The following is a 288,358-nucleotide window of genomic DNA, read 5'->3' on the forward strand; positions in this document are numbered from 1 at the left end:
GGGGGAGATTGTGACAGAAGTTTGGAGACACATGGTGTATTGGTGTTCTCCCTCTGCGGACTCCCGCAGATAGACTCCCTTGTCTTTGACCGACTGAGGCAAGCAAGCTGCCACTGTATCGCCACCCCTGATACTTACATGCTAATTAACAATGCAGCCGCAGAGGCATTCTTCTAATCAGCTGTTTGATCGGCCTCTAACAAAATAGAGCCACAACTGAAACTTCCACGCCCTGCTAATTATCAAAACAATAACACTAAGATGGCAGCTAACAATAAACATGGAACGAAGAAACTAATAGATTTTACAAAACAATGTAAAAAACTACAATCTATAGTGGCAAAGCTCATTCAGTGAATAGGAAGCTGAGTAAGATTTTTTGGAATGACCAGATTTTATTTATTATATCCTTTGAGACACTTACCTATCCTGCGGTTCAGTGAACACCTGTCCAAAGACCATGATCTGCATCTTCTTGTTTTCCCCGTCTTCTCATTCCTTATCCACAGGAATGGATGGTGTCACATTACTGAATGTCATATACTGTACTTTCATGTATAAGTATTTTCAAATGTACAAATATTTACACAGCATTAAGGTCTTTAGAGTGTTTAACATAGTGACATATGCATCTGTCCTTAATGTGAATAACCAATTTGTAGCCTGTATTCAAGAACTTAGCGCCCGCCTATAACATTGTGGCCACAAGAAAATAACTATCCTACTGTTTCCATCTATCCAGTTTATGGTTCTTTTCAGGAACATAAGTAAATAAGTTGTCTTGGTTCAGTGCCAGTAATTCATCTGGATTTTGAAGGTCTACATTCTTCACAGTTCTTCCATTGTGCAACACTCTCTTGTCTTAGGGGGGAAAAAAAAAGTTTCACAAGGCCTAAATGAGCCGGCACCATTCATTTCTGAACCCAGTGTAACTGCCGTTTCCAGTCACAGCCAACTACTGTTCAGTTGAATGCAAAAAGGAAACAATGATAATAGTAAAAAAAATTAGGCACGCCTTTGGCATTAACTGCCCCCTGTTGAGATGCAGAAATGACAGTTCTCAAAATGATGTTAATTCCCATAAAGGCCACTCCTACAGGCCCATGATGAATGAGGAAGGCAAGAGGATTTGTTATGCAATATATATATTCAATGAGAACTATGTGGTAAGATGGAGAGCCTCTCTATCCACTTACCAATATTGCACTGTTGAACTGATCAACAGCATATCTTTTGGTTGCCAATGAGCCACAGAATAATACGATGGACAAACGTATCTTGTGATTATTTTTTAATAAAAGATATGAGCTTTAAAGTCAGAGGAAGAATCGACAGTGTTCTCTTTTGAAGATGTCATCACCATATCGAGACTTTTGTGGTTCCTCTATAGTTTCACTTTTCTGTTCTCATTCTCTTAATTACAATGAGATTGCTGAATATTAGAGTTCTGCAACTGGATTGAAACACAAAGCAGTTCCTCTAAGTGGAAAAAAACAATCATTGACATGCATTGCTATGCACCACCTATAAGAGCTTATCAGAGAATGTCAGAATGTGCACCTAATTAACCAGGTGCAGAATGGAGGAAAAACATGTTAAAAGTAAAGACCAGCCACACACTTTTGTGGCTTCAAATGTTAAGATTCTTCAGTGATTTGATATCCATTGTTTCTCTGATAGTTGCTGCTGAAACATTGGACTTGGAGTAATTTAAATACTATAGGCTATAATCTAGAACTTGACTGTGCAAGTCCCATTGCAAAAGCTTATCATTACACTGACATAAACTGAAAAACCCAAAATATCGAAACTGCTGAATTATTTTTGGGTTATCCAGGCTCAGCAGCTCGACATCACTCCACAGCTTTGCGTCATGAGCAGAAGGGTATCTTCAGGCAAGCGCGGCATACCCCTGATACCAGAAATGTAATGGGGCCAGCGGTGTGTAAACACAGGGAGATGGATTTGCTGAGACTTAAATCAAAGCCAGGAGTGAAATAATGACAAATGTTCTCATTCAAAGGTGATAAGAAACACAGCGTTTAAGAAGGTTAAGGAATTCATATTTGGAATGTCATGTAAAGTGCACACTACACACTATCCTACCAGAATTCATAGTGTGATTATAGGAAAATGCGTGGAACTGTGATTTAAAGAGAATAACATTGGGACACTGCAGTGGCCAGCACAAAGCCCTCACTTCAACCTGAAAGAAACTGTGATGAATTGGAACACAGAATTAGGGCAATGCCACTAGAAGTCATTTTTGAAGAAAAGAGGAGCATTTACCCAGTACCTTTCATTGGAAGGAATGTGAAACCATGGCGAATTTCTAATTCGGCACCGATTACAATCAGATGATGCCTTTATTTGTGAAAGCTCTACTCCAATTGCCTCCTATCACTCACTTCATCTGCATCCTTTTACAGCCAAGCCCCTGACAGGGAAATTGTCAAGAATGGGCTCTCTTTCAGGTACAAACGTTTGCTCTTTGGAGATTTCAACCAATAATGCTGACATATCCGGTTACATCATGAAGTCCCTGCCCTAGCTCACAGGCAAAGAGATCCTTTTGTAATAGTAGCTGTAGGTAGAAGCTAGAGTTCTGAAAAACGTGCAAAAGGAATCATGTAAGGCCAAGGTCTTTGTACTCAATGTTGGAGTTACTGGAACTTCAGATGTGTCAATATTTGGCCATCAAGTTTAGTACCATAAAGCAGAAATTGAATTGGGTCTGATGTGACCTATGTGTACTTGTCTTAAGCACCTCAGCTCTCTTGTAATTGTTTCTTAAAAAAAAACTTTACATTTTTAATGACAGTTAAATATAAATGTTGATTAAAAACCTACCAGCTAGTGTCACGTTTTAATCCCCGTGTTTATTTTTTTCTTTCCTGTGTGTAATTGAAATGAACACCGAAACAGCGTGTGTTCACCAAACAAACAAAACACACAAAACATTTGTTATTCTGCTTATACTGAACACAGTTAATTCCCATTTGCTCCCATTACCTCTTCACTCTGTGGTGGTGGAAAAACCACTCTGCTACCGGGTAAAACCACTGCAGTGCATACCCAGAGCGCGTGATTTCGCGTCCAGCTCCGTCGGGATTCCTTGTGTAGCCGTGCATGGGTTCCCGCTGTTGGGACTTTCCGTGGGTCCCCCTCTTGCTCCTGCACCTGCAGGTTGCGGACCCGTGGGACAATGGAGCGCGTGAGTCATACACCCGTGAATGCGTCTCCCTCTTATGTCCAAGATGGTGCGCCAATTAACTGCGCAAAGTGCCCATACATAACTTGTAAAATCATAATGTTTTACACTACCTTCAACAAATGGCTTTTAATCGTACTACAAACGTTCAGGCTAAGTCCAATTTGATTTAATACGTAGAAATATTTCCGGTTTCAGCCGTACGCTCCTTGGGAAAAAAAAAAGAAAAATCAAAGTGCTAAGTGCTTAAAACTATCACACACAAGTTAAGATTGTAATGATCGCCCCCGCGGCTGCGCATATATTCAGATACACCCACTTACTGACTGCTCCTGAGACCTCTGCGATAGCAATACACAATGCCTGAAGAGCTGTGCGTAGTTGACTTCACGAACCAGTTGCATGGTTAATCGTTGAGACGAGAGGAGAAACTATTTTTTCAGAGTTAAAAGTAACACGTTCTTTTCTCATATACCGATTTATATTTCGTTTTCAGGTAAGGGCCAGAATCTGATGGAGACATTTGTCTGCTAGGATTTACCTAGCACGATGCGCTCGACAAAATCAAACGATTTCACTGGATACCGATAACGACTACTTTTGAGAGGTATCAAACCAAGGTAACGTGTTTTTTAATAGGATTATAAAAAAGTTATAGGATTCCTTTCTTTAGTTCATGCTGCTAATCAGAACTACATGTGACGTCAAAATGCGTCTCACAGTCGGATTTACACAGAGCTATTAGCAGTTTAGTTACGCTAATCTTAGTTTGCAAATGAAGAAAATTACAGTTGTGTTGTTTTTTAAGTAGCTATGTTACACTTGTCTGTATGTATAACGTGTTTTTATTCGAACAGTTTGTGGGTGAATGTAGTTGCCGATTATATATTGTCCATTTCATATGAGCCAAAACGTGCGGGAGTTCAGTTCTGTAGTTCAGTAATTAGTATTACTGCCAGCAATGCATTCAGTCTTATTACGAAATTATTAATTCCCAGTTGTCCACGATCTATAGAATTGAAAAATATGGATGTAGTTAATAACCTTAACTGCTATACTGTCGATGAATACACCAGACATCGTATGTCTGAGCTGGGGTAGGCTATGTATTAAAGCATGATAGTAGAGTAGCCTACTTCCAAATTTGTCCCCATCATTGTTTCCCATTATTTATGAGTGGTCCTATTACGAAGTGTTTTTCCCGTGTATTTTGTATTTTAAAACTGAATCGTATGCACGAATCGAATCGATAAAGAATTTACCGACAAACGTTTCCAAAGAAAATTATCACCAATTGCCGATTTATTTAATTTCATTATTTTCAATATTTGGAAGAAGATTTTTTTCCCCCCAAAATTACGATATTGAGCGATGTCCATTTCGTACAACCTGTGGACACATTTCATGAAATCTTGTCTTAAAACCAATGATTCGTTTTGGTATCAACTCATATTGGTTTTTAATTAACCTGTACATTTTGTGAATGTATGAGTGACTGTTCATTGTTTAACAATTCTGCCCTGGTGTGTCTTTACCAATCCAAAAATGAACTTAAACTTCGGGTAGGTTCTGTAGCATAGTTTCTTGCTGTTCTACAAAGTTGATCTTGTTTATCCCTTCATCTACAGATGGCCTCGTTCCTCCAACAATTACGACTTCTGCTGTGGAAAAATGGCCTAAGTGTTATTAGGCAGCCCGTAAGTAATAATTTCCCTCTCTTCTAATATAGGTGGAAGTAACGATTTGAATACCTCTCTAAGCCAGGTATTTCCCATAGATATAAAGATGTTTCACTAAGGCTTACTAAAGGAATATAAAGGAACGTAATTATTAATTACTTTCAATCATTATTTTTTTATTGTCGAAGTATAGCAGTTGCACTGTAGCAGTATTTCTGTAAAAAGGTAAGTACAGGTGACTTTACTAATGAGCTCTTCTTGGAATGAATGATATTTTCTTTATTTTCACATATGAATAATTAAAATCATGAAGGCATCATAACAGTATAGCATCTCAAAATATAAATTTAGGACGTCTATGTCGGTTGTCATCGTTCTTAGTCATCATTCACTTAAAATTCCTTGACCTGCAACATAACAGCTAATACATGCTAATTCAGTAAATCAGTCTGCTAATATGATCAAGAGCACACATTAAATTGGAAAAGATGCTGTGGTAATAACCTTACTTTCCAAGAAACATGTTTCTTCCACAAAAAAAAAAAGGATTCATACCAGACAACTCAGTACATGTTGGTGCTCCTCAGGACTAGCATCATTAACGACTGATATAAACATGGTAAGTAACATCTTTTCATTGGTTGGGAATCAAATCCTGCTGCTGTCACTCTCATTCCCAGGCCTGGTCTGTGGCTCTCATCGTCTGGCCCCTAGTGATCTTCATCATCCTCGCCATCACTCGCTCTCAGTTCCCTCCAGTACCTAAAGACACATGTGAGTACAGGGGGTTGTGACCTTCCACTCCTCCACTGCAGTTCTGTGGTAAGGGGAATGGGGATCTCCCAGGATGCTTCAGTGCAACTCTGTAAGAGCAAAAGTGAAGAGGGTACCATAGGGACCATATTCAGAGGAACTGGTGAATAATGAATAAGGGAAGAACTACAAAACAACACCAGACATGCTGACATAGTGCCAGTAAGTTCAGTGAGTCCTTTGTGTCTTGTGTTCTTTGTTGAATTCACTGGTCTATCTTAATGAGCCTTGGCACCCTGTGACTGCTGTTCACTACTTTGATACAATAGGAACACAGATTATCTGACACAAAACCCCATGGTAAGGCATAGTAGCATGCCTCTCCATGGTCTGTATCTTGAATTGAGAGAAGCTCAGTTGTTTAACTCTGCTTAAATACTGCCCCCTCACATGTTGCTTAAGAGATGGCTTGCTTTCCACCCTTTTTCTCGGCAAAGCTCAGAGTCATTATAAACAAACAATAGGGTCATATGGTCACAGGTAGGGTGGAACCACACCTTAATCCTAGTTGCCAAGGGAAATCCCACTGGGCCGAGCTTCCCAGGTTATTGCTGTTCAAAATGCTCCTGTTCACCAAAACTCAGGCACTTTACAGAAGGGCTAAAGGAGCTTGAACAGTGTACGTAGAAAACAGATTTGCACTGAAGGATGTTGTAATCTGTATGATGGAGTGGCAGTTTGGTGCAGAGCTGTAGAGATTTCTGGTGATGTGAAGAGCTGTTGGTTCTATGTTTTAGATCTGCACTCTTCAGTCTTAGATAAGCAATACATCTGTGTGGAGTTTATATCGTACCTCGGCACTTAGAAACATGTACGCAAACATGTACAGTCACATCCTCCAACAGCAGGAGGTGTCTTCCCAAGATGATGTGTCTCCCTAGCATACAGTCCGTCTCTTCCCCCTCCCTCACGATTCCCCTGTGGGGCCAGACAGATGGGTGAATTGAAAAACATTGCTTTTGAGCAGAGCTGCCTTTATGTAAGACAAGAAGAGGGATGGATTAATGAACAGTAAAAGAGCCCATAATCCCAGTGAAACCACATCATTGTCAGGAAGTGCTTCACCCGTGAACCAACGCTATCCCCAAAGACCCTCCAACATGTGTTTTATTGCATGAAATGCCAATATCTTATCGTCAATTCACTAATGTTACCATGATCGTCTTAAAAGTCACTGTGCAGATTCTATTATTATTATTATTATTATTATTATTGTGAACACCGGGATGAGGTGTGTTATTTTGTCTACCTCCTGTATATACATACTGTACAATGGTACAATGTCAAAATATATTTATTATTCAACTTTCATATATTAGATTTTGTTATTGTATCATAGAACGCATTTTGCAAGGTATGTAATTTGACAGTATTAAAGGTATCATACCTGTCAGGCAGGGTAATATCAATGGGATGTTCCTATTTCCAGCAGTTGACCTTCCTGAAACCCCTGTTTACCACTGTGTATGCCACTGGTATACTTGTTTGGCTGGTCACAATTTTTCACAGTCAGGCCATGCCTGATGTTATTGGTTAAACCACATACTTTTAAAAAGCTTAAGATGCAATTGACTGCTGTGAAGATTACAGTAACGGGGCTTCCTGATTGTGTTAAGAGATTACATTTAACTTTGAACCCAAATATGCCTGAAAGAAAGTTACACTGATTGAGCAGTGATTTTAAGTAAGATGATATTAACTGGGTTCATCTATATATATTGTACATTTTGATGTATATCCAAAGTGCATGTCATATTACGATACATAATAAGATATATGGCCTTTTGTACAGGTAGGACTGATTAATGTGCCATTTTTGAATTTGCAGAGATGTGCTTTTGCTAGTAATATGGATTGGAATGGAGGTGTCCTCAGTCAATATTGTTACTTTTAACATTTTGTATGCCCGTGTTTTCCACAGAAATATCTATGAAACTCCCCCTGTAATGGAATATTGCACTGAAGGAACTCCTCTTCTTAGATGTCTGTTTCTTGCCAATGAGTGACCTGTGGCTATTCAGCCCAGAATGTTGTACACAGTAATGTTTATCAGAGAGGAATGTAATTTTTTGTCTTACAGTAACCTCTGTTTCATATGTAAGTGTTTTGAAATTACATTTCCGGTCTGACTTGCCTGATAACATTTCAGTACACAGTTGCAAAATTTATGTACACTAATTCATAATGAGCTCATTTATAACTTGCAAAGTTATAATCAATGCATCGGAAAAAAAAGTATTGGGCAATTATTGCACAGGCGGGGCATGCTTTCCACATGATTCATAAGGCCAACAGTTTTCTTGCAGTGATGCAATGGTATTAACATGTGATTGGATGAAATTAATGAAAGTGGATGACATTTTTTCTGTCTTTGCTCATCACTTTTCAGTATTTTTAATGTAATGAACAGTGCCCATTATATATACCAAGGCATGTGACAAACATTTTACAAGTAAATATTGATCTAGTGCAAAAATAGTGTTATTCTATGAAAACACTATCATTAGTTAACCTTACAATTATCATTTAACATGTATTCCTCTTGTAGCATACATTTCGAGTTTTACAGAAAAACTCTGAAAATGAATTTGAGTAGTTGGATACATAACACATGTACTAATTTAATAGACATAAAGCCTACCTTGAACTAGAGGTGCGCTTACTTGATATACGTTTGTACGTAAGCTGTATAAGCTAAATACATGGATTTTTTATTTTATTCAGTGAGCTGAACCAGGGAGCAGCAAAGGTGATAGATTGAAATTTCTTGATCTGCAACATAAGTAGAATTTCCTTTTCAGACACCAGTCACCTTCAGAAGCATGTTAGGGAGAGAACAAATAAATACAGGCATGAGATGCATGCTCTCACTCCCACAGAGAGGAATCTCAGTGGACTGGTTTTACCACATACCGCCATGCTGTCAATTACAAAAATAATCTTTGTGAAAATTCATCTTTGTTGTTGTGCCTCTGAACACATGACATGTTGAGGGATAAAAGAGAATGTTTTGAGGGAAAATATTCACATAGCAAAAGCTTCTAGCAAAATGCTAACATAATTACCACCAATTTGCTGACATTGCTTTGAGTGATACTTATGGCTGATGCTAGCATTTTGCTTCCACCAGCTCTTGTGCAGTTTTCTGGCATTTGTCTTAGTAGCAAAGGTGGGAGTAAACTCACCTCACCGCAGCAAATTCACAAATATTCTTCAAAATGGAAGTTTGGATTTCATTTCTGTCTGTCATGGTTTTGGATTACAGATGAGCAGCACAAGTACAAAACACTGGAACATGTTGAAGACCTTTAAAAATTATTTTGCATACATTAAAGCCATGAAAGTTACAACTTCTGTATCAACACTAATTTGATTTCATGTGTGTACATTCTGATAGCACAAGTCCTCATAAACACGCTTTAAACAATAGCTTTTACAGATAGCATTTACCTACTAGGACTGCTAGGTTAAGTGAACTCCTCATAGGCACAGAAACCATTCAAACAGTGCAGGAACACTAATACTTAAGACACCATTGTAGACTCCAAACTGGAATATAATTTTTTTGCGTAGTTGATCAGTATCACATTTCTTGTATTGTATTGTAGGTTAACTCTTTACACTGTTGTTCATGGATCTCTGTGATTGTATGTTTGTACACATGTTGCTAGGTCACTGCTGGTGCAAGTTCCAGTAGAAGACAGTCATGAATGAGTGAATGAGTATTTGCAGCCAATAACAAGGTTTGCTGGGTGTTTGCCTAGGTCAGGTAATGCTGCCCTGTGTTGGAATTGCATCAGTGAAAAGGATTTTCTTAACTGAGTCATCATTGACCCTATGCTTGAGCTTGTACTAGGACTCATCTCAGTATCCATATAAACAAAGTTCTCACGGACTCTGAATCATGCACGTTAGTCAGGGTTATTAACAGAGTATTATTTAGTTCACTCACGTTTAGGAATGGTTTTAGCGTTTGAGGAACTATTACTTTTATGACAATAATATGTATGTGTTTTCATTTTCAGCGAGAGCTTTTTGTATATGGAGTACATTGCTCCTTGAAATGAAAAGAAAAAAATAGTACAACATTTCATTTATTCAAAGGTAAACTTAAGATGAAGGCAAATCAGCCCTGCAGTCATGCAGTCTAGAAGACAGACTTTGCTGTGTAACCTGTATGTCCTCTGCTGCTAATATATGTTGTCACTATGCTGCTGCAATCCCTTTCTGTGTTACTAATACATGTCATTGCTTTTTTCTAATATGTGCTGTGCCATGTTTAACACTGTCTATAATGCTGTTACATGTGATGCTGTGATTTTTGTTGCTTTTGCATTTTATGATGCTGCTGTTGCTTTTGGTGATGTAGTCTTTTTGAATTTTTTAACTGCTGTACTTTTGTCTGTTGCGTGCTGCTGTGTGCTTGTTTTCCACCTGCCCAGGACTTACAGATGAAAATGAGCATTTTAGCGAAGTCTGGCACTCTTACATAGAGCCATCTGCAGAAGTGTTGATTAGTGTGCAGTGTCCTTGTCAAATAAATGTAATGATGAAACAAAATAAAAGTGTTCATGCATCAGCCCTCTCTTTCCCTCTCTATCCAGGCTATGTGGCCCCTCGGAACCTGCCGAGTGCTGGGTTCTTCCCTTTCTTGCAGACCCTCATGTGTAACACAGACAGCACCTGCTCCAACCGGTCCCATCTTGTGAAGTCTCGTTCCGGTGGCTCCTTGCGCATGGCCTGGACCTCTGAGGACACTCACAGGTACCCATTGCATGCCCCTCCAAGTTCTGGTTCACCTGACTCTCCCAGTGCTTTTTTAAACTCCTTAGCGGCCATTTCTTAAAATCTACCATTTAAGTACCATCTTTTATGAGCCACTCATGCCATACAGGCTTAGCATATGCTAAGTGATTATCAAGTGATGGTATACTCTGTTGATGAGATTCATTGTTTCCCTTTCACGGAGAACATCTACCTTTTTAAAGTTTGCCAGGTTCACCATGTGAAATGTGTGTTGAGGGCCTTTTACACTACCCTTTTAAACAACTGTTTTCACCATCTGAAAGGCTAGACAGCTAAAAATGAAGTTTAAACAAAACTAGCCAGGCTTTGTGCTTTGACTGCCTGTTTCTTTGTAAGTCCACAAGTGTTTTCTTTCAAATGACGTCAGAAGCATACATAAAAACGGAACACCTTTGAAGAGGGCTATTCATGGGAAAGCCAAACCAGCTTATATTTAACAGGGTGTTCATATGTCCATTCACATGGAAGGGTCTGACTCGCAGTAAGGCTGGCTTATGCCATTTGCTATGGTCTGGTTCCACAATGTGGTTTGGAATTCTCAGTAATGTATGTGAGTGTGGTGTCATAAAACGAATCACATGAATTCTTGATCAGGACTGAGATCTTGTTTAGCAATGTTTCAAATGATGTAGCCAACCAGCTCTCATTACAGTGTGACATCTTTCATCAGCTTTAGTTGTACATTCAGTCATCTTGGTTTATTGAATTGTTTGGCAATTAGTTTAGAAGCACAGATACATCCCACATTAAAACAGTGTTTGATGAAAGAGAAACATTTTGTACATTGTTTACTTTCTTCACTAAGATAGTGACAATATGATCGACTAAAGGGCTTAATTTTTGGAAAGCATTGAGACAAAATGGTAAAGTCACAATTCCTTCTTCAGAGCATATTTTACATGTACTCAACATTATGGATCAGCCACTTTAGTTAGTCATGGACACTTTCAGTTATTTTAACTGTCCCATTCAATTACATTTGAAGACCTGACATTGGTCTGGTTTAACGTGATCCTTGACAGTCAGTTCATCTCAGTGTTCATTGGAGGTGATGTATGCTTGCAAAAAATTCCATCTACCTCAGATTGACATAGTTTCCATAACTGGAGCGCTGCTGGTTGCTCCTTTGCACTATAGTTACCTCTTTGTTTGTCATATGTGGAAAGAATCTGATCAGCCACCTACACACACACACACACACACACACACACACACACACAGACACATACACGTGCACGGGTGTGTGTATAGGGATGGATAGCTCGTTACATAAAACATTTCCTTTGACTACCTTTCCTCATACCTGATTGGAGGCAGTCTTTTTGAATTTTCTAAATGACTGAGGATTACATGGTGGATTTCAGCAATCACACTCAGTATTCACACGGTAAACCAGCGAAACCAGTTCTGTGTCCTAATTGGTTAAATGTACAGAGAAAGAACCAAATCGCTCAACATTTTATTTCTTCCTTTCAATACCACTAAAATCAGTGGCTTGGTAATACTTTGTCGTATCTTCTTAGTCTGACCTGATTTCAATTTGGCTACCATGTTTTTTTTTCCATATGAGTATCCTTTCTGGGCTTACCACCATGACACCAGCATTCTGCCTCATTGTCCCCGTGTCACTGTTGAATTTGTCTCACAGACAAGCCCAACTAGCTGGACTGCCGAGACTAGTTGGGCTTATTGTTCTACCATTTAAAAAAAAATGTGTGGAATCCTTTTGTTTTATATAGTTTCTTTTTCTCTTTTTGTGTTGTGAATCATCATCTTTAACTATGATTGACTTATCTCTCACCAAAAATCTCATTGACGTACTGTAGCAGAACTGAGACCACAGGCAAAAGAATGGTGGATGTTGCACAGTTAAAGGGAAAATGATTCATGGTCTATGAATGTTTCATAAATTCAGCACAGTTAGTTACTGTTACATGTTGAATTTAGGCATTCATCCAAAGTGATGGTCAGATACTTTTCATTTTTTCAGACAAAATTAAATAATAAGAAATCAGCCATTTATAGGTAATTCATCTTCAAATTAGCACACTTATCTCTCTTGCAGTGTAATTAATAAGGATCTCAGGACAATTAGCAGCAATGTATGTAATCCATGTAAAAACACAGGAACTTCACTGCAGTTCTATGATGTTTCTTCCATAAGTATGTTGGACAAATAATGCATATCACCCTTTAACAAGTCAGTTTTTCAAATCTCCATAGTTTTAAAATTCATACAGTGTAGCTGTATACTGTAAACTATATAGGGCACTCAGTGTGTGACAGATATGAAAATGTATATATAAATGACTTTGGTGTATAGTCAGCAGGTCAAACATACATGTCTGTCTGAGGATCACAATGCAATATGTGTTCAGCTATGCAATATGCATTCAGCCCCGTGCACCAATGCAACTTTCTCTTTTCTTCCTAATGTTAATTCAGCCAGTTCAGTTTGATCCTCAGTAATCAGTTCTGCCCCCGGCTGCCTTGTGCTACATTATATTACATTACGTTCGTTTAACAGATGCTCTTATCCAGAGTGAATTCCAGCACAAAAAAAAAAAACATAAGTGTATCCATTCAAGTTGAATGAGCAATAGTGTCAGACCAATGATTCTGATATGGACGTGCAATGCTAGTGCAGATTTCAGATTATCATAAAAGGGTCTTTGCAGGGGAAAGGATTTTTTTAGTAGCTCTGCCAACCTGAGCATCTTTCCTGTCTCTCACCCTGTGTGTCCCAGGCTGTCCTCACTGCCGTTCGGCCCGGGCACCATGGCTGCTGTCCAGAACAGGGGTTTGGTCCAAGCCTCCCTGATGGCAGACACTGCTGACCAGCCACAGTTAATGGACATCTGGGACAGAATGCTGAGTACGTTCCTTTCTCTGACACTGATAGGAAAAAAAAACACTAATCGTTTATCGATTTACTAACAATTAAGTCGAACACAATGTCAGAATATTCAAATGAGCAGTTTACAACTGTAGATGAACACGCTTTTAAAATGTGACCTGTTTGGTTTTAAGACTCCAGTCATCAAGGTATGCCCAACAAGACTACCATCATTGACACCTTGAACTCTACCCTGCTGCAAGACCAGGTGAGTCTTCATGTAGCAGAGAACAAGTACATGTCTCTTTAAACAATAGCTGCTCTGTTCTATGAAGATTGTGGGCTTCTGTTGTGTAACGTTTGTTTAAACAGTGATCATTCGGCTTCTTTTGAAATGAAGGTAGAATTCTTTGTTCTCACTTTTGTTGACCCTGCCTGTCATAACCCAGGATGCACTTGGTTTTTCCTTTGTTCCACATTTACTCAAGTAAAGCCCCTTTCATGCAGAGTTATGCTGTTTATGTCTTATGGTTCTCTGCAAAGTGGACTTTACTATAGAAGAGTTTAAATGAATATAGCCCTTGAAATTAATGTTGATGGTTCTCCAATATTCTACATAGTATTCCTATCCATGTCATAGGCCCTTGCCTAATGTCTGCTGTAATATTGACTTATTTTGGTGTGTCTATTATTGCATGTTGGGTTGCTTGTGTTTTTGTGAGAGGGGAGAGAGAATATTACTTCTGCAGAATAAACACAGAATAATGAGCAGGATGTTCCACAAATGAGGGGACAAATATCTCACACTGTAGAACATCCAGTAGCCTGTAACTTGAGAAATATTTCTCAGTGTTTTTTTTTCCACAATAAAAATTCTTGATATAGCTGTGACTTTGTAGTTTATAACTGGAGAATGATGTATTAGGGAGAGATGTCATTCTCCGCAACTGAGACATGTGTATATTTGTGAAACTTTACATGGTGTTTAGTTCATTTTGGGGTACTTTCTGAAACTGCTGAAAGTGTTTTCCTGCTGTGTTACTATACTTGTTATTATACTCTAAAATGAAAAATGCACATTTCTCCCATCTCAAGCATACATAAAGAACACACTGCTTATACCCACAGGAGGTGCTGAATGCCATAATGGAGTCTGTGAACCTGCTGAAAAGGTCCCTGTGTAACGTCTCCCTGTCCATCCTGAAAATCTCGGGCCACTCCTCCATAGACCCATTTACCTACGGCCTAGTCTCCTTTTGCAAGACGAATGACACACTCCTGGAGGTCTTTCTGCTCACCCTCAACCAGGTGGGGCTGCACTCCCAGATGTAATCACTGTTTTTGATCCTCCCGTGCTTCCTGTCATGCCCACAGTCGCCAGCATGCCCTTACTTCCTGACACGTCCACAGTTTCTGATGGGCCCACACTTCCAGACACGCCCACAACTGCCAACACGTTTGTGAGATGACCATTCTTCCTGACATGCCCACTCAAGGCAGTAGCTGCCTCTAAGTTATGATGTAGGACCAGAATCCCCATCACAGTTTTATCCATTATAAGCTAACAGCAAAGCGGGCCCACACTTGCGGGCAGCCTCTACCTGGAGCAACACATCTGTGTCCAAGAACATCCCAGCTTGATGGTGTACCTGTTCCCTGACACGCTAACAGTTAAAGCATCCATCTTCCAAACATCCTCTGCTATGTTGTAATGTGGTACTTGTCAATTTAAGGACTATAATCAGTCTTTAAATCTGGTCGGCTTTAAGAAATGCATATGGCTTCCAGTGGTGAGGCTGTGTATTTCATTGAGCTTCACCAATATTTGGAAGGTTTGAACTGGCATATTTGTAGTACAGTTCCCTGTAAAGTGGAAGTGAATGAAAGCATGAATGCCATTATTTTACATTACAGTACATTTTTAGCATTTAGCAGACGTTCTTATCCAGAGCGACTTACATTGATTACAGTTTATTACAATGTTATCCATTTATACAGCTGGATATTTACTGAGGCGATTGTGGGTTAATTACCCTTAGCAAGGTCACAGCAGCAGTGCCCCAGTGGGGAATCGAACCGGCAACCTTCCAGTTAAGGATCATGCTCCTTAACCAATATGCTACATGCCGCTCTGATGCCAAAGCATGAATGTGCTGCTGGTCTCCAGGTGATGACGGAGGTGCTGCTGAACAACCCCGTGGCGTTGCTGGAGAGCCTGGGGGAGGCGGTGGTGGTGTTCGATCGTCTCCAGCTGCAGACCCCGCTCTGGGAGACAATGCTGGCACTTCCTCGCCTCTTCCTACCCACCAGCTTGGAGGAGAAGCTAAGTGACGGATATGTCCTGCTGTACAATATCAAGAGGTGAGAGAGAAAGAGTGTGTGTGTGTGTGTGTGTGTGTGTGTGTGTGTGTGTGTGTGTGTGTGTGTGTGTATGCGCACATGCATGTGTGCATGAATGTGCTTTTGCTTCCCTGTGTGATTGTGTAAGGATGATTTTTAGAGAATATATATGGTCATGTGTAAGTGTGTGTAATGTGTGAGGGGGGGGGGATTTTTCTCTCCTCTTTTACTCTCAAGGCGTGTGAGTGGGTAATGGAAAAGTTTGGAGGCATTAACAAAAGGTGTGATAGCAGTGAAACCTCCCCTGTGTACATGTCACACTGCAAATGAATGTGCTTGCTAAACTGGTTTATTTATGATGTAAAAGGTCATGTTTCTTTTGTTATCATTTCTGTGTAGGAGGCTGGTGTGTGTGTGTGTATCTGTATGTGTATGTGAGAGGGATAGAAGAAAACATGCATGTCCAGTGTCAAATAAACCCATATCAGAGTGTATATGTCTTTCAGACACATAAATGTGTACACATGAATGAGTGTGTATCTATGAATGTAATCTCATCCTCTTCATTATCTGTTACTTTCTGCGAATTTGACCTAAAATTCATTGTCTTCTATGCACACTGTGGGTGTGATACTGTAGAGGTATTTGTTTGTCTCCGCCCTGGATTCTAGGACTCTGAATGCCATCCAGAGCAGTTTCCCCGAAGTCAACATTTCTGTCTCCACGGTGAACCCTGCTTTGGACGACGCCATTGGCTTACTGCAATACATCAACAACTGGCCAGGCAAAGGTGCACCCTCATCACCTCTCTTGTCTTTCATGTATTTGTTAGTTCCTGCCATCCCTTGTAGCTTAATTTACCATCCAGTGTAATTTTACAACATATTGTCATTCTACAACATCGTGTCAGCAGTTCATTTGTTCTTGCCTTCACTGGAATGTTTTGTTGCTTTGAGATAGCATCGGGCTCATTGTCAGCTATGCCACTGTAACACTGGATACTTACCTAGTGCCACTCCCAACCCAGGACACCTGACAGCATCCTGCAGCACGGTACTATGTTCTCACAGCAATGCTGTGAGATGTTGTGACAATGTTACAGAAACATTGAGAGACCACTTAGCATTGCCTGGGATTGGCTTGTCAGTCAGCCTCTTTTCTGCATTGTCACAGTAACAGGGAACAACAGGCTCACTGTCCCTGCTTAGGAGGGAAGAGCAGCACTCCCAGAATGCTCTGCAGCACTAGCGGTTACCTGTCTTAATGTGCCGAAACAGAATGTGGTGAAAGAATTTGGATTAGACTGACTGAGAAGTGGCACGCCAGCTAGGAATCTTTAATAACACATTTGGAATGCACACAGTATGCGCATGTGTGCTGTGCTGTGTTACTACGACAACAAGCTCTGGGGGAATGGTACTTATCTGGTCTGTGCCGGTGCGTTTTGGTTTCCTCGAGTTGAGATGAGAGCAGTGCAAACAGAAGTGTGATGTAAAATGTTGTCGTCATTGGTAAAGGAAAGATCTGCATAGGTTTCAAAGGAGACAAAGACATGTCAAAGACAACATTAACCAAGTAACTGGCAATAGGCATATTGAGAAAAAGTTGAAACTTCAATCTTTACATTACATACATTATTGGCACATAGGAGATGCTCTTATCCAGAGCAACTTTCATAGGGCACAGTTTTTCACATTTCCCATTTATATAGCTGGATAATTACAAAGGTAATTGTGGGTTAACTACTTTGCCCAGGGGTACAACAGCAGTGCCCCAGCGTGGGAATCGAACCAGAAACCTTACGGTTACAAAGCCTGCATGTTACACCGCCGCCCCATCTTCGTGCCAGCTTTCTCAGCTCTGTCTCTTGGTTTTGGCAGCGGTAGAGAGAGGCAGAGAGGGAATGTCAGGCGTAGGTGGAGGAGGAAGAGTGTACATAAATGTTGTAAGGTGTGGAATAGGGTGGAACAATAGAAAGGGATTGAGAGAGATGGAGAAATGGAGATGGGGTGGGGATTGCGTAAGAGCAATGCTCTGAAGTCAGATCGCTCCCACCTCCAGCTCCATCATCTCTGACCCACGGTTGTAATCTGAAATCTGGTTCTGCTATGTGACCTTGTGCAGGCGTCTACATTCCGCTGAGCAGTGTCATCACGGTCCCCCCCAATGCCTCTTTGTCCGTTGCTGAGACCGCATTGATCCAGCAGGTGAAGGTCTCATTGGACAAGGTGGGTCCCTCCTCCCGGTGCCACACGGTGCTTTTCAGAATATCATTTCACTCACAGCTTGAAATTAACAGGATTTCAATGAGCAGACATGATTCATGCTGTGTAATGTTTAATTTAATGGTGCATTAATAAGAATAAAGGGCACAAAGTGCTGATTGTATGAAAATATAAAAATCATCCAAGCCTATCATTTATATCTGGTTTTACAAGAGCCATTAACTTCTTGACTGGTACAAAAGTTAAAAAAAAAACCACTTTTTCTGGCGTTCATTTGTTCAATTTTTGGCTTCAATTTCTAAAGCATATTTGCCAAATACAAACAAGTATGTATACAGAAAACATCCCTAAATGCCAGTTAAACATTACAAAGTGCAAAAGAGAAGAACATAATAGATATTGAAAATTTGGTATTGATGGCACGTTTTTCAAAAGGAAGTACTTCATAATGCTTGTTTCTTTGCTTGTATACACTCTATCCCTTGTTTGTCAGATGTCACTACGGCGGGTAGTTTGTCCCATGATTTCTGTGTCACTGTGCTCTTGCATGGCCTCTCTCCAGTTAAGGCGGTTGTCTTAATGTGACCACATCTCCTCCAGGCTGCAGGTCTGATGGACTATGCCTCTTTCTATGCCCTCGTGTGCGCAAGCCCCAGCCAGCCTTCCCTGACACAGATCTGCACAGGAGGGAGACTGCCCGTGCTGTTTGGATTGATCAGTCAGGATAAAGTGACCCAACAGGTACTGATCACATAACAGTGGCTGGGAGCGGCACTTAAGGACAGACCGACAGCCAGTGGGCCAAGACAGGGCTATTCAAAACAAATGAAACTTACAAAAAAAAAGCAAATATGAGGAGGAAGCCAGGCTGAAACAAGACTGGAATAAGTCCCTTCTATTCCTCTTTCGCTGTGCTGTTCCTTAGTCTGCCTTTGTCAAATGCAAATTCAAATGAGCTCTATTGGCATGACATCATTTGTTGTCAAAGGAGATAAATCATGAAACAACACAATGAAAGGTGGAAAAACTGAGTGATAACGATTACTAACAATATTGTGTATCATAAAATGTAGATTATAATTATTATAATTTTGATGCCAGTGGCAGCAATCACAACAGCACAAACTAATTTGTTTTATTTATTTTATTTTGAGAACTTTTTTCTTTTTGAAAATTTACAATAGAGATGCACAGAGGTGTAATCTGTGTGTAGTCTCCTTTTCTCTGTATCAGTTTCCCTCTGTCTCCTTAACCCTGTCCCTCCGTCTCTTCATCTTTTGTCTTTGTGTCTCTCTGACTGCCTTGCTGTCTCACTTTCTGGTCTGTTACCATAGAGACAGTAGAGAAGTAACAATGGGGAGGTACACCTGCGGCTAGGGAGAAGGTGTTTTGGGCACCAGGTGTGCTTACCTATGTGTCTGACCGTTACTGTGGAGACACTCAAAAGAGCTCAAGCTCCACTATAATTTTTGGTTGTTGTTTTCAGTGTCAACTGTGACAGAAACCTGGGACCAGTTACCAATCAAACTTTGAGCACCTCATCTGTATTTTTTACTTTGAATGTTAAAGTTGAATACACACCCAAATCAGTGAGGCTAAGGTCAACAAAAGACTTTAAAATGAGAAGTAACATTTTCTTAATCTCCAGTATTTTTAGATTGTTGTTGGTGTCAGTAAGCGTGAGACTTTCCTTAGTGTTTTAAACTATATTGTATTAGCAGTCATTGACTTTGAGCCAATTTTCCACTGGAGATGAATGAAGTATCTAAAGTCTTTCAGATGGCTGGCTAAGTACACACAGCTAAAACTGGCATCAGAAAAAGTAGAGAGCGGAGCAGTTATGAATCGCAGAAACCCAGCAGGAAGACTTTGTTCTCACAATGTTGCTCTGATTTTATTACAAAAGCTCTCCCTCTGTGTGAGTCTGACCTTCTTGCGATCACCTCTGCCCGTTAAGGTGCTCCAGGCCTGGGCTCGGGACGTGGCCCCCTCCGACACGGCCGTCCTCTCCCAGCTGTTGAACAGCCTGCTGGGTGCCTCCAGCCCAGGGAACCAGGGCTTCTCCACCATGCCTCAGCCCAACAGCAGCGCCCAGCCACTCAGCCCAGAGGAACAGCTGTACGCTCCCACCAGATTTACTGTCTCCTGTCGTTCTGTTATTAGGGCCACATTATGCAGTACCAGTCAAAAAATTTGGACTTAGGATAACAAGAAATGTGCATTCAAAGATATTTTGATCTAAAGACTAATGCTTAAATGCTTCAAATTTGTCTTTCAGACAAAAATGTGTAGTGAGGTTGATTTCTATGTATGCATTTCTTTCAAAAAATGACTTTAAAAAAATTCTTTTAGCTACTTTGAAGAACCTAAAATTGTTGTTTAGCACATTTTTGGTCACTGCATAATTCCATTTGTGTTATTTCATAATTTTGATGTCTTTACTACTATTCTAAAATGTGGAAAACAGTAAAAATAGTGAAAAACCCTTCTGTGAGTAGAAGTGTCTAAACTTTTGACTGGTACTGTACATGTGGCTTGAAAGATGTTTCCACTCCATCAGTGTCACCACCACTACATACAAAGAAATATTAAGTGGTTATAGTTATGTTAAAGTTCATGTTCCTCTGCAAAATTCTGATTTCACATGTTCAATATTACTATCTATAGGCGGTTCAGTGTCTGTATGGGGTATTGCAGTGTATTTTGCTTGTTGTGGAGGAAGCATTTAACATGTAGAGCCCCAACAACAGCATTGCAATAAATTGGTCAGTGTGCGTTGAAGTGCAGAAAATCACACAATGTGGCTCTGTTGTGTTAAAGTTACAGTAGGGCTGATGTAGTTAAACCTCTGGATTTAACCCACCACACCTCATATACTCACAACAGCGTCTGTTCTCAAGTATTATCAAGTATTATTTGTTTCACACACACAGCTTTTAAAGTAAGAGTCATGTATCACTGTGGGCTGGTCTGCAGCCAATTAGGGCAGTCTTTCAGTTCCAACACTGTAGGCGGTGGTGTATGTTCTCAATGATGGGGTGTGAAAGGCTGGTTTTGCTCTTAACAGGAGGAGGAGAGTGAGTGTACATATTACATAACATTACATTATTGTCAATTGTGAGGCACTCTTATCCGGAGAGACTTACAATTTTATCCATTTGTACAGCTGGATATTTACTGAGGCAAGTCTAGGTTAAGTACCTTGTCCTTGTGTAAAACGGCAGTGCCCCAGCAGGGAATTGAACCAGCAACCTTCCAGTTACAAGTCCTGTTCTTATAAAGCAATGTTACGTTAGCTAGTAAGTACACCTGTGGTAGTCTGCTGTTTTATCCCTGCATGGCGGACTGCTGTGTTATCTGTTACCCCTCCCACTGATCATATGATCATCCCCACATGTGGGTTGAGGACTGAAGGCATCTGGCTATCACTTTAGATCTTGTTTTGTCTCTTGCTTGATCACCCATCCCTGCCTGCATTACAATAAAAAATGAAATTGTATTCTGATAGCACTGGATGGGAGAGGGGTTTCTAGAGCAAGTGATATCTGTGCTCTCTTTGGCTGTATGCTCTGACAGTAATGGTGTGGTCCTTCTATCTTCAGGTTCCTGGATGTAGGGTCGGTAGCCCTGGATCTGATGAAGGGGCTGCCTGGCTGGAGCTACATCCAGACCTTCCTCATGGGAGCCCATGCCTCCATGGATCTGACCACAGAGATGCTCAACTTCCAGCAGGGTGTGTATGAGTGGGTCATGGGTTTTCACAGGCCACTGGTGTGGTATGTTAGGGCTTACGGTGCTTTCTTTCTCCAGTCACGTCAGCTGAAATATAACCACTGAAAAAGAAATGGAGACAAATCTCAGTTTGGCACTTCTCTGACTGTGTCCCCCTGTCCTCATTTCTTACCTGCAGAGCAAATGTCGAACGTGCTGGCGGACGCCTCTTACATCCAGCAGACCTTTCAGTCCCTGCTGCAGGACCAGGCAGCAGCCGACGCCTGGGCTGAGAGAGTCATGGCCTCTGCTGTGGAGACCACTGTGAAGGTGGGAGGTTTCGCTACTGCATAATCCCAGCCTAATGCATCGCGCCTCTGTGCTTCCTACACATACCGATGAAGAAAGTCCATCCAAACGCATATGTGGGGATAAAATTTAGGAACGGATATTGGCTTATTTTGGATATAGTGTTATCTGTTTTATGTTACATTAGTCTCGGGAATCTTACAACATTTCTGTAACATTGTGGCAGTTGCTGTAATGTTACAGAGGTGTTGTAATAACATTACTGTGGCTGTGGCTGTGAGGAAAGTTGAAAGACACACAGCTGTGTGACTAAGGACTGAATGTGGGGAAACTTAATGTTAAACAGTTTTTTGCAGCAGTGTGACATCATTGTGAGTGTATTTAGCATTGAATGAAATGTTCATGTTAATTTGAACATAGATAACAATTCACTTGAATGACAGCAGTACATTTTAACTGCGTGCCTTATGAGGTACCAGAATACATTTAGCATAGAGAGAGAGACTTTTAAGAAAGAGAGACTTCACTTCCACTTCGCACACTTGTTCAAACCAATGATTCTCATCTTTGTCCAACATGTTCCTACAGGTACTGCTGTCCCCAGGTCCTGTGAACTGTAGTGACCTTGCCGCCCCTTGGCTCTGGCTCTCCAACCTGAGCTCCATACCTCCACACCTGCAGGAGCTAATTTTCTGCCCAGGCAATGACTCCTCTACAGTGAACATGCTCCTCACCTATCTTGAGCCTCTGGTCCAGAAGGTTAGTGTGACATTGTATATGGGTGACTCAGGATCACCTGCCTCTGTTACTTTCCTAACCAGAATCATTGGGTGGAAGAAGCTGAAGCTGACCCCGGATCAGTATCAATGTCTTGGTACATGACTCTCATCTGATAAAGAGCCAGCATGTCAGCATGGCCTGTATGTTTGGAGTAAACAGTACAGTTTCTTGGCATTGGCTTGCCACAGAACCAAATCACTTCACAGTGATTTTATAGAGACAGGGGTGTTTTTCAGTTCTCTGAATTCTGTAACAGGGTGAAATTGAATATAAATCAATAGTCAGATCAAACAGAAATATATAAAGCAATCAATTATCTGAATAATCTGTCAGTAGCTAACGTAGCTAACAACCCTTCTCTTAATTTTATCTATTGTTGTTTTATTTAGGTTACAAAGCTTGTGCACATATCCCCTGATTTTTTAACCATCTGGATAGATTTATTCCTTTTTTGCCCGCAACCAATGCATGTTGGTCATGTAAACATGATATAACCCACACGGAAGTTCCCGAGTTTAGATCATGAAAATTTTCCACTATCCTTAACTTCATAACCTTTGTTGCACTTTGCTTTTAAACCTTGTTCAATTTACCGTTACAGAATGATTTACCTGTTTACCTAAGTGTCCTTGTTTTTGTTGTCTTTCATATGTGAAGTCATTTAAAATACCTTTGCATTCAGTTGCAGTGCAGCTTGACCAGTGCGGTTTTCCTCAAATGAGTGCTGGAGTGTTCTGGAGTATTTGTGGTAGCTCTAGCATTATTAATTATGACATAATCTCTTGGTTTTTCAGTGGGATATAAAACTCAAGGTGTTTTTCAGCCATACCCTTATTGTCACAGGTTAACGTGCTCATGGCAGCGATCCAGGGCCAGGACACGTTCAGCGTCACCCTCCCCACGCTTCTCTCGGACTGGAACACGCTGACACAAACCTATGCGAGCTTCAGTCAGTTCCTGGGAGGATTCTTCAACACACTGGGCCAGAGCTACTGGGCAGCCTGGTTTCCCCACCCTGACAACATCACTGTGGACTGGGCTGGAATCCTTGCAAGCCGGTCAGTGTGGCCAGGGACACCAATTGGGACTCAGTGTTTTGCTTCTCATATACATCATTTGGGCCTGCATTGGTTTTGGCCATTACAAGCAAACATGATATCTCTGCGTTACTAGCATTGGTACCAAATTTCAATTTCAGTTTTCAGTTTTCTATACCAAATTTAATTTTTTTTCATGCCTTGAATTTTTTTCATGATTTCTACAACAGAAAAGTCCTCAAAGGTAAAGGCTTTTAAGGCACAGGTTTCTGTAGTTAGTGAGACTGCAGAATTACAGTTACCCTGTGGATAATTTCATGGTGAATATGATTTTGTTTTTTCAATTAGTACATTATATAAATCAAAAATACTCCACCGTATCCTGAAAGTAATCAGATACTTTATTGAGCTAAAGTAACATACAGGAATATGTAAATGTCTTAAAACAGGAGATCCTTCATTGAGTCTTATGTGTGAAATGCTGTTTCCTGCCCCTCTATCTGTCATCAGAGGTCTTGACATTTTTGGGACAGCAGGGTCAGAACTGCAGAAGAGTCCCTTGTGGCCTGGCATGGAGCCATACTTCCATATTGCCTACTGGATCATGACTTACCAACCCAATGTCACTATGCCACCAAACTGTGAGTCACGCACTCATACCCCCCCCCCCCCCCCCCCCCCCCCACCCCAACACACACACACACACACACACACACACACACACACACACACAGACAAACACACACACACGCAAACATACACACACACACGTGATCATACTGACACATGTTGACACATGCACGCATATGTGCAAATGTGCATACATACTTGCTCAGGGTCTCATGCAGACCTAATTAATCGAGAATCACCTGTAACAAAAACTAGCACAAATGCTCACAGAACCAGGATTTGCTGTCATCAGCCTTGAACTTAGTTTTGACGGCACCATATGGACTTGAGGAAATGTCATATGCCTGTTGATTAGGAGCATTGTTCACAACTTCTGAAAGTTAGTCCTGTGTGCACTCCCTGGCCTTCCTTGATGGGCTGTGTGCTGTGGCTCTGTGTTTGTGTAGGCACTGTAAATGTGGTCACCATGGTCCCCCACTGCCTTACTGATTTCACCTGGGAGAAATTCGTTGCACAGACTTCATCTCTGATTGCGGAGTTCTCCACCAACCCAGGAGCACTAGTGAGGTGAATTGTATAATGAAGAACTTGAAATATTTTTTTAAGGATGCGTATGGACATGAGCACTTAATTATTATTACTATTTACAGTCGATAGTCATTGCTACTGCTACAGATTTTGTTCTGCATGAACCATCAGAAATATCAGTAGAAACTCAAATTTCATGTCAGTGTCAATGTAGTAAGTGGTGCAGAAGTAGCAGTCAGAATTCCACAATCATATTCATATATTATAAAATCACCTGTACTTGTGCTATACTAGAATATTAAATATTTTAAAAGTTGTAATTGGAATAATCTGTGTTACTATATATGTAACGCTGTTATTTTCTTTTGCTGTGCTCAGGTGTGTTCAGGGCTCCGCAGCTTTTCTGCAGGCTGTCTACGGAGACTATGCTGTAGGCACAGTGGTGCAGTTAATCACCTCCCCGGAGTTGCTGCCTGGAGACGGATCCATCCAGAGCCTTCTTGGGAGTCTCATCCATCTCCTCGACCAGGATATTCAGCTCCTCTCCAACATCTTGTCCCTGGAGCAGTTTAACAGCCAGCTCTCTCTGTCTGTCCTTGAGGATGTGCTGGGAGTCCTGGGCCTGAGGCCCCTAACGGCCATCTGGGCAGAGGGCCCCGTCAATGCCTCCGCTGTGATTGGTGCCATACTTCAAGCAGCTCAGAACAATCAGTACCTTTTGTCTGGCATTGGCTTGCCACAGAACCAAACAGATCTGTCTGTGGTGGAACTGGAGGCGCTGATCTTCCAATGGCTGTCCATGGAGGGCCATCTGTCCCTCCCACTGTCCCTCAGTATGGGCGATGCCTTGCTCACTTATTCTGCCTCCCTGAGTGCTGCTGATCTTGCCTACCTGCAGCAGGTGCTTGACCCACTGGCTAATCAGAGTGCTAATGATGTGGCTGAGCTGATACTGCAGGCTATGAAGGTGCTGAAGCAGGTGTTGGAGACGCCAGGTGACCCCTCAGTGGTGATCCTGGGCTACCTGCGTCAACTGCAGGACTTCCTGTCTTCTGCTCTACAGCTGAGCAGCCACATCCAGGTAATTGGGCCCAACGGTACACTGACCCCACTGCAGATGTCCAATCTTCGCCCAGTTGCCTTAGAGACCCTCCAGCTCCTCCAGGGACTCATTCAAACAAATGACCTTTCAGTCCTTGATGCCGTCTTAAAGCATCTGGGTGGCCTTCTGCCCCAAGAGCTGCTCCCCCGCTATGAGGAGCTGATCAACCACACTCACGTGCTGATCGGGCATCTGTCTGCCTGTGCAGCATCCGGTCTTGACTGCACAGCTGCAGTTTCTCAGACCTTTCGGATCCTGGCCCAGTCTGCAGAAGTGCTACAACAGGCCACCAGCGGAGTCTTCACCATTGAACTGATCCCAGTAAATACCTCTAACCTCTCAGGCCAAGGAGACCTTCCCCTCTCTGTGACAGTGGACCTGCTGTCTCTGCTGCTGCCTTGGGCGAATGCGTCCAGCACATCCACCTCACCAGAATCCACTCAGAAGATCATTGCCCAGACCCTTCACTTCCTCCAGCAGGTCTCCTCCACACCCAACATCAGCCTAAACTCTCTACAGCATGCACTCCAGACCTCCAACCTCACTCTGGGGGAGCTGGACATGATCGCCGGGCTGGCAGGATCCACTAACATGACAGCATTACTGGCAAACCTCATTGGCATAGTAGACGTCCAGCAATGCTTTGAACCCCGCCCCCAAAATGTATCATTGCAAGGAGGATTCTCAAATTCAGCTGAGGCTAACTGTGCCCTGGAGCTCATAATGAGGACAACGGGATTCCTACAAGGCTTGCCTTTGCCCCAGGACACCCAGAATACATACACGGCCCTGAATTACTTAATTCGATTCTGGGCCGACGAGTTCATTGGGAAAGGGGACCTGGGAACCCTGTTGTCCTCTCTTGGAGAAGGTCAAGTTAACAGCTCTGTGAACGCACTGATGGCCATGCTGGAAAATATCAGTGAGAACCTGGAAGACCTCCTTCCGGATTCGTGGCAGCAGATCAGCAATGAAATCCAAGTGCTAGAAGGCCTACTCCACCTTGTCAGTGCAGTGTACCCGTTTGACACCATCAACTCCACCCTTATGAATCAGCAGGAGTACTCACAGAGAGTTGTCATAGAGATTGCAGAGTGGTACCTGGAGAAGCTGGAGAACGTAACCCGCAGTAGCAACTTCTCCAGTCTCCTCTACCCCATATTCAGGATCACTGAGATGCAGCTGGCATACGCTCTGGCACAAGCTCAGTACACCGAGTTTGTGACTGAGCTGACTGAAGACTTGATCAAGTCTGTTCACATCCCCCTGAATGGGACAGACCTGAGCAAAATCGGTCACTATGTCGTTGCTGTTCTTCAGGGTAACCTACAGCTGGTAAAGAAAAATATTGAGCTTCAGAGGGACTTTTATGTGGCTTTAGGTCAACAGGCCCCAGACTTTAGCTTCCTGGAAGAGATAGAGACCCAGATAATGAAGTACTTCAACCTTACTCGGGATTGGTTGAATGATGCCCGCCTGACTTCCACCATAGCGAAAATCCTCCAGTGGGATGCAGCCTCTCTAAACCTCACCACTCCGATAACAGACATCAGCCAGCTGCTAGACACCTTAGCACCTGTCCTTGCGGAGGACCAGCAAGCCTACCTCATTCTTGTGAACAACGTCTCTCAGGCGCTGAACAACGCTCTTCTAGCGGCTAGCCAAGAGGGCGGAGTCCAGAGTGCCAACTTCACGGAAGCAATTCTGGAGGCAGCGAGGGTGATCCTGCAGAACCTCAGCACTGAGACAGGGCCTCTGCCAGCCTCTGTCATCCAGGATGCCCTGGGGGTCCTCCAGGGATCCTTGCAGCTTATCGTCCATCCTGAGATGAGCTATGCAGAAGCCCGCCAGCTCACTTTGAACATCCTCAGGCAGGGTGAGGCCCTTATCCAGGCTCTTTTCCCCAGGGAGGCTACCCCTGTTCTCTTGCAGATGACCCGTGCTGTCACTGTGTACCTGGAGACCATCTCTCAACCTGGGGGTCAGGATAAGTGGAACGAGATGTAAGTGCATTATCTGATGGCATCAGTAATGTATGACTAAAAGCTTGGAAGCTTGAGCCATGGCCCTATAACTATGGATGAGTGCTGGTGTCACCTTACTTTGGCTACAATTATTTGAAGGGCATTAGAGAAAATGAAAGGCAGCTAAACAGGTTTTGGATTTCAGGCTATGACTTCTTATTTCTGTGAAATGCAGATATAAACCACACCCATATCTACTTATTCTCATTAGATGTTCTGTGATTTGCTTATATGTCTTCTGTGAGTACCTTGTGCTCCACATCTGCATATTCAGTGTATTCATGACATGTTTTAACTATTGCGTTTGCTTTGTATTTCCTCATTAAGACAATTTCTGCCGAATGCATTAGGAATCCGAATGTCAGATTATGAGAAAGTTGAAAAAAATCAGATTGATGAAACAAAATTGTTATAAATTTTGTTGAGTAAGTATGCTGTTTCTTCCTTGTATGAATTGCCTGTGATGTTATTGATTTGTTTGTTTCAGCATCATAAATGAGCTGCAGCTTTTCCTGCCTCCCAACACAAGTGCAGAATCCTATCTTTCCCTGATAATGGGCGTCACAGAACTCTTCCTGGGTCCCAGTCAAGGCAAGTCAGCCACTCCATGTAGTCATGATAATAATGAAAAATAAAATAAATATTGCTCAGTAATTTTACTTCCCAGTCTTCTTTTTCAGTCTTCATTCTTGTGAATCACAGACAACTTTGCATTGCAGTAATTAAGCAAGGTGTATCAAATTCTCTTTGCCTGGTTTGCATTTATATAGATTATTTATGATTATATATTTTTTAAATATTTGTATATTTTTTTCCAAGAATTAAAAGGTATTTTTAGAGACCACAGTAACAAATGGAACATGTCTTTGTTTTGAACAGAAGGAAACCTTTCCTTATGGGAAAGCTTGTTGAATGGTGATGTCAGAGACCTTGCTGAAGCCACTGACAAGGTAAGCAGGACAAATGATACTGAAGAGCACAGGGATGCTCTGATTCTCCTAACGTACTGCATATTTAAAAAAAATGCATTTTCAGGCCTCAATGCACAAATCCAGTTATGAAAAATATCAATAGATATCTCATTGAACTAAATGAAATAAAATTATCTCAGATAATCTGTTTTTCATCAAGACTTTTAGTCCTGGTTTTGATCATGATAATCCTGAGTAGCTGGTCCATGCAGTAAACAAAGTGATTGTGTTGTGTGTTTGACATTTGGGTAGGCACGTGACCTGCTATCAGATTTTATTCGACACGTGTATCATACCTCTGTTACAGGTGCTTTTTTTAGACTTTCACATTGTAATTCTTTGTACATTAAAATGCAGATGAAGTCAGGTGGGTAGCTAAACTTCACAGAAGTCACTGTAGGATGTTTTTGTAATGGGGAGCAAATCATTTTGTATACTGTAGCAATCATGCAGTGATTTCATATTTTAGTTTATAGAACTGAGAGACAATGTCAGAGTGCATGAAATCCATTCTTTGTGAATTGATTTTCATTTTTCAAGGAACACACAAGTCATAGCTACCTGTCATGTCCGTCATCTTATCTTTTCTGGTTTAAAAGAGTTACAATCGACTCGTAACGCAATCCTACCCAAAATGTATATAATCCAATATGTTTATTACAAGCTATAACTATAGCTTTTTAAATGTAGGACGACTTTAATGGTTCCATGTCTATAACTGAAAGAGCATCCTGAGTCTCGTCTCTCACTGAGCTTGTCGTACTCTCTTTCACATGTTGTTGCTACAGCTCCGGGACATCCTGGACTCTCTGTCACACCTCCTCCCTGGGGGACAGGAAGTGAGTCTGGCCCTGCAGTCCACGCAGGCCCTGAGTGACGCCGTCCCCGTCCTGCTGCAGGTCGTCAGTGCACAGGCTGATGAGCACACCTGGGACAGGTGAGGTCAGGGGTCGGCTGCATAGGGAAGAATGGGGTCCAGGAAAAAATTGTAAGGGAAATGGTATCAAAGGAATAGTATCAAAAAGACTGTTTGAGTTGGGTTGGGCCTATTGTGTGAGTCTATTTTAGATATCTTTTGTGGAGTTTGTGTGCGGCATAGCAGAGTGAATGTTAGGAGCACATGTATAGTATGGGAACTGCTTTGAACTTACTTCATGTATATCCTATATCATGTGTCTGGCAGGGCAGAGAGGATGTTCGGATCTCTGCTGCTGGCCATCAATGGCACCCCTTTCTGGGATGCCATACCCGTCGTCCTACCTGTCATGAGAGCCTGGGTTCGCAACTTCAGGGCCAGTGCAGGTTAGTTCCACAGCTCACACTCAGCCACCTCACACAGATGCTTTAATGTATCAGATTCAGTGCAACCTCCATGGGGCATCCGTCCTCAGCCGGCCTGCTGTGGAATCACTTGCAGGTGCTTTTAAGAAACTGAAAGCTTCAGTGCTGCTCCTTTTTTCACAGAACTCCTCCACAGTCTTCAGAAGCCAATAGCCAACTTAATGTCAGATATAGCGCTTGCGATGAACTCCAGCGATGTGGACCTGAATGATGTCTTTGAGTCAATACCTGAAGTCATCGAGGACACTGTGGCAGTCATCCAGCAGGTAAAACTACCATTCCGATCTGCATCAAAGACATTGTAGTTATGTTTCAAGAAAGCCAGGACACTCAGTGCTGTCACCAACTATGCCAAATGTCATGTTCTCAAAATAACACTCTCAAAGTAGTTGATACTAAACAATAAACAATGCTAAATCACACTGCTTAATTTCTTTTTCACATGAATACATTTTCATATCTAAAGAACTGACACATTCTCCATTTTGTTCAGAAGCCAGACGGTAAATTCACCATTTGAAGGAAAAGGTTTATAATCCCAGGTTCCCCATGCCTTAAAACCCATTGTAATCCTCGGTAGCTTTAGAAAGGTCCTTCAAACCAGGGTAGATCAGCTGCCTCCTGGATGCGGGGAAATAGTTTCAAATGAATAGGTATGTAACCATTGGGGTATGGTCGTTCACACTGCATTACATGGGTCTTGCCTGAGGTCAGCAGCTGACAGACATGAATGACAGAAATGTAGAGCTTAGTTTTCCCAGGTGCACAGTGTCGCAACAGCCTTGTGGGTACAGTGCTGCTGTGTAACAGGAACCCTGTAATTCACCTACACTTTCACTTTGTATTTTGAACTGTGCTCTGCTCTATATCTACTGTCAAAGTTATGAGAATGAATAATAATAATAATAATAATAATAATAATAATAATAATGAGAGGCCATTAGAATTATTGAATCAAACCTCACGAACATCATCTGAGTCTGTATACAGATGTAAACATGAAATGTTGGACTGCAGTGGTTCTCATATGAATATATACATATGTAAAATTTAAGAGTTACATACAGTGGTAGAGGAGAATATATTTCATGATGTACGCTACAGCAGTGGAGAGTGCTAAGGAACAGACGGGAGTGGCAGTGATCTCACCATTAATTGATAGTTATCTTGAATCTGTTATTGATTGTTTAGCATGATTAACTAACATGCCAGATTAAATTAGGATCCCGCTAGAAGCTTATTCGTTTTTATTTAACAGCATAAAATGTGGATGATCTGCCTTTTCTGCACTGTGTATTAAGTCGTTACGGTTACAGTGAAGAAGAATAACAGGTTTTACATCACAAACCTCTTTCCATTCTCTTTATTATGATTAAAATGAGTTAGTATGAACTACATAAAAATAAGGTTAGTGCACCAAGCATGACAAGATTTAGCAGAGAGAAGTCTGCTGATGACTGATGATCCTCACCAATGCTGGCCTTCCAGAAAAACCAGTTTTGGACCATTATTCGGCGGCTGCCACTGCTGTGGGCTATTGTATGTCGTGGATGTGTTGTTTGGTGTGTTCCCTGCTGATAGTGCTACAGAAAAGAAATTCTATATCCCTGACTGGGTGTGATGAGAATGTGTGTCTGTCTGTTTTTGCTTTAAGGATACCTGTGTGACATTTTTTGTTCTCTTTTGCAGACAACAGTAAAAAAGGCATGAGGGTCATTGTTCTAGGTCCCCAATGACCAGATCAACCTTATTAATGTCTTTGCCTTTTTTTTTTGCTTTTTTTGATCCTTTGCCCAGGATCAACTGGGTTGAGCTCAACACAGTATGATACTATTAACTGTTGGCCTACTGTTTCTTTTGCTCAGGCTCAGGAGACTGGTAAGGCCTTAGAGTGCAAGGACGTGGTGGAAGCCTTGGAAGACCTTTCAGAGACAGTCAGCGTCAGTGAGGACAGCCTGGTCATGTGGTGTAACATCAGCCTGCTCCCGGCCATAGATGAATACATGTCTGCCGCTGGTGTGCTTGCAAATCTCAGCACAGTTGTGAGTGCCCCTCCTGATATAGTAGTGATTCCTTGAATTAAACTATTAATTTTTCCCTGTTTTTGCAGGGTTATATTTATTCATTTATTTGCTTTGTGTGACCTCAGATTTTAAGCAATGGTTCTGCAAACAAGACTAACCATTTTAAAAAATGAAAAATTATGTTAAAATGATGATGTATTTATGTGTGTTTACCACTAGATGGCAGTCTGTATCAATGGTAGGCTCAGATCAGCAGACAGTTTTAATATCAGCTCTGTTTGTTTTTGTAACTCTCTGTAGTTGAATAATACATTTTCTCTCTCACCCTCTCTGTGTGTTTTGTGCAGGGGGTCGGAATGGAAATGAATCCTGACATCATTACGGCGGCGACGATTGTGACGGAACTGCGGGACTTGTACTCCGCCATTCTGAACCTAACCCACAACTTCGAGGGACTCGTCATCGAGCTTGTCAACCATATATCAAAACTCCCCAACCTCCCACAACAAGGCCAGAACAGCACAGATGAACTGATGAACCAAATTCTTGGGCAACAGATGTACCAGAGGTAACTGGAGGAAATTGTTGCCAAAGTGTTGTGGGAATGTTACTCTTGTTTGGTGGTGGAGAGGGCAGTTTCTGTTTTTGTATTACATTACATTATTGTCATTTAACAGACATTCTTATACAGAGCGACTTACATACATATTGTCCATTTATACAGCTGGATATTTACTGAGTTAAGTACCTTGTCCAAGGTACAGTAGCAGTGCCCCAGTGGGAAATCATACCTGTAACCCTTCTCTTACGAGCCCTGCTCCTTACCACTGTGCTACACTGTTGTCCTTAATATAATGCTATAGTATGATCTTACCATATTAGCGAGCTCCAAGGCAAACATTATTCTGACCACCTTTTCCCTTCCAAGATGGTTTATACAGATTATAGAACATGAACAAAATCATAAGACACTTATGATTAAGAATATATGGCTCTGGAGTGTAGTATGACTCAGTATTGCAAAGCGCTCAACAAGATAACCAATATTATGCATAATCCACCCTCGGTTATCAATTGTGATTTACTTGAGGAATGTACTGATTTAATTCCATTAACAAATGTGAGGGGGGGTAATTACGTTTTCATTAACATTGATTGATTCAGTTTCATTCTTGACATAAGAGTTCAGTGTAGATAAACCGTTACTGTTAGTCTGTTATCTATTTCTCTTATTTTTTAAATTGAATATCCTTAATGCTCTGGGTTTAATATTGAGTTGAGTTAGGGTAGGGGATTAAGTATGATTGCAGGGCAGCTAGAAATGTATTGAATGGAAGTAGATCACTGACTACAGCTGAATCATTTCTTATTATGGAGCTGTAATGTTAATTTTATGTGTGTTACTGCAATAACAGAATCAATCAGGATACTGCAACCGTGGAAACATTAAGATAATGTCCTGTTGATAAAATCACTGCTGTATGTTTTATATATTTAAATCTAATTTTCTTTTATGTTACCTCCTACAGAATTGTTTTGCTCTTATAGATGGATTTCAGGGACCTTGACTAGTACTGGTGATGGGCTCCTTTGTGAACATGTGAACCTGGTCTTCTGACACCCTTATAACTTGTAATAATTGGACTAAAAGTGCTAAAGAGTTGACTGGCCCATGTCTTTTCCCTTCTTCTCAGCATTTTGGAAGTCCCCGCTTCGATCAAGCCCTTGTTGGAGCAGGTCACTGCTGCAGCCCCCTGGATGCAGCCATACGTTGATGCGGTAGAGATGATAGTTAACTACACACTCTGGAACTCTTTCGGTCCTGGGAATGCCTCAGTTACTCCACAGCTTCTTGGAGAGGCCTTGCAGGTCTTCCTGACTGGATTAAACTGGAATGACGGCTCCATCCAACACATCTTGAACGGAGACCTTTTCTCAAGCACTGACGGGCGCTTCATCGACAAAGTACTGAAGGATACAATTAGAGAGATGATTCGGCTGAGAGTGTTAGGAGACTGGCCAATGGCATATGGCATTATGGAGCAGCTGTTAGGTGTGGATGCCACCGGGGTGCTGCTAGAGCAAGCCTTTGAGCTGAATGCGTGGTGGGGCTCCACTGAATCCTCTGGAATGAACTTTTTGTCAGAGGCTATGGTGAGACTCTACGGCATGGTAAGGGCCATCTTGTCCTCCGTGACGGAGCTGAACTTCCCCTTGCCCTCTTACTCGAACATCTTCGTCGACCTTGCTGGGAACGTGCTCAACATGCTGAGGCAGATCGCCCGTACCAGTGACCTCTTTGCCCCCATCGACGCCTACCTCGCTCAGCTGCAGGAGCAGGTTGCTGGAGGGATGACCCTGAACGACCCCCTGCCTCAGACCCACGCCTCCAACAGGGTCAGACGTGCTGCAGAGAGGGAGCCTATTGATGACTTCTTGGACCTCTTCGAGATAGACTATCAGACTCTGCTAAAGGCCCTCTCTGCTCCGCCCACCACCGCTGAGATCTTGGAGACCGTCCATGTCTTTTTCGCCAACCCAGACCTCTCCGTTGTCCTGAAGGGCTTATCCAGAGAGATGATGGGGGGCTCCAATCAGGATGAGACTATAGACACTGCCCTCCGTGTTCTCTCCTACATCACAGCTTCTGGACAGTGGGAGAAGTATGCTGAGGTGTTTACACAGATCGCCCAGGAAGGCTGGAGTTTGAGTGACCTCAGCAAGATGGAGAAGCTTGTGGAGAGTATGGGAACGCTGGTCGACGTGGCCGTGGTGCTGTCCCGGCAACCCTCCCTTGACGTTGCCCGCAAGCTGGAGCACGTGGTGGAGCAGCTCAGCCCCGTGGTGTCCAATATCATTCAAGGCCAGCAGGGGAACAATGATACAGCCATCCAGTTCCTCATGGCTTTCACCAGCATCCTGCAGGAGAACGTGGAAGCCGCTAAAGACGTTAGCACGCTAGTCTCCACCATTGTCCAGGATCTTGTCACCTCTATATCTAGGCCAGAGTCTCAAAACAGCATAGACCCTTACATCATGGCGTTGGATCAGACTGTGGCTGCCTTCGCTACCTTCCTGCCCTCGATGGATGTGATGTACTTAAACTCCTCGGCCCAGCTGATGAAGGGCTTCATGATGCTTGTGTACTACCCCAGGAACACGGAGAAGTTGCTGCTGTCCACCAGCATGATCTCTGCATCACTAAATCACCTCCTGACTGCTGCTGGGGAGACCAGCCTTCCATCTGGGCAGTCAATCCAGGAAGTCTCCCACTCCATTGTTCTCAACAGTGTACTTGCCACTCAAGCCCTGTGGAACCTTTCCACCTCCAACCAAAGCTTCGGAAGCATGCAGGAACGACAGCAGGCAGTGACACAGGTGCTCCAGCACCTGGTCTCCATGCTTCCAGAGGAGCAGAGGAAGTATGTCCTGCCTCTACAGCCTGTGCTCCTGTCCACACTCTCTGGGGTGTCCAGCACTGCTGAAATCCCCCGTGTGTTCTTCAACGTCTCCAAACAGGTCACCATCTCTCTGTTGACAATGCTCAATGTCACTGAGTCCACACTGTCCCCAGGCAACTACTCTACTGGTGGCCTCGTCCAGATCCTTTTCAGTGTCTCAGACCTGGTCTCCAGCAGCCTGTGGGCAAGCTTAGCCATGGACCCATCCTCGATCAGTCTGCCCCATGTGTTCCAGCCTCTGCGCCAGGCAGTCCTGCTCCTGACTCCTGTGTTGCCGTTGGAAGGCAGGCATTACCTTAATGCCTCTCTCAGAGTCCTGGAGACCATGGTCGTTGTCCTCAACTACACTGCTGCCGGTGGAGATGCAATGGCTATTGCCTCCGCAGTTGGTGCCTCTGTCCAGTCTGTGCTGGTTATTGTACCATACCCAGGTTTCCAAGCCAGTGGTAACATCGTCAGTGACCTTGAGCAAACCTTCCAGGACGTTCTTTTAATCCTCTCTTCTGACAGTGGACCCTTGGACCAGACAACCAGCATTGCCCAGCTTCTCCTACATAACTTCCACAGTCTGCTAGTTCTGGCTAACAACAGCACGGAGGTCCAGGTGGCCCAAATGGTTCTGGGAGCTGCCCAGGCAAACATCGGTCACTTGCTGACTATGAACGCTACAAACTGGGTGAAAAAGTGAGTTGATTTTAGATTCTTACTTTTGATTTATAATCAACAGTGTTTTGATTACTTCTTCAGACTTTGCAGGTTTGTTTTGTGTTATGGTGAATGGAATTATTGTATGCACTTGTAGGACTCATTCTTAATTCTCTTAGTAACAGTAACTGCTTTGTCTCCAGCATCTTATTTTTAGGAGGAATCAGCATATTGTTGTTAAAGGAAAAAAGGAATAGCACAGGAGTGTGTTTGGTGAACTTATTATTGAATTGTTTTCAGGCTCCCATTCGTGCTGTCTGATATTGGAGACCGAATTCCAGATGGACTTCCCTATGCTACCTTAATAAAGAATCTTACCAGGAGCCTGGCCAGCGAATCTCAAGGTACATCTGTCTACGTGTCTCCCCTTTCATCACCCATTCAATTCACCACTCGCTCTTTCTGTTTAATGAAGTGTCCGCTGCGAGCTCCGGCCCTTGATGATTGCTTCACTTATGTAATTGCTTAGGACTTCATCCTTTCTCTTTACATCAGATTGGTTTTACATTTCACTCTGCTTCAGGACATTCTGCATGCAATTTGGCAGCCGGCTACGTTTTACCCTTAAACAAAGGGACTCAATTTTAATTGGTTGTATCCGAGTATAATTTTAATTTGTCTGGCATGTCAGTGAGTACATTGCGGCACCCGGAAGACTCAAGTTTTTAACAGAATATCGGTTTTCATGCCTCACCTAATACTGATGGATCTCAAACAATGGATTTATTTTTCTTCCAGGGTAAATTTCCGCATTATTCAAATTGAAACCGTACACGCGAGGCTTAATGGCAGCTTTGCGAAATCTCCTGAGGAGCCAGAAGGCATGTAGCCAGTCTCCAAGAGAAAGCATTCAGTGCCTCATTAAATGTCATTACCAGTGAAATTCACTCACTTCTCCTTCGCTCCTCCTCTTGTCCCTAGCCCCCTCGCTTCTCTTAGTTACCGAAATTTAATATATTACCTGCGCTGATTTGATAATGGCTGTGATTAAGCTCCAGCCCTTTATTGTTTCCCTTGTGTATGTTTACTGATAAATCCCATCCCTTCCTGTCCTAACAGGTCTTAATTGACTTTATTATGTCCATTAAGTATTGTTTGAAGCAGGCTCTTTGCACCGCACCCTTCGTTTGTAAAAGGTGAAATAACACTGTCCTTTTGTGTAGTGTCTTACATGCAAACTTGACCCTTTGTCATATTGAAGCTGCTTATTGAATTCTAATAAATACCTAGCTGACTCACTCTCACTTTGGTGCTGTACATAATGCTGCAATCATCTTGTGCTTTTAAATCCCCGGTCAGAGCTTTTTACCACCTGCGATGTTGTACGTTAAAGGAGATATCAGATTACAGTACATCCCACTGTAGGTAGTGGTGAGCTTTATTAACTTGTCAGTGTAGTTGATGGGTTTTGTTTAGTGTGCCACTTGCTGCCAGCTCCTCGGTTAACTGAGAGGGTGAGGGAAGTGAGGTAGTCGACCGTGTCCACTCTTGTTTTGCCTCATTGGAGACTGATCACTGACCTCTCCTGTGTCCCTCCTCTTTGCCCTGCTTTCCTGTACAGAGGACCTTAATATCCTGCTTCAGACTGGACAGACTGTCTCTGAGATCCTTGCATCTGACTGGATGTCCAGAAACATCTCTCTCCCCCTTGACCGCCTGCTGACCCAGGTAAAAAAAACAAAAAAAACAAAGATAAATTCATTCAGTTGAAATCACAGTGGGAGCTCAGAAGGAAATAAGAAAGATACATATTAACAGTAGTATGCAACCTTTCTAATACATAGTGCTCCCCTTAGTCGAAATGAGTTATGTGTTAATACCCCTCCCCAAATACTGAAAACATATGAACACGGGTAGCAAGACAGGTCACTTTGACATACTTCAACTGACGCATACACAGCTGCTTTCAACAAGAATGCTAATGCCTACAGGGATCTATTTTAGCATCCATCAGCTCACATTTGTCTTAAAACCAACTCAAAAACTGAACTATATACCCCTTCCTTTTAGCAGACCATGTGTGAAATTGTGACGTGCTGTTTGGGTCACTTTAATGCAATGACCCATTGATCATTGCAGGTGTGTACACTGGAGGGGATGAGTTCGGTCCAGCTGCTGTCCCAGGCCCTGTCCATCCCCCCTGGGCTGCTGTGTGAAATGGGCGTCCCCACCGTTCAGGCCGTCCACATGCTGACGGCCAGCCTTCTGGAGGATGGCAACGCCGGCCTCAAAACCCTCTCAGACATGCTGTTCGAGACCTTCGTCGGAGACCCCACCACGTACCACATCAATGCCAACTGGTACAGAGCACTGGCTCTCGCTGGCCGGAGTTTAACCTTGCTCGTTCCACGTCTTCCTGGCTTCCTGCAGGGTGGTGTTGTTCTCGCAATATTTGGACGCACTGTGTTGGTTGTGTCTCTGTATCTCAGTGTCCGCATTATCCTTTGTGTGTGCACTGATTTAAATGATGTTTTACAGTGCCTGTATGTCCTGTGTGTATCTCTTTACTGTCTGTCTCATAATGGAACTGTGTGCCCCTCCTGCACCTGTACAGCCCACCTGTATCTGTATATCTCCACTGCGTCAGAGCGCCCTACCTTCTTGCCTGTTTACACTGACACTGTTTATGTGATTTATTGTCTCTGTGTATACCTTTATGTCTCCCCCCCCCCGTGCCAGCGGACACCAGTATTTATATACGTATGTACGTTGTTCACCGTTGTAGTGTTTGTGTACCCTCAATCTGTTTTGCTGTGTTTCAGGACATCTGCCCTCTCAGAAAGCCTGGGCTTCAATGTGAGCAGTCTTATGTCTCTTAACATCAGCGTCAGCCCTCTAGGTACAGTGCCTTCCCTAATTACTAATGCACTCATTACTCAATGCTCGCATGCATTGTGGAGTCAAAATTACTTAAATGCTGCAGTTCATTTGTCTTTTGTTTCAGTACAAATATTCCATGGTTGAATCATGTCCCATGCCACGGTTTTCTTTTTTTTTTTTTGCGATGCCCTCCCAGGTGATGTCAAAGTGTCTGATCTTCTGAAGAACAGGACGGCTTTTACAATGGATGTCCTGCATCTGACCAGCATCCCTCCAGATGTCCTCAATTTCCTGATGGATATAGTACTGCCCGACAACAACCTCCAGGTACCTTTCACCCACATATTTTATCGCAGAAACCTGCAGGTGCTGCTCTGATCCCAAAAGAAGGTGGTTAAAAGGAATCCTTTACAAATTTTACAGCAGGAATGATGAAGATACTTAATGATTGTATCGTAAAATGGCCTTATGCTGTATAAAACTAGCCTGTCCAAGTAAGGTGGTTTGATTAGGGATTCCATGATGTGGTACATAGTTTGAAATTACATGTCATCTGGTAATTTGATGCGTGTACAGTTGTTCATTTACGTTACATTATTGTCATTTAGCAGACACCCTTATCCAGAGAAACTTACATAGTTATCCATTTATACGGTTGGATAGTTACTGATCCAATTGAGGTTGAAGTACCTTGCCCAAGGGTACAACAGCAGTGTCCCAGCAGGGAATTGAACCAGTGACCTTTCAGTTACAAGCCCTGCTGCTTTCTACTGTGATACACTGCTGCCACATTGTATGTGTATCATTTTTGAATTACATAAATTATCGTAAATGATAAATACATTCCATAAATCCATTTATCCATCCACTCTGAGTCCATCTTGTATTGAGCCCTTCCTATGTGGAGTGTCCGGGATTGGCTTTTGAAAGGTCTCTCTGTGGAAGCTGGACGGATGCATTTTGAGTTTGTCCGCTGGGTTGACTGTTTGACCGAGCGGCCCGCGGGTACAGTGTAACACTCTGACCCCACTTTGACTCCCCCCTTCCAGCTGCTGGCCTGGCTGGCCAACATGCGGCACTGCAGCGACCCGTCCATCCTGGCGCTGAACGGGACGGAGGCACTGATCTTCAAGGTCTTCTGCTCACTCCCTCCGCAAGAGTGGTACAACTTCCTGGTGCTGGTCGCTCGCTACGTCAACATGGAGAACGTCATTTACAGGGTGAGTTTGCCCTTCTGTGTTCTCCAAGGCAACAGACAAGGCAATGCCCTCACAGCCATCATTATTTAGTGGGGAAATATGAATGAAAGCTACTTTCTTAAGTAGCAGAAACGCTACTTAAGAATAAATGCCGATTTTGGAATGAGGTACTGAGAAGCAATTATGCTATTGTGGGGGATGAATCATAGGAAAATAATAATCTGTTTTGTTGGCACTATAGTGTGATGCCACTATTATAGTACTAGACAGACTATTCTGTGCAGTGCAAATTTGGTTGTATCATCAAGACACGAGTGCTCATATTCATTGGTAAGGATATTTTAGAACAGTCTTACTAACACAGACTCTCTCTAAAAGCAGGGGGGGGGGGGGTAGAGATTGAGGCAGAGGTAAATGGTATTAAGAATATACATAAATGGAGAAATCAATTAATGAATCAATTTTTATGTGTTTAAGCACTTTTTTGTCTAAGCCCCAGGTGCACAGGGACATTGTGAGCGTAACAGTGTAGTAAGAGTCCAGGATAAATACTCATATTGCTTGGGGGCGGTGGGGGGGGGTTCAGGAGTACCTGTTGCAACAAGCCTCCATCAGCCCTCTGTGGATATGACAGTGTATGAAAATAAGGACTTAACCCAGGGTCTCTTTTGCTTCACAATGCTAACCCTGTCTTGCTCCCTCTCCGATCCCGCCCACCAGCTGATACTGTCCAATGACATGCAAAGCCTGGTCGGCGTCATGCTGCAGATGCTCAAATTCCTCATGGACATGATGGGAAAGCTCCTGCCCTCCATCAGCCGGCTGCAGGGGTACCTGGTGTCGATCCAGGATCTCAACCTCGTGGCTAACCCAGAGTTCCGCAGCGTGAGTGTGCCTGCTCATCATCTGTCACACCTCCTGACATTTTAAACCTGCGCTAAATACAAAACACAGATGCTGTAAGATGTTTTCCTGCCATAAGTGATAAGTGTCATAAGTGCAAAGTTCTGTAGCATTAACACACACGCATGCGTGCATGCATGCACGTGTGCGCACACACACACACACACACACACACACATATCTGGCGACATCCAGCTTTGAGAACCCTGATCTGCCCTATGCTAGATATACTTCTTACCTATGTGTATTGTACATGTCTGTGCACCAGTGTGTGACGGGAGAAGGGAGATATAAACAAATGAACAAAAATCAAACAAAACTGCTCTGTGGTAGTCGGCCCACTGTCCCCAGGTAGTATGACAGGTTCAAGGGACTTACCGCCCTTTTCAGGTATCGAGGCAACACCTCAGTTGCTGGCAACCTACTCCGGGCTACTGGTTCCAGCCGCTCAGGCAGACACAAGCATCCTCAAGGTTTTGTTCAACTTCCCAAAAAAGAAATTCCACATAAACAACAATGGAATATAAATATGCCACTGTACATGGTTTGTTGAAAATAGAGGGCAAAACAAAACACAGATGGAGCCTTCCACAACAAGCCGGCTATGGTCCACAAATAGTGGCTTCAACATGTGCAGCCAGCATACAGGAACCACTATCGCCCCACATTCCCCAGTGAGGTCCCACCCTTTTAACCTGTGCTACAGGGCAGTGAGACTGCCCCCTCTAGGTGGTATACAGCCAGTGCACAAAGAACAGAAACCAAAAGGCTGTGTGGTACAGGTGGGTGAAGCAGGTTGCAACACTACATGTATTCGATATATTTATGCGTGTGTGTGGGTGTGTGTACACAATGGACATGCTATAATCTTAGTTCTTGGAAAACAGGAGCCTCAAATACAAAAGAAAATGTAGTTGGACTATAGCCCAACACAGCCCTCTCTTCTCATAAATGACTGCAGCTTTCATGAAGCCCTCTTACTTCTCATGAAACCGTCCTGTTGCTCAGTGCTGTCTGTGTATCACTCTTTGATGTGGTCCAGTAACATGACCCTCTCTCTGCCCCCCCCCCCCCCCCCAACCCCAGCTGGTGCATGGCCAGCGCTCCACCATCTCCAGCAGGGCCACTTTCACCACCATCTCGCGGGCCATGTGCACCAATGGCATGCTCTCCCTGTTTGGCATCTCCAAGCTGCCCAGCTTCGCCGACTCGGACCCCTCCACCCAGGGGGACCCCAAGATCGAGGAGCTCATCGAGAAGTTCAAGATCCCCCGCGATGCCAGTAGGAAAATAAATAGAGCTGCCTTTTTTTAATGCCACACTGCACTCTTTGGAATTAGTAACTAGTCGTAACTGAAAGTGTTTTGTGCATAATATAAAGATAAATGTAGAAGTGTTTCTTCACTTTGTTTTTGAAATGGCCTTTCCTTAATCAGGATTAATACATTGGGACAAGACCTACAACAATGCAGTTGAGCAACTAATTAATCTACAGTTCAGTATACTGAAGAAATACATTTAATTTTATCTTTTTGTTAGCACTACCACACTCCCAGAAACAATGCAAAAATGTCTTAAAGCAACTCTGCTTCCAGATCAGCATTCAGCTACTTAGCTCATCAAATCTAGTCTACAGATAGCTGACTTGGAACAAAGATAGCAAAAATATCAACATGCGTGCCCCAAGTACTACTGTACCAAATTTGAACATAAAACCAAACCAAAATAGGTTGATGGGCAATGATAGGTGGTGAAACGATAAGGATGATAGTAGGTTGATGATAAAATGATGATGAAAGTGAATTTGTCCTCCTTCGCTAGCCCCCTTCTGCATGAACTTCTACCTGGACATGGTGAACACCACAGGGGGTGCCGTTGCCTGGGCCTTCCTCAAGCCAATGCTGTTGGGTCGGGTGCTCTACACCCCAGACACACCCTTGACCAGGGAAATCATCCAGAAGGTAAGTGCACCACACCCTTGTGGCCATCACAGCCACGTACACGCTCGCACAAACGCAGATGCAGACGCAGACGGAGAGGCAGAGGCAGAGGCAGATGCAAGCGCATTTGCACATGCATAAAAGTCTGCACAGGCCTGAAACTGAAATTGAGCCTGACACGACACACACGCTTAATTGGGGGCGGAATAAAATTAAATAAAATCAAAATGATGTTCAGCAGCTTACATGTATCGAAAACCTTCCCTTTTGGGAAAGTAGAGTGTGCTCAATGAAAAAGCTCAAGAAAAAATATTTAACATTCAGCAACATAACACATGACCACAATACATCCATCCTTGTTGAGAAAACAGTGCACCACAATGGGGATAAAGTCTGTAAAACTAAACAAATTGAAATTGGAAAATTCGGCTCCAGTTCAACAAAGCAAACAGTCTTTTTCAGGAAAACTGAGGGCATTTAGGAGAAAATTGGGGGGGGGGGGGGGTATAAATATACAATGTTGAAACATGGCAGCCATATTGTTCATTGGGGCAATCAAAAAAATTGAGTGAAGATGCCTGCATATACACACATATACACAACTGCACAAAGACCCGCACACACACACACACACACACACACACAGTGCTCCATCTTTACAGCTCACTCCATGTTCCCCATGTTACTTCATATTACCCCTCTGAAACGTAGACACTGGTATGGAAACGGTTGTACTAACAAGTTTTTTTTACATTGCCTCCAAGTCCAACGCCACGCTGCAGCAGTTTGCAGACCTGAGGCTGTACGCTCAGGATTGGCTCAAGTCGTCTTCCTACGTGGTGGAGTCAGCAAATCTGCTGCAGAAAACCCTCCCCATCCTCAAGGTAGGGGAAAGCTCTTTGCACCTGTCGGCCACGGCCATTCACTCGAAATCATCTCTGCGGGACTGAGGTTTTTTCAAGCTTCTGTCTGCAGAGTCAGGCAGACTACTGCGACTGGGAATAAGAGCCCTGGACCTCAAAAACCTTCTGTAAGTCGATTCCTGTAATACTCAGTATCTCTGCTTCTCCTTTCCAGAATTCCCTCAGCAATGCCTTTGTGCAAAACTTCATCCAGTTGCAGACGGACATTGATGTCACCCAGATGCAGCAGACCCTCAACAACTTTTGTGAGTTATATTTCCATCTCCTGTTGTACTGTACCTACCTTCTTTGTCAGTTTTTAAATGGGAGAGACTAAGCAGGCATCTGAGAGGACGTCACATGAGCTGGCAGCCCAGCCAATCAATTAAATTTTAAATAGATTTAAAGATAGCCACAGCCAGCTGGCAGCGAAGAAGAAAAAGTATACCTGTAATTTTATTGAAGTAGAGGATGATATCATCTAACCTTGAATCCACAAGTTAAATCAGTAAAAGTCTACTGATGAAAAGGTGAATGTGCACACATAATTCATATAGTTAAATATGCCTGTGGGAAAACAGAAGCAGCAACCCCCCCCCCCCCCCCCCCCGAAAATGAACCTTTTGGTTCCAAACCCAAGTCCTTAGCCACTACCCCGCACTTTCAGCCACCTGACACTGATCCTCCCACTGTAATGTGCTCATTTGCATGTCCCTCTGCAGCAAACATGACTACCCTGCTTGAGAAGAACAAGAACATCATCCAGCAGATAACCACCCTCTCCACGCTGATGATGAACCTCTCGTCCTGCGTCAACTTCAACCGCTTCCAGGGCCTGAACTCCACCGAGGAGCTCAACACCCTGGGCGAGGATCTCAGCCGCACCCGTGATCTCTACGCCAGTAAGTGCCCCCCTCCCCTCCCCCGTAAATCATGCTTCAGACACTCGTTAATATTTTCATGCATATCATGCATTTCATTTTAGAGCATCTGTTTTCATTTTCAAACATCTGTGTGTGCAGCAGCTCTTCAGGTCCACGCCAGGGTCTTCCAAGTTTTAGAGATGAGCTGGGTGGAGATCACATTACAGGATCATTGACACAGTTAACAACAGTGTAATTACTGGGCTGTCAGTGAAGACTTTTCTGTATTGACAATAACTGTCATCTATCTCTTGTTTTCAGAGATCTTTCTTTAAACAGAAAGAGTTTCCTGCTATGTTGACTGACAGATTGCTCATATGTGTGCAAGTTCATATCTTGCATCCATCATCTGATACAATGATAAATATTGCATTTAGGGCTAGGTCTCAAGGAGAGTATTGGTTGGATGCTCTGCGCATTGCTCGATGGTGGTTGCTTTGTACATCCAACCTGGTAATTTTTCTGTGTTCAGAAAGGAGAAACTAAATTTTAGCAAGTAACTACAGATAAGTACAGAAGGAATCACTGTAGGTGCCAGTGATTCTAGATTATCTCCATAGTGCCACTCATTCTTACACATGCAATCCCCTTCTCAGGTATCATCTTCAACCTGCCCAAGAGCAACCCCACAAGCCCCTCTCGGCGGAGACGGGACGCCTCTGGCTCACCTCTCCCGCCGAAGGTGGAATACACCATTCGGATGCACATCGAGAACGTCATGCGGACGGACCGCGCCCGAAACCCCTTCTGGGTGAAGAGCGCCTACATCTCGCCCCTCAAGACCCAGCGCTACAACCGGGGCTTCATCTACCTGCAGGAGAGCATCGAGCGCGCCATCATCGAGACGCAAATCGGCCGTAAAGTGGAGGAGCCAGCAGTCCAGCTGCAGGCGTTCCCTTACCCCTGCTACCTCCACGATGAGTATGTGTCCTTCCCTAAACCAGTTATCTACCTCCACGATGAGTATGTGTCTTTCCCTAAACCAGTTATCTACCTCCACGATGAGTATGTGTCTTTCCCTAAACCAGTTATCTACCTCCACGATGAGTATGTGTCTTTCCCTAAACCAGTTATCTACCTCCACGATGAGTATGTGTCTTTCCCTAAACCAGTTATCTACCTCCACGATGAGTATGCGTCCTTCCCTAAACCAGTTATCTACCTCCACGATGAGTATGTGTCTTTCCCTAAACCAGTTATCTACCTCCACGATGAGTATGTGTCTTTCCCTAAACCAGTTATCTACCTCCACGATGAGTATGCGTCCTTCCCTAAACCAGTTATCTACCTCCATGATGAGTATGTGTCCTTCCCTAAACCAGTTTGCTAGCTCTATGATGAGTGTGTGTCCCTCTCTGAACCAATCAGCTACCTCTCTGATGAGTGTGTGTCCTTCTCTGAACCAATCACCTACATGTCTGAGTGTGTTTCTTCACTAAACCAATGAGCTACCTCTCTGATGAGTATGTGTCCTTCTCTAAATCAGTCATCTCCTTCCATAATGGGAATGTGTCCTACAAAGCAGTCAGCTATGTCCACAATGAGAAAACTGCTCTATGTACAATATAGTACATATATATATGTGTGTGTCTGTGTATGTATAAGTGTGTGTAATCTATCTACACAATATGTAACATAGTATAATTTTAACTTGACAGTGAATTGGTAGGCTAAATGAATGAACAGCTCACACAATTCACATTTCACATTTCCTGGATTTTCATACAGCTATAATTCAGGTAAAGAGTGCTCTTCAAGTGTACCACAACCGTGTTCCATTTGTGACTGGAACCTACGTCCATTCTAATTACAGAGTTCAGTGGCTCCACTCTACAAATTCCAAATTGCCGATATTATTGAACTTTAACATGTTTTGCTCAGATATTTCTCAGTGTTTGCGGCTGCATCATGCAGTTGCATGTAATTAATCTATGCCACAAATAACAGGGTGTCTCAGTGGATAGTGTTGATATAGATGTGTCAGGACAGGACAGCGTAACACTGTTTTCCTCAACCCGTCAGTGATAGATGGGTATGTGTCTTCTTTGCATTGATTTAGAGAAGAAGATGTTTCACAGGGAATATTCACAGCAAAATATTAGCATTGTAATAATGTAGATAACGCTCCAGCCCAGGAATTCAAATGCATACATTCAGTATCTGATTTTACAAAACAATTATAGATTGGAAAAACAGAAAAATGAATTTTTATGAATACCTGGTCTTATTTCAGTAAATACAAGCATCGTGTTTTGATGCTGATAGCCGTTAAAATTGAACATTGACTGTGACCAATGCTATGTTCCGCTCTGCCCTGCAGGTACCTCAACAGCATCTCCTTTGCCTTCCCATTGGTCCTCATGATTGCCTGGGTCCTGTTCATCGCCAACTTTGTCAAAAAACTGGTTCACGAGAGGGAGCTTCGTCTGCATGAGGTTTGAGCCACCAAATGCCCAGTTTAACCTGCATGTACCTACAGCACATTATGTTATTGTCATTTAGCAGTTCTTATACAGAGTGACTAAGAAAGAGTGTGGAGCACAATAACCTGCTTAACATACACTAGGATTAGAGAGTAATTCACATTAACTATATATATCTTTGTTTGGATACGTAAGCTCTTATTTGTTGACTGAACGGCAAAAAGTCACTCCCAAAATGTGCATTTTGCAGGGAATTTCAGTAAAAAAAAAGAGATTGATTTCTGTGTGTGCAAGGCAAAGTGCTTTTAACCGTGTTCTCTTTACCTTACGTATGTTTTTGAATGAGCACATTCATTGAAGGTGCTGTAGGCCATTCTGACCGTCGTAGACAGATTCACTGTAATAACACCCCCAGGCTTGTGTTGACCCTCCGCCTCCTTGCCATTTTAATTATCACAGTACATGAAGATGATGGGAGTCAATCCCATCAGCCACTTCTTCGCCTGGTTCATAGAGAGCGCGGCCTTCCTGGTCGTCACCATCATCATCCTCACCATCATCCTGAAGGGCGGCCGCATACTGCCCAACAGCAACGGCTTCCTGCTCTTCCTCTACCTCTGTGACTACGGCCTCTCCATCCTGGGCATCAGCTTCCTGGTCAGCTCCTTCTTCGACAAGACCAACATCGCTGGGCTGAGCGGCAGCCTCATCTACGTCATCTGCTTCTTCCCCTTCATTGTGGTCGTGTCCCTAGAGTCCTCTCTCTCCTTCTCTGCTAAGAGCGCACTGGTGAGACTCTCAGACACACACGGATAGGTCGATAGATAGATAGGCCGATAGATAGATAGATAGATAGATAGATAGATAGATAGATAGGCCGATAGATAGATAGATAGATAGATTTACATCATTTACATTTTGTTGCTTAGCAGATGCTCTTACCCATTTACACTTATTCATTTGGCAGACGTTTTTATCTAAAGTGAGGTACAATACAACATAAGCGAAAAACCATAAAGAGTCAACAATATTAGAAGTACTGCATGACAGTTCCAAAGGTTGGCCAGGCAAAGTACAAACTAGCAGATACAAACTATCCAGAGTGGCATACAAGATAAGTACATTTAACAGTGCATATACAGATAGATAGATGTAATAGATAGATAGATAGTCTTAATATAGTTTTGATTTCGTGTTGTAAGCTATAGGGTATTTTATTGTATGACTTGATCTCTCTCCTTGTGTCACAGAGTCTCTTCGCTCCCACCTGCTTCAGCTACGCCAGCCAGTACATCTCTCGCTATGAGAGTCAGGGTCAAGGTAGGTCACTCGTTCTCCTCAGTGGTGCTTCAACGTGTGATTCCAGAGTAACCTGATGAAGCATGAAGCCTGTTCTCCCCCTTATCCTGGAATTTTTCAGGGATCCAGTGGAGCAACTCCTACATCTCACCCCTGTCGGGTGACACTGCCTCCTTTGGCTGGCTGTGCTGGCTGCTCCTCATTGACTCTGCTCTGTACTTCATCATTGGCGCGTACATCCGCATGGTTTTCCCAGGTACACCAAAAAGTCACCTAACACAGAGAAACAGACACTCACAGACACACACACACACACACACACACACACACATACATAGAGACTGACAGGCTCCTCATCCAAGTGCAGAGATAATCAGACCTGGGGGGCAGTTGTTTTAATTATTTATAGACAACATGGATTCAAACCTTGACAGATATTACAGGCCACACCTGGAAATGACAGTTGTTACTTTATGAGGCTGTGTAGCCTTTAGGCTGTTTATTTCAGCTTTAATTAAATTTGTAGACTGCGTGTTACTCCTGTCTCCATTAGGCTAATGCTTTAATGTGCTATGGACATAATTGGAAATCAACAGCAGAAGCTGTCAATGTCTTACTTCTCACTTGGGTGGCGCGCCCTCACGGTGACATCTGTGCTCTTTCCCTGCCAGGGAACTATGGCATCGCAGCACCTTGGTACTTCCCAGTGATGCCCTCCTTCTGGGCGGACCTCTTTGGGTGCTGCAAGAAGGGGCCAGAGAAGAAGAGGCGGGGCTTGTTTTTCACCAACATCATGCAGAAAAATCAGGCCGTCTTCCCTAAAGACAAAGATCAGGGTACAACAAACGCTGCCACTGAAGTGCAGTTAATGCGACAAAATTTGTGTTTTTTTCTTGCAGCTGAAAGTGTACAGGTAACACGGCAGTAATAATAAGGCTGTAATGTTAAATAAGTCTCTCTGACACTCTCTCCCTCTCTTTTGCTCTCAGCTCACTGTGGCTTCCCGTCCCAGATAGAGGATGAGTTCTCTGGCCTGCCAGTCGGGGTCGCCCTCCACGGCCTGACAAAAACGTATGGGAGTCGCCATGCCATCCAGAACCTCAACGTCAGCTTCTACGAAGGCCATGTCACTGCACTGCTGGGTCACAATGGCGCTGGGAAGACCACCACCATGTGAGGGCGCTGTTCTGTCCATTTTCTTGCAGTGCAACTCATGCCATTGGAAAATAAAATATTAAAGGCATTTTCCAGAGCATAGCATGAAAGAAGTTATTATAGAGCAAATTAGGTAAGGTTAGCATTCAAATTATATCAGTAAAACTTATGGACAGACTTATGTGAAATAGTTTTAGATGGCCCTGTCTTTGTCACAAAGTCTGTGCTGGTGAGTGACATAGTGGTGTTTGTAACTGATGTACCAGTACCTGTGAAAAACATCCTGATGTTTGCAATCGATGCACAGGATGTCTGATACAGTAATGTCTCCATGTGTGCAGGTCCCTCCTGACTGGTCTCTTTGGCCCCACCTCTGGCTCCATCGAGGTCTATGGGAAGGACATGCAGTCTTACATTGACGATATTCGCAAGGAGCTGGGTGTGTGCATGCAGTACGATGTCCACTTTGACCACCTGACCACCAAGGAGCACCTGTTGCTGTATGGGCAGATCAAGGCCCCCCACTGGACACGCAGGGAACTGCATGAACAAGTGCGCAAGTGAGTACGCATACTGCAATGCTATCCTGCCTCCAGATGACAGTCTCACAAAGAAATTGACACACTCAAGCAATAAAGTAACCTTTAATGAGTTAATTGTGAATGTTTTTGATATTCGCCAAGAGAAGATGATATGTTGATCTGTTGGTGTGTTCAGGCATGTTTAACACTTAAATGTTATGAATGATGCACATGCATTTTGATTATTAAGCTGTCATCATCAGGAAATAAAATGATTTGTATATGTTATCAGTTCAGTTCAGAATACTTTATCACATTGGTTATCAAAAAAGGACAATTCATGTATCATATTTTCAAAAAAGGCGAAAATTAAAATGATACATTTATCAGTGTAGTATTTAAGTCTTGACAACTTGACTGCCAAGATTAAGCTCAGTTTTTCTTGGTAACTTTCTCCACAGCTAGCATGTAGTATCACAATGTGACAGGAAGATTATGTGGTAGCTGCTCCTTTGTATGCTGATGCAGTTCTATTTTTTCCCAGAATCCTACAGGAGACTGGGATGTACGCCCATCGGCACAAGCGGGTAGGCACTCTGTCGGGCGGCATGAAGAGGAAGCTCTCCATCTCCATCGCCTTCATCGGGGGGTCCCGTGTGGTGGTGCTGGATGAGCCCACGACAGGGGTGGACCCCTGCTCCCGACGTAGCATCTGGGACATCGTCATCCAGCACAAGAAAGGTGATGTTCTGGGACAAATCCTGGGACAGGGTCCCAAACGCACTTCCTGGAGGTGCTGTGTTTAGGCTGTTGTTTCTTCCAAACAGCCTGCTTGGATTAATTGGTCTTTTTATTTAATTAACCATGTACATTCACTACTCCTGTGCAATTCCCCAAATACACTACATTAAAATACATCTTTGTTTCCGAGCACAAGTACAAGTTTTATTTGCAATGCACAATTTGTAGAACATATACATTATATGGCCAACCAATTCTGTCATTAAACGATGAGGTGGGATATCAGCATGCAGTTGACTTTTGGATGTGAGTTTGTCATTTTGCAAATTCTGCTCATTTTATGCAGAACGGATGGACATCCGGGAAAAGAGCAACTGAATTACTGAATTTCTGTCATGTTTGAAACCTTAGTGAGTCAGAGGGTTTCTCTTATCGCCCGCATAACAATTCATTCCAAATTTAATAAGCTTTAAATTGATTTCCGTAAGGTGCATGAAATATCAATGTAGTAGAAAAGAGAGAGAAAAAAAGGAAACAGCGGGTTTAGTAATAAGTGATTGGTATCAGCGTACATTCACAGATACGTTTTTCTGATCTTTAATTATTTTCACTTCGGCCCTTATGAGAGCCACTGCAGTGGAATTGAATTAAAAGACAGGATCTGGGTGTCAGTATCTCACGATGCCTGTATTCGCAGACCGCACCATCATCCTGTCCACCCACCACCTTGACGAGGCGGAGGTTCTCAGCGACCGCATCGCCTTCCTGGAGAGGGGTGGGCTCAAATGCTGTGGCTCACCCTTCTACCTCAAAGACAAGCTGGCCCAGGGCTATAACCTCACCCTCACGAAGAAGGTAGGCCAGCTTCACCTCCCAGAGTCTCACTATGTCACATGTGTGTCTTTTGTTGTGCATTTGAAGTATGCAATCTGGACATGAAGTGCTAAGACAACAATGCATACTTTTAGAACTTGCTGGCAAAGCCTTAACACCTTACTAGATTCATCACTATTTTCTCTTTTTTCATCCTCTGTCATCTTTTTGTTCTTGTGCTTTCACCCTTATCGCTAACTCCTCCTTACTTTTTTTTTTCTCTGATCAGGTTCAGACTCCAGATTCACAGGAGAGGTTTGACAGTGAGGAGGTGAAGGCCTTCATTCAGTCCCACCTCCCAGAGGCACGTCTGAAGGAAGGGGAGGTGGGCGATATGGTCTACACCCTGCCCCCCTTCAACTCCCACAATGCAACTGCCTACCGCTCCCTGCTCACCGGCTTGGACCAGAACCTGGATGCCCTACAACTTGGCTGCTACGGGATATCTGACACCACACTGGAGGAAGTAAGGGGCACACACAAACAGAAACGCAAACACACACACACGCACGCACGCACGCACACACACACACACACACACACTCTCTCTCTCTCTCTCTCTCTCTCTATCTCTCTCTCTCTCTCTCACACACACAAACTCAAACGTACGTGCAAACTCACATGCACACTCACACACAGACACACTCACACACACTCACACACTCTCTCTCTCTATCTCACAGACACACACGCAAACACAAACACAAGCGCACGCAAACTCACGTGCATACACACAGACACACACACACACACACACACACACACACCAATGCACACACACCCTCCTAACCTCTGTGATAGCTGTTATGAGCATGGCCTCTGGTTTTTCCAGGTCTTCCTCCAGCTGACCAAAGATGAGAGCCAGTCTGAGGATGTGAGGTCCTGGCCCACTGGGGACTCAGTGGTTGACCTGACTGCCTCCAGAGAAAGCCTGCCTGAGGAATCCACAGGAAGCACTTTCGGTGACCGAGACAGTGAGCATCACCCCCTTCCCATTACATTAAATTACATTCATTTAGCAGACCAGAGCAACTTCCAGCACAAGAGAACAGAAGTGTATCTATTTAGGTTGAATGAGCAACAGTGTCAGACCAGGCTAACAGCACTCCCAGACCAGTGAGTGTGAGCATAGCACTATTCAAACTCTACCACAAATTAACTTGTGCAACCTGACTAGACACCCTAGAAACTAAGGGAAGCCAAGTACACACACTACCGTACATCACAGTCACTAGATGAAAGAATCCAAAACACAGATCATAGAATTCCCAACTGCGCTGACCAGCTGTAGCGTGGATAATGTTTATGTGCTGAGTTAAAAGGATTTTATTCCAAAATGTTGATACATCATGAGTGTAACAGGCTGTAGATGCAGATGAATTGCTGTAGGATGCCACTTGGGCATTGTACGAAAGAGAGCTAAGGCTTGTGTGTACTGTGTAATTGGAGAGTATATGGTGAGTACAAGCTACGATCACAGGCAGTCAGAGCAGACCCTACGTGAACTTGCAACGTGGAGGAAGTGATAAGCCACAAACACAAACAGTCAGAGATGGAATTTAAGTACATGTTGCATTGGAAGAATATCAGACAAAACAAGACATTGCAACACTCAACAATTTATACGACACAGCCATAAAATCAGTAGCCTTGGATCGAAGGCTTCCTAAACCACAGCAAACATACAAAGGTGGCTTTGGGAAGGGGCTGTTGATGAGAAATAAACTGCATTTGTTAAAGAAAAGACAACAGAAACATGGGAATAAAGGGAAACAAAGCATGAATGCAGGCATTGAGCAGGTTGCTTATCAGGAGCTGTACATCTTGGGTGACGGTAGTTTGGCACGGCAACACTGGAATGTGTTTTGATGTTATGGAACACATGCAAACACAAATATATCTGTTTGAAGCTGAGGCAAATAGCTCATGTGACAATAGGTAGGCATGACTGTAATGTCTTTGTCGCCATAAGGCACTTGCGTAGTCAGCAAGTGCCCTCATTTGGCATAGCATTAACGTGTTTTCACAGTAAAATGGTGTTAGATATGACATGCTCCCCATTAAGAAGTCCTGCATACATGTAAAGTATATCAACATGTATAATATACTATGGTATATAATACACTCTGTCCAGCATCTGCAGAAAAAAACATGGAAGAGGCAATATATGATACTCCGAACTAAATATTCTAAGTATTACATTTTTAAATAAACTACAAATATAAGCCATACATTTTGCATTTTTCATTTTAACATATCAGCATTTTGTAAGGACCAGATGATTCATAATGTGCGCCTCACACTTAGTGTTTTATCACACAGCATCGATCAGCGCAGAATGCGGTTAGCAGACAATGCTAATGCTAATTTTGCCGTCCTCCTCTCTCTCCCATCTTCCAGTTCTGACAGGCTCTGCCTCTGTGCGCGGGCTAGCTCTGATTGGCCAGCAGATAGGGGCCCTGCTGATGAAGCGGGTGCACCACTCTCGGCGAGACTGGAAGGGCCTGCTCTCCCAGGTCCTGCTGCCCGTGCTGTTTGTCATCGCCGCCATGGGCCTGGGCTCCATTAAGACCGACCTGCAGTACTTCCCTAAAATGGAGCTGTCCCCGGCTCTCTACCACACCAGCCAGCAGTACTCCTTCTTCAGGTCAGCCACTGTAGATGTGTGTTCATACCCTGCAGTGCACTGTGGGTATTGGAGGTCCTCCAGCATACCCTAGAGCTGGAGCTTTTTCTATGGTGCAGGTGTTTTTTGACTTTGGCTTCATTCATCAATACAGAAAACCCGGTAACAGAAATGTCACATAGGACAGACTGAGTTGCTATGGAGGCTTGCCAAAGAGCAGTTAATTTCATTATTTTACAAGATTGTTTTGTACATGGTAATTTTGGTTCTGAAAATGAGCGTGGGGCAGGAGAATGAAAAATCCTCATTTTCATTTGATTTTACCTGTACGCATCCAAATTACTTCATTATATTTTTCAAAGTCTTTGGAAAGCCAAATTTTTTACTATAATAAAATCAATCATAATCTGTTGCTCATTTTCTTGTGCCCACATTCTATTGAGATTCACACTACATGCTGGTGTCATGTAGTTATGACAATGAGCCTCATGTTGTGTACTGTAGATATTCATGTTGCAGCTGGTGTGTAAGTAAGTGTTCCCTTGCCAACAGCAATCAGAATGCCAACTCCAGTCAGCTGGTGGACACCATGCTGTCCTTCCCCGGAATAGACAACTCGTGCATGGATGGTGGTGGCAACCCGTGAGTATGGTCCTACCCCTAGCTGCAGGCACCGCTGAGACAGTGGCTGTGTCTTTTGCAGCTGTAATGAGTTCTGTGTCTCTGGGGGCTTTTAGCTGCACTGAAACCCATCGCTGACAGGTCTGCTCTCCCCATTCATCACACTACTGCCTAATTCCCCACCAATAAACATCCACACAGCAGGGCCATTCTGTCTGCACTCACCTGAACATGTTTAATTGCTTTTGCTCGGTGCCTGGATCTGAAGCCTGTTTCTGTTCCACTGTGCACTCTGTCTTTTTCTTTTGCCTTCTCTCTCTCTCTCTCTCTCTCTCTCTCCCTCTGCCTCTTTCCTCTCTTTCCTGTCTCTCTGTCTGTGTATCTCATTCTCAGCCCCCCTCGATTTCTCTCCCTTTATCTCCCTACTTGTCTTTCTGTCTCTCTCTCCCTTCTCCCTCCCTCTCCATCTCTCCGTGCCTCTCTATTTCTCTTTTTTTCCACCCCAGTCTCCTCTGAGCTTTGCAATGATGAATACATTATGCATTGAGGGAGTTGCCAGTACTGCTGCAGTGTTCTTGGATGAGTCATTTGTTTTATAAATGAGTTTCATTTCATAAACACTTCCCATTTATTGAATCGATTTCACCGTATAGGTTCTAATACCAGTTCCTGCGCAAAAATGTCAGGCAGAGCCTAGTCACACAGTGCCATGTTTTTGCACCACCCAGTGGACATTGACAGGATGGCATCAGATGTCACTGTGCCATCTGAATGCAGATGCTCATTCATGTGCCAGCATCTCAGTGTGTCCATGTTCCCTCAGGGTGTGTCTGAGAAACGGAAAGACTGACCCTGCGGCTTGGACATCAAGTGGAAACAGTTCAGCTCCCCTGATACCATGCAAATGCAGCAAGACAGAGCAGGTGAGCGGGGGATTGTGTGAAGACCCAGATATATGTGGATGTGCAGCTGTATCTGCAGGGTTTAATGTCGGTTGCTGTTGGCGTGAAGTCCAGCAGTATTTTAAGATCTCTTTAAAAAGCCGGCAGTTTTCTGGACGGGGTAATTGAGCTAGTTTAATGGTGGCAGTAAGTAGTTAAATCAGGCCTTTTAAATGCTTGGCTGGACTGTAAACCTGTTGGACTGCAGCCCTGAGTGAAATGGGTTTTAAATGTTGATCTTGATCATGATGAACAGAGCAGAGGCATCTCATTCATAACTGCTGTCTCATTAACAAACAATGTGATCTCTACCTCTAACTGGTTTTGATGCGGACCACTTTCAAATCAAATGTTGCTGGAGATGTTTGGGGGGTTTTGAATTGATATGATATGGAAATAACAAACACAGCAACACAATTTTGATTACTCCATATATAAAGCTGAATGATTTTTCCCCCTAATTTTGATTCAGGGATGCTGGGAAAAAACAAACAAAGCAAAAACAATTGTGTGAATATGGGAGTGTTGTGAGTTTAGATAATGGGCACTAATATGTCTTATGTGTAAATAATAAGGGGTTGTTCATTAAATCTGTCTCATTCATGCAAATATACAACACTCTTTCTGTGTCTTCACAGGTCTGTACCCATTATAACTATGAGCCCCCCCACAAGAAAATCCCATCCTCACAGATTGTGTACAACCTGACAAGCCTCAATATCGAGGACTACCTGCTGGTCACTGCTGACGACTACATCCGCGACAGGTGAGAACAACCTCACCTCAAAAATTTGAAACATAGAATATCCACTGTTTCTGGCTTCAGATGTCCTTTCTTTTCTCGTTTCAAAGAGGATATACTGGTATGACTGAGTACAATTTCAATAAAGTCACATTGTGTCTGTTGGGTTATACTCGGATCATGTTGAATACATCAGGGTTGTTTAGTTTGATCATTGTGGTATCTATCACATTGATACCATTGAAAGAAAGGAAGCCTCCTGCTTATCATTTAAAAATGTTTCAGATACGGGGGCTTTGCTTTTGGAAAGCCCCTTCCCACTGACCTTAAGATGGACCTATTGGATGTGCCCCAAAACAGAACCCTCACCAAGGTAACCATGTCAATCAGACTTAAATATATACTGTACATGCTCTGGAAGATACTCCAAGTGGTGCAACATTATTTTATTGATTTTAACCTAATACTCCTGACATTGCTAGGCTTAAAGGTTGTTTGCCATAGTTTGTTTTAAAGAGAGCCAGTACTGGATATGAAAAATGTGTGTTTGTGTGTGTGTGTATGTATATGTGTATATGTTTTTGTGTGGGCTTATGTGTGTACTCTTTCAGGTCTGGTATAACCCAGAGGGACACCACACAATGCCAGCTTACCTGAACACTCTCAGTAACCTCATCCTAAGATCCAGCCTACCCCCTGAGAAGGACCCCCGGCAATACGGTGAGCCAGTCTCCTGCCCCCTGCTGGCCGTCATGAGCCATTGTCTGTATGCCCTCTTTAAGAGCATTGACTGTATTTTACACAATCAAGCCTCCTTATCAGGGTTTTGAGCACCATGCTCTTTCAGACCTGATCTAACTGGACTTCTATACTACTGATCAGACCAATAAAACCAATTTGAAACCAAATTTAAAATAACATCATGAATGTATTTGTCATTGTAATACCATTTGAATTGTAACTTGCAACCTCTTGCCTTCCTGATCTACTTGAAATTTACTTTGGGCATGTGATCTGTGGTGTTCTGTGTAAAGGTCACTGTAAAAGGCACAGTTTAACCGATGGAGTCCAGCGCCCCTCACATTGGCCACTTTTCTCCGTGCCATTTCTCAGTGCCTGCAGAGCATGGCCATCTACACAGACACAGGAATAGCGCCCTAAGCACTCTCTCTCTCCTCATCGATATTGTGTGACGCCTAGAGTAGTATTTCCCCTGGGATTTCAACAGCGCGCACTACCATTAATGCAAAACAGGACTTTTAAGAGCCAGTCCCGGGGACTGAAATTGCATCGCGCCCCAGTCTTATCTTGACACCGTTGGGGTCAGCGGCAGCAGTGGGCTGTCTGCTATCCAGCGAGATTAATACAATCCAAGAGTCAATAAGGAAACGGGGAAAATGCAATTATGCAGAGGTAGCCTGTGAACTAGGTCAAGTCAAAGAGGAAAAGAAATCTGGGGAATTACATTATATAGTTCCTGAGGGATTTGTCCAATACATATGGCTGATTGAAACTGAGCGAAAATATTTGGAACAGTAAGATACAAATATAAAATACAAGGTAGATGTTCTTTTAATAAGTGAAAATACATTTTTAACGTATTACACATATCAGTTGCTGTCACACTGATTTATACACATATTGTATGTGTATGTGCGTGTGTGTAAAACTATTGTTTCATATTTCATGTTTTTCTAATATATATAGTCTAAATTAAATATGAAAACGTCAGGAGATGTGAAATTGTTGAGATATATATATACAAAACTCACATTATACATAATTTAAATTTTATAATTTAATATATTTTAACATACAATATATTATATCCTTTGGAAATGTGCAAAATCTCTTTGGTTTTGGTTTGGGAATTTTGAAGTGCACATGTCATGTCTCTTCATCGGAAGGGATGTGAGAGGTGACATTATTGTCGCATAAACATTCATTATGATTTTCTGTTTATGCCCTTCAGGGATCTCCGTGTCCAGCCATCCTTACCCTGGGCAGGTGCAAGATGAAGATGCCATGTAAGGGCTATAATCTCAGTTCTGCTTTGCAGTGCCTTCGTGGTTATACTGCTTATCGCTATTTACTGCTATAGCAGATGTCTGTTTCCAGAGGGAAGAAATGGATAATTACTTTCAGTTTACATTTGTACAGATGGGCTTTTACTGGGGTAAATAAGATGGGGAGCCTTTCCCAAGAGTACAACAGCAACGAACCACGTGGGTTTTGAACCTAAGATGCTAAAATCCATAAAATCCAAAAAGCTCACTTCTGCTCCCCAGAAGCAGATAAAATCACTGTGCTGCAATCTCTACCTAAGCAATTAAATAGCCATAAAGGCATGCAGATTAATTACAAGTGAAAGTAAAACCAGGTTGGTTGAGTGTGCATAGCACAAGCAAAGGTTCCATAACATGAATCACACTGCAGTTGACTTGCCACATACTGTCATTAGCTGTTATGAATGGCTTTGACAAGTGCTGTGGCATGACATTGTTATGTAGGCTTCATTGTGGACAGCCAGTAGAGTGTTCCCTCTTGCGTGGGAAGAGGTTTGAAGAATTATGCGCCTGCCATTCAAGGGGTAAAATCATCTGATCCAGACACAGACGACTGCCTTATTTAATCATATTTTATTTTCTAAATGCATCTTCTGGAGCTGGCTGTATTGATTAGCATCCCGATATTATGTGTGTTTACTCTCAAGGTGACGTAGAGGTTAATTGATTCGAAACCCATTTTCCATTTCCTGTTTTTTAAAATGCCCTGGGTAACCGGGAGCCAGCATATTAAAAGCTCGGTAATATTCGCCGCTCCATCCCTCACCACTCTGTTACGGCTGGCTCTTGGCCCGCTCGTGTCGGCCGTGCCATTTATCACAGTGACGAGAGGAGGCCGCCCACAGCGCCCCTGCATTACCCCACTGTAATGCGCGTTTGAAAGGCCCACTTGGTCATCAGCATTCTGTCAAGTTTTGAGAAGGATTTGAGAGGGACTACATTAATCTGGCATCCCACACGCGAGGCCTAGAGGGCCGCAGCGCTCCGAGGGTCTCCAGATTGAATCCCATCACCACGGGAAGGCAGAGCAGAGCCTCCCAAGCCATCCCCATATCCAGGTCTCGGTTTAGCCCCTTGCTTCAACGCTTAATGCTCTTGCAACATCCCTGTAACTTTAGTGTTTTCAAAGTTTCTACAAGGTCACATCTACGTTGAGACAAAATTATGTGTAAAATGGGATTGCCTGCCCGTAGGCCCCCCATCCCTCTCTGCTTTTCTTCTTCCCCTCCCCTTTTCCTCTCTTCTCCCCTCTCTTCTGTCGGGTCTGCATCCTGGTTTCTCATCTTTTGCCCAAAAGAGGCGCAGTGAGTATGACTCACCCGAAAGATGGATGTTGTATGAAGTCAGGGAGGAAGCGCGAGTGTTGAAAGCAGTAACGAGATCAAAGGTGTTGGCCCAGCATGTGCCGTTGAATGTGGGCAGAGCAAATGTAGAGCCAGATTACTCTGTTACTTTCTACCTCACAAGAAAGGGAAATATTTCACCATAGCATTGCCCAGGTAGCAGCAGCCTGATGTGTTTTTATTTTTTCCAGAAAAGGAATGGTTGACTTGCTGTTGGTAAATTGTAAATTGTATTTAAATTGTATTTTGAAATGTTCACAGTACTTTGCACTCCGCTTATATCTAGAAATGCTCTTTATTATTCCTCGGTAATGGAATCTTACATGAAATCATTATTGAATGTACTACTGCTGTGGTACCACTTAAGTTACAGTTGGACAGTACCTAGGATTGCAGAGGGGAATTGATGGACCTGTGTTTTGTAAGGCCTTATTTCATTTGAGTGTCCTGTTTAATCTATGATTTAGTTGTCAGTGAAAATGCATTTAACTGCTTCATGTAAGCTGAGGGCAAAGCTACTGTAGTGCAAAGTGCTGGCTATTGGAAATGTGTGAGATTCTGGGTCCTGTCTATGTCCCACCTGCATTGACCTTAATTCCCTCACTCCCCTTAACAGGATTCTGAGTCTGGTCCACATCCTGGTGGCCCTGTGTGTCCTGACGGGCTACTCCATCATGACAGCCAGCTTCGTCATCTATGAAGTCCAGGAGCACCATAGCGGCTCCAAGAGGCTGCAGCACATTTCTGGCATTGGTGAACCCTTCTACTGGGCAATCAACTTCTTCTACGACATGGTAAAGATTCACTGCACTTGCTTTTCAGTTTCCTGTATGACATGGTAGACACTTGTTAGACTTCCTTGACAGGTTCCTTTACAGCACTGTAAACTCTCGCTACACTTTTCAGTGATGACATGGTAAATACTTGCTTCACTACCTCTTGAGATTTTCTCTATAAAAATGGTACATACTGACTAAAATTCCTGTGTAACATGCTATGCCATGTGTACTTCTTTCTTAAGTTCTTGTATCATATGGAATTGTTTTGTTATGGAATATCATGTGACTGTAAGAGCTTTCTTCATAACCGTGAAAGCCTTTGAATAGCCTCCATGTTGTCTTGACCAGTGAACTCTCACACCCCTCTTTACTCGGTACACAATTAAGAATTCAGTTCGTTTTATTTACTATAATAAAAATTATCATTATGATAATTATGTATCTTCTGTAATGGGGGATCTCACTGTTGATGCAATTCAGTGTAAATGTAAGTAAACGATGTGAAGAAGTAGGTCATTTAAACTGAATAATGAACTCTGGACATATGGCCATAGAAACAGAAAGGGGTTGTGAGTGCAGGTTTGATGGTGTGTGTCGTCTGTCTGTAGGCCCTGTACATGATCCCAGTGGCGCTCTCCATTGGTATGATTGCTGCCTTCCACCTCCCAGCCTTCACTAACAACCAGAACCTCGGAGCTGTATCACTGCTGCTAGTTCTCTTCGGGTCAGTACTCCATCATCACCCCCACTCTCCTGCATGACTGACACAGGGTCACAAACACTATTCACCAGCTAAACACGCACCCATGTGTTTGTGCACCACGTGTTTGTGTAAAACAAACAAACGTACCCCCACAGACATCCTCCTATCACTCAATGCACTTCCTCTACAACCTCCTCTATGACAGTGTTTCTCAAACCTCTCCTGGAGGACCCCTTGGCCTGCATGTTTTAGATCTCTCCCTGGTCCAACACAGCTGATTTAAATTGTCAGTTTGTTATTAAGCAGCTTCAGGAGTTCATAACGAGTTGATCGTTCGAATCGGCTGCGTTGGAGCAGGGAGAGGTCTAAAACATGCAGGCCAAGGGGTCCTCCAGGAGAGGTTTGAGAAACGCCGCGCTATGACATACTAAACTCTGGCTACACTAAGATTCCTGTGGGACGGAGACACAGAGAACACACTGCGTTTTGCAGTCTGAAACCAGCACCAGAACGCTGTAAACACCGCTGAGTAACTCTTCCATAGCAAGGTGAATGTCAGCTGTACTTCCTCTTCAACTGTCCTCATCTTCCTCAGCAATGCTGCAAAGACTCAAGCTTCAGCTATTCCTGTCATGCGTAATCCCTTCATAAACCACTCTCTCAGTGGTGCTTTCTTCCCTGCCCCGGTTACAAATTATGCAGCAGCTGGTGGGGGTGCCTAGGAGTTACAGATAAGCCTGTCCAACAGCAAATTTGAGAGGCTGAAGAAGGTCTGCAGTCACAGCTGGTGACTGAAGCACTTCAGATCGATGGTATCACGCGCACTTTTATCCAGCAATAAATTCTGTTCAAGCCTTTTGCAGAACAGTAGACTTTTCTTGCCTGGCACTGTGCATCTCCCACCTCATGCCTTGGGCCCTGCTGTTTAGAAAGGAGAGGAGAAGGCAGTGGCTATGTCTCCTGCAGCTGTAATGAGGTCTGTGTCTCTGGGGGCTTTTAGCTGCACTGAAACCCATCACTGACAGGCCTGCTCTCCCCATTCATCACACTACTGCCTAATTCCCCACCAATAAACATCCACACAGCAGGGCCATTCTGTCTGCACTCACCTGAACATGTTTAATTGCTTTTGCTCGGTGCCTGGATCTGAAGCCTGTTTCTATTCCACTGTACGCTCTCTCTCTCTCTTTCTCTCTCGCTCTTTCTCTCTCTTTCCTCTTTTTCTCGCTGTTTTTTTCCATCTGTTTCACTCTGTCTGTCCTTCTCCCCTCTCTCTCTCGCTCTCTCTCTCTTTCTCTCTCGCTCTCTCTCTTTCCTCTTTTTCTTGCCGTTTTTTCCATCTATTTCACTCTGTCTGTCCTTCTCCTCCTCTCTCTCTCTCTCTCTCTCTCTCACACACACACACAGTCACACTCCTTTCCTCTCTCTTGCTCTTCATCTCTTTGTTTAAACATCTCTTTTTTTGACCCCAGCACCTCAATCACAAAGAGTAATGAATAAAGCAGAAGATAATTCAGAGAGCAGGAAATTAATGAGGATGTCTCATCATAAGATGAAGCAATTTATCTTTAAGCTTCTAAACCTTGTTTTTGTGTGGAGTCTGTCTGTGATACGTAGGGTAGCAAATTGCATTAATGTTATTAATCTTTTGAGAGCTTTTGTCCTGGTGCGTATTGGTCAGTCTTTGCCTTGAGGAATAGAGTAGCCGTAATAATTGAATAAGGGTAGTGATGACCAGTCTCTTTGCTATCTTTTTATTCCAAAATGATGTATTGTGACTCACAACAAAATCAGTGTAGCAACACAGGATTAAGGTGCATGTAATGTAAGTATACATTATTAATACTAACCAGATGATAAATGTTTCCTCACACTTACTTTTCCTCTGGCACAAATTACTCCGTTGTGTCAGCTTTGAGTTCAACCCTGCTCTGTCATCAACATTTCGCATCTTCAAACCGTCCTTATTTTCATCTTAATTTCCTCCCATGGCTGTGACCCCTCACCTCTAACCCGTGCCCCCTGTCTCTCTCTTTTTCCCAGCTTTGCCACGTTTCCCTGGATGTACCTCCTGGCTGGGGTCTTCAAGGATGCAGAGATGGCCTTCATCAGCTACGTCTGCATCAACCTCTTCATCAGCGTCAACACCATCATCTCCACTTCCGTGGTCTACTTCCTGTGGCAGCTCCGGGGGCACGAGGAGGTGAGGGTGGAATGTGGAGGAGTTCCCGCCCCAATGGGTGGAGCCATGTTTGAAGTGATGGAAGTATTAAGTCATACTATGCTGCTCCTGACTGTCTTGCAAGCCTTGCCGGGAAATGCTTTTCATCTGCAGCCGTAGCCCTAGTTCTTAAACTTGTAAAAACATCCAGCTGAACCATATCAAACAGAATTTCAGTCTGGCATTCACAGTATTAATCAAAACAATGTTTTTTTCTCAGTACTTCCCTTCAGTGATAAGCTGCAGAATCAGCCTGTGTCATTGAAGTAAAACATGGGAATTGTTCGAAGATAAAGGCAAAGATGGAACTAAAGTCTTTCAGATTTATGTGCCTTCTGTTCAAACCTGTTGGTCTGGTTGTGCCTTAAAATGTGCACTGACTGTCTGTCTTTTCTCTGTTTTCTCCCTCTCACAGAGTGTGCACCAGGTGTACCAGACCCTCAGCTACGTCTTCCTGATCTTCCCCCAATTCAGCTTTGGGAACGGGCTAATGGAGCTGGCACGGATGGAGATGCAGGTGCAGATCCTGAGCACATACGGTGTGGACGCCTACAAAAACCCCTTTGGCATTGACGTGCTGGGCTGGATGTTCGTCTCCCTCTTCCTGCAAGGGACGGTCTGCTTCATCCTGCGCCTGCTTATGAACAAGTGGCTGATTCGGAGGATCAGGTGCGGGGGGTCGGGGGGGCTTTGGATGCTTTCAGTTGCCGCCAGCTCGGACGGGATCAATGTACCCATCCTTCACCTCAGGAATGATGTGAAAAAATGTGGTTAAACTGGGTTAAAGTGATCAAAGAGTGGAGTTATTTGGAGTCAGCCCTTGGAGATAGAAACTGTACAGTTTGGTGGGTGGAGGGAGAACGATGCAGGAGTGGTGACGATGGGGGCGGGGGCGGGGGATGGGATGGATTTAGTAGCAGGTGAGAGCGATTAACAGTGAAAGGGTGTAGAAAGGTGTGTGTGTGGTGGGGGCGAAAACCCATTGAGTATTATCCCTTTTAAAAAGGTGTTGAAGTCCTGAGAACCTCAGCTCTTGAGAACATTTTTGCACATGCATTTAATTAACGTTCTCCACGGTGATTACGGAGGCTGGTATGATTAAACTGCAGAGATGCGCGTAATAACAACCTCCCCTGCTCTAATCTTCTCTTCCTTCCTCTCTCTCTGCTCATCTCCATGTGCTCCTCCACTCTTTACACCTCTCCCCTTCTTCCTTGCCTCAACCCCTCTCCCCCTGACCACCCCCCAGGAGGCTCCTGTGCCGTATCAAGGCACTGCCGGAGGCGAGCCCCATCAGTGAGAACGAGGACGAGGACGTGGTGGCGGAGCGCGAGCGAGTGGCCACCGGAGCGGCCAGCACCGACCTGCTGCAGGTCAATCAGCTCACCAAGGTGTACCAGCACCTGCGAAAGAAGGTGCAGGCGGTCAAGAGGCTGTCTGTGGGCATTCCCGCTGGGGAGGTGAGCCCAAACTGCGACCTCACCCTCTACTCATAATCCCTTTATTCTTCATGACTCCCGCCATTTGTACTGAAGGAGCCAGTGTTCCAACATTTATGTCCGCAACTTATTTTTGGGAAACTGTGTATTGTCACATTTCACTGGAACACTCTCCAGGACAGAAATCAACTGAAAACTCAAATGTATTGACATGTTGTCCAACAAGGGGTTAAAAAAATAATGACAGAAATTGTTATCAAGTTCTTCCTGGAAACTCTTTATTTATCTTCTTCCATCTGGGAAATAACTCCCATTATTTTTAGGTGAAATTAGATCGTTGCAGAATTTTGAGACGGCAGTGAATCCTTACTTAGACGTTTGTCTCCTCTGTTTATGACTGTTGTGTTAGATCGTATAATTCATAGCTTTACACAGGGGAGACATCAAGCCATTCCCGCTCAGCAAATTAATCACCGTGGTAATCTTGTCTGTGAATGTTCCTCATATTGTCGGCACGCAATTCACATAATGCGCATAACTGACCATACTGGCCTCAAAGCCTGCATAGACTATAAAATACTTCAAAGCTATATTCCAAATTATAAAAGTTCTCAGCCACCTTTTACTGCTGCCATCAATCACTGAGCATACACTACACTATAACTACATACTGTAGTCTGCCCTGTGACAGTTAGTTTGAGCTTTAATACTTATCTCTGCATGTTTATGTATGTTTACGAATGATGTGTACTGTGTAATGTGTACTGGGTAATGTGTTAATATTCAGTTGTATAAATGGGCAACATCTAAGAAGTTGTAACCATATATGTTGCTCTGGATAAGAGCATCTGCGAAATGCCAATAATGTAATTGTGTACTGTTGGGAATCCTCCGAAGTTGTTGTGGAGTGCTTTTCAAGAGTGGAAAGTGTTAGTGTGTGGAGTGTTCTCACTATAGGTCCTCTCCCTCCCCACAGTGCTTTGGGCTTCTGGGTGTGAACGGGGCTGGCAAGACCACCACCTTCAAAATGCTGACAGGAGATATCAGCCCCACAGATGGGACCGCGCAGATCCGCGACTGGGACGGGTAAGAGTCCGTGGTCAATTCCAACATCAGAACCAGCACAGTCATTATCAACCCATTGGTTCATTCACAATCACAGCTCTTTCTCTGTACAGAACTGGTCATCTACAGTATGATACAGTGGAACAGAAATAGGCTTCAGATGCAGTACAGTGCATTCAACGCAAAACCATCAGTGGTTTTAAAGAGCTCAGTGCAATGCTTATCACATCGCATTCCCACAACCACATAACAGCCAACCAAATCTCTGCAGTGATGTAGCCATAGTATAGTATATTGTTATTGCATGGAGAGCATGCTCTATAGTGGCTTGGTGCTGGTTTTTATAAGTAGCTGTAAGTAAGTGGCTCATTTGGGTTAGCGTGATGTCGTTGGCTTCCCATCCAAGTAATAATTAAACTCAGTGGTAGAATGAAACCAAATGGATGTTCTGCTAACACACATTGTAGTGTGGGGACAGAGAGGAGAGGGATGGGGAGTAGTGTGGTGTGGTGGTAAGGAGCAAGGCTTGTGATCCAAAGATTGCTGGTTCAATCCCCTGCTGGGGCACTGCAGCTGTACCATTGAGCAAGGTACCTAATCCACAATTTCCTTAGGAAATATCCAGCTGTAAAAATGGATAACATGGAAAACTTGTAACCTATGTAAGTCGCTCTGGATAAGAGCATCTGACTAAATGACAATAATGTAATGTAATTCCAGTAACACTGTTGTGTATCACAAAGTTATAGCAACCTTCAGAGAACATTATGTTCATTCAATGCCACTCTGTGTGTGTGTTCCCACTTCCCCCCTCTCCCCACCACAGGAGGATGGTGGACATCATCGACTGCCGTAACGAGGGCATCAACATCGGCTACTGCCCCCAGGTGGACGCTCTGGATGAGCTGCTGACTGGCGAGGAGCACCTTTATTTCTACGCCCGAATCCGGGGCATTTCCAGCAGGGAGATTGATGGGGTGAGACGCCCTGAGGGCACTGTGTAATGGGGGGGGAGTGAAGGGTGAGAGATAACGTAACCTCCCCTGTCACAGCTTCAAAAGGCCACCTCTTTTTGAGGCTTTGTGATCCCCTGTCCCCTATTATGACAGACCATACTGGGCATAAGCTTTGAAATCTCTCAAGCGACAGACCTAGGCTTTATCTTGGAATAGGTCTGACTGGATATTTATACTTGTCTGTTGAACGTGTGGATTTTCCTTCTATTAATTCCAAATCAAATTAACGTGGCTTCCCCGCAAGATTATCTAGGATGGTGTTTGCACTGCTCCCTGTCAGCAGTGACAGTGAAGTCTTCACACAGAATAATATAAGCACTGATGATGAGATTCATGGATTCCAATTGAGCCCAATACAAAACACCTTGTGAACTCCATTAATCTATGTATACATTAACAAACCAAGGTACATTGCCTCCTTAAACGACTATGATATGTTAAATATATGTTAAAGTATCAGAATCAGACTTTATTGGCCAAATATGCTTTTACACATACAAGTATCTCTCAGTACATTACACATTCCAATATCTCTCATAGTGCTTTCATACAATGTCGAGGTAACAACAACAAATACCACCCAGCAGCAGTGATACAACAAACAACAGCAGTGCAGGTCACATACATGGAGTGGAATAAGGATGGAATGAATGAGAGAGATATAGAAAATAAATATGAACAGCTACTGCACAATAAGTTATATAGAAAATAAATATGAACAGCTACTGCACAATAAGTTATATAGAAAATAAATATGAACAGCTACTGCACAATAAGTTAAAGTGTACATGAGTGCAGGCTGTGGGCCTGTACAACAATAGTTATAGACAACTATTATATTGTGTTATATACAGATATTGCACAATGAGCATTAGATAAAGTGTACCAGAGTGCAGGCTATGATTATATGTATAACTATAGCTGTATTACTATTGCACTGTGAGCACGCAGAACAGAGGTATAAAAATGATATAAAAATGAGACAGGTGCATGTCAAATTAGGCTGAGTAAATTAATTCCATATTCATTTCAAAATGTTTTTTTACACAAATATGATTGTTTTTATATTGCATTATAATTACTGTAACTCCAGCACATTGATGGTTGTGGGAGAAAAAGACTTGCTTGATTGCAATGATGAGGTCTGATCTCCTGAGCTGAAAGCTTCTGAAAAGTGCTCAGACATATCTCCTGGTGTCACCTGTGTCCTGGGCTTTTAAGCCATGTTTAATGGGATTGACTCAGGGCTGAGGCTATACAGTGACAAGGCTGATCTGAGCCCTGTTTGAAGGGAAAAAAGGGAACAGCTCAGAGGTGTGTATGAATATGTGATGGGTGCCGGGTAGGTACAGCAAATTCAGCAACTCAGTGGCCAAGCCATGACACCACTGCAGGCTGTTGGGAGCGGTATGGTGCCCTTTTCATCTTGACAGTAGTAATGGGTTGCATTTGTATACGGTTCATTTCCATAGGTGTCAAAGCACTTTGCAGTAAAGGTGAGAGACTCGCCTCAGTCACTGCCCATGTACAGCACCACATGGCGGAGTGGGAACGCTTCACTCATTTAATTAGACTGAGTGATGGAGATTAGACACAAAGCCAAATTTGGGGTTTGGCCAGAATACCAGAGAACCTTCAGCCATTTTCAGATATATGGCCTGGGATCTTGAATGACCGTAGTGAGTCAGGACCTCAGTTAACCTCTCATTCGAAAGCTGGCTTTAGCACAGTGTCTCCATGACAGCATTAGTGCTTTGGTTTTCTCCTGCCTCCCATTGGCACTCCAACACCACCTCCAGCAACAACCAGATTTTCCCAGGATCCAGTCCAATCCAAATACCGGCCGGTTCCAGCCCCACTTAGCTTCAGCCACCAGGCAGATGAAAGATGGAGGGTGTAGAGTCTGCCAGTCACAGAGCAGAAGCGCAGTTTTATCCGCATGCTATCTGTGCCATCATCCATGGTACCCTTCCTGACTCCATTATTCAAAAAAAATCTGCCTCTCTCCTTCTTTATTCCAGCGTTTGCTTTTAATTTGGAACATTGCCTCCTATTACCGTCAACAATGCTAACAGCGCTAAGCGCTGACAACCCTAAACTGTGAAGATAAGAATCCGACACAGAGATTATAATGGCAGCACTAATTGCCGTCATTGTCATTATTGTTGCGAAGCAAAACGGAATAATAAATTTGATGGTGATAACAGGCGTGACATCAGCAGTAGTTAATTTGCTGGGACAGGGTTATATTTCGCCCATCTGTCTGCTTCTGCGGATATAACAGGGGATGATGAAGGGAACGGGGCATGTTGCAGGTCTAAGACCTTGCTTCCTCTTACTTTTAACGAGGTGAGTCATTTCAGGTCAACGAAAGTGCATTCTGAGGAGCCTACTGAAATACCAGCGGCCCATTTAAGATCTGAGGCTCTCATAATGATGATACAGCGTTACCACAATGCTGTGTGGATATTACGTGCTGGCTGGTGTGAGCCGCAGCGTCGGCCTGCTCCAGCCTTACATTTTTCAAGCAAGCTGATAGAGGAGTCTCACCAGGGCCTTTTTTGCGCAGGCGTGCTTGTAATGTTCTTGCTGGTAATGTGCTGGGACTTCCAATTTGTTTGGTTCATTAACCTGGGCTGGTCTGGAACACAAGAGGAGATCCGCAGTGTGTGAATTACGTCAGATTCATGGAAATTTCCATTTTTTGGAGAGATGCGGGTGTCTGGGCTGCCTATATAGATGGCATATTAATAACCAGTGGGCCACTCTGGTCATTGTAAATGAAAGGCAAACACAGTCTGTTGTGGAAGTGCTTTTTAAATGTACAAATAATACACACTACATGTGTGAGCGCAGTTTAATTAAATGTCAAATGCTCCATTTTACACGATGCCAAATGTCAAGTGCTCTGTAGTTGTAATGTTCAGATCCAGTCACAATTTTGCTACAAGGCTCGCTGTTTTGTCATTTCTTAAATTTGAATTGAAACTGTGAGAATACAAAAAAGCAGGGAACGTGACTCATATTTTATGTGCGGTTGATTATACAGAGAGAGAATGACAGAGAAAATTACATTTTAAAGGTTGGCAGTAGAACAAGAGAAGTGCTTTGCCATAACAAAGGCATCTTGTGGATTATCTAATGTAATTAGACATAGGATGTGTCTTAAATCATTTGTCAGCTCTGGGGAAACGGATACAATGTGAGTCTGGGGACATATCCCATAATCCTCTGCTCCACCATTGCTCAGTTACATGTTTTCTCCACAGGTGGTGAACTACCTATTGAGGAAGCTGGAGCTGGCCTCCCACAGACACAACACCAGCCAGAACTACAGCTGTGGCACGCGCAGGAAGCTGTCCACCGCCCTGGCACTGATTGGGCACCCTCAGATCCTGCTTCTGGTGAGGAAATGCACAAGATGTCACTGTGGTGTAGTGTCATTCCACAATACCCATCAATTCATACCACCAAGTGCTTCCTCAGATCATGACAGATAACAGGCATTAAGTAGACAATCAAATGAGGCAGCCAAAAACAACACAATAGCAGTTGGCACAAGATGACATATCATTTTTCTCCTTAATTGCAATGACTATAACAATTCTAAACACTCTAATCAGATCAAGCAACTAATTACAGTGTTTAGAGTGATTAGATTAGAATGTACAATCACAATAGTAAATACAGACGATGTTATGGGTGTATCTTGTGTGTTGACTGAGTACCAAGCAGAGCAGTTTATTAGTTTATTATCAGTGGCAGTTTATGTTAAAATACCCTGCCCATGAACTGAACATTGAAAGACCATTTTATTTATTATGCCCAGTCGTGTTGGAATTTGCTAGAAAAACAGTTCTGATTAGATCCTGCCATTTCTCTGTGAATAATTTGAAGTATTGTAACTGAAGACTGAACCTTTTTTTTAATTCAAAATGGCTGTTGCTTTATCAGTTTTTAGTGTCTCTTAGAATGTTACTGTTTTTCATTTTTGACACTGCCTTTTATAACGTGTTCCTAACTGTGTGCCAATATTTCCTACTAGTTGGCTTTGAAAACAGATCAATATCAATGGGGCTTCCTTGAAAAATAAAAGATACATTAGAATAAGATGCATAAATACAAATGATCACCTGAAATTATAGCAGTTGATAGGATTATGGCCAGTTCCAAACTAAATGTTTCTCAACCCACTCTAGCGGTATGGAGTAAAGCTATTGGGCAGGTTGCTATTCTCTTGGCACACAGCATGCTTTCCACTCTGATAGGTATAGGAGCCCTGTGTGACCCACTTGAACTTGTCGTAAATGAGTGTGTGTGTGCTGAGTGATGTGCACAAAGTAAAAAGCAACATGCTCCATGCTGTTGGCACAGAGGGGCTGCTTCTGCATGTGGGTTGATGTATATCCCACCCCTCACCCCTTCTTCCTAACCCTCCCAGGATGAGCCCAGCTCAGGGATGGACCCCCGTTCCAAGCGCCACCTGTGGAGGATCATCTCAGAGGAGGTGAAGGGGAAATGCGCCGTGGTCCTGACCTCCCACAGGTACTGTGCACAGCTTTTCTCACCCTCCCCCCCCCCGCTGCACATACCCGAGCGAGTGAGTGATGTTGCCGAGTTGCTGACGCGCGACTGTGTCTTGCAGCATGGAGGAGTGTGAAGCCCTCTGCACACGTCTGGCCATCATGGTGAAGGGCCAGTTCAGGTGCTTGGGCTCTCTGCAGCACATCAAGAACAGGTCAGCTCCCCTCTGTCTGCCTCTGCTCAGGATGACTGTAATCCATTCACTTTGTTTCTCCATTCTCCCCCTCGCCTTTTTTTTTCTTTCTGTTTTTTGATCCTTTGACTGAGAATAGCACAGAAACACTGCAGCAGCCTTTACTGTTGCAGAGTATACGATCCCCTCAGGACAACAGAGACAACAATAATAATCATAATCCTCATCATCATCATCATCATCATCATGACAGTAGTTATAAACTTTATTTGTAGAATACCTTTCATACAAAGAAACAAGCAGTCTAAAGCGCTTCACAGTGGAATAAAAAAAGACAATACCTTCAAAATGAGGGGAAAATGCATACAGAATCAATGAAGTGGATAGAAATAATAAACTGAAAAAATGGGGGTAAAATCAATAACAATTATATGAAGACCATCTTAAAAAAGGAGTTTTCATTTGAGACTTAAACGTCTCAAAGGTCAGCAATAGATGAAGCTTCTCTTATTTTATGTGGTAAACTGTTCCTTAATTTTAGTGCATACACAGAAAAGGACTCATCACCACCTTTGGTACAAAATTAACATTGAGAACACATACGAGCTTTTTTTAGCAGATCTGAAGGTTCTGGCTGGCTGATTTGGAAATGTTAAAAGATCTGAAATGTATTCAGGTTTTGAGCCATTAAGAGCTTTAAACACAACTGAAATAACTTCAGTATTTATTCTAAAACTAACCAGTATCCAACGCTGTGACTGAAGTACTGGGGAAATAATATGTGCCCTCTTTGGAACGTGTAAGAATTCTTGCAGCTGCATTCTGTACAAGTTACAGCTACTCTTTTGATTTTTTGAAAGGCTAGAAAACAGAGCAATAGACAATAGTCTAACTGGTCTAACTGGCTAGTGATAAAATGTTCTATAACGTTCTAAAATTAGTACTGTTTGCAAGATGGGCAAAGGCCACTGGTGGGAAAAAAGCACAATAATGACAGTAATATAGAGATTGGATGACTGAGGTCTTCTGTCCTGATCTCTCAGGTTCGGCAGCGGGTTTACCGTCAAGATGTACCTGGCGGTGGCCTCCTGTGATGTGAACGTCATCACAGACTTCATGCAGCACCGGTTCCCCAGCACGTACCTGAAGGTGAGGCGTGACGAGCTACACAGTAAAAGCGGCTCTGGCTGTGCTTAGCCATGGCTCCGGTGCCAAACAGGCCGTGACATACCTTTCAGAGCAATGCAGATTGCCAGCTCACATAATTGCTCTGGGCTTATTCTACTTTTGAAAACCAGCCCTGCCCTTCAATAATGTTCCTTATCTGTCAAAGCAGGCCTTTTCCAATGAAACCCTGAAAGCTAGGAAATCAGAAGTTAAACCAAGGGCCCTTGTTTAAAATATCATGTGTTCATTTTTTTCATTTACTTGATACTTAAAACAGTGTCAACCTGTACACCTTTATGAAAGGGCTACAGTTTTGTTCTGTGTCAGTACTTTCATCAATTTCATCATGCAAAATATTCAGTTAAACATCTGTTAGGAGTTTGAAATTATACTAGTCCTCTGGGAAAATTTAAGTAAATTTCATGCATGGGTTGAATTTTTCCAGGGAACAGCACAAGGTGCCCTATACGTATTTTGTAGATCATAAACTTTGCCCTCAACATTGCACTATTTTTATAATGCACTGTGTTTGCAATGAGCGGTCTTTACAGTGCACTATGTTGACAATGTGCTGTTTTTACAATGCATTGTGTTACAAAGCACTATGTTTATAATGGGCTGTAGTCACAATTTACTGTATTCACTGTTTACTATAAACTTTGTTTACAATGCACTGTCCCCCTCAGTTGGGGTGTTAGACGCACAGCTAACCTCACCACCAGCAGTGTATCAGTCTCAGTGTCAGTGCCAGTGGGCACAGTGCATAGTGGGGCTTAGTGATGTTTGTGCCAGCCCGCTAAGGTGTGCCTGACCCCCCCACACAGGACCAGCACTCGGCCATGGTGGAATACCACGTGCCTGTGGCCCCTGGGGGCGTGGCTGACATCTTCGACCAGCTGGAGTCCCACAAGGCCGAGCTGCAGATCAAGCACTTCTCCGTCAGCCAGACCACCCTGGATGAGGTGAGTGAGAGATAGATTGCCAATTACATGTTTCTCTTTTTTAAACTTAATTTTTATTTAGTTTTAAACAATATTACAATGTTTTCATACAAAGACACTTTTCCTTTTCCAGCTGTGTCTATACATTTTTTCACATTGAATTTCAAAATGAAAATCTGTTCACCAAAACAATGATACACAAGGAAGAAGAGAAAGTGCATACAGGGTTTTGAGTTCCATTTTGAAAGTACATGGGCTTTAGGGAGTTTTTCCGTTCCACCTATGACTTATAGGGACACTTCACTTCTGTAGTATGCCGCTCATTGACACCTTGTCCATATGCATTAAAATGTAAAATAACATTAAAAATCATTAAAAAAATTACAGGAGACGGGAGGCACAGTTTGATGTATATTAGTCAATGGGCATCGTGGGCTCGGGGACTGCATATGCAGGTGACGCTGTTTACACTCCCATTTGTCCTAACTGTGATCGTCTTCCCATGCCTAGGTCTTCATCAACTTTGCCATGGGGAAGGTTGGCATGGAAACAATCCCAATCCACAGTGAAGGCTCGGACTCCGAGAGTGTAGACTCTATAGAGGCCATAGACACTTAGGGGATGAAGGAAGGACAAGGGTAACATCTTACCCATAGTGCAATTTTTATGTAAGGAAGCAATCACTTAATTTAAATGCAAAAGCAATCTTCATGTATGCACCTTTAATAGTCATTATGTTTATTTTATGGTTATTGTTGTTATTGCCGGCCCTACGTGAAGGTTAATTCAGCTACCCTGTTCTACTTCAGCTGTAACTTTCTATCAAGGTTAAAATCTTGTGTAGATGTAACATTCTTAAAATGTTCTTTGTAATCATACTGTAGTCACATGATCATGTTACTATAATGTTATTGTAACGCTGACAGAATACTCAGATTTGAATGGGGATTAAGTGGCCACCACTGAATGAGTGTGCAACATATGCCTGATCTAATAGCAGGGGGGCAAGCACTGAACAATGCAATAGATTGTTTACTGAATAAGCACATGTGTGTATTTCACTGTCCTGTTTCATTGGAAAGTAATTTACCTATCAGTACTTTAAAATTTAGATTAAGTCTATCACTTAATTATAATAAGAATATGGAAATATTACTTTTTTTGAAAGACGAATAGATTGCTTAAGAGGTTTGGAATCTATCTCATTACATGAACGATTAATTGCAGGTACTGTTTTTGTATGAATGAAGTGCCTTGACCATGAGATTTTTCAGGTTGTCCTGAAGGTTGGTTTTTTCAAGCCAAAGACTTCATATATAGAACCGATGCAAAAAAAATAATAAAAACAGTTTTGCCAAAAACATAGAAACAGTTGTTTTTTCAAGGGATTGGTTTGATAACATTACTTCTTTTGCATCTAAGATTACACCCATCATTTATAATTATTTCTTTAAATGTTACATTTTTATTGCTGTAGGCTACTTTCTCCAGTGACAAATTAATCAGTCTCTACATCTTTGCTTTCATTAATGTTTTCTTAGAGGGTTTTATGCAATGTTTCTCATGTAAAAAACGTTCTGAATATTTCATTACAGTTTCCTCTGCTGCTTCCAGGCATCTTTCTCATGAAAGACTGTACTGAATATATTTTTACATTAAAGCTGTGCCTCAGATTCAGAGTGGAGTCTTTTTTAAACACAATATCAAAGCCATCGTTATTTTTAGAACACAGAGTTTGTGATTTTAACCGTTTAACATTTTGTATTGATCACATTGTGTGTCTTATGTTATTCTCAGCAATCTTTGCAAAATATTTTCACCAACAAAACCACCTTACTCACATGTACAAGTAGTCAGTTCAGTGGCCAGTAAAAATTAAGAGCATGAAGCCTAGCCAACTAGCTGTATTAATAAAACATGGCTGTGTGTTAAATACAACACACAGCTATCCTAACTGGGTAAATCATTAACAAATTCCTTTGGTAAAGCATACATACTGTAGCTAGCTACTGGTTTGCAATCTGAGAGCCATTTCAGAAACGGACTCAGAAGTATTTATATAGTATATTGCATTATACAATAATCAATCAGCAATTCTTGATGTAAGATAATGTTAACATATGCTTCAGCTTAAAGCAGATCTTCCTAACACTCCAGCTAGGACCGTTTTTTTAACACAAAGGTGATACGTAGACCTGCTGCAGTTTGCCAGTAATTGTAGATGGCAGTGTTTAAGGCCTACTGTTTATCTTGGCTTGCCATTTTATAAAAATGTTTTAGAAATGTATTTCAGCTGGCCGATTAATTTTATTTCTTCATTAGCAGGACCGTTCCACTAATTTGATGACTGAATGTCTCTGAAATAATACTTCCAACTCCTGGTCAAGTTTCATACCCAACATGATGCCATCTGAACAATTTATCACACAAGGCAAAAACGAAATTCCACTTTCATACAAGAATTTGATACAAAAGAGATACTTTTGCTATTTCTTGATTTTTTTTTTTCCCTGAAAGAGATAAATCCCTGCCTAACTGATATCAGGATGTAGCCAAGTTACAACAAATAATTTGGGTCACATTACATTAGGAAAGTAAATAACCACTATAAAGCGATAGAACGTGGCTCTGTTTTCATCTTTTTTTCCAGAAAGCATCAGTAGGCCTACTAGATACAAAATGATGAAAACATTTCTGTTTATAGTTTTTTCTTTTTACTTAATGGTTTGAATATAATAAATGTTTTGATAAGGATGTAATAATGACATGTGTCATGCAACAGACACTGTCTTCAGGCACCGAGGCTCTGCAGACTTGTGAAGCTTGATAAGTCTAAATGGCGCACCTTTCTGCATAGGGATATGGATAGGTTCTTTATTTTTTAGTCAAAATAACTAAGTTGAACTTCGGAAGATGCCTAGTAATAACTTGCCATTTTAAATGGCTGATTACACAGCACAAGGAACAAGCCACATAATGACACTACCTAAAACTGCATTGTTTGCGGCTGCAGTTGAAATTGTCCGCTCGTCTACTCTAAACCATAGATGATCTATTAAAATATATTCAACTGCTTCGTTTTTCCGTCCTCCGTCTAGGCTCTAGGGGGTTCCGGTATTTTCTGCGTTCCTAAGGGGGATTGTGCTCAGTGGTCCGTATTTTGACTACTGACTTTCTGTTTTAATCCACACCCTCCATGACAAACAAGCAAAGTACACTTACAGTTCAATGACAGAAGAGAATTTTCAATGTGACGCACACCCACCTCCTAAACTCCTCCCTTTCCTCCAGTACTGGCGGGAGTTGCAAAACCAAAACGGGAGCGGATATAACGTAATTACGTATGCAGCTGGCTAAGTTAGCCCACTTCTCTGAGAAGAATCAAGAAGGAACAAGACCTATGTAATAAAACCCAGAATCGATTATGGATCACATTTCTAATGCTGAACACGAAGGCGAAGTCTGGACTAAAACCAGACTGGCAGTGGCCCGGTTCCGAGACCTGCTACTTTGCGCGAAATGGTGGGTTAACTTCATTTCCTTGTTTACTTGTTTCATAACACAGACCCCATACTTCTGTTAATGTTCTTAGCAAGTAGTGATTTCGGCGTTGACAATTCTGTGCTGTATGTTTATGTTTGTTTAACCTTATCACTTGCTATATATTTTTCGCTATATATTTGTGTATAGGAGATACGAACAATAATCACTGTTGCTAGTTGCTGTATCTTCTTCCCACAGTTCGAAACTCATGAGTGAGCCAGTCTGCCTTGGAGCTTGTGAACACATGTTTTGCAGGTCGGTGTTAAACCCACGTCTCACTCTGGCGTAATGGACTAGTTTTGCGAATACTGTAAAGATAGGTCTTGTTTCTGTTCGTAGAGAGATGTGGGCAGTGTACAGACCGAAATGTTCAGTTGTCAAAGTTGTCTGAGGTGTTGACCTAAAAGTGATTAATTGTAAATCAGTTACTGACCTGGGCGGTCCATTACGCTAACAGTTATGTCGATTTCTGTGACTTATTTACAATTACAAAATTCTATTATGTGTCCATTTCCCTCAGTACTGTGTATTTTCTGACTGAGAAGTAGCAAGGCGATGTTAGCATCATTAACTGCTTTAGTGTCCCTGGTTTGGGAAAGAACCTCCTTAAAGTTTTGTTTTGGGAGGGCATTTGTAACTAACCACTTTAGGTTATATTCACCATACATCTGACAGCTCTGCAAATGGGCATTGTTTTTTGCATCATATGTTACTGGAGTCAAATGTTTGATATCTGTTATCTTATTAGTATATGTACAGTTTTGCTTTGTTTTTGGAAACGCATCCTTAGATCCAGGATCACTGTCAGAATTATAAAAGCATGAATATTGAGTGCAGTGTCTATGTTTCATACACATTGAGTTTGTGTTTTGTCTTGTCAGTGTCATGGTGTGTTCTGTGCTTGGTGTGTTGACTTGCCTGGGTTTTCCCGCAGGCTGTGTGCAGGCCCGCAGGCGGGCAGCGGCTGCACTGTGTGTCACAGTCCCGCGTGGGTGAGGGACATTCAGATCAACAGGCAGCTCAACAACATCACGCAGCTCTTCCGCAACCTGGACTCACTGCTCAACCCTGCAGACCTCTCAGGTACCGTGTGACCAGGTGACATGCAGCGTTCTGAGCGGTCACAAAAAAATGCGAAACCAAGGCCGTGTTAATCTGACAGAAAACCACTGCGGAAAGGGTGGTGTTGTCATGACTCGGCCTTTTCTTTGACCTACAATCTCATCTCGTTTCGGGGTCACACTCCTCGCTTGTTGTCAGTGTAAGATGTGATGTTACGGGCCATTTTTCCAAGTCGTGTCACAGTCATTGATCTGCGTTAAACCAACAGATGCTGTGAATCATCTTATTATTCAGGGGTTGGATTAATGCCCCTTCAGAAAGTTAATTTCCCCCTCCTGAACCCTGAGCTAGTTACTGTTATTATTCCACACAATTAACTACGACGTTGTTGAGCACCGAGTGGTTTGACAGAGACAGAGCAAGGTGATGATGATGCGCTTTGTTGAGGCTGCCAGGGGTGTTCAGCAAGAGCCAGCGCCGTGCTCCGGGGGTCAGCAAATTACAACCGAGAAAGGAGCGGACGTCAGGGGGGCCGATGCACCGAGCCACTCACACTGACAGCCGTGCGCAACAGCACTGGCGTCCCCCCCAGACCCCACCAGCTGCTCTCTCCTTGTACTACCCCATGCAGAACACATAAGGCTCTTTGTAAATTCTTTGTTTTGGGGAAAGGAGATTCACCCTTTTTTGTGGAAGGGGATTTTTGGTGTGGTTCGGTCGTAGTGATAATTTTGTAAAGCAGTCACACAAATACTTTTAAGTTGGTCTTGATGAATAATAAGAATCAAATGCAGCATTCTGAAGTTCTGCTGTTTCTGTGATTTATTATTCATTTCCCTGGCAGACACTCCTGTGGTGCCTTATGGAGCTTGCCTTTTCACATATTGTCTCTTTATTCAGCTCAGGTATTCAGCTAAGCATTTTGGTTTCATTGCCTTGTTTGCGGACATAACGGCTGTGTCACATCTGGGAATGGACCTGCCAAGCTTCTAATTCTGGGCTCAGTTCCTGAATCACCACACTACCACCTTATGTTATGATGTCACCTGGATAGATTCAGATTTCTTCCCTTGAACTTTATATTCATGTGCAGGTGAAATTCACGGGTGCAAGGCCTTAAAATCCCATATTTTCCAGATGTAGTAGCATTGCTGATCATGTGATCAGTGAAGAAGCTGGACTGGTTTGAAATAGCTGTGTGCTCTTTTCTGATGTTCCCTGTGTAAATGTTATTGTGAGGCTGATCAGTGTTATCTCATCCAGCCACTCCCCCTGCTGAGCCAAGCGGGCCCACTGCACAGACACACAAGAAGAACATCAAAATCTGGTTCAGCCCACGTAGCCGGAAGGTGCGGTGCCAGGTGGAGAGGGCTGCAGAGGGCGCCCCCCAGGGCCAGGGGGTGAAGCCAGCCCTCCTGGAGCCGCACAGCGATTTGACTGGGTCCAAAGATCTGTCTGTCTTCAATTTCAACTCCTCCTCCCAAGACTCAGGCTCCTCCCCCCAGCGCATTGACTGCAACAGTGACGGCAAGAAGAAGAAGAAGAGGACGAGACAGAGGGGGAAGTGCGCTCAAACCGGGCCGAAGCCTACCACGCGCAAGCAGACCAAGCTGATCAACAAAAAGAGGAAACTGGACGCCATCAACCAGGAGTGGGGTATCAGCTCAGATGGGGCTGTCCCAGGGGCAGAGAGGCACAATAAGGAGGAGGGTGAGGAGGCCAAGGGGCGGCCAAAAAGGAAGGTGTCTTTTCAGTGTCCCGGTGTGTCCCCCAGCTCCCCGGAGCAGCACCAGCTGCCTGGCCCTGTGGGTGAAGCTCACCTCCAAATTGCACAGGAAGGCCTGGAGGAAGGAGGTGTGACCAGCACAAGGGAGGAGAATCCCACTTTAGAGGAGGGAGGCATGACCAGTACGAGCCAGCACTCAAGTCCTCGGCAGGCAGACGGCACTGACCCAGACGAGGCTACGGCCAGGCAAGCAAAGTCCCCCCCTGCTTGCCGGACCTCCAAAAGACCCTTGCCACCAGAGGGCGCCCAACCTGAGAGCACCCCGAAGAGACCCAGGCCGTCCCCAGGCAGAGGGAAGCGGTCAAAGGCAACGGCGGCTCTCTTCTCTTCCAGCCCTAGTGCTAGGAGTCCCTCCAGAAAGCTCCTGGAAAAGCAGGGTGGCTCTGGCTCTTCCAGTCCCCCTCAAACCCCAGCGAAGAGGTCTCCAGGTGGGACTGGTCTCCGCGGGGGGCGGCTATCCCAGGGCAGCCCAGCTGTCCTCAAGAGGAACCACAAGGGGGAAACTCCCCTGCACCTGGCAGCCATAAAGGTGGGGCGCCTGCAGACTTTCTTGCATCTGTAGTCCACTCTGATTGGTGTGCATGCTGTATAGGGCAAACCTTTATTTCCACTACAAAATACACTTTACACTAGTGCTCTGAGGGCACACTGTATATACATATGTGCTGCTTATTGCCATCCTCTAGACGTTTGTCAGTGATTGGTAGAATTATCAGTTGTTAGAACTGTTAGGAGACAGTTTTGTGGAATGGCATGGCGTTTGTTCCGGAGACACGCGATGTGTATTCGAATACAAACGCTGGAGACAAGCGATGTGTATTTGACTACAAAGCGATGTGGCTACATCCGACCGGAGCCAAATGGCGCCTCTTGTGAACCCTATGGAGCCAATTAGGTTACAGGGCTCAGGAAATACCCGATTAGAGAGGGAGCTGTTTAGCTATGCACAGCTCCGCAAGACCAATCAGAAACAGCACCCCTGCTGGTTATCATAGCTCATATGCAAATGTGACTGCTATTAACTGTATAAAAATGAACTGAATTCTATACCTGTTGAACTTCTGCTCAATGCTGATGTTCCCACGGCCGGCTGTGTTAATAAACTTCCTGTCTTTTGCTACGAATATCGAATCTGCTTCTTGTCGTAACGAAACACTTTTTGGTGTTCCGGACTTTGACTAACAATTTGGCGCTGCGAGCAGGGTGGAGGCCGACTCGGCCGATCTCTCGTCGTGATACACGAGGTGAGTACGTTTACTTTTACCACCTCCATAGTTAGAGTGTATCGCAGGACAGACCCGCGGGGATCAGAGCGCTCCACCTAGAGGTACGAACCTCTCATGTTATATTGCGATGAGGGGATTCCGTGTTCGTAGTTAAAGACTGTGTCTTTCATTTAATTTGTCTATCGTGGAATTAGTTTAAATGTGTTTGTTCAAAGTATTGATCATGTCGTTTGTTTGAAGTTCGTCTGTTGTAGTGTCTGTCCATTCGAATTGTCAGGTTAAGTGTTAGTTTCGTCTATCGTGATTATAAGTTGTCTGTCGTCTTTTGGACCCCATCGGGAGCCCCAGGAGAGATCGCCGTCTCCTGGGAGCCCGGGTTCCGGGATTTGTGTTTTGTGTTTCCCCGGTGGGGCCTCAGGAGAGCAGCCGTCTCCTGGGAAGCTAGGTGGTACCTAGAAAAGCGCGCTTGTTGTCCGACGTGGTCGACGGCACCGGTACCCCAGGGGGCTTGCCTGGGAAGCTCGCGTATATTCTGGTAGGGATTATCGTGAGGTTTATGTTCGTTTGTCTTTTTGTGTTTGGACCGGTGGCCGCCTCAGTGATCGCGTTTAGGCAGTTGCCGCTGTGCTTACGGGTCGTTGATCGCGTTTAGGCAGTTGCCGCTGTGCTTACGGATCGCTGGGAAGCTAGGTAACAATTGTTACTTAGGAGTGGGATCACGTCATTGTGATTTACGTTGTTTCTATGTTGTTTGGATGTTGTGCCTTGGCCAATAACGTACGTTTATAGATAACAATTAACGCAGGCCTATATTTAATTAATAATAATAAAAACTATATAAACTGCGGTAAAATGCCGACAACTAAAGAAACATCTAAAGCCCCTCGTGGTTACGCGGGCAGCATTATGTATTTGTTGGAAAAGTATGTGAAGAAGGAAAGTGAAATGTTGAGACATGGTTGGGATCCAATACGGATCCATTTAGACATCGTTAGAATGGTGGGCGAATCAGAAGAAGGATAAAAATGCAAGTGGTACTGTTATTTTGGTAACAGCATAGAAAGCTAATCGAGAAGTGTGATACAATGCATGACCGCGTACAAACACAGGGTAAATTATCGGAATTGCGCAAAAGTGATTTAGAAGAAAATGTAAAAACTCTGATCAGAGCGCCGCGCTTGCGTGTAATCTTCAAACGATAGTAGTTCGCACCTGAATAGAGAACAACTATGCTGGATAATTTAAAACAATAGGAATTTGCGGCTTCCTCTGCAGTCAGTAGTATAAGCACCCCCCCTTCCAGTAGACCGTATCTTAGTGCGTGGTTAGGAAACCGGCCATGTGATATGCTAATTGATACTGGTGCTTCAGTTTCTACTACTGATCTGCCACTTCCGTGTACTAAACCTTTCATTGATCGTGTTGGCATTGGGGGTAACTCAGTTTGTGCATATAAATCTCTACCCGTGCTAGCTGAATTGTAGATATTGCAAATGGTTTCTGGACTTTGCCCGTTGCTGAGACCTCAAGAGCATGGTTTGCCTTCACACACCAATGTACAATATACCTGGACACGTGTGCCCCAGGGTTTTCACAAAGTCCTACACTCTTCCATTGTGCAATGGCTGAGATTCTAGCAACAGTCTCATGGTCTCAGTATGGAGGGACTCAGTGCCTCCAATATGTTGATGACATTCTGCTGGCTTCTTCTGACTCTGACTCTCATTTTCAGGCTCTGCAAGCAATTGGAAGGAGAAAGCTCAAATTGCTCGGGAGACTGTTCGGTACTTGGGCTTTGCTGTTCTGAAGAGTCGAGGCAGCTCCCTGTTGGCGAGGGAGCTGCTGTTGTCACTACTCCGTGCCCCCGTGCTGTGCGTGGTATCCGGGGGGTTCTGGTATTCTGGGTCTTTTCAATTTATGCAGGAGCCATATTCCTAACTTTTCTGTTGCTGCTGCACCAGTCGGCGCACTCTTGGGGGGCCCGTGTTGCCCCTGGGGGAAGTTGACTGGTCATCTGGATGTGGTGTTGCATTTGCTGCTCTAGAGGTGGCCCCTGCTTTGGGAATGACTTGCTCTGACCTGCCGTTCATTCTGTGGTCAGTTGTTGGACAGGACAGGGCCACGCTGCAGCCGTTCTTGCCTGGCCCCATGGAGGTTTGCAACACCCTGTTGCATATTGTTCTCGGCTGGGCCCTGTGGTGTCTGGTCTTTCTCCTTGCTTGTGGGGGGTGCGGGCTGCTGCTGCAGCGGCAGTGGCAGTCTCTGCTCCGCTGGTCTCGGTGATACCACTCTCTGCTGGTGTGTACTCAATGGGAAGCCATCTTACTGGTCCCACATATCACACTCATTCACTCCCCTGCTGTGAGTCTGGCCAATCTCCTACCTGTTGAGGGTGATGGTGAGTGATGCTGTTCGTGATTTCATGCCTAACTGATCTTCTCGGGGTTTCCTGTCTTCATCAGGCACCCCGATAAAAAAGGGGGGGATGGATGGTTCAAAATCTCAAGAAATACATCAAGGTTGTAAATGACTCACTACCCATCTACCAAATAATGACAACTAAAGTGTCGGGCCCGACTGAATAGGACATAGCCAAATTACAGACTGACTGTACCAGAGAAGAAAAATGGACTTGGGTTGAAAATGCAACCACTCATGCTGTATCATTACAGGATCTGAAGGACAAACAACAGGAGGGTGAACAACATGAGCAGGAGTATGAGTCTGGACAATGGGTTATGATAAAAGCCCATCATCCGAAGTCCTTCCAACCCCGATGGCAAGGATCATACCAAGTGCTGTTAACCTCTGAGTCTGCCCTTCGAGTCGCAGGTATTCCAGTCCAGTCCACCACTTTTGGGCCAAGCCGTGTCCATCGCCTGAAGACACCTGTGCTGAAGGACATCTGACACCTGGCTGCTGCTGCTGGTGATGCTGACAACCAACACCTGGCACCTGGCCGACATCAGCTTCAGAAGATCTCCACCACCGACGCAGTCTGGCACCCAAGTGTGGAACCATCTACCACACCAACGTCTTCTTTTATTTTACACTATGAGTAGAGATGCCTATACTCAGCATTAGGCTGTGTATATGATTATTGTCAACATATTTAGAAGGCTTCCTTTTCCTCTCGTTTTTTTCTTTGCATCACTGTTTTTTGTTTTGTGTTTTTTCCCCTCTCATGTAATGGAACCCCTACCTATGCACAGTCGGTCAGTTTTACATTGGACTATTCCAGTCATAGTCTGCCCAGTGCCAGCCAGAAGCAGATGGGCTTCCTCTCTGAGCCAGGTTCTGCTCAAGGTTTCTTCCTATTAGCCAGGAAGTTTTTCCTTGCCACTGTCGCTTATAAGCTTGCTCTGAGGGGGTCTCAGGCCTGGGATCTATGCAAAGCTATTTTCCTACACACAACCACTGGTCAACTTATACTGCCTCTACATGTGTAACTCTGTTAAAGGTTAATCGTAAGGTTGACCTCATCATTCGCTGTATGTTGGGTCAAACAGGAGGGACTGTTAGGAGACAGTTTTGTGGAATGGCATGGCGTTTGTTCCGGAGACACGCGATGTGTATTCGAATACAAACGCTGGAGACAAGCGATGTGTATTTGACTACAAAGCGATGTGGCTACATCCGACCGGAGCCAAATGGCGCCTCTTGTGAACCCTATGGAGCCAATTAGGTTACAGGGCTCAGGAAATACCCGATTAGAGAGGGAGCTGTTTAGCTATGCACAGCTCCGCAAGACCAATCAGAAACAGCACCCCTGCTGGTTATCATAGCTCATATGCAAATGTGACTGCTATTAACTGTATAAAAATGAACTGAATTCTATACCTGTTGAACTTCTGCTCAATGCTGATGTTCCCACGGCCGGCTGTGTTAATAAACTTCCTGTCTTTTGCTACGAATATCGAATCTGCTTCTTGTCGTAACGAAACACTTTTTGGTGTTCCGGACTTTGACTAACAGAACTATAAGCAGTCCCCTCTGTTTTTTTCCTGCATTGTTTTAACTGATCAAAATCTTAGCAGTCACAACCATGTCAGGTTAATCCCCACAGAGGATAGCTTTGATGAGAACAGGTTTAAAGCCTTGTAGACGTGAATATAATCTATCTCCGTTCTGACTCTGATCCCATGGCTTCCTCCCTACAGGGAGACGTGGGGATGGTGAAAGAGCTCCTGGAGCAAGGAGCAGACCCAAATCTGAAGGACCACGCAGGCTGGACTCCCCTGGTGAGGGCATTGGTTCTGTCCTTTCAGCATAGCCTATAGAAGAGGGGGCGTGCACTATACTGTGTTTCTTATAATGGTACCTAAAGCAGTGCATCCTTATGCAGTGATGTTTGGTCTTTCAGCATGAAGCTTGTAACCTGGGGCACCTGGGTGTGGTGGAGGTGCTGCTCCAGCAGGGGGCACTGTTGAATACTCCAGGGTACCAGAATGATTCCCCGCTGCACGACGCGGTGCGAAACGGGCACATGGCCATCGTCAAGCTGCTCCTGGAGCACGGGGCGTCCCGGGACGTGCTGTGAGTATCCACCCCCTCACAGAATTTCTCTTAAACCGGCCCTCCCCTCATTTCCCGCCCCACCCCATGTCATCTCAAAGAAGTCTTCACCATGGTGTGGGCAGGATCAGCTTATTAATCATAAACATGGTCTTATGAATGAACCCTGAAGTAACAGTCCTTTTTAATGTATGCTATTGGTGTTTAAGAGTAGCTTATCACTTTATATTACGCTGTTAAGTCTAATAGAATATATGGATGTAGGCTCACAACAGGCCCTACACTTGCCTCATTGTTTCTTCCAGCTTTGAGCACAGGTCACACAGAACAAGATCCTTTTGTGCTGAATGATTTTCACTGTACTGTGTCAACACTGACAACTGACTGAATAGGAATCAGACAGGTGCATCTTGGGTAGACTGAAATAGTTAGCCGTTCAGGAATGACACATGTATTTCAACACTGTGAACAAAGGGTCTGTAATAAATTCAAAATTCAGAAACCTCTTATGAATTTGATACAGTTTAGAAGGAAGAATATTGCCTGTTCTGCTGGGTACAGCTGTCTTCCTTTGTTTTGTAAGCACTTCACGTAGGTGAGAACGAGAAGGAGCCAGACAGACCCACATCCTGGTGCTGAATACATCCCCACTTGATTGGCTGAAGGAAAGTGATGTCATGGCTGCCATACCCTGTTGTTGCGCTTAAAATCCAAACATTCACTTTGGCACTCAGTACATCTGAATGTGCAATATTACAGCTCGGTTACTGCTGAAATGCAAATTGCAAGAAGACCTGCTCACACAAATAAGATAACACTTTCTGACAGCTTGTAGTGCTACAGACTCAGGCCCAAGCATGTCTCTCATTGGTGGCTGTAGTATCGAGAGATCTCGATCAATACCCACAAGCTTGTTGGCTTGGACTGGGTTGAGTTTAGTGGGGTGGGGGGGGGGGGGGGTATAAGGGAGGGGTGAGGGGGGCGTTCGATTTTGAAGCGGATAAGCCAGCAGGATATATTAGCGATTCAGAGAGCCAGGGAGATGCTTGTTAATTAGTGCTGATGGATAAGCACCCGGAAAGGATAGAAGCTTCTTCAGTCTGGAGGAAACTGTGCTGGGACCCCCTCCCCTCCCTTCACCTGCTGTGTGATTCAGTATCCGAATGCGCGGCGCGGGGGGCCATCACTCATGAGGGGAATACCCCGCATCCAATCAGCTGATGCGAGTGAGCACAGATTTATGCCTCCGGAGGCGGGGGGGCGGGGGGACGAGGACAGGTGGCACGGAAGACAAACGCGATCCGAGCACGCGGCCCGCAGTAAATCCTGCTGGCTGCTTAGCGATCATCGCCTCGGCAACTGCAGAGCGACGATCGAGGGGGGGGGGGGGGGGGGGGGCATTTTCTGATCTTATGAATTGATCTGTTCACATAAATCTGCAGCCAAAGCCTCCTTGTCGGAAAGACCCCGGGGGTGTGTTTTATAATGCGGGCTTTTATTTTATTATTATTTTTTTTCCTCCCCTGCAGCAGTGACAGCGGCGTTGTTTTTCAGACTGTGGCAAGGTGGTTTATGGGAGATTGAAAGTGTGAGGTGCTGCTGGGAATTTTCGATGAGCTGGACCCTCTCCCCCCATTGAATCCAGAACAAGTGGCCGTCTGTGATGTAGCGCTAAGCTCAAGTGGTTTACTTTGACTCTCACTCCTGCTCTACATCCCTTTAGACACACTCCCATCTCCACTCTCCTTCATGGATATTTTTGAGTGTTTACTGGTGTATAGAGCATACCAGCACTCTCACACTCTGTGGCATTTACCAGTATAGTGCCCGTTCCAGTCTGTTTTCCTCCATGTTATTTTTACTCTGCTCAGCAGCTGCCTTTTTCCAGGGTGACATGCACAGCTCACATTTTCACATTCAGGCGGCTGTTTGCTGAAGCAGGTTGGGTAAGTGCCGAGTTCATGCGCAGAACATCATTTTCCCACCTGGGATTCAGACCTGCACCTGGTTACAGCTGCTGAGTCCCTAACCACAGCACCATACTAATTGGTTCCTAAAATTTCTGCATTTGGGACTTATCTGTTCTTCACTCATGTACAGCATCTATGCTCCAAATTAAATGCATATGATTTACTGTAAATTAAATGCAGATAATTTATTAATTTGTTTAACAATTAGTCATGTTTAGTAGTAAACACTGTGGAGGTGGTTGTAGAAGTAGCTATTATACAGCTATTAGGACTGTATGCTGAAGAGGTGTACTTGTTTTCCCCAGATTCAGAGTTGATAAATGAGTGCCTTTCCCCTAATCTGTATGGAGGGGACGGTTTTATAGTTTACACCATCTCCACACACACACACACACACACACACAATATTTGTCCTGCAGCTCAGCTCAGTTTTCGTCTTCGCCTCTTTACTTATTTATATTTTTCAACCGTGCTGCCGTCTTGCCACCGGGGGGGTTGTCAGACATTTGGAAAAGGGGGGTTGGGTGGAGGGGGGTTCATGAATCCAAATGAAATATTTTATGGACCAGTGGACCTATTAATTGTCCCCCAGGTGTTATCGCCGTGCCGACGCTTAATCTCCAGGCCCAAACTGCTCCGCTTCTGCTGCTTCCTGTTTTTTTAATTAATCGCTTGACGTGGCCCTGGCGTGGTGCGCTGTCTCGCTCAGAAGCCGGCGCGGCGGCAGCCGTGGATCCGGGGGCCCCGCGTCTGCCACTCAGAGGCCCCTCAGGGGCCCCTCCGCAGCCCCCTCGTGGGGACTCGGTGCGGATATGTCACAACAGGAGAGAACATTGCTCTTTGTGTCGAGACAGCTGGAAGGCGTGACTGTACGTGTGTGGAGGTCTCAATGCGAATCCACCGTGGCTGAATCAGTGTGGTTTATCAGTAGGAATACTATGCACAGATCTGATTGTCCTAATTTTCTGACAGGTGGTTGTTTCTGTTCAGTTGCTCTCGACTGCTGTAACAGCCACAGCACACCTATATTTTTCCATATTGCATCTAAATGCATGCAACGTGTTTGTCACACTATATATCTGACTTGGAAAGCGTGATTCCTGTCTTTACATTCTGTCGGTGGTCTTGTGGTTCTCTTTCTGTTCTGGGTAGGTCTGACTGAATTGTGCTCAGTCTTTCTCTCTCTGTTCAGCAGAGCACATTTAGACTGCTTCTCAGGGATTGTAATTCCACGTCCGCCCCTTTCATCACTTGTAGCACCCATCCAAAGCATTACCTTACAGTACATGATTTTGTTGTTTAGCAGGTGCCCATATCCAGGGAGGCCTAAACAGTGTATATTTTGCATATGATAGTGTTTATACTGATGTTCATGTACTGAAGCAACTTAAGTACTGCTGAAATACTGATGTACTGTCATATGCATAGGGCTACTACTAAACTAAATGTGTTCTTACATGCGTAATATAGTGTGTATGCGCATGCCTAAATTATTTGTTATACATACGAAACATAAATGTGTGCATTTATGTAATGCTGATGAATTCCAATCGTTCTCTACTCCCTTGTATATGTGCAAGTGTTTAAATTTTCATAACCGGCCCCTCAACCCCATACATGGTAATTGTTTCCCTTTAGCAAGGCTCAGATCTTGTCCTTACAGCTAGATAGACGTTTTGATGAAGAAAAATGATGTTCGGGTCCTTTGCGTCAAACCAAAGTAAAAGTGCTGCTGGAAGTAAATTGCCTGTGTTGTGAATGCAGTGAATGAATTATATGTGTGAGACTGAGTTAAGAGTCAGCTTTATGTGGAGTTTTATGTTGAATGTGGAGGCCCTTTTAAGTTGTTAAGCATATGTCCGTTTAATGTTTCGTAGGAGTTACACGGGATCTGCAGAGTGATCTCAATTTTCTGATTCATGTTATAAAGAATGCAACAACTGACAGACTGACCTGTCTGCAAGTTGAAAGGTGTGGTGACTCATGGTACCTGAATTTCTAAAGGGGTAGCTTGACTGTTGGCTAATGAGCTGATCTCATTAACCAAGAATCTAAGCTTTTGCATTCAGTTAAGAGAAATTCACCTGTAAATTTTAGCAGCTTCTTAACCAACCTGTTAATGTTTTCCCTCAAAAAATGTGTGACGGTATCTTTGAAGAAAAAGAGGAATCATAAAAATGTTACCTGCATGACATCATTTGGAAAGTAAAGGCAATGCTGCACAAGCGGAAATGCTGAATTTACTTTTGAAAAGTGGTCTTGATTTATTATTCTGGTTTTGTCAGATTCCTCCATTCCTATTTTTGTAGTTTGTAGATGAAGCACACATGGTATGTTTGAACCACGCCTTGTTAGCTTCATTGTGCGGTCCTTGTGTTTTCCAGGAATATGTTTGGACTGCGCCCGGTGGACTGTGCTGAAACAGCTGAAATGCAGGTGGTTCTGCAGGCAGGAGGACCCCACCCCCCCAGCACCCCACTCAGCCCCTCAGCCAGCATCAGCAAGGTACGCCCAGGTGTTCACAACTGGGTCACATTGAATCCAAGATGGCCGTCTGCAGTCAAGCTGCTCCTTTCCTTGACCAAAAAAATGTTGCAGAGATGTGTGCATTATAAAGGATATCCAGAGCGAAATGTGATAACTTATCCAAAATTAATTGCTGAACAATGAGTGTTTTGTGTGAAGGACTAATTTGATATTTTGTAGACTTGTCATGACATTTTTAGTTCTGTTTTAGGGTCAATAAAAACCTCAGGATGATTGTCATGTAACCTATGCTGTACAAAAATTGAGGTCAGGTAAAAAAAAACAAACTAAAATGTGGGTTTTCAGGATTCTCCATTGCGTTCCACATTTTAGTCAGAACAGAGACAAGTTTGGCATGTCAGTGCAGTAATTGAGTGGTATTTGTCGAGACTTATCTGATCTGTGTCACAGGTCCCAGGCGGTGTGCAGAGAGAGGGAGGGGTTATATTCCTCGGCAGTAAGCTGACCACACCACAGCAAAAGCAGTTGAACAAACTGGGCCGACTCCTAGGTGCACAACATACAGATTCCTTCAGCAGTTCAGGTATGGAGGAGCCCAACAATACATTTCTGCATGGAAGACCCTGTGAATAACCCCCCCTCTGTTCAGAGCTATTTTCACCTGGTGGGGCTCTACACTGTTTATTTTCCTACTTCTGCAGTAACACTGTTCTCCCCACAGACATTTTATATTACATTATTGGCATTTAGCAGATTCTCTTAACCAGAGACTTACATTGGTTACAGTTTTTTTACACTTTACCCATTTATACAGCTGGATATTTGCTGAAGCATTTCTGGGTTAAGTACCTTGCCCAAGGGTACAACAGCAGTGCCCCAGTGGGGAATCAAACCGGGAACCTTTTGGTTACGAGTCCTGCTCCTCACCACTACACTGCCACCCCTGTTACAGACAACGCTGAGTGCTGTAATGTCTACCGTCTGCTGGGAACAACTGTGAAATTGTCACTTGACTACCAAAGAAGATGAACTTGAATGGGTAAATGATTAAAAAAAAAAATAATCAAAATGAGGTGCACTACCCAGCGTTCTGCCATCCTAATATATTGTGTGTGCAGTGAAAGGATATATTGCTCAAGTTCGCTTCAGGCTTGGTCATATAGGCCTTTACTGCAGAGTCATTTCAAATATTCATTCTCTTCATTCCTAGCTGGCTGTAGCTGGTTGATTTAGTGCACCTGGCTTTCTCTGATAATACATCTGATGCCATCAGAGCTGTCTGCTTATTTTGTCACTGTAAAACCACTGAACTCAAAAAAAAGAAAAAACGTCAAACACTTTGGATACCGGAAAACATTCTCTAAAATTCTAAAATTATGTTGTTTGCCTCAAATAAACCTTTAAAATGATTTTGGGACAGGGGCAGTTTTAATGATGGTAGCTGAATAATGGTCTGCTTTTAAGCGGTATTGGAATACAACAAAGTAAATGATTGGAAGCAATCTTTCCCATACGGTTCATGAGCAAAGATGCGAAAGCATGAACACTTCAGTAATTGTAATGATGGAAATTGGAAGAGCTCTGTTCCCAAAAGCAGCTGAGCAAGTTTTGGTAAACAGATTTGTTGAATTGCCCATAATTGAACCGGGAGGAGAGAAAAAACATCCTTCATCTTCACAGACAAACCAAAGTATTGTTCTCTGGAAATAACCGTGCTCATTTCCTGTGTGTCAAACAAAGAATTTAAACGACTGAAGATGAAGGCTGTTGTGCTGAGTAAAAGTCTGTTTGCGATGGGGCACTTAAATGCATTAGAGGTGGCTGTAATAACCCTGCTACCGAGGGAGGCCAAACGTGCCCTGTTTTCCTGGTAGCCCGGTGTGAACCTGTCCTTACAAAAAGGGTCAGAACATCTTTGGGAGCTTAGAGTTTGGTCTTGTGGTTTTGGGGAGATGGGTCAAAATACGAAAAGAAAGAGTGTATTGGTTCTGATCTTGAGGTAGGTTGTTTTATCAGTAATGTATAGTACATAATGTGAGGTAGCCCCCCCACCTCAGCTGCATGTTTAAGCAGTAACTCTCAAGCCTTGTCTGCATTGGTGGTTTTTCCATGCTATCCCAGCATCCCTTTCTGCCTCTATATGCCCCCCACCACAAAAGGGTAATGGGGTTTAATGGATCTTGAATACTTTTGAAAGGGGACATGATTAAAGTTTATCAGTGCTACACATCTGTTGTAGACTGTGATGGGTAATGCTATAATGTAATGGCAACACCAGCGGCCCTTGCTGTAAATATTTGTAGCTTGTTTCTGTGAAAATTCTTGTTCTTGTCTCTCAGTGTCACTGTGTTATGTCGAACTGTTGTATTGTCACTGTGGGCCTGAGAGAAACGCAATTTCAATCCTCTGTATGTCCTGTGCATATTGGAGAATTGACAATAAAGTTGACTTTGACTTTGACCTTGACCTTGAATACATGTGGGCAGCACTCTGCTGGGTCTGTTTGTGGATGCTGTCGCATGTTGATTTTTCCTAACTCTCTGCCTCCTGTCTCAGTGACACATGTCATTGTCCCCGACCGTCCAATGCCCACCACCCTGACATGCCTCCAGGGGGTCCTGAATGGCTGCTGGATCCTGAAGTTCCCTTGTAAGTACCCAAATGTTTGTGTGTGTCCACTGAACTTCACAGGTCTTCACAGGGACCGTTATGTTATGTTACATTATGTTACATTCATTTAGCGGATGCTCTGATCCAGAAGGGCTTCCAGCATAATAGAACACAAGTGTACCCATTCAAGTTCAAATCAACACATGTAACGTGTAAAATAAATGCACATTTAGCAAGTTGCAGTATCACAGTAGCACAGTATAACAAACACAGGCGAGCTTGAGTCCAGGAGGAGAGAGTGCTATCTTATGTGAGAATTTGAAACTGTTACAAATCCAGGAATGGCAAGATTCTGCTGTATACTAAACAAACATGATCAATCCTTGTCTAAAAAGTGGCTGTTGTTGTGTTCTGCAGGGATGTTCTGGTCTAGTCTAACCTTCTTTTTGCTTTGTGAAACTTGTAGTCTCAATACCCTGAACAGAGAAATGAGTGCTAAGGAAAGCAGCGTGGTTCTGTGGGAAAGTAAAACTAAAGTGAAGAGTTGGGGTGGACGTCCTATATATCTGTAGCCCTTCCTTAAAGGGAATGTTATCAAGACTTGCAAACTAAACACTTTTGCTGAGTTTTAATTACTCTTTAAGAAATTTTAAAAGTGAATTTTAAGTTCATTTAAATGAAAGACACATTCATTTATTGAATTTTGCCATTTAGGTTTTTAGGGTAGAGGCATTCAGGCTGTCGATTGTGCTCCCCTTGGCAGGACCAAGGGAGAATATGAAGGGGGGTTGTAGTGTGTGATGAATGAGTCCGTAATAACGCATGGAAAAAATAATGCCAATAAAAATGATGAATTAAAAACCGGCACACGTGACTCAGAAAATGGAATTTGGTATTGCATGTAGCGTTCCCCTTGCACATTTTAACACCTAAACTAGTGTCTTCCCTTCTGCTGTCTGAATAACGAGCAGATGCATGCGAAAAGCTACCTCTGAGGAATCAACCGCAGGATTACTGACGCGGTAACTCCAAAGCCTTGTCTTTGCTGGTGTTTTTCCATGCTATCCCAGCATCCCTTGCTGCAGAAGCAGCTGCCTCTCCATTAGCAGCATGCTCACATGCCCTCTTAAACACTGCTGGGGGTGCACTTGCTGTGGCCCAGTCCACGGGAAAGCCAAGGTCAGGGAACCTTGGATCAACGAAAAGCTCAATTCAGTTCTCCGGATGGGTGGAAAGTGATATAAGCAGCTATTTAGAAACGTGCAACATGGAAAATATCACAAGAAGTCAAGAAGTGCCGATATGTTGTGCCGTTCTTACTAATTAGATATTTGCTAACCTAAAAACCTAATTATTAAAATGAGGATTTTTCAGAGATGGCCTTTAGGTGCTCTTTCAGTCTGCTGTTGCTTTTGTTTTTCTCTCAGGAACTTTTCTCTTCAGTTTTTTTTGAAGATGTGGTGTGTGATGGGCTTTGAGTTTCCCTCCGTGTTATCTGGAATGCACAAAGGCATTGTGCTCCAGGTCTCCCTAAAAAAGCACGCAGGTGCAGACACACGCCCTGTCCCAGCGGCATGGTTGCTGAGGCGGTCTCGTGTCAGACATTTGTAAAGGGCTGAAGGGAGGATAAGCGAGTTTTCAAATCACCGTCTCCTCAAATAAGTGTGAGAGCTTTGTTTGTGCCGCGCAGAAACGAATCAATAAAGAAAAATTGGAGAATTCTAAGCTCGCCAATTTCCCAGCAAATTGAGTGTGTCTATATTATCAGGAGAAGCGCGTGCTTTGCACAGAGCTGTCTGCCATGTGATAAACAAAACCCTTTAAAAGGAGGTGTTTGGCACAGTGTCTCTGGGTAATACGCTGGCAAGAACGCCTCCTTTCGGTCTTGTCTGTGTGTCTGGACAGGGGGGTGTACTTAGTTCTGTGCCTCTCTTGTCTTCACACTTGGTGAAGCTCCCAGTCTATTTGTTTCAGCTTGTCAGCCTCTCTCTTTCTCCCCCTGCGGTCCCTCGCTTCAGTACCCCGGTCACCCGGCGCCCGTGTGGTACCGCCGGGGCCCCCTTCTCCGTAAATCTAATTAGGAGATATGCTAATTGAGTCCTTGCGCTCGGCTGACGAGCCACCCCTATCATGCGGAATGGAAGCCGGATTAACCCCAGTATCGTCGCCTGCCAGCGGGCCCTCTCTAAATGAAAGATGTTATTGAGGAGGATGAGGAAGAGTAATTACGGCTAATGACTGCTGCAGGGCTGACTTTGTGGGGATAAGGTTCGACGGAGAAAGGACTTTGGGGCGTGGCTGGAAGATTCAGATTGTGCTGGTCTCGATGGAGAGGGTGTGTTTTAGTTGAGCTGGCTAATGGCTTGATATCATGCAGGCACCATTGCACTTGTAAAACAGACACCAGAGGGATTACTGTGGAAATGACCATGTGCCTCTGAGTTTCTGATTTAGTTGTTGCTTTGAAGAAGTCCTGCAGATAAAAAGAAGTCATTGGTTCCTCCAGATGTTTAGAGTCTGGCCTTCAAAAAGAGAACTTAATTGGAAATGGCTTGTGGAATTCACAGTCATGATGCAGTCATCCTTCAAAGCAGTCTGGCCTTCAGTTTCCTTAACTCATTAAAGCGAATTGCACCTACTTTTTATTTATTAATTTCAACCTGAAGTGCACAAAACACAACATGTAAATAACAACTGCCTTAAAGCACACCAAAAGCAGTTATCTCAGGAAAGCCGCACACCAAAAGCAGTTATCTCAGGAAAGCCAGGGAAAGTGTTCAGTTTAGTGCGGTAAACACACGCCAAATAAGCGGTCCACACAGGACTCTGTGTAAAGCAGGGAACTTTCCTTTTGGTTTTATGCCTCAAACCTTAGACGACCTCCTGAAGTTCGCTCCTGAAAGTTGAGAACCAAAGTGCACAAGTCAGTTTCACGCGGGCGTAATGATCATAATAAGCGTGCGGGTTTTGTTTTCCTCATTGGGATTCGGGAGCTCAACGTGGCGGCAAGGGCCTTGCTCAGCGCTGGCACTCTGTAACTGAGATAATGGGGTGGATGCATAAAAGTTTAACGTGACAATAAACCTGACAGAAATGCAGATGAGATTTTTTTTAGCATTATAGAAGACAGTATACCAGGAGGATTCCAATGCTTTTGTCATTTGCCATTAAAGACGGTAAAACCAACAAAAAACACCCTCACCTTATTTGCATATCACGAAGGTGATGCATACTGAATTGGAAGGAGTGCTGGATTTTCATATTTCATATTTCAGTGTACATTAATTTTTCAAAGGCAAGGGCTTAATGTTAAGGCAGGAGTGTCAAAGTCGATTCTTGGAGGGCCATTTTTGCTGGTTTTTCTGTCTGCTTGTCATTACTCAGTTGTTGCAATAATACCCCAGATTCTGTTCGTTTTAGATTATGATGTGCCACATTCTAAGTTTATCCATTTGTCCTACATTATATATTTTGCATGTTTTAATATGTTTTTTTTTTGTTAGAAATTACATGGTCCTGTAAGAATATTGTAACACCTGTGTTTCAAAGTACATGTTACATCATTATTTGATTCAGCTCATGTGTACTGGCATTGACACACAGCAAGGTGCAGAATGTTTATTGCCAAAGTAACATATCAGACCAGACTAAAACAATTAATGTTTCAAGACTGAAAAATCTTGAAACAATAAGGTCACACACCAGGTAAGTCTCTAAAAAGTATACGTTTTGTTTGTTTCAGACACAAAAATTGAAAAATTTTTGGAGTTAAAAATCAAGAGATTAAATGCTGCGATCTGAGCTGGGCTTAATCTCCAATTTCCCATCAAATTGAGTGTGTCTGTATTATCAGCTGAAGTGGTTGCTTTGAGCCAGGCTGTCTGCTCAGGGGTAAACAGTGTGCTCACCATTAAAGTGGTCACGAGGAAGGAGGTCTCGGGGAAATTCTCAGGAACACTCAGGATCTGTTGTTCCTGTATGTGTGTCATAACAGGAGTGCATTTAGGTATATTAATTAGTGGATGGATGTTTTTATAAATTCTATTTATTTCATAGAGGGGTTAATACTCCATGAGTGTGATGTGGCATGGCATACACTCTCAGTTCACCATTGTCAGGAATTAACCCAACCACAAAGTTGTTTTTTTTGTCCTTAGCTATGAATGACTAAAGTAGTATTACTTGCATAAGACTTTTCATTAATTTCAGTGAAGATTAGGACAAGCAGTATTTGGATTTGTTTGTGGTCGTAGAGTGCTTATGTTCTGCAGATCAACCGTTTTTATGAAGGGTTCTTGACTGAAGCAAATCAAATCCAATGCAGAGCCTTTATCCTGGGCGTGGCTGCAGTGTTCCAGCAGGGATTCGAACCCACAACCATGCGGTCTTTCCGCAGGGGTGGAGGCGTGTCTGCAGGCGGAGGGCTGGACGGACGAGAGCGAGTACGAGGTGGGGGAGGGACCGCAGCGCAGTCGAGTCAACAGGGACAACCTGGTGAGTGGAAGACCAGCAGGGGGCAGCACTGACTATCCCCATGCTCATAGTGAGAAGTGGGGCCAGAGTCAAAGCCATCCCGCACGCTAGCTTGCACACCCTTACAAGCATCATGGAAAAGAGATTCCTGCCATTGCTCTTCTTGCTAATACTCATCTGAATGTCCCTCTTCATCATAACATCCACTACAGCTCCATTCCTCAGGCAGTGTGGGTTTTTATTAGTTCTTTGGGTGTAGATTGCCTCTTGCTTAGTCTCACACACAGGCAAAGGAAACCACATTAAAGCAATGAGCCTGTAACTCACTAACCCTGGAGAGTGCCCATTTACAGCAAAAACCTATTTGGTAAATTGATGCGCACAATGAAAAGCTTTTCTCACCTAAACAAATGGTCCACATAAAAATGTTTCCAGCAACAAAGCACACCTTAAATTGCTTCCCAGATAGCTTGCAGTGGAAGTGGCAGGTCAGAATGGCTGTTGGAGAATGTTGCTTTTAACTGGAAGGCTTCGGGATCATGTCCTACCTGGGCAATGCTGTTGCTGTTGCTGGTCAGAAGGGGCCTGACCCTGAAACTGCCTGAGTAAATACATAGCTCTATACCTGTGTAAACTGCCGTGGACATGTATCTGTTAAGCAAGTGAATAATGTTATTTAAAATGTACTTGCAATATTCTAGTAATGTGGCAGCAGACATGTTTTGAGAATGTTTATTGTCTTGATTTGTCTGTTAAGATGCATTGAAACTAGGAAGGTTAACCTAGTGAGTGTTACAACTCATGAATCGAGAAGAGTAGAGTGATGGCTATAAAAACAGTTGGACCCATTAAGGTAATTAATATCCCTTATCAACTTACATTTGACAGGGACAAATCCCTTCACCCCAAAATTAATGTTTCAGCCCCTTTTTAAATGTTACAAGTGAGACATATATTTTCTAAGGTCGGTTAAGTGAGTGGAAGTGGTGTTCCTTTGTAAAGACAGCATTCCCAGATCACTGGTGCGCAGTCACCAGCTGGGCCAAAAGGGAAGCCTTAACATTATCCACACAGGGAATGTTGCACTGCGTTACCCAGCCCACGAGCATGCTGGGGAATCTGCTCAGTAGGTCCAGGTGTCTGCACACACCGGTGCCCTCGAACTCAGGGCGCAGTATTATCGTTCCAGCTGAACAGCCTGGGCCCATTATGAGCAGGTGAGGGCACCCAGACTTATGTGTAAACCCCTAGTAATGAACACCTCTAATCCAGGCCAGCTTTACCTCACCCCAGAAAGCCCAGTTCCAGCCGCTGGGCAGCACTGCAGTAAAGGATAGAGTGTGGAGGCATGTGGCTGTCTTAAACCCCCGATGGCTTAGGCTAGGGGCCTTGTTACCACTAAGCCACCTGGTTTCAGAAGTAGAAGGACCATGGGGGGGGGATTCATGGTCTTATTCCTGACAGTGACATAAATAGGAGGCAGTTTTTTCTTTTGTTTTCATCCTCAGTTTTTTTTTCCTGTTTAGTTAGGTTCTTGCTTGGTTGGTTCGTGTCAGTGCCTCAATGGCAGAATGGCCAGCAGGCTAATATGGCTCAGACTGATGTTAATGAATCAATTCATAACTGCAGAATTACTTCCAATAGTGTAAATAGTTGTCTGGATATAGCCAACTCTGAGTCTGACCAGGTCTCTCCCCTCCTTTCTCGCTCTTTCCCCATCTCGTTCATTGCTCTCTTTCAAACTGTCTTCCACTCTCTGTCACCCTCAACTTTTCCTTTTTTCTCTACCTTTTCTCTCCTCCCTCCATTTCTTGTCCACTCTCACTCCCCCCCCCCCCCCCCCCCCACTGAGGTCTTTCTCTCTTTACCTTCCTCTCTTTCTTGCTGCCCTTCTCTATTCCTTTCTCCCACTCTCCCTCCTCTTCTTTACCTCCTTCTCACTCTCCTACTCCCACTCTCCCTCCCTGTCTCTTTTTCCTACTGTCCCTCCCCCTCTCTCTTTCTCTCTCTCTCTCCACCCCCTCCCTCTCCCTCCCACTCTCTGTCTGACACTGTCTCTCCTGCTATCCTTCCTCTTCTTTCCCTCCCTCTCTTTCTCCCACTGTCCCTCCTTCTCTCTCTCTGTCTCTCTATGTCTCCCTCCCTCTTTCTCTCACCCTCCCCTCTTTTCCCCCCCTCGTGCTCCATTTCCCTCCCTCTGTCCCTCTCTCTCTCTCTCTCTCTCACACACTCTCTGTCTGTCCCAGCTCCCCCGGCTCTTCGACGGCTGTTTTTTCTTCCTCCTGGGCTCCTTCAAGAAGCCCCCTAAGGAGGAGCTGCTGCGGCTGGTGAAGGAGGGAGGGGGGCAAGTGCTGACCCGGCAGCCCAAACCGGACAGTGATGTCACCCAGACCCTCAGCGCAGCGGCCTATCACGCGCCACCGGGCTCTGACCAGGCCCTCTGCACCCAGTACATCCTCTACGACCCGCAGGGCTCCTTCAAACCCCCGAGAGTGAGGCTGGGCAAGGTGTGGTCTGCCCCCTCCACCTGGCTGCTGGACTGCATCTCTGCCTTCCAGCTCCTTCCAGTACCTGAACCTTAGCTTTGCACTCAACCCTGAGGCTCGCCTGGTTTCCTGTCCGAGCACATTATCATACAGTTCTACCTGTGGTTTCCATTATAACCAGTCCTGAGGCATTACTGAGACAAGCTTTCTAACTTTTTGTACTTTCAGACAACGATGTCCTAAAAAACATTTTCACTTGGTAAAGATGTGTACAAAAATAACTAAAACTGTACTGTAGATATTTCTGAGTGCTGGTACCCAGTGATCAAGTTTAATGGTCGTGAATTGTTGGCTGTATTCATTTCTACTTGAGACCACAATAAAAGAACCTCTCCTCTTGAGAAGTGCATTCAGATATTGAAATAAATCTTTCAGTTGCATCTGTATTGATGGCTCAAACACTTTTTACCGTTTTTCAAAAATAGACTAGGATTGCACTGGTCCGTTTTTGACATTTGCAAATTGAAAACTATTGAAAGCGAAGAACTGTGAACATTGCATTGTTTGATGGAGGCACCAAGCATGACAACACCAATTTGCAGTTTTAGACTTGCGGTGAGGAACAAATTCAATTTTTACAGATTTTCTTTGTTAAAATATGTTGTTCATGTTCCATCACATACCAAAACACAACAATCTGAAAAAATATATACATGTGGGCCCTATTTTCACAAGATTGAAATAGTCTGCTAAAATGAGAGCTCTATACTTCACAGTAGTGCCACGGCGTACTTTTTACTGTGTAACATTATGGAGTATGAATTAGCCCGGGAGTTTGTACACCCTGTGCCTGGTAGCATCAAAGAGGGTACAGTGCTGTCTGGTGCAGGAACCATGGAGACTTTGTGGTTGTAGTTTGCATATATATGCGGCTCTTTGGCTGCACTGGTTTGCCTCTCCCTCTCTATCCCTCTGTCTGTAGCACTGGATTTCAGCATGGCCAGAATGTCCCTGCCATTTTCTGCTGGAGGGTTTTTTTTTTTGGGTTCTGTTCCTGTACTATTTCCCACACTTTGTCGGGCGGTTAGCTCAACTTATGCTTCTGTGTGCAACTTGTATCACTTGCTACATTCAGTGTGGAGCCCTACCTTGCGCAACAGAGGGACTGAGGCTACAGCGACAATGTGCTCTTAATGCATATGAGATACATGCCTCGTCCAGCATGCCGCTTCAAAGGATCGCTCAGCTCGAGCATGAAGGTGACAGGATGGATGTGGGCTGTGGGCATGGGTTTTTATCACAGCTGGAGTGGCTGCGCACAGTCTCACTCTGTCACGCGTAATGAGACTTCGCCGGTATAAAAATTCTCCAAATCCTGCACAGGGCGAGGAAAATTTCAGCCCTGTAAGCGGCGTCGCTGGATGTCTTAACTGAGCAAAGCAGAACTTGTTTTTTTTTTTTTTTTTCGAGCAGGAACGGCCAAGTTAAACCCACAGGAGATTCTGCTTTTCATATCAACTTAAGTTTGAATTGCTTTAATGGAGTCCTTGATTGCATAATTATTAGAATCACCTGGTATCTTAGTGGCTTATTCAAATGTCCTTAAGTTCACTTAAGCACCTGTGTTGCTTTGGATAAACGAATTCCTTATTTATGTCCTCGTTTTACCTACTGAGGCTCATGAAACAGGCAGTTGGATAGCTGGCTGTTGGAAACCTGGCCATACATATTCGTTAAGATAAAATTTTAAATGCAATCTACCCAGGAAAGGGCACAGGGTCTGATATAATCAGTAAGGGAGTGCTGGCCCAGTAAACTAAAACCAACACACGCAGCAAGGGCTTCGGGTTTGATAAAACGGATCAGACAAAGTGAACAAAAAGCAAAGCAATTAATCTTGCAGCCAGTGGGCTGATATGCATTTTTAACAGAAACAAGTCTTTTTTTGTCTGTTTGGGGGCGGGGGTGAAGGAAAAAATCCTGAGGCGCTGCAGATTTCTGGCCTGACGTCCTGTAGGTTTTCTCTGGCCTCGTCCCAGGATGCTGCTTTCAGTGGGATTAGTCAGGGACGCACCTAATTGCTATTGATTGCTGTGCGTTGCATTAAATTGCTTCCCTGCCCAAGTGGGAGGGGAGAAGGCAATTAGTGGCGTGGACGAGATTCCAGTGGCGTGATTAATTGGAGGGTAAAAAAAGGAGGCAGTGTGCAGAGGATAGAGGAGAGGCTCTCTCTCATGGTGCTGGGGGCTGGGGGCTGGGGGCTGGGGGCTGTTGTGTTGTGCTGATGGCTGAAGTTATTGGGTAGGGACTGAAAAACTTCTTGGCCAGATGTTATATAGCTGTGGGAGAATCTGACTAATTTGGCTCCTTTTCACCAAAGAGGATTCAGTTCCTTCCTCTGCCAGTTTTCGTTCAGAGCCTTGACATGGTGCGCTGGGCTTGCGCAGACTGGATTCCGGTGACATAGCTTCTGCAGTAAACTGCAGCTGCACTTGCTTTTTTTGCTGTCCTTAGATCGGAGATGCCAGGGATGTTATAGTTATTCTGCATTCAGAGTTGCATTCATACAGCAGTTGTCTGCAGTGATGAACTGTGTGCGTTCTCAGTATCTAAGATCAGTATGCTTGCAGGTAGAAACAGTGTAAGATTCTGTACCCCGGGTGGTAAGATTGTGTACATGCTGACCCAGATAACAATAGGAGTAAGCAACAAATAAATCAAGGCACTCGCTTTTGCTGAATAACACTTTTTTTCTGTCTATTTAACAAAATAGTTTTTGTCTTCATAAATAATACATTTTTCCCCACTTCAGATTTCATAATACACATAAGTTAGTAGATATTTACAGCTTGTACACATTAATTATCTGTTAAGGGCACCCAGAGTTGATCTCTGAAAAGAAAAGAAAAAAAAAAAAAAGAGAAGTGTTTGATTGGTCATGCCAAGCATTTTAAAGTCAGCCTGTTAAGCCATCTGCCCAATGTGCACTTGGCAAGTCCAACCAAATGCTATCTCTGGTATTCATTTTCAAATGCTGTAGTACCTTTTCAAGAAAGCATAAAAATTCAGCTAAAACCTAAATCTCTGGATAGACATGTTTAATAATAATAAGGTAAATCATTGTTCATTTTTTTCAGGACTGACCCTTGGTGCTCTTGAATAACAAAAGTTGATTGTTTTAACAGTATTTTTTTCCTCTCCATATTTTATACAGTTATCTCAGTGGGTTGTCAGGCACACTTTTAACAGTTATATTTAAAAAAGAACAATCTTTCATAGCTTCCAGCTACAGTAAGTCGGTGTCTCGTAACAAGAGCGACGTTTCACTTTACAAAACAACAGTGAATGGATAGGGGCTCTCAGTGTATGCGTGTGGGAGTCCGGTGGTGACCGTACACACAAAAGACGACTGAATGCAGACAGACAGGGACTGTTCCACATGCAGTTTCAGAAAACTAGATTCTCACGGGTGGCTAACACGGTCAAATAATGACTGACATGCATTTCGACATGTGCCAGGCGTGGTTTGCCCTTCTCCAATGACATGAGCTGGAGCGTGAAGTCGAAACGATGTGTAAACACATGAGACACGGATCAGATTTCACGCATATAACCTTCAACTATGAGGAGGTTTAAAGTGCCAGGATCAGGGTTAAGCATGTTCTGTCCTTTTTTGAGTTATGAAATACAAACTGGATGCTGCAAACACCTGTCAGTTCTGGACAGTGTTATCCCATTATAGCCTATAGTGCAGGGAATGAGGAACTTTGCCATCCATTCAAAATGCAAGATCACTTCTGTTACCTTCTCAGTAACAGGTGTTTTTGTCAAACACAACTTTCCATCACCTCTGTTTTTCTGAAGTTACCCTTATTGAGAATGGGACAGCATTTTAAGGTGTTTGAAAAATTGGATCAATATTACACCTACACAGTGGTACTGTAACTCCTTCAGCTGATCAACAGACACATCAAGGGAGGAGTGACTAAGCTTGATCATGAGTCCTCTTCTAAATTGCAGACAAGAGGGATCAGTTTCCAGATATTTCATCAGTTCAAAGGTTGCTCTTTGATTAAAGAACTCTGGCTTTTTATCCTTGTGGAATGCAGGAATCACTGAAACTGAACTGGTTGCTCTTAATTGGCATGATTTTTGGGGCTTGCCAGATGTTAATTAGTTAATTATTCAAATGGGCCAGTAGCACAAGTCTCTACAGGGAGTGAAGATTTGCAAAGTGTGAAATACCCTTTGGTCTGGTACAGCCTCCATCCATTTGAAACATCAAGCAGCTAATTACTTCAGCCCCTGTGTATGAGTGCTGCCCCCTAGTGGTGGAGGATGATCTTCACAGCCCGCAGGGACACTGACAATTAAGGGGAAGTGTGAGCCAAAGAGAGTGGAAAGCTTGGACAAATATAGAACTGACGATGTCTTAGCTGTGCCTTCCCAGCTGCTGATAATGCTTTACGTAAAGGTCTGCTTTACTATAAGCACAAAGTAAATTATGGAGATGGTAAAAACAATGCCTTTTAGCTTGCAATGTTTTAGCTCTGGAATATATCCTTTCCCCTCCCTCACTCTTAAAGCATACCTAAAGATGAGATGAAATGCAGACTTTAAACCCTCATGATACATTTGTGATGAGCATCCTTAAAAGAATAAATATTTCCATATTACACCTTATCATTATAATTATTTGATTTTATGTATTGGATAGTCTAGCATGGGGCTGCAATTATGTGTACGTAAATGTGCGTATGTTAAAGTAAGAGCATTGATTTTTCCTTTCTTTGTCAAAATGGAGAAAAAAATGACAAACCAGGGCAACAACAAAAAAATCCTTGGTGTGACAATATCCTGTAGAATGAGAACGATGCCTCTGGCATGGAAAAAGGCTTCGGATTCCCTAAAGAGAACCTTCAGGTAATTGCTGAAAGAGGTGGGGTGGTGGAGGGGGTTATACAAATGGAATATCCTCCTACCTCCTTAGGGGTCGGGCGCTTGAATTAATTTCAGTCTCATTCCCCAAGCCTAGGGTCCTTTATTGTTAAGCGGTTCATCCATCAGCACTTGGGGATAGGGTCCAGAAAGGTTAACTGTTTCAGATTCTCTCCTGGAAAAATTACCCATGATGTATCGCAGGGACTTAACAGAATTTGGCCCTGAATTAATGGCCTATATTTATCATTCAGAAACCAGGGGGTGGGCACATTACTTGTCTGGCCGCTTGAGTTGAACCTGTGAATCTATATGCAAAGCATTTGTTCATCCATAGTGGTAGATGTAATGGCTCCACACGCTGAAGATACGCAGGTCTGTGCAGAAGCTTGCAGAAGTGGAAATCTATTGTTAAATCAGAGAATAGAACAGGAGAGGCTACAGTTCAGGTGTTATTGGTTTACGGTATTGTTGGTGAATAATGAGTCATTTTTTTCCACCTTAAACAAAACTGCAAGGATGTGTCAGTGTAAATGGGCCCATTGATGTTTGGGAGATAAAACGGAAAGTTTTCGATTGTCGTTGGTAAGCACGGAGCTTTCTATGCACATTTTCCCTTTTGTTTCAAAGTTCTCTTCGTGCTCCTCGCCAACTAAGCTGCCGAGAGCTGAGACCGGCAATTTATCAAAAAATTACTAGATTAAAGGAAATGAGAGCAGGCTGCTTTTGACTTCCTAATTACTTAGATAACGAGTTCAAGCTATTAGCCTATTGTAATCTTTTTGGGCTGAAAAAAAAATTAAAACAAATGGGAAAGTTGGGCGTATTTTCTGGGGGGGATGTACCACTGTGAGCATGCCCTTTGGCAGTGTTCATTGTGCAGGTTGAACCTTTGAATGCTCAGTCTGGTTTCTCACGCTCCTTATTCTTTCTTAATGCTTGCGTGTGGAGGCGCTCACACACATTGTGGTGAATATTATACCACCTGATTAGTGTTAACCCCCAGCTGCCACTTTCTCACAGCGTTTATCGGAGTCATTAGTCTGGAACTTTCTCTGCCATCTTTCCTTTCTCTGTCCCATATTTCTGCTGCCTTCCAGTCCTCCCTCTTTCTTCTGCCCTCTCTAACCCTGTCCTTCCTTCCCTCATTCTCTTCCACGCAACTCTTCCATATCAGCATCCTTGTCATATAGTGAACTGAGGCTCCAGAGCCAGTATGCTCTTTCCAGGTTTACGGTCTGTCTTACTTGTCTTATTAAAGCCCCTGGTGTTCCTCTCTGCCCCCTTGTGGGCAGTATGAACTCTGCTGTCCACAGGATTTCTGGTGCAGAGACGGTGACTTAAGAAGTCAAGGCCCTCTCATCACCACTCAATGCAACATGAGTCTGCAGGGACTTCCTGGACTCGACGTCCAATCACCAGGCTTTTGTTAGAACTGTGCCACATCCTCGCATTGGCCCTGAATTTTGATCTGCCACCACCATTTGGCTCCTGCCCAAAATAATTAATTTGCAAGTAATAAGAGAACGCACAAATAACAGAGCAGTCTTGACAAGTTTCCATATCTGTCAGTTTGCTAAATGACTCTTTGGGAGCGAATCTGCATTTTAAGACTAAGCCATTCTTTGCATCCTAAAAATTCACTCTACTTGTGTGCTTACAAGTAGTGATTTCCTACAGTTCCTGTATTGTGTCTGCTCAATAACTTTTATACAATTTGACCCTTCTTTAAATGCAGTCTATAGAGAATCAAACAACCCAAAATGCTTGATTTTTATGTAACAGTGCTTGGGCAGAAAGCACCCCCCGTGCAAGATACAGCCTGTCAATGTAAGCAGCATAAGCAAGAAGTTAAAAGATTTTTTTTAAATAAGTTATAATAGGAAAGAAACCGACTGATAAATGATGTTGCTTTAATTTTTCCTGTCAGTTAAGAGAGGGTAGTGGTCCTGTATGTGAACGGTTCATTTAAACCAGAACTCTTCAGCCTTGGCTCGCCAAGGGTTTGTGCTCCAATCAGTCCGCCCGACGGGCGGCCCCTGTAACTCCGCCCCCTGCCCCCTGCCTCCTGTCTTCGCCACTGCTGCCGCTGCCCCCCCCCCCCTCATCTGCCTCCTAAGGGGGGGTTCCTACGATGACGTCTGCCCGTTGAGGCACTCCCGGCGGAGACACTGTGCAGGCTTCCACCAGTCCCCAGTGTGACAGCGGCAAATGGTGCAGTCGTCCACCTTCACTTCGATGCCGGCCGGGATGATTGTGGTCCCCGCAAAGCAGTTAGGGCCTGGGAAAGGGGGAGGGGGGGTGGATGGGAGAGAGAGAGCCAGAGAGGACATAATCAGAACAGGCTCCCGCTTGACTCTTTTGGAAGGAGTACTCAATGCCGAGGGACCTGGGAGCTGGGACACAGACCAGACATGGGGATCTTTTTTTTCTGTGGCTGTGCTCAGATGGGCTTTTTTTTTGGAGCAGCAGCAGTACTGAAGTTCTTTTCTTTCTGTCCCCTGACACGGATGGTAAACATTCTTACTGAGATGGTTTGAGGCCATGTGAAAGAAGAGGGAGTTTGTGAGGAGATACGGAATGTGAGAAATTACGTCCTCCACTGAATTTCTGGGTTTTCTCCCGGGGAAATCTGTGTTCCCTTGCTCAAAGAGCCACCTGGGCCCCATGTCTACTGTTCTTATCTGAGCTCCCCACTGCATATCAATTCCAATGCAGGTTTTCCAGTTAGTGCTTGAACACAATACTGTGACGATGCCAATCGCTGCCCATTGATAACAGGGGTTTGAGTTACAAATGAACATTTCCAGCAGTGTAAAAACTGCCGGATGTTATAATAATCATGACTTAATAAAGACTAATGAGGTGAAAATTACACATTCACATTTTCTGTTAAATAACAGCTTTCAGAGAACATTAGGGTATACACATATGCAATTTTTCTCCTGACATGTATATAATGTTTCACATATAGTTTTTTTTTCAGATGCATGATAATTTATGTTTTTTTCACATGTGCATAATATTCAATTAAGGCACAGTTAATCCGCCATACAGTTAAACATGGTTTGTGCCACAATGGCAGTTTCCTTTTTTCAGGCAGAAATGCCTCAGTGTGTAATGCAGAAATATTTCTTTCTTTTCCTTTGGCTCAGCTGCTTTATCCTATTTACTGTGCATGAATATGGAAACAGGGAACATTTTGCAGACCTCATCAGCTGTGAAAGCTTCACTACTGCAATCCAAGGAAGGTCTGTGCCTCTCTCGAGTATATGAATGGCCTCAGTCCGGAAACAGCGTTTTGAATACATTCAAAGCGTGTGCTACAAGATCTGGTTGGCCATACTGGTTAGGAATCAACTTCTAACATTAACCTTTATCTCTGCTGATGTGGATCTGACTCTAAAACCCTCAGCTGCAGAGTGATGTGCGTATGTAGACCCACGCAGGATACACAACTGTCAGCTCTCGACCTGTGAAGCAGTTCCACATCTTTGTAGATTTTCAGTCTGACATCTTCATCCGGACATCCAGGCGGAGACCAGCGGCACTGTTTCCCCAGAGAACCATCAAACGCCCACTAGAGCGTGATGGCGCCCCCTCCAGTGCAACGCGGGAATGAGAAGCACTCAGGGGTGGAATGAGCATTGATTATTTCCCCTTAGCCTGGCTTTCACTTGTCTTCCTTGTGTGAACATCCTCAGGGAGAGGCACACTGGCTGGCATGTCGTATTGCGGCCTCGCTGTCACGGCAACACCAAGCGGGGAAGAAGATAACACCCCCCCAATCCAACCCCCCCTCCAACCGTCAGTCTACTCCCCCTTCCACACAGGCTTTTTCCCAAAAGCCCTCGATGAGCCACTCCTCGGAACCCAACATGATAACAACTCATTGATCAGATCGCCGAGAGGGACACAGCGAGTTGCCAAGTCCTAATTTCCATCGATCCGCAGAGCGCTTGCAAAAGGTTATAAATAATCTCTGCCGCGCAGGACTAAAGTCGGCACCACTGCCAAGTGCAATTGTTTATGGCCCGGCAGCTTGTCTTTGCATAAGGACACCTTGGGCGAGAGATGGAGGAGTACATGATAATTAAGGAACCCTTTACATGCAAAGTAAAGGACAATTTCCATCCCGGGGCTGCCCACTGTGGAATGAACATGCTAAAATGATACTGTGTGTGTCTCTATTTTAGTTCATTTTGGCTGCTAACTCAAAAAACCCGCAAGGTAACATGAAAAAGGATCACTTGCTTCTATTGCAAAAATAACACACAAATGGCAGTATAGCTTGGTTGATTTGAAGCATTGCTATTTTCCCTAACATTGTGTGTACAGAGTAATGTAGACACTTGGAGCCTGATTGTAAGGTCCGCATCATTGAAATTGTTAACTTATTAGCCTTCAATGGACTGGATTACCCTTCCTTCCAATGCTGAGATACACTGTGTGGGTGGCGTGGTACCTGCTTAAAATGTAATTTTTATCAGGAGGCTGAATCCATTGTCAAGGTACACTTTGAAGGGACCGTGTTGATCAAAATTGCTTGGATATTACAGTGTTTAGAAAACTAATAAGTGATGCAGCGTATTCAAGTCATAGCTGATTAGTGACATTTAGATGCTTGATTCTCTCCACTGAGATTGTGTTTATGCATGCATACAAACTTTTACCAAGGGTAGACTCGGGAAGTTAAATTTGTGCCTGCAAACGAATGGAAAATAGTTTGCCAGGTTGAATTTTATTTTCTAACAGGGATTGTCTGTAATGAGAGGTGGAAATGTCTGGACACTATGCAGGTTAAAGTAGCTGGGTGTAATCTGTCATTTAGTGTCTCCTTGTCACTCTTGTGAAAATCAATGTTTTTTTTTTCTGGGGGTCTGTGAGGGTTTTGGAGGGGGTGGAGGCAGAGAGAGGGTAGAGGCAGGGGAATCACACACACACACACACACACACACGGACCACACGTGAACTGAATAAAATGTTGCTTGTTGAAGGCAACATTGGAGTATGAGGTAGGAGAAGTGCGTACGGGCCATCATTTTCAAGAGCAGGGAAACTTGAATCCCCTGATTCACGCAGGAGTCACAGAGATCTTTTCATAATTTATAACCCTTCACATCTCTCTCTGCGGCAGGGGAAGGACAGGAAAGGAAATGTGACAGCATTGCTGTTCTGGTTACTGATCCATCCGGGTCTATTGCACTGGGCACAAACCGCTCCAATTGTGTAGTGCTGCATCTGACCAGTACCAGTGCTTATTAAGGGGCAGAGGTAGAGGGCTCCCATAGTTCATTCTATATTAATGATTGCAGACAGAGTATTTATTGCCATGACTGCAGGCCAACACAATTCCACACCCCTCACTCAAAATGGTTTCCTTACTTTATGCATGCCTTATGTCATAAAGGTCTGAGAACCCAGAACAATTTTGTAGGGAGAGACATGACTGCTAAATCATATGTTATTTCTTTGCAAAATGTCCCTGTTTAGTGCCATACAATGGCACATTCTTTAAAATAAGAATCTGTCATATTTCCCAGCCTCCATCGGATAATGAACTCATTTTGACACATGAGACCTTGGTGAATTAGGGTATGGATCTGTTTTAAGAATTGATGATCTCTGTGATATGATTTCAACCAATCATAGAAATATGTTGTATTTTTACTCTTGATCAGTACAGCTGTCTGTAAGGGTGACTGTGTCTCTAGATCTAGGGAAACATATTGTGTTTGTGTGGTTACCATAGCTACCGTAGCTGCTATTTTATTTAAGGAAGCTGACTTAATGATCTATGTAACAGAGCAATCGGCAAAAGTCAGAATCTTCTTTCAGTTTAAAAATGTTATGCAGTTTTTATTCATAGCAGAACTACAGAAGAACAGGAGTTTGAGTGCCTCACTCCAGTACAAGGAGCCTAGCAGAACCAATCACAGAAATGATATCAGTATAACTTCACAAAGCCTGGCAACACATTATAAGGCAAATACAGATAGGCACCCTATAAAAAATGGCAAGTTTGCATGTTGATGTGTGCATCAACTCCTCTGTGGGGCTATTGATATTGTTGCTGTATAAAATCAAACACATAGACAGTGTATTTAAAATCCTCATTAAACCAAGCAGTCCATGACAAAACATACATACAAGCACTATTAATGTTTGTCAGCATGGGAAAATTTCAAACTTTTCCCAGGATGGGAAAATGTTAAAATTGCACGATAAAAATAAATACATAGGACACATAAAGTGGCATGCCCTGAAAGATGGAAAACACAGAGAATTGAGTGTGCATTACTGATTCATAGTTCTAAGAAACTGTTGCGGCACCGACTCTGATTTTTACTGAGGAAACGCAGAAAGGTAATTTCTTTTCATAAAAATCAATTGCTGCTACAGGTGGTCAGCAAAGACCACAGACGGGGTGCTGTGCCTAGCTTACAACCTGAAGGAAAGCGCACAGTATGCTGAGGTAAAGAGCAGACGAACAGAACCCAGCACACCTGTACAATCTGAGGAGTCTGAATAAGGACAATAGGCCTTTTGCACGGATGCTTAAATGTGCTTTCAATGTGCTCTCACTGACGTTTAAAATGCCCTTATCCATGTAACAGAGAGGCGTGCTCAGGCGGCTAAACCTGCAGCGTGGCAGGGTAGAGCGGGCAAACACACTCCCGCGCCTGACCAAAGGAATTCTCAAGTCGAGTCCCGGGGGGGCCATGGTGACGGGCCCCGGCTCTCTGAAATGCCAGTGCCGTCAGCATGTCACGGTGTCCTGTCCGCCCGGATTAGCTGTTCCTCCAGCCGCAGGCAAGGAGTAAAGGGGGGGGGGGGGCTTCTGAGAACACCTATTAGCTTCCTACCCCCTGTCACCGAAAGGGGCTCGCTGTATATAGGTCAGCTGGCGCCACAGGGGGCAGGTGGATGGGCGAAAAGAGACGTCTTGATCCTCAAAGTCTAAAATTAGAGATTTCCGGTTTTTGTTTCGTTTCTTGTTGGCTGTCATCAGATTTGGTGCCGTAGGACATATTTGTGCGGAAATGAGTTTCCGCAAGAATGAAATGAAAAGAGCAAGAGGGGACTGTTCACCATTAATCATCAGCTGCTGTTTTTTTTACCCCTGTATAACTGGCTTTTAAATTAGGAGATACGTTATTTCTCAGTGTTCATGTTGACTTGAGGGAACTTTGGCCAGTATTTGGATACAAAAGGTTTAGGTATGCACAAAACAACCCTCTTTAATATAAGCAGGTATTTTGAATACATTCACTTGAAATTTAAGTGTAGTGTACTAGGCCCAGATTATACAGTCTTAAGGTATAATACATGGACCTTGATATGCTTAGCCTCTCATGAATCTTAAGGATTGCATAAAACGCACTGCCCCAGCAAGCAAGCACTTAATGGACCTGTATTGTGAACTGAACTTCCACTCACATGTGGACAAAGTGAGTCAGGGGAGTTCTTTGCTCTTTGACAATACTATAGACAATCTACCAGTAAAGAAATCACACAAAGACACATTCATTCTTATGTTGCTAGTAGAGCAATTATTTTTTGAAGTGTTGAAAGATTAACTAGTTCAAATATATGTTTACAGCTTGCAAGGTTCTTAAGAGGCTGTAATTTTCAGTCACTATTTAAACTGCTTGTGCGAGTCAGTGCATCACTGGGATAAGCATGTTCATTTACTTTTTTTTTCAAGTGACAAGTCAGTTGGGCTGACTTTCAACCTTCCCTATATGGCAGCCTCTCAATCCCTCATAATAAATGTGGACCTGACTTTATGAACCTGAACATTATATTTTGGGTGCGCAGATATAGGTAAATGCTCTTGGTACTTCCCCCAATGGTAAACTCTTTCGTATTGAAGTTTGATTGTTATGCAAAAGCCAGAGGGTGAGCTCAGAGCCATGGCCTGTGCTGACAAGCAGGCAAAACTGGAATCTGTAGGATAATACTACTCCCATGAGTAGCACACAATAGACCAGAAAACTACTAGCGGTACTGTATTTCAAACAAATCCAGCGTTATCCACAACGAATCTTTTGATAAAACATTGTGTGACATTGCAAAAGTGTTGATTAAATCTAACCCCCCCATCTTTTATTTCTTCTCCTGATGCACAGATCCACCCTCATGAGCCTTAATAAAGACCACCTCATTTCCATACACCCATTTAAGCACATTCAATCTTTGGTTTATTTGGTAACACACAGGTGTCCAATTGATTAATTCATCCATAAAATAACTCTTAAAAAATCTAATTAGCTAAACCTGATCATAAAACTGTTTTGTAACAGATTTCCTAGCCATGATTTAGCACTGTATACCTCCAGGATAGTGCTTTAAATAGTGTCTTTGGTGAATTGTATTTGGAGCTTGTGTGGACAGTTAAGGTCTCTTAAAACAGCAATGGGTGATCAAGGCAGATTAGGATTGATTGTACACACATTTCTGTGCTCTTCACCCAATGATCAATCTAAACCATAACTGATATGTGCATTGAGCAGCGGATGCTTCCTGTGGTTAAGGTAAGAATCTGTCACCACTGACCTAACTCCTTTTGTCACATGACCAAAATGTCACTTTTCCAAGAGCTCCGGTCGTCCTCGACTGCAATTGATTCCCCCTATCATGCCCACCGCCCTGACAGTATGGCCGCTGCCCGTGCTTCTGGGGGGGGGGGGGGGGGGGGTCAACTTCAAGATGGGCTGACTCTGCACTATTCGCTGTCCCCCAATTTGTTACCGTCCAATGGCCATTGGAATTCTATAATTCTAATAGGGGAATTGGCCCACGCTGACAAGGATGTTGGAGTAATGGGTGACAGAGGGCTCCCAGGAGCCCAATTAAATCCTCTCCGAATGCCCTTAATCAATGGGCTGTGTTTATTCTTCTGGCTTTTCCCTTGTAATTAAACAAAGGATTCCTCGTTAGAGTAAGCGGTGAACCCCAGGCCCCAGATACACGTAAATTTACTCTGGGGGTAAATCTACTCTTGTGTCCCCTTCTGTAAATAGTCTGAAGGGAAAGTTTTCAAATTTGGGTGTTGCTGTATTTTTTTTTTTCACTGTAATAGTCTACTTTGAATCTGATGCCATCATCCATTGTCAATATATTAATCCTTAATATTTTCACATGTAGTCAATATATCACCCTATCTGTAGCCTTCAAATATATACGACAGTTCAATTCAATGACATTTTAAAAGTGCTAAAGGTCCTAGTCTAACTGGGGGCACCCCATTGTTGTGGCACAGAAAGCACTTTCAACTCACATGTCCTAACATGGGTATGGAAGGAAGCACCATTATCTGACCCTCATGAGAAATGCTATGTAACTTTGATGACAGAGATTCTACCCTGAAGCACTGATCCTGGATCAGTTGCATCTTTCTGCTTTTTGTGCATAAAGGCTGGAGTTAGGTAGACAATGGCATGCTGGCTGTTGGGTAAGATGATTCTGGAATTGTTGTAACAGGGAAGAAAGCAGCCAGCCACATATTTTGGACACTGAGTTTTGGACAAGAAGTGGTCTTACCGTTTTTACAGATGGGGCAGCACTGCTCTGGCTCGTACACGGGGTTGACGCACTCGGGGACAGCACAGTCCGCCACCACACAGTGCACCTCATTATTTGGCTCACAGCGACACCATTCACAGGGGGAGGGCTGGAGAGAGAGAGAGAGAGAAAGGGGTGGGGTGAAATTAGAGAAAAGAACATAAACAGCAGCCTCTCGTACCGACCATGAGTCAGACCTGACAGCTCGTCTGGTGAAGACCATGCAATAAATTCAGAATATGTATGCACACAGGCTAACCAATCAAAAGCAGCAGGTGTTTCACTCACTGAATCAGTGTGCTGTCTCATTAATTAATACGGTACACACATAACATAATGCTCTTCCATATTGTTGCTGCATATTTATCTCAGTTAAGTGGAAAGCTGTCACCAAATGTATGCAAGGCTTGCTTAGTAACAAGACAGGCCTGACACAAGCTGGTAAATGAGGCTACACAAATTATAGTGGACATCCCATAGGAGGGATTATGCTGAAGCCACTGTCAATGCGGTTTTACATCTGAACAAATATGTTTCTTTCCTCAGTTGAAATGTCAGTTTTACACTTTGCAAAACACTGCACTGTACTGAATAAAATGCGATTAATTCATTTGGTTTACAAATGTCTACCCCCAAATCCATTTTTGGCCTGGCTCAAATAGGCCACATGAAACAGGCTAATCAGTTCTTTTCTGTCACAATTCAGTTATCAATGTCCCTTTCACATACATTCCATGCAAAAATTAAGTCATGGATTAGCATAAGATATTGGGTTGAGGGAGGTTCTGCTTGGAATGGAATTAAGAGAATGGAAACCCCTTCAAGAATGGGCTGATAGCTATTTTCTTTTTGCACTACCTGTACATGAAGGTTCTAAATGTAACTCAGCAAATCTACTCGTCCTCTGGAGAAAGCTACACACTCTGAGCAATTGCTCTTTTGACCCTAAAATGAAAACTGGGGTCATGTAAACATTCAACATGGACACGATGCTGACTTTTTAAAACAACGTAAAGAGCCAGTTTGTTTTCCCAGCGTTATCTGAGGAAACTGAAAAAGAGGTGTTCTCATTGTTTTCCCAACATTCTTAACGTCATGTGACAGGATGTTTTTGTTTTCTCCCTATGATTATGTCTCATTCTGACCATGTCCCTCACCCTCAGCTGTTGCTCTTGCTGTCATCCACAACAATGTATTGCTTTGTCTCTGCAGGCACTTGTCTGAGCGTCCTAGAGTCTAAGGGAAACTGACTCCCATATAAATATTAATGGCTAGTCTCTCTATAATGGACAGCTCCTGCAGGACCAGGACACCACATGAGTAATAACAGACAGATACCACTCTGAGTGTGGATTGCTTTGGCACCATTAATGCGTGTGGAAATGCACATTCAGAGTATACTATTCGTGACGATCAATTGCAATGCTTCATGAAGACATATCCATTAGAAGTGTTGCCACAACATATACGGAATGTTATCCGCAGCATCAACATTGGAAAACTATTCTGAAGAATAAACAATAAAGAAAATATTAGGGCTTACAGATGACAAAAGGAGATCATTATCCTGAACCTGAAGATAAGACCACTGGCAAACAATGAAATGATGTAGGCCATGAAAAATACCATGCATTTATTCATAAAGGAACGCAAGAAATCAGATTATCTAAATTCACCACAGAGTGAGAAAACTGAAATGACTTTAATAATCTCTGTTGGTTTGGGTCTGATGTATGTTCTTATTTCTATAAAGATACTCTATTAAAACCCACACAGATTCTACAATGCTGCTTGTAAGCCATCAGACCGTTCCAGAGCTTAAAACCCTGCTATTCTGTATTTAAATGAAACCAAATGCCTTAAGCCGGCATCACTATGGAAGCACTCGTCCCACTAGGCGCAACTCCAACATTTTAATTACCATAAAATGCCTTATGGCTCTTGGTTTCCTGCCTTTATTTTTGAGACAACAAGGAACATAATGGTGTATTAAATTCCCTTTCTATAGCCCCTCACAAATGTGTTTCTAATACACATTTTATTGAGTCTATCTGTTTCTTTATGTTTGGTAGGAGGGAGCCAACAGCCGTGTGTCAAAGATCTCTCAATGGGAGAGCTCGGCAGAGGGTGATATTAACACATTTTAAATGCAATCAGTGTTGGCAGTTTTGATGCCTCAGTGACAGGCAACAGGCTGGTGCTACACTGGGATGTGCTGGTGGATTAGTTTCTCTGCATGAAAACAAAAGAATTAAGTGGCTTGCCAATTTTTCTTTAAGGCAAAATAAAGATTTTTCTCCTGTGAGCTTGGGACTGCTGCACTAGTGTTTACCTTTAGGTTTCACGCTAAAGGTGGGCAAATAACTGTTCATACCTGCTAATGCAAGCAGTTACACCCCATCATTCTATTTTATGTGGAAAAATGAAGGGCAACCACATGGATTAGCTCTGACTACCAACAGAAGGAGGCAGAGTTGGATCTCAGGGATATGAGCAAAGGGTGGCTGTGACCACTCGCTGTCCTGTTTGCAAAGCTCAGTGACTGCTTTCCCTTTTGAGGTTAAACATTCCTTCAGTAGACAGAGCTCTTCCGGGCCTGAACGCTAAATGTGCCAATTATTCTAAAAGGACAAGTTCACTCATGAATATTTACTATGCAGCTTTTTGGTGGCTGGTAGCCTGCATCTGAGGGATAAAGGTTACATTGGGGGGGGGTTAAAGGAGAAAAGCCAGCCCTCACGGCTCAACTTCCCCTCCGAGTGACACCGGCTTCCCGGCTTTGTACACAGCTTAATTGGGACCGTAAGTAGCCTGAGCGCTAATGATCGCCTCTGTTCTCTGTTGATAAGGGGGCTTCCCGATGGTGCAGAGGCTTCTGAACTTGCCCATGGAAATCGCCTTTAATTGCAATGAGTTGAATGCTAAGAAAATTCAGATAATGAGGCCAAGCATGTGGAAGAGTGGAGCTGGGAGATTCTGTCCTTGCCTCTGCTGTCCCCGGCCTTGTTTTGATTGCCTTGTTTAGCTGATAAACGTAAATGAATAGAGATATGACTCATATTTGTGGGCTGAGTGCAGTGAAACTTCGCTTACACGAGAAGAAAGACACTTAGTATTTGAACTGCAGGATCACTAGGGAATCTATCAGGGGTAAATAAACGTCTACTTGCTCACTTGCAAAATCTAATTGTGGTTCATCTAATCTATGCTGACTCCTAATAAAACAAATGTGTTTAAGACAATATTTGGGAAACAGGGCAAGACTACTGGAGTCCACTCACATAAGCTTATCTAGCCCTCAACAGGAATCTAAAGGATGCAAACCTTCTATTGAGCTGTATTTTTCCCAGCCTAAGTACAAGTACAAAGTACTCTGTCAATTTAATCATGATTCCTCCCTAGAATGCTGTTTCTATTGGCTGCCTGGCTACTGTGCACCAACTACATGCATTTAAGCAAGAATTTCTGAACCACAGCTTACAGAGTATCCTTAAAGGGAGGCCTCATATCATTTCTACCTTTCTAGCACTGGCAGACGTCAGATAATCATTTCAGTAGTAACAGAACAACTACAGGCAGCTGCTTTGTACAGAAAACCACAAACAAAAAAAAAAGGAATAACAAAAAAATATATGAGTCAGGTTAACTAAAATCATTCAGGTTGCCATGAGGTTAGGAGCATGCTTTCTGGGGAGCTTTGACCACAGGCGTTTCTTTTGTCCAGGTCTATCTTTGAGCAATATACAGAATGACAGAACAACCCTGTTGCATCACTTATTTCCAAAACCAGATATGTCCAATCATGAGTATGTTAAAGAATATTGTGCGTTATGTTACAGTCATTTTAAGATGTATTCTACAACATGTGCATAAATGTGCACACAGCACTGTGCATACATGAAAGTAGAAATAATTAGTGCATTTTCCAAAAATGCTCTATATCATGCATAGAAATGTATGAAAAATCTGTTCCTTATATTTGGGTTCCATATTTTCCCATGTGTCACATACATAGTAGCTCAATTAACTGTTCTGTAATACCTCAGATTATTTTAATATTTACAAAATTACAGAGATTACTGCAGTGTGAAGACTCTAATATCAGCTCCTCTCCGCCATGCATAAGAACTCATAAATCCATGAGCGAGCAGGTATTTATCCGCTGCCCTTTGGCGGCTTTGAAAAGCGGCATACCAAAAAAAAAGTGTTATTAGCATGTAAATAGATACAGAGGATATTGCTGAATCAGTTCCCTCTGATCTCCAGCCTCATGCAGGGTTGAGGTGATGACTCCTAACAAGAAAGAAAGCTCAGGATTTGGCAGTCATGCTGCCCAACCAATTTAGACTGCCCTAATACATCAGAGATGTCTTTTAAAAATGGAAAGGTTGCAGACAATCTTTTTAGTAGCATTTTTTGTGGATCAATGCAGGTGATTAGGCAATGTATGTGCTTTTTGAATCTATAGATATAGCCCTACCTAAAGTCGATCATGTTTTAATTGATACAGCTCCCTTTGTAAAGAATTACCACAGAGTGCTCGGCAAGAGACAGTTCCAAATATAATTGAATACATGATAAATTTTATGATTGCATAAAAAGGAAAGCCAGTTCAGGCTGATCCAAATCAAACTGTAATGACTACTGAAAAAAAATATGTTTGTAAGCATTTACCCACATTTTATTAAGCCAAGTCTAATAAGCATGACACCTTTTCAGCTAACTTGTGATATGTCTATGAAAAACATATTCCTTTTTTGAAGGGACTGCTCTATCCTCGGGGGCAATTTGAAATAAAAAAATCCAAAGAACTCCTTTTTTGGAAGTTAAAAGGTCTTTATTAAATGGAAATGGCTATCAAAAATGTTGAAAAACAACACCTATGTGCCACGGCCCAATGAAGCCCTTCAAACACCTCAAACAAACCCAAACAACTCTGCTCCCAATGAGCACCCTTTTTGGTCATCCACCCCTGAAGCAAACACTCCAATGTGTCTTTTTCTGACTATAATGTTACCTGACAGTTGTGATCTGACAATATTTGATCATTTTTTGATTAGTTTCCATGAATTCTCTTCAGAAACACCCACTTCCGCAGGGTCGTGCAGCCAAACGCAGTGTTGCTAACTTGATTGTGTTGCCTTTTTTGTCATTTCACCACTCCTGTTAAATATCATCAACATGTGAGAACAAATCAAAAAGCCTCAGGCTTTTAATTCCTATAGAACATACCTATTGGCAATAACGGATGCACAAGAGAAATTACACTTCAGCAGAAACAGACACTTTTTCCCTTGCCAAAATCATCCATCATCATTCTTTTCTTTGAAATTCTCAAACTGTGATTGTTAATTAGTATACTTCCTGTTACAATCCTTTGAATTATTAGCATTAAGGTTTCCCAGGCATTTACGATGCTGTTCAATGTGTAGCTCTGTAGAATTATTCCTCTATTGCCCATTAAAATTGATTGGGATACAAACATGTTATGTAGGCCATGATATATGTAACCAAACATACCAGACAAACCATAAAGCTTTAATTATTTTTTTTTTTAAATGTGTTACAAAGCACTAATAACAGTGCACATCAAATCTGGAATTGAGCTGAATCTCAATTCAGCTATGACAGAAAAAAATTTCAATCCAACCAATCTGAAGATTAAAATGCAAAAAAATTTTTTATAAATGCTGGTGTAGGATTTTAATACTGACATTGTTCGCCAAAAAATATAAGGCATGTTATGGTAATGTAGGATTTTCTGAGAGCCGATTGCTTCTCTCTGCACTCTGTTTTGTTTACCTGTGAAAACTGTCCTTCGGCTATTTGTAACAGTGCTGTCATTTTGTCTCTGTGAGATTGAGTGCTCCGGTCAAGGGCTGCCTTAGTCTTCACTGGCTCGGCTCCAGAACTGTCTGGAGTTTAAAAGCAATGTGTTTTGCGTATTCCAATTTATTTCCCAATCTTTATCTGTAAAGCTTCTTGAAATAGCTCCCCTGAAATGCCCTTGATATGTGATTGCCTTTAAATGCATTTCCTCCACTTTTCAATAGAAGACTGTAAAAAAAAAAAAGAAAAATCTTACATGTGCACTTGCAGCAAAATATGATTTGGTCATCAGCAATAAACATTACATATATTTCCCATTATGGAATAAAGGCTATTTGAAACATAATGTAAGTGCATTTACCATTGGTTTTTCATCAGGAAGGTAATGTGCCTGACAAATCTATCATGGGTTTTGCCTTTTCAGGGTCATAATCTCAATGTACAAATGCACTTACCACGCAAAACAGAACGCTCTGTTAATGTAGTGTTTAGTATACTTGCATGTCAGATGAAAGTATACTTCACATACCCAGGTGATAAAATATACTTCATGCATCTGTAATACATTGCAGTTCATCCATCAATGTATTGATGTGTGCTGGTGCTTTCCATGTACCTCGCCCATGAGGTACAAGATGAGGTGAAATCATGCTACTTTACCATGGCAAAATAAAACGAGCAAAAGCCACTCAAACTGGCTGTGCTGTTTGATGGTGCTTATAGCAAACTCCATCTAATTCCCCTTTGGTGTGCCATTCAAGGTTTAACAAAGAGGGTGTTGAACACACTGTGACACTATCATACCTTGAATATTTGCAAGGGGGCGTCATTGAAGGGGCGGTTTTAGTCCTGACAGTGCCATGTTTTGGGGGAGTGGGGGGGGGGGGGGGTCTCATCTTCGGTCTGGGTAGGGGTTGGGTCCATGCAATGTGCTGTGGGGGGGCAATGAGGGGAATGGGGACAGCCAAAATGCATGCCAAACCCGCCAATGTTTAAACAGCTTCTTACCAGCATCAGGGAGTGTAGAGCAGAGAGACTTGGGAAGGTCAAGAGTGAGAACCACAAGGTAACCTGCGCCTTCTGTACAAACTGAATGGACTTGCTAAAACTGAGTCATTTTTTTCCAGATCTGTAGGCATGGCCTACTTGCTTGGTTTTAATCAGTTTTTAAACTGAAACATATATTTTTCTCCCCTCTGGCAACTTCGCTGTGAGAATTAATTCTAATAAGCACTAATTTCCGATGCTTTTTATAGCAATTTCCTGTCAAAGGAATCAGAATTGGCTGAGTCACTAATTAATAACTAATTAATTACCAATGTGCACTGGTTGAGTGTGGGCTTCGGCATAACACCACCATGTATAACACATCTGTATCCATGTATCACATCAGCAGTCTCCTTAACAAGAGTGACATATTTCTTGCTATACCTTATATAGTGACTTGCTTTCAATTTCTAGAGGAGATCACACAATTTTTCAGAATTTGTAGTTTGCTCCAAAGCTAACACCACAGTGCGCTTCTAGGGAGAGCTTAATCTCCTCTCTTAACTACACAGTGTGGCTTCAAGTTCCTTATGCTCAGTATTTATATAACTTGTTAGCAACATAGTACATTGACATAGTATTGTTAATTGTAATACCAAATATGAATGGAGATGTCTGGCCAAAAAATGTCAGTTGCATCTTCCATGCTGATTCTGGCAAGTGTCATCAATAGCAACAACATTACTCGTTCAAAACTGTAGAGTTTATGACTTCTTTATTGTTTCCATGCAGGACATTAACATGATAATGTCCGACACCTGGCACCATGGTTCATGAATGTGCAGCCCCTCGCCCACTCTTCAGAGAGAGGGTGACAGTGAAGAACTCATTCTGGTCCTGAAATAAACTCTCTAGTGGTGAAGCCCAGATTTTCTGTCAGCAGAAACAAAATTAAATTATAATGTGCTTTTACTAATTACTATATAACAAAGGAGGAGGGTAGGGAACAGGGAGTGTCATGGTCGCTAAATAAAAGGGGGCTAATTAAGCTGTTCTGAAGCTAAAACTTTCGTTTGAGTGGGTTGTCATTATTTTTTTTGCAGTCCTATTGCATGTGAAGTGTATGGGCCTACTGCAGGGAAATTGGACTTTGTGTGAACTTATTGCATGCATATTTTAGTGTGTTTAATGTTGTCTATGTTCTGCATGCCTGTACTGCAAAACGAATCACTCACTGGGAATAATGAAACTACAAAGGGATAATGAGGCTATATTGATTGGGAGGGGTTGCCTTGCGTTTCTCTCCTTGGTGCATCCATCACTCTGAGGGGATTCGACTCCCCCTCTCCTCCCCAGAACCCCTTGCTCAGCACCCGCTGACCTGGCGATCCCAAGAGCGCGGACGGGACCGATCTGAGTTCACATCCCAGCTCTAGCCAGTCCGCCTGGGATCTGAACTCACCCTATAGCTCCAGGTTCTTGATTGTAGCTGCGTGGTGGCGCCAGGTGAGTGGGTCTCTTCCTCGGCCAATGGGGAACCCTGCAGGTGAAACCCCTACTAAGGGTGAGTGGCACATCTTTGTGAGGGCAGCAAAACAACAACAGCAGCACAGGAAACCTGCCCCCAGAACAGGCCCCACCCTAATGACCTGGACCACGGCAGTGACTGAGTCTCAGAGCCAAGCCCACCGCAGGGCAGTGCATGCTTTTGATGTGTAGGGTGCTCAACCCAGGGACAAGGGTAATTCTTGCTCCATTAAGGTCAATGTCAAGAACGTCTCCAGTCTGGTTTAGTCTAGTTTAGGGGAATGCCCGAAATAGCATGCTCAAATCAAACTAATCAACTGATCAATCTGTCATTCTAGTGATTAATTTATTTTTTTATAGGAAAAGGAATTTTATGAAAAAAGAGCTACAACTTGTAGATCTCTAAGTGTCACTTTAACATGTAATAATACAATATCCTTTAAGCTGACACATGAAAAATGTTTGCGTAATCAAACACAAGTAAAGCCTCATAATTGAAAGGAAACGGCTGGTCCAAAATGATAATTTAATCCACAAAATACTAATTAATTGCCTGTACGCTCACATGACACAAGATGTGATCAGTAAGGCAAAATGCATGAGACTAAATGCAAACTAAGGCTCTTCAAATCCAGAGTTTTCAACCAATTGGCATAGACAGCTTCAGTTTCTTTGACTTACTCTTCCTCAATATTGATAGGAATTGACATTGATTTATTGTGCCTCAGTAGCCTTTTAAATGCAGTTCTCTATAGGGTTGCCATGACAAACAACTTATACTCCTGAATAAGTAACCTGGATGATGATGGAAGCCACATCAAAGGTTACCCAGTTTGCACCTACTAATGAACTATGCCACTGAGCACCTAAAGCCCTTTGATTTTTTTTAAGGTGATTTATATTTATTAGTGATTCAAAGAGCTGCATACAAAATCAAAGTGTGAGCCCCTGCAAATTAAATGTGCATACCTCTTAATGTCAGCTCTTAAGCATACAGATCATGTCAGTGCGTACTACAGAAATGTTCTCCACATCCATTGGTTATATAACTTACTGAGGGAAGTCATGTTTTTCATCCAGTTTTCCCTCTACATGCTCCTTGTTCTCTTCTGTTGTTAAATCTATTCAGTGGCAAAAATGAATGAGTTATCGAATAGCTGCAAAATGTTCCTCTTTAGTAGGAAAAGCCAGCTCAAGGTTGTTAAACACTAGGGTGCGAAGCAGTATTGATGGACCGAATACCTCATTAAACAGGTGGCTTACGTTGGGAGACCTTCTTCAAGAGGGTGTGAGTGCACATCAAAACTCTGGCTTAGCAGTCTGATGCCAGTAGCATCTAGTCTCTGTTTGGAATGGATTATATGCATTGGATTTGAGGGCCGAACTCGAGAGGCTGAAATTAGTAATACAGTGCATCACTTCAATACTCGCCACCACCACTGCCACACAATGACTGCATGCTATAACTTAGTACAGGGAAATTTAATATACATCTAAAATATGGAGAACGCATGGCATGTTTGTTGTTAGTGATTCATTCGTTCTAAATTTAATTCCGATATCTGTTGATCTGAACACAGGCATCTGCTATAAGAGAGAAATGTTCTAGAAGAAACTAAACAAAATAAATAAGTACTAATCGGAAAGAAGAAAAATATTAGCCAAGGGACATACAACTAAACAGCTGCTGGCACTGCTCCTATTACTATAAACAATATCCAGTTAATATTACTTAATATCCCAACCCTCTATTTTTTTTCAAAACTATTTGCCACTCACCATAGGTTTCAGAGTTAAAGGGGCTAATTTAATATCAGCAAGAAACCCAATTATTGTCCCCTAAGAGTAGCCAGTTAGTTTCTTGACCCTTTAAATGTATAGTTGTAAACTCATTTATGTAACCCATGCTACCATACTTTGTGGTGCAGATGTTGCTAGGAATATTTTAGTATTAACAGGTAGCATGTAACAAAAGAATGATAAAAATACGTGTAAAGGCCTGGTGTATTACATAAGTGATAGTTATGCATGATTCTTTGAGGAAAAATTAAAGCCAGGGGAATTCAGGCATGGGTTAGATGGTAACATGAACAAAATATTCATGAATTTGTCTCATACAGCCCGCTGACTAAATGACTATTGTGGACTTTTGTATCGTTATATATTTATTTATTTGGTTAGCTACTCTTATCCAAATCAACAAAGCTGTCACTGCAAGATCCACGAACCGCACATCGCAACAGCTACAAGAACACGGGCACAGAACTGTCAGTAACAATGTACAAGTATAAGCTCAAGAGACTGACGAAAACGGTGTAAGCACACAGCAGCAATGGTTTTATTATACACATAGCCCACACAAACCATTGACTGGAGCTGTATTCCTGCCAGATAGGTATACAGGCCTTTGTTCTTTATTGTGACCACAGGTAATGCGGCTGGTGAAAGCTGGGTGATGGATGACCTGGTTATTGAATCCCTCAGTTCATGTCACACTGCTGCTCTGTTTGGAGGGAGTTCAAAGGAAACAGAGGGAGCTGTCTGTGACGGCTTAGCTTTGCACCAATATTGTATACTTTCACTGGCAGCTGCCGGGACTTTTGGGACCTAGCAAAACCCACAGAAACACGTTTTCATGTGAAAACCGTACAAAACAACGCTGGAAACAATTTGTGCACAGCAATTTCTAGTCATATCAGATTTGTTTTATGCTGATGAAGACATGCCTATTGTGTAAAAAAAAAATCTTCCTCTATTTATTTTTAATAGTAGATGTAGACTGTTTTGTTGAGGGGGAAAAAAAAAAAACAATATACACAGTTAACTACTCCCAATACCAGGGCAGGGAAACACTCATATGGGGCATTGTATGATTAATTATCTATCACACACTTGTTTGGAATTACATGTTTCAGTTAAGCATTGTATTTAGGCCAGTATTGATTTCAATTTGTCAATATTTAATTATGAGCTTTTTTGATTGTCATGGAGCAGTACAAGTTTAGGAAGAATCTATAAAGGGTTTCATTGCTCTTATTACACATTCACATCACATTTACCTCCCATAATACATTCACAAAGCCATAAAACAAACTAATAATTTATACAGATCAACACTGTGATACAAACACAGGGAATATAAGGAAGAGTTTCAACGCATTTAAACCTTATCAAATTCATATGCAGTCTGCTTCTCCATTTTTATCACCGCACTTTCATCATATTTATTGTACAAACATCTGAAGAAGTGTCAGAATAGGTAATTTCAATTCAGAATACAAAAGCTCCTCCACCATGCATAACGGAATGCTATGTGCTATGTCAACCATATTACAAAGCTTTATTAATGGTTTATGTCATGTAATGACATGTTTATGTATGTTTTTTATGTTTTATGGATATATGTAGATAAATGTAAAAAAAACCATTACATAAAAGGAATGGCTATGTTTAAAGATGAATAATACATGTATATTACCTTGCTGAAGTTATTTCAACTATGAACATTGAGTAAGTTACCATTAAGTAGATGGACATGAACAGACACTTCCCATCAAGGGATAAAGCATAGTTAGCATCTTCTGTTTAACTCTCCTAATGTAATCTGGGGGTTGCAAATAAGGTGGCAAGCAAAGGAAACGGTGAGAGTCCTGTAAAGGTTAACAGAGAGTTTTCCATAACACTACATGTTCAGAAATCCTCAAGTGAGATCAAAGTCAATTACTCAAGCAATATGCGATGATGCAATTACCAATAAGACCTGCACTGTATAAAATATCAATGTGACATTTCATTACAGAGGCCTGTGTAGAACCTTACTGATATAATTACAAAAACAAGGAATATTGATTGTTTTTAATAATACACAAAACTGCACTGACAAGTCCAGGCTGTGGTTAATGTTGGGCTTTTTACACCAGTGTAAAGATTCACAAGAGGAATGACTTAAGCAAGCTTGGATTTAATAAACCAAATACTGTGAATATGATTTTCACACAAAGGTTTATGACATGTTGATTTTGTAGCACCATGAAAGCCTTAGCATTGTGCTTTATTCATAATGCTTTACTTTGTGCTTTTATTGTTGTTATTTTCCTCTATTCACATACAATTTGAATAGAGAGTAACCTGTTAGCTTACATTGTATGTATATACTAAGGTAAATGAAAGCCCTTCCAAAAATATAAAATAAAATGAAAACAGATATGACTTTAAGCTGTGAGTGTGCATCGAGTCATCAAAAGGCAAACCCAAGTGATTCTTCCTGTGGATGGGATGGGTTGGAAACATTGCAGGATAAGCATTGGAACGAGTCCTCTAAAGGCAGTTTAGAATGCAGCACTTCGCATTCCTGTAGGAATGTTGCCAACAACGTAATTGCTTTCATGTGCTCTGTTTTAGCTCACCGTTCATTGTAAGTGCAGCAATCGAACTCACTTTGAGCTGCTTCAGGGTGGGGGTGGATCTCAGTGCAAATCAGGCAATAAGGGTGAGTGAAATAGAGTGCTTAGGTGAAGAAACAAATCATCAGGTCCCAGACCCAATTGTCTTTAACTTTGAGTAATTAATTCAAACAAGTGCAAACTACATTGCATATCCATTCATATAAAAGTAAAACCAAACCACAACATTTCAGGTTAAGCTCGTTGCCCAAGAGTGTAACAACAGTACATCACTTTTAAATTGAACCCACAATCTCTAGGTCACAAGGCCAGTTCATAAACTATGCCACAATGTTGTCTTTTCCTTCATAACAGCTAATCAGTATGGTGGCTCGTCTTTCTCTCACTGTGGTATTTTAACACAAACTGGTACGATGTGAATGCTAGTTTCAGTAACAGCATGGTTTTGTTTTCAGGGCTGTATCATATTCTGGAAGTGTCTCTGCCTGATTGGCTAGGCTTATATGAAGTCATTGTTGTTTTTCTATCTCCACAGGCCAAAAATCTAAACAGACCTCATTTTTTGTCTTTGGTATACAGCAGGTGTCCTTGCCAGCACTATGAAATCAAAATGATTCACCAAAATCTAAACTCAAATACATGCTGACACACAAAAAAAGAAAATGGAAGGCTTTGTCAGACAAATGTAGTCTTTTTCCCACCACACAGTGATCAAAGTGCCATTGATATTGCACAAAGTGAATAAAAATAACTGCTGCACAAAAACAATAACTTAAAAGTGACACCTTATTGCATGGTTGCTGACATTACATATTGATAGCTAGCAGGAAAAAAACAAAAAAAAAAAACTTTGAACTTTTTAGTGGGATCTGGTATAGCTGAAATATTACAACAAATGTATTTTGTTAAAACATAATAAAAGTGTATAGATTATATTGAGTTAATTTTTCAACGACTAATTAACTAACTGCAGAGTTTGTGTTGTGTACACTTACACAGTCCATAAAGATTGTAGTAAACCTGAAGCATAGCCATTCATTTGTAAGAACTGTCAAATCAAACCAATTCTATCTGTGTTAGTCCATCACAAATGCCAGCCAGCTAAACGCACATAACACTGACCTTTGTGCCAACCACTAGAACTGTACCACTTTACCTCAATATCTTGTTCAACAGCATGCTTTCAGGATGAGACTTAAGAGTCCTAGACACCTCTGATTACCTGTGTGGCTCCCACATGGTAAGGACTGTACATTTATTTCATTGCTTCCATCGGAGTTGTCAGAACTTCAGAACAGTGCTCATTTTGCTCTTGTGTATTTTTTTCTACCACAATAGATATAGCAGACATTAAGTGAATGTCTCTCTGTATGTCTGTGATCAGGATATCTGAAAAGCCTTTGGATGAAATTTGGTGAAGTGGATGTCATTTGGATAAGAAAGACATTTCAGGGCAACTATGACGACTGTTAAGGGTGGCAGAGGGGTGTGCTACTTTTACCGCCTCTTGCGGAAGTGACCTGTCCTTTGTCCTTTAGCACAAAGGGATGCTTTCAAAGTTCGCCCATAATGACATTTCCACACAGGAACTTGTGAACAACCACAGCATACTCACACAGCCAAGGTCATTTGCTACTCAGTAGGCAGGACTGGTACTACAACACACCTTCTGAGAGTGCGGTAACCATCCACTGGACCTGAGTGACTACTCCAAAGTAAACAGCAGTGAATTCCTCTCCCATCCCAATTTCCCAGTCACTCCCCAAGGCTCACTAAATACCCTTCTTTGTCCTTGTTTATTCATGCCTCGGATTGACTTTGATTTTGCAGACAATGTTTCTAAACAGCTTGATGGACGTGCAGCGGTTATGACATTTAAAGACTCTGGAATATTCTTCACATTGCCTGCATGTGGATAAGTATCTCAGAGCTAAAGAATCGTAAGCATACTAGGTTGTACGACTCTAACATTATAAACAGAATAACTTATGAATAATTGTCAATTGCTCTTTTCAGAGGCTCCCCTTAGCAATCGGACTAGCTTGTCTCTGGTTCATGCTGTAACAATCAAACATGGCATTGACATTTCACTGCAGAAACTCTATCAAGGCCCATAGACAAACATAAAAGTGTTCTGAATATCAGCATGGCACCTGCACCTTAGTATAAGAACTACTTTTGAAAAAGGCTGAATGTTTCCTAATTTCCTTAAAATAAATATAGCAGACATGTAGTAAATAGAGTGTTGAGTTGTCATCACTGTCAAATGATGTCTACGTACGTGATGGAGCACTAAACATCGGAGAAATGAAACGGTCCAGAGGCTTTACTGAAAGGTTTCATCAAATGTCTACGACACAACTCAAGGTCGCTGACATGCAAACCGATACAGCGAGCAATTTATCCGCCCCGGGAACTGGTCACGTGCACATTGACTTGAGATGCAGAGCTATTTTTCTGAGAAAGTCACTATTAATTAGACGCTCGTGGGGGTTGGTCCGCTGGTCTTCCAAGATGTAGGTTGTTAAGCAATGCGTGTAATGAAAACGATAGGAATCCTGCCAGTGGGTTTTCATTAACAGACGACGGTATATTTGTCATTGCACTAGCATTTGAACCATGTCTTTAAATCAGCTACGGCGGATGTGCCCATGGTTTTTTTTTTTTTTAGATAAACTGTTTTAAACAGTTTAAAACATAACACAGAACAATCATACTTTTATCGAAAAATCCACACCAAAATACTGAATATGATGGACCCCCGAATATATTAGTGTTAACGAAAAACACCCTCGCCACTTGCACAATTAGAACTTTTTATAGACAAATTTAGATACACTTACTTCTTACCCTGTCAATCAAAATGTTTAATGGACGTGACACCGGAGGCCCAGTCGAATTGGGCGTCCCATATGTGATTAACGCTATTGGGTTTTATAATATTACTTTGAGAATGAATTCCATTGTTTTCTTTTACACTGGCTAGTAATCAAAATTAATAACATATTTATCCTGCAATAGCCATGCATTCTTAATGGTGTGGATCGCGCAGCACACCATTAACTCCATGAAGGCGTCACATTGTATATAACCAGTGCAGAATCACCAAGACATAACTATCTGATGTATCATTTAGTACATGTAACCGTTTACAAATGAACTAATACAATCCGGATTGAGTTACTGAAGGCATTTAAAAGAAGTGCATGGACATAGATCCTACCTTAAATTCCTCCAGGATTTTGTAAGTCTTTCCCCGGTATTCACAAAAGTTTTTGACCTCCTTGCACTCCGGACAGCAGCCGTTATGTTCCACTTTGGTACACTTAGGGTGTATTTTAGGGCACTCCGGTTGGTCGCACACCGGGCCGTCCTCCGTACACACGCAAGGGCAGTTCGAGTGTCCGGGAAAGAAGCGTTCTCCAAGCTTGTACACAAACCCACTGTCGTCGACGCAGCCCTTTCCCCGGTAGTCGTCGAAAATAACGTTGTCATTGTTGCCCGTCCGCTCTGCTTCATCCGCCGGGTAATCCTCGGGACTGATGGAGGCCGGAGAAACGGCGGCGTTCAGTGCGAGAAGGAGGACGCAGGTCGCTGGAACAAGAGGGCCCATCCTTCGCCGCGGTATTCCTACGCATTCAAGGAGAGGGGCATAGTTTCCTTTAGATATACCTCCTCTATACATTGCACCTTGCGCTGAAACCCGCTAAACACAAAACAGGTACAACTAACATGCTTACTCCTTGAAAATGAAAGATGTGCTTCCAGTACAGGCAATCCACTCTGTTCGATTGTTTTTCCTTGCAAAAAGTAAGGATCAGACTGTTGAAAACGACTGGAAAATTACGAATGCTCTGTTTGGAGTGTAATTTCAGTGATAATCTGTATATAAATTATGAACGTAGTGTCATAAATCGATGTCGAAGGGAGTGATACCATACACTTTCACTGGGGTTGTAGTTACCGCTCTGAAATATAACTTATAATCAACATATAGGGAGCGCAGAGATATGCTTACGTTTATGAGGACTAAATCAAAATTTTGCATATTATTCGGAAGATAAACAGCCTCAGAATCGAAATATGATTACACGCCACATTTATGTAGATTATCATATTGTTTTAAATACTCTGAGGAGATCCGTCTGTCTGGTATCTGGTGTATCTGGGTATCGAAATGTATATGAAAAATAGTGTGACATTGGATTCTCTGTTTCAATAATGAAATCGGAAAATGCGCTTCAGTGGCATTCATCTATATTCATCCGGCTTCAGTATGTGCCTGTTTCCAAAATTTGAACCAGACCCTATATCTTCTTTATGTAGTCCAGTGTTGCGTGTAACATTCGAGGTTGGGGGCAGAACCGATGATGGAAATATGGCAATAGCTTGTTTATAATGAACTCAGGAACTTAACTTTCCTGCTTACGAAAGGCCAGTGGCTGCGTGTATGCTGTCATGGAATGCATACGCTCAGAGGTTACACACACATGAAATCACACAAGTATAAATTTGTTATACTCTGACAGAATGGCAACCTACTTTGCACCAGTGCAATAAAATGTAGTGTGAACTCTCTTTGCAATTCACTGGGCTGGAGCTCGAGAGGAAACAAACTGTATGTAGTCCACGCGCATAAATTGCCTATCAAACCGTTTTGTTGTTATGTAATTTCAAATAATTTGATTCATACAGAATGAAAGGATGTATCAACTGGTAGGGAGCTAAAATAATATGATATAATTTATTGTTATTATTAATCTATTTGTCGGTACTATTTTTTCATGTGGTGTCCAGTACATTATTTAAAGCACATTTGTCAATTTAACAATGCGATTCTAATCGGATCATGTATGATATGACTAATGCGATATGAATCTTGCTATGGGCTAGTACCATGAAACGTAGTCAATAAGGATCGCGCAACCAACAAGTTGCTAAACCTACACATCGATCAACCAGTCATTAAAATCACTAGCCAGTGAGGACAGGACTACCGTGTCTGTCATATATCACATTTGTATTTCATCAGTAATTACGACATCGGCCAGCAAAGCATTTTTTTCATATGTCATTAGTAAGCACAGACAGCTGACTTTATTCCAAATAGTACGTTTTCCACGATGGAAAAAGAAATGAGCCATCAAATTGCACATGACTGGAATCCGATTCCAGACTCCAGCTGTTTCTTATGACGCTATAACGGACACACTACTTATTTATTGATTGAGAAAAAAGTGATGGCTGTTTGAAGTATTGACATGTCCATACCTGTCATTTGTGTAAACGTATATGAAACAGATAACAACATTAACCATTTGAAAATACCGTTGGCAATCACAACCACTGTAATATTTGATAGGGAATTATTATAATGGCAACGTCTATGAAGTGCATATAAATGAGATAATGGCATTTGTAGCACGACATCTGACGGCAAATGGTTATGGAGTGGCACTGATTGTGACCGACTCACCGCGTTGAGACGTTGGTTCCAATTTGTTGGAGTCGGAAACGAACGGACCCAGTTCCCTGTTGGACTGGTTAAAAACAGTGCGCAACTTCCACTTGGACCATTTGGCAAAATAAGATCGTCTGACTCCACGGATACTAGGTAATCCTTTTCTTACTTAGTCGCGTGAAAAAAAATACAAATAGATCACAGCCGCGGTCCGCTCCAATTTTCCGTGAGTAGCACGAGCGAGGTGTTTTTTGCATGTAATCTGGTCGGATACATGGTTTCCCCTTTTCTTTCTGTGATTCAGATAAAAAACAGAATTAAGAAAAACAACCCCGAATCAACTCTGTGGTAGCAAAGAATCAAGCAAACGCTAAAAGTAACGTGTAAAGTTGTAATTCCAATTCACTCAACCATCCACAGCACTGAGCCGCATTGAAATGAACTTTCAAATTATGCAGGCGTATCAAAACCGTTGTCTAGCAGCATACCTCCAGTCAGCGAACAAAACAAGAAGATGATATGAAAAATTCCAACGTTAAGCAGAACGGACACCTTTATAAAATAGATGCATTCCTCGTATCATGTCTTATCCCATCAAAGTTAGAGCTTCGGTAGAACAGGTCGTAAGATGAAGACTAATCCGTTTACAGTCACAGAGAGGAACACAGCTGCCTCGCAGTCCTAAAGCGCCGATACTCCGCGCAGAGCCGGAGAGGAAATAGGCTCTTACTCAAGTTCGAGCAAAGCAAGTCGAGTGAAGTACAGAAGCGCAATTCATCCCGACAGATCGCCTCCGTTAGCGTGCAAGGGCGCGCTCAGACTTGTTTCAGTACCTTGGACAGAGGCAGCGTCAGCACTGGCGCTGTTCAGCCAAGCAACAGACACTGGCGACGGAATCGGGATTAGTTTTTTTCTCCTTTCCTCTGAACAGGGGAGCGCGTAAATGATGGGGGCGCGTAGCTTCCTCGAATCACTGGGAGTCAACGCATCCTTGCATCAAAAGAGCTTCTGTTTTATTTGCCAGAGGATGCTCTGAAGAAATGTGCTGGATTTCTTCGTTGCGACTGCTCGGGGAGCCGTCAAAAATCTCCAAATGCAGAGAAAACTAACCCCTACATGCACTATAAATATCTGCGCCTTTTAAACAATACTACACTTTCGGTTATGACCGTGGGATTTAAAACAATCGACGCTGCGTTTGCATGCATTATAATACTGCTGTTTTGATACCCATGAGAAATCAAGACAGGCTCACCGACAACGGCTTTACTGAAGTTTACCCATAGGGGACACTGGCTTCCTACCTAAGAGTAAATGTAGCGAAAACTTAGGCAGAACACCATGGGTAATACAATACAGTATAGATTGTTTTAAATTAGGCATATGTAATCTTATAAAAGAGATTCCTTTGATCCTTTAATTAATGTGCCCTCAGAAGGAATTTACTGGAAAAACAAGAGAGTTACCCAAACTAGATCACACTGCACGTTAAACATTATGGAAATACTTTACGAAATCATACGTCTAACATCAGTGCTCCTGAAATGGCCATGCTATGTATGTAACTGGCAGTGCTGTGTAGTGGTAAGGGGCTTGTAATGAAAAGGTTGCCGGTTTGATTCCCCACTGAGGCACTGCTGCTGTGCCATTGGGCAAGGTACTTAACCTACTCTATCAATATCACTAAAATAGCACTTAAAATATTCAGCATCACTAAGGGAATGTTATTGTCAGCTACAAATGAAATATTGTCTTTTTTTTTTTAAATAACATTGTTCACTTGTTGCATTTTCTTTGTCACTGTATGAGCAGACATTTATTAATGAGGAAACCATCATTGAGCCTACAAGACAATGTTATATAGTGCAGTGGAGAGAAGCAAAGTAAAAAGAAGGGACGTTGTATGTTAAAGTTACGGTACACCAACTTGCACATAAGGGAAATCAATAGCGCTACTGAAAAAGAAAACAATACTAAATGTGCCCAAGTGCCTGAACACTCGCATTCATCTTTGCATTTCAGTTATATCCACAATGCAGTTATATTCTTGAGGTGGAACCGCGATGCAGTCTGAAGAGGTGGGCCTTTGGTCTGCGTCAGAAGATGGCCAGTGATTCCACTGTCCTGACCCCTGTGGGAAGTTAGTCACGCAGCCAGTCTTGTGATGTTGTGTCATTTTCGAGAAGGCCACCACGGTGCTGATAGTACAAAGGAGCAGCCTCTAAGGTCCTGGAACAGATGCCACCGTGTTTCCACTTGGTATAAAACCTGCTGACCAGTCATTTGAAGTCTTTGCTCTGCTCACCCTACAAAGTGCTATGTAAGCCAAATACTCTGGAGGACTCAATAACATTGACTTATGTATCATCTCCCTTTGATACTGATGCTAAATGGACATTGCTTTGCATGAAAAAAAAAGTTTTCATAATTTTTTTTTTTTTTAATCTTGGTTTGACATCATAATGAGTCCTTAAATTTGCTGGACTTCGTTGCCTCGTGTCCTTCGGAAGAAACTTGAATGTGCTGCAGTTCACCGGCTTTCTAATTACTCCCTGTGAGGCTGACCCAAAGCAAAGTGTTTTTGTCAGTGCTGAACCCAGACCTGTCCCCTAGCCATTCCAGACAGCTTACGCGCACTTCCTCTCCAGAGACGCATTGTCCTTGTTGTTCATGCTACTCCATGGCAGTTTGTAAAGATGTTGACAAGGAGCCGTGGCTTAGCCAGGCTGATTATAAGCTGCTGTGATGTACAACCTGTGGCAGACCTGCAGGCAGAAGGTACAACCCAAGCTCCCTGCTGATATGTCCCTCAGTACCCCCGGCATTTCCTTATATGGAAACAAGGACTGCAGGTTTACGTAAGCCTTGTGATCAGCTTCGCCACTGTCAAGCATGAAATGTGGGCAAGGCAAGTGAGGGAGCGTTGGAGCATCAGGGAGAAAAACACACAGCTGGAAATGAGCAACTGCCCGGTTTGTCATCTCTGAGTGAGTGAATGAATGAACGAGTAGTATATTCATGTAGCGCTGTTCATTTTTTCACCAGTAGGACTCCCGGCATCAATCAAATTTTACATTTACATTTATTTATTGGACATATGCTACCATCCAGAGCAACTTCTGAGTGTGTTGTTTTCCCCAGAAGATACCCCATCCAAGCTCTAACCAAGCACAGTTTCACTTAGCTTCAGGCATTTGGCAGGAAGGTGATACAGGGTAGTACCCTCCTGCTAAATTGATTATTGACAGGGATGTTTGCTTAGTACCAAAAACAGATTTAGGTTTTCCCTCTAAGAAACACCCATTTAAGTTCTTCTCCCTCTAACACTGACAGAAACTTGCAATGCTTCAAAATGCCATTCATGCTTTTAAATGTTAACAGTCCCCCTGGGCCTTTGGTAGATTTCTCTGATCTCATATGAAATTGAGTCATCAGGGATTATACATTTTTGATCAAAGATGATTTTAATAGTCATATTAACTGTATATCTGATGCAATAAAAATGGCTATACTTGTCTCTACTGGCTTCACTCAACTCCATCACCAAAGAACTTATTAAAGTTATTCTCCTATACTTTCTCAGCCTGTGTTAAATATTGTTAACGTGTTTATTGTCAAACCTCAGACTACATGTCTAACACCCTACAACTATCTGACATCAAGCCCCTTTTGAAGAAACCAAATCTAGATTCAAAAGTCTTAAAAATTATAGAATTATATTGAATCTCCCTTTCTAAGTAGAAATCCTGGAGAAAGCTAAACTCCATTGATATCTTGGAAACAATGCAGTCAAGTATTACACCCGGACAAAGCACTAAATCAACTTTCATTAAGGATTTCAATGATAGTCACTATTAGTCTGAAGAGGTGCTGTCTATGTTCAGGTCATACAGGTCATACATGTCTGCCCAGTTTAGTTCATACAACTAACTGAAGACATTTCACATCTGCCTCAAGTTAAGAATGGCATCCCTTAAGTTTCAGTCCTCAGACTCTTGCTCCTTTTCATAGTTTACATGCTTCTGCTTAGAGATGCTATCCATAAACATGGAATAAATATTAATATTAAATGCTCACACATAGTTATACTATGACATCTGGTGAAGATCTTCAGATCTCTAGATCTTCCAGATATCTAAAAGAAATAACGCTTTGGATGATATCAGACTTTCAAAAATGATATTACTTCAATTCTAGCATTGCTTCACTGGTTACCAATGAAATATCAGATTTAATTAAAACTGCTGCTCCCAAGTTATAAGGCTTTAAATGGACTTATGCCCATTTGCACAGTTCAATTTTTTTCCCAAATGGCCAAGTGATTTCTGTTTTTTCAAGTTCACCATGGTATATGTTAAATGCCTTGTGGCAATTTCCACTGTTAAATGCACTATAACAAATAAACCTTGACTGACTGATTGATTCATATATTGATACTTGCTACATTAGACCAAAATGGTGTCCTTGTACATTTGAAATCAGTATATACCAGCATTTATTTATTTCTAATGCAATTTCTGAAAATCTGTTATCTGAAAACTCGCTGTACAGATATGTCACAGTTGTAGAAAATCAGAACACGTATGACTTTCTGGGCTGTTTCTCTCAGTGGCAATTCCAGTTAAATTTGGGACTTTGGTCTGTGTTGATCCACACCCAGGTTATCATTTAGCCCACTTCAGAAAACCAGGCAAAAGCTCTATGAATAGAAATGCAAAAAGCAATTAGCTGATGGGAGCAGCAGCCTTTTCCACCTCCTTTATTCAACAGTGCCTCTGCAACATGTACCCAAACGATATTATAAAGAACTCAGCCGTGCCCATTACATTAATTCGCTATTTGCAGGGTTTCTGCACTGTGTCCGGTCATGGCCGCTCACACTGACCTGAATGCAGGAGCAGACCCAGCCTGTGGCAAAGACCGATCCCGGCGGGTATGGATTATCTTTACTTCTCATTTGTTTGGATACAAACTCTTCTCCTGAATACTTGTCATTTTCAAAAAAAAAAAAAATAGCTGAAGGTTTTGTATGCCTATTGTAAAGGGGACTGTTTACCACACTGGGAGGAAGAGCAGCCTTCGTGTGTACGTGAGTGTGTTATTCTTGTTACCATTGTATACTCTCTCTATTTAATCTAATCTCACAGTAACATGAGAAAAAATATTCTTCAGAGATTTCCTGGAACATCACAATGGAAAAAAAGCTAATTCTGAATTAGATGGACTGTGTTTCAGGGTGATGTATTTTAACTAGTTTCAGTTAAGTAAGTAGTAACCTGATAGTGGTCACTGGATTTCAAGTGAATGGAATGTTCAATATATGTTATCTGTCATTAAATTATAGAGCATAAACCATTTGTTATCACTTTATGTTGCTAAAATCAGCCTCCCTGTACTAAAGTTGATATATGACCTAACTCTTAAGTCTTATATGCTTGCCGTGTCTTGTTCTATGTTGTTAACCTGTCAGGACTTAGCCGGGTTTGTTTTTGTTTTTGTTTTTGTTTTCCCTGTCCATGTGCTTTTGCTTTTCCCTGTGTTCCAGCCCTGCCCTGCTCTCCGCCCTGTCTCCGCCCACCTGGTCACCTGACTGGCTCCACCCGCCTACCTGCACACCTGAACCCCATCTTGTCATCTGCCTTGCCCTATATGTTCCCCGTTTGTTTCATGTCTCGTTGCTAGTTCGTCTCAGTTCATCTGTTGCGCTACAAGCCGTTTGTCCTGTTTTGCCCGCCGGTTGGTCCGTCCGTCGGTCCGTCGGTCCGTCCGTCGGTCCGTCCGTCGGTCCGTCCGTCTGTCCGCCCGCCTGCCCTCCCGTCCGTCCGTCCGTCCGTCCGCCCGTCTGTCCGCCCGTCCATCCGCCTGCCTGCCTGCCTGCCTGTTTTGCTGAATTTCTTTTTCTTGACTTCGACTGGATCTGTTTTTGGTTTTGTTTGCTGTGCTCTTCTGGATTGTGACTTCGCCTGTTTTTGGCCCTGATTCCTGGACTGCGTTTTTGGGTTGATTAAACTACCTTGTGCATTCTGCCTCCCTGTCTGCGCCTGAGTCCCTGCCTGAGCCCTGACATAACCACACTGTCTGTGGAGTACAAATGTGCAACAGAGGGCTTCCCTCCATATTGTGGGACAAAAACATGGAACCAAAGAGATTTTTGGCTTCCCTCAGCGGTGAGGGGTAGTCCTTGGCCTGGCACCAGCTCTGTAGTGGACACCTGCCTCTTACAGAGAGTTATTAGGCTGACAGCATGAGACCTGCCTCCTGCATGGAATGTCAGCTCCAGCAGAGAGTTCATTCTGAGAGGAATGGAGAAGCCCATTTTTATGCATCTAGTGACCGTGACTGTAACTCAAAATTCCGCTCCTTTAATGTGTTCCATTAATTAATTGGGTTACGATCAGGGAATATGCATTTTTTTTTCTAGAGGGCCATTCTGATTTGATTGAGCAGAGTAATATTTTTGTTCTGTCTGAGATTATTTATATATGATAACTGAGCGTGGGATGTCGCTGTCAAGGTCTTAATGGATACTCAGACACTCAACAGCAGTAATCAAGAACTAATGCCATGTTATTTAATCATGCTACATCCAAAAAGGTCTTTAATGAATATAGGGGTAAAGGTAAAACTGGAATGACAGGGAAGACAAATAGTGTGTAATTGTATACCTGTGTACTTACATTGAATATGATCAGGAAAATGATCAAATAGATCTATGCTGAATTGTAGCAATAAAATGCTGCACAAACTTAGCAGACTCTGTTATCCAGAGTGACTTGCATAGGTTTCTGTTTTTACATCTATTTATACAGCTGGACATTTACTGAGGCAATGCTAGGTTAAGTACCTTGCCTAATGGCACAATGGCAGTGCCCCAGTGGGGAATCAAACCAACAACCTTTCGGTTACAAGCCCTGATCCTTACCACTATGCTACACTAGTATGGTTGCACATGCTAACAAATCTCATAAATAAATATAAGTCAATTGATTCGCAGGAGAGTAATGCACACAGGCAGCCTAGAAATAATCAAAAGGGACTATGAATGCAATCAGTGTTAAAGGGCATCCATTATGGAAGCAATGCAATTCATGGTGATCACACAGCGCCCCCTGGAGAGAGAGCGGCCAGTCATCTCCCTTTCATCCCTCAGCAACAGGTCCCTGCTGTCACCATGGCAGCCAACAAGCTTTAATGAGGGAGGATTTATGTCAGGGCCAAAGCGCTAGTCATTTCCATGAAAATGAGCATCGGACATTTAAGGATGGGCTTTATTTATTCCTTCCTGCGTAAGAACAGGCCGGATTCAGGAAATAGTGAGTGCAATAATCACATCAATGGATGCCTACTGGCTGCCCCAAATAGAGGTGAGGACACTATAAATTTAGTCCTGTCAGTGGCAATATTTTTCCCCATAGCGTCATCTGTTCCTTGTTTTTTTTTTGCAGAATAGATGACCCACAAATACATAGCACACATGCACACACATACACAGAACTACACATTACATTACATTATTGGCATTTGGTAGACACCCTTATCCAGAGTGACTTACATAAGTTACATTGTTTACATGCATTTATACAGCTGGATATTTGCTGAGGCGATTTTGAGTTAATTACCTTGCCCGAGGGTACAGCAGCAGTGCCCCAGCAACCTTTTGGTTATGGGCCTTGCTCCTTACGAACATGCTGCACACTGAAACTAACACACGTGCACTGCTGTAAATGGGCTGGCATGACACCCAGTGTGAATGTGAAGTGTGGTAATGTTGCGATAACTAATGCACTTTGTAATGATAATAGAAAACCTTTTGTGTACACACTAAAATGTCAATGTGTTTGTCACACTGGGGGCTGCCTTTCAGCAAAGCTGTAATTGCAAGCAGTGGAATATCCTTATCCGGTGTCTCTTTCTTCAGCGCTAGATGTTTGGTTAAGATGCCAACGCAGTTTTGGTGACTTTATAGAGTCATTGTTCAAAGTAAGTTGATTGATTACACAGAGCAGTTTGGGTAGGCACTTTGGGCAGGCACTCACCCGCTCTCAAAACAAAGCCATATTTGATGTTTGATGGATAATGTTTTGTAGTGTCATGTTTCTGTTGTTTTTTCTTCATGTTCCTGAGTGCTGCAACAGGGTTCTGAATTTCTCTAGTTCCGCTGATCGTTGCTTTTTGAACTAAGATGTGATTCAGGGGATTGTTGTTTAGAGAGAGACATGGCTAGTGTGCTAGCTGTCAGATGCCACACATCAATGTTGCCATTCTCGCAGTGTGGTATCTCTGATATGCTTGATTTTGTGCACTGTGCAACCACACCCTTCTCACATTAACCTAGCTACATTGCTACACATGCATACAACACATTTTTTCTTCTTTCGTGCATTAGGACACTGGGAAGATGATTTGCGTCATCTCTCCAGCATTGCAGATTAACTGGCCAACTGGGGTCTTTAAAACAGTGCAGGTAGCCTTTCATAACCCCCAAGCAACCACAACACCCGGGGATTTGCCAAGAGCCTTTTTGTCACAAGTGTGCTGGCCCATGGAGCATGACTCAGATGCACTTTGAACAGCACTTTCAGATTAGAGCCCTGGGACCAATAACACTGTGATACTAGGAGTGAGGACACGGAGTGGATTGACCTTTAGTTAAGAGGCTGTTATTTTGAGGATTTAGATGATTATTTTGAACAAATGCCATTTGAAAGCCCCAGCACACGTATGTGTTTTGTTTTCTGTGATGCACTGCACAGAGGTTTTTGGGGACAACCAAAACAAATTCAGAATGAAACCGTGTTTGCAGAATGAAATTTCCATATTATGCTGCTTTGCAAAGTGCTGCATCAGAAACAGAGTTGCAAGAATGCTTGTTTTGAAGTGCAGGTAGCTGGGGGATTGCATATCCTCAGAAGGGAAGCCAAATTGATTATACTTGCTGTGTCTGCATTAGCTGTGATGATACTCCTCTGAAGAAACTCACAAAGTCTGATGTGCCGAGGCCTAAATTATACATTTTAACAAAATTCTAGACACTTTTTTGTCTTTTTTTGGAGTAAATGGGGAATAAAATTGATTGAAATCGAGTAGGGATTCTGTGTCTCTCAAAGATGAGATTCCCATGAAATACCATGGATTGAATTTGGCTTCCATCTATTTCTTACTCTAAAGATCAATGTGCAAAGCAATTATTATTAAGATGACCACCAAATATATTTGAAAATATCAAGCATGATTATTTTAAATCCTATTTCCTGAGATTGAACCTGAAACAATTTCTGCTGTGTTTGGAACACACAATTGGAATGGCATTTGTAACACACAATTTAATTTAATAAACTAGTTACTATTTTTTTTTTTATTTGACATTAATGTCACTTTGATTACCCTAACAATGCTCCTGAATGACACCTCCGTATGCAGGTATACAAAGAGTCTCGAGTGACTGACACACATTCGTTCGAAGTTGAAAACACTTGTTACAGGTAAATAGAAGTTATGAAAAAATGTTATTCATGCCAGCATTGATGGCATCCAGTTCTACTATAAAGCTCACAAATTTCTCACTGCAGAGACAAGGACTCAACAGCGCAGCCTCAAAAGCTGGTCTATTAGATGTTTTCCACACTGCCTTATGACAGTCCCTCAATTCTTTCACAGCTAGGAGGTAAAAAGCCATTTGTCAGCCTTTCTTTTATATGCTTAATACCTGTGTTCCTAAGTCCATAAATTACTTTCTGTATTTAAGATCATTTGAAAAAAATATTATTACAGAAATCATTAAAATTTATTAGCATTTTATATACTTCTTTCTTGACATATTTGTTATGATGTGAACACAGTTATTGATGCTTGACTTGTGTTGTGTAAGCACTTGCTGGTTTGGGAGTATTGTTAGCCGGGTCTCACACTGTTGCTCATATAATTTGGGGTATACACTTCTGTTCTCTTGTGCTGGAAGTCACTCTGGACAAGAACATCTGCTAAATGCAAGTAAAGAAATGTAATATAATATAATATGCCTCTACAATTGTGCAAGTTGACCTGAGTACTGGCACAGAATAAATTTTCAGCATGTCTGAAAAATATTAAACTCTGAATGACATCCAGTTTCCCTCTTCCGAATACAGATAAATACAGATGATGTCCGTACTGTACTACTATAATGGCCCTCTATCAGGATGCTTATATAACTTGTACAGAGTACTGCTGCAAAAACCTGACCAGAACAAAAAATGTGTGAACACATTAACACCGGCATCATTCCATTGGCTGCCTGTAAAATACAGAATAAATGGCTAAGTCTGTATGTAGTTTAAAATTTTGGCCTAAACAATCTGATGTGACTTTGGGTCAAACTTTTAATCAAAAGTTTTATCCATGTAAGGAAAAGAGGCAAACAGAACTGGCTCTGAAAAATCAATTGGAAATTGTTTGAACTATGGACTTGAACGTTTTGCTGAATGCTTCCTGATTGATGTAACAATATTTTACTGCTAGGACTCTAGTGTAGTCATATATTGTTCTGCCTTACAAGGTTATATAACAAATGGATCAAACCATAAATGTTTCAATTAAATGATGGAGTTGTATGACAGAGTTTGAATTAACTCATACATTGTGGATGCTGTATAGTAGGGACATTAGCATGATTTTTTTTTTTTTTTTACTTTGGCTGCTTGATCGCTACGTGGAAGCGATTTATGGCACTGTAAAAGTTCACTCCTGTGGTAGATGAAGCTAAAAGTAGAAACAACATTTTTAGGACCAGCCATTTGTCTAACTCCATGTCATATTTCAGAAGCCACAGCAATTCCATTGTAGCACCCCATTCATTTTGATACTGTCCGACAGGAATATTGGATAGATGACACATATTCAATTAACCCATACTGAACCATCATTCTCCCCGACTGATGGCACTAATTCACGTGGAATTGTAATGATGGCATCGTTGGTGTTTCAGGTGCTTCTCACCCTGAGACGCAATTCTAGACGAGTGTGTCCTTAGTGGATAATCTCACTGGCAGGACCACGATGTGTGATAAATGGCCATTCTCCCCACCCTCATCTGTTCCTGTTCAAATCGTCCCAGACTGTGTAACCCCCCTCTGATTCCAGCTAGGTGGGGGGATTTAGTGACATTTGAGGAAGGCGGAGTTTGATGCCCCACTCAGGCAGATAAATAGAAAAGCCACTACAGAGTCCCACTACCACCAGCAGTTCCACATTCCCGCATCACCGACTGAGAGGTTCTAAGCGTGATTGGAGACTGAGATGGATAGATCACTTGATTAGATATGAAGTAGGTGGAAAAGAGTGGGGCGGTGGGAGATTTAGCTAATTCAGATGTGGCTCATAGCTGAAAAGTTTTCCACGTACCTTATATGGGTTTTGTCCAGGTATTCTGGTTTTGTTCCATACCTTAAAGAAATGTCACAAATTATAACATGTGAACTTACACTATTATTGGCAGTGACACTCTTTATCAAGTATGGCCAATTTTACTTTCCACAAAGACCAAGATTTACCCTTGGTCTGGACTAATCCGTGATGTGAAACCCTTATAGGCTCATACAGAATTATCCCCTGTGTCTCATTCTATTACCAATGCAGAACATATGACGCGTATAACCCACAAAAAGCTATTTTTTTTTTTTTGTTCCTGTTAATTGTTAGTTTCTCTCACACCTATAGTGGAAACCTTTTGTTACAGTTAGCGAGAGCCTGTTTGCTCACCATGGCTAATACCAAATTGATCTGCCAGCAGGGAGGATGATGTTCCCGGAATCATCAATCTATCAATCAATCAGTCAGCACATCTCTCAGCAGACACCTCTGTACCCCTGCGGAGAAACCCACTGGGGTGCCCTCCTTCCTCTGTTTACACCTTAAGGCAGGTGGTAATTTGTATCCGCTCTCTAAACAGCTACAGATGTCACTGACGGATGATTGGCAAAATAAGGCAGCCATTAACATGGTTTTGTCATGGGAATGTAATGGAAATCCAAGAGCAAAATGACATTCCATATATTGACAGGTTGAACATGTATAGCTAAAAACAAAAACAAAACAAAAAAAAAACATTCTCTCTTCAAGCATCAGCAATGGATTGAGCCAAAAAAGAACTCCTTTCTAAATGTCTTGGGAACATAAATATATATATGCACACATACAAACAAAAATGAACGTGAATATACATTTCATTTTTTTGCCATTTCTGTCATTCTCCCTGTTGTAATATGACCACACCCCTGAGGTGGACGGATTTGTCATCGTTCTTTGCTCATGACAAAGGCGGTAGCTACTTGAGCTGATGTAACCATTCTACTCCTTGTACAATGCTGTTTGCGACCCGATGGCTCCTGGGCAATGAAACCCTCCCATGAGCCCTGACAGTAATGAGGGCTCTGGTAATGACTGAGATAAGTTCACAAACATCCATCCTGCTGTCTCATTAAAACCCCTGCTCATAAAAGAGCCTTTCATGGACTTTGGACAATGGCTTTCCTTTGTGTGTGTGTGTGTGCAATCTGGATGCAAAGATCAGGCTTGCCATGAACTTATTAATGTGAGCTCATTCCCTCTCTCCACGCTGACCTGATACATTAGAACCAGGTTGAGTTCATTTACACTCGAGAGTGGCAAATTAGCCTGACTGATGTATTGCAGTCGCATCCATATAATCTGAGTTCACTGAAACCGATGGCTTGGCACACCGTAATCTATTTTTATGTGCATGAATGGATGCTGTGTACTGTAACTAAGCCAAACAACCCTGCATATTGTGTTTGTTTTTGACTGTGGTCCGTGGGTTTATATACTGTATATTTTGCAGTTCTGTTGGAACTGTTTAAATCAAAACCTCGACACAGACATTAATCCCAAATTACAAACCAATTTCATTCCTCACCCTGTCTTGAGGTGCAATCTGATTCCATTAATTGCCACCTGATAGCAAACTGCATGGCTGCTGTGGAGTAGAAAGCAAACAGCAGCAAACCAGCAAACCAGCATACACCACTGGGGCCAGGTTTAGAGATTTTCACTTACTGACTAACCATTAAGGATCTGTTATTGTTAGTGATGAGAACACAAAACATATGAGTCTGTAAACATATTTTAAGCCATGTCTTATTGTTGGAGGATACAAACATTACTTTAACTTCATTCTTGGCTATTTTAGCACTCCACTGAAGTTTTTAGAGTCTGAATTTAAATTCAGTAGCTTTTACCTTTTGAATTGCATATTTTTTCTCAAGAGTTTACCAGTTTCTTCTTCTCTTTTCTATTTGTCAAAAAGATGTGCTGAGTCCTCTGTGTTTCTCTCACACAGTTCCTGGCAGAAGTTCCATCGTGCTGCTAGTTGGACCACATCCAAACATCCGAAGATACAACATGCAAGTGTATGAATTCATTCATCCAATTTATTTATTCATAATCTCTGCCCTGCCAGAGAACTCATGAAAACATGTAAGGGAAGATGCAAGCTCAATCATCTGGAAAGATTGGAGACTGGTATGCAATATGATGCTTTTACTGTAAGGTTGCACAGTTGGCTGCCATTTTAAAATATGTGACTGGATAAGATAGACTCTCTGTGTAAAACATTCACTCTCACTTGCAAAAAAACAATGCAACTAAACAATAAGCTGACAAGTTCAAATAGGGATTTGGTTTGTGTTGCATTAACATGCATAAACCACATGAAACTAAACTGAATCCCTGAGTATTACCTTGGAAAGAGGTTGCATGTAATACAGCGCCTGATAAATACAAATAAATTGACTGTAGACATAAATCCACACGCTGGAAGTCTGTTTCTCAAAATGGCATCACACATAGAAGAATACTAATTCCTCCTACAACAGTTCTAGAACTCATGTACACCTAATGTGTTATGAGTGAATTTACAGAAGATTTTATGGCAATATATTTATGACACTGAACACTATAAGCATGTTATTGTGAAGCAGCAGCCATTCCTGGTTTTATTGACGTATGCATGTATTTGTGCATGGATGTTTATCTGTGTTAGGGCCCTGTGTTAATTTAATTTACAAAACCTTGCAACAGAGAAGCTTTTCAGTCATCAGTTTCACCTCATTCAGTAGGAAAGCCTGAGAATGTGTGTGTATGTGCGAAAGCAGGGCTGTCATTGGGTAATTGGCGAATTACTTAATTGGTTAGCTATGCCCACCAGCTCTTAAAAGAGGTGGGTTGTGAGGCAGAAAGGGAAAGCAAGGCTAGAGCTAGGAGGGTTGTGAGACATGCTTGTGTGGAAAGGGGAAGGTTGTGAATTTTTATTTATTTTATCTTATGCTAGCTAACATGCTGCTGTTATGTAGTGTGGTTTTCTACATAGGTATAAGTGATGGGAATAACGGCTCTTTGAAGGGAGCCGGATCTTATGGCTCTGTTCCTTTCCGGAGAGCTATTCAAAAGAATGGCTCATCGTTCCTTTAGGGGGCGGGGGTTACTAGGTTACTAGGGCACGCAGTGAAATTTGGGCTCAATGATAAAATGAACGGCTCCCAAGTAGGATTTGGATCCCTTAGCTCATACCAAAGAGCCGTTCAAAACACTTGGATCGGTCGCGAATGTAACATCACTCATAGGTATAAGGTGCTGGAGGGGCAGACAATTTGTTAGTGAGAGCCCAATACTTAACCTCACAGCTTGCTACTGGTTTCTTGTAATGTGAAATGGATGTTTAATGAGTATATTATGATTTCCTTATGAATGCATCAAATGCAGGTGCTTCATACAGCATATTACCAACATCTATTTTTCATTTCTGCCCCTCACCCTGGAGTTTGACAAAGTGGCATTACATCCATTACTGGCTGTAGCCATTTATCAAATCAAGCCTGCACTGAAGCCCATATCTGTGAAGCCCAATATGAAGGATGGAGCCTGTGGAATTTTCCATTGATTGTTGAAATTAATGATTGGCCTTGCAATGATTTAATCTACAAAGAAATGGAGCACTCATAATTACTGCTAAGCTTTATTTTAATTAAAACATTAGGAAATGCAGCATTGAGTTAACTTTTACTGTAACAGAGGCTGCTTACAGTGACACAAAAAAGTTTAGTAGTGCGGTAGACAAGTAATAAGCTGATAAAACAAAAATTGACCTTTTTTCACATGTGGCACACTCAACACAATAAAGACATGCTATGGATTTGTGAAGAACCAAATTAGAAGCAACAATGGATTCACAATGTCACGCCATAAGAAATTACCTTAGGGTTTGCTTTGTTGACAATAGCACTTCTAGCATGTTGAATGTGGAAACAACACAGGCCATATTGTGCTTCACTGAAATGTGCTTTCTTGTTCCCTTACTTGCTTTTGATCCCCATTGAGAGGCATATGTAAGATCATTATCGTTTTGAGTGTCATTCCAATCCATACAAAGCAAGTAAATGGAACCTCACCAACCCTTCATGTCCTCTTGGTTACGCCCTCCAGAGCAATCTCGACAACAACACTCGCTTTGCAATTAATGGTGGGAAATTAATTGCTTGACAACAAACTGCATCTAATGTTATGTGCAAATATGGCATGCAATATTAGCATGAAACCATAATTTTCAAACGAAATAACGGCATACTATTTGTTGAATATTTCTTAAGTAACAGGTTTTTGAGACCCTCTTTAGTCTCAGGATTAAACACATTACATTAGTAACACCTTTGACTGATTTGTATTGAATAATCTTCATATATTTTCTAAAGCATGCTTTGCAATCACTGTGCAAACGTTCCTTTTCATCTCTATTTGAAAAGACGAGGATTATTCACAAGATGGAGTAAATACAGGAGATGTGCATCTCAGCGCAACCTTACAATGACCTCATTTTGTCTAGGAGAATTACAAAAGAAACCAGAGGGATCCTGATGGAACTTTTTCTTATCCTCTTGGATTGCTGCCTTTGAATGAAATACAACTGTGGTACTGTTGCAATACTTTATGCGAATGGTTCATATTAGGTGAATGATCTCAACTGGATGCCGAACATCTGGTTGCTCCTGGTCTTTGACTGAAAATCACAAAACCCCCATAACAGCTAGACACAAACAGCATTCTAAATCTCTGGGGACAAGCTGCAGACTTGTCAGGGGATTGTTTGCTTTCAGGAAGACCGAACTCCTCATCAGGAGGTTTTTCATCTCCCCATCTCTGTATTTTCCTCACTTCAGGAGTGGGTGTAAATGCCTAATCCCTGGTTGCAACTGTTTTTGTAAATAATGAGGGAGAGAGAAAGGGAATAATCGGTTTCCTACCCCTTGCCAGAACGGTTGCAATCTAGCACAGCATCGCAGCTAAGCTCAAAAAAAAAAAAAAAAAAAAAAAACAGAAATGGTGGGGCGTGGAAGCTTCTCTCCAGACGAAACTGGAAAGTTTGACAGTTTGTTTTGTTTGTTTTTCTAAGGGAGCTGCATGTCGACATCAATGCTCGTTTAAGCGCGCTCTTGATGCTGTGTTGTTGCTGCTTTAATCCTGATGTAAATAGGTTGGGATTCTCCGACCGTAAAGGGAGCACAGGCAGAAGTCGACGCTTTCATCTCGCGAAGCAGTCAGTGTTTGTGCAGAATACGTAGAATAGCCAGCTGGTATTTTGGGCGACGGATCACGTGTGGAAAATCGCTTCAACCCGGGGAGGGTTCCGTGACATGAAATTTGGTGAGCTTGCTGTGGTTCCTCCGCAGTCTCTGTAATTAATACAATGTTTACTGTGCAGTCAGTTTAATTATGCAGCATCTGTAGAGTTGCTTCAGTGTTTGTTTAAGCCGGAGACAAAAGCAAATGCCTGGCAGGTATTCTATCGCAAAACAGTTTATTAAACAGCAGACATGCTCAGGGTTTGCCTGTCCTTCTCTGCACAGGTTTCCTGGCCTTGATCAAAGGAGATCATATGTTGGTAATGAGGCAGCAACCCGATAGCAATCAATAATAATGAAATGGAGATCTGTAAAAAAAGTGTAAAATTCAGTGCCTTCTTTTATCTTTTGTCAAGACATTTGGGAACCACTCTTATGCAAAGCAACTTACCAAGAAATGTATTTATAAATGAAACTATTTTAGCAGGTTAAATGACAAAAAAAAAAAAAAAACTGATCAAAAAAAAAGATGAGTGTTTCAAAGAAGTTGGACCATGTGATTACCGAACATGCCAAATTGGGTGTATGTGTTTTATTGAGATTTCCAGTGAAGGATATGGAAATGAATTAAACCAGCTTCAGACACAGGCAGAATGGTTTGTGCTTTATAGAACATGAGCAGAGCAAGTCTCTGGAGGTAAAGCTACCCCCTTCTATTGCATATCTCAGCAGTATCAATTCTATCCCTTTTACCTTACACCCACCCATGATTCCTAGACACCATTCCATCTACAGTAAATATGCAGCTTGAAATATCTACACTCCTCTGTGTGCTTTAATCTCGTCCCTGAGGAGACGAGTCCTTACTCTTCCCTCAAAGGTAGTTTTTTTTGAGCCATAGAATATCCTAAGGGACAGGTTATTTCCACAATGATTCGGTCTTGGGAATTTATTTGTTCAGAGCAGAGAGTGCGCGTTCTGTCCCTCTTGAACTCTCCATTATTTAAGGCTGGTTTATTGCCCATGAAGCAATTTCTGCCTCTGCTCCTGAGATTGCTTCTGCCCTTTTCTTGCTGTTGGTTGCGTGCAGAATATGAAGCAAGCTTAGTTGCATGGCCGGTACCAGGCTCCCTGCATTTAAAAGGGACTTTTTACAGCCCTTCACATGAGAGAGAGAAAGAGACAGAAACACACCCCATAATTAACTCTTGCCTGCAGTTCAGTTGTCATACATGTGCTACAATCACCTGGGGCTTTGTCTTGAAATACACTCACAACTCAACCGTCACATTATATTTAATAACGAGAAGCTCAGACTTCATAATGTTACTGATGTGCACAATTCAGCCTCATGCTAGAGAATCTACAACTTCATGGATAACCCCTGTCATTTCTGCAGTCCTGTCAAGTTTTGATAACTTCAGTGAAGCTGTCATTTCCTTTCCTTTAGATCCTACCGTGTCACGATACATAGTGCTGTGAAGCACACAGCCAATCAAAGTGTGCAGCTCCCTGCTACTGCTTTCCCATAGGAAACTCTTTTGTAGCAGGCAGGACAGGATTCGCTTAAATGCTTTCATATGCTTGGGGGTTCCCAAGTTCACCGAAAAATACAAAACATTCTGTTCAAACCATTCATTCTCCATATGGTCCTGGCGGGTTGTTTTATAGTGTCTGGAAATGTATTTGTTATTTGTTACTGAGGTGTACGCTCGCCAGGCAGGATGATGAGAAGCAAAATCGCCTGTCTTCTTGCCGAATCCCTCAGCAGAGAGAGGCAATGCTATGTGTTTATGTTCAGGGTGAAAACTGCTTATCGGAAGGTCAGAATCAAAAGGAGCGGCTGTATTTTTATTTCACTACAGAACAAGGAGATAAGGGGGAATAAAAAACAACATAGATATTTTTTTTCTCTTCAACCATTGTGTTGCAGTTCTGGTTTCCTCACTGCCTCACACTTCTGATCCCAGGCCTTGAGTGGTACTGCTGTCTGGGCATCCTTGAATTATTACAGAGGTGAAGGACAGCCAAGTTCCATAGCTGCCATATTAAATGGGACCCACTTCAAGGGGAAAAAAATACATATAATTTGGAAGAAAAGTAGGAACTACTCCACAATGTGTATGCAAGCCTGAGCAAGTTTGGTGATCAATGTAAGGGTGAGTCACACTGGGAGCAGGTGTGTTCACCCAGCTGTCTTTGCAGTCCACAGTTATCTTCCTTTGAAACAATTATTCCCACACATTGAGTACATATCATAGAGTACATGCCATGGACATGAACTTCAGAAAGATGAGGACTGAGTGCACATAACACAGATTTCATGACATTTAAGATGAGATATTATATGAACCAGGCAAGTTCCCATGTGTTTGTGTAGTTTACTATGCTATTATGATTTAGAGAAATCTAACAGAGTGTACATGTGACTTGTCTTTTGCTGAATAACAGCAGCAGTTAATAATTCCCAGATGTGTTCCAACTCCATGCAATGGGAAGTAGATTCTGCATCATCTTCTATGGCAGTCTTTGGGTCAATTTCCAAATATCTTTGTTACAGTGCAGTTTTTCAGAGAAGTTCAGTTTGACATAAAATTCCAATGGTCCCTTCCTTGACTTCCTAAAATCTTAAAGGGACAATTCCTTTAAGGAACAAGGAGGAACAATTCCTCCACACTTTAATCAGTCCAACACATATATGGATGAAAACAAATGAATGTCCATCTACCGTCCTCAAAAAGGATTTCAACAAATGTTGCAGTCCTTCCACTCCTATGTTGCTCACATCCTTTTTGATACAAATGGCCCAGTCAGGGTGTGCACTAGGGAAAAATTAATATTGATATCAAAGACAAGTGCGACAGGAAAATCCAGGTGCCAAAGAATGAGATAAAACTGGAAGCTGGTCAACCTCATCCCAGCCTTCTGTATGTATTCCTGTACCTCTCCTGTCACAGTCAGTGTTTTATAACTGAGGATGAGACGATACATCAACCGCTGTGCCTTGGCTGTGATGTATGTGAGGCAGTGTAATTACAGTGGGTTCAGTGGACAGACTGAGTCTGTCTGCAGGCCCTGTCTGTTCGTCCTGATCCTGTGCTAACTTCTCAGAGCTGCACACCGTCTCTTCTCAGGAATCTGATTGGTTCCTCCTGATAACAGCGGCTCAGTGAGGGCCAGATGGCCCAAGTGTTGAGCTGGAGCACAGCAGAGTGCAGTACTGATCAGGACAGCTGAGGAAAGCAGACCCTGGGCTGTGTTAGAACAGGCTGGCACAGGACCTCCTGGAAGAGCTGGAGGCCCAACGCCCACACGCCCTGCTCCCCTCTCATTACCTGCATGGCAGTTCTCACTATGAACAGAACTCTACTTTTAAGGAGAGCAGCTGAAGAATGTTTACCAGACTGCCGGGGGGGGAATGTCTGGAGCAGTCAGATGAGGTGCCATTATCTTCCAGTTTTCTCTCTCCTGTCAGTCCTTTATTTACTTGAAAATTCTTGTGTGCATGTCTAAGGGTTCTGGTGTTTTTTTTGTGAAGTGTCCCACAGTGCTGTTGGTTCAGAAAAATAACAGGATAAGTTTCTATCTACATCCATTGACTTGAATTTTTCTTGGAGCCCAAATCTAAAAGGAGCTAATATATGAGGTTACAGTTGGCCGTGGAGCCTGTTACCTTAAGGTTCACCCTTGTGAACCATTTTAACAAAGGGTTCTGGCCAGCCTTAGAATGAAGCAAAGCTGTGTTTCAGCTTAGCCACAGAAATACTGAATCATAGTGAGGGCAGTATGTGCTCTCTTCAATTTTGTATCCATGAGGGTAGGGTACACTTCAATGTAAAAAATGTAAAAAAAAGATGAAGCTCAGCCACAACATTGGGGGGGGGGGGAAACTTTAATGAACATTTTATTTTTATATCTAACGCTTTATGACAGAATGCAGAGCAGAAAAAATATTATAAACTCAAAGGGCAGATAAAATAAGAGTAAATAAAAAAATAACACTGATAAAAGTGATTTCAGTTTTTCTGCTGCAATACTTAAAGTATTAAGCTAATATTAATACTTAAAGCAAAGTCTTCGTGTTGGCACCATGAATTTGTGCAGCTGACAGTTCCATATTTATAATGCCTACGAGAACATCCAATACTGCTATGAGAGAGAATGGGGTGTTTCCCATTGAAATATCAGCAGCTTTTTTTGCCACAGTGATCCCAGCTAGACATAATCTCTTCTCCTGCAACAATTGATTAACAGTGGAATCAACATTACATAACAAAATTAGCGGGGAACAAGGGATTGTTTGGTCCAATGTATGGAGGAAGGTGCCTAAGGCGCCCTGTGAACACAGTGTGCAAAGCAGAGTAGGAGCCAATTGCATTTTGAACCGTCAAAGAGGAGTCATGCACTGTACACCTGTACTGTTGAAAAAAACTTGAAGATTTGGTTTCATAGGAGCATAAATAGTTTTATCCCAAATGACATCACATGGCAGTTTGGTGTCTGTAATATTTAGGTCATTAACCCAAACTGAAGAAATATCTATAGGTTATAAGAAACTCTGAATAGAAATGTGTAAATGGATGAGACTGAGAATTTAGAGAGGGGAAAACTTTATGAACATTTACGCTAATCCTGACATCATTGCCAACATTTGGTCTAAGACCATTAAATGCCAAAAACAGGGACTGGGCCTATGCCAGCTCCTTGCTGTGGGTTTGGGACATAAATGAAGGCTGCCATTTGTTTTTCTCCAGCATCCACAGCCTCCCTGTCCTTCCAGATGGAGCCGCAGCTCATTTAAAGCTCCCAGCAGCTTTCTTTACTCTTTACTTAGAGGCGCTGCCTCCTCTGTGCCTCCTGCTCCCTCCCCTCTGTAATTACTCATTCGCTAGATAAATAGATAGTTTCATTATCACAGTTATTACTCTCTGTACAATATGGAGGCCATGGGTAATTTCAAACCCTGAAAGTTATCAGCTTGGCTCTCCTTGAATGAAGAATGTGAAGTTCAAAGAGAGCGCTGCATTGTGTCATTTAAGTGGTATATAGCAATTTTTATATGACAAATTTGTAATTAGTATTCATCAATAATAATCTATGTATGCCCGTCTGTCTTCCATCTGTCTGCCTTGCTATGTTTCTAGTTCATTTATTTGCTCCATTTTACACGCTCCAGAGTCCATTGTATTTGAAAAGCCCATTGTATTCTTGTTGCTGCTATGACATCTCCTAAAACAATATCATACTCGTAGCCAGCTACATATCAAAACCCTTCTTCTGATTTTGTTACTGTATTTTTGCCTTTTACTTTTGAAAATGTAATTCATACATTCACTTAAGCTGCTACTGTAAGGTACTTGAAAGCTACATTTAAATATTATTGGACAATTTGCTGTGTATGACCTACAGGGCAAAGTACATCCTGTGTATTTCCTTTTTGCTGGAGTATAAAACACAGGGAAATCCGTGAGACTTCAAAGCTTTGAGGACTATTTGGCAGTGAATCTTCCCAAAGCAGCGGCCTGAGTTAAAACAATGAATTGAATTTTTTTTTTTTTTTTTTTTTTTTTTTTTTTTTTTTTTACTTAACAGGCTGTTATTCAAACTTAGTTTACAAAGGGCATGGGAAGAAAAAAATGCTTGTCAGCTTAAACATGAATGTGGGACAGAAATCGTCTTTTGAACTAAGATAAAAGGCGAGCACTTTCTCTGGAATTCTGCTAACCGAGTTCGACAAATGAGCCTGTCCTTGCCCGCTGTGTTCCCCTCAAAGGTTTTATTGCAAAAGACAGAAGAAAGTAAGGGGTCTGCAGACAGTGAGAGAGGCGTGGATCTCTGGGGAGGGGAGGGGGGGATATGGGAGAGGATGTCCCTGTTTGATCAGCAGCCAATCATGCAAACATACCCCTCCCTCCGTTTTTACTTTGATGAAGCTGGGGGAATTTAGCCACCACAGTTTTCATTGAAAGCGTCTGGAAAGAAATAAACAGGAAGCTATGCTGCATGCCACTTGGAGGTGCCACCATCAGTAACGTCAGGCGGCTCTGTTAGGGGTAATCGTGTTTGGCTTTGCTTGGCTGGAACGAAGTCTGGCCTAGATGGACGGACACGTAACCCATTTTGCTGTCAATTAACTTCTGGAAGGCTGCCATGCACTCCAATTAAAACATCAGTCACACACACACACACAAAATATTTTAGCCGTTGTCACCTGAGGGTGGAGGACAACACAATCAAGTTTTTCTCAGGCTGCAGATGGTAAATGTGACCAGAAGAAGCTGTGCCATTTGACTGTCATTTAAACTGCAAGCTGAAGGAACAATCAGTTTGTTTTACACATCACATGCTGTCACACACTTTGTAGAGTTTTTTCTGCTGTGTGATTTCTTACCCCTAAGGTGACCTTTTGTAGGGCAACTCCTCTCTTTTCTGAGGCCTTTCCAACAAACCCTCCTGTAAAGTATTTTTAGGGAATTGAGAAGCTGTTATAGGCTGAATTGAACATATTGAACATTGGCCTCAGTAGGCTGTGGTTTTTGTATCATTGCTGTGGGCCACCAATTATCTTTTTAAGTGCTCATTTTACTATACCGATGAGCTGGGGGAAAGGACTGTGATCACAGCACTCTATTAACGACACCCCTAGCTGTGATGGAAATCTCCCTGGCTATAACTCTTTTCATCATATCACAGGGGAAAGTGCTTTGGGATAGCTCTTCATATCAAGCCTATATACAGTTATATTTTGTTTACTTATTTTTTTTTTTTACTATTTTGTTCACTCATTTGCTAATTGTCCTAGCATGTAAAAGACACTCATTTATTTCCAGCTGCTTATCTTTGGAGGTTTGTGATTTACCAGAGTAGCAAAAAGCTCCAACAAAGTTCTCCAGCATGGTCAATATTGCAGCAAAAACTCCCTTCAAGTCCCCTCCCAGTTTATTTATATGGTAACTTTTAAGGACCACAGAGAGAACATGGATCATTTCAAGGTAAAGCCTAACGGTAACATTACCCCAGAGATGTGCAGTGACCAATAACAAATATCCCCTGTGATTTTTCTTCTTATGCTTTCTTATGTTAAGTATTTATGACCTGTTTTGTTAAGGTTAATTTGCATTAAAATTGAATTGGCTGCAAATACATTAAAGGCAAGCGAATCCAACTGTTTGCAAACCCTCCTCCCAGTCCACAATAGAAGGCCATTATTTTTCTGTTTGCTCTGAAATATCTGCACCCGGAAATATAAAGTCCATCAGGACGTGCAAATGGGTTTCGGATGAAAATGTGTCCATATTTCATGCTTTTTAACTGAACTAAAAAGATTTCCCAGTTGAGAATATCAAAGCTGTGCATGTAATTATTTTACATGTTTTCGTCTCTCCCTCACACACACGCGCACGCACACGCGCACACACACGCACGCACACGCGCGCACACACACACACACACACACACAGTGACAAAATGCGGTTCACTGGAGATAAATAAAACTGAATAAATTAAACTGTCAATCATTATCATAGTCAGTGTTTAGATAATGGAGAGAAACAAAGTGTCAAAACACTGGTTATAATCACTTTCAGACTTCCAGAACTGTGCCACACCTCACGGAGAATCTGTGCTGCCTTTACAGATATCTCACAGACATTCTGGTTCCCTCTCTGAAAGGGATGCTTTTCTGAGTTTACTGTGATTTCTTTAGCAGAAATGCAAACATGCTCAGTATGAACGACTGTTTTACAGTACTAATCTTTGCATGCTTTTTTCAAGAAAAGCAACAGTCAGATTAACATGCATAGTTATGAACGGGCACGAGCAGTGATGTTATGCTTATGGAGGGAGGTGGATGATTCAGAATCTGTAATCCTAGACACACCACCACACCACAAATGGACATTACACACTTGTCAAATAGCTAATAATACTGCTATGATATCATTAAACTGAATCTCAGTGGCTGAAAAGCTAAAGGCTAGGGGCAGTAATATATCCGTCCTTTTCATTGGTGAGCTTACTGGTGTCTTCTCTGAATGCAGATTTTAAATGCAATTACACTTTTTATTATTATTATGCAAAACACATTCTATTTTCTAAAATCCCACTTACGTTTCACATGAAGTGAACAATTATTGGGGTTGAGGGACAGAATGAGAGGATGTGATGCTTTACTGCAAAAAAAAAAAAAAAAATCCATCAAAACAGCAGCTCCTGTCAAACTGTATTGTAAATACTGATATTGAAGACAATCAGGTGATTATTTTTTTTTTAAATAAGGCACTCAATTTGAGAAACTGAAAAATCAAAACAGTTTGCAATGAAAAAAATGCATTATGCTCTATGACTATACATACATAAATATTTACATGTAATGTGGCTTCTTAAAGGAGCAAAATATTAACTGCTGATATCTTTACATCTATATACCTTCATATTTTAACCATGTTTAAGCAGAACCTTCTACTCACCAAAGCAAGAGAAGAACTCAACATGTGAAAGGAACACAGTTTTGAAAGAATTCAAACATTTGTGACAGGGGCGGGCTAGAATGTTAATGCAAAAATTCAGTTAGCCTAGAGTTGAACACCTGTGTCTGCATGTCTGTCAATGATTGCTACGTGACACGAAATAGATTGTAGATGTGCTTCTGCTTGGTGTACAGACATGCAGTGTTTGCAGCTATTCCTTTTTCAAAGAACATCACAAGGGCAAACGCTGCCAGCATATTGTGTGTTGATGTCTTGATCAGCAGAGACTCACAGACCGCAGAGACAGTTCTGCAGTGCCATTCCTTCTCCATCCTCTAAGAGCTGTAACCCAAACATGGTTAGCTCCATGAGTTTATTTCATACACATATGCCTTGTATCTTCATTATCTTGATTTTGGTTTTAAGTTAACATATTACAATATTACTATTATTGAAAGAACTAATAGCAATTCCACTGTGTAATCTTTTACGGGCTATGGCAGCTCAAATCCACACGACAAATGAAATACTTTTTAAAAAAAAAAAAAAAAAACTTCACATTAGTTTTGCTTTTCATGGAGTCCCCACTGAAGAGGACTTGGCAATCTGTTTCTGAACACTCAGCCCATCTCCAAATGTCAGCAAATTCATGCTATTGTTTTCCTTAGTTGACACCACAGAACATGAAATCTTTCAAAAGGGGCTTTCATTTGAACCAATTGAAATGCCTTTGTGCTGTCAGTGCATTTGTACAACAAAGACCAAAATCCAATGAGTAAGCATGTGTGCAAAGCTGAATTGTACTAATTTAGTCACTGACTAGATCGAAAGCATTGTCTTAGTTGCTTTTATTCAAGTACTTCTCAACAATTAGCAACTTAGCAAATCTGTTTGAATATTGCCCACACTGTGCAGATAAATGAGGGAATTGTGGGTATTAACAACACTGTCATCATTGTAAACAGCAGCCGGTCCCCTCTGTACTCTCAGCCAGGCTCTCTCCACACAGATGGGGTGCTGATTCCTCTGGTTTGGACTGGTCCGTCTGTCAGTTCCTGCCCCAGTTCCTGTCTCTGATCTCCCCTCCTGTTAGTTTTCCTCATTGGGGAGTTGGATCCATTAATATTAAAGGCTCGACAGAGCTGAGCCCGTTCCGTTGTTGGTATAACTCTAAATACTAAATTAAATATATTTGACAAGACCTGTAAATAAAACAGACTGAGTTACAGAAACAGCTTTTATAACATTGGGACGAATCCAAATTAATACACGTTCTAATGAGTAACAAACATGTAATAAGTTACTTTTTTAATTAATGCCCTTTTTCAGCATAAGACACAATACTAAATAGGGTTAATACACTGGATATAAAATGTTTATGAACTTAATGTCCTGAACACCCACTATGAAGAATTTGTGGCTGATGCAGTTTTACAAGGTTTGCTCAATCATTAAATGTGGTGAATCACAGCAATGTGTTGAAATATCTTTTTGATCATATCAAAATATTGCTTGAAAAGGAACTGAATTGTCATCATTTGGCAGTAAGTTTAAACACACCCAGCAACAAGCTATACTGATCCTGTACACCACACCATACAGCTGTTTAGGTTTCAACCTCTGTCAGCAAACAGTTTTGATAGCTCATCTGTTTTATTCCAGAAACACGGGGTATGGTACAAAACCTCATCTCTGCGGACACCAGAGAGTGACAGCCTGTCAAGCCTTTCTCCAAACCGGTGCCGTGGGAGCGCGAGTGAGTGGAAATGCCTCCATCAAAAAAAAAAAACAGCACAAAGCTGCCTTGTTGGGATTGACAGGCCTCAGAATGGAGCGGGGATACCTGACGAGGGGAGGAATGACAGGCCTGCCTCACCTGGGCACCCTTGGTAAACATGTCTCTCCTGTCAGTCAGTGAAAGTGTTGTTCGCTGACTCTCTCTCTCTCTCTCTCTCTCTCTCTCTCTCTCGCTCCCTTCCTCTCTCCCGTCAGACAATGAGATCACTCTCTCTTTTGTGTCAGATGGTACGATCCCTCTTGCTCTTTCTCGACCCTATCAGGCGGTGAGATCCCCCCTCTCTCTGTCTCTTTCTCTCCGGTCAGTCGGCAAGATCTCTCCCCCTTTCTTTCTCCTGACTGTGAGATTACCACGTCACCATTCTTTGCTAAGAATCCTGCTCAGTCACTGCCTCCCGCAGTTGTCTCCTCCCTCTTTCCTTGATGCATTGTTTCAGAACAGCTGTCAGAGTGGTCTGTACCGCTCCTCAGTTGTTCTTCATTAATTAATACTCCAGAGCCAAGGAATGAATCAATGAAATGCATGAGGAAAAAAAAAAAAAACAAAAAAAAAAAAACTTTGGACTCTGGGCGCGTGATTAAGAACAGAGAAAAACTGCTATCAGTTCACTAAGCCATTAGGCAAGACGTTACATCGGATTTAAGACTGTGAACTTATGAAAGTCTCCATCTGTCTGCGAAGAACCACCCCTGGTCGGTGCACCCTTATGATAAAAGTTGTTTCTTAGCAAGTGAATACCATTGTGGCTTGCTATTGTTTTAGCCAGTATATGACACAGGCATTATAAATATTGTTTTTTATATTTTATTTCATGTGTTTGTAATCATCCTAGCACAAAAATTGCTGGCGCAATACATTGATCAAAGGAACAATAACAGTCACTGCTGCATAAAGCAGACACCAGGTGACAAAGTGACACATCCTTTTCCACGCTCCTGCAAAATTTCAGGTTTCAGTTCCAAGGTCCCCCTTTATAAAATTCATGATCCCATGGAGGTCCTTTGCTCAGAATAAAAACAAAACAACCAACCAAAACAGATATAATGATTAAATCATAAAAGGGTGTATATAGCAGTGCACTCTCACAGGACTTCACTGTTCACAGTCAAGGACAGCCCAGACAGAGACTCCCTCCGAATGCTGAGCCTGTCAGCTCCGCTCTGGGTCTGAAGACACTGATGCACTCAGACACTTTCGGTCACTGTCAGTTATCAGTCCTGCAAAGCTGCTTGTTTCAGGAAGCAAAGTTGGGTGGTGAAGTGACAGCTTAAACTGTGGCCTGTTAAGCAAACATAAAAGATTCAGATGGCTATGCTTTTATGAGACAGAGTTTCTGTGGGAAAATGGAGGGGTGTGCAGAGACTCGTTTTAAGGATATGTGTTTTGTCTAATTTAGTTTTTATAACTCTGACAGAAAGACTCGAACTCACAGACTGAGCCTCTGTGTATCTATAATAGGATATTATGCTCCTATACTTTGTCTGTAGAGACTGTAATTGCTGCCATCTGTATTCCGTGTAATACACAGAGGAGTCTTAATGCCATATGGTTGGGACAAATCCAGACATGTGGAGAGGTGATCAGGGCTTTTAATCTGAATACGGAGGGTCAGAGGTTCAGATCCCAAGAGTGTCATAGTTGAAGCACTGTTAAAAAAGGTGCTTCACCTCCATTACCTCACTTAGTGAATCCATATACAAAACAAAACATGTCCAACCAGTTTCCTGCATTAAAATAGCTGCTTGCGAATAAAATTGTCAACAGAAAGGAAAAGTCATAAAAATGTTGCAGACACAGGGCCATTTCACTAATTGAACTCATTTGGGTGATAGGCTGTTTGACATTTTGTCTTCTTGACCAACATGAAAGATGTGAGAGACATGCTGTGCATTAATCAACTCTAATATTGATGGAGTCACTTCCCACAGAACATGGCTTGATTCTGATCAATATGCAGCACTACCCATCATGCATTTCAACACCCCAGGCTCAGGCTGTTGACAAGAGCAGCCAGATTCGCTGATAAGTGGATAAGATGTGCTACTTGAGAGCACATAATACTTGCCACATTATAATTTCTGTAAATGTGATATCAAAATGGCATAACAAATTTTGGTAAATCAGGTCTAGAACAAGACCAATGCTAGAACAATGCAAGAAGAATAAAGACTCCAGAATGGCTGAAATGAGGTCTACACTGTATATCCAAACACAACATCTCCATCTCCACACAGTAGTGGATCAGATGTTGACCTTGATGACTTTGCCCAGCTCATCTGCCATGACATTGTCATTCCGGTCTATAATATCCAGAAAATGCCTAATGGATCTAATATGCCAGTGGAATGCACTACATGTAAACTTCAAAAATGAGGTGCACTTCCCGGGGGGAAAAAGTAGGGAGTGGAACAAATATCATGGAGCATCTGTACAGGAGTTTTTAAAGGACTGTTAGGTGGTCACTTTATGCATTTCAACATCATTCCTTGCACTTCAGCCCTTATAGCAATTCAGCTATTATAATACAAATGACAGAATAAATTAAGGTACAGTATGTAACCACCATTTGCTTTTCCCTCAGTACCCTTAGCTTCTGTTCGGATATAAGGATTTTTTGTTTAACTTGCTGGCTGAGTCTGACTTGAACATTAGAGAACACAATCCGATGTTCTGAGTAGAGAATAGTAGTATTTCATAATAGCAAACTTGATTAAACTAACAAGCCAACATTAGTTAACTTGTCTGCTTTTTAGAAAACAGTGCTAGCGTTTTAGCTACCTAGTTTAAATATGATGTTAGTTACTGAGCAAGTACTCAGCGAAAGCAAACACTTATCTTATTCTCTCACTCTCTCTCTCTAAAGTCCAGTATATATATAGAGTTCACATCAGTAGAATCAGTTCCATTCCACCAGGGCAGGTTGACTTGCTTTACCAGGGTCAATACAACCTTCCAACCGCTCATCGGGTGCCTATAAATTTGCCAGATTAACTCAGTGAGAGCTGTGCCTTCCATCAGACGACCCATGTGGTTCATTGTGGGACTTGTAGTGTAAAAAATAGCCTTTAGTCGCATACTTATTTGAAGACTTGCTCTTTGTCCTCTGGTGTCCTCTGGTGCTGCTATATGACTTTAATGCACTATTGATGATTCCAAAGTCAGACTGGAAAAATGGGGAAAATGCCTAAAATATAAATTTAGCACAGGAAATGACTACGTGCTTATGCAAGCAGAAACCGTTCAGATACGCTTTCCTTGAGATATTACCTGTCTTATCAAGAGCTATTACCTTGATTTTCACATTCTCTGCCATGCCCCATGAGGCCTAATCTTAGCAAAATCTCACTTTTATAAAGTTTTGCACCTGCTGAACTGCTTTAAGTGGACAGAAAGCCCTCTGCTGTGGTAATGATGGCTTTGAAAAGTTTAGCTTCCATGTTCAAACCTCTCCTTGAGTGAACTTTGATTTCACCACTCTGTTAAAAGGCACCATTTCCACATTTTACATGCCTAAAATTATTTTTGGTGATCATCATATAAGTTGCAGCTATTACAATAAATATTATAAACACTGTTTTATGTGTGTCATTGTCTGCTCACACATTAAACATGTTTGTGCAGCTGCGCTTAATCCTGCTCATACTGAAGGGTATTTAGCATGAGATAGGTAAGCGCTGAGATGTATTATTTGTGCAAATTTTCAAGTGTTCCGCTGTAAAGAGATTAATTTGTATCTGCTCTCTTTTTAACTTGATTGTGTCTAAAATAACCCTTGTGAATTCCTCATTCATATTGATTTTTAATGAAATTTTTTGGTTTCTTACTGTTCTTTGTCATAGTGAAAATGTCCTTGTGAAACACAAGCTATGGCAGCTGTGAGGTTACCACAGGTTACAGATTTCCAAACTGTAGGCTTGACGATATTTCATTGCATCTGCTAGATTATGATGAATGGTCATCAGTCTGGACAAAATTAAATGATGAAATATCCCACACTGTATATACTACCTTTCAAAACCTAACGGAACTTTTCAGAGCTCTCGTAAAGGTGCTTCAGATCCCATGAATTGGTAGCAGTTTTGTTTCTTATAAAAGTGCAGGTGTGTTATGTTCCTTTGGTGCCCGCTGTGAAAATTAATACCCACCTATTGAGAAAACTGACTACTTCTTGTGCTTATCTTCGTGCTGGCTACTGTGTAACTTTTGTCATTTCACAAATATTTTGAATTGAGCCCTAAAAATTACATTCATGTTTTCATGAAAGATACCCTAAATTAAAAAGAGCTTCAAAGAATTTTCATTTAAAGACTGAATTACCTCCAGATGCGATGATCCTGCACCATCGTCCTTATAGGATGCTGTCTGGGTGTAAAGATATACAACTGTTACAATGAGAGGCAACATACATTTAAATTCAAATGAAGACAGTTTACATTCTTAGGTCTCATTCATTGCAGTATGCAAAATTCATAGCACATATCCAACTATAATCATTGAAAAAAAAAAAGTTGATGTTTGATTGACCAACAAACACACAGCAGGTCAAAACTCTTTGTAGTCAAACAGATAGCAGTACAATGTCAGGGGCCCCATCAGACTGCTGGGTTTTGGCATACTCCCAAGGACTCCTGGGAAATTTTGTTTATTGATCAGCTTTAACTAGAGGAGGATTAATGAGCTTGTGCTATGAGTCCAACAGAGCAGTGGTGGACTTGACCCACCACTGTGCTGCTAAACACAACAACAGCCTGATCAATCATAAGCCAATCACACCTTAAAGTACTTTAAGTGCTTTTTTAATTGTTTGCTCAACATTACGAGTTTGCCGGTTGTCAAAATTAAAGTGACAAAAAAAACAAAGCTCTAGATTTCCAAGATGTTGCATACAAGACGCAGGCACACTTAAAATGCAACATCTCACAAGCATGCCTCACGCTTGCAATAAAATAGCACCAGCAACCAAGGCCTAATCCTCCTTGGTATGGTTAAAAATACAGTTCTGAATGCGAAAATGTTCACCTTGACTGACCTGTTTCAGCACGAGGCACTGTACTGAAGTAGTTTGCGTAAATGCGTCTAAACATAGCAGTTACTGCACCGTTGGCTGTTGTTTGCATTAGTCCCCCAAAATGAACATTCATTTGCATTTCTTCAGCTTCTGTTTTTCCACAGAATTAACAGTCTGTTTTGACCTGTGTGCTTGCGTCAACTTTTTGAAGAATGTGTTTAATTTTGGCAGCACTTTTGAGAATTAGGGCGTGCAAATTACACGAGTAAATGCTTTCATGCCTTGAATATGTACATAACACATTCATAAAGCATTAAGAAACTGTCATTAACCGGACAGTGACAAATGCCTGCTATTAGCCATGCTGAATGGTTTCCATATTTTCGGGCTTAATAAGCAGCGAGCATTTGGTGAATAATCAATTAGAGGTGTCAGCTCATACACTAAAGCAGCGTTTACCTGCAATAGACCCTCCCCACTAATCAAGTGATCCGTTCTCATTGTATTTGCAAGAAGGCAGCTGTTTGGGCCGACTGTGGGCACAGGGAAGGACTGGAAGGCATGTATCTATGTGTCCCCACACGCAGCAGGGGCCTGGCGGGTGGAGGCATAGCCAGATGTTAACAGTGCAAACAACGGCTGCGCCCTTTTATCAACCACATCAATTACAGAGCAGCCAAAAAGAGCCTGGCTGTTTTTAAAAGGGGATTTTCCCCCATTTTGCAAAGCAGTGAAGCCCCTCCTGTGAATATTGCAAATGGTGAAAATTAGGCCCCGTGTTGTTAATGTGTAGTTAGAGAAAAGGGCCTGTAAGCTGGGGTTTACTGTATATATTGTAAGTGGGCCATTCTTGTTGTACCCTTGTTTGAAAGTAACCTGGAAGAAAAGAAGACCGCCATAATCAGTGTCTACATGAACGTGAAGTAGTTTAACATGCAAGATAATGTCTGAAACTGCTACCCTGCTGAGAATAGATAAGACTGACCTACTTCAAAAGTGAATCTTGATCCACAAAGAAGGCAAAGGTGTCACAATTTGCAAGGATGGTTGTCACTGGCTCATCAAGTAGAACAATGTTATGGTAGCCATATTAGCCAGATTTCTTAATAAAGTTACAACTGTTAGGTAAGGCTCAATAATGTCATACTGCAAATTCTTTAGTTCTATGCTTAAGAAGCAATAACAGGGATATTGTCCTAAAAAGCTTCTAGTGGTTTTTTGCTCAACAATTTGCATCTCTTTCATGCCGATCATCCATAGTAAACAGGACCATCAACAAATTCCATTCAAGGATTCTAGGAAAGTCTGACTTCAGGACATCACTGTACACATACCTCATTGAAGACCATGTTATGGAATTCATCAAAGCCCAAAAGCCAGAATGTTCATTGCTGGAAGAAGAGGAGTACTCCAGGAAAGACGGCTCAAAAGAAGAGGATAATATTGAAGGAGAAATGATGTGTAAATTTCCCTGGGTACAAACACCTGCTGAGCAAATGAATAAAAATCCTTTTAAGGCATAGTACTACAGGCTTCTCTCATTGCTGACTTTTGTTATCCCTTATACTACAGATGTTTAGCTGCAATGCATGCTTAATCAGCACACGTTCTAACCACTGCCTCCCTGCTTGTCCTTCGACTTCAGCCTAACGTTCACCGTTTCGGCTTGTCAGGGGACACACATACCTCCTGGCTATACTCACTTGTATCTCAAAAGGCTCCCTGAATTATTGATCAAAGTGCAGCAGAAAGAGACAACTCCGGGATACACTTTTTTCTGTTCTGAAGGAGAAATGACTGTTTGAAAAAGTATATAAAGTAGGGAGGAACTGCACTGTGGATAAAACATTTCAAAGCTGTGCCCCCTCTCCTCTCTTTCCCCTGTTACCTTCTGTTAGAAAGTGAATCGGTTCTTTTTTTCTTCAAGTACATGTATTGATCCCCCAGTAATAAATAGATGAATTGCATTATTTGAAAAAAAAAATACACCATAGTTTATTGCAAACAAACATATACAGTAAAACGTAAATCAATTAACATTGTTTTATGACTTGGTGCTACAGCGCTTCCTTGATTGATGCAAAAACAAATTTATGGTCTATGTTGGTACATCACGATACTAGTAATTTTTTTGGTGAACTTCTCTTTTTTTGCATTAATATCCGTCTACTTCATTTTCGGGCAGGCAATATTTTTTCTGTCACCATGGAAATCAGCCCGTTTATCACTGACACACGTATAAACCTGGCTGTCTAAAAGCTGGAATTAAATTTTAGAGCTGCCCATAAATCATGAAGATTTTCGTGAAACCAGAGTATTAGCCTGACTAATGAGGCTCCTTGACGATAATGAAGTGATATGTAAATACGTGTTACGGCTTGAGCGCAATCAGATCTGAGATGGTGGAGAACATGGTCTTGCTTCTCACATGAGGCATCCATAAAGGCCTCATTGCATGAACGGTATAAAACAAATCACCTTTGGATAGCGGTTTCTCTCAATGAAGGCATTCTTGTGCTGTGTGTGTTATTTTAGCTAGGGCATCCTTGCTATATCCACGGTAATGGTGGAGAGGTGAGGAAGACTGGGACAACATACAACTCCGCTAGCTTGTAAGTGGGCGTTAATACAATAAAACGGATGAGACCTCCATGCAGTGGCAGTGTGACAAAGAAAATTGGTGAAATTCCAAATAACAGCCCACTTTGTGGTTCTGCTATGGTTCTGTTGCACATCAAGCAACAACCCAAAAGAAAAGAAGTACAATTTCTCAACATTCCACGCATGCAGTTTTGCATCACTCTTTTGACAAATGCACAGTAATGTTTGTAAGAACTTGTAAGAATGTTTGTAAGGCAGGGCAAAATAAAAGGCAGACCATTACACTATGAGCACATGTTGATAATGCTGCCATGTTACCTTGCCTGCAGGCCCATTCCTCTTTTGACTGATGAGACAAAGGGAGTTAAGAGCTATCTAAAAGTTCACATTTGCTATCTGTGGTGCAAGGTTTTTAAAGGTTGGACTTACCAGTGCAGAATGTTTGCTGAGCTTCTCAGCCAGGCGTCTGAAATCTGCCATGTTATACTCTATTTTTGTTTCAAATCATCTCAAGCAAGTAATTGAACCATGAAGTATTTAAAGTGGGTTCTTCACTCGAAAAAGCACAGTGTGGGAAGTGATTAGGGGACTAGGCTTGAGACTAAAAGGTTGCACATTTGAGTCCTTGGTATAACACTTCTGGGGCAATCTAAAAATTTTTCAGTGCAAAGGTGTGCATATATATATATATATATATATATATATATATATTGATGAGGCACTTACATAAGCAAATACTGTAGAAACTGACTGTGCTAAAACAAATCACAAATGCGGCACAAATCACCAGAATGAACAGGTAGCGTTATGAAGCTAGGGGGGAGCTGGTTTGAATGGACACCAGTGTTCACAGCGGGTCTCTCCGTCCTTGGTTTGTAGTGTACTATTCAAAGCACATGTCATGCTCTCAGCCTTATCAAGTTCACCGTTCAATATAAATACTGCTAAAAGGAATATAAAAGTTCCCATGTGTGAAGCAATTAAAACCACATGGCTCAACAAAATGAGACCATACAACCTTTCTTCTAATTAGCTGAGAACGAAGGCTGGGTAATGTGATTTCCACTTGATTGAAATGCAATTACTGTAGCTCGGCAGAGACTGCTCCAATGTGCTTCATGTGAAAGCTATATCCGCACTACTGACACAGAGTGTTGTCAGAGAGTGTTTTATTGCACTATAACTGTCACTTCAACAAGGGAAGCAAATTAAAGCAATTTCACAATGTTTGTTAAAAAAAAAAGTGTGTGACAGAGTTTGGTATTTGAAGAGCTTAATGTACAAACTGACTTTGTTTTTAAATGTGTAAATAATTTGGACCTCAGGGAAAGAGGGTGAAATAAATGTTAAACAAATATTTAATACATAATGCATATGTTTTCCTGCCATGGAGCGGCTTTTAGAAAGTTACGGTTGCACATCATTCCCTCAGCTGGTCCTCTCGGTTGCATCATCAAGGCTCAAACTAAGCACTTTGCCCAGCTTCTAAAACTGATATTAAATGCAAAAAATGAGGAAATTAATATTCTCCATGTTTGAATGAGGCCCTTAAATCTTTTATAAAAACACAGATTTGGCCAGAATTCCTTTGAATTCAAACTGTTGCGTAAAGATTATCCCCTCACATTTTCTTTGCCAAATACAGTGTTTTTATAAAGTTTCTGAACATTGATTTTGACATTTTCCAGTAAGCGTAGGTATTTTCTCCTCCACTGAAGTGGTATATACAGATCCCATTAATCCTTTCCCCTTTTCCCACCAAACTCAGGGTGCAGAGTACACCAGTTATCTGCAGTTCGTACACATTCCCCTGGGTAGACAGTGACCCCCAGATTATCACTGTAGTCAGCTGTGGACAAAGGTGACTTTCACCTGACTCTTGATGTCATTAATAAATGATCATGGGGCCACTATATAACAAATCTAACCTTTGAAGACTCCTCCCCTTATGGATCATTATGTGCAGCTGATAAATTTGTGAGTTTAACAGGAGTGTCAGATCAGGAAAAGGCAGGCAGCCGAAGCACACATGCCACTATGCTGAGTGTTGATGTCTGAAGCAAGGCTTTGCTTGCATTGCTTAACTTGTATTACTGAGGGATGTAAAGCACAGATGCCAGTGTGTTTTAATGGTTATTTTAGTGTCTGTTCTGTGTTGTGATTGAGCTTCCAGACTCCCCAGCATGGTTTAAATAACCTTTGATTTAAATGTCAGTCAATTTGTTGTTATCGGATTGTTATTAACAGCTATGAGTAATTGCAAGTTTGATGTGAGCCAGGCCCAAATTATTTCTGTTTTTACAAGTGATTTGTTTATTCCATTAAATCATTAAAATGACATTTTGTAAAAAGTATGACGATACAATCTATTTGCGTAAAAATGTGGGTGCTAGTATGAATAAAACAGTATAATTGTATAATATTTAGTGTTTTTCATTCACCAATCACTGGTGAATAGATACTGTCTGTACAATTGAAACATTACTGATTGTTTCATAAAATGAGCAGTGTGTGAGTTGTTTGTCTTTTTATCCCTTTTTTCACTCATGCACCTGCACTACATTTTTCAGCAGTACAAATGCTACATTCTAAATATAGTCTTTGACAATAAATGCCAATGGTCTGAATAAGTGCTATGTCAACACTGTAAAAGGGCAAAAATAAACCCTTGCCACACAAAGCACAGTCTCAGCTCCAAAAAAGCAATGGTGTTTTGCTATGTACTGTTATGAGCCTTTGTCAGAGCACAGTGTGCTCTGAAATCGTCACACAACCTCTTAGACACAAGTACACAATACTAGAGACCATCATGAAGAATGTTCTTTGATAACAATGTGCCTTTGAGCAGGATTTCCAGTAATAGAAAGGGGAAAGTGTAGGGTACCATTAGCTGAAGCATATAACATAGCATTACTATGTCCTGTACTTGGGCCCAAGTGTCTTGAATGCAATTTTGTGTGCTAACACATAATTACCCTGGGCTATGTGCAATATATCAAGCTGCAATATTTAATACTGTTTATTATAAGTGGCTACTAAACAGTCAATATACTGACTACTGCATTAATTCTTCTGTAATTAATGTAACATCAGTAGCAATAACAATATAGTGGGCTGTAGAATGAGTAATGCTTTATTTAATGTTAATGGCCTCTTGCAATGTATTGGTTAATATAGAATAATTGCCCCTTTGCCAAACTGTTGTGTATGGACTGATTACCAGTTTTACCAGATTTACCAGATTACCAGATTACCAGTTTGTAATTTGGTCGTAAACAACTGAGTCTCTTGCCGTTCCTTAAATTTGTCTGATGATTTCAGCATCAACCCTTATCGACAGAAGTACCTGAATCTCGTTGTCCCTCCAGTTAGACATTTCCATTGGTGTCTTCGTGTAAATGACCCTTCTTCTACACCTTCAGATGTTTGTATTCTTCTGGTTTCATGCCAGTCCCATGATAGAAACATCAACACGCCCACTCGCTCGCTGTGAATTCTCCGGACAATGACCTGCCCTATTCACACATGGACTCAATCAGACATTACACAGACTTTGTACTAGGGAGCTGGCAGGGTAAAGTCCGGTCCAACTGATTTAGACATTTGCTTTCTCACATACAGCTCCTCTGGGTAATGTCTAGATAAGTTCAGGGTTGCAGTGCATGTCTGAAAGGGGCTTATGTCATTGTCTTGAGACAGTGCAATGAGCACTACATGTCATTGAGCTGATTTATTTATGTACTACAGATAACTGACCTTAAGCGTCACCACTGATAGCATAAGAAGAAAGACTAAGGAGGCCTTGTTTCCACCCACATAAAGTCAATTCAAATTTATGATAAGTAAGTCATGTTTATGACCTTGAAATAAGGCTATGATGCACAGTAACCTTAACTGGAGATGGCAGGGACAGACCTGATGGCTTCTCTGCCAAAGTCAGATGGTTAAACCTGAACCTGGTTCAAACCTATTTTGTACCACATATATTTTCTCTGTAACTACACAAGAACTGCCCTGCCCTCTTACACAAGACAACCTGTGTACTTACTGTGTAACTAGCATTATTCACAATGGCTTGGTAGGCTTCAACCTGTTTTGTACTTACATATAGTTGCTCTGGAAGTACTCACAAACTGCCCTGGTATTGTAAACTTTGTCACACCCATTATGTATCAATTGTATTGCTATCAATATGTATTTGCTCAATTGATACCAAACTGTGGCAGCAATACACACTCATTACCCATTTGAACTGAAACTTGTTAGAGAGAGGTACTTACCCAATGAGTCTCGGTAGCATACTTATGGATTCAACCTCTTTCTTGTGACACCGTCCCTATTACAATGTTGTGTTGTGAATACAGTGTAATTACATGGTACTTACAAAGATTGTTCTACTGTAATCTAGTGGAATAAAGGCAGTGTATTGTAAAGTCGAAACACACACATCTTTCCTAATAGTAAATCCAAACACAGAAGATCTCAATGCAATTTACTCAGTTTTTATACATTTATACATTTTTATTCTTTTTTAAAAAATTCAAAGGAACTGAAAGCAAAACTAAAAATGCATCAGATCTTGAAATGACCAAAAACTACATTTGTCTGACCTCACACTATGTAGTTGTGCATATTTAGACATACTAAAATGATCCTGTGATTTTAGTCATGCAATCAACACACATACAGATGTGCTCCCTTGAAGAATTCCATGGATTATGAATGCATATATCTGAATGGACTCAGCATCATCAGTCCTCGTGTCCCCTCAGCAGTTCAGCACAGGAGACACAGAGGCACTGTCTGACATGTAAACAAATGACTTCAGATGTGTGCCATAGCCCACGATCTTGTCTTCCTAAGCTTAAAATCCCTTGGGTCAGGACAAATCTGTCTGGCTATGCTGCACAAAAGGGCAAGTCAAGGTTTAGGAACAACACATTACATCAGACCCTAACATCATTAGGTACATCATTGAGGAGTCATTTATTTTGCTCCTTCTATTGCATTAGATTTCTGGCAGGAGCACATTTAATTACATTAGACCTAGCCTTCCTTTTGCCGACCTTCATTCCTCCATGCTAACATTTACAGACATGCAGCTTCCCAGAAGGCACATAAATAACGATTCACTTAAGCAACACGGAGTACACGTTGTATTTGGTGTCCATTAAGGATTACTAAAAGCATGTTATTTCATTGGAAATCTTATCTGTGTCATGACTGCCAAATGTGCTGGATAAAGATGGATAGAAGACCACGTGAAAAATAGGCTTGGTGTCACAAAATGTACTGGTGCTGGTGACAGTCTGCATTCAGCTCAAAATCAACATCTGAAAATCATGTAAATTAAAAATGGACCTGTGCATAGACTTTCTAAAACATTATGAAGCTCATTTTACTTTCATGTTTTGCCATTTCACAGATGCTCTTATCCAGAGTTACTTACAAAGGACAAAAGTGCATATAATAAAGTTTCAGGAACAACAGTACAGCCAAAACACAAAAAACCACATCCAAACAGTAATATGTCAGTCCCTCACACAATGCTGTGACAACTAGCCCTTTGGTAAACACACGCTAGAATAAATTCATAAATACAATACAACTTACCTTACAGTAATAGAAAGTCTGACCAAGTAAGAGGAAACTCAGTACAGATAATAATATGATCACAATCTGCAAGTTCCATCATATACATAGCACACAGCCTGTTTTTCAAAGAAACACAGGAACTGCATTGAGTGGACTTAAATTGTGGTCATAATTTGGAGAAATTTCAACATTTCAACTAAACGTAGGTGGCTTAAATGGTTCAGGACAGACACATTCTTAATATTGTCAGCAATGTTCACAACATAAATATTTATTAGCTAATAATATTTAACATGTCACGATGTCAGTCTACTTTTGATTCACAGAAGATAGAAAAAATAGCAGTTCAGTTTGCTGAAACTGAAAAGTTCTTTCTAAAGGAATAGAGGAATTTTAGCTGTAGGATTAGTTGCATGGGTTTGATGGCACAGACAGGAATGCAAGCAAGGCAAATCAATGCATTTATGTAGTATTTAAATATAAATTAGTGTTTGTACAACATACCCGATTATAACATCCCAGGTACGGATGTACTGTGCTCATAGCTCGTCTGAGATGAGGAATCACATCATTCAGCAATATTTCTAGCATAAGCATATTCTAAAGAAAAAATCTATGCTCACCTTGTTATTGAATGTTGTTATATGACTTTTTGCTTTCAGCTGCAATGAATGGGTGGACAATAATATTAAATTTTTCCTCTGCCGAGACACATCTGTGAAAGCATTACTGGTAAACTGATGCCAAAACAGACAAGTGATAGATTTGTTTACCCATTTCTCTGTATATGTGCTCGGATGTGTCTGCCTTTGTGACACCCTAACCACTATAAACTATAAAGCGCTGGTCCTGGAAAGAAATATGATTATAGGGCCATATCCATTTATATTGTCTGACAGAGCCTGCACTCATTTCTTTTCAATTTGATAAACTTCAGCGTTTATCAAATGACCAAGTCTTTTCAGATAAAAGATTCACAGGCCAAGTCAGTTCACCTAGACCAGACGCCTATCTATCTAAAAATCCACCCATATTACAAAAGTGAGGGTGATATTGTTCCTTTGTAAACCGTTTCTGTTTTGTTCTATCACATTCTCAGATATCAGTAATACCAGTATATTCCTTTTTATCTTTGTTTTTTTTCTTGATTCAGATGCAGTTAATTGCTGCAGAAGTATGTGATCGTAAGGAGCCAGACCACAGACTACATTACAGTTATTACAGGAGGAAACTTTGAAGAGGCCTTAACTCTCAGTACTACACTGGTGTGAGGTGTGCCCTGTTATGTTTTCTGCTTTTACAGGACCCCATAAAACATGAGATACCTCCTCTCAAGGGGTTTCATCCCATTAATAATAATAATGATAAATAGGTTTCTTCAGAGCAGCTTGCTATCGAGCCTTGGCTCAACATCAGATCCCTGCTATGGATATGAACCTGTAACATTCTCTGAACTTTTTCACACTGCTGTCAATGCTTTAGTCTTTTCCATTTTTGTTTGAGAGGAACCAATAAGAGACCAGTGTTTTACCAGTGCATTGTGCGATTATGTTCAATTTGTTTACTTCAACCTCTGCCGTCAGTCTAACTTCTTATCCTGTATCCAGGTAACAGCATTGAAAAGGAAGCACAAACCCGTTTGCTGTCAACACACTAGATGTGAGTGACAAGCGCCATCCTGCTGAGCTTTCTAATTAAACCTAAATGAAAGTAATCAAGGGCTGCTTCACATTGAGCAATCATGAGTGCCTTTAGGTTGTTTGTGCATGCTCTTCTGTCACCCACAGTTTTGCCTTGTCTGCTTCCTCTGGCCCGCTAACAGGCTAACAAAGTTGAAAGTTTCATCAAGTATCCACACCAAACCGAATAACTGGACTCAAATCCCACAAGAGCCCACTCCTGAGCTGGGCACTTAACCTTGATGGCTCAGAAAAAAATTCTGCTTTATAGATGGGTATTTGAGATATGGGCAATATGCACTGCATGGGGAAAGGGCATCTAGCACAAAAATAAAAGTCGGAATAAAAATGTGAGCAAAGGAAGTCTGTTGAAGATGTATGAAGCAAAACTCACTGTTCATTAATCAACCTCACCCATATTTAGAACAGAATAAATAATTATGTAAGATACTGCCTGCTGATATATCTTTCATTGGAATATGTCCTAATTAGGTTGGGAATCCATGATCAGTGGCACCATGCTGGGTAATCTAAACTGTATTACGGAAAGTTGTGCATTATAGAGATGGTGGAAAGTTAGCCTAAGGAAAGCTTGTGTTTCTGCACAGAGGCCTTTAAACATAACTTTAGAGAGGGAAAGAGTGGTTGCTATACCTTACAGTGTTCATGGAATTAGTCTGTGTCTAGTCTGAAAGAAAAGACGCTGTAACCAAGTTGAGTTTAAAAGTCATGTGGTTATATTTTACATTAAGTTTACAAAATTCCTCTGTTCCACTGTTTCTTCATTAATGGAACCAATGAAAAAAAAAAACAGCATCACAATCAGAATGTAGACTTGTCTTATTTTACAAATGCAAATTATATTGAATTGTAGCCCTCAAAGTGTGTGACCACCTAACTTTGGAACAAGTCTATGATGTGCTGAGAAAAAAAGACAGCTTAAGTTCAGATATTGTTATGCTTGACTATTGCTGAATAATTATGATGGAAAGGGGGAGCAAGGGGAAGGTTCATAAGAGCTAATTATGACAAGAAGTTGTCATACCCAATCTTCAATTAATTAATGATCAAGATGTCTGTAAAAAAACAGGATCCCTTGGAGAGACTTCACACACTTTTTTGTATTAGTGCAAACCAGTTACTTCAGAGGGAGATGAGGTGGACAGTCAAATTAGAGTGTACAATGAAAAACAAACAGTGTGAATTAATGCTAGCCCAACGTGTACACAGATGCTGGCAGTAGGAAAAAAATTATATTGCTTAATGCCTATCTGCTTTAGATCATGCCACTGTTCAAATATATAGAGATGCCTTGGATACACACAGTCAATCAGATACATTCCAAAAAATGCAGAGGTTGGAGCAAATAATCTTTAAATGTTCCTGACACGATTTCCATTTCAGCTGGCAATGAGTACTCACTGAGATTTAATCATAGAGAATTGACATACATAAAAAACCAAATACAAATGGCATTTAACTCATTAACAGGCAATATGCCAAAGGTTTGCTCACCGAGCCCTCATGATCATCTTCCTCTTTATTTCGCCCACTTTGTCCTCTGCCAGCTCAAGGTTTGAGAATACTAAGACTGATTGCTCTGGGACTGCGGCCCTGGAAGCTGTGAATGGAGTGAAATTCTTAGAAATGGCAGGGCAATAGTGACTGATAAAAGGCTTTTCTCACTGTGAAGAGCACAGTCAACCACATCAAACCCAACACACCCAGAGGAGTTCCCAGCATTTTCAAACACGTACAGAGTTACTCCCTGGCTTTGTCTGATTCTGTTTTCTTCCAGACCTTTTTAGCTGACTTAATTTTTTTCCAGAGGAGAGTGACAACTCGCTCTGTATTGTTTTAGCTTATATGAATTTTAAAATATGGACAGAGATTTACATAAATAGATTAATCCATGTTCAGTTTGTTTAGTCTCCTTCCTCTCTAATGACAATAGACCACTGATGAAAAGAAGAAAATGAAACTGTGTCATTATTGTTAAAACTTGATGGAAAAAAAAATCATGTGTACATATATATATATATATATATATATATATATATATATATATATATAGTAATAATTTTTATGATCATTTTCATAGGATTGTCATTGCCTGAATGTACTGTGATGTCATGTCATGTCTTCTCATTACTTACCCTACATGACTTCAAGTAGTCCTCAGTAATAAAATAGACACGCTACATAGAGATTGAATTAAACAAGAATAAGTGGTCTAAGTCACTATATATGTTTTTGAAAGAGAGAAAATGTCAGTGCGATTATGAAAGCCACAGAGCACCCCGACTGAGTTGAGAATCTGATTGGCTCATTCACAAATCTGGACAAATTGAAAACCCCTTGGAAACATGACAAATCTCTTACATCTACAGACAGCTAATAATAATGAGTTTTATTCCCAATGAGGACAAATGAGTTCCAAGAGTTAAGAGTTTTCTATTGCTGCAGTTTACCTGTTCATTATTTCCATTTTCCAGGTTCTTCTTAATGAGTATTATTTGCTCTTGATCTCCAGTTACATGTTGACTTTATTGCCGTGTCTGGCTTTAAATAACATTGAATTCCCTACAGTTGAGTAGACGTTTTACTGTTTGATAGATGACTTAGAGGTTAATCTTTTTTAAGGTGAGAACCAGATGGGTATTGTTTTGAATATTTTAAGTTGGCAACCACTATATTTTAAATGTGGAATGAAGTAAACAAAAGCTATCAATCAGAGCTCTCTAACCTGACTGAACATTGCAAATGTGATCTGAATTGTTGTTATTATTATCGTTGCCAGGTTAAACTGAAACTTCAACCTACACGTGAATACAAAAAAGCAAACCCACTGTGTAGGAGATAATGATTTGTGGTTAGTGATTCCAGCCTGAGTCACAGTCAGGTTGAATGGCCCTGTTTTATTGCAAAGTTATGTCATGTAGTCACACATAAAGCTTCCTGCTGCCCTTTTACACCAAGATGAATCATTTCAAAGTTTTCATTGCACTGGCTGTTATGTCACCACTGCAATCCAGGCTACAGCTGTCACAACAATCTGCTTGTGTTTGTTGACTGCATTCAACTGATGTTTATAGACTACAGGAGGCAGGCATACCTGGAAATGAAGTGCACACCACATGGTGGCGAATGACTAGTCCGTTTATGTTGGACTGGCGCCGGGGTGTTTGAATGAGCATCTACAGATGGCTGATATTGCATGAGGTGCTGAATGACCATCTTTAAGATCTACTCTACTCTACTTCCCCTGTGGGTTGTCCCTCCCACAGTTAGTGAACTATATGCCCTGATGGCACTCCTCACTATGTCCATTCAATCATATCTTTCTGACCCTCTAGGTCTCACAATTCCACCTGACGACAATGCACTGACCACTGGTCTATGGTCGGTTCAACCACTGATCTGGGGCTATCCATATGTTAGCTTGTTGGCTAACTCATCAAACGTTCATGCTGTTTGCCTCTCTTTTCATTAGTGCTTGCTTGTCTCTTTGTGTGGTAATCCGTAGCATAACTTCTTCTGACAGGCCTCAGAAATGTTAGACCATGTTGGAGCTGCATAATTGTAACAATAAATACCAAAAGCATTGACTTTCATTCCTGATGGTCCTAGCTGAATCAATGTTTTTATACCTTCAAACTACCAGCTAGAGCCCAGAATCAATCTAGTCATCATGGTGCTCTGTCCCTGCCTATCACCACGAGTGTAGATGCTGAGATTTGTTACATAACTAACTATAATTATACGAAGCATGGACTGATTTAGACCACAAATTTCTGATCTTTAATGGCTAATAATGGCTCTGAGCCAAAAAGGAATACCAGTCAGAACTCACTCATGCCAGCCATGTAGGCACGTGACATAGATTCACAAAATCAAGCGGTTGCTACTAACAGCAATTCATTTCTGAAGAGTCCTCTCCACTTTATCTTACGCGGCGGAACTGCCATGTGGAAGTGACCCAATCAGATGGGAATTCATTGCAGTCTGTTGCGTAGTGCTTCCAGCTGCCCCAGTTTGTCTGGGCACAGCGTAAGCTCTATGTCCCCGAGGACAGCAGAGCTCTTATTAAATGTCATGACTTGAATATCCTTATGCTCGTACATATATTTTTTCATGTTGCAGTTACTTCCCATCACCTCTAACATTTTAAAACCTTAAATTGAAAACTGTATTACAGATATGTTTGCCCCAGGATGGTCCTTTGCAGAGACTTATATATATTGCTATATCATTCAGCCCTTAATAACATTAAAAAGCACATACACTATTTCTGTGATTCTGAAAGAAATAGAGGTCACCTAATACAAGACAGAACAACATTATCACATTTTAGAGGCTCTATAACTAACATATTGTACCACATATCAGCATTCAAAACATACTTGTGTTTGTGTTTGTTAATTACACTCAGTTTATGCATAAACCTAGCCTTACATCTAAGGCTAATTCAGCCCCTACTTTCAAATCTTGAAAGTATATTGGGCTATTTAATTACATAACTACTCAGGGAGGCATGTGGTGTTCAGAGAGCTTGAGTTAGAGGGTCATGGGGCTGATTTCCAGGTGGCACACTGGAATCCTGTATCCTTGACTGAGGAGACCAGTTTAAACCAGTCATTTCAAAGGCTTGCAGAATATGTAAAATTAATACAATATTGGATATATAATCTCTCTTGAAAACTGTATTCATTTCACAACATGGTATTAAACTCCTACTTACTTGACAACTGCTTGGAATCAAATAGTACTGTACTTAGTATTACTATAAAATTCATTTAACATAGTAATTGCCAACTGTCTTCATCTGTTAAGTCTGTCATTTGTATTCATCTGTGAATTCCCCTGCATTGTTACTGAGCATTCAAAATAAGTGAAAATTTCACGTTGTAGAGAGAGAATCATTTCTGGCAACAAGGACGTTTCTCTGAAGTATCATTTATCTGTGAACTAGAAGTAAGCATCAATAGTTACCATGTTTTTCAAAAAAAAAGCAAAACTTTGTAATACCATTAAAAATGTATCCATTGCATTCTAGTGGATGCTGTTTTCTTTCTACACACGCTTGCCCCACGTTCTGTGCCACTGTCTCAGCTGTAGCTAGAGCAATGGCAGAACTACAGTTTTTCAACCATGCCCCTGAGCACTGCACTGTCACTTTAGAAATACTAGCTGTTGAATACCGACAGACATGCCTGTAGGCTCTTTGCTGCTGCATTCAGCCAGCAACAATAAAATCCACTTGGAATGCAAAGCTCTTTTCTCTTCCACAACTATGGATGCCAGACTCTTTCCGCCCTGCTGACTGCATTTTTTATATGATTTCATTACTGCTAGTTCACTGAGCAATGGAGAAGCCAGGGAAATGGATGACTTTAGAAGTGACTTCCCCTATTTTTTTATACATGTGAAGATTTTACAGATAGCTGCAGTTAAACCTAGAGAATTACGAGACTGTCACACATGTCAAGAAACCGCCATTTTAGAAATGATTTTCGTGGCTTGCACCCGCCAACTGTTATTTTCAATTATGACGTCCCTGGATGTTTGAGAGAAATGACGGCCCTTATGGCTGGTTCTTTGTTAAGATATTGATTGTAATGTATGTTTGGGCACCCTGCCAGTAGTCTCCTTGAAAAGTATTCAACACATTGCCAGAATCTTACTGTCACTCAACACCACAGCTCCTACAAATATGAGGGAATAAAGCTCTACCCATTGTGATGATCTGTAGAAACATGCAGCATGACAGAGACAGGGGTGTGGTGCAGTGGTTGGAGCACATAACTTTGGACCATGGGGTGTTGGGTTTGAATTTCAGGTGAGAATGCAGTTGTATTCTTGGTCCCAGTAATCTGCCTTGGAAATTCATTTGTATGACTGAGTTGAAGAAGTATTTCTAAGCCGAAGTCCTGGGAAGTGGCTGTGCGTTCTGTTTTTAATGCCACCTGAAACTAGGCCTTGATGGACAGTACAGTATGCAGCACTCTATGGGGAACTGATGGCCTGGGAAGAAATAAACAGTCAGAGCCTATCCCCCTTTTTACATGCCATGAAATGGACCAGAAATGTGTTTTCCTTTTGCAAAAGATTTAGGTCTACATGAACGTCAGGATAAGGAGCCTTCACCTGTCCATAAAACAATTAAAATGATTTAGTAATGTGTGTTAGCTGTTTTACATTGTTTGTTACAATTGTGCATGTCTGTATGTACAAATGTTAAGAGGATCCTTGTGTAAACTACCAATTCAGATCTTTCCAATAACCTAATCTAATGCCATTAACTTCATTGCAAAGAGCTTGTAATTGTGTCTGCCCAGGTATTGGTTTAACGAGCCACAGCTGCCTTAATCAGCAGCATTTAAAACAGGTGTGTGGCTGCTGCTGGGTGGTCAGGTTTTTTTTAGGTTAGTTTGTTTGCTGTGCCTAGACAAAATTTAATAGAAAGCATTTGATTTTTGATTAGGCTATCTGAACTCTCCTTCCTGCAGTTTTTAACACATGATGTATTGGCCAGCACCATTCCACATGTCCGTTTGATTGGACCATTTCATGGTGTGTGAATGGAGGATATGCTTGTCTGTGCTTTCCACATGACATGTTTCACGTTGTGAGCCCTTTGGCAAAGTATGTTGTTGATTCCTTTGAATCACATTAAGACAGAGAAAGGCCTCAGTCTCCTGCAGTTTGTTTTGTGCCTTGAGCATAAAATGATGTATACATACACATACAACCACACATAAACATACCAAAAAGATTCCACATTAAGGTATCAATGAATGCAGACATCTTACAAGAACATTGACAGTCAGTATTATTGGCATTATTCTGGATTACAAAGGCCAATCATAATGATAAAAGACAAACCTGCAATGCCTCACACATTAACACAGTAATCACAATTAGCAGCAATCAGTAACAACTGAAAAGAAGTGAATTTATTCCCAGTATCACACCTTATTTGTTTTTTTTTTTTTAGGATTTTACTCTGCCATTGCTTAAATTGGACAGGTAATACCATAAATGGCAAGACCATTATGATGTTTAACACATGATTGACTTTTAGTTGCTTTGCTCTGTGCACTGCCTGAAGCAATCCAGCACTGTTAATTTCTCCAGCACCGATGTGAGTCCAGGATTATACATAAAGCATCGTGCCAGGCTGAACAGGCACAGTCAAAGTCAGTGCTATGGTTGAGTAGTTTCTTGATTTTCATGTTTAACATACTAGATTTATTGCTGTTACAGTATAAAAATGACTGCGGGCACCTCTGTCAGATATCTTTGCAGCTATAGTGTTGCCTGATGGTGAGTGATGCAAAGTTAAGCCTAAATAACTAAGACTATATTTTGACTCAAGATCAACACCTGTCATTTTTACACCATGATACTGGTTAAACTGAATAGAAGTCTAATGAGAACAGATTCCATTAAGACGTGAACCAGTGGGGAGAGATTCAAAAACATTAGCACATTACAGGTCCTCTAGATCAGTGTTTCCCAAACCTCTCCTGGAGGACCCCTTGTCCTGCATGTTTTAGATCTCTCCCTGCTCCAACACAGTTGATTTCAAATGATCAACTCGTTATGAACCCCTGATGCTGCTTAATAACAAACTGATCATTTAAATCAGCTGTGCTGGAGCAGGGAGAGATCTAAAACATGCAGGACAAGGGGGTTCTCCAGGAAAGGTTTGGGAAACGCTGCTCTACATTATAGACATACATGTTCACTGAGGAAGCTAGTGTAAGCAGTAAATATCCAGCTGTATAAATGGATAACATTGTAAAGAACTGTAATCTATGTAAGTCGCTTTGGATAAAAGCGTCTGCCAAATGAATAAATGTAAATGTAGTGTAGCATAAAGTGTAGCAGCAGTTTCTTTACTGAGGAACTGTGACATTTGGGGCAGAGCTGTTTGTTGTGAGAAACCGGTAGCAGCAGCAGAAAACACACACTGTCAGTGTTCTGTGTAAACACACAGGAGATGTATCTTATCCACAGGGGATGTGTAAGATTCAGGAACATGTCTGTCACTCACCTACAGACCTGTGTACAGAGAATCGTACCTGCAGGATGCTTGGAATATGTTTGCTTCTCTCCCACTGGCTCTAGACAGTCTTTATCCAGTCCGCATCAGCAGCATCCATTCATTCTTGTACGCTGCACAACCCATCCATTCCTCGGTTCTCACCGACCCATCCCCCACACCCCCGCTGTGTGCAGGAATACACACAGACACACAAACGCACCACCCATGATCCATTGTGTGGCACCGTGTCCTGAATCTAATTGTGGAGTTCAGAGACGTCAGATGATAGCATGTCACAAGAGGCTCCGGAACAGAGTGATGTATTCATCCAAACAATCGGGTTATCTTCAATAATACATCAGAGGTGCCTGGTTGGAGGTGCATTACAATTAAGTTTTGTGACATTGGGAAATGGCAAATGGGAAATGTGTAACCAAAAGGTTGCTGGATCTTATCTCAGGTGCTGCTTTTGCGCCCTTTTATGAACTACTTCAAGAAATATATCTTAAAATATATGTAAAATATATGTAAAAACAGTGTACGCTATAAGCTAGAGCTCTCATAGAGATGAGTACATAAACTTATGTGCCTAGACCTATGGCTTTTCAATTTTGTGCTATGTAATATGTGTGCTTGGTGGAGGTCAGCCAAGAAATCTGAAGCAGATACTGACTGTACTTCTGTAAAGCTGCCATGAACTACTTGTAAACCACATGTGCCTGTAGGGGAAGGAACAACTTTTCCTATTGCATATCAATTAAAACATAAAAAAGGTCTGGAAATGTCTCAACCCTGAAAAAATTTAATACATCTTGCTTTCCTCCAGACAAAATTGATTTCCAGAGACGGACCCCTTATTCCTTTTCACTAAGAATTGATTACATTGCTCCCCTTAGACAGACTGCAAAGTTAGAGCTGGGGGCTACAAAAAGAGTGCTGAATTGGTTTTGACTTTAAAAGGGCTCCTTAAAGATATCAGCATTCAGATGGACCGGTGTCCTTCATCTCTGAGCTCTGTCCATGTGAATCGCAACCGCAAGGAGCACGGCTGGTGATACAGCCAGCTCAGCTCCACAGAGAGGAAAAGCAGTAAGTAAAGAAGATTGGTGTCTTCCTCGTGGTAGGTCATATTTCCCCACAACTGGGAGCAGCAAATAAACCAGTAACGGGGGTAAAGGATCATGGGAAAATGTCAGGTGACTGATACAAATCCTGAGCAGTGCAGATAAAGCCCAGAGGCTGCCTATTTCTTGAAATGAAGACCATTCAGCTGCACTGCAATGCGTTATTTATGTCTCAGCTCATGCTCAGAATGTTGATGAAAAGGTTTCAGGACCTCCCTGCATTTTTTATAAGATTCTTTGCAGAGCTAGCCTCTTACTTCTGCGGGATACCATTTTTTTACGAGGTTTAATAGCATGGCAAAGACAGATAGAGCAACAATAAAACAATAAAAACCCAGAAGCATTTCACCTGACTGAGATGAGACTTTTAAATCCAACTGCAGTGGACACGGCCCTCTTTAAGATTAATGGGAGCTTTTAAACAACTTTATATAAAAGTGGAGAGGAAGCAGGAGGTGGGGGGTACTGAGAAGTGGCTATAATGCAGGATCTTTATTCATGACACACAGAGGAGTGTGCTGCATAGAAAAGGACAAGATGATTGTTCCTATTTGTGATAGGAAGAGGAGATCCCACTGTCTGTGTGTAACAATCAACAACAAAAAACTACTTTCATCATGGGCTCTCGAGTGGCTCAGTCAGCAGTGTGCTTGTCTTGACTGCAGGAAGACCCCAATGGATTTGGTTTGAAACTGGCTGTGTCATCTGCCAATAATGACCAGGAGCCTACAGCAGCAGGGAATGCCTTTGTTTTGCTGGGAGTAACAATGGGTAAGCTGGCCAGAGTTTCCTCATATCCCTGCTCTGGGGCCTGTGAGTTGCTCAGATGATGTAGGTGGAGTGGCACCTATTCACTGTGGTGCAGTGAAACTTGTGTGGAAAAATAGCCATTGGCTGCATGCCAGTGTATCAGAGGATTGCATTTGTCTTGCTTCAGTGCTCCTGCATGACTCTGGAGGTTTTAGCAGTAAGACAAGCTCAATGTACAATTGGCGATTCCAAACAGGGTTGCATAGAGGGGGAAAAGCATTAAAAAATAAACGAATCCTTTCAGTATGCAAAATGCACGGTTGTTTACTTATACCAAAAATACTCTAACTCACTAAAAATCACAAAAATATTCATGCCAGTTAAATTATTGATGTAAAAATGAATCCAAGTTACGTTAAACAAATTAACCCACATGACCTTATTCAAACTAGGCAAGCACTATTTCAGCCAATACTACAGAATAGTTCCTACATTCTACTGTTACTTGGCCTGGTGTTTCTCTTCTGACCATCTATCCAGAATGTGGTAAATATGTCCGTGTGAGCAGAGCAAGAATACAGAAGTTACAACACAGCCCTGTTTTGTGCCATTGTAACGACTAAAATGGTAAACGTTTTTCATTGAAGTGCTTCCCTAACATTCAGCCTTCTTCATGGTCCCTTTTTCCTGTATTTGCAAGGAAACAGCTATTTCGGGATTCCCGAAGATGAAACAGACCTGTATGGATCTGGGGTCTTTTGTTGCTCTTTTGGAAGCAGAAACAACCTGTGCATTCACTCAGTGAGAGTGCTTTCTGTTCCTGCACACATTTACTGAGTGATGGGGGACCAGCCGAACAGCGGTACAGTCAATTAAAAAGATTAAACAGTCTATAAAACAAAATGTCTACACATGGCTTCTAACTGAGTTACATATATTTTTGTCTTTTTTGTTTTTTGTTTTGATTTTTTATAACCAATGTTTATTACAGTCCTATAAATTAGGTTTATGTTGTCTTTCATTTTAATTTTTTCAGGGAGATCACTCTGGAAATGAAATGTGTTTCTTTATGTTTTTATTTACGATCCTGGAAACACTGAGACATGTGTGCTGAACATATATACTGTGCTTATTCATAAAGGATTCGGGTCAGCAATGAATTTTGAATGAGGCATAATGTGGTAATGACCCATGTGATAATGTGTAACCTATTGATCTTGATATTGTCATGTTACATTTCATGGTTCAGTCCCAGGATCATTTGTGTCTCTTTGTTGCACTGGAACTTCCAACAGACATTTCCAAGTCCATATTTAGGCAATTCTGAATTATTTGAAATACAAACTAATGTGTTTAAATGGGTTTCAAAAAAAGTTCAATTCTAATGGAGTTTATTGAAACAGGGCAGATAATAGATTTGTCAGGGACAGAGGTAATGGACACTTATGCCTGAAGTGAGTAATGGTGCATGTATGCCTGAGTAACTGTGATGAACTGAATATGCTAATCTTGTAGGTCACTTTTTTGAGTATGGCAGGTCAAATCTAAGAAACTACTGTAATACAACCGGTATAAAAAAAATACATGAAAGCATTAGCATGATGCAATTACACACATCTTCTATGGCATATTTTAATTTACTGGCATTTTCCTGTCATGGGGTATTGTCATCATTTATGAATGCATGATAAAGAGCTACAAAACAATTCAAAACCGGGTAATAAACTGTTGTCGGATTCAGCAGGAGACTCTTCATTGTTTCACGGCGTGCTATTGTGTGGGTCAGTGTTGCCGAGAGGCTACGGGCTAATGGGCAGGAACACGGGTTCTGATTTTATAAGCAGTGTTATAGAGCCCGTGGTGACACTTAGAAACACAATTAGCCTTGATCAGCGTGGGCCTCCTCCATGTACCTGCTCTCATTCTCAAGCTCTAATTGAATTTCCGAGCCACAAATATGATTGTTATGCTGATTCTCTGCAGACACTTCCTCGCCTTTTGTTTATGGGATGTAATTGTGACACGGATGACAAACTGTCCTCCTCTGGGCGTAATGAAAGCACAGGCGTGCCTCTCTCTCGAATCGCCAGCCTTGCAGGACAAATCAACTTTTCATTGTCACCACTCCTCTTCCTCAAATGCGGCCGGGTGGAGCCCTTCCGCTGTTGATTTCGTTTAATATGAGTAATGGACTTTGAATAAAAATATATTTCTGCTTCCAGACTTTTCCTTCCGACAACATGTTCTGGTGTCGCAGGGCTTTTTAACTTGCTTTTGATCCATGAAAAAGCTCACCCAGTTGTTATGAAATTAAATTCACTTTCTTGCTGATTTCCCATGCCCTTTAATTCATTGCATTTCAATTTAAGGATTATAACCTCTAATCTCATTCTAAAGAGCAACAATAAAGGTTTTTTTTCCCTGTCTGACACTTATAATCCATCCTTTCATTTTTTCAGGTTGGTGGATTCATAGGTATAAACTTCAATCACACACTCCAAAGTGTGGCAAAGCTATTGTAAGAACACTGGTGGGCATTTCCCCCTTTCTTTCTCTTTTAATCTTTTGTATTGTCTTCTCTGAACAGAGTGAGCTTTTCCCTGCCCTCTCCAGACTGAACATTATATTTATAGGCTCCCCACGACTGAAAGCTCACTGATTTCTTTTCAAATGTCCAAAACAAACTGAGTGACAAGGTGGACCTCATGAATTAGCGGCAAGCTAAATGAGACATTACTATGATTGCACACAATCTTTAAAAAAAACATTTAACTTAATCTCGTGAAGTCTTAAAGCTGGTCTTGGCATTAGGTCTGAGTCTGAGAATAGACTTAAGAAGCATTTCTCTCAGGGTTAGTGTTATAGTTAGGTTTAAGGCTACAATTATGCATAATATTATTTATGTAAATCATTTACTACTTCGTTACTCAGCATATTACTACTACTTGTGTGAATCATCAAATTTCATAGCTCTGCAGAAACTCACAGCAGGTTATTACAAAATATATCATTACTACTAAAATGAGAATTATTACATTTATCACAACAGCTATCTGTATTATTATAAGTAATGCTGCTGCCTCCACTGTCTCAGTAACCAACTGCATGCAAAACGTTAGCACTTTAGCAATTGCTAACTTTCAACAACATCAAATCATAGCTTGGTTGCGAGGACATGTGGCTTTGTTTCTTATATATACCTGACCATTTTACATCTTGCCCATGTGATGCAGGAGAAGTGACACTTTTAAAGCCCATATATCACCGTTCGGGGCTCCACTCTCTAATTAACTGAAGTAACTCCATAGAAAAATGCTTATGACAGAGGAAGAGTTGTGGCTGCACTAATCAACTCCCAACAAAAGGGAAGAGGCCCGTATTTTCTGCTCTGATCCAGGGAAATAAACTCCTCCCTGCTGGATGGCTCCCTCTGCCAGTGGCTAATAATAAGGCTGTCAGAGTGATTTAAAGAGCCCGTGGCAGGATTACAAGAGCCATGTACGGATTTATGATGATTCATAAATCTAAAGCAATAGAGCTTGAAGAGAGAAATATAGATGTAAGTACATTTGAGTTTCCGTCTTTGTTTTCCTTCAGTGCTACAGTACAAGAGCTGGGAGAGATATCTCATTGTTGCAGGAACTGTTGGACCTGCAGTGCAAACATTCTTATTATGGAGTTGGCAGATTAAGACTTCAAATAAAGCTCTGTCTTTGGTGTATCATAATGACAGCACTTCCCTTAAAATGGCTGTTGTTTCCATTAGTAATTCAGTAATGTACTCATTTAGTTTTACACCACAATGCATGGGAAATTATGGATATGGCTTTTTCAGTGTTTATAATAAAGAGAATAGCATAGTTACATGGTTCATTTTAATTTGTGTATTCCATACTTCCATAACACAGGTTATGGTTCTTAATACATCTCTTACCCAAGTGAAAGTATCAATATCAATATTTGATGAGCAGTCACTTTGCTGGTGATGCATATGTCACTTCATCTTGTTGTTAATGGAAGAATGGCATAGGTGACCCACCCCAAATGACTCTGAGGCCCTGATATTTATGTGCTGAGAAATCACTTAAGATCTGTCACCATTGTCCTCCAAAAAATACTGGACAGGGCACTTTTCAAGAGATGGTTTAAAGAGCGGATGAACCGGCGCCAGCTTGGCACAGCAGCATGGGGTCATTCTGAGGAGATGAGTGATGCTGAATGTTGCGGCGTGCATCCTGCCCTGGTCCGACCAGGCCTCCAGCACACAGCCTGCACATACTGCGCAGGCCAAAATTTTTAATGTCTGAGTCTTTTTTTCTGTCTGACCAATTTGTGTTGAGCCACCCCCTGCTTCATTATACATTCTGCCGTTTCCTTTTTTGCTTGCGATTCATTGTGGCGCCGTGTCACGATTGAATCAGCAAAGAAGAAAAGAAGCCTGAAAACAAAAGCGCAGAATCAGTTGCTGGTGTTAGCTCAGTGCAGTGCCGTTTGGACCACGCTCAGGTCTGCAGTGCTTTACTGGGAAGGGTGCAATACACAGAAGTCAAATACAGCTGACACAGTAATATTCGTGATCCATCCCTACCAGAAACCAAACGGCTTTCCTCATTTGTTTTTTCAGTGCTGCATCAATATCAGAATATTTACAGGAGTGAAATAGATGGCTTTGCTCAGTGGGAAACAACAGTACAGAATGGGAAATCAGTCCTTTTGATCTCTTTCTCCTTAAATGAATTAGACTCTCAGGTGACCACACCGTATATATGAAGTGTTGCAGAATTTGTCTCCCTTTTCCTGTTGGATTCTGCCTGGTGCTCCCGGGGAAGTTAATGTGGGTGGTTTAACTTTGATTCCGGTTGAATTGTATTTGCTTGAAAACAAACCAGGGCCAAACATTACATCCCTCCAGATGCATTAAAGGAGATGTCTTCCTCCTGGCATTCGCTGCTGTGCACCTGTCCAAATAGATATTCCTCTCACTGAGGCCCTTCTAAACCTGAAATAGCCCCTGTAATGAGATTTCTGACTGTGCAGCACAAAAAAGAAACAGTAGGGCTCTTTTGCTCTCGTTTAAAAAAAAAAGCAGCAATACTTCGGTGTTAATTACACGGGCCTGTGCCTCTCTCTTTCACTCTGTCTATGTGTGTGTGTTTTTTTGACCGGCTGACATAAGTACTCTGTAAAGAGGAAAAAAAGGAAATTTTTCTGGGCATTCACAGACCACTCCATATGTTTAATTGCACCAAAGGGAACAGCTATGATTTAATGAGATGGGAAGAATACTACTCGACCTGTGCATAGCAACCATGGGCCAATCCACAGCCTGTTGAACAGACGGAGGAAGCTGGAGGGATAACTCACTGATATCTCTTTTCCCTGTAGAGTTAGAACTAGACTGATTGATTGTTTAGCTTAGTTTCCAGCTTGTTTCGCATTATATTTTTGTTGCTCTGACCAGAGTCATCTCAGCCCACTGATGTTACTAAAACTATATAGGCAAAGATGACACACTGCATAGCTATGTTGCTTCAATCTGCATCTGTACGAAACTCTGAGGAGATAAACATGGTATAGAGAAAGGAGCACACCACCACTGCTTATCACTCCAAACACCCAGAGGTAGACAGAGCCAATTTGAAGTGTTTTTCTTTTCTGGACAACCTGCAGACAAAGTCCAGGCAATTATCTCGATCTGGGCAGATGCCAGCATTCAGTGTGGCATCATGTGTGACAGCTCTAGTTACAGATAATGCAATGAAAAAGCAATCATTCTGTAGCAGGTCAGCTAACCTTGGCTCCAGCTAGTTCATGTGGTTTCATCTCAAAAGTAGATAAGGGATGTTAGAAAAAGTGCTTTGCTTCCTGTATGCAACATAACTGCCAATCTCTGGTCTGTTACTTTAACCTAATACTTCCATGCTGGTACAATATTCAGTCAAGCAGTCAACAATCCCTGCAACAGAATTGGTCACACTAGTACCTCCTTAATACATTTTCTATTTTAATTCACATTGCACTTGTTGAAAATAAAAGTTTTTTCAGAAAGGTAATTCTAGCATCATGTCCTATGTGTATATTAAAGGAAGAGAAGAGTTGCTCCAGTCTGATTTCAAAGCAATTTTATATAAATAATCTGGGTTTTCACATTGAAAAGTTTCAGTCCCTGAAAGTAATTCATTGTTGCATAATCCTGGGACGTAATATGCAACAGAAGGTTTTTATTACAGTGTTACTATGAATTTATTCAGTAATTGTCTAGATACCTTCCAAAAAATGTTATGCAAGCTTTACAAACGGCACAGAATAAATGGTTAATTATTGCATGCAAACCAAGTAAATGATATCACATTATTTTACAGTCCTGTAAAATAGCAGACTAACTGTTAAGATATTTATTAGATGCTATGCCCCATACAAGCTTTGCAAATGACCACAGAAGATAAATGGGTGATTACTGGATAATGTCCTGGTAAAAGGTCAAATCACTGTTACAGATCAGTTCCTATTAAATTACATAATAGTACATAGCATGCAAACTGTTATGCAATCACTGCACGTTCATGTGTATTTATTATTTGTTCAACAATTCACATAGTTTTATTTCTTTTTTGTTTTTATTTTGGACATAAATTACCATAATACCATAAAGACATTAGTTTCAGGGAAATTATTTTTGTAATTACCTGATAATACAGAATTATCAACATGGCTGGGATAATTAAATGGTGGAAACAGTAATTACCACTAACAGAAATAATGTTACCATTTAGGTACATGTTAGTTTAATTAATATTTCATGATGAATAATGGGTAATTACTTGGCAAGAATCCACAACAAGTGCTTTTTGACATTTTGTGGATTCAGTATCATTACCAATGATAGTGATGATCTTAAGACAAAATTATTTAATAGGTTCATAGATATTACTTGAGATAAATTCGAATCATCTTAAACTAGTTTTATACCAAATGCAGTAACAGTATTGCTGTTACCAAGTAATTACTCAGTAGTTTAATTGAAGTTTCTTAAAATTTTTACCAGAAAGTTCAAATTGTTACCAAGTACTGTCCTGGTCCATAGCAGCTAAATAGCCTATAAAATAAAGTGCTGCCCAAAACACAGCAATTGGCAATTAGAAAGCAGTAGGCAGAATAACAGAGGTTGTGTTGACAGACAGGACAATTGGCTACAAAGGTTGGATGCTATTTCCCAAAAGTAAATGGACAGAACTGGTGAGACTTGACAGACAATCCCTGAATTTACATACAATCCCTGAATAGCTGTCATTTTAACTGTGTTTGGCAGTTAAACAAAAGTTACTTTTTTTTTTTTTTTACTTTATTTGCAATCTTGAATTTTGAATGAGATTCCAAATACACATACTCACAGAGAATCAGAAACGAGCAACCAAAATGTAAATCCATGGCTGTGGCAGGCCTAGAGTTAACCTTTGGACAGAGAGTCCTCACGAAACAGAGCTGTAAAAAACAGACAGTATAAAACCCCCTGAAGCAATTTTCTAGCATATCTAAAAGTTTATGACGTGGACCTTCCCTGAACCCAACTGACCATGTTGATTTGTTGTCGTTCACTCAAAAACCTCTTTCACAGCTGTATTTCTAGTTACGCTAGACTGTCTTTCTCCCTGTTCATCCCCTGACCCTCAGTCACAAACACCTTCCCGTCTTAACTGCTCAGGTGTGGAATCCTTAGTCTGCCCCTCATGACTCCTCACCCGGCACCCAATCATTTCTTCATCTCCCCATATCCCAGTGCCCGCTCTTCCAAGGAGTGGCGTCCGACTGCAGAGAGCAATCTAGAAAATAAACTCTGCCAGACAGCACCCTTCCTCCACTGTGAGCTGCCCAGGTCCTGATAAATATTCATCGGCCACTGTAAATGCCAGAGACGTGAGAAAGATCCTTTGAAAGATATCGGGGGAAAAAAAGGAAAACAAATAAAAGTGAGAGAGAACCCACTGTAGACCTACCTTATGCAAACTGCAGCTCTCTCCCCCACAGTGTGTGTGAATGCAATGTTAATTATTAAAGCTACACAGACTCTGCTCCCCAATAATGAGAAGACTGCACCCACGCAGGAAAACAGTTACAGGTTATCTGAAGGATGACAAAATGGTCTCTCTTTAATCATGGCCCTGTGTGTGTGTTTGTGTGTGTGTGTGCGTGCGTGGGTGTGTGTTTGAAATGAAAAACTCTTTGTTTTCATCTTGTTTTAACTGAGAAACCAGTTGCTACATCCTCTACTTCTGGTCTCAAGGAATCCTACCAGCATCTCTAAACCTGTTGGACATTGGTGAAATTAATTTGACAGCCACGGGTTTGGATAGCCAGCTGGTGACCTCAGGACTAAAAAAATGATCCGGGGGGCCAGCTTTACCATTTAACTTATCTGATGGGGTCATATGATGATTTTTCTGAAATATAATGCAAATGCAAAAAAGTAAAGAATAAAAAACCTCCACTTCCTGTTTTAAAGAAGAAAAAAAATACTAGTACTACAAAGGAAGTTGTCATCCAGTCAGGAACAGGCACACACATGCATAACTTGTACCCGAAGACATATGAATGGTATCCTGTATTGTAATACTCAAATGCCCAACATGATATCCCACCAGTTGATTCATGACTTCATCTTATAAACAGAGGTATAAAAATGCAGATTGCTTTGTGTGTTATACAACAATATTCCAAAATAAAATAAATATATAGTTATAGCCATTGCACAGTGATGTTAAATTCACAAACCCTGCTTGATTGGAAAAAGGACCATAAGTCCTGATGTAAATCCTTAGTACATTTTGTTCCATGACTACAATAAACCTGGGAAGAGAGAAAACAAAACAAAACGAAAAGAAGACAACATGAGGAATTGCAGGCTGATGCAAGCAGAGATGTGGATGGAGATCATATCCATAAATACATTCGGTGGCAGGCGTGGGACTAATGCATTAGTCTAATACCCATTTCTATATTGGCTGGGAGGGAATGCCAAGATCCAGGCCCATATACAGCCTGGATATCCCAGATTCCCCTCAAGGACAGTGTCCAGGGACAGAGGGGAGGAAGAGGAACAGTTAACATCCATCTGAGGTTCCCTTTCTCCTACTGGCCAGCCCAGAACCGCCCACCTCCATGACACTGCAGTCTGGAGCTTGGGCTAGCGGAGGTTTATCAAGGTCTTAAGTGTTTATTGCTCCGCATTTGAAGGCACCCATTCTTGCTTTATGATAACACAAACACAGTACTGTTTGGCTGCAATTGAAGGGCATTTTAAGGGGACACAATATGAGTGTGCATGTCATGTTCTTGATAATGCTTGTGAACACTAGAATTGTCAAAACCATTAATGCATTGGCCTTCGCTTTAAATGTTTGAATTACTTTGCCACTGTGAAGAGATGACATTGCCATTTGTTGTGTGTGTGTGTGTGTATGCAGTGCTATCTGCTTATGAGAATCCACCAAAATACCAAAATATAACTAGTTATACTAGATCGTCTTTCTCCTTGTTCATCCTCACTCTCAGTAAGAATCCGTCCTATCCCAACCTTGGATAAAAACTTTGCTAGCAAGAATTAAACAGCCCGCTTATAATGATCAACTTAGGCCCACTTACAGGACAACATGGAATATGGTGTTCCATTGAGAATGATCAATAAGAAGGTAAATTTAAATTTGAATACACTGTTTCTCATATCTCGGACTAATTACCACAGCACCTAGGACATAAAGTATTTTGAGAAAAAAGATGACACGGCATGAAAAAAGCTGCTTTCAACAGATGAAAAGCTGCCCTCTCACTTTGCTGCTTACGTTTTCTACATCATAACAAATGAAACCACAGCACATCATCATGGAGACACTAAGAAATAACTGATGTGACTCAAACTGTGGCTTTATTTTATTTTTTATTATTTAACACCTGTAGGCGGCTAGTTGGGCAAAGCAGGTGTTGGGGATGAATCAAAGACAGGAGAGTGATTTAGGCAGGAAACTGGTGCAGGGGGACTTTGTGGCTCAGTGCCTGCACTTCCAATTTTCTCTTGTGTTACTTAGCTTGGTGGGTGTCGCTTTATTTTGTGATTTGAGTTATTGCCAACGTGTGTGGCTCTGGGGAGCTGAATTAGTAGAGCCAAGGAGATGCCAATGCAAGGCAATCCAGCCAGAGAAGGAAGGTGGATTTACCTGAGCAGACCTTGCAGAACCAATGGTGGTGATTGAGTTTGCAGATCACAGGAATAGTCCCGAAAACAAACACAATTTAATTTACTAAACTAAATTCTCCCTGTGCTTTTGTGTGTGTGTGTGTGTGTGTGGGAAGTGGCTGGGGGGTGGAAAAGACTCACCTTTTTGACAGATGCCATCCAGTGGATGGAGTGACGGCATGTGGCTTCTGGTGATTCCTAAACCGAGAAAGAATGCACGTTATCCTAAAGGAGACAGAGCGGGACATTCTGTTTTATTATTGTAAATTTGTCATTTGTTTTCTGAATGGTGTTCTCAGCTGGCCAGTGTATTCAAAAGCCAATAACCCCATTCTCTTATCTGTTTTTCTAAAGTGATGGGTGAGCGTGTGTGTCTGTGTGTGTGTGTGTTAGGGTTAGTGTGTGTGGTTACTGTGTGTGATGCCCAGGCATGGTGACATGATTGTGCAGCAGAAAGATAGCAGGGAGTCCTCAGGCATGTAATACAGGCCCAGTCGTAAAGCCAGATGTAATTCATGATATCTAGTCAGTAGATATGTGCAGTCCCATTGCTTATATTTAAAATCAATATTTACGTAATAAATAAAGGTAATCAATTTTTGTTCTATTATGTTTAGCTGTTTCTGGAAATGAAAGAAAGATATGCACAAATTCTGCCAGTTGTAGTGTGAAAGAGACTTTTTACATAAAATGCTGAGAATTCATTTTAAACTCTGACATACATATCAAAATGTATCTGTAAATCACAAATAAATTGCTGGCAGCAGTGTTTGGAGTCCTTTAAATAAAGAAGAAGGCAATGAAGTTCCATTATCGTGACGCTATAATGAAGTGGATGGTGACATCCAATAATTGTTCTATCCATGTATTTATCAAAAGAGAAGTGTTATCCTACAGTGCTGTGGTATATAAATCCCATTTTGATTAATAAGTCTGAACTTCATCTTTCAGAGATCACAGTAACCACTTGTCTCTCCGCTCCTCTCATTGACGTGATCAGTAATTCTGGGGAAAAAAAAAAAACCTTCACTATTTACAAAAAAATGATCCATGACCTGATTTCTGTTGATCAACTTCAGTTTGTCAGCTGAATGAACCAGATGTGTAAAACACCAGGATGTCCTTGATGCAACACTGTGATTAATGAGGGGACTCGAGTAAATAAAAATATAACGTATCTGTGCTGCACACCCATGGTAAGTCTGTTGGACCAACACGCAATAAATTCACCCGCTCTTGACCGTGGTTCGTTTACTTGCAGAGAACAGTCTTAAATCAAATACAAATTAAAACATAAAACAAAACAGAAAATATGATGCTATGACGCATTTGGTTTTGCGGGTTCCTACAAAATCTCCTGTGTTGCACCAGCTTGAGGAAAGGTGACCTTCTAGTCCACTGCAAAGAGGTGCCAAAGGATCAATCTGTGGGCTGTCCTCTGCTCATAGCTGTCACAGCTCCCCATCAATCGTCCTGGAAATGGCCAGGCCCCTCCTCCAGCCTCCTGTACATCTGAAAGTGTTGGAATGAGTGGAGAATCTGTTTGATCCCCCCTGATCTAAGCCTCTAACGCCATAGGAAGGGTGGTACATCGTCTATTAAGACCTTCTGCAGTAGACTTGCAAATGCCGTTACGTTTTTTTAAAGTTATTTTTAAATGGCTTGTCAGGTGGTCCTATGAGAATTTAAAATTTTCAGGGAAAGTTATCATTTGGGTACACCACACATTTAGAGGCCGACCTTGTGAGAATCATTGATTGGTGTTTTAGTACTGCCAGTCCTAATAAACACTTTGCCTGGGATTCATCTTCAAATATTTACTATTTTGGCAGATATACTATAATAGTGAAGTGAACTTTTAAAATGGTTTTCTAGAGAGCCTCCCTAATCCACTCCTCCTCTTCTACAAATGTGTTTATGATTTGAATAAAATCAGAAATTCAGCAGTGATCAAAAATTAATATTCTGCAACATTCGATTGCAATGAAGCCAAGCTGAAGGTTGAAAAGTCTGAAATTTAAGATCAGAAAATCTTGGATGAGCCTTTTCTTCCCGGAGATCAAGCGCATGAATTCTTCTGAAGCCTTAGAGAGAAGATGAATAGCAGATGTAGAAATCACACAAGTGTTCTTTTCTTCCCATGAGTCATATTGCCAGTGAACAGGTCTATTCATTTTATAGTGGTGCCGAAGACAAAGAGTTGAGGGTTCTTTACTGCACCTAATAAATGAGTTTCTGAGCCGCTGATTAAATGGAAGCTGTCTGTTTAGCTCGAGTTTGATTATTTATGCTCAGGATGTTGAGCTGTACAGTAGGTGGAGAGATGTCTAGACACGACCGAAGAAAGAGTGGAAAAAAAAATGAGATTGTCTGTGAGAGAAGAACTGGATGCTGAATCAAGAGAGATTTTACTTTTTTCAAAATCTTCATCAGAGCATTCCAGGTCTATGTTCTGTCTCCATCTAATCCCTCTGTTTTTAAAGCTTTGCTAGTTCCTTGAGGCTGTGTGCTAAATAGATGTGGTGTGAAGATTTACGGGTGTAGAAGCTTGTATCATCTCTTGGGACAGGACCTCAGTAAAAGCTCGAATGGTGCAGTCTTTGAAGAAGTAGGTCACTGTTTCTCACTAGACCCAATAGATTTTCTATTACAAGGTCTTCTCCATCAGATTTATAGGTGATTAAATTCAAAATGACAGTGACACATATTGCCCGATATCCAGCTGGTTTATATGCGATGTCTGGGAATGATAACCACTGATGAGAGAGGACAAACCACTCTCTGGAATAGACAATGGGAGGAGGAACGGAGGAACTGGAGGATCTACAGACCGATATGGACCTTCAACTTTGGCTGAATGATCCAACAGGTAGCGAGAAAGATGAAGGGCTGGGAGATAGATCTGAAGGAAGAAGAGTGGGGTGCTTCAAGAAAACCTGCTTTTACTTATAGAATATAAGGCCAAAGCAAGTTTATTTCACATCCTCAAACACCTGTTAATCCTTTTCGTTTTTTAGCTCCTTAAGTAAAATTTTGGGCTAGTCACACAATGTGAAAATTTAACGTTACCTGGGGGGACACAAGGCAGTGAAAATGACCTCTCATGTTTCCAGCTGTCAGAGCCACTTGTCACTGTGTCTCAGCAGCGCATGATGAGCTGGACCGTGCTATTGAAAATGACAGCTAGGACCAGCACCCCAGCTCCAAACCCCGCCCCCCCCAAACCCCAAACTCCATGCATGTCTCCAGGCATCTTGTCACCTGACTCACTCTCAGTCTCAGCTGGTGAGTCTCCACCACCTCCATTTTCTATTATCTACACGGCCGGACCAGCCAAACTCATCTCCGAGCGCTTAGGGCCAGGGCTCTGGTGTTGGCTCGGAGCTAATGGCTGTCAGCTCACGTGCTCGGTCTCAGAGCAGCCAGAGCTTTGTGTGTGTCTGCAGGGCATGGCTGAGGGCAGCAGAACCTGTCGAGATACACTTATATTGCTAATAAATATGTCTGCCGTTTCAGTCTGCTGGCTTTATTTCTAGTGTTCTTATCTTGTAATGCTTCTTTCTCTAGTGTCAGGTATGGAAATTACATGTGCATTACCATGGGCTGCAAATCATAATAATGCTGTGTGACACATTAACAAAGCACCCTGAAGTGAGGCAGGCTTAAGCGCGCGCACACACACACACACACACACACACACACACACACACACACACACACACACACACACACACACACACACACACACACACACACACAAACAAACACACGTTTTACATCTCAAAGGCCTTCAGGGCTGAATAAAGCACATTACTGCATGAGAGAACTCTTCAGCCAGAGGCTTGTTGTTTTGGTATCCTCTTGAAGATACATACTTCATCACGACTAACCTCATCTTGAAGCACTTTAATCTGAGCATGTCTCACCCTTGTTGCCACGCATGGGTAAAATATTAAAATTAAATTTTCCAGATGTATGTCTGCTGCAGTGTGGGTAAAGGATAAATTTATTATTGACCTGGTAGTTTTCCCGCAGAAAATAGATATGTAGTGAGTGGGTGTGAATTTGGCTAAAAAACAGCTTTAGAGTCATTTCCAATGCAAACACCCGATGCGAATGAAATGTTTGTTCCCTAACAGCTGACTTTAAGTTAGAAAATTGCCCCCTGATGTCACCTCTTATTGTTCCATAAGGACATTCACTGAACATATGTGGAGCTGGTTTGGCAATACCTTCAAAAATCACACAAACTCACTGCCTCAAAGTGATGCACAAATAGCTAAAGAAATCATCATCTTTGCTTCAACATATGTCCTACTGCACAATTTGTGATATTAGTTTCATTGCATAATATTAAAAAAAATATTAAAGAAAATGTTCAAAAATAAATGTAATTCAAATCACAGACAACATGACAACAACATGGAGCAGAATGATATGGCTCTATTGTCAGTAAAATACTGTGCCAGAACCCTGAAGGGATTCTCTTATAACTACCGGCACAGGAGAATTAAATTCCTTGTTCATGGTAAAATTCAGCAAAGGATGAGAAAGAAGATCATGGTGTTTTGCCATTGAAGAAGAAAATTCAGAGCAGGGTTTTGCTTCTAATCCCCTGTCTGACAAGCACTGTGACATTGGAGAACAGAGGGGAGAGAGTTTTTACCTTATGTTGTGTTCAAAGCAACATATCAGCTGAGTGGTTTTGTTACACATCAGTGGGTGACACTCTGAATATATATGTTTCAAAAGTGGAAGTAATTCATACCTAGCCTTTCACATTGGTAAAGATGCATCTGAGCTCACATAAACAATGAATAAAAATGTTCTTGACTGGGGTTGGTATTCAAGCTGTCTTCTACATACATAAGACAATTCCAGGCGGTTTGCATGTGCTCTTATACAAATGAGAATAATAAAACACCCCAAAATGCAAAAAATATGGGCTGTGGGAAGAAAAAGGCTTTCATGAATTTCTAAGCCTTGTGATAAGGGATAAACCTCAAAGCACCTTCTTCCTGATGTCATAACTCTCCCCTCTTGTGAGAACACAATTTAAACATACACATACCAATTGTCACTACATTAATGCATCAAGAAAATAAATGTGCAACACTGCTGCTACAAAAAAGAGAAAAGAACAAAATGAGTCAGTGGGTAGTGCTGTTTCTCAGTGTGCATCTTCAGACTCTATTAACTTGCATACAATAGATGTTTTGTAGAAATTTGTGATCAGACAGGATAGTGACTCATCTCCACACTTTAGTCACCCTTCCCCATGGTCCACCATTAGGTCCAGTGACATGGGTTCTTGATGCGGCATTAAATTACAGTAATCTTGGACAGCCAAGAGTTGCATTATTTCCTGAAAAAGGCACCCTCAAAGGTGAAAAGTACTATGCTTGCAATGCATGGGCCAAGTACAGACTGTATTTACCACACATACCTTAAAGGACTGTGCACACAGGGAAGCATTTTCCAAGGATTGTGTTTAAAGAAATACAGTGGATGAAAGGGCAAGCTAATGACTGCAAGGCCGGCTGGGGGAGATGCAATCTTTAGAGATGCCATTTATGGACGATTGCTGTCAAGCAGCAGGAGAGGAGGTTTTGACCAAGACCAAAAAGACATAAGTCCTCCAACATTTACATTACGTTACATTATTGTCATTTAGCAGACAATCTTATCCAGACCGACTCACATAGGTTACAGTTTTACATATTATCCATTTATACAAAAAAACCCCCAAATGACCACTTCCTGTATCCCCATTTTTTATGGTTTGTGAGCGCTAAGCAGCCAAGGATACCTGGAGTAACGTGTTTTCAACGCCATCTCACTTTCAACAGGTCATGAGCAGAGAAAAGACTAAAAAAGAATAAAAAGTCTTTTTAGTGTTGGCCGCTGTTTACAGTTGTAGTTGAACATGTCTAATGGCAACAACCTATTTCATGGTGCTCTTGTTATGGTGAAACCCATTTGTCTCCGGCCCCATCCTGCAGCCTTTCCTCCTCCCTGCTCTGTCAGCAGCTTCCAGCCCAATTATCTTCACAGCAGAGGGACAAACTACCTGCTCTGAGTCAGCAATTAATGCTCTCTGCAGCACCATGCCATAACAATGAGTCACCACGTTCTGAAACAATGCTATCCACATTCAGGACTGTTGGTGTGAAGTGCAAAGGAGAGAAAGTGCAAAATAAGTGAAAGGTGGAAGACGAAAGTGAAAAATATCTTCAACTCCTCACCCTATTTTGGGAGAAGGGGCAGATCACAAACATAACGTAGCATATCTATCAATCTACCAAAGCCTGACAGTGGGTGACTAGTGTCAGTATGGCCAAGGAGTGAGCATATCTGTGTGTTTCCTCTTCTGTGCTTCTCCTCAAAGTAGGTGAACACTATGAGAGAAATATATTCTTTAAGAACAGTTTGTGCCAGGGTTATATACCACTCAATCCATTAAAATACAAAAAGTAAATGAATATAAAAAATCTGTGTAGCATAGACAGAAACACTACTTACTATATTTAATAGGCAGTGTAAAAACAATGGTTCATATGAATGCATCACACACCAACCATGTGAAGTTACCTTATCCTCCTGTGAATAAAAAGGTCATTTTTCCATATCCAAATGTAACATTTTTGCTGTCTACTACAGGTGGTTTGTCACATTCAATGTGTCAAATACATCCTCAGTAAACATGAAATTGGCTCTGAAAAGCGGTACAAAAATCTGCCTATGTTTGCATCACTTGCAGTTCTCTCTTTTGACTCAAAACCCCCCCCCCCAATAAACTCCAAAACAAATGTCAACTCCACAACAAAAGAGTATGCCTTTTTTTTTCAACACGTGGGAATTATTCAACCTCATTTAAACGGCCATATCAAATACCCCATGCCATGTTCAGGGTGGTTATCTATAGTAGGCAAATCAGCTCAGACCAAAATGATACATGGCATTTGTGGATAGCTGTTACAGATCCTGAGAAATATGCCTAAAACTCCAAAACGTGCACAAATACAGCATGTTGGGTAGGCTTAACATGTAAAGTAGCCAGTAGTATGTGCTCAAAAACAGCTTTCAACAAGTTGTCATATTCTTTTGTCAAGTTGTCATATTCTTTTCCACATCATAGTCTATTATGAGATACAATACCTTCATTGCTGTTACTGAGTAGTCCATTGTTGGACCTGAGATACATATGGCTGTAAATTAAATTGATAAACCTTTCTGCCAAATTAATTTTCATAACAAGCCACAAATATTACTAGCTACCTTGCAAATTCAAAAAATCTGTGCTGATATTCTTAAAAAAGAGGGCAACCTTGAAAATTTCAACCTTGTAAAATGTAAAATGTCCTTGCTACAAATATAATTTATTTTTCTCAAGGTTCTTTACTCTTTTTTTGTACAATTGATTTTTGACAGTACATTGTAGCTGCAAGCAAGTAATTTAACTAGCCATATAACTAGCTGGTTTGTGACTGCTTAGTTACAGTACCTTAATAGTAGTATAAGAGAAATTTAAAATGTCACTCTAATGAAACTCAGGATTTGAACTGTCTGCCCTCTCTGACAAGTCCACAAGAACATTTTCCTCAGATCCATTGTTCACTGTGTCATTATTCACATGCACTACGACACTTTAAAACTACAGTCTGAAGAGAGGAGGTGGAAAAAAATGTGAAATGAACTCAGGCCTCCCTCTCTACTAACTTCACTCCATTCCAGCTTCTCATCACCCATTACTTCTGTTAAAATTTCCTGTCTATCCTATCTTCTGGGTAAAAATTCATGCTGCACCTCTTCAACAACATAATTCGCTATCAAACTTTTCTACTTGTCCTACTTCTCTGACTGCAATTTCAGCTGCTTACACCTGTAGGCTCTTTAAGCCTCCAGCTACCTAGCCTCCAGCCTACATGCATCATCAACATCATCTGGTCTTCCATCCTGCTCTCTTTCCACTAACAGAATCTGATCTTTCCCACCTCTTGATGTCTCCCAAACAAACCACCTGCACTCCGAATGCTCTCCTGCCTTCCTCTTTCAAGCTATCTCATCTTTCCTGATCTGCTTTCATTTACCTCTGATGTCATTTTTAATACTAGAAGAGCCAATGTTCTGAATATCACATCATGAACGGAGCTTGTCAGATATAGCCAAGAAAATCCATTCTTTTTGAGAAATACGTTTCTTTTAAAAAAAAAAAAAGTATAAAAATGACCTTGTCCTGAACATCATCATAAGGTGTAAGGAGTACATGGATGATGCTATATCTCCACATCTGGCAGCTGGTTGCAATAAATAAGTAAGAGGAAACAATGTCAGATAGCAATGTGATTTTCTGGTTAGTATTTAACACATTTTGACCATCTCTGGCAGCCTAAGGTATGTTTCTGTCTGTTATAATGTTTATACCCACCTTGATCTGGCATGCATCTCAACTATTCTGACCCCTTTGTTGTTGTAAAGTACCACCTTGTCTCTTCTCTCCTTTCTCTTCAAAAGATAGAGTATGTTTTCTTCAAACAAATAGGCTGGTTTCATTTTCCAAACAACCACAGTGACTGTACTTACTCTAGAGTCTAGATCTCTAGAGAGATCTAGAGCTGGACACTCCGCAAAGACAGCTCTGCTTTAAGGCTTCCCTTTCTGTCTGTCATGATTCTGCTTGACCTCTCTGCAGCATGGACCAGATCCCCCTGACCAGCCTGTAAAGGATGGGGATGTCAGGCACTACTCTGACTGGTTTCGCCTAATACTTCTTGGTACTTTCTTACTAAGTCACCTCAAGAGGATCTTGTCATCTCTCATTCAACACAAGGGCCCTGGGGATCAGCGTTCATCCTACTTCTGTTCCTTTACGCAAAATAACTCAGCTGTAATATTTCTGCTGGTAACATTCTGCTTTGGCGAGTGGCTAGTGGTACTATCTGTGCCACCAGACTACTGCTGCAGCTTAATTAGAATTTCAGGTATTGTTGCTTGAAGATAATCTCTAGCTTCTCCACTCAGACGGTAAGACGCAATTTTGTCACTCTCAAAGAAATTGCTAAGCACTTTTTTATTATTTTTTTATTTGGACACTTGAATGCCTATTCATCGTAATCCATGACATTCTGGTTGGTCTGTGCCTATGCTTTTAGGCTTTTTTTGCTATGACGTAAGAAATGTATGAAATCCTATTATTCAATCTAGATAACAGCATCTGTAAACACGACTACTGCTATCACTACTACTACTACCAATAATATTATCTCTAGAAAACATATGATAGTGGGAATAGTATGAAATAGTCATATTCTTCAGTCAACCATGGTAGTTAGTGAATTCTTTTCTGAATTCTACCATTTCAAAGTGATGAGGTTTTAACTTTGAAATGAGCCATGTTGTTTTTTTGTTTTTTTTTTCAAACTGAAAAGCAAAATCAACACTTTTCTCCAGTTGCTGTCACCTTCATGTCTGTCCGTGCATCTTTTACTTCATTTATGGATTAAGTTGCCTGCCTTGGGATAAAAAATTGAATAACTGTCATCTTGTCGAATGTACAACTCACTGTGTCATTACATTTATTCATGACTTGATGATTTTGGTTCTTGTGTTTGCGGAGCTACCTCTGAAGCGTTTACCATACTGTTGCATTGTCTGTCAGACACAGCCATATTTTTGTATTTTGGTTTTTCTCTGTTTACCCTGATAGGGAAATGCCAAAAAAAAACATAGGTTCCCTCGAGTGAAACAGCTGAATTTAATCCGGAATTTTAAAGTTGATGGCCCAAAGGTTTCAATTGCACCAGAACCGCTGGTGTGAATTATGTCACCATCATGTTAGAACAACACAAAAGTCACAAACAACCCTCTTGAGTGAGAAAGGTCTTCAAGAGTGAACAATAATATATTCAGCAAAACTTACAGAATATGAAAGTATATAACATGTATTATAAGACTGCCCTTAAAATATCTTTCCTGTAGTCTGGTAACTGTACATTTACATTCATTTAGAATTGGTATTTTCTTTGCCAGCATTCTTATATGAGGTCTGATACCAATATTGACTCAAAGTTTCACTGAAAAGAAGGGATAGCAGGTATTGTGAGAAAGGGGCCCCTGCTGGGAACCTAGCTTTTCCTCACCTTTAGTTACCTCCATTGAACGGGTTCAGTTTGTTATACATATAGGTGGGCCGATGCAGTTTGCGGAGAAACGTACAAGCTTGTAATCAGGTCCATTAGAGCACCATTGATTTGTCTCCAGTAGGCAACAGCAGCCGTCCAGTGAATACTTATTAGACTACCGACTCAGGCCTGCTGCTGTCGCCCTGAGAGAGAAGCTCAGTGGGGAAATATATAAACAGGACACAAAAAGGTTCTTTTTGATTTGATGCATTTGCCCCAGGAATGAGATTCTCTTTGTGCTGTGGAAGGAATCTTCAGCTGAAGACCACACTGCAACACATCAGAGGCACTTTGTGAGAATGGAGCATAGAACAATAATGGGAGTCTCTTTGTGCTGTATATATATATATACATATATATATATATATATATATATATATATATATATATATATATATATATTAGAGAAACCCCCTTTCAGAAAATGCAAACCACATTTTTCCTTTTTTTTGAGTGTGTGTGTGTGTGTGTGTGTGTGTGTGTGGGGGGGGGGGGGGGGGGGTGAAATACTCAAACTCCAAAGCTACAATTGTAGTACACTACACACAGTGAAGTGGTTGTCACAGCTTTATTCATGTGTTTATTGACTTTTTTATATTTATTTTTATATTTATTTATTTACCCAGCCCCCCTCCCACAAGACAACATTGTTTGGGATTTTGGATGTCACTTTGTGCTCCCTGCTGGCTTTTTTTCGAATGAACCCTATTATAAATGGTTACTCACAGTATTAATGCCCTCCTACATACGACACTGTTCCCTGCTGGTAGCCCCCCACACCACCCCCTTAATTGCTACTTTTGTACTAACACCAGTGAAAGAGGCTCTGTATGACAGAGCAAAAACCTACGTGTCACATCTGAATGCAGTCTTCAACTGAGAAAATATTTGCACTGTGTCACTGTCATACTTGGACAGTTGTGTCTGTGGTACAAAACTCTGAAAAGCAGAATTTGCTATCCCTGTTAAAACTTACAATGTAATTCAAGCATAGGTGCATGAACTCTAATGCAGACATTTTTTTGCATCACTTTATCTGACCTTTTGGGTGTGAGTCAAAATGAAGAACACGTTTTAAGTGGATCTGATGATGTTTTCTTTGTATTCGGCAATATAATGGCATTCAGTTCTGTGCAACTAATCTAAAAAAAAGTACAGGTGATGAAGGCAATGATCCCTTGACGGATTTAACATTTCTATTGCCAGTACTTTCCTGCAGCAGCTGGGATGCGATTATATGGATGGATATGAATGAACATTTTTTCAGTAATGTGCCATTTAGCCTTCATTTTTTGCTTTGTATAACCTCTACTTTACTTCTGGATTGCTGGGGTCCATTTACTTTCATATGCAATCAAATGAGTACATGGGATTATTTTGGAATTGACGTGGCTGGTCAGAAACAATTTTGTGTTATTTTGCACTTTTCCATTGTAAAATGAAGATTTGAATAACTCCGTGAATAGACTGAGCCACCAGCCGAATGCATTACAACACTCTGTGATTTAAGCATTTGTAGGGAAGAGTGCAGCAGAATTTCAATTTCCAAAAAAAAAACTGTACTACCAAATAGAAAGTTTTCAAAAAAACGTATCATTAAACTTTGGACTGCATACATCATTAGGAGCAGAGTTGGGACGCGATACACATGCAGTCCCATTAATAATGCTGTCATTACAGTTTGTTTGCTTTCTAATAAGGTATTAAAGGTCTGCAGGAACCAAATGGAGGAAAATTGGAAATCAGGAAAGGTATAATAAATTATGGCTGTTTGGCTACACCCGTACTAAGAAAAATGCTCCTTATCCATTGGTATTCATAATCTGTGTCTTAGGCAAGAGCAACTCATATATGAAGTAGTAAACATACCGAAGGTATTGATTCTCATAAGGATTTATAGAATAAGAAGAGAGAAGTGTAGAAAGACAGAGAGAGAGAGAGAGAGAGAGAGAGAGAGAGAGCATAAAAACTAAATGTCAGCTTCTTGATTTAAATTTCATCAGTGGGAGAGAATAAGACAGTCAGAGGGGAACAGTATCCAATCATACTGAATACCGTAACAGTGTGTTGTCGTATAGTCATGCCTGCCCCCAATATGCCAACCCTCACTTTTGTTAATTTACTGCCTGTTTTGATCCACCATGGTTTGTGGCAGCTCTCCCTGATGACAACGACCACGGTAATTACCATTGTTTATTAATAAAAAGTAAGAGGTGATTGTTTACCTAGACATTTTCACAAAGCAAGGAAATGCTTTCAAATGATTGATGTTTTAAGTAGCTTTGCATTGTAACTGGTGGATAACTGCACATTTTGGTCATTTATAGCTTTACATTGACCAATCATATATGAACTTGCTTTTTTATTCCATTTTTTTTCTGAGAAATATTAGTGGCCAGAAATAGAGCTCATAATACGTCATTACAATTACTGTTAATTTTAATAGAAAATATGTTGTAATTAGTTTTTGCACCATATAGCAATCACATTATTTTTATGTGTGCATGCCTCCTTGTACCTTAAGTGTTGTGCGAGGGAATGCCAGATTGAATATATACATAAATTACAATTATGTAGGTTCTCTTTATTAGCCGGATAAATAAATCTTTCTCTGAATCACAAGCTGAGGATTTATTGTAACCATTATGTGGGTTGTGGATACCATTATTTGAATGGCTCAAATCTTGTGCCAATAGCTTTTTGCTTTGGTTTCTGAATGGTCAGTTACAATTTTGTTGTTAGTTGCTCTTTTACTCTGACATGCCTTATGATTTACATGGTTGCTTGCTATTTTGCAGCATAATTGCAGACAGACCATACTGAAATTATGCTGCAAATTGAATATACACAATTATGCATAAACACAAATCATACATACATACTGTACATCAATATATCAATATCAATGTACAGCTTTAATGGAATAACACTTGACAAGATTGAAAGGACATATGGACCATTTGCGTGAAACAAATTTTACATCCATATATATCTGTATATAAACTCACAAGGTCTACCATACTAGATTTTCTGCCATTTGTGATTAATACTCCTCATAGATTGGATGAGGACTTCTATTAATTTGTTCTTGGATCGCTCCACTTAAAATTTATATAGTGGCATTTAGACATAATATGCTAATTATCCCTACAATGACGATGACAGTTAGAGTAAGTGGATTGGGATTTGACATACATGTCATTTTAAAATGCCAAAATATGTAAACTTCAATGGCTCTAACAACCATCTTTCTTTAACATACCATGTAAGACTTCAACAGCATCCTCTCCTAGGCTGCTTAATGACTGAAGTGAAACTTCAATTAATTTGTTCTTTTGAGGGTTCTCTTGAAAGGTTTTCCACAGATGTTGAACAAAATGGCCAATCAACATACAGCATATGGGAATGGCATTAAACCCAACATTTTTATTTTTAAGCATCACCACAAATAAAAAGCCGTGTGTATCCAAATGAGGATGTCATTGGTCACATGGAAGCCATGTCCTTAAGTTATTTTGCCCCCCCCCCCCCTTTTTATGTTTAAAATTGTACGGATATTGCACTGACATTGTTACAACTACAACAAAAAGTTATTGGAAATTGAGATGTTTTTACTTATTAACAACATAATGTGAACATCACTGCTACTGCGTACCACTATCATGCTTTCTTTAAAATTGCATTAAAGTCAATCTGTTCCAGTGGCTCTGAACTACTTTTATTGCCAACAGATAACAGACCCATCTGTCAGTGAAACTGTCATGACCTAACATAGCCCTAATTGGGAATGGAATAATTCTGACATAGATTTTGGGGGAAAAAAGACATAAAAAAACATCTATTCAAAAGACTGTCCATTTTTTTCAGCCCAATTAGTGATTCTGGGTAAATGGATGTATTTGAAAGTGAATAGAGAATGTGCAGCTCAGTGCTGTGATTTTCCTGGCTTTTATATTTCTCTTTTTACCATCCAGTAAAACTACAATGTTATTGTGCATTTCCAACATGTTACAACAGAGTTCATCTTTCTGTCCCCTGGTGTTCTGTTCCAGGGGAAACCGCTGCTTTGGAAAGACTCTCATATAGAGAAAATTGCATTTAATTCATAGTAATTTGCCATAATCACTAAAATCTCCCCTTTGAATCACTGCCTTTTGTTAAATTGGAATAGAAATAGCACTTTCTCAGTTCATAGGTATGCACATGCAGAACAAGGCACCATTTGCTTTAGCAAATTGTTCAGTCAATCTGATGGATGTGTCACAGATATAAAGCCATAACCTTAAGAAACTGGCGCTACTAGACACTAAGGTGAATGGGCTAATGCCATAGCTGCCGGCATGTATTACTTTACTTTTTGCATTACCTTTGTACAACAACATTTATTTCAAATACAGTTTGAGAAAAATTGTGCTCATGCCTCTTAATAAACAGAGTAGAATTACAATGAAATATACAGTGTTTATTAGGTCCACCTGCCCTTTCCATGAAATAGACTGCTCAATCAATGACAGCAACACATGTTCACATTATGTTATTTAAAGCAGGTACTTACAGACTGTGTGCATATGCAATTCAAACGAAGAATGGGCAAGACAAAAGATCTGTGTCTTTGAATGTGGTGTGGTCGTAGGCGATGTGAAAATATCAGAAATATATCAGGATGGCGTTAGTATAACTGTGAACCAGCTTTCCATTCACTCTGGTGAAATTCAACATCAAATATCTCAGGCATTTTACCACAATTTATACAGAGATTTATACAACACTTCTGACCATAACAAGCAGTTGCTATGATGGCTGCAAAAATCCGTTCAGTCGTTTTGGTAAACAACAAAAAGCTTCAGCATTGTCATTAGCGCAAACTGTCAAATACCAAAGTTTACTGAACATTTCACTCTCAAAATGTCAAATGATTTGTACCATGAATGGTACCAGTGTGGTTTCCTAATTGAATAATAGGGACTGTAGATTTTATTAAAATTAATATTCTACTTACTCCTCTACTGGATTTAATGGATTTTGTAAACTAACACACTGACATTTCCCAGCTTGAGGCCCCACAGTACCACCAACATGACTGGACATAGCCATCACCGCTGGCAACCAAAAACACAACTGAACTGACAGCCATTGTGCTGTAATACATATAGATATAACATATAGATGTTTCCAGACACAGTGTTAGAGGTTATTACCGAGTGACTGAGATCAATTGTACTTGATTAATTAAAGTCATGCCTCCTTGTAAAAGTCAACAAGTATTTGAAAACAAACCAAAGCCAGGTTAGAAATTCAAAGGCTAATTAACACAAGGCTAATTAAAAAGCTTTTTACATCCAACCAAAGACTTTCGTTGGGTTTCATGGAAATCTCTGGATGCCACTCTCTTCAAGATGGCATGCTTTCATCAAATGAAAGGCTATCCTTCCTGGTGAAAAAAAAGTGTACCTGGCATCACACAAGGATAAAAAACACACAAAGCTTCATCAAGACTGGTCCCTGGTCCAGATCATTTAACAAGACTGATCCTGAGAAGCGGATGCCTTTTCAATGGGTAAAAACTGCAATCCAGCTGAACATTCAGAGTAGGCCATTAAATAGACTGTAGAAAACCTTGCAGTCAGCAAGTAAAAAAGAACATGTTGTAATTTCAGTGGGGACTTTATTAAAATGGAACATGGGAAGCTTCTTTGTGCCTTACTGTGTCATTATACATGTCAAGGTATCACTGCTGCAGAATGAAAGAGAAATGGAAGCATTCCCAGCCCGAGGGACAGTGCCAAGCATTGAAATGGTAAAGCACCTTTTGAATGGAACTAGCTTTGTCCATTCATTTTCATCAAAAGCTGAAGGTTCACAATGGTTACAGAATCGGAAGATTCAAAAATCAGAGCTCCCTTTTGAGTTTTAGGTTTACAAGTGCGCTCGCTCACTCGGTGTAAGAGTTCTCCGTTGGTTTTGAGCATGACTTGAATCTCAAAGTGAGACGAGATGTTACAAACAGAATTGGTGAAATATGGAAATAGAAAAGGAATGACACGATTACTGTAATATAGAAGTACAAGTCCCACTGCATGATTATATTTCTAAAAACATGATGAAAGATGGTGTAACCTTTCATAACCTTGCATATTCACCTAAAAAAAAGACTCAAATATGTAATATCATCTTAAATTCATTACCTAAAGGAAAAATATGTAATATGTGTGTATGTATATATATATATATATATATATATATATATATATATATATATATATATATATAATATGATAATAATATGTATACAGAATTCCACCTTAGGGAATTTGGAGTTGTATTTGACAACTGCTTTGCAGAACTTTTAACTGTATGACAAGCGTTATCAGCCTCCAAACTATTGTTTCAATACTATTTTCTCTCTCTGCATTTATTTTGGTGGATTGGAGAAGAAAAACATAGATCTCATTTCCCATTTTACGTTATTGTATATGAATCTATATCTAAGTCATTATATTTGTGCATTCCCTCTATTAAATTACTTCATAGTTGTCTAAACACACTTCTGGTAGTTGCCATTCAGTCTTGAGGAGATGAAGTCTCTGCAAACTAAGAACAAGCACTGTCAACCACATATTAGGAATAAACTGCTGACTCCAGCAGAATTGTTCAGCGTGAAAATCGGAAACAGGATTAATTAGATAATTAAACATGTATCTTCTGTCTAATTACCATATTCCTTTGATGCTACTGCTTTAATGGGCAATGCATTCACAGATTACATTTTAGTGCACATTTTTCCCATACACTATTAGTTTGATCTGAGTTTCTGCTGTTAACACTAGATCTGCCAAAGCCAGTCAATTTGACTAGTCGTTTTTGAAATATATTTTTTCAGCACAGACTTAAAGCAGGGAACCAGGTAAGATTTTAGAATTTATGAAAGTGTTTTCCTGCTTATTGTAATGCTTCTAATATAGTTGTAATCCAGAATCATGACCTCCTGTTATTTATTATCTCCTGCACTAGTTACCAATTTGGGAAATAGCTTTTCTAGCAGAAGAGTGAACTTTCATGAAAACCCATCAAATTATAATTTCCCTTGTTAGCTGTTATAGGTCAGCCCTTAATGATAATAATCAAAGTAAATTCCAAGAATTAGTAATGAATAATAACTATTTGAGGAGTGGTTGTAACTTAATATCACGGGGTAACACAATTTCACTGGATCTCACTTAGCAGGGATGTGTTAATACCTGAGATATAAAATATCATTGTACCATGATAGTTTTGCTTAGTTTCTCTCCAACATTTTAATCATGGCTCCAAAAGTCTACCTATAAATTCAACTGCCTCATAAAGGCCTGAGCGGGTGAACAAATGCACATTTTTTTTGCACAAGTATGCTGCTACTCTGTGCAGTCTGTTAAAATCATAATTGTATGTATTTGTGTACCTGCTATCCTGTTGAATAATATTTTGCCACATCTGACATTTATCAAGGGTAGGCACACATATGGTGGCCACTGTAAGAATAGATCTGTATATTATAGCATATGTTCCAGGTACACCAAATGTGAAATGGGGAAATGTACACTATTACACATTTTGTTTACAAGAAAAATGCATGATTTATATTAATGTTTAATATTATATACCTATATTATCACAGCTAGCTACATGACAAGGTGGGGCACCAGGTAAAGCCAGATAACCGCCCAAGCGTCCTCACATTGATCTGCAGCTTGACCTACCTGGAGGGATGAGGGGCCTTTTGTGGAAGAACAATCAAGCCCTCTGATTAAAAGACTGGAGCTGACATCTGATCATCACTGGTACCATTTGACAGAAACAGCTTGTGAGAGAGAGTGGTTCTGGTTGCACTGTATCTTATATGTGTGACCTGTTTATGGCTGGCAATCCCTGACCCAGACTCTTCCCCAGAACCATCTTTGGGTCATTGACTCTTGGAATGCGAACCGACATTGAGACTTTAGAATGTCCATCCCACACACAACAATTGTTAGAAGTCTGATGTCTGTAAATTGCCTGTAAGATACTTTTTACAACTATGGTGTACTGTGGTATTCGTACAATGTGGTCTTATGCTGTGTTTTACTCCACCCACTCATGTAGGGGAATTCCTCCCAACTCCCCCGCCACAATATACTATATATAATGTACAAATCTGCTACAATATACATGTGCAATGTATAGATATAAATATATTAAATGTACTGCATGTAGTCAATTTGCTTTTGTAGTCACTTCATTGGATTAATTGTACTGCTTGTATAATTATGTAGTAATTAAACCTGGTTGCCACTGCCTTTCAGACAAAAAGAGTCAATGCTTTTTGTTTCTACTCCAAGGGGGTTTGTTCAGACGTGTATAGCTAACACATGACAATTTAATTTCCTGTATTTAGCAACTGATTTATACACAGCCAGACCTTACTTTCTCTTTCTGTCCCCAATTTTGCAGGCTGTGGGTACTGACTGGCGATGATAGTAATCCAATTTCCTTAAGGCTCCTCCACAGTCATTATCATCCAACACAGACATGAGAGTGCAATATGCAAATTCATTCAATCTCTGAGATGAACACCGGTTTCTTGGAATTAAAGGAGCACAAAAATCCTAACTGAAGCATGTCAGAGAACACAAAGCTCACAATTATTTTACAGAAGACTTCTATAACACTTTTGAGTCCATGCTCAACACCTGCCATTGTCAAAATGTCAATCAAATGACACTATTAAACAAGAAGCGAGATTTTAAAAAAAGATTTGATTTATTGCAGTCTCTAAGGTGAACAGAAATCGCTTCTGAAATCTCTTTTAGAGGCACTATTTAGACCATAATTCATGGGCTGCAGCTTCTGTTTATTGTCCTTAGAACAACCTTGTGAAGTCCAGGAAACAAACTCCAACAATCAACCAATTTAATCTACTTTATCTGTGAGTTTCTGAGCCAGTCACAGCCATTTGCTGTTGGCTGCCTGTGTGCTAACAGATGTGTAAAAATCAAAAGAATGGATTACATAAAAGGTGTGAATAAATGTGTCCCTCATATTAACATAAACAGAAGCAGAAAAAAAATCAAATTCATAACAATTCCAATTTGAATTTCAATTTAAAATTTTGTCTGCATTGAATCAGGTTGTTAATGTGGAATATGTCTCTTTGCATGAAATTGTAAAATTAAAAATTCGTATGCCTTTTTCCATATAAATCCAGCAGCTCACACACAAACTGCTGACCTGAATTGTATTTAATGGTGTTGGTACACTTGACATGAATGTGTACTTAACAAAAAAAATGTGTGTGTATGCATTTTATGCCATGCTTAAAAAAATACCTGTACACTTGTACACTACATATTTTTGTATCATTTTCTTTGACTCTTGTTCCTGCATGTTATAGGTAGTAGGCCCAACGTGAGAAGAGGCAGTATAAAACTATGTAAAAGAAGTGAAAAGCACACGTAATGGGCAAAGGAATCAATGGTTCACAAAACTGTGGCTTTACATTCTCATACAAATCACGTGCTGGAAGTCATTGCCCAAATAGCAATGTGGCTGGGTTCCAATTGTGTTAATGACACTATTAGCACTATGCTAATGTATTCAAAGCCATAAAGAACTCATCTCTTTAATGTGCCTTTGCTGCTTGTGATGCTGTTCACGCTGTGTATCTTTCTGAAGCCCAGTGGATGTTTTGTTTGAGGTAAATCACACCAAAATCTTTTATTGATGCTTGTAAAATAAGCCGGCGTTGGATCTTGCCTGGGGCTACACACCTGGATGTCAAATGGTATTTAGGCCATAAAAACAGGGGAGTTATGGTCAGAAGGAAGGTACAGGATAGATTTTGAATTTTTCAAGGATTCATTGTAGATAAATCTATTTTTATAATTATTTACCCACATGAAAGATTGGACAAAATACTTGGGAAAGGTACTGCTTTGGATGAAAATATATTTCAAGCATATAATTAGTTCTTGGGGAGGGGTGTGAATTTAATTCTAGCAATACAGTTATCATATGAGGGAATGTAGGAATTAAGGCTTACATCAATTCATCAGGCTTTGTGACATGGTACTTCAAACCAGGCTTACTTCAGTCCATATTACATGTTTAAGATGAATATGATCAATGCAGTACCCGCTGCTGAGGAAATATGAAAAAATTTGAGGAAAAAAGCTGAGGAAATATGAAAAATGTTGACTATATATGGCAGATAATTACTATTTACTAATTTAAATTTACAGAACAATGTGTATTCCATCAAAATATAATAATATGTGGTACAGTAAGCTAGCAACTCATGAAACAAAATGGTACCCCTGTTTAAAACATATTCCTTGTACTGCACAATGTTACCTTTACATCCCGACCATTATATTATCCTCTATTGATAAATATATTGCCTTAGATTTGTTGGCTGTGTTGCATACTATGCTCAAGAAATTGTTTTTTGGCCCATTTTATCAAGACAGTATTAAAGTGTCCAAATTGTAATCTATTGCATGACCATTTTTATAGTCACAGCCTTATATAAGCACTAATGCATGAGAGGGTGTGAATTTTATGCAACAGCTACACAACCAAGACATAAAAAAGACTCATGACCATATGTGTGTGGTTACTCAATTACTGACAACAATTTCAGTAACAGTAACTCTTGGAAGGTTATAGTTCTCTCATTTGTTAAAGCAACCAGTAAAGCAAATGTTTCAAGCAGCATTTGTAACCTTCTAGAGCTGTGCGCATAGATTTCAGCAGGCATTCAAAACATACGCCGGAGTCCATTTCCATCATGCGTCTGAGGATTACTCCTAGGAGTCCTGCTAAAATCAGTTTTAGGATTTTAAAAATCTGATTTTTACAAAATGAAGTGCTGCAAAATAATGGTAGTGATGACTTTTCTCACAGTTCAAATGCTCCATAAATGCAATCTTTGAAAGCAGTTGTGTTGTCAAATACCTTGTAAATGTGGATGAATGCCAGCAAATTAGCATGGGTGGTTTCTATCCTTATTCAGCTTGAAGGCAACAAATATAATCATCTGAAATTTTTTGTTAATAAACACATGAATACAATGTTAGCCTAGACTACATTGTATTTTTGTTTCATTATAGTTAGTATTGCCTCAATTCCCAATTTCCCCAGAGGATAATAGTCTAGGAAACCCACACATGCTGCAGCGAGTCCACAGTTTGCAGATATTTCACAGAATTGAGCAAACTGTTACTTTTCATCTGACTTTTTTGGGACTGTTTTTCAAATTTATTCATAAGGTACATGAAACCTCCTTTTCCATCTACCCAATCCCTATCTCGACAACACTGTTTGTGATCTTATGAACCCTATAGATGACATAATTGATATAGAAAACATTGTTTTAATCATTTATGGGCTTCATACACTGTTGTATGATAAATACTGAAAATGGAACATAAATGTTTGATGTGTACCTAGCTGTTGTACTTGAGCGTGTGAGTGGGTAGGTGCTCTGAAAAAGAAAAAAAAAAAAAACTGCCACTGGTTAAGTAGCCCACCACCCAAAAAAGTTGATCCACCACTCTAAACACATTGAGCCAAATGATTACCCAACAAAAGACAAACCTCCAGCATGCATTTTTTCACAATAGACCCTGCTGAGAAAGTTAACATTCTTAGATAAGACGCGAGATATGAGAGGGAGGTTTAAAGCAAATCATATTTGACACTTCCAAGGCGGCCTGCTGTTCATCCGTGGGATGCACTGAAGTGAGTAGCAGTTAATGCCTTTCATGGATGTTGATGGAGAATTTCAGAACGTGTTGTTTGCCAAGTGAAGCTGGGAGACAAACTGCAATCACAGATGTGTACCACCTGCCTGAGCATGGTAATTAGATGAGGTTTCATCATAAAAGTTTTTTTTTTTTTGGATTTGGGGGAGTGTATTTTTGCCACCTGTTGACAGCTGCACCGTTGGAAGGTTTGTTTTTCATATTAAGCTGGAAGCCTGCAATATGTCTTTACATATTAATGCTGACACTGTTGGGAATTGAAATGTCAAGCATTTAGGTTCATTTCCAGTCTCAAAATTGAACAACAACAGCTAATCTTAAATAAATAATTTCTTTAAATGTAACATCCAAAGTGTGCTTCTACTTTGATATTTGATGCTTTTTTTCCCCCAAGTTAGTCTCCTGACAGTCTCTTTCAGTGGTCAACCACTCAAAATGCATTGACATCCACAGTCACCAGGGACTGTATTGCCAATAGAAGTTTTATTGCCTCAGCTATCGGTACCACAGCAGTCTCTGTTCTAGATCAGACAAAATCAATATCTGGACAAAGATAAAAAAATGGGAGATGATGTGAGAGGTGAGAGCACATGTCGCCATCTATTCCACAGGACTGAAGCATTTTACTGTCTTTCAACTTTACTGTCTTCAAACAGTGGGATTAATGTCTCTAATGATGACTTGCTGACGCCATGATCCACTCTGGCTAATTGTCACAGGTGGAACCTTCAAAGCATCAGTCACTGCTGTCTGCGGTGGGGTGGGGTGGGTGGGGGGGATTTCTGTTCACTCCTTGTTACGCCCATACTGCTTGCTGCTTGTGCCTTTTAATACCCAAACTGATTCAGACATGCCTTATTGATAACAGTGCTTGTGCCTTGCATCTGCATTTGAAAGTTGCCCTTATGCCACCTACATAGGACCTAACTTTCTTTATTTTTCATCATCCATATGCAAATTTATACTCCATACATAAGACGGTTAGAAGAGGCTTTGCCATATCAGCAATTTGCTTGTGCATTAGTGACATCAGTCTCTGCTGTTAAGGGTGACCGGAGGATAATGGTGGCACAGTGGCAAACTGCCGGCATGTTTGATGTTGTTAGCTGTGAAAGGGATTAATTATTAAGAGTGTTACATTTTGCTCCTCTCCAGAGTAATCAGCCTGGTTGGTCCTTCGTTCTTTTTTATTCTTACATTTTCCTTGTTAATTCTTTATCTGCAGAAGTAAACAAACATTAAACCAAAGCTTTCATGCAGTCTGTGCAGGGAGACAAGAGACAGAAGAGATGGTTTAAAGGTCTGTAATAAGATAAGCCTCTACACATGCAAATTTGGTGAAGTTGCACATGATTTAATGTGAGGTTTACGCATACTCATTAAAAGCCAACTTTCTGTATGGAACCTATTGAAAATTCATAAACCAATTTTAAAGAAACCCCCCACCCGAAAAGTAATTCTGTTAAGAATACAAATGGTCCAAGATTTGAAGTTTTGAATATGAAAATATGAAAATGTAAAACATACTTCTGTTGATTCATAGCAGAGAGTTTTACTTCTAATTTGTCTCCAGAGTATAATTACAACAAAAGTGTGTAATGAACCACTGGGCCACTGCATATTCCAATCTTATTTTCATCTTGGGGTGAAATAACAATCTACTGACATAGGCCTAATTAGTATTGTGCTGATGGATGACTCATTAGGACAAAACAAACATTCAGATCAAACAAACCAAACTTTAACAATGTATGCAAACATTAAATGAGGTGACTTTGGAGAAGGAACTGAGGCCATTAAGCTAAAGCCACTGGGCTGCCTATTGAGCACTGTGGACGTGGATACATTTATGCGAACTTCTGGCTGATCAGCAGTGTAGCAAAGAGGTAAGGAGCAGGACTCATAACTGAAAGGCTGTCAGTTTGATTCCCTGCTGGGGCGCTGCTGGTGAACCCTTGGGCAAGGTACTTGACCCAGAATTGCCTCAGTAGACATCTACCTGTATAAATGGGTAACGTAAAAAACTGTCATGTATGTAAGTCACTCTGGATAAGAACGTCTGCTAAATGCTAATAATATAATGTAACTTAATGGTCTTTACAGCACTGTGAATCCGGGATCATTAACATTTGCTTTTTGCTGATTTATACAGCACTGTGGTTCTGGATATATTAACACATTCTACTGGCTGGTCTATGCTGAACTGTACTGCACTATGTACTGCACCAGATTAACACAAGGCACAGGGCTGCACTCTTTCTTTTCATTTGGCCTCTGAGTGGAAGTTGCCACGGAAGAGGAAGCACTGAAGATTAGCTTTCATCTCACAGTCAGGCCTGGAGTATCAGGGGTAAACATTTATCCTGACCAGAGAGCTGTCACTGTTCATCTGCTGTCTGGCTGCTACTGCGGGCCCACTGAACTCTGGGAGAAAGCTGGGAAGCCCTTACAGAAAATGTCAGGGACCCGATACATAGGATACAGGTCACTTACATACACAGTGGCAAAGGGCACGACAAAGAAAATGAGTAACACTGCTTAGTACTGTAGGGGGAGTGCTCTTTTGAGAAACTCGGCCAAGAAAAGGCTGAATGTTAAAGAAGAAGGAATGTTTTCTGTGGGAATCAATCCCCTAGCTACTCACATATCTACTTATAAGTCAATAAAGTCAATTTCCTTTGAACAAGTTAGTTCTAAATAAAATAATATATGGCATTTGTGGATAGCAATTTGAAATTATGAGTATTCTGCTTAAAACTGAAGGGAGGCAAAAACATCCAAAAACAGAACAGTGCACATAGGGTTAAAAGCATGAAAATGTGTGTGTAGCTGGAAAGGCATTGGATAATTGGTTAACTGCTAAATTGATGAGCCACACCTACAGTGTGATAAAAATGAGATGTGGATGACAAGTGGTATCAGAATAGCACAGATGAAACTATGGAAGGTTCTGGTTTACACCCTGGGGGTGGGATAAATTTATACATTTTAGTCTTTCTTTGAACAATTTTATCCTTTTTTATTTTGTTTATTTATACTAAGCACTGAGCTTTTATCACATCTCCATTCCTGTATTTTTAAACAAGGAGTGTTAGTCAAGTTCTCTGTGAAGAACCTGAAAACCAGCTTGCAAAAAAAAATTTTTTCCTTTGCTTTAACAAAGGCTTTCCTGACACCAAAAAAATCTATGCTTATAATAGGCCTTATGAAGTCACCAAGCCACAGCTGAGCTGATTGGCATTCAATCTCAGCTGTGCAGGGGTCTGTCTCTGGGGCTGCTGCTGTCCCAGGTCCTGAGTCCTTGCAAGCTGTGGGAGAGTTTAGCAAGCACCAACAGCAGCCAAAGGAAAATGCAGGAGCAGCTCTTTATTCCCACTCTACATCTTCTAGTATCACAGTAACGAATCAAACTGTTATGCAGGACTGAATCATCTGTCTCTCCATTGACTTATATGTCTTTCACTCACAGTAGTCAGTGGTCTTGTGTTATGCCTGTTATGTTATGAATGTTTTGTCTCGTGTAAATTTAATAGGAAAATGGCATTCTGCTTCTATGAGCATCTCTCTTTTCTGAAACAGTTCAAAGTCCTAATTAATACTGTTGTGTGGGATAACTCTCACTAGGCACATAAAAAACAGTCATAATGCACATTTTATGTCTCACTTGTGAGATACAAATGAATAAAAGTTTCGCACTGTGCATGATTAAAGGAATAAAAATTCAAACATTTAGGGATGGTACACTGTACCCCAATGCTGCTGGGTTGCCTTTACAACTGTTAAAGAAGGCCATATTAAAAATGCTGTTGGTTTAACCCAGAATACACTGCTTTGTTTTTAATGCAATCTTGTAGCGCAGCAAACCACCGCATAAGAAGCACTGAGGATGATCTTTTAACGTTCATGTTAGCTCCTGCTGGTTGAGAATAAACCTTCAAACATGTCAGGGGAGCAGTTACTGTTTATCTGCTATCTAACCTTCACTGATGCAAAAAGGCAGGGAGACGCACAGAGGCCTCGGTCTGCTACTGAGGCAGTAGCTCGCTTTATCACTTTATCACACACAGGGGCAAAGACCTGACAAGAGGTCACAGCGCTACAAATGAGCAATGCTGCTCGCCTGCAGCCCAGGTGAGTCTGATTCGGCTTGGCTTATATGCAGCACATGCTTTACCCATACTGAGATTGCGTGAATATGTTACCTTTAACAATCTAAGAGGAATATTCCATCTTCCATACCAGTATGGAGCTTTGTTCTTAAGGTTGGTAATACTTTAACACATTTTTTTTGTAATTAGTTTGCAATGTTTATTTTCACATTTCAACAAGGGTAGGATTATAATGACATCAGTACAGGTTCTTTGTTTTAAGACTTCTCTCTTTCCATCAGTCTGACACGAAGCTTCTTTGCTTCATCCATGGGATGTGACATTAGGACACTTGAGAAAAGTCACTAACTATAGCAGGTTGCCTATTTACCCTTCACTCAAAAACTCTGCATGCTGTGAACTGGAAACAGACAGGAGCAGTTTTAGACATCATGGTAGGGGAAAAAAAAAAACAGAAGCATCAAACAATTGCTGTATAAACACCAGGCTACAAAGAGATTTTGCCACATCTCCCAGCATGACCTATCGCTGCTATTAAGAATTACTGAAAAGATGGTCCATTCAAATGCAAATAGATGAATATACAGCCTCATATAGGTAACCATCTTCACTATTTTCCATAGTGTGACAACTGATTGTGTTCTTTCGGTGTCCACTAATGGAGACTACTGAAGATTGCACAGATTTCTGATTTCGTTTCCTTAGGTCTTGTTTGATTACAACTACTGATTGGATAGGAATATAAATCGCTTGTTCCTGTTCCTGAGCCCTGCGGTTTTATCCTTCTTTAGCGAGAAATGAAGAAGGAAGGATAAAACATGGATTTTTGTTTTCAAAGATTTTAACCTCAAGATTTTTAAAATTCAGTCCTTATTTTTGTGCTTTAATCTCTTTTACATGTGCTTACTTTACCTGGTTTCACCTGGTATATTTATTCATAATAACTGCATAATTGTCCATGGGGGCATTTTGCAAATTAAGTACCACTTTAATGGGAGAGGTCCATTGCAATGTTTAAATAAGATCCTCTGAAATTACAGTGGGCCAGAAACATGGAGCTCGAGTCCAGATAAGGACCAATTTCTTCCTCCTCCAATTGAAATGTATCATCTCAGACTCTATAAGTACCTTCAGGGGAATTAAAAATGCCTCTTCATATAAGTAAATATGCAAGGATTTACAGTAGGTTTACTTAAATGAGCAGCATGGGAAATTATGCATATTTACAATAAGAATGTTAAATATGACTTTACATATACTTCAAAGGCCTTTGTAATTCACAGGATGGAGGTATAATGCACAACCCCCCCCCCCCCCCCCCCCCATGAGGTAGGATTACTAGTTTATGGGTGGGTATACTGAGAATGTGGTGCTTGTACTGTGAAGGTGAATTTTAATAATAAGGTGCAGGATTGGCACCATCTAGATGAGAGCTCTCTCTGGTTATCCCAAAGGCACCAGCTGTTTGAATGGGCTGGTGATTGAATGCTATGCTGCTGCATGTGATTTGGTATTGAAAGAGACTCATCTCCGGCTCATAATCCTTCCTTCAATAGGGCAAGCCGAGTGCGAAGGCTCAAGTGTCTCCAGATCCATATGTTTCCGGCGCACTGTAATTGCATCCAACATAGCCTGTACTGGTCATCCAGGGAATGTCAATCATATGCAAATTCAAGTGAGCACGGGCAACACTAGGAAGATTATACACACCATCCACCTGCATTTGTATCGGCACATTTATAATGGCAAATGATACAACCTGGTTATTTAACTGGCCTATCTAGAACATTTTCTGAAAGGTATTATGCATTAATGTTAGCTTGTTTATTGTTTTTATTTTGACATATACCCGAGAATTTAAGCAATGTATTGCTTCACAGAAGTTGATTGAAGAATGCTGCTTTAATATGATCAATATGATGTGATCAGTTCAATACAGCTACAATGATTGATATTGCAACTACAACCATGTTGTTTATGAGAAATTGTAAAATTTTTGTTCCTATATTTTAAAAAAGGAGGGGACTAGATGGAAGACTGTGTCTGTAACTACTTAAGGTTTTAATGAGTCGTTAAATAAAGTATTGTAACCTGCTTAATATGCTCTGGGTCCGCTTGAAGACAGCTGTGTGGATTACCTGTAAAAAGTACAGAAAGGAACCTGGTTAGCATCCTGGGCTATGGAGTAGTCCACTCAGTCACCACATATTTTATGCCAAGAACAGAGAGTGACTTGTAGCTAGTTAAAAAGGACAGCTGTGGCAACTGGCTAAAAGTGGGGAGAGAACAATGACCATAAATGTAAGTGCATTCCTCTGCTGCCATTAAATGTCACACCTCCAGAGGTAGGCGAAGGTACTGCAGGCCCAAAAGGCATTGTAGGGTCCTTAAATGATGGCCAGACAAAACAGCACATCGGTTCAAGGGGTTTTATTTCCCCAAGTGCTAGTAAGATCCTCACAGAACATAACCAACCTGTGCCTACCAGCTCTCTCTCTCTGTCTTTCAACAAATATTTTCCCCCTTTTCTAGGGACAGGTACTACCATTATTTCAGTCTTGGGTGGGGGGGTGTAAGTACCAGACAAACATTTACAATAATGCACATCAATTTAATGTGTTCTTCGTGAACACTGCAATTTCCTGTAATTTTATTATGACATGTAAAGACATGACAAACACACAAAATAATAATAAACAGTAATGCTGTCATTACAATATAGATGCACCAACACACACAGAAGAACAGACAGATAAGTGTGAAACAAAGTGCCAAAAAGCAAAAAAAAAACCAGAAGACACAAAGCGACATGATGGTTTATGGGAAGTGATGACAATAAAGCAGTAACTAACTCGCAAAACAAGCACAGTGACTCTAAAGCAAAAGACAAAGATGTGAGGTGTTATATGCATCGGTGGAAGTGTAAGCAGTGTATATGGTGCGGGCATTTTCGGCCATCAGTGTAGCCGAACTCATCACAGAGGGCCTGGAACGTTACCAATGTCATGCGTGAGGAAAATTACGAGAGAAGAAGAAAAAAATGGAAGATGATCCAAGTCTGGGCATGTGTTGTGTGGCCGTATGAGATTTCATCAAAATTCTGTACACTCCGGTTGCTAGGTGACACAGTGGGTAGCAGTCCGTCTGGATGTCATGCATTCTGAAGGGCTCCTCTCTTCATGTATGAATTAGAATCCAAGAAGAAAATTTGCTAACATTTTGATGATGATAACTAATGCAAGGAGAAAAGGAAAAGGTTATATTGTTTAAGGATTTAATCAGTATAGGTACTGCTTAAAAGGTCTAGTTTCAAATCCTGCATTGGAGACAGAGGGTCTATGCCTTCTTTTTATTTCTCTACAGTTTAAGGCTTGAATGATCATAAACATACCTATCGAAGAAAAAAAGTCTCAATTTAACAAATCCAGCTGGAAAAATTGATCAACAGACCATGCGCTGTGTTTGAAGCATAAAAGAACAAGTCCAAAAGATGTTCTACAAGTAAAAACTTGTGACAAAAGTATACCTTTCTATGAGTAATGTAGTTATGTATGAGTAATTTGTCCAGTTTGGCCTATGATGTCTTCATATTATTCGTTTCTTCAACTGGCTATATACTTGCAATTCAATGTGAGTACCTTGCTCAAAGGTATAGCAATGCCACAACTGCAAAACTGGAAGTGGCATTTGTCAGGTTGCAACTTTGTTACTATTCTGCTCGTGTATGATTTATACGGTTTGATTGCTTTGGGTTCAAGGTTAAAAAGAGCACAGGTCCAGCTGACCTGATGGTTCTCATCTCTTAGCGATTTCAAGAGATTTCTTTCTCTCTGTGTCTTACATACACATTGACATGTACGTGTACACACTCACACACACACACACACACTTTGACAGCCTCATTTCTGTGCCACTTCACAGAAGGTTAAGAGAGATGGGCGGTTTCAATTACTTGAGCAAGGCAGGGACATACAGGGTCAGCTCTAACCTGCTTTACTCCCATGATGAATTCCTCCTTGTATTACACATGAGAATAAAGAAGGAACCTCCCGCAAGCCAATTCAATCTGTCCGCTTATTATTTTTCAGTGCATGTGGAAAGAATGCTTTGATGTTGTTCATGTTCATAGTATGAGCATACATGTGTCATCGTCACATTTCAGAAGGTGCTCAATTTATGATTTTTTTTTTTTAATGAAAAGACACATTCAGGAAACAAATTTGCCCTTTGGATTTCACAGGATTGAAATAAACAAAGTAAAAAGCATGTCTCAATTTAAGATTATTTAAAGCAAGTCCTGCCAAGTGGCTGGGAGGATGAGTTGGCAGCAATTCTGTGGGGGTTGGTGTGGGGGTGTTTAGCCCACACGGTGACTGCATTCATGTAGACTTCCAACTGAAAGTTAAGAGAGCTGTGCCATTATACAAGGTCTGATAAAGGCAATCAGGCACACCTTATCTGATTCGTAAAACTCTTGTGCACTGTATGTGTGCCTGCCTGTGAAGCTGCCTGTAAGGAATCAGCAGGACGAACTGATTGCAGCTGGCCACTTTCTGCTCCCTCATCGCTATGCCCAGAATCATACTGCCAAATGTGTATCTAGTTAGCCACCTCGCTATCCTGCTTGCAGAATGCTTTACATCAGCAGGTGCAAGGCATATGAGTCAGACCAACGGTGACATTGCGGCCCTGTGCACCTTTGCTACCCTAGCACAACATGTCTTGTCTACATTCATGCTTTCACAGTGATGGCTCCGGTCCCCTCTTCTCTCATAGGCCCTGTCGCTCAGCCCCACGGTCACCTCTCTGTCTCTAACAACTGGTCCTGTCACTCAAAGCTCCATTTGACTGTCTGTGTCTCGAAGGTCACGCGTGCTGAAGTGTTACAATCAATTTCCACTGCTCCTCTCTGACCTTTCTCTGCCCACGGTGCCCTCTCTGCCCTTGCACAATAGAGCCTCTGAAATGGCCATCACCATTGATCATTTTTTTTTTCTCTTGATGGGAAAAGTAGGGACACCATTTTGGCTGTAGTCATTTCTTTGCCCCAGGACTGTATCTGAAAGCCTGGGCCATTAGTTATAGATAAGATGGTCATTTTAGAAACCTTTTTACACAGACATATACACATACATTATTGTGCCTTATTACCACATTTTGTAAGTACACGATGTTCCTGTGTAGACTGGAAGATCTTCTACAGATTACAGGAGAATAGGTATTATGAAGAGGGAGTTAGTATACTATTAGCCTGGCAGATACATTACTGATGCTATTTATAGCACAACTGCAGTAGCTTCTTTGATAAATTTAGTGTATCAAGTACTGAATCCTATTATGCTTTGTATCTTTAGGTTACACTGTTGTAACCTGCTAGCCCAAACCCATCACCTTAATATTCACAAAGAGTCACAACAAGCAGATCAGTAAAAAACAGAATTAAGCTACATGTACAATACTGGTACTAGGTCGGCATGAGCAGAGTCAACACTATATGAGGTAATAGTGAGGAAAGATGATAAATCAGCACTGATTTATACAAAAACACACATATTCACTCACAACAGATTTCATAACCATGACAGTAGACTAGGTTTTTAATGGTGCTTTGCCTTTAGTAGTGTTTCTTAACTGAAATTGCTATCTATAAGTGTTCACCTAGGGCAAAAAATGTACAGTGCTCTAGTATTAAAATGTGCTAACAAATGAACTCATTTAAAATCTGCCTGTAATTCTAAAAAATTACTTATTCAGAATAATGACACAATTTCAATATTACTCATGCACCCATGTATGACTCAGGGACACACTAGTATCAATGTATAAAACATGCCAATGTGTAAATTTAGAAAGGAATAAAAAAAGACTTACTCAAAAGGGCAGCATTGATTTCAAATAATTCATTTATTTCAAAACTGTAAAATCACCTCAAAGCAAACCCTCAGTGCAGCTCTTCCTTCACAAGGTTCTCCTGAGAGTATCGCTAACAATGAGGGCACAAGTTCATACCACAGCTACACCGCCCATAGGTGTACAGCAATTAATCAGCAGGCATTCAAAAGGACAGGGTCCCCAAATGAACTTTCTGAATGTCAAATTCACAACTTTAACATATGCAATAAATCAATAAATAAAATTAGAATAGTTAAAGAAAACATACAAACATGGAAAACTGTGAAGAATAGAAATTGATCCTGTAAATCAACACATCTCACAGGATCCCGATAAAATATATTCAATGTCATGGCTGCTCTCCTCTGACAATGCTGTGCAATTTCTGTGATCTGAAAAATAATGGCCTACTGTAAACATCATTACATTTTCGGACATAGCATTTGAAGTGTGGTGTTGAAGTGTAAATTCAATAACACTGAAGTCACTGGCTACATTTAGAGTGTTATTTGTGTTTTGGACCAATCGAACTGAAGTTTCCAAACAGGACAATGCCAATAGACAGTCCCTGCCCTGTCCCACAGTGTCCATTCAGCAACGCCAATCAGCACAGTAGCATTTTACATTAAGGAGATGGATTATGCAACACAACTTTTGACATCTATTACTGAGTGAAGTGAAATATTCCTAATGCAGAGTTTTCCTCCACCTTAAAGTTTAATTTACCCATGGAGGTGCAGGGATACAGAGTGGGTATTATAAATGATGGAATGTTTCACTGGCAACAGGCAGGGGATGAGAAAAGTTGCCTTGTAGGATAATGGAGGTCATAACATTTAAAAGAGCCCAGTGATGTATTTACTGCTGTCCATAAAGTAATGCTCTGCAATCTTCTCCATGGTGCTGTAGAGTCTGTGTCCTTTCAGAACAAAAGCACCATTTGTCTTTGTCATTGTCACCAAACAAAGACAAGTGACATCCCAAGGATCAAGGCTAAGGAATGTAAATGATAATATGGATTTTTTTTGTAAAAGAAATAAGCTGATATGCGCACACATAAATGTAGCCAAATTCAAATTTGGTTATTGTATTTTGTTCATGTTCCACTTAAAAAAAATAATATTATGATGTTGAAACTTGAATGATTTTTGCCTCACTCAATATCATAAAGTGCGAGAATTTCAGTTTTTAAGAAGATACATAGCATCAGTTCACTGTACAACCTGGGGGTACAGGTTTGCCAGAATTGAATTTTGAATTCCTATGTATTCAGTTCATCAATAGAAAAACACTGGTCAGACACTGGAGCCATTTAACCATCTATATTTAAACGTTGTTACAGAGTGTGAAAATCTGATACTCACACGTGTAAGCGCAACACTTTCATGGCAATACATCTTACATGCTATATTTCACCTTCTCTGCTTGTATCACATTTAATACCTAAACTTTGGTGTTGCCCTATCACTATTCTCCATGACAGTTCTGCAGTATGCTGCCCAGAGGCCTTATAAAGACTGACAGTTCAGGACATGTGGAACCTCTGTGTGTCTGGAGAAAAGCCAGCTGCTTCAGAGAGTTAAAAGCACAAAGCCATCAGGTATCTGTCTGACAGAAAGAAGAAAGCTGCTATCTGCCCTCCCTATACTTGGCAGAGTGTGTCTCTGTCTGCTCTCTTTCTCTGCATTTATGCTTATCTTTACAGGGCTGGACACTGTACTGCTATCTGACCATATGGTGTTCTGCAAGACAGGGGAGTCCTGTAAGTGGCCTGACCAGTTAAAAAGGGATACTGTGCAATTGGGACCATTTACAGTATGTGACCTCCATGTGGGAGAACAAATTTTGTAGGCTGGCACCCTATGTCCCATGACATAAAGCAGTCAACACATTGTGGAATTGAAGAGAAAGAGGTCAATGGTAATACCCATTATTAAAATTATCGGTGTTGTACATTTTATGTGTTTAACTATGATTTCACTTCCCACTGTAGATCCCAAACTGTGATTAACTTGGAATATTATAATAACGTGAAATTATACTGTCCTTGTGAAATTAAAGCAGTTAGAAGTCACAAAATAAAGTCAAAGGAATGTGTTTGGCCAGATGTTCCAAACATTGAAAAAAATAAACTGTGAAAGCCACTGTGTTGGTGAACGCTTTTGAAGTCCAACTGAACACTTTCACTTTCACTTTCAATTTTTAAAAAAGGTTGTGCAATTCATGTAAATTTCCCATTGGATGCATGTTAACTGATAATTATAAAGTAGTGATTATTTTTTCCTCCCAGCGAACAGCCTGAGGTGTCCCTCAGCAGAGACACATGACTGGGTGAAAATAGCATGGTATCAGCAGTGAGCATGACTGAAGAGATTAGATGGGGATTGAGGTAGATAAGCCATAATGAAGCAGAATTGGAAGGCTTTGAAAAAAAGGACAACGCAAAGAAAAAGCCAGTCACCAACTTTCCAAAGAAATTATCCCCCAACCTAGAGTGAACTTCACATAGTATAAAACCCAGTCATGGGCTTCCTTTAAAATGCGAACACATTCAGTTACAAATATGTTAACACACACTCTTTCCATTCTCTAAGGAGTCCAATGTACATTACCAGCAACTTTCAATGGGTGAGATGCCAGTTTCCGAGGAAACACAGACATCTGGAAATGTGATGATGTAGTAAGCTTCTGAAAAAATATGCTTAATCTATCCTCCATGACACGTATTCAAATACATGCTATTTTTAGAGTTTGGATTTCCCAAGTATCTGTCAAAATACAAAGTAGGGATATTACATAGACTCAAGAATGCTGATCTTTGCCCCCTGATTTTCCACAAAGCAAATGGAAACAAAATCTAGAAATATACTACTGTAGAAAAGGGCCACATGTTTCTGTCTTTGTTTTGTTTGCACACCACCCCCATCTCTCACAGGCACTTGTTTACAACCCAGTTGAAACCTGCCCAAACCAGTCCTGCTGCTCCCCTTATCAGCAGGACCCCCACAGGTAACCCGAGGCACAGGCGCACCCCCAAGGATGGCCCCCAGGCCACCATTTGCCCTCTGACCTGCCCGTATCCTTCGGCTACCAATCAGGGCCTCAATAAGGCCAAGGATACGGGACAATATAAAGGTGGTGGTGACCTCCCCTACCTGCGTACCGCACCAATATCTGGGAGGTGAAGAACTGGGGAGACCAAGCCCTTAAGAACCAAGCATTGTGCTGTTGTGTGCATCTGTGCCAAAGTAAGTAGTATGCCTAAGTTCAACTGGTTGTAATACAATTGCCTGTAGAGAGAGAAGGGTGTGTGTGCATGTTAATTAAGATAGTGTTTGTCCTTGATGTATAAATGTTTCCATAGCCATACCCATTAATGCAGTCAAAGCCTGTATGTCCCATACAATGTTATCCCAGTGCAATGTACTTTGCAACACTGCTTGAATGCCCGTTTGTATATTGTGCATAGAGGTTAAATGTATGTTTATAATTGCTGTAATAGCACTATTATGTGGCATTGTATATTGCACATTCGCAATCTAACCATCAGTCCTGATTTATTCTCCCTGCTTACTCCTTGCAGGAAACCACACACATACAAACAACACACACACACACACACACACACACACACACACACACACACCCATTCCAAAATCTCCAATAAACAACTGAACCCGGAACTTGACTGCTGTGTCCTGCCCGACACCCCACTGTGACAGCAATTTAGCCTGAACCTAGTCACGGGTGAAACTGCCCCCTCAGTTTCAACTACTATATATTATTACTACTTATTGACAGGGAACCCAACACCTTCATGAGAATGCAAACATTTGACATAGTCATGGATGCAGATTTATTTCCAAAAAATATCCAGGTACTTCCTTTCTATAACACATCCATATGCAAGGTGTGTTTGTGTAACGGGTGGTATCTTGCGTTGTGTTTTTAATATGATGTTACGTGGGTCGGCGAGCGAGCGAGTTTCGAACTGAGGTTCTTACTGCTCGCTGCCAACCCCTTAAAGCCAGCGTCGTTGCCAGTTGAGCTAAAGGCAAATTGCCGTTAGCCTGTCGGAGACAACGCTACTTAACCAGGTCTCGGGGGGAGTGACGTAGCCGCTGCAACCACTCGGCTACCTGCTACCCGCTACCTAAGGCTTTACGCAGGACTCACACGAGCTAATCACTTCAGCTCTGCTACATTTGGAAACTAGATTTGCTACTTAACCATCCAAAACGAAACTTTTGAAATGTGAGACAAATTAAGATCTTCAGAATCCTGGAGTGTGAATTCTCCTGTGTTTGAAGTTAAGAAAATAGATGGAAATTGTTTGAAAACCTTATTTCAGATAATATCCTGTAATTTTATGTTTTAATGTCTCCGTACAAGTAAACTTTAATTTGTGTATTCTGTATTTTAGCATAGAGCACAATTTTTTTAGCACAAATCTCATTAAGATGATCTCACCTGTCTATCTGTCTCACAGATGAACCCCTGGGCAGTGATAGCCCATCTTTCACTTCTTCCAGTACAAGATCAATGGTGTAGATGCATCATATCTTAACTGAGATTAAACCTAGCTTGTCCATTTCACACTGTTCTTAAGTAAAAGGGAGTAAGGCAGCTTTTTATCCTTCTTGAGGACAATGTATTTGCATTAAAATGCAAGGTAAAAATGCAGGCAAAGGCAGTGAAAGAAATACTTGTAACATGGCCAGCAAGTGAAATCCTTTTATCAAACTGGAATTGTTCCCTGACCTTGATCTTTTGAAGTTGCAAGCAGGCATTTGTGCTGAAATCCTTCAAAATACCCTTAAAAGAGCAGCCATCTAGCTAGCTCACATTACTTTGTTCATCTGTTTTCCATTGATATATAAAGTATATATTTTAAATCTGCACAAGCTATTAATTTTTCAATGCCTTGCAAGTTTATTAATTTTTGCCATTGATATATGCTGTCTCTCTCTCTCTCTCTCTCTCTCTCTCTCTCTCTCTCTCTCTCTCTCTATATATATATATATATATATATATATAGTACTCAGGTGTACTCTCATACTTTCATATAGACCTTATTTAGTGCATTGTACCACATTAGGAAAGTAAACAAATGCTGAAACATTCACTGAAGGAAGTACTTCTTTGTGAAGTCATGACTTTCTGGAGGACAATGAGGCAGTAGATACAACATGTGCCAGCGGTCCTGAAGGAGTTTGATAGGAGCCGTGGGCTAATTATTTTTGCTTTCACACATGTGGTTGTCTCCTGTCTACTAATGTACAATCCCATGTTCAGTGTGCAAGTGTGAATAAGGGAGATAAGGGCCTTCCCTGTCAAAGATGACACAACCAACCTGATCTCATGAAAAAGTAGTCAGATTCTGAGGTTGAATTAACCTAGAGATTTATTCCTACTGCAATTACCTTCATGCCTACTTCTTTCACCCACCCTTTGTCTCCATAACTTCCTCATGTAAAAATGGCAGAGTTACTCTCAACAACAGGTTCCAATTAAATGATGTCTCTTAAGCCTCAGGAAAATTATTTTAATGGATAACTCACAACAACAAACAAAGCGGAACTTTCTACGCGAGAGATACAGTGGCAGACGTCTCCAGTCTAGTCGTCTTTTCTCAGCTGTTATAATTTTCTTATTTATATCTTTTTTTTTTTTAAGTGAATCATTATTATTATTTGTTTGCTTTTCCTTTGTCTGTCAGATTGCTTGGGGTGGGGATGCTAAACTGCTGAAATGTTTCTCAATTTGTTTGATGTACTGTACATATTTTATTGAAATAACCATATACAATGTTAATAGAAGTTGATGTTTTAGAGGTGGAAAACCTCAGAGCGGGAGTTGGAATGATAGCACATGATTTTAGTTACATAGTTCAATCTGCAAAATTATACTCAGACAAGACTCCTTATTTTTGCTTGTGTTGTACTCTACCCCCCCCCCCCCCCCCTTAGGTCACTTTGGATAAAAGCATCTGCCAAATGAATAAATGTAAAAGTAAGACCTCTTATAAAGTAAAAGTATAATAAAATTAAAGTGTGTTGTGATGTAATAAAATAAAGTAAGTAATAAAATTATGTTGTGATGCAATTTGAAGTTTCAAGACTTGCCAAACATATGTAAAAACTCAGTCAACATATTATACACACAAAAGTGATCTATTGCTGAAGATGAGCAACCAGCACAATGCATTATTACACTTTCCATCACTAAACTTGGATAAAGAGAACTGGAGCAAACTAAAAATTAGTTTTGAGGAACCTCCCCCCCCTCAGATCACTCAGTAACAATCCCCTCTCCAGCTCAGCCATTGAACTTGGGGTTAATACCGTTGAGCTCTCCCTGCCTTTCACATGTAATATGAAAAGTTTGAAAGTGTAGGCCCAGCTTTGACATTAGATTACTTTGGAATTCTGATTTGTATGCAAATGAGATAAATATTTAAGAAGAAGGCGATGGGGTTGTCTAAGTTTAATGACAGCCAGCTGAGTATTTTTCTGAATGAATTAATATTCTTTGCTAGGAGTATCTGCCTTTCTTCTGCTAGCTTTACAGATCATTGGGAGCTGTCAGACCGAACTCCCTAGACAAATACAGTTTATCTGAATATAAGAGAACAAAAACTTAGTGCAGCTCAGACCGAAATCCTTTTTTTAACCCCTTGAATGTGAATGACATTGGTGTTACTGCTTGTGACCTTTGCTAATAGAAGAACCATAATACATTTTCTCCCGACAAAGCTGTGGGATTCATCTTTGGATTGTCCTCAGATGTTTGTAATATAAAGTGAGAGATTTGCAGAGACTCTCTGACACTGAAGTCCACTCAAAATAGTTTCTCAAACACGCAGTTCAAGGAATGTACCACCTCCCCCTGTTTGCTGTGCCCTGTGTGACACCATTGTTGCCCAGCATCCCACATAGTTATGCAGTATATTGTGCCATCTTCATAGCAAATAAAAACATCATAAATGATATCATTAAAAACATTATTGGCTCTTTCCTGAGAAACAGCATTATTCAGATTAGAGTGCAGCAACTTTGTAGTTAAAACTCTGTGTTGTTAGCCAACGTTTGGCAATAAATTGGCTGTAAATTTCAGTGTTTGTTACGATGGAATGAAAATATGTTGTGTGTGTGTGTGTGTATATTTTATTTATATATATATATATATATATATATATATATATATATATATATATATATATATATATATATATATATAAATATAACTTACACACAGAAATATATATACAAAATGTCGGTATATATTCAAAATATGTGCTGAGAGAAGGCAAATGGAGCACATCATGGACTGGAACTTCCCAGATCTGTGTCAGCACTGTGGCTTGTAATGAGGTGTGGGTCCATCTAAACGATGCTGTGTCCTAATTAGGATGCTTTGATCACTTTGAGCCCTGTTCTGTGGTTCCACCCCTGTATTAAAGTCAGTAAAAAGGCAGACACACAGATGCTGCGTGGCTCCTCACTGTTTTGGGTCACAGATCTCCCACTGATATTTCTTACCCTGCTTCTCTGCTTTTAGCCCTGCATTGCTAATTACTGTTTGCAACAGTTTTACAAGAATATTCCTGTTCTTGTCAGAGGAACTACAAATTAAAGCATAAATACATTTATGTACTTGGCACCGTGTCTCACATTTGTACCATGCTCTAAGTAAAGCAAGCAAAATTATCACTTTGTTCTACAAAAGATTTCACCCTGAAAACATGCTTGGCATGAACATATATATAACATATAGTTTGTGTGTGTGTAAAATGATCGATTGTAATGTCTCAAAGTACGTTATGTTACTCTTTCACTATCAGATTCAAAACATCCAGTTAAGGCTCTTTCAAGCTGTTGTGTCTCTAAAAACATATAAATGTCTTCAGATTCAGCTTCTTTAAACAGTTAATGCTAAACAATATGCACGTCTCATGTCTCTGCAGATATGAGGATTGAATGGCGAGACACACATTTTTTTCTGAGGAAAAGTGAGACATAAAACATTTGTGCGTGCGTGTGCGCGCACACACACACACACACACACACACACACACACACACACACACACACACACGCACACGCACACACAACTTACCTGTTCAGTAGTGCTTTAAGGATGCCTTGAAAGATTTATGTGGCATGAACAAGTAATAAGACAGACTTGCTGGAGATATTTTGAGATCAAAAGCATCAGTTGTGCAGAATAAAAAAAAAATGTGTTACAGTCTTGAAAAGTATGTAATTTCCTAGGCGATCTTATGAACCAAGCACTTCCCCTAGACTTAGCTCTAACCCCAACTATTCAAACCTTAACCAAACATCTTTTTTTGTGCTACATTTTTTTTCCCCTACTTTATTTACTCTACATTATAGCAATAGTGTGTGTGGTTGCATAAAACATGGTTTAAGCCTTATAATACAAAATGTAGTGGTATTTAAAGCATTTTAGTATTCATGCATGTATAGTGCATTTGCTGAGTGTGCACTTGGTATGAAATACAGCTAAACTATATCCAACATCATACACTATAATTACAGATCTTAAAAGAAATACTCATAAATATGCTGCAAGGCATGATTTTGTCATTCAGTTAAACCAGAATGCTCATATGTTCTTATCACTGCCACAGATGTAATTGTCGTCATCACCATAATCATCATCATCATCATTGTCATCATCATTAACGTCAATGAAGTTCAAAAATAAAAATGCCCGCCATGGTGTGTCAATTATTCTTCTATATGGTGGAGCAAGAAGGCAGCACATGCAGACATGTATCACTCATAAGGAGTGATCTTCCCCACTGAGAAACTGCATGTCTTTAAACAGCACTCCTCTAAAGAATGGTTTGTTACCCAGAGTGCATATGGGCTGTTATTTAACCTCTGGCTATGGGTCACTCTTTCTACTCACTAAGAGTGAGCACTGGGTAATGCACTGATTCTGTCAGGGAGTTGACTTGCCTTGGAAGGATGTGCAAAAAGTGAAGTAGGAACAGCAGGGTGAAACGGAGAAACAACACATTCGTAAAAACCTAACGAACAAAAATCCTTTCATGCTTTTGAGTTCTAGGTATTTTTTCAGATACTACTTTTCTATCATTATTCCTAATAACAGTGAACAATTCCATTTACTGTGGCTCATTTGAGCAATGCACAGCTGTGATCATCCCATTTAGGCATCCTCCATCATTGCTTTATTTGAGTAAATGTTTTTTTTATTTTTTTATTTTGCAATGGGTAAGTCACACATGCTTTTGCCCAGCATTCCCAAATCAAAGTCCAAACTCTAAATGTAGATTATAAAACTCTAAATGTGTTTTCCTATTTTTATCCATAAAGAAAATTCATGATAACCATAATTAGAAGACAATTATTAATGTTACCATTAAAAATAATATTTTGCTGCCTATTTTGAATCAATTCTATAATCTTTTCATACTATATTTCACTTGCTGATGATGCATGCCTGATACATAAATTCACCCTAATGCAATTCTCAACATGAAAAACTTGTCAGTATTCAAATCAAAATAGTTTTAAGTGATATTTCAATTTTTATTTCATATTTTTATTAATCAATACACATCCTGGTTACAATTAGTATGAACCTCCAGGTCAAATAATCAGTATTGATTAGCAAACAGTTCAAAATTGAATTAGAATATATGTTTGAAAATAAAAAAATATTTCTCTGCAGTAGCTCTGACAGGGAGGCCATGTCTCTCTGTCTGCTTCAATACAAGCACATGGCTTTGGCCACTAATGTGCCTCTTAACGGATTTAGACAACCCTGAAGCTAAATCTGACAGTGTGCATTCAAAGGAGCTGCGATAAACCACTTGCAACGCTGACAAACTAAACATAACAAGGATTTGGTGTCATCTTTCAGACAACAGCAGTTATTCAGTTACTATTATGCATAGACATGATTCTATAGTAGTTCAGTGGATTTCTGAAAAAAGGCAGGCAGCTTTGCATTACAAAATGGATTTAGTGTTAACTCCCAGACTACATTGCATGATTTTTGTCAAAAGGACGTTAGGGTGGCAAGTGGGTTGACCAAATGGTGACCAGAAGGTAGTGGATTTAATTCCCAGGAGGGTCAGTGCTGCTATACACATGAGCATGCTACATGGTAGGCGGCAGTGTGGCACAGTGGTAAGGTGCAGGGCTTTTAACTGCAAGGTTGCTGGTTCAATTTACCACCTGAGAACTGCTGCTGTATCCTTGGGCAAGACACTTAACCCAGAATTGCCTCAGTAAAAATCCAGCTGTATAAATGGGTAGCATGTAAAGTTGTAGCCTACTGTATGTACATTATTCTGGATAAGAGCATCTGCTAAATGACAATGTAATGGAATGCAATATAACATCGTGAATTGCTTCAGTAAATTTCCAGCTTTATAAGTGGATCATATCCTTCCGGTATCCAAAGAATGGTATTACTGCCTGCGAACAAGTCAGTTTCAGATGAAGAGAAAATATGTGTGTCTCACTCCATGATTTCCTTTTCTGTTGCAATATAGACAGAGTGGTTGGGATATCACATGCCAAAAACGCCATTGACTTTTTATACATTTACGTGTACCTCTTTGTACATATACTGTACTGTTAAAGCCTTTCCGTAATGGCCATTTAGCATATAGGCTAAATGAAAGTGCATACATGCATTTTGATGTTGAATATGTAAAATATACCTAGCCATTTTGTTCATTTCATGTGTTGATATGTTCATTATCAGTTGGCACTGCTGACAGAGAAATCGCTCTTTTAAGTCAAACATCACAATGTGGGATGTGTCATGATCTTTATTAAAATGTGTCTCAAACTACCATGTGCAGCAATAAGCTAGCTCAAAAATTACAAAGTGTTAAATTATGCATAAAACAAGCATAAAACAAGCTACACTTATGCTATTGAAACATACATACTTAAAATGCATAATATCAATCATGTTGGCCAAATCTGAGCTTTCTGTATGATTGTATGATTGTCACACTTTCAAACATGCATGCTTATTAATGCTGGGTTTGTGGTGCTGTTGAATGCTGGCTGATAGTTGGACAGTCTCCTCAAGCATTGGAATGTTGTCATTAACTGTGTAAATTTAATGGATTTAGCATGTCAACAGTATTGTTTCCTCTAGGGGTCATCAATAAATTCACAGACCCTCACGACCGGGAACCACATAAAAAACTTGCAAATTAACAAAGGATTTTCTGGGATTTCATGTGATCATGAAAAATGTTTTTTTGCCATTGGAATCAAGCCTTGAAAATGAGTATTGTAGATAATATATGGATAACCCCACAGTGCACCAGAACAAACAAATGATGAAAGAGGGTTACAATCACAACTGTGTGTTCAACTGTAATACTTCAGTTCCTAAGGAGATACTTAACATGTTAAAATAAATAGCTTGGTATTATGAAACCATTCAAATGATCTCTACTTCTGTAGTTACATTTGTACACATACTGTTAAAATAATGATCAATAAATGAGTTTTGTATATTTGATGGTCACAATCTGAACCAATAAACATGCCTTGGTTTACATTATGGATTATTTTATGTTTCATAATGTGCAACAGATTTATATTGTATTATTTTATTATATTCAGCTGTACAATCACATGAGCCAACAGGGACCTTGGATTGTTATTTCTTTTCCAATATGTCGAAGATCTTTCTAGCACAGCTGTGTGTGTGTAAAACTTATCCTGATTGAAGTTTTGGAACTTGCTGAAATGTTTCCCCCCCCATTCTGTATAACTCTTATTCAGCGAAATGTCAGTTTCAGAAGTAGTTTAATACTCAATTATTTATGAGCTTTGCAGGAGTACCTATCAGTGGCAACTTATACTTTATCATGGGCATTATTTTTGTGTTTATTTTATCTTTATTTGTGTTATGTTTTCCCAATGCATATTCATATGCAAGGTTCTTGGTTAGGGGCCATATCAGTAGTGTCCTATAGAGTCAATACCCATCAATGCAAAGTCCTGACTATTTAATGTCTGTGCTATAAGACCATGTAAAGAAAGATCAGAAGTGGAGAGAGATGTAATAGGAACTTCACCTGGATATCAAGTCAATAGTATGCTTACATTTTTAATTAGCATTCCATCAACAGATAATACAATATATGGAGCAATCAATTGCACCTTAAGGTTTATGGTTTTACACCTAATGTTCTAACCAATGCATGGACATCTATCAGTTATATGCAGCTATTTCTGTAATGTGGATGTAAAATAAACTAAGTGGTATGTGTGTGTGTGTGTGTGTGTGTGTGTGTGAGAGAGAGAGAGAGACAAAGAAAGTGAGAGAGTCCATAGTGCATGTTGTATAGGTATCATAAAAACATCAAATATTGTTCTTGAAGATGATAGCATAAAAATAAGATCTTATATTAAGTTTTGCTTTTGCAACATGTTAGAAACAGATTTTTTCCTGTGATGTCTCAGGAATGTTAAGTGAACCCATGATGTGTGATCAAATAATATTATCTTAAGAGTGGCTGACTCATACACATTGCAGTACTAATTGTAATGAAAAAAAGCAATGGCAAATGTATTTCTTGTGATATTCTTTTCAATCATTTTTTTGCGCCTTTTGAACGGTATCCACATAAGATGGCAATTTTAAATGTACATGTGATGAAAAACTATAAACACACAAGCAATATAAACAATAATAAGAAAATAATATTGCACCTGTCTCGTTTCCTTTCTCAGAATTGGTGAGAGTCAACTGCTATTGCACAGCATGACAGTCTAAAGCAGACTGTGTGTGTGTGTGTGTGTGTGTGTGTGTGTGTGTGTGTGCCTACTTACATGCAATGATTAGCGCATGGGGTCTTGCATGACCCACCATCCACAGATGGGAAATGTCAAATGGAGGAATTAATCATTGCTTCAAAACTAGCAGCTTTTCCTTTGTCTTGAAAATCACACTACAGTACCACCACCATTGTAATTTTGTACAAGTTTCACCACTATAAAAGTCTGTTGGTGCTTGGTTTTCTGATGATTGTGTCTCGCATTCATTCCTACACAAAGGTTTTATTCTTTCAATCTTTCACAGAAGTGACTGCTCTCTTTCCTCACAGAAATCTATTCTCTGTTATCATTCAGTTCTTTCTTTTGCTTCTCTCAGCAGAAGTTTCAGCCTGTGTTTCAAAATGCAACTATGCAAGTACAGTGGTCCCATTCATCTTTATGTCTCTAGACAGTGTCTTCTGTCAGATCCAATCTGAGGGTTCCTTAACTTATAGCTGATATGTCTCAAAAGGGAAATGAGAAGAAAAACCTTTGTGTCAAGTTACAGGATGATGCAAGGCTAAGGCTAAAACTGAAGGAAGGCTATCAGTTTTTTGTTATGCTTCACAGTGTAAGGTCAAATGCATGATGTTTTCTGGAAAACATCACACAAATGAATGGGAACTCTTTGTGTGTCAATTCAATGTGACAAAGCGTTCGTAATTTATGAAAATAACAAAAAGTTACTGCTTTCTGACACATCGCCATTCATCCTGTATAGCCTATTAAGAAGGAGCAATGGGAACAAGGTGTTAATTCATGAGTATATCACTGTGCAACATGTATGACCGATTAATTGTATTTAGTAAGAAGAATGATAGATTCCAGTACGAGACCCCAGTGATGGATTGAAACACGAAGGCACTTCATTGTGGCTGGAATGGTTATAAATGAATCGTTCAGCAGGTCATTAGAGGACAATACAGTATGTGAATGGATGACTGTTAACTACAGAGGGCCCACATTGGTCTGATGGGAGGAGTGTGCAAGTCCACATTGCTTTTTAATAGTCCCTCCATACATTCTATCCACAGTGATTTAAGAGTCATAATCCCAGCTGGTCTACATTGGTTTGAATGGCAGGACATGAACAACAGACACCATACGTGAACCTTTGTCATTAGGTCTAATATGTCACTTGTCTCTTTTTGGCATGCTACTGATTTCACCTTTACTGTTTCCCCAGTAACTGATATTTCTGATTTATAATTCTAACTGTAATTTACATGATGATATACTTCCTTTAGACAAATTAGAAGCCCTCAGAAACAGATGTCATCTTTTAATTAGGATTAGCAATGTGACCCGAGGCACATTTTTTGGGGGGGATGCAGAGAACTTGTTATTTTGTCTTTTTTTTGTCTTGTGTATTTATTATACCTATTGACCTTATGCAATTTACTGATCTTATGCAATGTACCTTATGTTGTCTTTGTCTTTCACTGTTCCAATGTAGCACCATGAGTCCCAGGGAAACATTATTTCAACCATACTGTATACTTGTATATGGATGGGCTGACAAGAAAAGCTCTCTTGACTCTTGACTTGACTTGAGAACTTGCACCAATAGAATGAATGTGTTTGCATGAACATTTAAGGCATTCATCCCAATGCTTTCTGTGGGTTGAATGCCACAAGAAAATAAGCTTTGTTCCTATTTTTTTTGTTGGTGTTGTTTTCTTTGCAATTCACGCATTAGTCTAAATTTTTAATTAAGTTCATCTAAAAGCTTGACTGAGAGCACAGCATGCATTTTGAACCCCTTTCATGAATCATTCAGATTTGGCACACCTCTGGACCTGCAGAAATGGACTCAGTGGCCCCTTCAGTGCTTCAGCTGGGACTCTGCCCATGCATTTGTATTCAGGGAGGAGGGTGGAAGATGTCTGCTGATGCAGGCCGCCCCTCTGTTTGGAGATGAAGCGTTGCAGGACGTCACTTTCAATTTGGAGGGAGGAATAATATTGATCGGCCTCGTCCTTGCTCGTGCTGATAGCGTACACAAACACAGGCCGGAGAATGTCCCCAGGGCTCCGCTGCACTTTATGTTGGAAGGCTGAGACAGACGGACACATTAGATAGATAACCCTCACCTCCCTGTCCCCCTCCTACCCCCCCCCCCCTCCCCCTCACAGGCCAAGTAGGGATCCGCAATGCTTGAATAATTTGAATCAGAAGACAGTCTCCCAGCGTTCTCTCAAACAGGGCCCCGGGAGATAGAGTTCAGTCCTGCGGGTGATTCCTCCCAGGCTTATGCTTCCCATCACAAGTCTGATTAGTTCTCCTCATTACACCTGGAATTCCTGTATCAACTGCAAGGTCTGTATCAAGATGGTTCTCTGCAGAGGGCCAACAGCTGCTCTCCACAGGTTTCTTATTTGAATAATTGCTGTTGATCAGATGGGCAAACTATATTTTAAGAGCCTCTTTACACTGTTATCTTTTCTGTATTGTTTTGTTTTTTTTTCATTCACAGACAATAAGCTTGCAGTACCTGGGTAAGGTTAGGTACTGAGATTTCTGTTTTGGTTTTTGGAGCACTATTTTGTTGAATTGCAAATATGAATGATATAACCTGACATTAACTTCTTACAGTTTTTAGAAACTATTTGCATTGTATGTCTGTGTATGTGCATTTCTGTATGTGTGTATGTGTGTGTGTGTGTGTGTGTGATTTGTAATCAGACACAAAACAAGAACACAAAATCTGGTGGCAAAATACAAATGATACCTAGTAATGATCAAATTTCGCCTTTCTTTTTGGTGCGCTTTTCCTTTTTTTGTTTCAAAACCTCAAGGAAAACAGCACCAGCAATACCACTTCTGAACTCCTTAGGCAAAACAAGCAAAAGCACATTAATCATGCTTAGGAATGTCCTTGTTCCATCTATACACCTGCCCATATCCACATGACCAAAATCCAAACAGTAAAAAAAAAAAAAAAAAAAAAAAATCAGACTTTTAACATCATGTCTGAGTGAGGTGACACTGACTCTCTTCTGGTGGAATCTGAGTACCTGGTGCCCTCTGTGCAACCTAAGAAAGCAATCTGGCACCATGTGAGTCCCACTCATAGTCATTATATTCCTAACACTGCTCTCGATGAATTCCCCTAATGGCCTCCAGATGCAGTCAGGTGCTTCACAAATTGCTTCCGCTAAATGATTAATGAGTGGAGACTTATCTCGGGGCTGTGTGTGTGGGGGGCTGGCCAAGACACATGCGAGCCCGGGCATCTGGTTGGCATGCCAATTGTGGTGATGGCCTAATCACCTCTCCGTTTTCTGAACCTGTCCCATCTCACTGACTTTAATAGCTCCTTTAGCTGTGCAATGTGGACATTAATAGATTAATAGATTGATTTAACAATTAGAGGGCTGTGAAAATGTAACAGAACATGATTCTGTATTGGTGCAGCAGTACAATACTTACAAACCAATGTATTTTTTCTTTGAAGTGTGCGTGCATGTGTGTGTGTGTGTGTGTGGTAATGGTTATAATTGGACCATTTCAAGGATATTATAATAAGGGTATTAACGTAAATAGGCTATTATAGGGCACAGTATGTGATGAAAGGTTATTTTAGGAAGAAACCTCTTGTGTCTCTTGTGTTTAGTAAACAAATTCAGTAAAATACATGTATATACTAATATTATTTAATAAATATATTTCACAAATATTTCCTCTATTACACAGATATTTCATACATTTGCCAATTCTTTACATTTTATGTTTAAATTCTTAAGAGCATAAATTATTTCAAACATTCCACTATTAATTATTGGTGGTTTGAGCTGTCCCAAATTAAGAAAATAGCACTGGTGTCCTTTGTTTGATCATTGCGTTGGATTCTGCAGCTTGTAAGTAGGGACCATAATGTGTACGCTTGCTGTACATTACACAACAAAAGGCTGACGAAACAGGCCAAAATAAGCCAATAGTACATGTGCACTGAACATACAGTAGTGCCCTCCCTAATTAGCAGTACACAGCCCGCTTTTCTCCAGCGAGTCTCTGGGCTCTTGCCTCCCAGTGATACCAACCCCTGGCCCAGGCGGGTCAATATTCCCAGGCTTTTCTGCCATGTGCTGCTGATTTTATCAGAACTAACAGCTGTTTCCACGGTGATCCAGCGTGACGACTTGTCAACGCTCACAGCCATCAGTTGTATCTCATACATCTGTTCTGTATGCTCCAACAAGGGAAACGCAGATCTCTCTCGTGTCCACCCCCCCCTTGGGGCATGTGGAATTATGGGTTCATGGGCCTTTCCGCTATCAGAGTTGAGCAAGGTCCAAGCAACGTATAACTGCGCTTCTTCAGCACTGTAATGATACTTTTGCTGGCTAACAGGAACTGCGGCCGTGCTGAGAGTTGTCATGCCCTCCACCAGGCACACCTATCAGGGGAGTTAAAGATGTCTCCCAAGTGGCTGGGTTAGCGAGGTCTTGAGCACAGGCTGAGTTCTATGGTCTGGGTTCAATCTGTATCATCAACCAACAAATGACCGGGACACCACAGCAGCAAAAGGGATAATGATGGGTAGGTCAGCCAGGATTTCCTTGTTTCACTACTCCCAGGCAACCTGTGAGTTAATTGGATGAGGTTAGTGGACTCGCATCTATGCTCCAATTCACATCCACTTCAATATGGTGCACTATGTGACTTGTAGTGTAAAAAATATCCATTGGCAGTACGTTATATCTGAGGATTACATCCATCCCGCTTCAGTGCCACTGCATGACTGCAGAGGTCACAATGAGATGAGCCCAATGTACAGTTGGCTATTCCAATTGGGGCTGCCTAAAGTTCGAAAAGCATTTAAAAAGACAGAGGAAATACTATAGCTTCTAACAAGCAGGTGTTTTTGGAAAAACAGCAGGATTTAAGATGATTAAACTACTGAATCAGCTCCTTTATGAGTTCATAGCTTGCTGGAATATTAGCTGCTAACATATTGAAATAGCATACAGACATGCAAGAAACCCTTTTGAAAATGACTTTACAACTGTTGGAGACATAGCAGACATCCCCATACATGTTGCTTCAGGCATGTATTTCACTTTAGGATTTAACAGGGAAAAAAACATGAAATAATAATATGAAAGCAAAGGACTCAAAGTGATTTAATACATGTCAGACGTTACCGAATCAATAAAATGAAAATATCTTTCCACGCTTCCTCAGAAAATGTCACTTTCCCTTGAGCTGAACTTCTTTGTAGTTCAGCAATATCCACTTTTTATTCCTGTTGGTTGTTAAAAAATTCATTAATTAATCTCTGTGTTGAATACAAAATGATCATGCCCTTCATAAAATATTACTAGGAAGATCTGTTTTAAGCACTGGGAAGAAGAATACTCTTAAATGAATGTAAAAAAAGGCAATACGTTGGTCATATTGCTAACAATCCTGTAAACAAGCATTCTTCAAAAAAAGATAAACAGACAAAGTGATTACACTGCCGGAGACCTCCTCCTCTAATGCAGCACAGAGACGCTGATTATCATGTGACTCTTGTACCTGCAGGGGATTGGTTGAAATGATGGACAGTTTCAACAAGTGTGCTGCAACTGCCTGCAACTATATTTAATCTTCACCTTTCAGGCTTACATTATAACTTTTAACATTTTACACTTCCACATTTTTAATCCTACTTTTCAGGGTGTTCCATTAGTCTTCTTGCAGAGTACAATAAATTACATTTCCCCAGCAAGTGATTTCTGGTGAAAGACTGTGAGAGGTTGCAATATTTAGCATATAACCTTTCAGCAAACCCCTTGTGAATAGCATTGCTTGGACGTTAAACAAGCTTTTGAAGTTACATAAATCAAATGTGTTTGGTGGAGAACTTCAAACGTGAAAGGGGGGGGGGGGAAGGATGTCTGGTGTAATTAGGCTGTGGCTTTGATAATCCATGGACTCTGCCCTTAAAACGCTTGTCTAAGGTCATTATCCACCTTTTCAAAAAATAAGAGTGATTGTGGCTAGGAGAACAGATAGTTAAGCTGGCCTTGGATCAGTTGTTTGTGGAGATATAAGTCCCACCAAAGCTTGCTTACTGTGTTATGGATATGTGGATATATATGTAATGTGCAGTGGATCGATGGCACTATTACAATTACCATTACTACAACAACTACTGTGTCTGCGAAAAGCCAAATTGTAAATTGTAATGCTAACATGCTCACTGATGCTGTTTGTTTGGTTCAATGTTTATACTTTTATACCTAAACGTGTAGCACTTAAGCTATACTATCATCACAATAGTTGTTAAAGATGTTGGGTATCATTCAATCAAAACACTATAAAAGCATTGGTAACATTGAGTATCACGTAGAGTAACAATTTATAACACAAGATCTACAGTGCAAAAAGAAAGAGAGGGAAATGCTGAGTACTGAATGTAAAATGTTATATTACACTTGGAATTTGATTAAATAGAATCTGACCATCAGTACCACAAATCCATCTGTGTGCAACAGAACAGGATTGATCTTTTTAAATATTGCATGTGATAGATGTATGCACCAAATCATGCACCCTCCACAGGAGGTCCTCTATGAACTGGGGTTGTGAGCTGACTCCATCACACACTTGACCTCCTTTGCCACAATACACGAGACACTAGGCCATAAACAATCTTATACAGGAAATCCATAATCCAATTCAGGGTTTATTTACTTTGCGAGGAGTCTTGATTGAGGTGCTGACCACCAAAGCCCACCATTCTCAGAGTGAAATCAATACCTTTGATCTTTCTTGTCCCATATTGTGCTAGCTCTGTCCTATTACGGCCACCCCCCACTCCCGCTCCACAGAAATGAGATGGCCCAACAGGGGGGGGGGGGGGGGGGGATGGACTGCAGCAGTTTGATCTTTTCGGACCAATGACCTTTGTGAATGTATCAGGATGTCCTTGGGTGTTCCTGGGATGGTGCCTGGGTGGGGTCATCTTTATGTTTGTTGTAGTGTTTGCAAGGGCTTTTGGTTGAAGAGTTCAGTTGACAATTAAGAGAATGGAGCTCTGTGAAAGGTAGTAACAAAGGCCCATTAATTGCTTTGTGTGTACTTGCTCTGTAAGGTGAAAACAGCTGAACTGTTGTTTATAATGTTATAATATAAGCTGCATTTCTCATTCTAATAAAATTGGTAATATTAGTCTGAACACAGCTGTGATATGTGTGAGGGTCTTTGTAACAAGTTTACAAAGGAGCTCATTTTTCATTTTTTCTGATATTCATGGAAAATATTTGTGGAAAGAGCATCTGTCCAAGCTGATGGGTGACATTAAATTAAATGTGATGCTAATAAATGCATTTTATTTAGAAGCAAGACAAACTGAAATGCTGAATGGCCACTAAATCAACAGAGCGCTGAAAACCGAATCCAACAAACTTTGCATACCTTACAATAAAAGCACAATAAACATTTAGTTACAGTACAGCTACAATATTAAACAATGCTTCATTAATCAAAGTTCTACCTTAGAAAGTCAGCCATCAGCATCAAAAAAAGGTTGACTTCTGTAAATGAAAGCCCGTTGAAGATTTTACCACATTTTTCTGTGCAGTTGTGACATGCTTGTTCCATGCCAGAATGTAATTGGAGGTTCATTAAGGATTCATGCACTTCACTTTACATAAAATAACAACTTCAGTACCTGATTGTGATGTATTTTATCCCTTCATGGTACAGCCTGATCGAAGTATAGTCCTCTGATTCTGTACCTACACATCATCTTCTCTCATAAACATCAATGGCTTGACTATTGTACTGTAAGCTGTTCATTTGTGGTAACGCTGCATCTACCATATCCCACCCCAACAGATCTGACTCAATTAGGTGAAAATATTTGAGACCAATTTGAAATAAATTGGGAAAAAAAGCACTCCTATAAATGAATTGGAAATTAGGATTGGTAAGATTCAGAGCATTCATGCATTGTGATTTGTTTTCAACAAGCTCAGGAAAGGATTTGGAAAGTTAAGAGCTCATTAACAGACTTACTGACAATACAGCCATTGGCTGGCAATTAACCTGTGGTGACATTTTAGCCATTGCATTATTTTATGCTTCCTTTGCAGAAATTCTTCTACAGTGCTACTCATGTAACCTAGAAGTTCTACATGGTATCTATTCATTCAGCTAGATATTTACTAAAATAAGTTGTGTTATGTACCTTGCTCAAAGTTACAACAGCGGTGGCCCACCTGGGAATTAAACTGGCAAAGTTTGTGTTATGAGGTCTGCTCCTTATCACCACACTACACTGCTACCCTAATAGCTGTTGATAAAGGTTGCGAACTATTAACACCACCTGAAGGCAGTATACTGAATCATTTTTATTCAAAAGCATTGAGCATGGATCTGTTATGAACGTAGTTAGAGGGGAAAATTATGTAGCCAGGACTGGAATCAGTTCAACATACAACAATGTAAACTAAGAGAAAAAGTACAGCATAGACTCTGGGAATTCAAACTGACAATTGCGCAAGTGAGACCAAAACACTAATTTAGAGAATGCCAGACAAGTGTACATACAATATTTCAAGTATTTCTTGATGATCATCAAAAGGACAAATTACCAAAAATTTCTGTCACGCACCATATTACTTTTAATTTAGATTAGCAGTTGGTGGCCTATTAATGATATGTTAAACAGCAAGACAACAGTAATTGATTTAAGTGGAATATTAATGAACACTAGTACAACTAGGATTAGGGTTGACCTTTTCAACCACAGTAGTGATTAAAAAAAATAAAAAGTCAGAGCAACCAGACAAAGTCATTGTGATGGACACATAAACAAATACACAGAGCAGTCAGAGTCTACAATAAAAAGCTCAGAAATGTGCCCGAAAAAAAAAGAAGAAAAACAAAAGGCTATCACACTGTAACAATCTGCACTAAATAATAGTGTTTTAGTTAACAATCGCTACGGGTATTATCTGAATATACTTTTTAATTAACCGCAAGCACAAAAACACACAATGCATAAGCTTATCTCGTAAGCACAAATACACACAGTACACGCACACAGCTCAGTTGATCCCACATATATTTACAAATTATCCCTCTCCCAATATATAAATGTGTCTCCCCAAATCACCATAAAGTCCGATAAAGTCGCACCAGTCTCACAAACACGCGATCGCAAACCCCGACGTTTCTTCAGTGTCACCCGATAATCCCAAAACAGTCCGACACGCATCTTCAGTGAACACTCATTAATTCCTCGCAATACAAGAAAACAAAACAGTCTCACAGCTTCCGTTGAGTCTCGGCCGAGATATTCCTTGTCGCTGAGGCGTTGTGGTCAGAGCTAGAACCACCTTGACAGAGAGTTTCTTCGTCAATCCAAACGCGCGCCGCTTCCACATTTCAAAAGCTCCCTCTTCACTCTTCCGCGTTCCCATCAACCTCTCACATCAATCAGCTGACTCGTTCCCCTACTACGTCAGCCCCCCCGCTGATTTCACACTGGATAATCTTCACTTATTCAGGCATACATACAGGTAAACACACATTTTTAAAGGCTTATTATAAAACGGAGCTACCCTAGTTCATACAAAGGAAAATCTTGTTAGCCTCGTCACTCTTCTTATTTTCTACGACTGGCTAACAAGAAAATGCTTATGTGGCAGTGTCACATATACCCCCCCCTCAGCTGAAGGCTTCTAAGGTAAGACACCATAAAATCTTTTAAGGTTTACCACATTAATTGTATCTTGTTTCTCCTGTGGGTTATTCCATTGTATCCTATAGTTAACTGGCCCCAATTTCTTTAGTATAGTTGCTGGCCCTTCCCACTTAGGCGCAAGCTTAGCTGAAAAGCTGTCACTGGTCTTAGAGAAGGGGTGTGCCCGAACCCAGACTAGGTCGCCCTGCTGGAATTGCGCATGTTTCCGGCGGGAATTATAGTGCCTAGCTTGTCTGGCCTGGTGCACCCCTACCCTGCTTTTGACCTCTTCAGCCATCTTCTGTTGTCTCTCCAGTAACTTGTATGCATCATACTGGGCCGGAGAGGGAGGTTTATGGATTAGTCGCTCCAGAGGTCCTTTGAGGTTCCTTCCCAAGGCTAGTTCTGCAGGACTCCTCCCGGTGGTTTCCTGATATGCTGTATTGATTGCAAAACGGAACTCCGGTAGCCATTGATCCCAGGTGTTGTGATGTTGCCCTACATAGGAGGAGATCATGGTTTTTATTGTTCGATTGAAGCGTTCAGTCAGGTTGGTCTGAGGATGGTAGCTTGTCGTCAATTTCTGAACTACCCCCCACGACTTGCATAATCCCGTCAACAGAGTGGAGGTGAATTGCGGCCCCCTGTCAGACACCAGGTATTGGGGAACACCCCAGCGAGTGAAAATTTCCTCTCTGAGGATCTTGATCAGACGTGGTGTTTTGCCGTCCTTGAGAGGGAACATTTCCACCCACTTGGAGTAATAGTCTACCACCACTAGTAGGTACGAGTTAGCCTTCTTACTTCGGGGGAGGGGACCCATAAAATCAACTCCTAGCATTTCTCCAGGGTGGTTGACTTCTGTGCTCTGTAACAGACCTAAGGGCTTGATGTTACTTGGCTTGTACTGTTGGCATGTCCTGCAGGTTTTTATATGTTCCCATACATCTTTGCGAACATTCGGCCACCAGGCGCACTCCAAAATCCGTAGCAGAGTTTTCAGTCTCCCCAGATGTCCGCCCAAGGGATTATCATGGTAGTACCGCAAAAACTCCGGAACCATGGCTTGTGGTACTACCAGCTGGAACTTTTCCCCATGGTCTGACAAAGGAACCCTTCGGTATATTATTCCCTGATGTTCCACAAAGCTGATTCTGTCTGATGAACGTGATGAGTTCGCACAGTCTGCCTTTAAATCCATCACACCTTGATCCTTCTCTTGCTCCTGTGCAATCTCATCCAGAGTGCTAGGTAGACTAGAATGACATTTTGGGGAGATGGTGAGGCATGGAGATGGTGTACTACTGAGCGGCTCAGGGGTCCGAGACAGCGCATCCGGGGCGGAATTAAGGCATCCCTTGCGGTATTGCACTTTGAAATTGAACTGCTGTAGACGGAGAATCCATCTAGTCAGCCTGGAACTTGTCTTCGGACAATTAAATGCCCAAGCCAGTGCAGCATGATCAGTAATGACTGTGAACTCAATGCCCTCCAGGTAGTGTCGCCATTTCTCAACCGCCCAGACCACCGCTAGACACTCCTTCTCCGATGTAGAATAATTACGCTCTGGACCTCTGAGTCCCCTAGAAGCATACGCAATCACCTTCTCCCCCTCCTCGGAGTTTTGTGTCAGGATAGCTCCGAGACCCACCTCGCTGGCATCCGTTAACACCTGAAAAGGTAGGGCAGGATTGGGTTGCATGAGGACAGGAGGCGTTCTTAAAGCGTCCTTCAAGGCATCCATGCTTGCCTGGCATTCGGAGGTCCAATTCCATTCCACTCCTTTTCTCTTGAGCTGATTCAATGGCATCGCAATGTCAGCGAAGCGTGGAATAAATTTATGGTACCAACCGGCTAAGCCAAGGAACCGTTGAAGAGCTTTTATATCTTTGGGTACAGGAAAGTCTGTCACAGCCTGGGTTTTTGCTGGATCCACTTCAACACCATTCTTTGACACAATATGTCCCAGAAACTTCAGTTCTTGCTTGAAGAAATGGCATTTTTTCATGTTTAAGCTTAAATTGGCACCCTGTAACCGTTGAAACACAGAGACCAGATCATGGAGATGTTCGTCGCGAGAGCTGGAGTACACAATAATATCATCAATGTAAACAAAACATATCTTTCCTCTTAGCTCTCCCAAGACCCTCTCCATAAGCCGTTGGAATGAGGCTGCCGAATTTCGAAGACCAAAGGGCATGGCTTTGAATTGAAATAAGCCAAGAGAGGTTATGAAAGCAGTTTTTGATTTGCTCTCTTCTGCCATGGCCAATTGCCAGTAGCCCGATTTCAAGTCCAAGGAGCTGAACCATGAAGCACCCTCCATTGACTCCAGAATGTCGTGTATGATTGGCATTGGGTAAGCATCTGGTAAAGTTTTTGCATTGATCTTTCTGTAATCAACACAGAATCTGTATGATCCATCGGGCTTGTTAACCAAGACTACTGGGGAGGAGTAGGCTGACTGGGATGGCTCAATGATGTTGTCTGCCAGCATTTGTTCAACGTGTTCTTCAATTACTTTCTTTTTCATGGGTGAAACCCGATAAGCCTTAGTACGCACTGGAACTTCATCCTGAAGAAAGATGGTGTGTTTCTCCACATCTGTCCTTCCCAGTTTACCTGAGGTTACAGAGGGCCAGTCCTTCCTGAGCTGATCCAGTCCTTCTGGCCAGTCGGAGTCATAGTTGATCACATGATCCGTCAAGCTGGTAGAAACCCAACATGGTGGCAACTCTCCTGGAGTTAAGGCATAATAGAGGGCTACCTCCTTATCATTGGATGGCTTTGTCTTGCTCCGCCCAGCTATGCCCATTGGTTGCTGTAAGAAGGAATGGTAAGAGTAGCCTCTATCCGTCTTCCAACCATAGCTGTTCTTTGCAACGTTAAGAGTAACCCCTGTTGTGGACAGGAAATCCAGTCCCACAATAATAGGAAAGGCTAGATGACGATCCTCCATAACGTGGACTTCGATTGCCCATTGCTGCTCATGCCACTGAAGACAAATGCTCTTCTTCCCCAGAGCCTGATGAACTGTTCCGTCAGCCATTACAAATCGCTGCCACTCTGCAGGCATAAAAACTTCATTGGATGACGCCACCTGCTGCCACAGGCTTTCCTTCATCAATGTGAAAGTGCTTCCCGTGTCCACCACTGCTTCTCCCTGCCAGCCTCTGATGGAAATGGGCACCAGCAGGAGGCTCTGTTGACTCTTAGCCGTCTGATGTTGCAGTACACTGACTTCAGCTGTGTGTCGGGTGTGTTTCTTCTCTGATGTCTTCTTTCCTTGTTTATCAGATGTTGCATTTACCTTCTGCCAGTACTCTTTAGCCCCAGCACAGTCTTTCTCTACCATTGAGCCGACCCTGACCAGCTCTGTCACTGTGTTTACTGTTCCTCTCAGGCACCCCGCCACTTTTGGATTGATGTTATTCAATATACGCCTTACTATCTCATCTTCTGCCATGTCCTTTTTCCATTTTAGACATAGGGCCTGATAGTCATAGGCAAAGTCCCTGAGGCATTGATCCGGCCTCTGGACCATGGATCTCAGCTTCTCTTCTACTTCGCTTAAATAATCCGTAGATAAGAAAGCAGTCATAAATGTTTCTTTGAAGGATGGCCAATCATGGACTTGCCCTTTTGTGGCCTTCCACCAGCTAAGTGCTGGGCCTTTTAAAACCGATGACAAAGTCCCCAGTAGCTCAGGGTTGGATAGGGGTCTCAATTCCAGAAAATTCTCACATTGCTCTACAAAGTACAAAACATCTGAGGACTCTGTGCTGGGGCCGAACATGGGAAAATCCAGCTTCACTGGCGGTTTAGGGTAATAGGTTGGTGCACCAGACAGACAAGGTGAGGCAGGAGTAAGAGGAGGAGCTATTGGGCTTAGGTCAGTAGCAACAGCTATTGTTCTTTGTGTACAAGGAGTACTAGTTAACCTTATTTTGCTAACTTGTTTTTTCCACTGTACATCTCTCCTTAAAAGACAGTTATAGATTTCCCTGTCCAATTTACTTAGGCTATCCATTAGCCCTTGCTCTATGGTAGCTAGTCTGCTATCCACATATTGCCTAAAACTCTCCTCTCTGTTTACGGCACTTAATGTGGAATCTCTAAAATCAGACTCCAACTTAGCCACCTTTTGTTGTACAGCAGCTAAATTGTTAACCATTTCCTCATACTGAATGTTATTCATTATGTCTTCTTCTCTACTAGTGACTACAAGAGGTTCACCACCAGCTCTATTTCGATCCCCACTATTAGATGGACCACCATTTTGATCAGTAACATCACCCACAGTATCCTCATTGACATTATCAGCATTTGTAACCCCATCACCAACAGCATTTGCATTTCTCTGATTATCATGTACAGCATCATCATCATCATCATCCTCATCATCATCATCATCATCATTATCACTTATATACATTGAACTCAATAAAGATGTTATTTCTGCTGTGTTAACTCTTCTTGTAACAAAGGGACCAGCTGTGAAATCTGGATCACCAACGACTGGCCTATGCCTAACAGGCATAGGGGTGTCTGCTGAACGTACCGACTGCTCTCTTTGCGACATAGCCGTGCTTGACGGAAACAAACAAATTAAACAAACAAATGTAGCCTATTTCAGATCCCCGTACGGGCCACCATATGTAACAATCTGCACTAAATAATAGTGTTTTAGTTAACAATCGCTACGGGTATTATCTGAATATACTTTTTAATTAACCGCAAGCACAAAAACACACAATGCATAAGCTTATCTCGTAAGCACAAATACACACAGTACACGCACACAGCTCAGTTGATCCCACATATATTTACAAATTATCCCTCTCCCAATATATAAATGTGTCTCCCCAAATCACCATAAAGTCCGATAAAGTCGCACCAGTCTCACAAACACGCGATCGCAAACCCCGACGTTTCTTCAGTGTCACCCGATAATCCCAAAACAGTCCGACACGCATCTTCAGTGAACACTCATTAATTCCTCGCAATACAAGAAAACAAAACAGTCTCACAGCTTCCGTTGAGTCTCGGCCGAGATATTCCTTGTCGCTGAGGCGTTGTGGTCAGAGCTAGAACCACCTTGACAGAGAGTTTCTTCGTTCCTCCAAACGCGCGCCGCTTGCACATTTCAAAAGCTCCCTCTTCACTCTTCCGCGTTCCCATCAACCTCTCACATCAATCAGCTGACTCGTTCCCCTACTACGTCAGCCCCCCCGCTGATTTCACACTGGATAATCTTCACTTATTCAGGCATACATACAGGTAAACACACATTTTTAAAGGCTTATTATAAAACGGAGCTACCCTAGTTCATACAAAGGAAAATCTTGTTAGCCTCGTCACTCTTCTTATTTTCTACGACTGGCTAACAAGAAAATGCTTATGTGGCAGTGTCACAACACCATGTCACAAGGGGGTGAGGCTCTGAACACAGGGTGCAAAGAAATCCAATTACCGTTGTTAACGAGCTGACATTCAGTCGCCCCGATCCTGGACTCTCCCATGGTTCATTTGTCCCACTGCCAGTATTCTGAGCAGGGCCGCCTGTGATGCACATGAACGTCCTAGCCAAATGGAGGGTTTGACATGTAGATCCTGTCCCAGACCTGACACAGGGCAATCACTTTGTTTGATCCTCTTGGGTCATATTTATAACGTGGTTCCAGCGGGAAAGGAACACTGTTGTGTGTGTGTGTGTTCGTGCGTGCGTCCGTAATATATATGTAAAAATGTATATTTGTGGTTGTGTGAAGAAATATCATACTTCTTTGCATTGTTGAATAGGATTGCTCTATTACTGAGAAATTCCAGTCAGCAAATACAGAACATCTGTTTTGTTAAAATCAAGAAATGGCATATTCTCACTGCCATCCCATTGTCATTTTAGATTGGGGGGGAGGGGGGGGGGGCAAACTCAGTTAAAAATGTGTATGTCAGTATTGATGACTAATCACTCTAGTCATTAGCAGGGTCTCTGGGTGATTTGCAAAAGTAGTGAGCTGCCATTTTGGGATGGGCTTTTTGCAGTAGTAGTGAAACTATACATCCAAGTAGGCAATCTGCAACTGCCCACTCAGGTAGCAGACAAAGCCACGCCATTCATTTTGAACATAATATGATAAACTAAACTCATCCAGAGCTGATGTGAGTCAGCCTGTCTCCTGGTAAATAATGATGCCACTCTTCATTGATACGGAGTAAAGATCTTGGGGTATATACAGTACATACAAGTTAATTTTGATGTTACAGCTGACATAAGTGCAGATGTTGTTTTTGCCCTCAAAGACTGTCCAAATCAACATATTTCTATTAGTAAGGATTTGATGAATCAATTAAAGCAAATGCATTTATGCCATTGTATCCAATAGAACAACTTCCATTTGTCTAAACCAATACATTTCTAATTCACGTGCCATTGTTAGTTTTTATTTTCCCCCTGGACTGTGATTTTCTTGTTCATGTTCCTTGTGGTTTGCTGCCAACTATCTGGTTTATAAATTTATTAATGAATTTTAACATCAATTAACTCATTCATTCTACTTTGGCATTATCCCTCCACTGAACTCCCGCTAACCATTGTAAAACACTCAGTCAGCTACAGGACCTTTCTACTGTAGCAACAGAGAATGAGGTTTGTTTGGCATTTGTCCCAATACCAGACCTTTCATCCTTATACCTCTGCCAAAACAGAAGGATTGAGAGGCAATTCAAAGTAAAAGGCACAAGTTTGGAGGCAGATGATACATAGTCCTCAAAGCCAATGAGAGCTCACCCATTCAGTACTGTTTGCATGACACTGGTCAAAACAGAGCCTTGTCCAGCAGATATGGCATCCCTGGCATTTGTATTTGCACAGACTGAGCTCTGTATCTGGCAGACCGTTGTATCCCTGGACATGCTAGTTTGGGGGGGGGGGGGGATTTTCCACTGCTACAAATATAACCAACATCGATCTAAGAAAATGTGTGTGTGTGTGTGTGTGTGTGTGTGTGTGTGTGTGTGAGAGAGAGAGAGAGAGAGAGAGAGAGAGAGAGAGAGAGAGATTGTATGTATGTGTGGATAGACTATAGAGAGAAAGGCAACAATCCCGTTGCACATTGCACAACATACCGAACTCAACATTTATCCAAGATCAGAGAGTTGCACCACTCCCAGCGCCTCCTCAATCCTCCTCACTTGTTTTTCCTGCCAGGCATTTTTCTTTTCTTCTCTTTTCACTTTTTCTTAGTTTGGACACGGAACTTCAGTTCAGCTGAATTGCTTTCATCTATTGTGTTTTTGTGCTTTTATTTTTGGGCGAAAGACAAAATTCACACGAAAGGGCTTACAAAAAGTGTCTGCATCTTTTGTTTCTTTTCTTTACCTGGCACTTTTCCAGTGATTCTAGGGTCCTCCTCTGTTGATGGGTACAGTGATTCTCTGTAATAGTGACTCCATACTTCAAATGTTAACAGATTGTACACTCACGATTATGCAGTCTCAGATTTTAACTCATCAGCAAACAGTGAATTGGCACAAATAGAGCATGTGTACATGCACTATAAATGCATATAAAATCATGTAGGCAACAGGGGGAAAAACAGGCTTGGGTTCCCACTATAGAAATACTCATCCAGGTAAATGGGCAGGCATTTGGATTTGACATAACCACTACACCTCGTTTAAAAGAGTTTATCAGAAGAAACAACATTTTGAGCAGTAGATTTATGTTTGCAAATGTGTACATACTGACATTTTTTGTATGTGGAAAGAATTTATGTAGCATATTAGCTTTACTGCAGGAATGGCATTTCATACAATGATGAATGAGGAAACCAATCAGTTCAAATGAAATGTATTCCCCCCTGGTGCTAACATGCTACAGGGCACGCACCCACATTACACATATACCTACATACACACATACATGCCATTATCAATCATACAGGCCTGGATGATGTATTATGAGAGTTGAAGGGCTTATTTATTTTTTTTATAGAAAATTAATGGGAATACAGCTAATGGACACCTCTAGAAGCAGACTACTGTATGTGTTCTCATTTCATACAAGTTCTGTCAGTTCTTTTTTTATTTGATAACTGTTCTGTCAATTCTTTCTTTGTTGGATAATCTAAACTAAACTGGCAAAGCCTCTGCGTCCAACAGATTGGGATATGAGTGACCTAACTGCCCAGATGTCTATTATCTCATTCAAATCTTCAAACATCACATCCAAATCTGACACATTCATTGTCTCATGAGATCATTCATGCATTATCAGTGATCTAAAATACATGGAATATGAAGGCCTCAGAATAGGATTTTAACCTGCTTTAATGCCTGCATGCATTCTTTATTTCACTGTAACACGCCTCAAAGCATCAATATGTTGCTCTTCTTCAGGTACTGTTTGTTTTTGTTTAGATATTCGCTTCTTTCATGCTTTTTTGCAGAAATGCCTGTCCATAACAGTTTGTAGGGTATTGGAATGTATGCAAAGGATGACTTGTTGCGGGTTTTTCTGATTCCGAATACCTGAGGGGAGAGGCCAGACGAGAGAGAGACGCTTCAGGAACATGCAAAACAATCTCAAGACAGGTGTGAGGAGGGCGATAAGACCTGGGCGGTGCCTTACAACGCATCCCCCATGAATAAAACATATAGCCAACATACCAATCAACATCAACGCAGCAAGGAACACAGGGGCATTCTGCAGTGCTTCAGTGGGTCGACAGATTAGCGGTGTTCAGTCAAGCTGTTCTTCACAAGAACGCAGGGCCTTGCCTGCGTGTCAGTTTCCTCCTTGATGAAACCTGACTGACTTGCATGAAGTATTGGTATTTGGAATGCCACTCTTTGAACCCTCAAGCATTTTCAATGCAACATTATTTACTCAAGAAAACCGACAAAGAAGCTGCATTGATTAGGAATATTTGAATGAAACAGATAGGATTGATGCTAAATACTGATCAAGGAATGGATTTACCGTATTTATGATCACTGGAACCCCTGGTTTGCTCAAAGGTGAGCATTACATTATTTCAATCATTCATTGCATTACATTACATTACAATTTGCACAGCTGGTTATTTGCTGAGGCAGTTCTAGATTAAGTACCTTATCCAAGGGTACAACAGCAGCGGCCCAGCGGGGAACCAAACCAACAATCTTTTCGGTTACGAGTCCTGCTCCTTACCATTACTTAGCACTGCTGCCAAGACATTCATCCAAATTGCCATTGAAATGGTTAACTGAGTTACACAATAAACCATTGTCAGCCTGTTGCAGTCCTTTCCATGATTTTGGATTTTGTCTTATATTGAAGCTTACTGTTTCCAGATCACTTTGGGTGTCCTGTCTTATCTGTCTCAATCTCCCCAATGTATATACACTGGTAAGGTTGACCGCACAGTTTAACCCCTGACATTTTCAACGGATGTGTTTCAGTGTGGCAACAGGAGACACATGCACTGCACCCATCCCCACCACCAATTCAAACTGACATATGGCTCATTCTAGGATCAGTCTGGAAAAAAAATACACATAAATACATTACCTATAAATCTAGTGAAGCAGTTTTGACTTTAAGAAATACATGCCAGCCCTGTGTACCAACAGATATTATAAGTCACATGGGGGGGTCAAGGGGTGGTAAAATGCATACACAATCTGGCAGCATGTGTATAAGTTTCTGAAGTTATTCCTGAGGATGGTGTGATTGACACTGGAAGGGCAGTGATGCACGCCTCTGCTCACCTTTCCTTCACTTCAGGTCAAGCATGTAGGATTGTTTGCCAGTGGAACTGCCTTTTGTATGGATATTGAAACCCAGATTCACAAAAAAATAATGAATTTCCTTAGTACCGAGTGTGGGAATGCAAATCCTTGAATAGGTAAACACTATTCAGAGGATCCTTGGTCAGTAGTCAATAATTGTATCATAGATATTTTTGTTTATAGAGACAGTTTGCAAAGCAGAAGGCCTTACTCAGGAGGATTACACTAATTTAGTGATGTATAAATATATTTGGCTAGATATTTCACTGAAGGAATTCATCAGCGTCTTACAGGTTTAAGCAACCTTAAGCACAACAAAAGGAATGTGGAAAATATCACGATTAACATCATGTCTCAGGGGACCACGTTTGATTCGGTGGCATTACTGAAGGGTTAAGGCCATAATTATCTGGACTTTTTGTCCTTTATGAGCTTAGACAGCTGTCGGTCGGCATGGGGCAGAGTAATGCCTCCAGAATCGTTTTCACCTTCACCGCAGACATGCTGGGAATTCAGATTCCGCAAGGCAAAGAACAGAGTGTTTCAAAGAGGGTCTGAGTGCAGTTTCTGCTTATTAATGTTCACAATAACCTTAAAGCTCATACATATTTTCATGCATTCATGTTAAGAAAGGGAAGACTTTAATATTCTAGTAGGTTTGTATTTGGTTATGTCATTACAATTTAGTCTGCATCTGAGGCAATATTTTTAACATATTTGTTAAATCCTATTTATTATTCAATACAAACAACAATATCCCTTTAGTGTGGTCTTTCCTGGGTGTACTGTATACAGAATTCACCACTTTGCTTTGTGTTTTAGCTGTTTTCAAATAGCATATAGTGTACATATTAATTTGAGTATTTCCCATATTCATCTGAAAAGTATGTATTGGGCAGTTCGGAGAATGTGTGAGTCCTCTCAGTAACCTGCCCGGTACATGTTGTTTGTAGTACACCGAACCAACGCAGCAACACAATACCACACCTGGAATGAAAGCAGTTTGTGGTCTGCTGGAAAGTATTGTCAATACAAAGACCATGTTAAGGTCTATGCTGCTCATTTGAACTTTCTGCCTTTTTTTGTTGTCTTTTGCCTGGCCTTTACTTAGTTATACATACTTCATATATGTGAGAAGGAGAGGAAGGTGAGGGAGCAGTCATGCTGTTTTGGCTTGTGTTCTGCCAGCGAGATGAAAGGCCTGTGTTAGTAACCAGAGAGGTTACAGAGGGGTAGAATTTCAGTTACGCTCTTATAAAGGAACAGTGAGGTTTTTTGCCTTTTTTTTGGCAAAACAGTATGAGTTAACCTTTTCCCCTTATTCAGTGTTCGATGAATTGCTTGTTGCTCATGATCAGTGGAGGGTATTTATCAGTTCAGTGTTCCCTATCTACACTCTTCACGTATTCCAGCTGCAGTGTAATACCAACGCTACTTTTGGATTTAGCGCATTTAAAAGTGAGCCATTTTAGCTTGAGTAAGCACTGAAAATAGGCAACCCTGAATGAGTTGAGCGAAAAAAAAAAAAATCAAAAGTACTTAAAGGGCACTTTTGTCAGAACACAACACTTATCGATTCAGACAGGAAGCTACTGAGTTGAAGGGTTGTTTCCCAGAAGGGCCATCTGTTTGCTGATGTGGAGCCTTTCTGCTTTCTGTTCCCCTGCCAACTTACTGACAGGGGAGCCTCAAAGTATCCTTGCAGCTCTGTCTATACCCACACTCTGTGTGATCAGAATGATCAAACCAATACAGCTTCACCGGAGCTGAATTAATCTGTAACCCTAAGAGCAGTTGCATCTATTTGTACACTCCTGAGAGAGCTGATATAATGCAGTCTTATTGATCAAAATATATGAATACCCATTTGGGAGCTGATGGCATCTCCTCATGATATGATTATAATGAATACATTTAAATGAGGATGGCATTATGCTTAGGTTGCAGTTTAGATCGCATGCTGTACATCATGAATCCTTGCTTATGGCCCACAAAAATCTAAAGGCTTTTATCCTTGCTAGATACTTGATACATACCCACATGATTCCACTAATCACTATACCCATTTAGCATGTCTTTCCAGCTCTGAGAGCACCAGTGGTTTAAATATCCTCTGTTCAGAAGACCTGCAGTACTGAGGTGTTTATGAATTTTGAAATAAAAAAAAAGTTTTGTAGAAATTACAGTGTTGAGTTTAGTCAGCCTTTGAATGTTGAAGTGATATTCAGAATTAATTGAAGTGTCGGGGAGTCCACTGAAGCAAAATGCATTGCATTATCAGCCAGGAAAAAAAAGGCCGTTCACATCTGCCCAAACAAGCTTTTTTTTTCCAATGGTAATTTATTTGTATTTATTTTGGTGACCTTTGCATCAAAACATCCAATTAATTATGTATCTCTGTGGGTTCCATGTGATGTGCATATTTATTAAGCACATTTATTTAAAAGTGCAGAGTGTGTGGACTGCTTTCATAGGAAGCAATTAGTCTACCACTCTTAATTAGGTTAGAAGAATTCAGGTGTGTGCCGTAGCCGTCTCTGGCTTAATCACTGCCGCCCTCTGCAACTAGCTCTCTGAATTTAGTAATGTGTTGTAATAAATTCTCTTCTTTTGATCTTTAATTGAGAAGATTGTATTTACATACATCCTCCGTTTGATATTTGATTCTCTCTCTACGCCCTAATTTAATTGACTAAAGAACAGACACTAATAGAGGTTACAGTGGAGAAACCCAGGACAATGGTCTTTGCATAAGAAAAGGGTGACTATGCAACGCAGAGAACTGGACTTATAGTCATAAGGTTGCACATATATTTTTTTCACATATTTTTGTTTCACATATATTTTGGGCTGTAGCTTCCAGTTGATTAGTTGGTCTGATTAATTAAGTCAATCTTTAGTTGATAACTAAATATTTGACTTAAATTGGATGGGTTTAAATCTTTGATGAATGTGATAGAAACAATTATTGCAGGCCTAGTTTCTCTACTTCAAAGAAAGTTCTATTCTGCACTTGAATAACTTTCTTCCCTTAGCTAACTTACTGTAAAAAATAAAGTATTTTTCATTTCTGTTTTCTGTCAATGAGAGCTGCTAGCTACATAAGTTAGTCAGTACAATGCTCAGCTTTTTGTTATTTCCCTACGCTAATCTCCTTTACCAAGATGTTTTTCTTTAACCTTTATTTCACCAGGTTTGTCGCATTGAGATTAAAATCTCTTTAACAAGACAGACCTGGCCAAGAAAAGCAGCACATCAAGTTTCAGACAAAACAACATAAGCATAAAAAATACACAAAAAGGACAAAGGACAAGTAGAAAGTGCAACCAGGTGCAAAAGCAATCAGTTTCCAGCTAACAACATTTGCAATTCCCAATAGACTCTGTTTCCAAACTCTTAGCAATAGCTTTAAATTCACTGAGTGTGACCAAGTCCTGATGTTTTAAGATGATGTGTTGCTGATTTAGGCTTAGCCTCATCAAAAGCCCTTACTACTCCAGTTACTATATGGAATGTATGAAGTAGCCAACTAGTTATTACAAGAGACCTTTGCCAGTTTTACATATTTATGCCAGGTATTACCCCTTTGCTTCACTATCTGACTCCTAGCTCACATAGCAACATGCTAACAAATACTCTTGTACATGTACAAGTATTGTAGATGTATTTAACTTATTGCACATACTTACAGGTATGCCACAGTTAAGTAGAGGAAAAGGAAATATGTATTTTTAACAGCTAACTAGCATGTTACATAAGGCCATTCTGACTGATTTCTTTAATAAAGTACTATCTACTTCCAAAGACTGTACATTAAATGTAGAATAAGCATTTACTGTATTTGATAGTTGTTATGCTAAGATGCTTCAACACTCACATTTCATCAGAGCTACAGCTGTAATCAATGTCTTAACATGTTAGCATGCTGCATTGAAGTCTTTACATTTTACACCTGATTTAAATTGGTTTTCAATGTAAACTGCTAACTAGAACAAAAATTCCACTGCACTTTCCTTTCTCCCAGTTCTACCTTCCTTGTGATCTGCATTTTGAGTATCTAAAGAATTTGAATTAAATTTCATCTTTTGCCCAGGATGGTCACTCATAGTTGCATTAGATGGCTGTTTGGAAGACTGCTATTTGTGAGCAAAGATAGAAGTGAGACACAGGTCTTTGATATAAAACTTTAGGAAGGCAAACACACAAACTGTGACTTGATAGACTAACTAAAACAAATAGAAAAAAAAAATCACTCTTTCTTTGACTGACAAGCCGAATGTATTTGTTAGGGCTGCAGCCATTAGATGATTAAGCCTTAATGTAACAAAGCTTTAGTTGACAACTACCTGATTGGGTTAAACAAACAAACAAAAGAACTTGTTAAATATTATAACATCACGTGAATGCACAGGGCTGTCAAATCTGTGTACACCCTGTTGTGTTTGTCCACTCCCCCACATTTCAGCTGAATCTTTTGACTGAATGCTTTTGGTTTCCTGGTGTCCACTGCTGCCTTTCATGTTTACTTTCAGTCCTGCTAAGCAGTCATCATACTATATGAATATGATTTATAGCTTGTTTTAATAATTATGATTACTGACCTCTCTGAGAGAATAAATCTGCTGATGAATAACACACTGTATGTGTCATGAGGTTTTTAATTCAGATATTTTTCCATATCATACACTTTATTATTTATCGTGGCGTTGTCATCTCTACCTATGCCTCTTTTTCATGATAGCAGGCAAGGCTTTTTAATGTGTCCTGATATATGATTTGAATAATGCAGACGAGGGATGTCAAACAGAAAACAGAAAGAGGGTGTTTTGCATGCATACTGATTGCGCCTTCAGTACCATGCCTGACGGGTGATTTATTTTGATGCTTCAAAGAGAATTTAATGCTGATAACAGAAGAAATAATTATCTTTTTTTATGAATAATTCAGATACAGTGGGTATACATTCTATACATTTGCCATAAAATAGTAGTTACAATCATTTCAGTGAATTCAACATTTTTTGTTTTTTTAGTTTCCCAAAGAGAAATTCTTAATTTATGGAGTTAATCTGAGGGGTTTAGGGTTTCTGAATGGTAACCTCTAGATGCAAACCTAAGGTGACCTACTACACCTCCAAATCCCTAAACTCCTCCACCTCATCCTATGCTGACTGTCAGAGCCAGCAAGAGAGAGGCTGACAGATTGCTCTTTGGCTCCAGCGATGACCGCCCTGGCTCAGAAGCTGCACCTGCCACCCTGGCCCAGATGCCATTAATCCAGTTTTAACTACCAAGCTGTCCCCTGTCCTCCCCTCCTCACCTTGAGGGACGCCTGGGACATTGCATGATTTTTTACAAGTAAAAGCACTTGCTGTGGCCCCCCCGTCTGGTTTTCCTTTGAAGAGTGATAACCATTTCTTTCGGTCTCAATCTTCAATGTGCTCATTCAATCTCTCCAGAAACACATTTATTGTCCTCTTTAAAAAAAAAAAGCTAAATGCAACATTTTGCCTTTTAGGTTTATAGTTTAAAAATGATTGATTGTACCAGTAATGCAATAAAATTAGCTGTAAACAAACAGTAAGAAACCTACTTGTGTCAAGATAGTGTGGTATGTTGTGAGGTATAAATGTATAGATTTAATCTGTTCATTTGTTGACCCCCCCTCATAATAACTGCTGTGAAAAATGTCTATATGCCCTCAACTCAAAGCAGTCAGCAATGCATTCCTTTTTTGAATAAGCTGTTGGATGATATTAAAATCCTGAACATTTCGGTCAGCTTGACTGCAAGCTGAGTCATACAGCACGGACCCAGATTCAAGTCCGAGTTGCGTCATTTGTATCTTGACAATGATGAAACACAAATCAGTATGATTCTACTGTGGCGGGGTGGATTGTGTCAGCTAGGGGTTCAATCACCACAGTGCTCACAGGAATTTGTGACTTTTCACGTTTCAATGAGTTGCTTAGTTGACGTCAACTCCGTTTTACATTCGCTGATCTGTGGTTTGCCATTTGTAGCGTGAAAAAAAGAATTGTTTTTGGTGTGCAACTGTGCTGGAGGTTTTCATTCCCTGCCTCCCAGCGCCCTTTAGTGAATACAGAGGTTGTTGCGATGAGATAAGTGTAATGTACAATTGGTGCTTTAGCGATTGCATCCCAGCTGTCTTTAGTAAGCCTGTGATTTTAGTTTTTTTCTTTTTTTTCCAAACTTTGTTAGTACCTGTTATAAATAATTCAGCTACCCCATAGCAATCCCAGTCTTGGATTCCTGGAGCCGCTGCTGCTCTCAACAGCTGTTTGATTCTGTTAGAAACAATTAAATTTGGGCTTAAGAGTGGTTCAGTTATGTATAATTTCTTATCTTTTATTGGTGTATTCATTGGAAGATTCCCCATCTCTAAGTTTTTCTCCCTGCATTAAAATCTCAGAAATTTAGGTATAAAATAATGGTGTCGCAAGCGCCACTAGACACACGACTGTTCCCAGGGAATTCACGTCTCTCTGGTAGCCTCGAGGTCAACTGGCGACCGCTTACTCCGGTAAAATTGTCCGGAGCCAACAGCATTGTGGAGGGACCTGACATTATCTTCACAGATGGGGCCCTGATTTCATTTGTCTTCAGGCCCGAGTCAGGGAAACAAAAAAAAAAAAATCTGTCTCTTGGCCGGTACATTTTTCTCTTGCTGTTTATTTTTTCTGCTCCAGTCAGGCTTGTCTTCTATCAGCTTGAGTCACTTCATTCTCATTCCGCACACAGGGACAGAGAGCACTTTCAGCGCTCAGGCCTTCAAGGGCACTCTGGGTCCCTGTTGCTCCTCCATGCACCCCTGCCTACCCTGAGCCTCCTCATGGAGATTGCCTCTTTCTTGCCCTTTTCAGCAGGTGGCAAAATCTGTTGTGCTGGGCGCTTGCTTTTGAGTGTTAGACGCACAAAAGTAGTTTAATTGATTGCTAGTCTGTGGATTGCATGACACAAATGCACATAGAGGAGCACACATGTAATGAATGTGAAAGAGGTCTGTATCTCTGTCAATGAAGTCCACACCCCTGTTCTCATCGCATAATTAAACTCTAATCACCATCATCGTTACCAGTTGAGCTAAAGACAATTTGCCCCTAACTCCATAGGCAAAGACGCTTGCTAACTAAGTCTCAGAGAGTGATATCACTGCTGAAAGCGCTATCCTCTATGCTACCCTTCCAGCTTTACGCAGGACTCACAAAAGCTATTACTTAAAAAAAGCTTTAAATATTATAAGATGTATTTCTTTATGTGAGTATTGCATAATTGTTTATAAAATATCATTCACCCTCTAAATCAAGTATACAGCAATCTAGGGCTCATAACCTATGCTTAACAGAAACAAAACCATTTGATTCACACCTGAGCAACAATACGGTATGAAGTGCATTTATGTTATGATATTATTTTGTCAGAATGGAATTGCAATTGGGGTTGCTACCATATTTTAATCAAGCCTGATTTGATTTTTCAAGTGTCTTGCTTAACGAATTTAACAAAACTCCTTTTTTTGAACATTGATTTAAGAACGGTATTTCTTTGCATATGTTCAATTTCTTGGTCGTTCAACAATCCTAAGGGCAGCTGTGTCCGTTTCACTTGAGGCAGAGACACAGTTGGTGCGAGTGGAATTAGAAGCAGTATGTTTTGTGCTGATCAGCCATGTTTGAAATGAGAATGTGAGTTTTTAAAATGCACCGGCTGGTACCGAGATCAGTGAAACAATGCCGTTCAGGGGTCACAATAAATACTCGTGTTGGACAACTTTCCTTATTCAGTTACCTGCAAGTGACACGCGTGTTTCCTGTTAGGATAATCTTCCTATCACAGTGAGGCCACTGAAACTACTCCAACAACTGAAGTGTTATGATTTCTTTTCAGTTAAAGGTAGGCTTGTTGGTATTGTACCCATCATGAATTCTCTTTTCTATTAATCCTTCCCCCAATTTTAATGTGAGACAGTTAAGCACCTGTCTCCAACAGCCTCTCTTGGGCTAAACTGAATTGAATGTCCAGTTTACTAATAGAAGCTCACGTAGGCCCTCAAACTTTCTTGGGTAGCTGTGGACCACTCAACATGCCCCCTCCCCCCGCACCACCAAGTTTCTGCAAAAAACACCAATGCTAGTGAATATATTTGATAAATACTCTTGCTAATGAATAAGCAAGTGTATCCCCCTCCCCTCTACTGGTCCCCTCCCTATTTCTACATACTTACTGTAAGGTTCATACTTGTAATACTAATGGCTACTTTTTCAGAATATCTGGATTGATCTTGGACTCTTATCAAAATGTATCTCCTTCTGGCCATATGCATTCTGAGTAACTGCCACAGTCTGAAATAAGTGCCTCCCCCTCCTTGTACGAGACACTGCCCTTTGGCCTGAGGCATAACGGTGTGACAGGATCCAGGCAAGAAGTAACAAAGCTTAGTATTCCACATCCATTGACGTGGTTATCATGATCTGAATGACCTTTTGTACCAGCAAATGCAATGTAACAACCTCCTTTTTGATTGTTGGCTCTATTACGCACATTCAATACCTTCAGTTTTCAGTCAGATGCAGTTCTGGTCTTTGCAAAACCAGCACCAGTGGGGGATTGTTGTTTAGCTAGGTTCCCTATTATCTCCCTCTGTAAAAAAAATGGCAAACATAACTCAGACAAAATTTCTATTTTTCTGTTAACAGGCCCTTATGTGTACTCACATCAGTGAGCTGGGGCGTGCTGACCCTGACCTGCATCTATATACTGTATTATTGTAGAATATGTGGACTCAGATCCTATGTAGCATCACAGTGAACCATAACTCAAGATGTCTACTGACTACTGCCAAAATAAAATGTTTAACTGTTCTAAAGTTCAGCAGATAAGCATATTTAATATATGTGTTTAAATGTTTTATTACATTTAATTTAGAATAAAATACCACTGTCTATCCCTCAGTTTCAAACTATCACAAAGAATGTGAGCATGGCTGCCAAAACTATTAATTAATTTCACTTCTTGTTCAGATTTTTGGCCAGGACATGAAATATTTGGAATCATCTTCAAAACTGTGGAGAATTCTTTGGGTAACAATAAAAGAGAATAAAACATAGATTTCTCGTTGAATATAACTCACCTGCAGACATTTCTAGAAGGAACTAAAATGTTCACTTTTGCATGGACAGTACATGTGTCCTATTACTGTAAGTCTTAAGAGGGAAAAAAGTCATATTGTATTATAACATTAAATATGTTATACATTAAAATATGTACATCAAATATATAAAATAAAATATATTAAAATACATACTGTACATTAAAAATAGTTGATTTTAATAACTGTGCACAACACAGTTATTAAAATCTTCTTTAGTCTTTAGTCTTACTTTGTTATCTTAAAAACAATATGTAACTTTAAACTCTTGTATAATGTGGACAGTAAAGTAATACATGCATAAACCATCCCATCATTTTCAGATGTAAACTAAACATTTTATAATCAATCATACCCTCATTAAAAAACAAAACATAAGAAAACATAATATATTAGGAGGATTTCTTCATGTCCAAAAGCTTGAAGTCTATATTGTAAAATTCAAAAATGATGTGGATGCTGCAATGTCAGTGAGCTTTACCTAAGCTGAAACGGCCCTACACCACTTTGCTGGAAAAATGAAAAGCCATGTCTGTGACCACTCTATTACATGAAGACATATTACATGGGGAAACAAAGGGAAAAGAGCAGCCAACCAGGCAGTATGACAGCATGACTAGTCTTTGTTCTCATCTTTGCTTTTGAAGTTTTGTGCCAAAACAACACCACAATCTCTCTTCGGCTTGGACACTGAAAATAAAAAGCTTTATCAAAGAGTATCTGTAAGTTATCACAGTAACATCCACTAATATTCTATTGAAACACCGCATAACTATGATTACCATTACACTAGAGGGCATGTATATTTTGGTAGTGGTGATTGTGTGTAAAGGAGATTACCAGCACAAGATAAAATTTCTGTAAAACATGACCCCCTATGGGCAAGAAATACACAAATACTATTACACTTACTGAATATATCATATAAATTTTAGAATACAATTTTATTGAAAGTATTCATTAAGTAATTTTAAAATGTATTCATGCAATTTTGTAGACAACAACTTTTTAGACATGTGAATCATCCACGTGTTTTGTAATTTGCTGAGATGACAGAGGAAAATGCACCTATCCCCTGACTGGTGTTTCTCCTCCTGGTACACTGTGGGACTTGTACTATGAAAACGTTTTGAGATTGACATGTGTGTATTGTATTTGCCATGCACTAGCACTCCTGCGGTGTTTGTCATGGTGAAGTGAATTGAATGTACATTTGTGCAAGGGAGAAAATGGGGGAAAATTAAATCAATCAAAAATTATTCCTGCTTGGTCATTTTAATATTCATGTTGATAATGCATTTAATTTGCATGCAATGGAGTTTTTCAATCTTGCAGAACTTTCAGCTTTGTTCAACATGTTTCAGAATGAACCCACTCTGTTCATCATACTCTTAACCATGCTTTAACATGGGGCCTCGCTTCAAATAATTTAGAGCCTAGAAACATGAAAAAGAGATGGACAACCTGTTTAATGACAGAAATGTTGTGAAGGATGCAACAGCCAAATCTATTTGAAAAAAGAGACCTCCTTGATTCAGCACCATTGATCGTCGTTAATCCTTCATCTAATGTACACCTTAACTGGAAATTATGCAGAACATTGATCAATAACATAAGGAATTCAATTCTGCTTTGCAGTCCAAATTTAAACATCACATTTTGTCATAATCAGACAAAAATGGAATAATTTGAGATGATAACCTTGAATTAGCTGACGCAAAAGAATGAATGAATTTATGCCATATTTAATCCTGTTGCCTGCTCCTGTAATATGATCTAAAATGCTTTTAAAATTGAAGGAGGCAGCACCCTTGCAGTAGGCAACAATTAATAGATGAAATGTAGACCATCCAGAACAGGACAGACCTCTGGTTGCAAGGTTTTGCTCCTATCTCCATGGCTCATTTGAAAAGGTCACATAGCCTTCTCTGTACAAGCCCCTAGAAAACTGTATAAACTGTTTTTTTTTTCTTTTCAGTGCAATTTTTATTATCTGTCTATATATATATATATATACAGGATGGAGTGGTGCTCAAGGCAATGGACTTTTGACCAGAGGACCATAGGTTGACTCTTTGACATTTGAGTGGAATATTTCATCTGACATTGTTTTCTGATAATATATACAATGTGAAAGGTCAGTGCTGCAGAAAACTTTAAACATATTGTGCAGGTGTCCACTGCAAAACAACAATGTAATGGAACTGTTACAGAGTGAGGATTATCTAAGCACCATCCCCATCCTAACAGAACAACATTATTAAGGTTAAGATCAGTTCAAGTGTGGCACATTTACAACCACTCTGGAACCTTGTAACCTTTTCCTTATATTTTGATGTTCTGTAGCAGGTCCCTGCTTTGCCATTCCGTACATGTCCATACATCCCTTTATCTCTGCAAACAGCTGTCGGCATCCAGGCACCTTCTTACCCCCAGACGATCCACGCGGCTCCGCTCTCCCTGACAGGCAGACGTGACCCACATCCCGACATACTGTATGAAAAACTCTCTCCAGGAGCCAGATGTCAGAACGGACCTCTGTCAGGCTCCACCCAGCGCATCCCGAATAACCTGCCTGTCATAGAGGAAAAACAACAGGAGCGGAGGGCTGTCCGCTCTTTGTGGAGACAATTCTACCCTTGGGCAGCTGTACTGAATCCTTTATTACTCAATGAGCCAGGATTTACCGGCAAAAATTCAAGGTGCAATCAAGGTGACGGAGGTGTAATCATGGCTGGATCTGGTCGCGTTATGTTTAAATGTATAACTCTCCTAGTACATTTGAGCCATGGAATTTTACTACACTACAGGTAATATCTGAGCAAAGAACACAGGAAATTTATGTGATTGATACATATGACAGAGAGAACTAACAGTCATATTTATGTATGTGTCCTTTTTAAAAGCAACCAAAATTATATATTTTTTTTAAATTTTGTTGGAGTAATGTGAAATGTCCTGGCTAAGTCATTTAAATGTGTATCATGATTAAAAGATGTTTGTAGTCACCAAGCCATACCTTTTGCTCTGCAAAATAGCAAGAACAGGAGAGGAATATTTGACATTTAGCTTTCCCCTATCGATGTTTCTCTACCAATATTAACATTAATCCAACATTACCATAGACCACAACTTCTAGCATTGTAAACTACCTGGGCATTGATTGAATGGATGCCCTGAAGATGATGTAATGACATTGTTTACTGTTGTTGCTTCCACTGCTAGTTGCTTCCAATGCGGGAGTAGTCGATGTGAATTCACAAAGGAAACAGGCAGGGAATATGGATGTGGGGAATATGGGTATTATTATTATATAGGGGAATATTATATAAATTAAACCATAAAGCAAATCAATTACACAGCAGAGATCATTTGATAAATTGCTAGCTAGCCAACTAAGTTCCTTCCCATACTCCTCATTCAATTAGTAACTATTCTCAGCATAATTAATACAAAAATTAATCAATAGAACACCACATTTTAATTGCATTCATATATCTAAACCAAACTGTGCATGTTTTAGAGAACAGCTCTGCTGTATCTGTCATTAATGGTACATCAACAGTTTGCAAGCTCTTAGCCTGTTCAAATAAGAGAGCGTCTCTGTTGAAAAAATCAGTTTATTTACTACCTAACTCTGCTGCACTATGAAAGACTAACTCCAGAACTACAAACTTAAAACTGAATCAAAGAAAACCATAATGATAGAAGACATGCCTAGCAAACTTCATCCAGGGTTCTGACATCATTTGCAACTAATGTAGAGATAACATGCAGAAAAAGAGGGTGAACAGGTTAAATTGGATTTCTATTTAAGCGTAAGAGGATATTGAAAATGGTTTGACATTTTTATCTGGTCCATGCATTTCATAACCACTGAAGCTTAGTTGATGTCAAGGGTGGGACACGGAATTGGAACATGTTTCAAAAGAAAAAAAAAATCACAGGTGGAAGATGTGCTCAATGCAACAACAAAACCATCTGGTGATTGTTGAGGTAAAAATTTCCAGTAATTATTGTGATGCATTTGTGGTGTTTTTGTCAAAATGTTAAAACAGGAATGTAATATCAATGTACACTTTTTTATAACATAAGGGTTCTTGCAAGTTGAGTTGATTGCGGGTGTTAGTTTGAATCTTTGAATGCCTCTTGTTGTATTTGTTGTGTTTACTTAATCCGTGATGGTGTATCATAGAGAAACAGTGGAGCATATCTCTTTTCCTCTCAGAACGAGCACTTAGATCAACCTGCTGGAAATGGCATTCCATACAGGAGCCAGGTCTCATGCTGTCAGTCTAATAACTCTCTGTGAGAGGCAGGTATCCACTACAGAGCTGGTGCCGGGCCAAGGACTCTGCCCTCTCACCACTGAAGGGCACCAGAAATCTCCACAATACACACAGAATCCTGCTAATGGCCTGCAAGCACCGTGTTGGTATAGAGAGAGGGCATAGTTTCAGATATGGGAATGTGAAGAAGAGCCTTCACTTGCCTTCCTAGAAATGAAATGTTAATTGTTAGGTTGTGTTAATTGTTAAAATGTTAAATGTTCAAAGGACCTTTGTCTTCTATACAATTCAAACCTACCAATAGCAGATCACATTTTAGCAAGTGCATTCAAATCTGTTAATTGTTAAGTGTGTACCTGTTTGTCATTGTAATTGTCTGTATGCATGTGAAGCCAGCGATTTGTTAATTGAACACACCTGACCAATCAGAGGCACATTAAATACAGGCGTATGGGGGCTGCTAGGAGACTTTTGTGAGCAGTTCATGGTGCTTGTGGCCAAGCCTAGGATTATTTGTTTTGCATTTTAAAATAAATTTCCATCAAAGGGAGTGTTACACTTAAGCAGACAAACAGTCAGATAAATGTTCTCATAATCTATTTTCAGATTACATTATTTTTTGTGAACAATATTGCTTGCTTTTGCAGAAGTATATGAGATGGCTTTATTCAACATAATAATCCTAAACTGCTTCTGTTATTCATTTGTATTTACAGAGGCAATGCAAGTTATGAACTGATAGATCAAGTTGGCATGGATTGGTTCATATTAAATCTGTGTTCATGACCCTTTATGCTCCTGTGGATAAATATCATGGACACTATTCAAAAGAAAATGCAGACAAAAAATTAAAATTGCCATATGGCTAAATTTTCCCATACCTACATGGCTAGTCATGATCCCCGCCACTAATGTCTTGAATACAACACATTTTATGGTCTATGAGTTAGTCTGTTGAACTGCACAAAATCTGTCATGTACCCAAGAAAGCAAATAACTGTTTCAGGTTCCACAGAAGCCCTGCTTGTACTGCTGTCTAGTCCAAGGCCAATTTATATTGGTAAAATTAATGCAAAGGAGTCTACACGCACAACTAAGTCATTTGTTCAACTCACCATTGAAGTACTTTGTGTTTATTCTCAACTGCTCCAACAACACATTTTGAAAGTGAGGAAGTTCAACAGATCGAAGCTACTTTTTTTAAACCTGGTGCAACTAGCAATGATACTTAGTGTTTCATGTTCCGTTGCCATCTTCTGAGCTCCTGTATATTGGCACATTGACAAGCCTCCTGTACACAAGTGTACAAATGTTTATGCGGAAAAATTATTGAATTGTTCAGCAGAGAAAGTGTGTAAGTACATTTTTGTGGCTTTTGAGGCAAAGCTAATTTCAAAATGTGATTGCGTTTCCGTCGGTCAATGAGAGATGCATGATCAGGGCCTACAGTGACATTCTTTGAGGCTTGTTTCATGAGATAAAACCTACAGTAAACCTGAGGAATTGAATAATAATAATAATAAAATAAAAAATAAATAAATAATAATAAAAAAAAAAAATGGACAGCAAATGCACTGCATAGACAGAAATAAACTGCCAATATGTTAAGCCTTTCAACAAGGTTGTAGAAGAGATAACTGCACATTACAACCCCGATCAATAGAAGAAAATTTTCACTTCGGCAAAACAGCCCAATTTCTTAAGGCTGTCAGGTTTTTTTTTTTTTTCTTATCAAATTTGTAGTCTGGTTGTGGAGACCCTCCAGTCCCCCCAGTTCATTTCTGTTCTTGGTTTCGATGCAGACTGTAAATCCTAAGAGGAGAAATACAAACTGTATGCAAAAGAAAATAGCAAAAAGTAACAGAATGTCTTTGGAACAATTGCGGTATAAATCGGAGAGAAGAAATTCCCAGCACGACACCCAAGGCCAAAAAATACTTGTCAGCTGTACTTGTTGGTACTAACTCTTTTGATTCTGAGTGACATGTGTCTTTGTATGGAAAAGTTTTTAAGCAGTATCACCAATCCATAAAAGAAGAGTGACTTTAATGAAATAAATAATAAACAAATTGAAATGTAATCCAGGGTTATCTCCAATTAAACTATTTAAGTGACATTCATGTGCCCCTTTTGTTGATTTATTTATATTTTTTAATTTCATGTGCTCCTGTTGCAAATAACTTGTCTTTTAACTTGCCTGCTACTTTTCGATATGCTAGCACAGACTAACATGTCACAACACAATTCTTCTGATATATTTATTTTCTGACATATCCTCAATACTATGCACTTCATCTGTGATGATTAACTGAGATGACTGAGGTACCACAATGGGATCATTGTTTAAGCGGCGGTCTGAAAATGAAGTTTTATTGACCTTTTGGTGCCGGAAGATTGAAATACATGCAGTAAAACAAGAGAAAAAATTCTGGGTCCTATATATTGAATTTAAAATGGTGTTTTGGAATACAGTTTTATTGATTGCCAGCAGCTTTCTTATGCAACTGTCATTTCGTTTTGTAAAAAAAAGACATTGCTGGCTAGCTACCCAGCATAAGAATGTGTTTGTGTCTGTGTATGTGTGTGTGGCAAAGATGGAGAAAGCGAATTACCACGGACAGAGGAACAGGCAGAGAGGAAAAATATTGTCAGAACCTTATAGTTGGACTTCCCAAAGCTGTGCAATGCCCTGTGGACTTTGGAAACATTTAAGAATGTGTACTTTTGAACAGCATACATTTTAAAGGTTTGTTATTATTATTATTATGATTTATTTATTTTTTCCCTACAGCCAGCACTGCCACTCATAAGCAAAGTCTTTTATATAGCCATCATCACACTGGGCATACAAAACCTTCAAGCTCTTTGTGATTATGACCAGCATGCAGGAGAGAAGTATCCAAACAAACATCCCACTGGGACCAGTCCTTGCCACAGGCTGGGTTTGCTGCTGCATTCAGGTCAGTGTGAGCGGCCATGACCACAGTACAGAAACTCTGCGAACAGTGCATTAATGTAATGTGCGTGGCTGAGTCTTTGTAACTTTGTTTGGGTCTACGGTGCAGAGGCAGTATTGAATAAAGGAGGCGGAAAAGGCCGCTGCTCCCATTAGCTAATTGCTTCAGAATTGTGCCTGCAGACAATTATATTCACTGGGGTTTTGCCTGCTTTTCTTAAGTGAGCTGAGTGACAGGACTGGCGCGGATAAGCTAGCTCAGGTCCTCAAAGATTTTTCCAAACAAAAAAGCTTTTTCAGTAAATGTCTAGCTGGTGGTGTAATCCATATTTAAAGCTGAATAGCCTATGTTTTTTTTTCCTGGGTACTATGCATCTGTTATTCAAATGAGCCAGGGGCATACAGACAAGAATATATTTACCTGACCATCATGCATCCTGCTATGGACGCAATTTATAGGTTTATAATAGCATTTTAAAATACAATTCTGGCCCCTTAATTCAATGCTGTCTCCTTCCATCCCCACTTTGTCATGTTAAGTAGGAGTGAAACCAATCACTAGAAGTTTTCACACCCATAATTCCATGCAATCAGGTAAGAAGTAAACATCAGAGCGCTGAGGGACATATGAATAATGTGCTTTGTTTCTGCCTTCTACCTGCACTCTGTCCTGGGTCAAACCGCAAACGATTTATTATTTATGAACCTGTCTAAGCTGTTGCCCCTTGTCAGAATCTTTAGATGCTGTCACGTAGCAACATGGGCCATGAGGACAGTGACTCTGATTAGGAAGTGTGTATGAGATGTCTGAAGTGACCAGGTAATGGGTCTGGGTTCAGTGTTGACAAATATGCCTTGATTCAGCTTAGCCTCACAGGGAGCAATTAGAAAGTGGGGTGATCCCAACAGATGTGCCTTTAAAATGACTCCTCCCAGGGCAAAGAGAAGAAATAGAGGGTCACTTTAGAATACAAAGAATAGATAAACCTGAAGGTAAGAACTTATCACATATGTAACAGTAGAAGGAGAGGATAGGATTTTAGCAAATAAATTAATCAGCAGGAGCAATAAAAGTGTGAAGTAATAATTGACATGTGACCATTGACGTGTGTCATAAACTTTTATGTTTCAAACTACAGCTAAATGAGGCTGATGGTAATGATACATACAGATCCTTATGTAATTCACACGGACATTTGATAGCTACTGATCCATTCCAAAGCATAATGAATAAAATTTCAGTAACCTCCATTAGCTGCATCTCAATGAATTACATGTACAGATACCTGAACATTAATATTATTGAAAAATGCTTTTGCTTTGATGATACAGCTTTGTACTCATATCCCTGATTAAATTAATAAAAAAAAAAGATATAACAGAAACAAATGCACATACTGGATTATTATATCTTGTAAAAATGTTTATACTCTGGTTTATTCATACCTTTCAATGATCCTTTACATAAAATTCAACAAAAACACTAAACACCTTAAAAATGGCTCAGTAAGTTTTTTTTTTTTTAATGTTTGTGGGATTGTGTGTTAGAAATGTCATTTGTCGGGGTTGTGGTGATTATGACTCCTTTCCATAACACACAGGCATATTCCTTTCATTAATGGGCTGTTCTGCACTTGCAGTGTTATCCCTCTCTCCAACAGGGTCTTCCTCTCCTCATTTCCTTAGCTGCTGAGTGCTAATAGCTATGTGATTAAAAGAGCTCTGCTAGTGACAAGAGATGCATGACCAAGATCCTCAGTTCTATTTAAAGGGTCTCTCTGTCCCTGGCTGCCAGTGGCTCTCACTAGGAATTTTGCTATCTTGATTGCCTGAAGATCATTTGCGTTGGCTGACTGTGTGATGAGGCTTCTGGCCAGGACAGATCACATCATCTGGTTCTGGTTCTGGACCGTGAACTAAATGAACATCGTTGGTGAACTGTGTGAGCTCAGCCGTGCTCTTCCACACCATCTTGGTTTAGGCCTGACTGAAACCATCATTGAATTTATTTTCTAAGACTACGTCTAGGTCTCACTCGAGTGAGCATTAGTGCAGCAGTGCAATGTCTATTCAGTTGATTTAACGGCTTTCATTCTACAATGTGTCATTATCATGACTTATTTAAGTGTAAGCAAAGAGTATCACTCAGATATTACTGTACGATCCATCCCTTACACAATGGATGTCATACTTCAGCTGGACCACAGGCTGTCAAGTGCATATGTATCCACACATGGGGTATAGATAAATAATGAGAAAAGGTAGGGAGGGAGCAAGCCGGGAGAGTGGGTTGAGATTGTCTTTCTTGGCAGCACTCTCTTTAGACCAGCAGTCATTGATGATGAAATAATAATCAGTCCCTCCCAAGACAGATCATCAAAATCAGCTCAGGAGAGAATTAGCACTGAGGGCTATTGATCTCTAAACCCTGGGAGTCTAAAATACTGGAGGATGTGCAGCAGAGTGTCCTGCTATGCCCCTGTGTAATTGCTGAAGCGTAGATGAGGTAATTCAGCACTGGGCTGCTAGCTCCTCTATATGTAGGACAGTCACATTAGCAGTGGGGATGAAGAATGGTGCAGGAATGTATTCAAAGCCACAATTTCACAAATAATTACCATATTTAAACCTCTTTCTGTGTAACGGCTGGAATTGAAGGAAGCAAAAAAAGTTCAAAACCTGATGGTTGCCTCCTTGATTTATAGTACCTCAGTTTCTCTTCCTATAACAGTTCCTATAATAAAGCCATATGTAAAATGCCTGTATCATTTGTCAGGCAGAGAAAGTGACAAAGACCCAAAAAAAAAATCAAAAGGGATGTAAGGAGTCACCTTGTGTCACCAGCTGTAGTCAGCATTCTATCAGGCTTTTCCATTTCATGTGAAAAATAATGTGCCATGCTGGCCAATCAAAGGGGGGAAAAAAAGATCACAGTGAAATAAATTAGCTGCTGGGGCGGGCGTTTGATGTGTTTTCCGTCTTTAGTTCAGTGAGTGGTTTAGTGGGAAAAAAAAGAGTTTGGATTAATGAAGCCATTCAGACAGAGGAAAATTTCTTATTAGTTCACTGGCCAGGTTTGAGAGTTCATTTTTCATTTAGCCCCTATTTACCATTTTCCCTCAGATTCCATGACAAAAGATCATTGCATTTTTTATTGAAACAATGTTAAAATCTATCTGTCACCAATATAAGGCACGAGAGTGAGTGAGCAGCACAATTATTCGAATACAGGCAGCAATATGGGCTTAAAAGATAATGAACATTATTTCAACAAGTGTGTAACAGTTCAGTTGAATGTCACCATTATCACGCATGCAGGCTCTGTGGACATGACATCACCATTCCCTATACCCAGACTGTGTGGTTTCAGCTCACAATGCATGGAAAAAAAAATAATTCATGTGTGTAATCTTATGTAACACAAGTGCTTTTAGTGATTGGAAACATCCCTGGGATGGAATGTTTGGATTTTCTAATGTAGACAGAATATAGGGTCAGGATTAGTGCCAAATGTTCCAGGGTTGTCCTGCCTATAAAAACTGCACTTGCAAAAAAAGGAAACACCAGTGCTGAACATGCTTTACAACTTGTTCTCTTTTAATGGGCACTGTAATTTTCATTTTATAAGCACAATTTAATCTGGATTTCCCAACAGCACTTGACCATTTCGCATCTTGTACATGAGTTTCCTCTCAGCTGAGTGTCCTGAACAAACAGGAACATGTTTATCTTTGCAGAAAATGCCAAAAAATGCTGAAACTGTACATGTAAACCTGCAGTTCCTGGTAAACTGAAGCACCGCAACAGAAGGCGAACAGATTTAGTAAACAGAGGTGTTCTTGAAATAAATCTGCTTCTGTTTAAAAGAGTCTTTTGGGTCCCTGCATGTTTTTCTTTTTGTTTTCTTTCTTTCTTTCCTTAGTGGAAATGACCTGAACCTTGTCCTTTCCCTGTCAGGTTATTATATTAAGTGTTTGTGACTACTTAGCTGACCTTTTGCTTCCTTCTGCAGCAGCAATAAAGAGGATTTGTCATTATTACTCACCAGAACATAAAGATGTACAAAATCTTAGAGTGCTAGCTAAATATTCAAACAGAACAATATAGTCTGACTAACAAACTTCAGTATCTTGCTGGTCTCTGAACAAGTGGGCTGTCAGTTCTATTCCATACTTTCCTATGTCCACTCCTTTGAGCAAAAAAAAAAAGCAAAAAAAAAAAAAAAACTTTACTTTGGGTAGAGGTATACATGATACCTGTATCTTGCAATTTTACTCCAAAATATTCTTCAATCATTGTCAGTAATATTTAGAGCCTGTGGATAGACTTATTTTTTCAGCAGTTATATATTCCATTTTTCAACATTTCATTACTGAGGTGCACAAAAAATGCAAGCCTGGACCTGTTCAGTGGTGAAAAAAAAAAAATGAAAAAGCATGAACACTGTGTTTTTGCAGACACACATCTATCACAATTTTATTTTAAAAGGCAGGATTCTGAAACCAATTAGAATGGACGAGATGGAACAGGAATAATTGAAATTTAATTTATCAAAAGTGGCATAGCGGACAATGCAATATAATGCTCTGGATCTTCCCAAAAAGGTAAACAAAATCTACCCCCTTTTTTGATTCATTTGTCATGAAACTAATAATCCTTTGCAATCTGAAATGCATACCAAAAAGGACCAAGGCTGTTTATTTTATTCTCAGTGCATCTCTAAACCCCTCAACTGTGAAATTGCAGAACAGTGTCAGGGGGGGAAACAAATTAAAAAGACAATCACAATGAATCTTGTTGCATGTGTAGCATGATGCAAAATTCACAGCTCATCACATGTAACTAAGATTATGATCTCACCGCAACTCAAGGGCTAACTTGTGGCCCTGCTCCACAGTTTCAGGGCATCACTGTTTAAAAACCCTGTTTGAGACTACTCTCAACTGATCCAGTAGGTTTGCAGGCTAATAATCTGTGCTTAGAATTTGAGAGGATGTTGATTCATCATTAAAATATTTTGTCTGTATACAGATGTATTCATTTATGAAATTTAAAAAAAAGTAGTGTTCTCTTCTTTCAGGGGTCAGTAGCAAGAGTATATGTTAAACAAATATGAAACTCTGAGTTTGTATACCAAACCCAACTCACCACATTTTCACCCTAACAGAGGCAATACAAGCAATGTATTCATCCAACCAATATCAATGTACACGTGTGCACACAGACCACAAGCCAGCCACATTTTAATACAGCAGCCTGCCTTTCCCACACACTGTTCTCCCTGAGATCTGTTCAGACATCTGAATTATTCAGTGAAGAAGGAAATGTGCCACTGGTGGCTAATTACTCCTTATGTCTGTATCTCTACCAGTGATAACAAATGGGATGTCACATGCTTTCCCTGAAAGAGTTATCCATAACCACACTCTTGTAGAACTCTTCATTCTTTCCTGCCAGATCTCAATATGTCAGTCAGTCATCAGAGACGTGGCTGCAGTCTAGTGAAGTCTGGCTCAATGAGGTCATGCTGAACTGATACAAGTGTTCCCAAGTTAGATTGTTTTGAAACAGTGACGCTCCCCTCCTCATAGAGACAGCTGTAAATGTTCAGAATTATGGCATGCACAGCCTGTACGTGAGTTCCCATTAGATGGTCTAAATTAGAAATGTGAACTCCTAAAGGGTTTTAAGGCTTTAAAAAGCAACATTCATATGGGAGCCTGGTTGCATATTTTCATTTCTTGGAAACTGTAAATGGTGGTGCTAACAGACCACACAAATGAAAATGATTAGCAATGATCCTGTGGTTTGAGGGTATGGATTCCGGCATTGTAGCTCTATACTCAGACATATGGGTGACACAGTATAAAAACATCTGGAATGTCAGGCTAAGAGTGATTAAAGAATATATAGAGTTGATAGAAACTGAACTTAAACTGTCTTACAATAGAGTAACAATAGCGTCCGAAACGATAACAAACATGTCTAGACTTTATTCATTCTCAGGAAAAAAGCAATTTAATAAGAAATTGACATTTTGTTTTAAGCTGACCTATGTGCTGCAGTCCTATATCACACTCTTGTCTCATAATAGGTTTTTGGGTACTTTGTTGAAAAAAGATGAAAACCTACCAAAATCTGAAAAAATACCCAGATTTTTCTTTTGAAGTGCTTATGATGAGGAAAAAAGACATGACCTGTTGAACTCAGAGAAAAGATTACATAGGTCTGAGACTGGCTTTTATAGTTTTACTGCGAGTAGATTTTTCTTTTGGTTCTTATGAGTCTTTTTTTTTGCAGGAACAAAGACTGTGAAGATCTTGAACACAATTCTGATACTGCAGTCTACAGAGAGATTCTGTGTAGTGCACTGCTTCAAAAAGGACTATAAATAACCATTACAATTCACAAGAATATCCAAAGCAGATAATGCTGTTCATATTGTAAAATGGCTACAGGTACCAACATGCCATGACTTTATATTCAATTTAAACAATGCAGCTGTAATATAGTGAGTGTTTCAATGTACCTTCACTTTAACACACCTTCTCATGTAACATGGGAACTGGACCCCATGACTCAGGTTTATAGTCAAGTGTCCACAATGTTTAACCCACCAGTATTCAGACCTCATAATCTCTCATAATCACAACTTTCCCTCTCCCTTCTTCTCAGAGGGCATCTGTCTATACATTCACAGAGCTGTGACTTCAAGCAATTTAAAGGTATTGGCTAAAAATAAATACAGTGGAGTTAATTACTTCAGTCATCCATCACTTCTAGGAGTGATTAAAGAGACAGCATCCTCCCAATTCCATTCATACCACTGGGCCTTGAATTTACATTCCCAGTTAAATCTCTGGTATGAATTCAAGACCGGAGGCAAAACAAACTCATGCTCAGTGGCTTGCTTCTCAACCAAATCCATGGGGGTGCACATACTGGAAACACTTACTGCACTCTTAGGCATCAATTGTAGTATGGAAAACAGTGATTACTTTTTGCACTGTTGATCCTTCTGAGCTGTCAGTAATTAGGACAAATTAAAAATTGCATGTTGTCTGTCAGAAGCCTGGTATCATTATCATCACATTAGTTTAACAGGTCAAGGGCTTCCTTTATGCAGTGCACCCTGAACCTTCATGTATGCGTATAAAATTCTTTGATTTATATATTGTATGTACTGTTATAGCCTGTCCAACACCTGGAGTGATATACTGCATCGTAATGAGTGGCCAGCATTTAGATGGCACAAATAAATGGATTAACCCAAAGACAGTGCTTGAAAAAAAGAGGCTGATGCTTTTAAAGTGTTATCCCAAGCATTACAATCCAAATCCTATTAGTTGTACAGGAAGACAGGTAGTGATAGCATTGCTTTTTTCTCCTTTCTGTCAAAGTGGGGAGATTATCAACTTTGGGGCAGTTAAAATTGAAAATATTACAGGCATGCATTTGCAGCTGACCCAGGATAAGCTTAAATAAAATCCCATTTGCCTGCTGGCTGACTCGGCAGAGAACCCTGTGCAAGGACACAGAGAGAGGTTTGTCTCTCCTCTGGCACTGCGAATGAGGCTGGACACAGCTAGCCGTATCCTTAAATTGCCCTGCCCTTGTCCATAGACGTTTTTCTGTGGAGAGTTACATTCATTAAAATGTTTCTATGTTCTGTCTGTAAGGGCACATTTTTTCCACATTTTAAGTTTAAAAAAAAAAAATTGTGTACATGGAGATAAATGCACGGATTGCTTTATTAAAGGATTTAGTGGAGATGGAGATCACTGCAATTGATGACATGGCTTAACCACTATCTGATATGTCAGCTGGCAATTTTTGCATGTTAGTATCTTTGTTTAATCAGGCCACATAACTGATTTTATCACAGTTACATTCATAAGGGTTTGCCTCTGTAAACATGTGCCAATCACTAACAATTGATAATACTATACGTTTGACGATCAGATAAGAGCTTGTAAAGAAATTGTGAAGCAAATAATATCTGTATTAATTTTCCTTGGTTCTAATGTTCAGTTAGTTTTTGTACACCTACAGCCCCCACTCTTTCCATACACCCACAGTCATGTGCATGCACACACACACACACACACACACACACACACACACAAATAAAACATAAATCTCCAAAGGATGAACAGAAGAAATCCCATGAAAGTCAGCAGAGTGTGGGAGAGATGGCTGCCATTGTAGAGAAACAAACACCGAGCTGTAGGATGAGAGGGCAGGAACTTAATGAGCAGCTGTGGGGCTCATAGCAAAACCTTCCCGCTCTCTGTGTTTGTTAAAACATCTCTGTAGGGTAAACAACAATCGTGTTAGGATCAGCAACAAATCCATAGGCCATGTAATTAATAACGCTCCCAGAGCAAAGGATATTGTGCTTGACATATTTCTGAACTTTGTAAATAGCTTTTATATTGTTGAATTAAAATGTATACCGGCAAATGTATCCATTTAAAATGCTAAATGATAATAATGATACATTATTCTGGTAGAATAATCCATCTGCATTCATTAGTTTATCTATCTGCCCTTAGAAAAGGACTCATTTTCATGTCAGAGACAGAGCACTCCCTGAAGGTAGCACACCTTTAATCATTACAACAAAGCTTGTCTTGAAGTTACTGAGCACGTGGCAGGCCACTTGGGTAAGGGATGAATGGCACCACGTAGTTCTGTCCACATCAGGGAAATAGCAGTGAGAGACATAACAGAGTAAACAAGAAAGTTAAAGAATTTGGTTTTAATGCCTGAACAGAAGCCTGAGTATCTGCTCCTTTGATGTCAGCCTTAGTCAGGGAGATAGGTTGGTTGTTACCACACTGCTGCCGAGTGAACCTTTTTCAGAGTTTTGCTCTACATATATCTACATACGATGGTAACAAAAGGAATATACACACCTGTCTGACCATAGCTGATCAGTGTCTGTTGGGATCAGCACTTGTTCTTATCATCCAGTGGGTGGACAAGACAATGAATATTAATCACGTGCTGCGTTGACTAATTGTATAATGAGTGGTTAATTATGAGGAGTTCACTGGTGCAAAACAAACCAGTGTGGTTATGGGTGAGAGGAAGAAATGGAACATGGAGTTATGCACAAGGTCAAGCAGCATTTCTTTGGGTGAGAAACTAGGACACCACATACTGGCAGATGTAATTTATTTGGCACACCATGCTAGGTATCATTTAACCACACACAAACAATACAATAGACTGGCATTTAAAATCACAAGACAAAAGCTATGGTAAGACTTATGGTAAGGTAAGACTCATGAGGGTAAGAGGGAGAATCTTCTGTCAATGAAGAGGAAATATAGCCTAGAATGGTAGCAGGATTTTGTTCCTGATTGTCCAGATGCATTTGTCTGTCCTGAAAAAGTGGATCATGCATTTTTAAATTCACCTGTAATAAACAGCAGAGCAATCCTATCAGCCAGTAAACTTTGAAAGGTGTATTCGATGCTGACTGCTGACTTGCATCAGCTTCAAAGAAGGATCAAAATATCTGACATTACATTATTGTCATTTCACAGATGCTCTTATCCAGACCGACTTGCATAGGTTACAATTTTATGAATTTGTAGCGCTGGATATTTACTGAGGTAATTGTGGGTTAAGTACCTTTCCCAGGGGCCAACAGCAGAGACCAAGCAGGGAATCGAACCAGCAACCTTTCGATTATACACAAATGTACATAACATATGTATAGTCACTGATGAATCAGTAGATGAAAAACTTAGTATTAATCTAGTCGAAGTAGATGTAAAAGTGCCCTAAAGGTACAATGTGATAGGGACTATCAATATTACTGACTCAACAACTAAAATGGTCAGCATTGATCAGATGATATCATTGCCCCCTCAAACAAAAAGCATGGAAGTTGACAGGACGATATTGAAAAGATCTGATTAAAAACACCCACATAAATGAGTGAGTCAAGCTGCGGTTTGTGTTCAGAAACCTTGACATTCAAAAAGTCAGGTGTCATCAGTGTTAATATTCATCATCAGTGGCATAAAAGGATGCCTTACCTGACAGTCAATTAATTATTCACGAATAATAAATAATAGATCAACAAGGAGAGATAAAAGATAATGACCAAGTCAGCACACTTTTAAAAATGGAATTTTTATAGGGAATTTGATTTTTTTTTTTTCAATCTCAAGGGCAAGGTAAATAGCTGAAACAACCAATTAGGCTAAAAAGCCATTCAGGCTAATGAAAAGAAATGCATAACCTTATAGCTATCTTGGATACTGTATGAAACCAGACTTTACATTTAAAGGTGTGTGTGTGTATTGTATGCAGTATAAGCAACATATTGTTTATTTATTGTTTATATATTGTTTATTTTGTTTGATGTCATTTTCACTTGATACAGATTGCATCTGATTAAAAACTTGGTAAACTTGGTAAAAAGTGAACATGTCATTACCATTTGACATAATTTGTCACGATAACACTTACGAGACAGTTATATCAAATTGAATGGAAGTGCAATTTAAAGGCTAGCTGTTCTGGTGTTAATAGAGTACATAATATTGCTTGCACCTTGATGGTTATGGAATTTTCTTATTTATTCTGTTAAATCAGAGCAGTCTGAGAAGAAAATGGCAAGAGAGTGAGCACACATTCATTTTGTGTCTCAATCCAGGCATCTCATTCTGCCAGCCATAAACTCTAAGAGCTCACTATAATCTTATTTCATGCAATCAGATGAACATTTATTAGGCTGTTGGTATCAGAGTTGGAGTTCATTCTATTTCAACTCATCAATTCAAGGAGCTAATTGAAATTCAGCTAATGACTTAAAAATTGCTTATCATTTTTATGAGGATTTTTAAATTTTATTAACTGAATTTTAATTCATTTACTGAATTGGTGGAATTTAAATGCAATTGACTCCAACTCCGGTTGGGATTGTGCAAATCTCAACAAACAACATGATTTCAAAACAGAAAAGGTACTAATATCTAAAATAACATTGCAATATTACTTTCTGTACATGTATTTTGGTCTTTTTTCTGTATTTTTGGCTTCAATGAACAGATGTGGCTATTGGCTGAAATGCAAATAGGGTCAACTGAGGATTTGCAACAATGAAAATTAAGATGGAGAATCCAAAGAAGATAAAGAAGCAAGCACAAAATTTTCCAAATTTGGACATTTATTGTGTAGTCACATTAAGCTGTACAATATCTGCAATCAATGCTCTGTGTGCACAAATGAGGTTAGATGGTACAGAAGTAAATATTTGTAAGGATTCAGTCCTCAGAGATATTATGGTTATTTCTGTTAGACACCTCAGACAGGGTATAACTCTCGATGCTGTATGGGTATGTGGCTGCCAACCCTTAACTTGACGGATGGCACACCTGCTGTCCTTATCAAATCTCACTAGAATATGCTCTAAAGCCTGCTGATATTTTGCTGAGAAAGGAGAGCTTGTTTTATTATTTCTTTTGTGCTTGCTCTGAGGTGTCCAAAATGATACAGGCACCCCGCTCTCCTAATTATGCTTAAACACAGTTGGCAATCTCCAAAGTAACGCCCCACTGTTTTCTCCACTATGCTTGAGTTTCTGATCTGAAGTCAGTTTAGAGGAGAGAAATCACAGCTTACACAGTGAAATTGTCAGTCTCCTCCATCTGTCCAACAACAGACTGCACATTGCATCACAAGACAATACAAATATGAGCAGCTGGAATACTAATCATTTTCTATACAAAATTAATATTCAATTAAATTAAAGGACTTTAAAGGCAAGTAGACATTTCTCCTATATTTTAGCAAACTAAACCCAAGCCAAACTAAACCCAACTCAAAAACAAATCCAAATATACATTGCTATGTTCATTTCCAATAAGTGTGCTTTAAAATGTTAATAAGTTTAGGGACTGTATTTGCCACATGAAATATGACTAATACATGCTTGCAGTGCAGCCAATCACTAATTGAAAACCACATAATCTTCTGGCTTGCTTACTAGAAAGCACACGTATGAAGAAATCTACAAACAGCTTTCTTGCTAGCTAGCATGACCATTGAATCTGGATGTAGCTAGTATACAATCTAATAGATAAAATCAGAGAATAGCATAAATCTTATTTGTTTTGCAGGATTCTTCACCTCCAAAAAAAGACATAAACTGCCTAATAATACATAGACAATGGCCTCTTCAGCTGTAATTTATTTATTCAAATTTAATATCATTGCCTTTCATTTTCATCAATACATTTCTAGTCTTTAAAGGTAAATACCTGC

The 288,358-nt window shown here is 41.0% G+C and overlaps 3 protein-coding genes across 4 annotated transcripts; 2 read left to right on the plus strand and 1 right to left on the minus strand.

The window, feature by feature from the left end:
- Nucleotides 1-3,556: 3,556 nt before the first annotated feature.
- Nucleotides 3,557-76,104, plus strand: abca12 (ATP-binding cassette, sub-family A (ABC1), member 12). 2 transcript variants are annotated; one of them, XM_036545148.1, is made up of 72 exons: nt 3,562-3,584; nt 3,708-3,831; nt 4,840-4,908; nt 5,571-5,664; nt 10,308-10,467; nt 13,257-13,384; nt 13,540-13,613; nt 14,474-14,653; nt 15,513-15,706; nt 16,357-16,475; nt 17,810-17,913; nt 18,511-18,651; nt 19,868-20,028; nt 21,513-21,643; nt 21,821-21,951; nt 22,519-22,689; nt 23,554-23,768; nt 24,258-24,388; nt 24,824-24,944; nt 25,284-28,010; nt 28,519-28,622; nt 28,911-28,981; nt 29,791-29,939; nt 30,186-30,304; nt 30,467-30,609; nt 32,209-32,385; nt 32,715-32,935; nt 34,062-36,512; nt 36,774-36,877; nt 38,095-38,201; nt 38,613-38,833; nt 39,296-39,372; nt 39,550-39,680; nt 40,403-40,573; nt 41,273-41,437; nt 42,542-42,737; nt 43,277-43,416; nt 44,160-44,279; nt 44,473-44,563; nt 45,020-45,199; nt 45,817-46,141; nt 47,541-47,655; nt 48,103-48,432; nt 48,894-48,963; nt 49,064-49,198; nt 49,614-49,778; nt 49,932-50,115; nt 50,439-50,657; nt 51,163-51,359; nt 52,057-52,214; nt 52,462-52,698; nt 53,065-53,206; nt 54,633-54,879; nt 55,411-55,500; nt 56,303-56,402; nt 57,059-57,186; nt 57,448-57,535; nt 57,774-57,882; nt 59,135-59,189; nt 61,188-61,365; nt 61,959-62,074; nt 64,097-64,256; nt 64,690-64,943; nt 65,524-65,734; nt 66,690-66,799; nt 67,605-67,755; nt 71,064-71,198; nt 72,236-72,339; nt 72,440-72,532; nt 73,555-73,660; nt 74,503-74,640; nt 75,130-76,103. In XM_036545148.1, exons 3-72 carry the CDS (start codon nt 4,840-4,842, stop codon nt 75,235-75,237), a joined length of 15,147 nt encoding a protein of 5,048 aa, XP_036401041.1. In that variant the 5' UTR covers nt 3,562-3,584; nt 3,708-3,831; the 3' UTR covers nt 75,238-76,103. The 2 variants fall into 2 exon arrangements, with proteins under 2 accessions (XP_036401042.1, XP_036401041.1); XM_036545149.1 differs by lacking the exon at nt 3,708-3,831 and having other exon boundaries at nt 3,557-3,707; nt 75,130-76,104.
- A 1,939-nt stretch (nt 76,105-78,043) lies between these two features.
- On the plus strand, nt 78,044-101,146 carry bard1 (BRCA1 associated RING domain 1). The gene is made up of 11 exons (XM_036544768.1): nt 78,044-78,141; nt 78,361-78,417; nt 79,097-79,245; nt 80,488-81,539; nt 86,397-86,477; nt 86,600-86,772; nt 91,106-91,226; nt 91,659-91,791; nt 93,765-93,857; nt 98,215-98,312; nt 100,538-101,146. The coding sequence occupies exons 1-11, from the start codon at nt 78,044-78,046 to the stop codon at nt 100,871-100,873; spliced, it is 2,391 nt and encodes a 796-aa protein (XP_036400661.1). The 3' UTR covers nt 100,874-101,146.
- Nucleotides 101,147-107,786: 6,640 nt separating this feature from the next.
- On the minus strand, nt 107,787-133,643 carry vwc2l (von Willebrand factor C domain containing 2 like). Its single transcript, XM_036546024.1, has 4 exons — nt 133,505-133,643; nt 131,252-131,658; nt 115,262-115,391; nt 107,787-107,996 (listed from the first exon to the last, which is right to left on the minus strand). Exons 2-4 carry the CDS (start codon nt 131,639-131,641, stop codon nt 107,845-107,847), a joined length of 672 nt encoding a protein of 223 aa, XP_036401917.1. The 5' UTR covers nt 131,642-131,658; nt 133,505-133,643; the 3' UTR covers nt 107,787-107,844.
- Between the last annotated feature and the right edge of the window lie 154,715 nt (nt 133,644-288,358).

This window comes from Megalops cyprinoides, chromosome 14, assembly GCF_013368585.1.
Source record: "Megalops cyprinoides isolate fMegCyp1 chromosome 14, fMegCyp1.pri, whole genome shotgun sequence".
Classification (NCBI taxonomy): Eukaryota; Metazoa; Chordata; class Actinopteri; order Elopiformes; family Megalopidae; genus Megalops; species Megalops cyprinoides.

Excerpts from the sequence above, each read along its gene's own strand:
- abca12 (XM_036545149.1), top strand. The coding sequence starts at position 4,840 with ATGGCCTCGTTCCTCCAACAATTACGACTTCTGCTGTGGAAAAATGGC. Across the intron at positions 5,665-10,307 it reads TCCAGTACCTAAAGACACAT|GCTATGTGGCCCCTCGGAAC; the intron begins GTGAGTACAGGG and ends CTCTCTATCCAG. Across the intron at positions 36,878-38,094 it reads CCTGGCCAGCGAATCTCAAG|AGGACCTTAATATCCTGCTT; the intron begins GTACATCTGTCT and ends TTTCCTGTACAG.
- bard1 (XM_036544768.1), top strand. The coding sequence starts at position 78,044 with ATGGATCACATTTCTAATGCTGAACACGAAGGCGAAGTCTGGACTAAA. Across the intron at positions 78,418-79,096 it reads TGTGAACACATGTTTTGCAG|GCTGTGTGCAGGCCCGCAGG; the intron begins GTCGGTGTTAAA and ends GTTTTCCCGCAG. Across the intron at positions 91,227-91,658 it reads CCTCAGCCAGCATCAGCAAG|GTCCCAGGCGGTGTGCAGAG; the intron begins GTACGCCCAGGT and ends TCTGTGTCACAG.
- vwc2l (XM_036546024.1), bottom strand. The coding sequence starts at position 131,641 with ATGGGCCCTCTTGTTCCAGCGACCTGCGTCCTCCTTCTCGCACTGAAC. Across the intron at positions 115,392-131,251 it reads AAATCCTGGAGGAATTTAAG|CCCTCCCCCTGTGAATGGTG; the intron begins GTAGGATCTATG and ends CTCTCTCTCCAG. Across the intron at positions 107,997-115,261 it reads CTGCCCCATCTGTAAAAACG|GCCCTAACTGCTTTGCGGGG; the intron begins GTAAGACCACTT and ends CCCCTTTCCCAG.